Source organism: Caretta caretta, chromosome 1 (assembly GCF_965140235.1).
Source record: "Caretta caretta isolate rCarCar2 chromosome 1, rCarCar1.hap1, whole genome shotgun sequence".
Lineage (NCBI taxonomy): Eukaryota > Metazoa > Chordata > Testudines > Cheloniidae > Caretta > Caretta caretta.
This window is the reverse complement of record NC_134206.1, coordinates 234,146,592-234,418,885: the sequence shown is the minus strand read 5'-3', so window position 1 is coordinate 234,418,885 and position 272,294 is coordinate 234,146,592. Positions and strand designations below refer to the sequence as shown.

Genomic DNA, 272,294 nt, shown 5'->3' with positions numbered 1-272,294 from the left:
ATTGGGGAAAATATTACTCCCAGGTAACTGTTTTGTATCTAAAAAAATAAAGGCTTAGAATGGGAGAACCAAAGGAAAAAAAAATCGAAAAGACCTGTAACACATTTCCAACTCTTTCCATCAACTGTTTTCTGCTTGTCTTGGCCACACTTCTTAAAAGAACCTATAACCAAACTGATGTGAATAATAACCCAGGTTGAAGGAATACTGTATCTCACCTATTGCAGCTGTAAACAGCATGTGGTATTGAGGGAGCACAGTAATTCAATTTTTTATATCAGTATTTTAGTATGTACAGCATGCAAGTGTATAGGAATTGCATGAGAACATATTAATGAAAAAAACAAGACACTGCCTTTATGAACATCACAGAAACAGGCCTGATGTTATACTTACAAGGCCAAACTCCTATTAGAATCTTTGGGAATTTTGCCAGATTCGGTAGTCTGCTCCCACATGTGTTTTTAAAAACTAGCGGATAGAAAAATGAAAGTGGCCTCTACTCGATTGGCTGTGAGTGAACCAGAAGTTGACTTATGCCAATTCGCTCCTCCATGTGAGTACAATTGATTGGAATATTTAGATTTTGAAATATGATTTAGCTGGATATTTTTATAAGGTGTAATATGTATGGCTGCTGCTACTCTAGAGGTCAAATCATGCCACAAGGAAGATGTAAACACTTCCAAATCCCAGTCCCTATTATAGCCCAGGCAGTGCTCTCAACAAGGCTATTCAGCGTTATAATTATGCAACTAACAAGGCATGAGTTTATCATACTAGACAAACTGGAAAAAGGTTAAATCTTGATCCACAACCAGTTTAAAAAAGTCATTTTACAGTTGTAGGATCCTCTAAATGTTACTCTGAAAACTTCAAGATGAGAAGAAACAACTTTATCATTTCAAGAAGAGAAAGCTGCTTCACGTTGTATGAACATTTTAGAATAGAAGAAAATTATTTTCTTCAATTGAAGTGGAAAGATGGTATCTCAACTGTCCCCATGGGAGCCCCACCAAATCAGAATGGCTATCCTAATGAGCTATTATATGACAAAATACTTCTGTTAAAAATTACGAATCTCCTGATTATCTAATCAATGGCAGATGAAGCCTTTTACATATAGATCATTGGTTAGAGACCATAGTGTCTGTGATCCAGTGTGCCTGGGGCAGCCCGCACTGGAAATGCCAAGGTCAGGGCAGGCTGCAAAAGAGAGAGCAGATACTGGTAGGTAATGCTGAAAACTCCCTAACCAGTCACCAACGGTGCTGCTGGTCTCCCACACTGTTTATCAAGAAGCAAAAAAAAAAATCACGCATTCCAGTTCTCTGACTCCCAATCAGCACCTAGGTCCAGTACAGTCAGAAGTTATATAAAAATCTCTGCTCACCTGTACAAAATGTTCTTCTGACCCCAAAGGCTCAGCCACGTTACCAGGTCAGTATAGGTTTGGATCTTACCCAAAACACCATGCTACCAGCCAATCCTTCAGTGTCTAAAACTAAATGTTTATTATAAAGAGAAAAAAAAGAACAAGAAGAGAGATGTTAAATGGTAAAAAAATCACATACATACAAAGACTTCAAAGTCCATATATCAGGTTCCTAGCAGTATTAGTGAGTTTGCTGGCTTGAAAGTCCCTCTGGAACACATCCACAGCTTGGATGGATCATTAAGTCCTGTTACCAGATGTGCCTATTACTTTGGAGTATGCTCATTTATTAGAGTTACTCTTCGGGGGCGGAGGGGTTCTGTAATTCTGTTAATTATTGCTTGTGTCACTTGTGTGTTCATATGGAGCTCTACTCCTTCCTTCTGCAAGTCCCCTCCCAATGGAGCTATCCTGCAGGACCTAGGTTCCCCAGGGCTGGGTTCCTCCAGCCCCAGAATCAGATGAATACACACACACACACAGAGCAAGTCTGAGTGGACCGGGTCAATCAGCACTCTCAAGCTGACCCCCCTTATATGTCCCCGTACTCAATGGGCTGGGTCAAGCAGCACTTTCAAGCTGCCACCCTTATATGCCACAGTTTCAGCACGTCCCTATCCCCACTTTCACACTACAGTTGTACTGGTAGTAACCCACTTGATGAGCAAACCCCATAGTATTTTTGGGTGCTACAGGGATCTTTAGCTTAGGTAAAAGCAGCATTGCTGCAGAGTAAATGGGGAAGCTAAAGACACAAAAGAGTAAAGTTCAGAGAGAGAGAAGCAACCAGCTTAACCATAAAAGTTATGTAGGTCTAAAATGCTGCATAGTAAACCTGGCCTTGATACTGATCAGTCCCTTTAGCTTCTCGATAACTGCTGATTGTCCACCTTTGCAGCTTTGAGTTAATCTCAGCTGTGCTTGTCTCTGCCCAGTACCAGGAACTGGCAGTTTTCTTTACCACTCATCCTCTTTCTGAATCACCCTGAAAAGAAGGCAATTACTTTTACCCTTAGCAAGCCAGCTCTAGCTTAACTGAGGGGATCCTCGACTAACTAAATCAAATGTTCTCCTTTTTGCTAGAAGATGGGGGAAAAATTTCAAGAGTTACCTCTGAGGTAAGGGCCAAGCTGCCAGTATTGTCTCCTCCTGAGCTCTTCTGATAAAGCAAAGGATGCAAATCAAAAACAGGAGAAACTCACAAGCAGGGATAGTTGCAGTGACTCAAAAGAGAGGGAACAAATGAATGAACTATAAGTACGCTTATGCTAGAACTTCATTGCATTTGTGCATATTCCTTCTCTTCTTCTTCTTTCCTGAGTTTGTATCGGAAATGATCCATAAAGAAGAGATTATGTTCAAAGGGAAACTTCCACCAGCAGCTTGGAAAGTTCAAACACATCAATGAGCTCAGACTATCTGAAAGTCAGGTCCCTTGTTTAAGTGCTCAAGCATGGATTCAGGTATCTGACTAATGAGGAAAACTTAGCCATTCCCCCCCCCACAACACCTTTGATAAGTAAATTGTTATTGTAGCTGTACTTGTGACTGAATCACAAAAGCTGCTCCTCAGATCAGGGAGCAGTATTATATAGAGTGGCCCCTGCTCTTAGCTTAAACATTGAGCAGAACACAGTAGGATTGGGAAGTATGCAACTTTAGAATAGAATTTCAGGTCAGCTGTCTGCTTCTCTGACATCCGTGCTCTGCTCCACTCTTCGCACCTAAGGACTGGTGAGGACATAGGAGCTAATGGAACTTGAAGCTTTTGTTGACTCAAGGGGCAGGTCTACACAGACATCTGCTCCCATGATATCCACTGCCCATCTCCAACCTAATGATCAGGATACAAGCTGTAGAAAACTCCTCCAGCTCAAAGTCCCAACCTGCCCTATTCCTGGGCTTTCAGGAACTTGTTCTAATTCTTGGAACAATGTCCCACCAGATTTTGTCTCCAAAACTTGCCTTTCTGCCTCAGTATACCCATGTGGGTTTACTACTTACCCTGCAAGTGTTTGAGAAGTTTTATACTTTTGAAAACATTTTACTGTGCACAGATGAAGGATGCTATGGAAGAGCAAAACATTCGCAAAAAGAAAAGGAGTACTTGTGGCACCTTAGAGACTAACCAATTTATTTGAGCATAAGCTTTCGTGAGCTACAGGTCACTTCATCGGATGCATACTGTGGAAAGTGTAGAAGATCTTTTTATATACACACAAAGCATGAAAAAATACCTCCTCCCACCCCACTCTCCTGCTGGTAATAGCTTATCTAAAGTGATCGCTCTCCTTACAATGTGTATGATAATCAAGTTGGGCCATTTCAAGCACAAATCCAGGTTTTCTCACCCCCCTCCACACACAAACCCACTCTCCTGCTGGTAATAGCTTATCTAAAGTGACCACTCTCCTTACAATGTGTATGATAATCAAGGTGGGCCATTTCCAGCACAAATCCAGGGTTTAACAAGAACGTCTGAGGGGGGGGGGGTAGGAAAAAACAAGGGGAAATAGGTTACCTTGCACAATGACTTAGCCACTCCCAGTCTCTATTCAAACCTAAGTTAATTGTATCCAATTTGCAAATGAATTCCAATTCAACAGTTTCTCGCTGGAGTCTGGTTTTGAAGTTTTTTTGTTGTAATATAGCAACTTTCATGTCTGTAATTGTGTGACCAGAGAGATTGAAGTGTTCTCCGACTGGTTTATGAATGTTATAATTCTTGACATCTGAATTGTGTCCATTTATTCTTTTACGTAGAGACTGTCCAGTTTGACCAATGTACATGGCAGAGGCACATGATGGCATATATCATATTGGTGGATGTGCAGGTGAACAAGCCTCTGATAATGTGGCTGATGTTATTAGGCCCTGTGATGGTGTCCCCTGAATAGATATGTGGGCACAGTTGGCAACGGGCTTTGTTGCAAGGATAGGTTCCTGGGTTAGTGGTTCTGTAATCTGTTGATTCTTCTAGAGTTGAAGTTGGCTATGGCCAAGCATGTATTCCCTTGTTGTTTGGTCTATGCTAGAACATTAAGCCTCTCTAGATCTGGCTTGATTTCACCAGCCTGTAGGGCATCGGACCATACAAATAGCAGATCTAGCAACTTAATGAGAGATCCAAGTGCAAGGAGAAGGTAGACACATGCAAATATAAAAAAGGCAAATGCCAAGTGTGTGATGGTTCTGTGACTGTGCTGGCTACGGAGAGGGTGTTTCCTTTCAGTTCTTAAACAGTGATACATGGAAGCTTTTTAGTCTGAATCACTAACGATTTTATTGGCAAATAATAGAGTACTACAGTAGCGCTCAGTGGGGGGCCTGAGATCAGGGCTCTGTTGTGCTTGGTGCTGTACAGCCACACACTAAGAGACGGTCCTTGCCCCAGAAAGCTTATAGTGTAAATAAATAAGACAGACAAAGGCAAGGAGAAAGGAAATATTATCATCTCCATTTTATAGATGGGGAATGGAAGCACAAGAATTCTGATTGGCCCTGGGTCAAACAAGGGTGTGTGACAGAGTCGGGAACGGAATCCCATCCCAATGCCTTAACCACAAGCCCCTCCTTCCATGTAACTTACATGAGGGGTAAGCAGTTGTCGTGTTTCAGGCACTCTCTTGCAAGAGGAAAATGTGAACTTCCCAATTTCTGAAATTCTGAATCCTTTATTCCAAATCCATTCTGGCTTCTTTGCCAAACCTAGTAGGTCTATAGAGACTCTGTCTGGTATAATAGAAATGCCCAGGCATGCGTTCCCTCGTATGCACTGTACATTTCAAAAGAAAACAGCTGTACAACAGGAGGCTGTGCTAAAAATGGTACCAAGTCTGCTGCGTGGGATGGTCTGTGATATTGTACCTGCTGTCATTCTAGCTTCCTGGTTAGTACACTGCATGAAAAATGGATCTTCTAGTGTCCAAGCTAACAGGTTACCTGAGATTCGAGTCGAATGCATAAATCAGTGAACGCTATGTAAGTGTGTGTGAGCCAAGGCTTTACATTCTTTGTCTGTATTATGCAAACTGCTTTCATGTGTCTATTTGTAAATGTTTACTATCAACCTGTCAGTCGCCACGAGATGGTTATCTCAGCCAATAGAAATGTGTAGCGTTGTCACTGCTGTGTATATGAACATGCCCTTAAAGTCTGGGTTGGGAAGCCAGTGTTTGTGGGTTTGTTTTATTTTTAAGACCGAGTGTTGGATCACTTTAATCAAAGTAAAACCTGATCTGGAGATCTTGGGGAACATCTGAAATTTTTGGATAACTGGGAAGCTTCTGCTCTGAAGAACTCTTAAGTTTTATGTCAGACTGAAAAACTTCTAAGCTTTGAAGAAATGGAGCTCTGGTCTGCACTCGAGACTTGGTGAAGCCAAGTGGAGGCACAACTGCTGGCAGCTTTAGTTGGCTCACAGACAGCACAACTCTTCCTCCCCCTGTCTCCCATCCCCTGTCCAAACTCCATTGTGCTCCCTGCCTGGCTGGCACCCTCCTTTACCAGCGTCCTGTTCTGGGCTGCAGCCTCCCTGCTTGCTGTCTTTGCCCTGGCCCTGAACTACTACCGTTCACCTGCTAGGTGCCATAACCAAATTTTGGCCATTCTGGAGTTTGGTTAATGGGTGTTGACCTGTGTCTGGTACGTCCTTTGAGTGGGGTGGACTCTATAGTCAGTGAGCCTTTTCCATCACTAATGTCTACAATCCCCGTTACTCAACCAAGGTGTGTGTGTACACTTGAAATTACCATATGTACGCTCCTGCCAGCCAATGGGATGGCTCAGGAGAAAGATTTTGGTGCTGTGGAAGGGGACAATGTGTATCATGACCTGGCTGCAGGGCAGAGGCAGCAGGAGCCTGTGGAGTGAGAGCGGGGCTGCGGACTGAAAGAGGCAGAGGATGGCATGCAACCAGGGGAGGGGGGTCAGCCTTGTGAGCTATTCCTATTCCCCAGTGTGACCAGGAGGATGCACCATTCTCGTGGTGAGTGGAGTGTTCTGGCACAGATTCCAGCCAGTTGTTATAGGGAGGTAGAGAATTTTGACAGTAGTGGAGAGAGGCTGGGAAGGGAGGGAGAATAAATGGATGGTAAAATAGAGAAGGCAAATGAGGAAAGGCAGAACCCCTTAAAAAAAAAAGGATAAAATGAATGAGATGAAACATCTAAAAAGAAAAAAATATATAGAAAGTCTAGTGTCTGGAAAACAGCCGTTAGTGAAATGATAGAAGAGACAGTGAAGTTTAGGAAAAGAAAAATGAGTCCCCAACCCAAAACAAACATGGAACATGTCAAAAATACAGCATTGCTGCAGTAATAACAATACCTAGCTTTTATAGAGTACTTTTCATCAGTAGATCTTATAGTGATTTACAAAGGAGGTCAGTATCATTTTCCCATTTTACAGATAGGGGAAACTGAGGCACAGAGGAGACCTGAATTGCCCAAGGTCATCCTGCAGGCTAGTGGCTGAGCTGGGAACAGAACCCAAGTCACTTGAATCCCAATCCAGTTACCCTACTTGGTTAATTAGCAGACTTGGTAACTTGCCAAGGCTCCCTGGTTCCTCATCTTGTACGTTCATCTTCGTTCCATTCATTTCACCATGTAATAACTGTACAAAACACAGATGTCAGTAAGCCGGGATCTAGGTCTCTGCTTCATGCTGTATAATGGGAGGGTGGTGTCTAATGCAGCCACTGTTCTGCAGGTTTTATCTGAAGAGGTCCCTGATTTTTGCATGTATGACAGAAAACCAACTGGATAACTTTGCGCACCTCAGCATGAGGCAAGGAGGACTGGGAAGGTGATGTGACTGTGCCTCTTATCTTCCATGCCACACTTGTGTGTGTGTGAGAGAGAGAGAGGTTAAGGTGGGGCTAGTGCTCTTGCAACAGTTGCCCTACAGAAGCCTGAGTTGAGTGTGTTCAGTTCCTCAGTGGAGTAGCGTTGCAGGCACTGTATGACTGCGCCTGGTGACTTCACTGTCCACCAGAGGATGATTCTTCTGTGTCAGATCAGCATTTTGTGACACGAGATTGTCCCAGGAGTATGTTAGGGTTTATCTCCAAAAGTCGGCCATTTATTTTGTAACAATACATAAACAGAAAATATTTCTTTTTCAGAGGTCTGAAGGGCGCACGTGCTGGATGCATAGCAGGCATATTTTATTAATGTTTTCTCTTTAGCAGGCAATGGAAGGTTAGTTGCCACTCACTAGTTATGTACAAAGGAGTGAAAAGAGCGGTTACACCGAATGACTTGGGAAAGCTAAAAGATAGGTTCCTACAGATGTTGTGTTCACTTATCTGTAGCTGTAGGAATGAAGAACACTTGAAAGTATGTGTGTAGTGTGTGTTCCCTCACATGTGTGTGTTTAATAATGAGTATATGTATTCGTTTCTCTGGTTAAATATTGCAACTGTAGAACTAGTGGATTAAGATAAGAGGATATTATGGAACGTGTTACCCTGGTGTTCCTAGGGCACTCTGGAATGCTGATAGGCAGCTTTTCAGTTTCTGAAGGCTCAACCTATGTATGTTGCAGACAAATAGGTTACTTGGTAAATCTGAAGCACACCTACTACAATTGTACCCATTTAACAGCTACCCATTCTCTATCGACATAAAGAGGTTTGTTTTCAATTACTACCCACTGGGATGAGACAAATACTGGTGGAGGTACTATTGGTTTGTACACTCAGGGCGAGATTGCAGCTCCCTCTCTCTTGGTGTGCAAGAAGTGGAGGAGGAAGGAACAAACTGTCTTCCCATTTCACCTCTTGCTTATTTGCATGTGAACTAACCACAGTCTTGGTCTTTGCACTCCTGAGCCCACTGAAGTCAACTAGTTTCTCCATTCACTTCAGTGGATGTTGAATTCAGCATCTGGTGCACAGATACTGGGAGCTTTTCATTCCACGCCCATAATCATGTACCCTGAAAAAGCCAGGCTGGCACAGAGAAGGATGTATGCTGTTCCCTTTCAAAGTCTCCTGCTCTGCTGTTCACTCCCCCATGTTCCTGAAGGCATTCTGGCTGGGTCAGCAAAACTATTTTAGCAGGCTCTGGCTAGAAAAGTTATGATACACCCTGGCCTTACTCGATACACAGCACTGATAATTGTATTATGTCCCTATTATTGTTTGCACTGGTCATTGACTATGTTATGAGGAAAGTAATCGCAGAAGGCAACCAAAGAATTTTATGGACAAATGATAAAAACACAGTTGGATGACCTCATTTTTGCTGATGACAGTGTCCTCCTTAGTTCAACACATCACTTAGTAGAAGAAAAGACCCAGTTGTTGACCAACATAGCAAACAAGTTGGATTAGTTATCAAAAGGGGAAGACAAAATATATGGCTATTAATGTCCCATAAGCAAACATAAAAATAAATGGAGAAACTCTAGAAGAAGTAGGTCATTTTACCTGTCTAGGGAGTGATATGTGCAATGATGGGGACACCACGCTAGATGTCAAGCAATGAATATCAAAAGTAGCAAACAACTTTCATAAACTTGAAAAGATTTGGAAAAGTAGCCTGAGCGGCACAGATACAAAAATATGAATTTTTAACACTGTCATCGTGTCTGTCCTTTTATGGAGCAAAAATTGATAACAAGATCAAATCATTCTGAAGTACAACATTCATAAATGGCTGTGGAAGATCTTCAGAATCCCTTGAAAAGAGTTTCTTGCAACATCAGACATTCTAAGTAGAGTAAACCAACCTAAAGCATCAAATCTAAGATGATGGTGGTGGTGGTGGTGGTGGTGGATGTATTTAGGATATGCTTTAAGGATGCCACCAGCATGATTTCCATGACAAGTGATAACATGGACACCACCAGGGAAGAGAAATAGAGGGTGTCCTAGAGAAACATTATGCAGAATAATAGAGAAAGAAGCAAGATCCATCAACATGACACTCAGAAGCCAGAACTGTCCAGCACGAAACCAAAATAAATGGCAGAAACTGGTGGACTCTCCACACACCTGAGGGTGCAGGAGGATAAAGAAAGAGAATATTTTAAAAGGATTCAGTTTCTAACTTGAGAGAGATTTCAGAGTCGTAGCCGTGTTAGTCTGTATCAGCAAAAACAACGAGGAGTCCTTGTGTCACCTTAGAGACTAACAAATTTATTTGGGCATAAGCTTTCGTGGGCTAAAACCCACTTCATCAGATGGATGGAGTGGAAAATACAGTAGGAAGATATATATACAGAGTACATGAGAAGATGGGGCTTGCTGTACCAATTCTAATGAGACAATTCAATTATTTAATTGTCAATTAAAGACAATTCATTTAATAGCCCACTTTAATTGAATTGTCTCGTTAGAATTGATAAGGCAACCCCCATCTTCTCATGTACTCTGTATATTTATCTTCCTACTGTATTTTCCACTCCATCCATCTGATGAAGTGGGTTTTAGCCCACAAAAGCTTATGCCCAAAAAAAATGTTAGTCTCTAAGGTGCCGCAAGTACTCCTCATTGTTTTAACCGGAGAGAGGGTATTTCTCCCTGAATACTTATTGAGTTCTAGCCTAAGCTTCTGACAAGTTCTCTAAAGTGTGGTACATAGTAATTTCTCTGTTCAGAACTGTTCTGCTTGGTGTACTTGTAGCTTTTCAGCAGGAAACATCTGATTTTACTCTATGTGGATAGAAACACAGCACTCTTTAAAGTGTAAGGCCTTGTCTGGAAACAAACTTGCTCTGATTTAACTAAAGGCATGGGTTTTTTAGACTGATTTAATTTGGTGCAAAACCCTGTGTAGATGCTGTATTTTGGTTTAAGAGTGGCTTCTTTGGATTTAGCTCAAGTGAGTATGGAATGGAATTGACTTAAGCTAAATAAATGTAAGTCATTCTGAAATCGAAGGGTTTTCACACCAGTAAATTATCCAGGGTTTTGTAACTGTATAATCAGTTTTCACACTGTTTAAGTTAAACTGGTACTGCTTTCTCATGTAGACCAGCCCTCAGATTTGGTTCTTTTCAGAACTGTTAATTACAAGTCAATTGGAGAAGTTTTTAATAAGCTGAGGATGTGGAGATAGGAGAGCTGTGCTCAGATATCAGTAATGGGCATATTCAAAAGATTTTACATCTATTTCAAAGTGCCATAGTAAAGCAAGTAGTGTCGCATTTAATTTAACAAACTGTAAAGGCATTACCTTTTCATACAATTATAAGGTATATAGCATAAACAGCTAATCTTCTCATGTTCCTTGGCTTATACTTAAGAGAAATTCCTTTGACAGGAAATAATTTGTTTGAGACCCTTTAAAGAAGTTGCTCAGACATTTAGGAAGTCTGACATAAGATGCGTAGAACAATTAATAGCTTCAGTGGTTTAGCTGCAGATTTATTTGATACCAAACAGCAGGAGTGTGAAAAATAACTACCTGAATGTCTCTTTAATTTTTCTGTAGTTAGTTCTGTCAAAATGTTCTATGGTTTACTGCCAAAAAACTGACCTCTGAATCCCCCCGCCCCTTTTCTTTTGGTTTGAAGAATAAGCTACAATTTTAAGGAGTGGAATTAAATGAGCGTACACAGGCCACATTAAAATTATTTCATTTTGCATACAGTATAATTGCCACATTTATAAGCAGAGAACAGTAAAATCGTCAGAAGTCAATTCCATCAAAATCACGCCCTAACTATGCTTTGGTCCCACATGGAAGCTCCCCCACTGAAGCCAATAAAAGTTTTGCCCATGGTCCTGATCCTACAATCAGAACCTTTTGAGTGGACCATTGAGCTTGCATGGAAGATAGTTTAGCCTGGGCACTTGAGAGGAACTTTCTGTAGAAAGTTATTTTAAAATAAGTAAATTCTTTGAAATAGCTAGAACGGCTGTTTAGGAGGTATGTATAATGGTTAAAAATAATCACATGGAAAGCTGTATCTCAGCATGCTGTTGTGCAGAAAATGCAAACTCCATGTGAATGCATGACATCTTCAGCTGTTCAAAGGTAAGCTCCAATGATTAATGGGAAGAAATGATTTAATTTAACATCAAAAAATGTTACATTCCTTTTTTGTCCAGTATTCGAAAGAGTTTTGCATTTCCCAAATCCTCTTCTATAGGAGCCAGATCCAGCATCTCTCAGGATCAGACCTTACGGGGCTACTCCTAGGATGTATCTGCACAATGGCAGCTTTCGCTGCGGGGTTGGTCTAGACAAAGATGAAAGATGTATTTTTAAAATGTTAGCTAACTTTACCAGCTAAGTGTGTTACAATACAACGTGCCCAACCTATAGTGGGTTTTTAAACATTCATCCCTTATCCTCATCTAGACGAGCCCTGAGAGATTCACAGCTGGGAGTGAGTGGGGAGAGGGGGGAGGGAGAGGAGTTAAAGAGTGGCAGATATTTGTATTTAAAAAAAAATCTTAAAATTAATTTTATTTACTCTGTACATTTTGCTACCAAACCCTGTCTTGCTGAACAAAAGGCGGCAGTGGGGTGGGTGGATATTTCAGTTGTGGTAGCTCAATTGAGTTAGAACAACTTGATTTAAAAGCCCTGTCTAGAGACATGCTACCAGGCCTGGGCAGCAGGTGACTCTGGCATTTGGGGAGGCTGGCCTGAGCGCTGGAAGCTCCCCTGGTGCCCAGATCATGGCTCTGCCCTGTGGACTTGCCCCTATTCTGCCCACACTCGGCCTCCTCCCCCAAAGCCGCCTTGCCCGCCACTTGCTGAATCCCTCTACCCCCCTTCACCCAAGGCCCCTGCTGCTCACTGAGTCGCCCCACACCACCACCTCCGCTCCCCCAAGGCCCTCCACCTGCTGCTCACTGAGTTACTCCACCCCACCACTACAGAGACCCACGCCACTCGCTGAGTCCCTCCTCTCCTCCACCCACCCACCCCAGAGGCCCCTGCCGCTTGGGATCTCCTTCCCTCCCCTGAGCTGAGTGCTTCCTTCACCCATCATGGAACTCGAGCAAGTACAAACACAGGGGAGGAGCATTCACTTCCCCCATGTACCCCTAATTGCCACTTCTGCTTACCAGGAACGCTCCAAAGGGTTCTGGGCCAGGTGGAGGAGGAGGGACACAGTGGGGGTCTCGGGGAGAGGTGGAGCGTGGGTGGGGCCACTGGGGGAAAGTGGCAGGGGCCTTGGGGCACACCACAGGCGGGACCACCACAGCCCAGGTGTCCGTGCTCTCAAAAGCGGAGGGTCGGCGGCTGCACCACAGGGGAGGCTTAGCCTCCCCGGCCTGTTATACTTTCTGCATATGCTACCGGGTTTGAAGCTGTGTTAACTGGCCTTGTTTTAACCAAGATAGGATCCGTAGCTTCAAATGTATTAGCTTGACTGATTCAAGACCCATCAAGTCACAGCTAATGTTGCCTTTTGCCATCAAGACAAGGCCTAAGGCATTAGGACCAGTTACTGCAGTTTCCCTTTAAAATTAGTGTATGCTATTATGTGCTAACAAAAGGACGACAAACATTAACACAGCAGGGCTATTTTAAAATAATCCAAACATGACAAATCACAATTAATTTAGTAACAATAGTTATTAATTTCAGGATGAAAAGCATTATATAATGTTATTTTGCATGCTTAAAGCTGTCCACATCTCAGTATTTCTAGATGCTGAAGAAATAACATGGTTTAGGCCGTGAGATATGGAAAAAGAACACTTCCGTAGTGAGCTGCCAAAATGCAAATTAAACAGACCTTGCCCCTCCTGCTAAGTGCTGATAATATCCTGCAAGGTGTTGAGCTTTCTCAGCTTCCTTGTTTGTTGGCAAGGAGTGCTCTAGCTCCGGTTGCAGCAACATACAGGGGCAGGGGCTGTCTTTTTGTTCTCTGTTGTAGTTTATTCATGACTGTGGTTCCTAGGTGCTACCAGAATACAAATAAATAATATTCCAGTCCTCTAAAGAACTTCCCAATGTTTTCCAGAGGGAAGTGAGCCCCTGATGTTTCTAACAAAATAAACAAGCAAATAAAAAGCCACCTCTTTTAAAAACTTTGAATACAGTCTCTACACATAAGGAAGAAGCAGTCAAGGACAAAAGCAACTTTGCAGTTCTCCTTTAAATTGTCACCCCTTTGGTTCAAGGTTAATACTCCACTGAGACAAATGAGGGCAATTCACATGCCTCTAAGAGCTGTAAGGCCAAACTGATCCCAGTCAATGGAGTTAGACCAGGTATATAGTTAGCCAGCTGAGGCCTAAGCTACAGGGTTAGATTGATGTAAGCTGATTTGCATCAACCTAGCTGTGGAAGTGTCTTCACTTAAATTTGGCTCCTGCTGACGTAAGTGCCTCTGCAGGCTGATTTAGTAACAATAACACAACACGTGGTGTAGAGTCACAACTGATGTAATTAGGTCGACGCAGTGTCAGTGTAGACACTGCATTGCTTGCTTACATCGACTATTATTGGCTTCGGGAACTGTTGCATAATCCCACACACTGACAATACAATTGATACAAGCGCTTCTGGTGAGGCTGCCCACTGTTGACACAAACAGTCAAGTGTACATGCACACAAGCAATTTAATAACTGTGGCGGCTGTATGCTGACATAGGTTAGGTCCGCATAATTTTGTAATGTAGGCATGGCCTGAGTGACTCTCTCTCCAGACTCTGCATTGAATCACACGTGGAAAGTTTTCTTCATGATATTAAGGGCTAGAAATGAGAGTTTAAAATGAAAGCTTGAGTTCTGCAGAAACGGATAGGGCTACCAGGGAAGAGCTGGTGCTGCATGCTCGGTATCTGTGCACACTAGATTAAAAAGTGTCAGCTAACGTGTTTTATACCTGCTCAAACCTTAGTGTAGACAAGCTGTCTTTCAGTATGTGTTAGCTGGGTTCATTTGACCAGCTCAGGCTTTGTCTAGGCTAGGATTTAATGTTATGTGCTAGCGAAGGCCTACTCTACATAGAGATTTTTGTACCAGTTATAACTATTTTGGTTTAGGAGTGTGGGCTTTTTGCCAAAATAGTTATACAGATACAACTCCTCATGTGGATACAGTTAGACTGGCACAAAGGTGCTTATACCAATATAGCTTATTTCCCCTCTCTGTATGGAAATAGTTATACCGGTATAAAGTGCATTTATACATGAACAACTGCATAGAGCCTAGGGTGGTTGTACAGGTGTGACATTACCTAAGGTACAATCTGGATTGTTAAACAGCTGTCTCCATTCAGTTTTCCAACCTGGAGTGTCTTTCTCACAGCTTTGCTGTGAGAGCAACCACTCCTGGGCTACTCACGCACAACTTCCAGCAGGTAAATCACTCTCAGTTACACTGCATGAGTGCTATAGCCAGCCCCTCCTGAATTACACCGCAGAGCAACACCAGCAAATTCCCAGTCCCAGACTTTCCCCCAGAAATGTGCATCTCACACTGCCCAGAACTCTCCTGGACAATACAAACTCCTATAAAGTCCATTGTTTTAGTAGAAAATGAGATCCACAAATCCTGTCATCCCAAATGGAGCTTTCCAAACACAGTGGTCTGGATAAAACAATGCAAGTTTTTTTAACTACAGAAAGATAGGTTTTAAGTGATTAAAGTAATGAGGCATAAAAGTCAGAATTGGTTACAAGAGAATAAAAATAAATTGCAAATAATGCCCAAATTAACAAACTAGCGTGAATTAAAAGCAAAGGTCTCTCTCACCACAAGTTTTAGCAGTCTCACTGGCTGAATTTTTCAGTCCAGAGCTGTTTCCTTTGTTTTCCAGTTGTGGATGCTGTGAGTAGAGAGAAAGGAGGAATAATTTGGGGCGTCTCCTCTCTCCTTTTACAGTCCTTTCTCTTCTTTGAGAATCATCTCCAGCTGAGGTTCAGGAGACAGTCTGTATGGACAGGAATGCCCAGCTGTTTCTTTGTCAGGATGTAGATTTTTGCTGATCTGCTCTTTCTTGCCAAAGAATGGCCACGTAACCAGGTGATAGTCCTTTTGATTTTGTTGACACCTGGCTGAGGTGTAAGGTAACCTTTTGCCTCTGGGGAACTTGTTTGTGACTCTTCCTCAGACTCAGAACATGTCTTTAGTAATATACAGTAGGCTCCTATAACTTTACACTCAATGTCACACATTTTACTAGGACAATAATTAGTAAATTATGAGTTTTCAAATGATACCTCACAAGGCATACTTTGTACTAAAATAGTCTTGTAAAGGGGGTGAACATAGGGGTACAGGCTGTCACAATTGAATTGACCACACTGGTATAGTGTATAATAAACTTTCGTTAGACAAGGCCTGACACATTTCAAAGTCTGGGGAAGACAAGTTAGGGTATACTTTAACATGCACTAAACTGGCTGAGTGGGAGCCTAGGTTTTATTTGACCAGTTTAGCACATGTTAAAGTATATCCTTGCCTTGTGTACAGTAGACTTTGAAATGTGCTAGCTAGCACATAATGCATCTTGACATCCTACCATGTGTCCACACAAGGAAAAAGGTGCTTTCTTACCATGTGTTCAAACTGCTTTGTCTTCACTAGAGTTTTAAGTTCTCACATGTGTTAGCAGGTCGAGGTAAACACGAGATGGGAGCACAGGGTTTACCTCACCTGGCTAATGTGTTAAAACTGCAACAGCTTTTTCTTCACTCTGATTTTACCGTGGCACTGTATCTACGCATGGTGGGAACACTTTTGTCTACACAAGGGTCTTGACTTCACTAGGGAAAAGCCTTAGCTGGTTGAAGTGAACCCGGTTACATGTGCAGAAATACAGCTTGCCCTGTCTGCATGAAGGATTTAAATTGTGTTAGCGAATGCACTTTTCCCCTAATCTAGACAAGATGAGTTCTGTGCCCATTCAGTCTGAACCCTCCTTCACCAGCCATTGCAACAGCAAGGAAGAGACAAGTAGTGGAATGGTAAGACAGGAAAAAAGAACAGCTCATCCTCCAACTATGAATTCCTGTGAACGCATTCAAGCACTGCTCTAGTAAGTGACCCCAAAAAGAGCTCTATGTAGCTTGAAAACTTGTTTCTTTCACCAACAGAAGTTGGTCCAATAAAAGATATTACCTTACCCACCTTGTCATTTAAAATGTATTTAAATAAGTTAATGTTCTTTGAAATCTCTCAAGTAGGAGTCCTCAGTTTCTGAGGTAATTTTGGCTGAATGCTAATCAGGAAGCAGTTCAATTTGTATGACCTTGTTTCCTTTAAGAACATAAGAATGGCCACACTGGGTCAGACCAATGGTCCATCTAGCCCAGTATCCTGTCTTCTGACCAATGCCAGTTGCTTCTGAGGGAATGAACAGATCAGGTAATCATCAAGTGATCCATCCCCTGTCACCTATTCCCAGCTTCGGGCAAACAGAGGCTAGAGACACTTCAGAGCATGGTTTTGAATCCCTGCCCATCCTTGCTAATAGCCATTGATGGACCTATCTTCCAGGAACTTATCTGGTTCTTTTTTGAACCCTGTTATAGTCTTGGCCTTTACAAAATCCTCTGGCAAAGAGTTCCACAGGTTGATTTTGTGTTATGTGGAGAAATACTTCCTTTTCTTGGTTTTTTACCCTGCTGCCTGTTTCATTTGGTGACCCCTAGTTCTTGTGTTATGTGAAGGAGTAAATAACACTTCCTTATTCACTTTCTCCCCACCAGTCATGATTTTCTAGACCTCTATCATATCCACCGTTAATAGTCTCTTTTCCAAGCTGAAAAATCCCAGTCTTATTAATCACTCCTCATATGGAAACTGTTCCATACTCCTAATAATTTTTGTTGCCCATTTCTGTACCTTTTCCAATTCTAATATATCTCTTTTGAGATGGGGTGACCAGATCTGCATACAGTATTCAAGATGTGGGCAGACCATGGATTTATATCGAGGCAATATATTTTCTATCTTCTTATCTATCCCTTTCCTAATGATTCCCAACATTCTGTTTGCTTTTTTGACTGCCGCTGCACATTGAGTGGATGTTTTCAGAAAACTATCCACAACAATCCAAGATCTCTTTCTTGATTGGTAGCTAATTGACACCATTATTTTATATGTATAGTTGGGATTATGTTTTCCAATGTGCATTACTTTCTTATTTTCCATTCTCCTTCCCTTCTGAATGATTGAGATGCATGGAAATTTAGTGCCTCTGATGAAATGTCTGAAGCCTTTTAAGTAACCTAAATATCATTCTGGAATTTGAGATCTGCTTTGTATTCCACTAATGCACATGCAGAATTGGAAGCTAATAAGTCTTTCCTTCTGCATTCATGTAGCTGTCTGAAGAGAAATTCAAGATGAACTTCACATTCCTGCAGTCTGAATGAATCAACTAAATAGCTACCTGACTCTTTGAACAGATGATCCTTTGTCTTCATAAACATTCATGACTGAGCTGAAAGGATGAGCAGCTACCATTAGCATTTTAATTCTACATATACAACATTAAGGTTAGTTTCAGGTAACATAATTTACTATTACAACAAATCAAACAGGGTGAAAAACATATGTTGCCCATGACAAGTGATTTCCATTTAGTCAATGACTGCAAGTTTTTTCACATAATTCAGGCAATGAACTTCAATTCTGATGTGCTATACCCCTGCTTTTCCAGACTCTGGAATGGAAATAACCAATTTTCTGATGAAGGGCTTAGCTGGAAATCCATCATTATTTTTACTTCTCTCTGTCATTTGATCAGTCAACCATTCATGTATGCTTAAAATTGTATATTACAGATTCAATTCTGGTGTAACCTGATTTACCCCAGGACTGACTTTGTCCATTTGACCTTTAATAGGTTGTTGGGGTGATTATTTTAATGATCAAGGGTTTAGGCAGACTTCTACTCTGATTAAGATAATTGTGAAAAATGGTCAATTCAATATTTTTGGACTGAATTTAAAAATATTCTTAAGATGTTGCGCTTTTTAAAAATGATCATCTATCTCAAATATGAATATATGGTCAGCTGCATCTTTATGAAATTGACAGAGCTATGATAGTTTATTCCAGTTGAGGCTCTGCCTTAATATATAGAAGATCAATGTAAAAGCTACAAGACAACACAGATTTTTGAAGAAATCTGAGTGTCCTTTATGCTATAATCAAACAAAGATTATTATTACATCTCCGTAGGAACTTGGATCCAAACCAATATCGCAAGTCAGCATGAGTAAAGCTTTCTACACAGCACGTTCTTTTCGAGGTGGAGCTGTGTGCAAGAGAGCTGAATTTTTCTGGTCTTCATAGTGAAGTAAGGCTCATTGTTTCAATCAGGCATTTGCTTCACTGTGGGGCCCTTTCTGGCTGGCAGGGTGGAGTAGTAATTGAGACGACGGCTGTTGTTTCAGCACTGTTGTTTGGTTAGAATTTTTTAAATATTGTTTTGAATATATGCAACACACCAATATGCCTCATTTTTCCAGGAGGTTCAAGAGCTCTGATTCACAGAATAACAGGAAAAATAAGTTCTTTTAAAAATACAGATTAGGTGCTTGCTCTCAGTTTGGAGGGTAATTGTTCAGGGTGACCTCATCACATGGGAACAAGCTACCAACTCTCTTCTGAGTCTGTTCTAGGCGATACAAATGGTGCACTCCACTGGCAACCAAAACTATTTTGGGCCGCTACACACAGATTTAATTCACATCATCTGTTTGAACATTGTAATTATGATATTAATTTTCATCATGCTGCCTTCCTTCCTGAATACAAATATATCAGTGCCAGAAACAGAAGACTGAGTTGGCAGCCAATGAAATAGACTGATTGCAAAGAAAATTTGTCAGACTTAAAGTAATGTAGAGACAGGCAGCAGGAAAGGAGGAGGTAAATGTGACCTAACCAAAGCTAATGAACAGCAGAGCAGAGCAGATTGCTGTCTGATTGTGTTGCTCTTACCTGTCCCTAAAACAAATAGAAGGGATTATGAAGAGAAGCAGAAACTAAATTAAATCCAGGTCCCACTATTATTGCATTCTGTTAGTGAATTCTTTATTTTTTTCCCCTCCCCAAAATAGTTTTCTCTTAAGTTCTCTCTGATTCTTCCGCAAAGGTGGGAAGTGCAAATGTTTCTGGCCAGTGGTCGTTTTCCAATATATTCACAAACTCAAAATTTACTGGGAGAAATAGGAAACTATTCTATAATAGGGGAGTTTAAAAACTAATGGCAGAGGTTGAAGCTACTTGGGGGTTTGGATTGTTAGAAAGTCCCGGGGGAGATGGATTAGTAAACAGAATGTGTAGTGATGTGGAACATTAGAGAGAGAGGCGTGACATAGAGGAGAAATGACACAGCTGGCATTACTTCTGGGTGTCAAGAGCGAGCATAAAATGTTCAAAACTACTGTATCTACATCACTTAGGAGCCAAAGGTTCCATTCATTTTCCGTTGGACTTAGGCTCCTAAATCCACATAGGTGCTTTTGAAAACTTTACCTCTGCAGTTTTGGCTCTAATAGTTTTCCAAGACAGTAAGGTGGTGAAACACACAAACATTTATTTGATTCTATAGCTCTGTAATTTATCATAGGGATAGCACACCCACATGTCATTTTTGTATGTAATTATATGCATGTACACTTGCATTGTATGGCAAGATATGCACCTGTCAAATTGCTGTAGGAATTCTGAACAAAATATGAATATACATGTGCCTGGTTTGGTGGACCTAGTCAATAAAATGTAGATTATCCATTTTGTTTATAAGAAGCAAACACATTTCAAGATTATGTGAGACATGTGGAAGTGCTTATTCAGCTGCCTCATGGCTAAGAGAGTAACCAAGAGACATAATCATGTTTCAGACAGGAATCAGATTATGAAAATTAAGGAAGATACTGCAAAATAAGCAAGAGTCTCTGGTACAACACAAGGAAAACACAAAAGAAAACAAGCTTGCAAGAGTTGAGATTTAAGGCAGTGAATCTTTAATGTGGGGCAGTTTGATTTTTAAAACACTTTGTTCCATAGAATGTAAAACTGGGCCAGGTCCATGTGTTTGAATGTCAGACAACAATACTGAAAATTGAGACCTACTGTAGGGTAAATTAATGGATTGGTAGTAACAATTCACAATTCTTGGCTGCTCACAGTAACTTCAGTGCAGGTCCCAGAATTCCATTGTATCCCATAAAGCTGTTTGACAACATAGAAATCCAGAAGGAATGGAGTGAAGTTTCTGGGCTTACTGAAGATGTCTGGGCTGACATAGCTAGTAGCTATGTTGGTAAATATACTGTAGTCAGGATATGGTACAGTATTCTTCAAAAATAATACCATTTAGACAAACAGGATCCTTTAAGAATACTTTGTTGACTGGCTTGTGTTTGTAAACTTGACAACTATCTCAATTATCTTTTTCCAAACAGTATTTATGTTCCTGAAAATGCTAATAGGTTCTTAGATCTCAGTCATTTTGTTGAATGGGTTGATGGGGATGTCAGACTGGTTTTCATTTCTGAACCATCTCATTGAATTGCTGGATTTCATCTTACCTTCCTGTGGTCTGGAACATGGACAAAACACAATTCCCTTTGGAATGGTGGAAAGTTTAGGTGCCTGTCTTGCTCATAATTATAGAGTTGCCATTGGCTTTGAAGGACAAGACTCTCAAAGCGGTGAAGCAGCCCTTGAAGACCTTACTTGACTCAATTAAGTTTCCAGCAACTATGCACTAGTTTCAAACTTGACATATTTGTCCAATGGTTCCTGAAAGTGCAGCTGCTGAAACTTCTCAACAGTCACGAATTAAATGAAAAATTGCAGGTTGGATTTATTAGGGACACTACATGAAATTGCCCTGGTCAGTCATAGTGCTCTCACAAAGAGTAGAGATTGTCAGGGTGGAAGTATTGGAAATATCAGCAACATCTGCTGTAGTAGATCATCAGACCCTGGTGAAAGTGTGACCAGAACACTACTGAATTGCTTCTGGTCATACCTGAAAGGACAATTTTAGTGCAATTGGATGAATTCTCTTTGATCTGTACTTGGGATCTCTTTGGATCACTTATGGTATCCCCGCAGGAGCTTGTCCTGGATCAGTTGCACTTCAGTGTCTATAAATTCCATTTGGGAGGGGTTTAGTCCAAATTTTTCAAATGACCACTGATTTTTGGTGTGTCTGTTTTTTGGGTGTCCATCTGGAAACACCATTAGGCCTCATTTTCAGAACTCTGATGGACTTTACTTAGAGTTGTAGGCTCAGCACTTCTGAAAACCTGGCCCACGGTTGTCTCAAGCTGAATACTCAAATTGAGGCATCAAACACCGTGTCCAAATGTTTGAAAATTGGGACACTGTCTGGGCTATTGCTACTACTCAGATGAAAACCTAGTTATGTATGTCTCTGAGCCTTGACATATAGGATGATCAGCAGTAGCTGAGTAAACCTATAACTGCAATGCAAGGCTAGATAGCAAGAAATAGTCTGACATGAAATCCTAGAACGGAAATGTTGCCAGACTGTAGTCCTTTCTCTTGCACTCAATGCTAAAATGCTGTCTCCGGGCAGGCCTTAGCAACACTGTGGTTGGATTCTTTGTATACCAGTTCAGCTCTTCCTACATAATATTATTCAAAGATATACTTAGAAATTCCGATGCATTCATTTAATATCTAACCTCAGAGAGCTGTTGTTTCTTTCTAAAAATGCAAACATATGAAACCAAAACTCCCAGTTTTCTAGCAGAGAGATTCTCTGCCTATTCAGCATTTCTTGGGTTTGAAACTCAGCAGAGGAGAAATGCAGACTTTGCAAAATGTTTGACATTTCTAATTACTGTAACTGCAAAATACAGACCTAATATTTGTTCTAATAACAAGTCTAAGCAGCAATAAAGTATATGCCTTCTACTCCAGTTCCCAGTCGTGGGAAGTATTTTGACAATCAGATCTATGCATAGGTAGGAGTTATGTTTTCTTTTTAATAAGAATTTTAAGTTTTTGTGTCAGATCTCTTAAGCATAAACAATTTTTGCTATTAAACATCTTTTATTGTGTCTACCACTTCTTTACACAGGACCAAACTATGATACCCTTACTCATGCTTGGTAGTACCTTACTCTGCTAATAGTTCCATTGTTGTCAATGGGACTTCACAAGGAATCCAGTACTACTTACTCACTGTGAGTAAAGGTATTGCAATTTGGTCCATAAGGTGAACCTCTCCTCTATGTAGAAAGCCAGCACAAGGTATATATACAGTGGCACCAATTCAGGTATTTCTTGGGGTTGTTGGGGAGTGGCAAATTCTGGTGTCCCCCCCAATAGGGACCTCATTTCAGTCCCCACTCATTCCCCTCCCCCTTATCTGCAGAAACCCCAGGTCTCCCTCATCTGGGGAGTCTTTCCTCTTTTATCCACATTGTACATGAGCTGGTGCCAACAGGAGCTGAATTCTCAGAGAGTCCCCTGTGCTCCACCATACAAAAACAGGCTCCCTGTGTGCCAGGCAGGTCACAACATCATTTGGCTCAGCCACTTCTTTATCTGGGTGGCCGGGCCAAATTTGAGTGGTGTCCCAAGTCACAATGCCACTCACTGATATTTTGGCCTGACCATCTCTCCATCTGTACAGAGGGGCAGCTGGGTCAAATTTCAGAGGTTTTGCAACCATGCAGCAGGAGGAAAGGACGACTTGTGGCACTTTAGAGACTAACAAATTTATTTGAGGAATGTTCTGGCAATGGCTGCACAGGACCACTGCTTCAAAGCAGTCAGGCTGTATCCCCTTGTCCCCCAGCCCTGCAGCCTATGGAGCTTGCACTTAAGCAACTGCAAAAACCTGGGATGAGGAGAGGGTGGTTTTCACCTCCCCCAGTTGGCACCACTGATATATGCCACTTAAATCCCACTTCCGTTCTCACAAAAGTGCTGACATTGAATGTAACTTGTGCACTGGCCTTGTGTTGGCCCTGCCTGGGGGTGGATTTCCCATATGCTGAATAGTATCTTCAGTATGATCTGCTATATATTGCCACTTTTGCCCCTGGAAGGACCACCATAAGGAGCGATGATATAGTGAAATCTCCATGTCACATTCAGTCCTAGCATTCCCAGCAGAGAGGCCAAAGACAGTGCTGATCAGTACCCATATCTGCTGTAGACACCTGTCTGCTGGGAACTGGACTGAGACTATCAAAATAATTTCATTTCAGCCACCAAACAGCAAATTAAGTCTCTAAAGTCTGGGGCTGCATTTAAGCCAGTGGGTTAGCTAAAAAGAAAAAAAGTAATCTAATAGTAAACAAAATTCAGTGGGAAGCAAAAAGGGGAACACAGAGAGCTTTGGGACTTCAACAGCGACTTCAGGGAAACCACCTCCCTGGGGCAGCGTACTGGAGTTAAAACAGACTAGCTCCCAACTCACACAATCATAAAGCCAGATGGTCCATTTCTGGGTACAAGTCTATCAGCAGCTACTCCTTAAAAAAACAGAAGAATTTTTAAAATGCACACTTACTACTTTGAAAAAGCGCAATCTCAAAAATGAAAATCATCATTTTTCAGTTTGTAGCTAAGGTAATTGAAAATGTTTGTTTATAACTGAGAGTTTAGTGTTGGGCCAACATCTAAAGGTTTGGTGGCTTCATTCAGTTTGGTTAAGTAGTCTACATTTCAGATGCATTTCCAAATTCTCTCAACCTCCTGGATCTCCAAAACTAGGCTGGAAATCTCATGAGAGCAGACTTCTATATGGTATTTCAGTGATTTTTTTTTTCAGGCTCTGCTGTAACCCAGAAGCATGGAAGTGAGTGAAAATTCCGTTAATCACATTGTATCTCTGATTTATCTTTGATCATATGTTTCACCCAAGCTACTTCATGATAGACATGGAGCTGCACAGTGTCATTAAGATACAGTTTGGCATTGGAACCCAGTTTGATTTTTTCATATCTCAGGTTGAGTTTGGAGTGATGTCAGAAGGGGGATGGGGGAGAGCCTATACGCACGAACGGAACAAATTTGATACGGGATTAGTGAGACATGGAAGACCATGATACCATTTTTACCGTCATTTTCCAGTGCTGAACTGTGTTTGAATACTTCAGGAGTATAGATGAGATTTCTGCAACACACACCTGGATTTCCCTTATTCAATGATACTGTCTTCTGAGACAGATTATTTTTTGAATACCACTTGATAAGGAGTTATTTGAACTGTTTGGGAAATACTCTAGTTTTAAACACCAGCCTCTGTTTTAGCACCACAAGTTGTTCTTTAAAAGAACTGAGTTTAGTTAAGGTCATTTTAATGTCTTAATGATTGATTGAACCTACAAAATCAGCGACTTAGATATCTAAAAGACAATAATCACACCACTGATCTTGGGGACAAAAAAAAGCAGATGCCTGTTTATTACTGGGCTAAAGATTTTGCCATTAGCTTCCATTCTCATATGTCACCCACTCTCCCTTAGCCTCTCCTGGCCCCCAGAATGATTATTTGCAGGTGGTATGTCTGCAGCAACAGTTATATATATATGGAAAAAGCTCTTTGCTGATATTATGTCTCCCACAAATCTATACATACATTGAAATGTATATTGTGTCTCCAAAAAGGATTTGTTGATGTTTATTTTCCCAACAGATTTATGTTGTGTATTAGACTTTTATACCACCAGCTGGTCTAATTAATGATTTGTGAAATTTGCCTCGTCTTGTCTGAGCTTTATCATGTGACCGACTTTCCAGACTGGTGTTTCGTGAGACAAAGCAATCCATCTTCCCCTTTCCTTTTCAAAGGGGAAGCATCTTATTTCTTTGTCTTAGAAAGCCTTTCTGTACAATTATCTGCACAACACAGTGGACAAAGTAGCTGTGTTCCTTCAGAGACAGTGTCGAAAGTGCTGACAGACCTGAACAAAATATATTTCCAGAATTGAAGTAGAGTGGGTGGAGTCCATATGCTGTCAAATCTGGGTAGGAACAGAGGGCTCATCACTACTGAATGATATCCATGAAAGAAATAATTAACTCTCCAAAGCGTCTAAAGCAGACTGAAGTTTAGCAAAGCACTATAGAAGTACTTTACTGTTGGCCCATGACACCAAAGTTTGCAGTAATGATACTGCAGTGTTTTGGGCCAATACTACCGAATTTTTGGGTGCCTCAGAATCCCTGGACAGCCAGTGAATATCATGATGTAACTCTTCTGTCTTATTTCACTGGGTAACTGTGTTGTGACCAGGGGTGAAAGTAACTTAAAGGACTTACTGGTACGCCGGAGTCCTGAGCAGGGGGAGGGGCCTCAACTTGAAGAGATGGGGCCTTTAAATCCTCGGGTCCTTTAATTCTTCACCAGCGCCCCGAGCTCTGGGGTAGCGGCAGCAGCCGGGAGCCCCTGGGGCTCAGTTGGCGATTTAAAGGGCCCGGGGCTCCGCTGAGGTAGTAGTGGCCGGGAGCCCCTGGTCCTTTAAATCACCGCCGGAGCCCTGGGTCGCTGCCACTACCCCGGGGCTCCGGCAATGGGGCTCCAGTGGCAATTTAAAGGGCCCGGGGCTCCCTGCAGCGGCCAAAGCCTCAGGCCCTTTAAATCGCCACCCGAGCTCTGCTGCCGGAGCCCTCGGGGTAGCGGCGGGAGCCGGGGGCTCCGGCGGTGATTTAAAGGGCCCTTTAAATCACCGCCGGAGCTGCCTCTGCCACCCAGGGGCTCTGGCAGCGGGGCTCTGGTGGCAATTTAAAGGGCCCAGGGCTCCAGCCACTGCCAGGAGCCCCAGACCCTTTAAATCACCAGCCTGTGGAAGCTGGTCAGTCCGGCCCGGCTTACCGGCCCAGCTTACTTTCACCTCTGGTTGTGACTCAGCATCTTGTGAGGGAAGGAGTCCTCTTAGGTGTCCTTTTCCTAATTGACCTTTCAATATTTTATAACTATTATTTCAAAGTGAACGATCCCTAAATACCCAGTGCCAAGCAAAGACTCACTCTCTTGTACTACGGATTTTAGAAAAAACAACACAGAACCTAGTGGTTGCTCACAAACCAGACTACCTGAACTTGACTGGCTAGGGCTGAATCAAATCCTAGGTTAGAGCTCCTTTTTGAATAGTTATTTTAATGCTTCTGGGCTTTCATTGTAGTATTAATTAAGTGTCAGGGCATCTAGACATTTGTATAAGTATCTTTATTTATTTTAATTTAAATAAATATGCACAGTTGGTGCCACTTAACGGTATGTATTTAAATATATGTACATATTTGTGTGTGTATTTTATGTACATGAAATATATTTAATATATTTGGAGGCAGGAAAACAAATATTGTAAAAGCTGTGGCCAGCTGAGACTTCACAGTTGTCACTAGAGCTGATAGTACTGAATATTTTTCACCATATATAATTTAAATGTGTGGCCCCCTTTTTCACTTGTAAATCAAGCCAAACTTTTACCATTACTGTAACTATCTGTAGTTATAAACCATTTGATGAATATGAACAAATTCCAGTCTTTGGATTGTCTGTGAATGGATGGCAGATACTTTTTGAACAGAAAAATAGCGAATGACAAACGTATGATTTTTCAGAAGGACAATCATCTGTGTGGTTTTGTGGAACTTTGTGCAGCTATGAACCTGTTCAGAAATACTTAGCATTTGTCCCAGTATTGGTGCATGTGGAAGAAAACAGAGTCTTCATGCTGAGTTTGTCAGCAACAAGTCAGAGACCATTTATTCATGCAATTGCAGGGAAGACAGCAATTGGACAGAGTATCTGTCATTAGGCAAATCTTCAAAGTACAAACAATGTAAAGCAATATTAACACCCTTTCGTTACATATAGCTGTGCCCTGTTTATACATTTTTCTTCACATTATCTTAGTCAACATTGCATTCCATTCTTATCTTAAAGTAAGGTCCCTTGTAGTTTTCCCATCCGCCTCGCACAAACCCCGCTTCTACAAATCTCGTGTTATTAGGGTTAAGGTTGTCCTGTTTCTTGTTCTGTCTTTTAACCAAACTAAAATAACTGCACACAAATCCTCTTTTCCCTTTCACACTTGCACATGCAGGATGGATATGACCCCACAGGTTGTATGGCAAGTGCAGTTTGTAGTAATTGCTTTTCGTACTATTCAGCTATGTCTAGTTGTCTCAACTGTGCTTCACACCTTGCCCGTGTGAAGTTCATAGATGTGATAGGGAGAGAATGTAGAACATTCTCCTCCAGAAACATAGTCCTCTACCACTGGAGATAAAAGTTGCTGACAGATGGCCAGAGAGAGGTAGAGTAACCCTGATCTACCACGGCCTCCATTCTAGATGTGTTTACGTGTGTGTTTATTGCGGGAAGGGAAAGCCCTAAAATGCACCTTCAGCAGTTTGGGGGAAAGGGAGCCCTTCCGTCTACTGATTAATATCACAGGAAGAGGCTGGAAGACAGTGGGGCCCTGGAGGGCTGGCCTCTCTCCCACCTTGGCTTTTGACACTACAAAAAGCTGGATGGAGCTGCCCCAAGGGGACATGGCCAATTCAGTGCACAGGTGTGGTATTCTTGCCATAGATCCTTAGGCTCTATGGGATTTGAAAGTTGCAGTCCTACTTGCTACACAGAGGCTCAAACCCTTCTTTGGGTGGGGAATTGTGGCTGAAACCCCTCATATTTAAACATACTGAGATCCTCGCAGACTTCTGCTCTGGGTTTGACCGTAGAAGAGAATAGCTCATGGCCTTTAACACAAAGCTACAGGTCACCATGCAATCACCTGTCCACCAGTCTGAGGAACAGTGAGGGAACCTCTAAGCCCTTTATGAAAAGCCATACCTCTCTGTAATGACTTCTAGGGTTCATTCTTTGCACAAAAGATACAGCTGCAATGTAAATGAGCTCACCCTGGCTTTTTCACAGTAAGCTGCATCCTGGTCTTTTAGAATAATGAATTTATTATATTCCCTTCTAAATCAAATCCGACCTTCACATGAACAGACACTCTTAAACAATGCTAAATTATGAATGATGACTTGGTGATAGCAACTATAGTGAACAGAGACTGAAATCTCATTTAATGTCAGATGTGAGGTCAGAAGCTGTCTGCCTCCTGAAAGGAAAAGTAGCTCCACTAGTAAAATAGCCTCCTACTTCTCGCTAAGGCAAAGCTCGTCTGTGTTTATGGATAAGCATTTTAAGTCTATACAGCTATTACTACAGTAAGTAATGGACAGGATCTATGTCATAGTACAACCATAGTAGCTTGGGTGTAACAGTACATGTTAAGTACCTTGTATAAAAACAGAACCCAAGTCTGCAAATCTGTACTCGTGTGCAGTGCTTTTCTTTGAGAGGGATCCCACTGACTTCCAAGCAGACTGTTTTTGTCAGTAGGGACTAGTCATGTAAGGGTTTGACCGTTCCGGTTCTTAATAGTATGAGTATGACAGCAATTTTTTAAGGAAATAGTCTTCCTGGTGAACTGGAATAAATACCTCTTACCACCAGTACAGTGAGTGTTTGTGTGGTGTCCATCTTTGAGTTTATAACTATTATTTGCAACCGATCTCTTTGTTTGGAGGGAATGTCTCTTCCAGCCTCCAGTGCTCTGCAAATTAATGTAATAAATATTGCAGTGGCAGCTGGTGGGCTGAAATCAGATTCCTCTCTCTCTGCCCCTAATGTGCTTAAGGTCATACTCTTTGGGATGTATAATAATTATACATCCTTTGCAGACACCCCCACTAGTTCTGAGGCCAGATGTTTTCTTGTGTTATCCTCAGTGTATCTTGCTTCTCTAAAACCTTTGTAAATATGGGAAATGGGTGCTAAATTGCAATTTAAGATACACAAGCCTCCAATATACTCCAACATACATGCACATTATTAACTCAAAATTAAAGCTTTTCCAGTGAATTTCCAACTACACCATCTGTAATAAACAAAAAAGAAAAGAAAAAGGGAAATCTCCATTTAAGCACACACTAATATCCAGGCCAACCTTCGCTCACATACCTTAGCACCTGAACACACGCTCAGATTCCATGGCTCCACAACAAATTCACTTTCTGTCCACTGACAAAGCACTCATCCAGTTCCACTCAAAAGCACCTTAACTCTGACCACAGCTAGATGAAGAGATATTGCCTACAGTCATATTTGCGGTGGGAGAGTTGGTGTGCTAAATCAAATGTGTTAAACTTGTAGTTTTGAGAGTGGTATGGCAGATTTGGGGGTGTGCATTGTGTGTTATTCTATGTTGGATTTGAAAGTGAGTTTGTAGTGCACAAGGCAGGGAGTGAGCCAGGAGTTCCACTGCTCAGCCCTATCCCCAGCCCCCTGACGGCATGCAAGCTCTCACACATACGTATTTTATGTAGCCTTTTTGGAATATGTTAAGCCCAGAGCAAACATCCCAGGGTTGGGGACCTAGGGAGACAGTGTTGGAGAATAGAAGTTTTCTATGAATATTTCATGTTCTGTAAACCTCCATGGTGAAAAATAAAAGTTAAGGTGAAAAAGTCAAAAGTTTGCATTCTTAGTTGTATATTTTTAAAAATTGCTCTGTGTTAAGTTTTCCTGTGGAATGTAGCCATGTCTGAAATGTCAAGTATGTGACTTTTGACAGTGCTCCTTAAAATAATCCATATAGGAGACTGATTTCAGGGATAACTAAAGAATTTAACAACCTCCCTAAGTAGAAAGCTAAACCCAATCCTTCACTATGAAGGCACTAGAGTACTTTCTATTATATACTTAGGTTCCTTCAGTAAGATAACTTTTGAGAGTAAGGGAAGAAAAAATTGAATCTATATGACAGACTAACCTGACATTTAGTGACCAATCTTACAGCACCCATGCAGGCAAAACTCCTATTGATTTATGGTTAAATGCTGCAAGATCAGGCCCTTTAGAGAATTAATGCTTTCTTTAATGATCTTTTGATCCTTTTCCCTCATTTACCATATTGTACTGTGTGTGTTTCTCTCCTGCCTCCCTGCAGCTGAAAATGTTATCATAAATATTGGTATACTTGTTTAATATTGTACTTGGCCGCAATTGTAATTCTTCCTCTCCAAGAGGATTATATATGAATGTCTGTCATATCAAGGCCTCTGAATGTCTTATCAGTCTGAATATCAAGGCCTTTAAATGTCTTATCAGTCTGAATATACATCTGTAAGCAGTTTTTACAGCTATGTGCAGAGAAATCTGACAGAGGAAGAGTTGGTAGAATCTCCCAACAAGACTTTGCACTAAGTAATTTTTTGTGTGGTCACAAATATGTTTGTATGCCTTGTAGTAGCCAGGCTATTTCTAAGATGGTAGTTTATTGGAGTAAATTAGTAATTAAAGAGCAGGAAATACAGGAAGCATTCAAAGCAAGAATAGTTAATGGTGACATAATGCAAAAATTCATCCATCACAACAAGGTATTATTTTAGATGAAGACATCTGAATATTTAGCTGTTGAATACTTAGCCAGGATACATATTTACTGCACCTATAAATTCTCTAAACAAATTTCAAGGGATACAGCTATACATTGAACACTAGTAGTTTTGCCCCATCAGTTTGTTTGTTAGGGAAAAATCCTTAAAAATAAACAACACTCATAATAATTCTCTACTATTTGAACACTAAAAAGTAGACATCAAGAGGTCATTTCATAAAGCAAGTTATTTTATTAGGCAGGCAGAGCTGAGTGCACTTAGATTATTGAAGATTTACATTCCAGCTTTACATTGTGGCTTGCATAAATTCGAAGATATTCAGCCCACAAGGAAACCTGCAAAGCAGATGAGATGGAGATTTATCATGAATTGGGCTGTTGAAGTTGAGGGGAAAAGCCTCCATTCTTTGTTGGTTGGTTCCAGAGCTGAGGTACCTAAACATGGGCTTAGGAGCCTTCCTACAAGAACTTGCTTTAAAAAATGAATTTCTAAAAGGTTGCCACTCCACTCCCGCAAAGTAGGGGTCACTTTGTGAATAGCCTGGAAACTGGCAGGATACTATTGTCCTCACAGGCATGTAGCAGTGTTAGGATATAGATATTCAGGCCTGTCTGTAAAGGCCTATACTCTAAGAATTTAGGTGTATTCTTATCACTTGGCTAGTGATAGAGGTATAAAAGAAAGAAAGAATCAAAACCACTGTCTGCCAGTGTAAGGGCCTTCTCTTACTGTGACAGTTTGTGGCCCTGTGCTTAGGCTCAGGCCTTTGGCTAAGCAGCAGAGGCAGCCATAAGCTGGGAAGCGAACGGTCACATCCTCACATTCCAAACTAGTCACATTGAAATAAGGTGCTATTGGGCTGTTAGGCACTATCAGGACAGGATTGTATTCCTATCACCTCCAGAGAAAGGGAAGTGCCTAGAAAATGTAAAAGGAAACTTAGTTTGATAGCATCCTGTCTGGCAAGAACTCACTTATCAATAGCTGGGATGTGAAATCCTCACTTCTGTATTGTTTTGTCATTATAGTTCCCACTTTGCTGTTGTTTGTCTGTATAATCTCTGTCTGGTTCTGTGATTGTTCCTGTCTGCTGTATAGTTAATTTTGCTGGGTGTAAACTAATTGAGGTGGTGGGATATAATTGGTTACATAATCATGTTACAATATGTTAGGATTGGTTAGTTAAATTTCAGGAAAATGATTGGTTAAGGTATAGCTAAGCAGAACTCAAGTTTTACTATATAATCTGTAGTCAATGAGGAAGTAAAGGGGTGTGGGGTGTGGGTGGGCATGTGGGTGTGTGAGATGGGAACAGGGAATGGGGGTAAGAAAATTGGAATCATATTTTGCTAAAGGGGGAGATGGGAACAGGGAATGGGGGTAAGAAAATTGGAATCATGTTTTGCTAAAGGGGGAAATGGGAACAGGGAATGGGAGTAAGGAAGTTGGAATCATGTTTGGCTAAGGGTAGGAATGGGAACAGGGACACAGGCGTAAGGCTCTGTGGTGTCAGAGCTGGGAAGGAGGATACTAAGGAAGGAAACTGGAATCATGCTTGCTGGAAGTTCACCCCAATAAACATTGAATTGTTTGCACCTTTGGACTTCGGGTATTGTTGCTCTCTGTTCATGCGAGAAGGACCAGGGAAGTAAGTGGGTGAAGGAATAAGCCCCCTAACAAGCAGTTCTCCAAAAAGGGCCATATTTTTGGAGTTCAGTGTACCCACCCTACACACACCCACATCATATACCCTTAGAAAGCATATTTTATGTTCATTTAGATGAGGTATGATGCGGAGCTGACAAGTGGTGTTGTAAGCCTGTAGGTGAAGTAAAACAATGGTATCCAAAATGAATGTCGTCTTTTTTGTTGTTGTTTGTTTGTTTTTTTGCACAGTTCCAGAAACACTGCAACAAGATTAGGACTACAGATTTTACTGTGAATTTTAGTACCTTCATATGGTGTTTTTGTCAAAACTACCAAATGACAATGTATTAAAAGATTTTTATTGATTCTGTATGTGCAAGTTTTTTCCCCCAGAAATGATGAAAGTGTTTAGCATGTGGCAAAAATGGCAGATATCAACATTTTGCAATATACTAACATGAAATGTTTTCACATTGCATATTCTTAATTGTCAAAGTATCTAACAAGTGACTATTATAGTTTTTTATATTTTCAATTGAAATTTTCTGACCAGATCAGTCTCTCACTGACAGTTGTATACCAGTAGCAGTATGTAATGTACCCATAGTTTGAATTGCACAGTGAATAGATATAAATGTATGCGAATTCCTAATGTAATGCTTCTCCATTTGTAAGTTTTTGTACATACAATGAAGCATCTAGTCTACCTGGTATAAGGTTTTAATTTGTTGTTGCCTATGCATGCAGTACTAGCCTTTGAAATATTCTAGAAATTAGCTTTTGAATTCTGTGTCACTTATGCACAGGTCGATATTAATGTTAGAGATGACAATACCCAGCTTCATGTTGGGTTTCAGTCAAAATGCTCACTAAACAAAATGGCAATCTGAAACCAATATACTTTGGGAATCTTACCTCTACACAAGTTACACTAGGTGAAGATATTGAGGATACAAGTCCCCTAAAGCTTACATCAGAGAAGAAGGGTCTCCACAAACTTTGAAAAATGTGCTTATTTGTCAAGAAAATCGCAAGAATGCAAAACTGTGAAAAGCCACCAACGCTGGACAGAATTCTATGCTGGTGGCAGCAGTAGCCAGGAGAGATTAATTGTACTGGTGGCTATTGGATGAGTTTTCTAGTTTAGATTCCTTGCCATCAATACTCTATCACAGGGTTTGCTTTCAGAAATGGACACTCAAGTCCAATTTGGCATGTCAGAGTTGTATTGAACACAAGATGAGAAACTTGACGAAATAGAAGCATTTGAGAGAGCAACCAATCTAAGAGAGGCAGCACTTCAGAGAGGAGATGACATGTTGTGCAGAACATCTGTGGAAGATGTGATTGAGAAGGATGCTGTTTATCATTCAACATGCCTTTTTTTCCCCCTACATGAGTAAAATGAATCTAGTTAATGGCAACGATACATTGCATTTTATCAGCTGACTGAAGAGAGAGACAATGGTCTTATGTATAATAATAATAAAGCTCTTCTCCTGTCCAAACTGTTACAAAGATATAAAACCCTGCTTCCCTCAGATGCAGAAATTGCAAATTGTAACAAGTTACAGGCAAGATTAGAAAAAATACTGTGGTTCTGCAATTTAATTCCAAGCACAGCATGGACAAGACACGTCTACCATTGTTCTGTGTAGTGCAATAACATTAGCTGACACTCTCCAAGTTGCTAGTAACCTGAAACAGAAATTTAAGTCATCTAAATGTTTTGTGGATGCTCTTCTGGTGAGTGAGTCTGATGAACAGCTTTCAAGTAAACAAGTTTTCTATAATTATTCTTCAATCCTTTGGTCTGAAACAGGCAAAACGATAGTCTCAGAATATTGTCCAAAGGTGATTGTAGTTTAGAGGTAGTTACTTTTGTGGCCCAGTTGGTGAAGGAGTTTGTCCCTTGGTGGTTAGATAATGAGGCACATTATTCAGCCAGCAATGAGTATCCTCCTTCCGAAGACATTCAAAGAAGTTGCTTCTCAGCTGCAGAGTGCATAGTATTTAATATTTCCAAAATTATCACACCGCTGCGCATGAGCCTTGCTGCACAGCTACACCAAGAGTTTGGGTCACATAGTTTATTTGACATACTATGCCTTCATGAATTCTGCATCAATTATGAGTTGAGGTGGTTCATCACTAGTGCTGCAAAAAAATGAAGTAGAAAGACTCCAGGGAGGTATATTCATTCCAAATAGAATTGTGTCAATTCACGCTGGTGGAAATCTCGTCCATGAAGGGGATGATCATATAGACCATTGATGGAAAGAATACCATCTATTTGATGGCTAGAGTGGTATTTCAGAAACAGTCTGCAGTTAGTCCAGCCTCACAAGAAATATTACTGAAGCATGGGAAAGAAATGTCTGAAGACGCCGAGTCCTTACAACATATTGTTAAAGAGACTGATGATACTGTAACTCAGCATATGCTAACACTATTGGAGGAATTTCAGCCCTGGGTGCATCCCCAGTTTCCTACATTCAAGTTCGGGGATCAGTTTCTCTCATTTTCCTGAAACTTCATACACACACACATTGAGGAATTTGACCCTTAATGTAAGTAAAAATTGTCTTTATTTTACAACATATCAAAACTATTTTAAAATACACTGACAGCTGTCCTAAGGGAGCAGCAAAATAGTTTGCCTTGATAAAAGTGCTTTGCCTCTAAAGATCAAAGACTATTGTATGAAAAACGTAGAGAAGTTAATTAAGATAGTGTGGTTGCCTGTTAGAGACTGTCCTTAATTCAGGTCTCCCAATGCTAGTAGCTTGATACCTTGTATCATCCAAAAATACCTTTATGGTCACTATGATGCCAGTGGCACAGCACAAGAGACTGGCAATCTCTGTTTCTAGGATACTGGTTTGAATCCAGCAGACCTCTGCACTGACCACAAAACACTATCATCTAGTTCCCATACAGTGGCCTATGTGAGATGGAGTTGGTGGATTCAGTTTTCTAGTGGCTGGCAGTTTGAGGGAGGTAAATAACTAAGAGAGTCTCAGGTTGCTAGTAAAAGTCCATGTACAGCTGGTATGCTTTGGCTGGCTAGTGTAGCTATTCTCAGGAGGAAGACAAATCTGTGGGGTAAAAAAGGAGTATGCCTCCCAGGTATCAAATAGGCTAGCATTTCAACAGAATTAACTCCACTGGAAAGGGGCAAAAACATGGGGGTGAGGGGTGAGAGGGATGACCAGGCTAATCCACATGAAATCCAGTCTCTGTTTGTCCTATACTCTGCCATTCTTCAGGCTAGCTCAATCTGACCCTGGAGCACAATACAACTATCCAAGGCTGACAATTTAGTTGCATGCAGCTAGATAAATCAGCCGCAAGGGCGTGCTAAAGAGCGCTGCAGAACGAGGAGCGGGATGGGAGGTGTGATGCTGGGGTTTTCCCATTTTGCAATACTCTGGTGGCTGGGATGGATGGGCCCTTTTTTGTATTAAGAATGGCCTCGGCTGATATTTTAAAGGGGTTTCGGGATTGAGGGTGTAATGGGGGAACGTGATGTCCCGGTATAAACAATGAGTAGAAATGGTCGCAGCAAAGGCTCTGCGCCATGCGGTGCATGTCTGTGTCCGGCTGGATCCCAGCTGCTTGCACATCTGGGTGCCGTATATAAGAGGAGGAGGGTGTGTGTGAGAGAGCGAGCCTGGATCCAGGATCCTGCCGGTGTGGCGTCATTTACTGCCGGGGGCGGTGGGGGGCATGTACCGGAGCCATGTCCCTGTGTGCCCGTGAGACCCCGAGTTTAGCAGGGTGGTTGATGGGGAGGGGGGCGGGAATCCTGTCCTGGGCATGGTGTTAAGGCGGTGTGAGTGGCATCCTGCCGCCGGGTTATTTCGGATGGGGCCGGGGTAGGCTTGGGTGGGACTCGCCTGTCCGGGTGAGAGCGAGATCCTGGGTTTGTTTGGGCGTGCTGGGGAGTGTGTGTGTGTGGGGGAAGTTATGTAATGTGAACGCGTGGGGGGGACGGGGGGGACGACCTGCCGAGGCGATTCAGGGTGGGAGCCCCTGGGGAACAGCGGTGTGGGGTGAATACAGGCTGCAGGGTGGATGGGGTGGGGGTGGGGGAGAGGGGGTGGGGGGTGGGGGGGCCGCGATCTCCGCAGGGCTCGTGGCTCGGCGCGCGGGGACTCCTCGGCGGGGCGAGTTGAAGAAAGGAGGCTGCTTTGTGCGAGTGACTGATGCAGTGTCACAGCAGCGGGGGGGGGGGGGAGTGGGCGGGGACTTTGGGGGGGGTCTCCTGCCATTGCCCGGCTCAGCCTGATTCGCCCCCCCCCCCCTTTTTTTTTTTTTTTTTACTGAAGTCGAGCAAAAAAAGCTAAACCTGCTGCCAGCTCCAGCCCGGGAGGCGCTGATCTGAACGGGTCCAAGGAGATCATTTTTTCCTGCGAGGGGAAAAAAAAAAAAAAAAGCCCTGATTTCCGGTCACCCTGCTGTCGTGTCCTCCCCCCCCTCCCCCCCAAGATTTCAGAGGTGCAGGCGAAGGTTGCCGGCAGCTCCTGGGGGGAGGGGCACAGCTCTTTGTTCCCGTCGGATTTGGGGAGCAAAGGAGGGAAGAGTGGAAATGTACCAGGACGTGCTGCAGTGACAGCTCCCCGGGTGCTGAGTGCCTGGCAGGGGGAAGGGGAGCAGGGGACCAAATGACTGTGAGGAAGGGCGCAAGCGGCTGAGACCTGCCGCTCCCGGGACTGAGCTGCGAGCCGCGGGGCTGGATGGCATCCGCCGCCGGCCTCCGGGATGGCCCCCGTCCCTAGAGCCCCGGGGCGGCCGGCGGGGAGCCCCCGCGGGAGCGGGCTCGCCATCGCGGCGGCTCTGGGTCTGGTGCATGGCCGGGGGCTTTGGCGCGCCGGCGGCCGCTCGCCGGGACGGATGAGTGACTGCAGCCCGGCCCGGAGGAAGGTCTGCCGGTGGGGGAGGAGGAGGATGGCGGCCGCGGGGCCGGTGTGTAAGTGTCCCCGGACCCGGCTGCCCGTAGGGGGGGCCAGCGCCTTGTGTGTCTTTGTCCTTTGCTGGCTCTACATCTTCCCCGTGTACCGGCTGCCCGACGAGAAGGAGGTCGTGCAGGGGGTGCTGCTGCAGCAGGGCAAGGCGTGGAGGAGCAACCAGACCGCAGTCACCGGCTTCAGGTACCAGCCTCCCTGCCCCATGCCCAGGGGCAGCCAGGGACAGGCGGAGCGGAGCGCAGTGGGCCCCGTGTACAGCCCCCCTCCCCCGAAAGAACCCAACTTTGTTTGTCACACTCAAATATTTATCTTTATTTAGCCCCCGCCCCCAAGAGTTCAGATACAAACACTTGGCGTCTTTAACTAGTGGGGGGCTGGCTAGACCCTTCTGCTGTGAAAAGTTTTTTTTGAAGGGGTGGGGATAGTGGTTTGATATTTTTGGGATCCTGTGTGGGGAGTGGGGGAGGGCTAAAGGAAGACCCATGTTTCTTTCTTTTCTTCTCCAAATAAAACCAACACCGAGGTCTCTCCCGGGAAAGCAACGGGCGCTCTCACTTCTCTGGCTGTTGCGAGCTTGGCTGTACCCCGGGATCATGCCACGCTGCAGTGATGCCTTTTGGCCCCTAACAAAGAAAAAGCCCTTCGTGCTCCCCTGGCTTGTTGATTTTTCAATGTGTGCCTGAGACACCCGAGTGTGTTTCCAGGGATTGGGAGGGAAGATGTGTAAGCAACTCCCCCAACATTGGAATCAAAGCTGCAAGGAGACCCTTGCTGAGCACTTTATTATGCAAAACATGTGGCGAGTCTAGTGGGTTATTTTTGTACATGTCTGTGCATCTCCAGAGCCCCGCTCATCAAAGTGTAAATTTCACCTTCTCCAGCTGCAAAGGGAAAGGTGAACGCTGCAGTTAGGACTCATTGAAGGACCAGGCTCCTGCTACTCAAGGGATTTTCCAATGAGTCTGGTTTGAAACTAGGTACAATGTGGGTCTGCGGTGCCTTGAAAACCACTCCCATCTATTGGCTAATCATATGATCTTTGGGAATATATAGCCTGACTTCTTTTTTTTCCTCTTGCTTCCAACCCCCTCCTGGGGTGCTGAAACAATTTGTATAGTGGGGATGCTGAGAGCTATTTAACCAAACTGTAAACTCTGTATATGATGGAAACCACTTCAAGCCAGAGAGTGCATCACTAGTTCCAGCACCTTTGTCCCCCATCATCTGGCTTTCTTCCTCTCCTCTTGGTAGCAAATGGAAGATGAGGGAGTATTTCCCTCCAGAAGGCCCTCTATCTGTAGTGAGTGCCAGAATAAATCGTGTCTGAATGTCAAGGAACTCTTTTTCAGAACACTGAATTGTTTTCTATGACATGATCCTTGCAGTGCTTCATTTGTAATGAAAGAGATGCCAGGGATCAAGCAATTAGGTGCAGGGGCTTACGTAATTTTTTTTACTTTCATAACTGATGTGGCAAGCTCAGAGAAACTGGGGCTATGAACTGCCAACCCTACAGTTGCCAGGGCTCAGCCCTGTCAAGCCCTGGCACAAATTAAGCACTGCATCCTTGAATGATTTTTAGATGTAATTCAACTTTCTGAAATCTTATACTGGGGCCAGCCTAGGATGCAATTACTTTAGGTCCTGTCTGCCACAATAACAAAAACTTTACCGATCATTCAATTCCTTAAAATCAGATTCTTATCCTCTGAGGCTTTCAGGGAATATAACCAATCTTGGGTGATATAAGGGGGTATTTGCTAATATCAGTTCACTGGCCAGGCATGACAGAAGCTACTTCTTTAATGCAGAGCTAGCAATAACAGCCAAGCAGCTGCAGAGGACTTTGTTCCATACTATTGAGAAGAGAATAAATTCGAAAATGCTTCAGTCTGCAACAAACAAGGCTGATCTTTCCAGATACAGGTTCCTCTTCATCCCATCTATGCACAGGCTCCCAGTTCCTTGTTCGGGTGACTATTTTTTGGGGGGTGCCTGGATAGGTGATGTGGGAAATAATTTGCTATATGACTTTTCAGTTTTATAAACCAACAGCTGGTTTGATGACTGCACCGGTGCTACAACTTTCAAATTTAACCTTACTTTTTAGCCATTTCCCTCAGACTGTTTATAAACACCAGCTTTTGGTGCCTCCTCCACTTACTTCATTTACACTTGCATTTTCCCACAAACCCCTAAGCATAACTGATTATTGCAAAGTTGTTTCTTTGAAAGGAAGAAACTTGCCAAATAAAAGAAGTTGTTGCTTCTGGAGACAAGAAGCTAATGGGGACGCTTGCGTTGGAAATTATAAATGGAAAATATACCAAAATAGTCAAGTGACTTTAAACTGTCCCTGTGTGCATTTGCTCCTGTTAATTTTGGTGGCAGGATATCGTGTTAAACCCATGACAGTTAATTTTTGTCTATATTGTAAAAGTATTAACTAAAAGAAGGAGGCTTTTGCTTTACATGGAAACTCAAGAATCATTCAGTTTTATATTTAGGGGAAGGTGTGCTTCTAGCCCCTCATTTCAATTCTTACTGGAAACCAATTGAGGTTATGAATAAACATCTCCTTTGCTCTTGACTGGGGGTAACAGGAAATGAGGCAGATTTTGTAATTAATTGATGCCACAGATGTCTTCTGGGACTATCTGGGAATTGAACCTAGATCTCATGAGTCCTTGTCCAATGCCTTAGCCACAAAACTACCCTCCGTGCACCATGTTCCCAAAGCTCTTGATGCATGATCTGGCTCTTTCCTCAGCACAACCTCCTCCTTGTGCAAATAGTCTGTACTCCATGCACACTAGTGGAACTACTTCCATCAGGACTACTTGCCTGTGTGAGGTTTTGCGGAATCAGTTCCCAAGTGAGAATTTACCTCTTATAAATACAGAAGTATCACTCTTGTGCGGCTCAGTATTTTAGTTCCCTATCTGTGTTGTCCCATTGGCTTTCAATGGGACTACACGCATAAGTAAGGACAGCTCATGCCAGTAGTAATAGTTGCAGGGTCAAGCCTTTGATCTGGTACATTGAGATGACTACGTATTTTAGGCACATATTTTAGGCTTTATTCTGCAAACCTCACCTAGGTGAGTAATCCTTACTGCACATCAGCAGTACTGTGCATCTGAATAAAGATTGCTGATGTACTTAAAGCTTTGCAGGATAGGCCCTTCATTAGTAAGGTATAATTTTAGTTTACTGAGATTGGGTATGATCTGGCATTCCTTATTTAGATACGCCTTCTTTTGAAGTCAGTGGGAGTTTGATCTTGTTAAGTTTCAGAGTAGCAGCCGTGTCAGTCTGTATTCGCAAAAAGAAAAAGAGTACTAGTGGCACCTTCGAGACTAACCAATTTATTTGAGCATAAGCTTTCGTGAGCTACAGCTCACTTCATCGGAAGTGAAGTGAGCTGTAGCTCACAAAAGCTTATGCTCAAATAAATTGGTTAGTCTCTAAGGTGCCACTAATACTCCTTTTCTTTTTGATCTTGTTAAAGAAGAGCAGAATAGCTGCCTAGCATTATCATCATTCTTGCATTCTTGCAGTTTAAAGACATTCGTAACTGAGAATAGCCAAAGTGACTGCCATGGAACAATCTCTGTTGATCTCTGACAAACCATGAGTAACTTTCAGTCAGTCAAGTGGAAAACTGCTTACTCTTGTACTTCTCAGATTATATGGTGGCAAAAATATTATTTATAGGTATGAGACAAAGTCATTACAAGTCACTAATTAATAATGACTCGTCTTTTTCCTGTGGGGTTTAATATTACATCCCACTTGTTTTGTGGCTTCTTCAGTTTTTTAAGGGCTCAGTCCCGCAGTCTTTATTTAGGCAAAACTCCTGCTAACTATGGTACTCCAAACTGCTTCCTTTGTTATTACTTAGGTAAACAAAATAAAAGAATACGTTTTCCTTTCTCTTTTTTGTATGATTATTTCACTTAAAGTTATTGCAAATAATGAAAAGATCTATTCCCACATTTGATCTGCTCCTGAGGACAAAACTATTACTAATACTCAGCATCACTAAGCATCCAAATAGCCAAAGTGCTATGTATAGTTATAGGCAGGGCTGGTAGCACCACCTATTGTTAAGGATGCTAGATGTTCTGCTTCATTCAGTGCACGGGGTGTAGCTATTTGGGGGATGAATCAAGGTTGTGAAGTGAAGAAGGCTGTTGCCTGTAGGAACCCTTTCATTTGTGGCAGAAGTTAGAAGGTTTATAGTGAATGAGGCAGGGGACAGCAGAAAGAGAAAGGATGGTTTCAAGATTAAGGCAGTTGAATGACACTCTGGAGAGCTGGAATTGTTTCTTGCCTCTTCTGTGATGTTGGGCAAGTCACTTAAACCAAACTTTTCACATGTGGTTATTAATTGCATGTTCATCATTTTCTGGGTGCCTGACATGATACTTCAGGGCCTGATTTGCAGAAGTGCTGAGCACACAAAGTTGTAGCTGAAGTCAATCAGAGCTTTTCATTGAATGTATAAAGTACTCTGAAAAATCAGGTCCTAGGCATGTCAGATTGGGCATCCAAAGTAGTGGAAACTTTTGACCTTGCCTCAGTCCTGGTCTACACTATGAATTTACTTTGGTATAGCTTCATCTGTCAGGGGTGTGAAAAATACCTAACCCCCGGTGTAAACAGCACTAGGTTGATGGAGGAATTCTTTATGTAACGAGGCGGTGTGGTCCCCCGCCGCCCTGGAGAGGGACGAGCCCCTCCGGACACCAGAGTGGGTGGGACCAGAGAGCTCTGAGCCCACCTCCCAGAAGGTCAGGCTCAGGACAGGAAGTAGAAAAGCATGGCCCCAGAGCTGACTTGGGGTGCAGCTGCTGGAGAGGCCAGATGCCTCCGGCTTAGCTTCCGGCTGGGAGACCTTGGTGACCAGCAGCGGATCTGAAGACTGGCCCATCCAACCAATGCCTGACACTGACCAGAGCCTGGAGGAGCTGCCAAGCCTACCCCTCGCCAGTTACCCTGAGGGCCCCCTGGTGCTTGACCCCCCCCGAGGACACCGTCCGGACCCAGGTACCTCTAGAGGGGGAGTTAGGAAGTGGCCAGGGGCAGCTGACCCTAGTCTGGCTGCAGCACTGCCAGAGCCCATGTCAGTGTGTTGCGGCCAGGATCCCCCCAGACACAGCAGCGGGTCTTCGGTTGCTGCTAGGGCCCCAGCCTGCAGTGGAGTGGGAGAGCCTGCATCCCCCCTACCACCCAACTCGTGGGTGGCAGTCTCCTCCCTCTCCCAGGCCCTTTGGAGCCAAGAGACTGAGCTTGTTGTTAACCAGTCTTAGCTGAGCCCCTGCCTGAGGGCTTGAGCCACTGACTCCTTGCGGCCCCGCCCTGACCCAGGGCCTGGGCCCGTTACTTATAAACTGCTGCTCAGCCCCTGCCTAAGGGCCTGAGCCTTTGCCTCACTGTTGCCCGCCCTGAGCTAGGGCCTGGGCTTGGTAATTGTAGAACTGTTGCTCAGCCCTGTCTGAGGGCCCAAGCCACCAGCCCACTGGCACTGACTGCCCACAATTGGGCACGACTAACTGTTTTGTGGTACCTCCCCGGTCACCCCAGTGAGAAACTCCCGTGACTGGACTGATTCCACGCCAGCACTGGTGAGGACATAACGAGGCAGTGTGGTCCCCTGCTGCCCTGGAACGGGACGAGCCCGGCTAAGCCCCTCTACACTTCAGTTGACAGCTTGGGGAGGTGGATTACTTACACTGATGGGAGTGATTCTCCCATTGGCACAGGTAGTTCTACACTGTAGCATTTTAAGTGTAGACATACTCAAAGTTCCCTATTTTGCAGATGGGGAATAATACCTTCCCTTCCTCACCTCACAGGCGAGTTAAGGTAAATTCAATATTTGTGACTCACTTGGATACTATAGTGATGAGCGCCACAGGAGAGCCTATGTGGAGATTAATAATTTTATCTTCAGAGCAGGGTTTGAATAGTGTGCAGCCAATAAACGCTGTGGACACACATTGAATGAGCATAAAACAAAATATAGAACAGCTGGTAATTCAGTTAGCGCCATCCATACTGTGCAATGAATGAGGCAGGGATCCTGGGGGAAAAATAGTATGTGATCATGTCATTAAAGACTATAACTTGCAGTAAATCATTCTACATTCCAGTTTTTTTTATTAAACATAGTATTTAAAGCAATGTTCTCCTTTTAATGTGCTATACAAATGTTAACATCAAATCAGTGAAGATTCTCTTTAGCCCCATCTGCCACTATTTGTCCTTGAGGCTTGGTCTACACTACTAACTTATATCAGTATAACTACATTGCGCAGGGGTGAGGAAAACATATACCCCTGAGTGACTCAGTTATACTGACCTAACTCCCAGTGTAGACAGTGCTATGTCGATGGGAGGGCTTCTCCCATCAACATAACTACCGCCTCTCCAGGAGGTGGATTACCTACACTGACAGAAGAAGCACTCTTGTTGGTGTAAGTAGTGTCTTCATTGAAGCACTACAGTGGCTCAGTCTTCCTTTTACCTCTGCAGCCATCTGTCACAGAAAGCTGACGCTGACGATGTGCCGGCGCAGCCGGTCTCAACAAGCCAGATCTGCCCCTTTCACTGGGAAATGTCTGCCCCAACTGTGACAAGATCTGTGCATCGGTCTCATTAGCCACCTGCAGATCCAGCAGCGATAACTGGCTATCACCCTCAAACGATGAGGAATCGCCCACTTTAGCAGCACAGCTGCATCAGCGCAGTGTTTTAAGTGTCGACAAGCCCTTAGATGCATTCAATGCTAGTTGCATAACTGTTACTTCTCTGAAGGTGTGTTTCAAGGTAAATGTGAGGTTAAATTGCATATTGCTCAAGTTGATTAGTTAAGTTTAACCAATGATTAAATTATTTTACAGGGCAACTAAGTGTGCTTTTTTTTTGTGACCAGAGTGAATAAAATGTATTTGAACCTATTTACAGCTGGAAAATACTAGACTAGGACAGCACTGCTTCAGGGTCTGGTGACAATTCTCTAAATACGTCAAAAATATTCATATTTTGCATATTCATTTTGCATTTTCAAATGGAAAGATCCTGTTCATTTTACTCATCAAATGGGACTATTCAAGTGTGAATCCTGTACAATATTTTCTGTTAATATTCACATTTTAAATTAATTGGGTCTGATTGATAGTCACAGAAAGTAAATACAAAAGGGGCATGAAAACATAGTCCATAATAGTATCTTGATTAGTATATCGGATACGTCTACTATCATGAACAGTATCCTTCCTCAACAGAGGAGTGGGGGCTCAGTGATGTGATAGGTCATCTGCATTTGGTGGCAATATTTTTATATTGTATTAGGTGTATATGAGGTAAAGAGAAAAGACAGACGAAGCGGGTGAGAAGGGAAAATGAACCACAGAGAGATTTACTGGCTAATGCAAGGTCACACAGGAAGCCTGCAACAGGGCCAGGAACTGAAACCAGAACTTCCCAGCTCCAGCCTACAGCTGTAACCATCCTTCCTGTCTGTTCCCTTAGTAGTATTTCCTTTGATTCTATATGTTCCTGTACATGGCTGACATACAATAATGAACTTTTATTCTAAAATCTACTTTTACAGTTTTGCAATGTCACTTTTCTTTAGATTTGTGAAATATTTATTGCGTTGACAACTGTGCTGTCTTCGTTCATGCCAGAATTTGATGCTTAATGTCCTCTATATGTTTTATTGGGGGTGTGTGTTTCTTTTTTTCTGCATGGAGACTGGATGAAGCCAGGACTCAGTAATCTGCAAAGCAATAATTTGCCATTGATTTCTATAGTGTTAATTTGAATCCAACTCTGTTCGGCAGAGACTGAAAGTTGTTATCATCTGATAGCTGTTCAGTGGTGAACACGAAAAGAGTTAGTGATTTCAGTCTAGTTTCTCTTGGATATATGATCACACCAAAAGGGCCAGGAATTATGAATTATCCTTTTGCTTTTAGAATTTATTCCAATACATTAAGGCTTAATCATGTGGGGAAGTTGTTTGTACTGCTGTAATCTGTGCTGTACTGATTTCTCAAGCACTAAAAATACTTAATTTTAAATCTTTCTGTGTATCTGTTTCTACCTCTCTCTGTGTGATACATACAGATCCTAGGGTATAAAGACAATACTTAAGTTTTTACATAAGATGCATAAGCTAAAATAGTCAAATGTGGGGACATAAAATTAAATTCACATTAAGGCCCATCTGGAAATCATGATGCTATTACTGAACTGCTAAATCACCCGCATCTTCCAGTGAGGTCAATAGGAGCTACAAGTGCACAGCACCTCTGGAAATTAGGCCACTCTTACTGATGTGCCTAAATTTGGGGCTAGGTTCCTAACTTTAAGCACTCAAGTTTGAGAAATTTAGCCTAAGAACTCATATGCTGAAAAATGGAGGCAAAACCTACACAAACAGCTACACATAGTAATATCTGAAATGTAAACAAGCCAGCCTTGGCCTCTAGATCCAGTTAGATTTCTGGTCTTCAGGTTTAATACCGAAAATACTAATTTTTAAATTGTCTCATTTTTACAAATTGACTAGATTGAAAGTTGCGTGTCTCTTTAACTGTGAATTTCCAGACTTCTAAATGCTTTGTTTTTTCTAAATGTAACCTTAACTCTGTTTCTGGCTTTTGTTGTTTTAAAATAATTACCGTACAGCGCTTTTGTACGAATTATTGCTCTTACAATTAGATCACAGAGGCACCTGCAAGCCCCTGCTGAGATTAGGGTCCCATTGTGCTAGGCTCTTTTTACAAATGTGTAATAAAAAACATCCTTACCTCAAAGAGTTTACAGTATATACAGTGACAAGACAGAGAAAGTTTGGGAGGGGGAAAGGAGCTCTTAAGGTACCTAACCTTAATAAAGATTGTTGTTTGGGAATAAATATGGCAGAGGTTTTGAGCTCCAAAATGACCTGTCCTATTAGCTTTGACCAGAAGTATATTTGGGATGAATAAGATGGAGGAGGGGAAATCTAAAGACTCTAACAAGGATGTTTAGAATGATTTTTCCCCAATGTCCCTTTCAGGAACAAAGATGTAAAGGGGATGTGAACTCAGATTCTTCTGTTCAATATTCACTTTAAGGTGACAGGAGATAATAGGCAGCAGAATTTCCACTATAGTTTTTCAAAGTAAAGACAACACAATCAGATTATATTGATTTCTCCCTCCACGACACAGTGCACACCAGCATAGAAGACTGCCTTCTGACCATTGTTTTTATAGATTTTTAAGCAGACTGCAGTGAATCCTCCAACCTTTTCTATACAGCTGCTCCGAGTTACATAGAGGGTTACTTCCTTATTTGCTTCAAGAATCATTGCATCTCCTGTGTGGCTGCTTTGAATATTTCCCACTTCCTCCTCTTCTCTAGCTTTGCCCATCCTTCAGCTTCCTTAGGCCTCTCTTGTTTGCAATGTTGTTGTTGTAGCGATGCTGGTTCCAAGATATTAGACAGACTAGGTTGGTGAGGAGAATATCTTTAATAGCAATGGTTCTCAACCAGGGGTCCGAGGCACCCTGGGGGGCCGTAAGCAAGTTTCAGGGGGGTTGCCAAGCAGGGCCAGTGTTAGACTTGCTGGGGCCCAGGGGAGAAACACCTCTTCTGCCCCTATGCCTGAGGGCATGTTGCCTTCTGCTGGAAAGTAGCTAGCCTTAGCCCTTCCCATACTTGGAAGAACACTGCTTTCCTGTATTACAGAGTCACAGGAATCCTCACCCACCTCAGTGGTTTCTGAGATCCCCTGCCCCTTGTCTGGGCTCTCCTCTGGGCCATATTTCTCTCTACTCCCTAAAGCCGGGTCTATCTGGTTCAGCTGCAACGTGCTGGCAGCTAACAACCTGGACAGTTTTCTCCCTGGCAGGCATTACACACTTCCCTCCCTTACTGACATGGTGTTGCCCCCAGTTGCAGTGCAGGAGTTGGTCTCAACCACCCTCCCACCTGGAAGCATGTGGCTTCTCCCTGCTGCGGAAGAATCAAGGAGACTCTCTCCCATTCTCTCAGCAGTTCTTGAGACCTTACCCTCTCCCTTGTGGGTCCCAGATAAAACTCCCTCCTGCTGCAGGCAAATACTTTAAACTGAGCTACACGGAAAAAATCATTACCAAGGAGTAGGTTGACTAGGAGGTGTTCTATTACCCCCACAGTCAAAACACTTTCCAAACCTTCCCAAACCACATGGATTTTAGCTAGTGGTATGAGGAATCTGCTTTTGCCCACCCCCACAATCTCTGCCATTTGGCCAGGCAACATACTGGCCTTTGGGACCATACTCTGCTTAACCAGAGAGATCTGGGCCCTTGTATCCCTCTGCCCCAAGTACTCCCTGCCATCAATTTGGACAGCCTTAACATGCTCCATATCTGGTTCTGCGGAGGCTAACTTCACAAAACCAATATGATAGGTTTCAATTGCTTGCGGGGGGGGGGGGGTTCTGTATCGAGGACAGCAGAACTAACATGAGCTATTGGTTGCCTGCTTCCTCCTAGCACAGGGCATTTATTCCTCAGGCGATCAGTGGAATTACACTGATAGCACCATTTGGGATCTTCTGCTTTTACAGGAGATCTGGGATCAGGGTTAGACGAATGTTTTTGGGAAAGAGAATGTTTAGGCTCCCAACCCCCTTCTCTCTTTCCAGGGGCAAAATGGGATCCTCCCTTCCCACCAGTTTTAAGCCCCTCTTTCTGTGGCCTGCCCTCAACAGACGCCTGATTCTGTTTGAAGGCATCAGCTAAAAAAGCCATCTCATCCACAGACTTTATATCTTTGTCCCACAGACACTGCTTTACATCAGCTTTACATATGCTTAGGAAATGCTCCTGAGCAACAAGATCCAACATTCCCTCAAAACTTGCTACCTCCTTACCCCTCAGCCATGTTCCCAACGAATCTTTCATTTTGTTTATATATTCCCCATTACTCATACCAATATCCCTCATGGCCCCACAGTATGCCAACATTTTTATGGCTGACTTAGAACAACGCTTCCTCAGCTCTCGTCCCCTAATGCCCCTACCCTACTTGCGCTACATTGATGACATCTTCATCATCTGGACCCATGGAAAAGAAGCCCTTGAGGAATTCCACCATGATTTCAACAATTTCCATCCCACCATCAACCTCAGCCTGGTCCAGTCCACACAAGAGATCCACTTCCTGGACACTACAGTGCTAATAAGTGATGGTCACATAAACACCACCTTATACCGGAAACCTACTGACCGCTATTCCTACCTACATGCCTCCAGCTTTCATCCAGACCACACCACACTATCCATTGTCTACAGCCAAGCTCTATGATACAACCGCATTTGCTCCAACTCCTCAGACAGAGACCAACACCTACAAGATCTCTATCAAGCATTCTTACAACTACAATACCCACCTGCGGAAGTGAAGAAACAGATTGACAGAGCCAGAAGAGTACCCAGAAGTCACCTACTACCGGACAGGCCCAACAAAGAAAATAACAGAACGCCACTAGCCATCACCTTCAGCCCCCAACTAAAACCTCTCCAATGCATCATCAAGGATCTACAACCTATCCTGAAGGATGACCCATCACTCTCACAGACCTTGGGAGACAGGCCAGTCTTTGCTTACAGACAGCCCCCCAACCTGAAGCAAATACTCACCAGCAACCACACACCACACAACAGAACCACTAACCCAGGAACCTATCCTTGCAACAAAGCCCATTGCCAACAGAGCTTGGCTGTAGACGATGGATCGTGTGGTGTGGTCAGGGTGAAAGCTGGAGGCATGTAGGTAGGAATAGCGGTCAGTAGGTTTCCGGTATAGGGTGGTGTTTATGTGACCATCGCTTATTAGCACTGCAGTGTCCAGGAAGTGGATCTCTTGTGTGGACTGGACCAGGCTGAGGTTGGTGGTGGGATGGAAATTGTTGAAATCATGGTGGAATTCCTCAAGGGCTTCTTTTCCATGGGTCCAGATGATGAAGATGTCATCAATATAGCGCAAGTAGAGTAGGGGCGTTAGGGGACGAGAGCTGAGGAAGCGTTGTTCTAAGTCAGCCATAAAAATGTTGGCATACTGTGGGGCCATGCGGGTACCCATAGCAGTGCCGCTGATCTGAAGGTATACATTGTTCCCAAATGTAAAATAGTTATGGGTAAGGACAAAGTCACAAAGTTCAGCCACCAGGTTAGCCGTGACATTATCGGGGATAGTGTTCTTGACGGCTTGTCGTCCATCTTTGTGTGGAATGTTGGTGTAGAGGGCTTCTACATCCATTGTGGCCAGGATGGTGTTTCTGGAAGATCACTGATGGATTGTAGTTTCCTCAGGAAGTCAGTGGTGTCTCGAAGGTAGCTGGGAGTGCTGGTAGCGTAGGGCCTGAGGAGGGAGTCTACATAGCCAGACAATCCTGCTGTCATTTACTCCAACCCCTCAGACAGAGACAAACACCTACAAGATCTCTATCAAGCATTCTTACAACTACAATACCCACCTGCGGAAGTGAAGAAACAGATTGATAGAGCCAGAAGAGTTCCCAGAAGTCACCTACTACAGGACAGGCCTAACAAAGAAAATAACAGAACGCCACTAGCCGTCACCTTCAGCCCCCAACTAAAACCCCTCCAACGCATTATTAAGGATCTACAACCTATCCTGAAGGATGACCCAACACTCTCACAAATCTTGGGAGACAGGCCAGTCCTTGCCTACAGACAGCCCCCCAACCTGAAGCAAATACTCACCAGCAACCACATACCACACAACAGAACCACTAACCCAGGAACCTATCCTTGCAACAAAGCCCGTTGCCAACTGTGCCCACATATCTATTCAGGGGACACCATCACAGGGCCTAATCACATCAGCCACACTATCAGAGGCTCGTTCACCTGCACATCCACCAATGTGATATATGCCATCATGTGCCAGCAATGCCCCTCTGCCATGTACATTGGTCAAACTGGACAGTCTCTACGTAAACGAATAAATGGACACAAATCAGATGTCAAGAATTATAACATTCATAAACCAGTTGGAGAACACTTCAATCTCTCTGGTCACGCGATTACAGACATGAAAGTTGCATGAAAGTTGAACAAAAAACTTCAAATCCAGACTCCAGCGAGAAACTGTTGAATTGGAATTCATTTGCAAATTGGATACAATTAACTTAGGCTTGAATAGAGACTGGGAGTGGCTAAGTCATTGTGCAAGGTAACCTATTTCCCCTTGTTTTTTCCTATGCCCCACCCCCAGACGTTCTTGTTAAACCCTGGATTTGTGCTGGAAATGGCCCACCTTGATTATCATACACATTGTAAGGAGAGTGGTCACTTTAGATAAGCTATTACCAGCAGGAGAGTGGGTTTGTGTGTGTGTTTGGGGTGGGGGTTGAGAAAACCTGGATTTGTGCTTGAAATGGCCCAACTTGATTATCATACACATTGTAAGGAGAGCGATCATTTTAGATAAGCTATTACCAGCAGGAGAGTGGGGTGGGAGGAGGTATTTTTTCATGCTTTGTATGTATATAAAAAGATCTTCTACGCTTTCCACAGTATGCATCCGATGAAGTGAGCTGTTGCTCACGAAAGCTTATACTCAAATAAATTGGTTAGTCTCTACGGTGCCACAAGTACTCCTTTTCTTATTCCTAGCTCAAATTGTCATATAGAGTTGTGCTGTAGACAAGTTGTGGTAAGAATGTTTACCTCTTCATCTCCCTCTCTCACAGAGTCACCAGTCACCTTCAAAGCCCTGCAGCTACTGCTGACTGCTCAGTGCATCTGTCACTACCATTCCTTAAATGTCAGATTGCCCTTTATCAGACTGTCAAGAAAAAACACAAACTTTTGCTTTAGATAGCAGTTAGATAAAGTCTGTACTTATCAGGACTTTTATGTTCCATGATGCACAGTGAGTTCTAATTTAAAAGCTGTGTAACTTCTCACTTGCACATATTTAAAGGAATGCTAGGAAAGCATATCAGGTGCTTCCCTCATTTTCCTGAAAGAAGTCTCTCTTGCCTATTTTTGCCATGCCTAGCGTGCCCATCATTGTAGTAATTGAGGAACTGCTTTCTAGTCCTCTGCAAGATTAATAAAAACAAACCACAAAATCCTTTTTATCAGTAGAGATATCTCAGGAAAAAATAGAGTGGTGCCTTGGCTAAATTTCAACTCTAGTAATTGCATTTAGTCTGATTAAATGGTTCCTGAAGTTTCAGTTAGAAATTATATTCTGCTGCACTCCCAGTCCTAAATTGTTACATAACGTCACTGTGTGCTCTGTGGATTACACCCCTGAACTAGGTGATGGAGTGATCTTTGTATGTCCTTAACCTCACTCACAGAAGTACCTCAAGATTTGAGACCGGAAAGCATTTAAGCAGGTGTTTAAAGTTAAGCATGTGCTTTAAGTATTTTCCTGAAATGGGTGATTTCCTGAACCAGCAACTAAAGATTAAAGTTTATTCCCTATTCAGTGTTTTTAACATGGGAACATCTGCTGGTCAGACTAGGTGATGCTAGAAGTCCATCCAAGAAAGAGGAGGTCATTTCTGAATGAATGTTTGCTTGCTAAGCATTCCTATATTATGATCTGCTGCTACTTCCTAAGTTGCCTTTCAGCCCAGGAACTGGCTGGGGGAGGTTAGTCAGATGAGGAGGCAGAGAAGTACTGGCAGGCAGCTATGGCAAGGGTAAGTAGGGGGCCACTGGCCTTGAGAGCTGGGTGAGATTATGAAATTCAACTTTTGGGAGAAGTAGTGGTGGCTTCTTTCAACACCTATGAGTGGGGGGATTCCATTTTGTGTGGAGGGAGAGAAAGTGGACCCGGGGGCTTGGTTTGGCCCACTGTAAACACCATCCATAAAATTTGAAGAGGCGGCCAGATTCCCTCTGTGAGTTTTATGCCCCCCCCCCACCCCAAATGCACGAGGAGTGGCGGTACAGTGGCAGTTAAAGCCCACAAGCCCTGCCACTTGGCGTGAGGGCTGGAGCTGGTTGGTAAAGACTCAAAAGTACGTGGGGCTAGGCCTACGAAGGGCAGGAGAGGGTGGCTCAAGTAAGCTGGGAGCTATCAGCATCTTCCCCAGATAGTGGAGCTCCAGCCAGATTGTAAAGCTGCTCACTTCTAGCAGTGGAACAATCCAGCCACCTGCCTTCTCCTGTTGTCTGTTCCACTTCTGGTGCAGCTGGCCCGCTACAGCTCATGGGTGCATGACAAGTATCCCATGAAACGGTAATTTGTCATGTGTAAATCATCACAACATATATGTTGTGTACATAATATGTCCTCATAAAAAGTCTTTATTATCATAAAAAGGTGTGATGGCTACATTATACCCAGCAAATTGTAGGATATTTTAATGAAGATATTACAGTATAAGACTGTGAATGTGTGTGTGCTGTGACAGACCCAGACCAGTGGGGTACAGGAGTCTGGTCGAAGGCAAATATACTGGCTACTGGATGAACAGGTTTCTGTTCCCTGAGTGACCAGAGCAGGGGCTGCACTAGAGCAATCAAGAACCTGCTAGAACCAATTAAGACAGGCAAGCTAATTAAGAGACCTGGAGACAATTAAGAACATACTAGAATCAATTATGGCAGGCAGACTAATCAGGACACCTGGTTTAAAATGGACCTCCCATCAGGTGTGTGTAAGAAAGAAAGAAAGAGAGAGAGAGAGAGAGAGAAAAAAAAGGTGTGCTGCTGGAGGACTGAGGAGTACAAGCATGATCAGGCTTCAGGAGGAAGATCCTGCGGTGAGGGTAAAGAAGGTGTTGGGTGGAGGCCATGGGGAAGTAGCCCATGGAGTTGTAGCTGTCACGCAGCTGTTACAAGAGACACTGTAGACAGTTGCAATCCGCAGGGCCCTGGGCTGGAACCCAGAGTAGAGGGTGGGCCCGGGTTCCCCCCATCCTCCTCAACTCCCTATTTGAGACAAGAGAAAGTGACCTGGACTGTGGGTCCCACCAGAGGGGAAGGTCCCTGGCCTATCCCCCGACCCACTAGGTGGGTCAGTGGAGACTGCGGGGATTGTTCTCCTCCCTTTCCCCAAGGTGGCCAGTGATGAGGTTAGCTGAGTGAATGGCAGGTTTGAGCCACTAGCAAAAGTGGCCAAACTGAGGGCAGCCATGATCTCTGAGGCAAGCAAATCCGCCAATAAGCGCAGGACCCACCAAGGCAGAGGAGGAACTTTGTCACAGTGTGCATGATAAACCATCTCAGTTTTACTCTTAAATGTAGGTTTCACTACCCCCAAACTCTTGTTAACATGCATGAGTTGCTCCTAAGTGGTTTATTCATCCATAAACTGAGTTCTGGTAAACCTGAAACTATTGATTAACTTGATGCAAATATGCCAAATAGTTTTGGCCATTCCCCTCCCCTCCCCACAGGACTTTGGCACCATTTACGACATGGTGGGAGGAGTCATTTAGGTATTTCACAAAAGTTCACCATTTAAAAAATTGTTAGGGGAGAGTAGGGACCAGTGCTACATTTGGCTTTATACATATAAAGTAATAGAATAATTTTAGTCTTACATACATGGCCACATCGTGCAATTGATCTCCAGGTTGATTTCCCCATTGAAATCAGTGGGGAGTTCTATATAAAGCTAGATGATTATTAACAATGATCATTTTTGCAGTGCCATAAATTTACATTCTGCTTTACAGGGAGTGAGACATGTTCCTTGTCCTGAAGAGCTTGTAGTTTAAGAAGATAGATAGCAATGTACGACCCCAGTACACATATTAGCAGCTCTGAATGATAGTTATTTTGCTCTCCATTTCGCAAATGGTTTTAGTACAGTTTTTATTGTAGAGAAATACCTGGGCTGTCTGTTAATGGGATGTTGTGCTTTCTAGAAGAATGATGCAAAGTGCTTGTGCTGTGGGTTTGCACAGGCTTTAATTCTTTTGGGTCAGAGATGCAATCCCATGCTCTGAGCGTCCCTAAGCTTCTGATTGCCAGGTCCTCAGACTAGATAACAGGGAATGGATCATACCGTTTACCTGTTCTGTTCATTTGCTCTGAAGCACCTGGCATTGGCCACTGTCAGAAGACTGGAAACTGGGCTAGCTGCACCATTGGTCTGACCCAGTATGGCCGTTCTTATATTCTTAATTATCTGTCCTTCCACTGATGTCACAGCCTGGAGACCCTGTTGCTCACTGGTAAATCTGTAACTGTCCTGTTTCTGCTGCTGCTTTTGGGGCATGTTATCTGCTTAAATGGGGGCATGTGCAGGTCTTTTATTTAAAGCACAGGACTTTCAGTGAGGAATAGATTTCATGTGTGGCTGTGTTACATTCTTTGTGCCTCATTTCCTGCCATCTGTAAAATGGAGATGATGATTATATGGGAAATATATTAATGTTTGTAAAGCACATTAAAATCATTGGTGGAAAAATATTGACTCACCCTCCTCCCCAGAAATCAAATGGATGTATAGTACAATATAGACTTTGCTGGGTTTAGTATTCAAAAGCACCCAAGTCCCATTTTCAAAAGGCTCTAAGTGACTTCAGTGCTTTGGAGAAATTTACCTGTCATCTTTAAACATACAGTAGTTCCTTGTGCCACCATCAACCTCTCTTAAAGACCTGGTGTTCCCACTAGAACAGTTTGGCATTAGCTTTAAAGAGTACTGCTATGAGAAGACCTTTATGTTGAGTCCATGAAATAAGTAAACACCTGTTCCATCTGCCCCTTGGGGCCATCTTTTCCCCATAGCACCCCCTGGACCAAGAACTGTGCAGGGGAGACTCCCCCGCCACTCCACTTGGGTACTAAGCCCAATGTAATGTCTCCCTCTCCTCCCCTGCCACCCCCAGCAATGTGGCCTTGGGGAAAAACTGGAGGAGCCAGCTGTGAACTGAAGGCAGTAGGAGCAGTCACCGGAGCAGCTAAAGCAGGGACCCAAAGACACTGAAGTTGGAGAATTGTCTAGTTTGAGCAGGATTTTCTTTGCCGTTTGTTGATTGGCTATCCAGCCCCTTCCCTCACAGTCTTTTCACCTCAGCCTCCCACCACACCTGTTCCACTTGTGGCTAGAGGACGGGGACTGAGGAGACCTAGGGTCTATTCCTGCCTTTGCTACTGCCTTGCTGGGTGACCTTGGGCAAGACACTGTTTTCCCCATCTGTGTAATGGGGTTAATGATACTAACCTCCTTTGGGAAGTGCTTTGAGATCTACTGATAAGTGCTATATAAGTTGTATTATTGTTTATTACCCATCTCTTCTTCCCTGCCCTGTTCTCCTCACCCCTTCCTTTCAGTGTCCCCACTCTCTTCACTATTCTTTCTGCTTAGCCTATCTGCTCCTAACTGAAACCTCCCATCCCCTCACTCTTCAGGGCACTAATGTGACATTTGCTACCATCACTTTGTTTATTCTGTTTGTGTGTTTTACTCTTCCCCCATCCTGTGTCTGTCTTGTCTATTGGATTGTAAGATCTTCAGGGTATGAACTATATACTACTGTGTGTTTGTGCAGGGCTGAGTACAATGGGTGGTGTTCTTGGTTGGTGCCTAGTCACTTATGAATAAACATAATTGTTGATGATCTGCCTGGTCAACAAGAGCAACCTCAGGAAGCCAGTAAAAAGATTGGATGGAGCAGACTGCTGAGAGCAGTAAGCCAGACTCAGCTGGGTCAGCCACCAACCCTTGCAAAGCACGGATCTGGGTTTTCTCGCCCTCCACCCCCCCGCGCGGGTTCGCTCTCCTGCTGGTGCTGGCCCATCCGGGGTGACGGCTCTTTGCATGGTCGGGTCGGGCTGTTTCCTGCATGGGTCCGGGTTTTCTCGCATCCCCCCCACCCCCATACACAATGAGTTTGTGTGTGGGGGGGGGGTGGGGGGGATGTGGGAAAGCCTGGATTTGTGCAGGAGGTAGCCCGACTTGATTGTGTAGAGAGTTGTCACTTTGGATGGGCTAGCACCAGCAGGAGAGTGAATTTGTGTGGGGGGGTGGAGGGTGAGAAAACCTGGATTTGTGCTGGAAATGGCCCACCTGATGATCACTTTAGATAAGCTATTACCAGCAGGACAGTGGGGTGGGAGGAGGTATTGTTTCATATTGTCTGTGTATATATAAAGTCTGCTGCAGTTTCCACGGTATGCATCTGATGAAGTGAGCTGTAGCTCACGAAAGCTCATGCTCAAATAAATTGGTTAGTCTCTAAGGTGCCACAAGTACTCCTTTTCTTTTTGTAAAGTATTCTCTGTAATTTACAGAGCCTGAGTAAACCCCACTGTGCACTGTAGAACGTAAATAAACATCATTAGTCCTCCAGCTACCACATAGCCTTTGGTCACTACTGGCAAGAGCTCCAAATCCTGTTGGCAGTCTCCTGCTTGTACAACAAATATCTTTTCTGTGTAAATGTTAGTATAAAAGGCGAGAGAGAACGTGCCTCAGAGTGGTGGTGACAGTAACATGTGGGATTGGGTGTAGAAGCTAAGAGCATTGGACAGTGGTGGGAAAGGCTGGGTCAGAGAAGAACTAGAAATGTGGGATGGAGATGTAGGACTTGTCTACACTTACCAGGGGATTGACGAGCTGCGATCGATGCATTGGTGGTCGATTTAGTGGGTCTAGTGAAGACTCGCTAAATCAACTGCTGATCATGTAACCTGCACACCGCTTGGGTGTAGTGCTCTGTCCCATCTAGTGTCACCAAGACCACTGAGAGACAGAGAGAAAGAGATTAATGAGTTTGCGCTACAGCCTTTGCTAAGAGCCAGTTGGCTTTTAGCTTATGTGGTAGAGTCTCATGCACTGACCTCCAGAGGCCCCAGGTTCAATCCCTCCCATCACCGACCGGGGTCTGTCAACGTTATAATTGCTCTCCCGTCGACTCCTGTACTCCACCGATCAAGAAGAGTAGGGGGAGCATCTCCTGTTGACATTGCGTAGTGTGGACCCCGCGGTAAGTAGATCTAAGCTACGTCAATTTGAGTTACGCTATTCACGTAACTCAAATTGCCTAGCCTAGATCAAATTTCCCCTGTAGTGTAGACAAGGCTGTAGTTTATTTGTCACAACTCATATTCAGCTGTGTGGGGGAATAACCTGGATGTGCAATGTATGCTAGTTTATGCAAGAGTGCCTAAAAATAATGAATTGTCATGGGAAAATTGTCTCAATCGCTCAGTTTAGCCATTGTTCTGTGCAAGTGAAAAGATTTAGTGTGTTATAATTCAGTAAATACAAATGGGCCCAGCTTCTGATATCACACCAAGGTTTTGTTTGGCATTTGATTAATCAGCTTACAGAATTTCCTAATTCTGCTTTAAAATCATTTTTGGTTTCACTTATCAAGCCAGTCACAGTCAGTGAAAGTATTTAGATGTGAACTTGCTTAAAATGCAGTTGGAGAGACTCATAAGGGTGCCTGTAAGTATTTAGCTGTTTGTTTTTTTGTTTTGTGTGGTGTGGTGTGGTTTTTTTTTTTTTTTCATCTGTAGAAAATGACACAGACTGGTCTGAATGTAAAATGTCATATGCCAGTTTGATAGCTTGTTTAGTGTGACAAACTTCTATTCTCATTTGCAGTGGTGTAAATCCAGAGTTTTCCATTGAAATCAATGGCATTATCCTTGTTTTACGCCAGCACTGGGGTAATTGAGAGTGGAGTGGCCAGGATCTATAGAGTTAGGGCAGTCTGCTATGTGGCAGGTCTAGAACTGTGCAAATGTTGGTGTTTCCTGTTTGCTGGGGTTTATGCAAACTTTTTCTCAGTTTTGGGTCACATAGTCTCAGAGACTTTGAATTTGAGGTTTGAATCAGCTGAAATATTCATATCAAAATGGCGTTAAATCTGCCAAATTTTGTTTGCTTCTTGATCGAACACCTCTGGGTTTCCTGTGCATTCAGCTCAAGCTGTACCTCAGCTCATCTGAGCATTGAACTTGCCTAAGGCTCATTTGACCTTGGCAAACTTAGCCTTGAGTTTTGGGTTTGTCACCCAGCCCCAAAACACAGGTTTCTTTTGGTTTGAGATTGCATTATTGTAGCAGGTCTGTGCCGCTCCTGGGTTCTGTTGCTGGCTCTTCTACAGACTTCATGTGACCTTTGCCTTTTGGCTTAACCCTTGTGGCTTAGTTTACACTAGAGAAATTAAACAAATGAAAGACCCTAGAAAATTTGTAAAACACTTTGCTTCCACACATGAACCACGCCAGTCTACAGATGGCTTGCATGTGGTATAGACTAAAACTTAATTGTTTCATTCTGAACGGTTTTAGTGCCAATGTAAATGAAAACCAGCTGAAAAATGTTCAATAAGTCCCACAATGCACCAGTGGCCTTGAAAAATCTCCCACAATGCTTTACTTCTGGGATCTAAGCCAGGAATTGTGAGCTAGCTAACCAGAGGGTATTAACAATTAAGGTTTTTTAATGAAGTTTTCAGTGAACCTGCCTAAAACCTTCCTAACCCTGTCATGTCTGCTACCTGCTAGAGATTTAAAGAACAGTACACATTCATGCTGATGGATAGCATTACACCACATAAATTCAATGTGTTATCTGAATTTTTGTCATTTAAATAAGTGCTTTTTAAAAATCATTTCCCTATTTGTGCCAGGTACATAATAAAATTTGGGCAAATAATTCACAACAATTTTATTTTTTGCTTTTGTTTGTGATCATTAATTATTCAGAAACAGATCACAGATTTCTCAACTGTGTGTGTGTTGCTTGAAATTTTTCTCATCTTTCTCAAAGTTAATCCTAGTATGGCCTACTAGTTAACCTCTGTACTAAAATGGGAATGAATGAAGTATCATATCGTTGTTTAAATAGATGAGAAGTGGGAAAGTAGGCTCCCTAAATACTTTTCACTATCTTCTAAAAAATTTCTATTGACACAATTTTTTTAATTTCATTCAAAAATGAAAACTTTTGGGCATTTTAGATTCCTACCCCCCTCACACCTTTTAATGGAGGAGGAAAAAGGGGGAACCAAAACTGAGAACTAACTCTTCTTTCCTCTTGAATTGTTTTTATGAAAAAAATGAAGATTTTTATTTCTTTCCCATGTTTAGAGGAAAATGCATCCCATTTTGCAGCAAGCCCAGCTGGGGGCTGTGTAAAAGCACGCTGGCAGGGGTGGCTGGCAGCTAGACAGGGTGTATCTGGTGAGTCAGATGGAAGGAGAGGCTTTTTGAGAAGGTTAAAATTACATTATGACATGGTGAGTTTTCAACAAGAACTTTTTTTTTTATTGCATCTATTTATGCCTACTAATTGTAATGATGAAACTGTGACTACTTTGTTGAAATGTCATAGCAGTTAAATGTCACTATTCATAATGTATGCTCATTGACTGACAGCATTTGACTCCTACTTCTTAAATACTTACTTGAGAGGCCTCATTCAGGACTTGTAGCCTAGTTACCAGACACACAGAAAATATGGTTGTGGCCCCAGAGAACTTACAATTATTATTATTACTATGAATTTATTTATTTGTAACACCCAGGAGCCCCAGTCATGGATCAAGACTCAATAGCACCTAGCACAACGAACTCAGAACAAAAAGGCAGTCTCTGCACCAAGGGACTTAACGGTGGAAGCATAGGACAAGAGATGACAGATGGCTATGGACAGATGGGGAAATACAAGGAAACAATATTAGTCCGCATGCTAAGCTGTGGTTTCTGCACACCAACAGCCTAACTGGTGTCAGTTTTTACAAAGGCATTATTACAGTCTAAGTAGTCAAGTGATAAAGGACAGGGGCCAGAAGCATACAATCAAATCTATGCAATTGGTATAAGAATTTCTATATTTTGAAATTATAAATGGATAAGCTAACTGCCAACTATCCCTGTATGTCCCTCAACTCCCATCATTAATTGGGTAACTTCTCATAGATGTCATGGCAATGGTGAGTCTTGAGGAGAGGTTGTTTTGGCAGCTGCATTTTATCTGGTCTTGAGATGAGTGATGTGGGTGTTTGAGAGGCTGGTGAGGGGGAGGTTAAAATAATAACAGATGGGATGAAGAGGCCTGGAAGAAAGGTTTGGGGCAGAAAGAGAGGATGGGTTTTAGAAGTGTGAAGGAAGAAGCGGTGATGATGAAAGAGATGAGGTACTGGGAGGAAACAGTGATCAGCAGCAACAAGGTTGAGAGACTGGCTGATTTCGTGAATGGGAGAGTTGCTTCAGAGCTTGAAATCAGATGAGAGGCCAAAGGATTGACTGAAAAGAACAAGGATGAGGATGGGACGTTGAAGAAAGGGAAAGCCAGGTCTCAAAATCAGAGAGGAAGACCAAGAGAGGAGTCAGAACGGGGTCAGTAGGCAGCTACCTGGAGAGAGAGAAGTTGTTGCATGGAGTATTATTTGAAGAAGGTGAGCAAGACAAAGGGGGGGCTGGAAGTGGCGGGAGCAAGAGAGGGGAGGAATCCAGATACTGTGAGTGTGAGGAGATGAAAAGAGAGCTGGCTGGAAAACAGCTTTTCTTTTCTCTCCAATAGAAAAACATCAACTTGTCAAAAATCCAAACAATGTAGGTTTGGGGTTCTTTGATTAAAAAGAAAAATAGTTTTCCAGGAAAGCATGTGTTTGCCACTAAAACTTGTTTTGATGAAAACCCATGTTTCCATTTAAAAAAAAGCATTGATGGAAATTTTTCAGTCAGTTCAAGATTAAAGACATGGTAGATGAAGGGGTTCTGGATGGTGGTGAACTTTTTCAGAGAGGGAGTTGGTATTCCAGAGTGAGTAGCAGAAGGAAAGGGGGGTGGAGGTGGGGGAGCAGGGGAGGAGTCTGGGATGAGGTTGATGAGGGAAGGACTGGGATACAGATGGCATAGGGATGGTTGTTGGATTGGAAGGAAGAAGTCACCAGAGGCAAGTAGGAAGTAAAGGTGTGTGTGTGGGGAGGAAGGGGGTTAGTGAGAGAGGGAGCAACAGTGGGCGGGGGGTGGAGAAGTAAAAAGAGAGGGGAGATGGGAGATCAGGAAGGGGGGGGGCTAGAGCAGACAATAACACTGAGAAGCAACAGAGTGATACATGAGGGCAGCGCAAAAAAAAAAAAAAGCCGGACCATGATTAGGAAACTGCTTTTCTATTTACTACCCATCAAATAAAATCAATTAAGAGCAGGACAGATATGGAATAATCAATAAAATTAGGCATTTAAGGGTCAGATCATTGAGCAAGATGACTGAGAGGAAATAATTGACTACATTAAATAATAAATAAAATTAAAGTGAGTTGTAAGAATCAATGAAGAACAATAGGCAATCAGGCAATTCATTAGGTAAATTAACTGTCAATCATCATCATTAATCCACTCAGGTAATTAAGTGACCAGGCTCAGCAGGCTGTATAAAGAGTGTATAAACAAGGATGCTGCAAATTACCAGTTGAAATTGCACATGAAGAGGGCAGTTCCCTGTCATGTGGCAGGGGATACTGTATCAACTGACTTCAGTGGTTACCATGAAAGCAGTGACCTCAGGAAGCAGAAAGAAATAAGTGGATTTGTGCCCAGTCCCTGCAGTTGTCTCCGGTATCTGTCCTACTTAAGAACTGGGGTGGGGAAGGTGTCTGTATGGTCATCTTTAAGACAGATAAATAACTGTAACATTAGTTGCTGGCTTTTTCAGTCCGTGATTAAATGTGCCCAAGTGGATAAGTCACAATGCTTGTGTCCAGCTGATTATGCTCCCTGAGGTGTGAACACTCCCCTGGAATACCTGGAGCTCACACCTGGGCATGATATTACAATATATACTACTCCTCTTGATTTCTCAAATCCAAAACTTAGGCGAGTTACCACAACTTTCAAACAGGATTTTAAAATTGAGGTCCTATTTGGTGCTCTGTGTGGATTTTAAAGAGATCGCAGCACTTTTAGTAAGGCATCATCAACATTAAAACACTTCAGCAGTGTCATATGCATTGATATCATTACACTGATGTACCTTAAACTGATTGTTTATTCACTGTTAGGACTGCAGCAACATAATCTACATCATACTTGTGGTATGTGTCAGGCTGCACTGTGCTGTCTTGATTCTGATCCATTGCTGTCTAGGTTAGTATCCCAGAATTCCTGGTAATGCTCCCAGGCCTATTGCATTCTGGGTAACTTTCGTTCTGAATAATGAAATACCTTTAGGAGGGCAAGGGAATTGAGAAAGGAGAGGTCAAACTTCCACACAGCATATCCCCAAATTCATCATTTCTAAACTGATCTCTAGGCATGGAGGACGCTCAGATGAATGGTGTGGTTATAACACTCCTCAAAATGTTCTCTCACTTCCTTTGTTCTGCAGTATTCTGTTCCCACAGAGGGCAGATGTGGGGAGGGGGGCAGATTACCCCACATAAAGTCAACATCATGATCTCTTGTTGTTTAACTTAAGCCTTGAAGCACAAGGTTTATGATCTCTTCCAAAATTTGTCAATATTAATTTACCAACACTAGATATTATTGTCTAGTATCAGAGGGGTAGCCGTGTTAGTCTGGATCTGTAAAAGCAGCAAAGAGTCCTGTGGCACCTTGTAGGCGAACAGATGTATTGGAGCATAAGCTTTTGTGGGTGAATACCCACTTCGTCGGATGCGTGTAGTGGAAATTTCCAGAGGCAGGTATAAATATGCAAGCATATTATATTATATTATACCTGCTTCTGCAAATTTCCACTACATGTATCCAATGAAGTGGGTATTCACCCATGAAAACTTATGCTCCAATACGTCTATTAGCCTATTAGATATTACTGGTATCCACATGAGTAACCAATCCCTATTTGAATCTTGTTAGGGTTAGTTTACAAATTCAGGAATACTTGGATTCTGGTCCTCCTTAACATTTTGTAAAACGCATACATGCTGTTCTTAGACTGATGCTTTCTCTTTTCTCTGACTTCTCTGTCTCACATCTCCTTATTCAGTAAATTACTTACTTTTCAAACTTATCAGAAAATCTTGTTCATATTAACACTTTGTAGCATTCCACCAGAAAAAGTACTATCTTCTCTGCCAAAAAACTAATAATGCAGCTCACTCCCTGTGCTAAATTGCTTAGCTACAGAGGAAATTAGATTAATGCTCTTAAAAGTGCAGTTATTGCTGCTGAAATATGATTGTTGTTATTAAATAATTAACTATCTGAATATCTGGTAGAAACCTAGAAAGGGACTCTCCTGTGACAATACACTGCTGTACATCCTTTTTTCAAAGAAAAGTGAACATCATGATGAGATGTGACCTTGTGTAGGACAAGTTTCAAAGGTGTATGTGACAGGGAATCAGCGTGATTAGTTATGGAATGCTCTTAAAAAACTAGGAGAATTTTCAAAGCTGTGGGTGGAAGACCTGAAAACGATGACTCCTGCTCTGGCTGCCCCCATCTGCTTTGGGGGGCTGTGAATCTACCTAAATGCTCAGCCTCAGGAATTCTCAAAGGGTAGCTGTTGCATTAATTTGTGGTACCCAACTACTGTTGTGCCTCATGGCTCCAAAATGTAGAAGTATTCCTGCACTGCTCTCATACTTTACCATTCCTCGGGATGTCAAGAAATGTTTGTGATGAACACTGGATAATAGAAAGAACAGTCATAGACCCAGGAGACATACTGGATTTGCATATACTGATTGGATGGATATGGGCAATTCATCACATCAGTCACATGCCCATTGGAGAAATATTGTAGGAAAGGAATGAACACCAGATAATAAGCTCTTTGGTCCCTTTTTTGCTATATGTCTGTACAGTGTCTAACATAATGGGTCTGATCCCTGGCTGGATCTAGACAATAATGAGTTGTTGCAGGTTACTGTCACCCCAGATTGGTATATTTCCAGTATAAATGCCAGACCAGTCAGGAAACTTCCATTGCCAGCAGCATCTCAGAATATTCAGTCATACTGCAGCAGGGGACAGACACCCACGTAACAGAAAAGTCAGAACTGTGATCTGCGCATGGGCCAGAGGAGGATAGGGATTGCTCAATACAGCGTCCAGCCTGAGTAAGTTGAACTGGATGCTGGGGCCCGTGTGGGGGTGGGGGAGAGAATGGATAGGGTTGGAGAAGAATCTCCCTGCCTAGGCCAAACAGCTGAGAAAGAGCTGCTCCACAGAGGCTAATTAATTCCTCACCAGTTGAAGTAACTTTCCGTCTTCCTCATGAATGCCCACTGTGAGATGGCAATGGAAGACAAGAAGATCTGAGCAACGGTGGCCCTCCTGACCCCAGTCAGTCCCCTAGCACCGCTACGCAGAAGGGTGGTGTTGACTGGGCCTCAAGGTCAGCACAACCTTTGAGCAGCTGCTCAAATCCTATCCTTTCCTGTACAGCAGACCCGCATTAGTTCCACTGCCAGGGAGACTTGTCATGGAGGTGGCTGCAGGATCTCATAGTTACAGATAATTTATTAACCAATATCACCATTATCCCAGTCCCATTACAAATCCAACTTCAGCATTTGATGCACGTTTATCTGGGTTATAGGCTGTGTGAAAACGAGAGCACAGCAGCTAAATATATACAGGATTGCAGGGATCCTTCAGGCAAAGGTAGTTTTCTGTGATGCGTACAGCTGTATGTGTCAAACACTTCAGGTTCGGTTTTTATTTGGCATTTCATTAATGCTCCACGATATATATTCTCTCAAGCATTACACGGTAGCATGTTTCACATTAATGCAGCATGCCAGGCAGCCAACTAAACAACAACAATTCACAGATTATCATCCCACCGACAGCATCTTCCTGTCTTCTGGGTCTAAGAAATGTGAAAATGTGACTCTAATGTGGGAAGATGGAAAAAAAACTCCAAAATTGTATTCTCTGACAAGGAGTGTTTCCAATAGCCACAGGAAGGCCATTTCACAGAACTGGAACCATAAAATGTTAGCAAAGTTCTGTGTGGAGTGGGTGGGGAAAGAAATTACACAGCTGGGGCCAGCTTCAGCAGATGGCAGGAGGTGAGAAGGTAAATAGCAAATGAGCATCTCAACAAGGTTAAGCAAAAGTTGCAGCATGTAGTAATCAGTTCAGTTTTATATGTGACAGACTTAATCAACTCCCTTATATACAGTGTTAACTTGTAAAGGTCACGTTGGGTAGAGGAGGCAAAGTTAACTGTGCTGCTTTCTTTTCAGGTTTTCAGATCCAAACAGGCATCCTAGATGATTCAGGTTTATTCATAGGGAAGCTGTTTTATTGCTCTGGGTAATACAGTGATGAGCATGTATAAGAACCTATGTAGACTGGACTAGAGTAGAATAGAATGTGGTTGGTGGTACTTCACCTGCTCCTATGCCAGCAGCTGCTTGCTTAGGGATTCTACCTTTGCCCTCTCTGTCTTGACAGACAAAATAGCAGTGATGCAGTGCTGCCATGTTTGTGCCTTCCCTTTAGAGTGCTTTGGGATATAAACAGTTAATAATTACATATTGTATATGTAAAATTCACGCTAAAGGCAAAATTCTGTGTGGGATGCTGTAGCCTAATGGTGAAGTGTGGTGGTGCAGGTGGTTGGTGCTGTGTTCTGATTTTTAAGCCTGGATTATGTTAGGAAATATTTAAGAGCCCTGGCAGGATGTGGAATGTGCTTGTGAAAACCAGGGCTATTTTGAAAGTCTGAGAGAGGTCTGAAGCTTGCCTTACTGTTTCCACCTTCAGTTCCAGTTGAAGATCTGCCCTGAAAAGCCAGGCTTATGTTCTCTGCTTGCACTAGGTCATGGTTTGTAGTAGGAAGAGAGCCTGAGACATAAGCCCTTGTATCAGAGGCCCGGTATGAGACCAGACCGGCTCACAGAACCTGGCAAGAACAGGGCTGATAGTGCAGAAATACACATTCCTAAGAAGTGCTAGTCACAGAGTACTCATGCAAACACATCCCGATATCAAGTGGTACCAGAACATCCTGATATCAAGGATGGTAAAAAACATTCCCTGAGGATAACAGGAACACACTTACCCCTCCTAAAAGATAAGGTCAGGATGACAGTATGTAGTAGAGATGTTTTAATGAACCAGCATGTACAAGGTGATGGGTAATAACTAGCCATGTCAGAAGGGCAGTAACAGACTTGTTTGTACTGTGGTATAAAGATGTATCTCTGAAGGATTCAGAGTAGCAGCCGTGTTAGTCTGTATTCGCAAAAAGAAAAGGAGTACTTGTGGCACCTTAGAGACTAACAAATTTATTTGAGCATAAGCTTTCGTGAGCTATGCTCAAATAAATTTGTTAGTCTCTAAGGTGCCACAAGTACTCCTTTTCTTTTTTCTCAGAAGGAGTATCTTTGTTTAGCCTAGGGAGGAACAGAAAGTCCAGCCGTTCACTGAGCTGGTCCATTTTTACGGGCATACATATATTACTGGTCTGGTAAAGTCTGTGGGATACTAGTACCGCACTTTGACAATAAACCTGGCTGGGTGTCTTCGTCCCTTAATGGGTCTTATGGTCACTGGGTGGTTTGCCCAAGGTCTGTCAGCTGTCTGCACAGGGCTGGGGCGGCACACAGGGGGAACACACACACGCAGCCAAACATCAATCAACATCTAACCCCATGGTTATTCTTAGTGCCCTCAGGGCTGGAGAATCAATATAAATTTGGTCAAGTGAAGTGTGTGGGGGTGGGGGGAATCCTGTAAGCTGGGATTCACTGCTCGAGTGTCTCAGATACGTGTGTGTATATAATTTAAAACAAAACAAAGACAATGGAATGTTTTTCTTCCTGGGATTCTGGGGGAAATAATGGTAACTTAGGTCTAGGGTCATCTAATTCTCTTCCAGGAAACGATATGCACTTCCTGACAATTGCAAAAGCATAAAGGGGGGCTAGGGGCTGACTGGGATTACATACTCAGCAAAAGAGAGTTGCTCCATATGTGGTTGCTGGTGAGGAGATGATGTGAAATGGAAACAATATAACTCAAAGAGGGAATTCAAAATTGACTGTTCTTACACTATTTTCCTGTAACGTTCCAGTCCTTTATAGGACAAGATGCTCCTAGCAACAAACATGCACAAGACAGATGTATAAACACTGGGAACGGGTTTGTGCATGTTCAATTTGGAAACCTGTCTTATAGCATATTTATTGTGTTCTCTAAAGTTGGCAGTATTGTAGTTTGTGAATTGATGCTTCTGTATTGACACTTTATCCCCTCTGCTGGGAATCTAGAAGAGGGTCAGTTGTGCTGGTATTTTGTGATGTAGACATATGTCCAAAAGGATCTGCTTTGAGGTCATCAGCTCCTATCACATAAGCAACTGAATAGACAATAGATAATAATGATTTATAGTCACCGCTGAATTTAGCCAGACTTAAATACAGACATAAAAGACTCCATATCTCAGAGAATAGAAGTCAGATCAACGACTGTCAGCTATTTGGGACAGGGCCTGTTTCTTTGTTATGTATTTGTGGCTGGGGCCTCCTAAGGGTATGTGTACACAGCAAATAAAAACCCGCAGCTGGCCTGTGCCAGTTGACTTGGACTCATGAGGTTTGGCCTGTGGAGCTGTTTCACTGGTGTATCGATTTCCTGGTTCAGGCTGGAGCTCAAGCTCTGGGACCCTCCCACTCCATAGGAACATCAAATCTTATTCAGAGTCACGACTTCCTCAATTTGAATCCCCCATCCTGTAAGCATGGGGTACATTCTTTGTTCCTAGATGTATACATTTAGCCATATTAAAATGCATCTTGTTTGCTTGTGCTCAGTTGATCAAGTGAACCAGATTGCACTGAATCAGTAACTTGTCCTCTTTCTTATTTACCAGTCCCCCAATTTTTGTGTCACCTGCAAACTTTATAAGTGGTGTTTTTATCTTTTCCTCCAGGACATTGATAAAAAATGTTAAATAGCGTAGGGCCAAGAACCAGTCCCTCTGGGACCCCACTGGACACACACCTGCTTGATGATGATTCAAGCTGTTAGCCAGTTTTTAATCTATTTAATGTGCACCATGTTTATTTTATATCGTTCTATTTTTTCAATCAAAATGTCAAATGCCTTACCAAAGTCTAAATATTATGTCAACACTATTACCTTTACCAACCAAGCTTATAATCTCATTTAAAAAAAGATATCAAGTTCATCTGACAGGATCTATTTTCCATACCCTTCTTTAATTCTTTGTTAAATGAGTCCTGTATCAACTGCTCCATTGCCTGGGATCGAAGTTAGGCTGACTGACCTATAATTACCCAGGTTATCTCATTTACCCTTTTAAAAATTGTCACAATATTGACTTTCTTCCAGTCCTTTGGAACTTCACCAGTGATCCAAGACATATTGAAAATCAACATTAATGGTCCAGTGAGCTCCTCAGCCAGTTCTTTTAAAACTTTTGGATGTAAGCTCTCTGGACCTGCTGATCTAACAGTGTTTAACTTTAGTAGATTCAGTTTAACATCCTCCTGAGATACTAGTGGAATGGAAAGAGTGTTATCTTCACTGTATGATGAGACTATACTATCTGTTTTTCCCCAGACACAAAAGAGAAATGTTTATTGAACAATTCTGCCTTTTCTGCATTATTATTGATAATATTACAGTTTCCATCTAGTAATGGATCAGTACCATTGTCAGCATTCTTCTAGTTCCTAATATATTTTTAAAAAACTCTTCTTATTGTTCTTAACTCTGCTGGCCACATATTTTTCATTGTATCCCTTGGCTTCCCTTATCAATTTTCTACAATTCCTAACTTCTGATGTTTATATAATATATACTTTTTTTTAGTTGCCATCACTTCCCCGCTAAACAAGGCCAGTTTTTAACCATACAGTGTTTTTCCTTGATTGTAAAATTGTGGCTTTTGGGGCATCTATTAAGGTTTTCCAGAAATGATTCCCAATTATCATTCACACTTTTTCTGATATAAATTCTTCCTTCCAGATTGTTTTTCAACTTTGAGAAATTGGCCCTATTAAAGAACCAAGAATATATATTACTTGTCTGGACTTTATTATACTTCTGCATCGTAAACACGATCAAGTCACAATCACATGTACCTATACTACCACTAATTTTTAGTTCTGTGATTTAGTTCCTCTTTATCTGTCAAGACAAGGTCTAATATAGAATTCCCTTGTGTTGGATGTTTTAGTACTGGAAGCTGAGATCTCCAGCATATGTCACTCATATTGCAGTCTCCCATGACCATGCAGCTTCTCCCCCCTACACACTGTCAATAAGTGCGTAAAGAGCCAATCATCCTGTTTCCTAGTTTGATTTGTGGCCTGTAGCAGACACCAACTAGTACCCTGTCGTGTGTTTTACCTATTAGGACATTGATCCATGAGCATTCAAGAGCATTTTCTTCTGAGTTATCAGTGACTTGGAAACAGGTAATGCCATTATTGACATAGCGCCACTCCCCCTCTCCTTCTGACCACTCAATCCTTTCTAAATAGGTTATTACCATTGATTTTAAGGTTTCAGTTGTGCAAATTGTCCCATCAATTTCAGTAATACCAACTAGATCAAATTTATACTCAGAAATGAGCAATTCTAGTTCTTTTTGTTTGTTACCCAGAGTCCTCGCATTGGTGTATAGCAATTCAGAAATTATTCTCTTCAAGTCCTTTGTTCTCAATATCTCAATTTTGTGCTGAGTGCCCATGTTTGTCTCTTAACCTCCCCTTTTTCTATTAGTTTGACTCCCCTCTGGACTACTCTAGTTAGCCTGTTCCAAAGGAAGTTGGTTCCCCATATACTGAGGTGGAGGTCATTCAAACTATACAGCTTCCTATCCCCATAGAAGGTGGACCAATGTTCCACAAAACCAAAACCCTCAGCCCTACACCACTTTAAAGCAGAAGCAGACTGTAATGTATTTAAGGGGCTCTGTCTAGAGCTGGGTGAATAATTTACTTTTTAGTTCACTAGCAATTCCAAAATAGAATTTTTAAAAAAGTTAAATTTTGGATCAATCCCCCTCCCGCCCCCCAAATTTTGGTGAATCAAACAGTAAACAATTTTGAGTCAGGCTGAAATGTTTCATTTTGACCAGACATTTTTTGTTTTGTTTTCAGGCTTTTTGACCAGATCAAAGGAAGAGAACTTGATTCATTGCTATTTATAGTGACAGTTCCTATTGACAATGGATAGTCGGGTCAGAGAGAGAGAGAGAGAGAGAGAGAATGACTGTATAGCCTGATAGGGTACTTACCTAGGATGTGGGAGACCAGAGTCCCTGCTCCAATAACTATTTCATTATTTATAGAAAGTAGAACAGCTTCAATGGGGAGACTGAGAAACACTCATCGAAGAATATCACACAGCCTGATGGCTAGGGCACTATCCTGCAATATGGGATACCTGTGCTCAAATCTCTTTATTGCAGAGGGCAGAATTGAACAGGGTTCTCCTACATTCTGGATGAATTCCCTAATCACTGGGCTAAAGATTACAAGTGAGGTTCCTGTCATGTTATAAATCTAGTCCTCCTTTGCTTTTTTTTTTTTTCCCAACATGCTTGTATCTGAAACAAAATATTTCAGGTTGAGTGAAAATGAAATGTTTCATTTCAACATTTCTGAAACATTTCAGTTTTTGCTTCAGTCAAAACTATTTGGCAAACTTGACATACATTTGTGAATAGTTTCAGGTCAACTGAAGCTGCTTTTTTGGGTGAATAAACTAGTTGCTGAAAAAATTTGGCCAGCTTTTCTGATGGCATAATGTGTTTGAATGGCAGTGGAGACCAAAAGGAACTTTCTGTCTGATTCTCTCCGGAGCCTTCTGTTCTCCTTGTACATTGTAAGTGGCTTTTGTTTTTCTATTTAAATGCTTTTGCCCTTTAGAGATTTTCATCCTTTCAAATTTTAATTATTGCTATGCTTTTCACGGTGTGGGTGGGTGGTGGCAGGGGTGGATGAGAAGTTCTGATGGAGCCATCACTGGTATCCATGAGAATTACTTTTTTTCCTCTAAAAATTTTCTCTCTCCTTTTAAGCTTTCAATTCCACTGAAGTTCTTTTATTTTTTTATTTGGCCAAAGGTTGTGTTTTATATTCTACGCGCTTCACCTAGAGGTTTTTAAATACATCAATAATGCATGCCTATTGAAGCCTCTTGGTGCATAGGCATCAGTTTCAAAGCATCACACATTAATGGACAGTCAGGATGACAGAATGTTGACTCAAACTTCCCAGACTTCAAAAGAAATTCAGCTTCCTGAAGTCACCCCCTCAGGCAAGAACCTGAATCAAAAGAGAGGTTTTGCAGTGTGCTCTGAGGATCAACAAACTTGGGGTCATTGGGCCAACCAGGGAAGCAAATTACCGTCTCTGACAGCACCCTGCCTCCAGCTCTCACAATTCATATAATGGGATTGTTAACCAAAGCATCCAAGCTGATGTCCACTGTTAGAATGGACTCTGAGGTCCTGATCCAAAGTCCACTGAAGTCAATGAGAGTCTTGCCATTGACTTCATGGGGCTTTGGATCGGGCCCTAATAGAGTCAAGACTCGGCCATTATAGTGTTAAAAGTTCCTGGGCCTGATCCTCTTTGAACTTGCAACAGTTTTACACTGGCATCACCCCAGTAATTTAAATGGAATTACACCTGATGATTTATATTGCTGTAAGTGAGAGGAGATTCAGGACCTCGGTTTAAGGGTTGAACTGACCTTTTCAGTAACATGATTGAAAGGCTGTTGGCTAAGTGGGGTGAGTGACTGGTTCTTGTCCGTGAATTCTCTTCCATTGTTTGAGAAGAAATATGCTTGTTAAAACCGGGGGCACATTTGGGTGTGTGGAGTTAATAAATAATAAAAGCTGTTGAATATCCTATCTAATTATTGTAGGGGACAGTCCCCATATAACTCCGTTTGTTCAGCCCAAGGAGCGCCCAAACCTCTGACGGTCTTGTGTGCTTGACATCCCCCTCTTTCCATGCAGGGATCAGCAGCTCTTGGTAGCCAGGAACGGGTGGAAGGTCTTTCCTGCAATAGGCTCTGGTTCTTTTCTACCCTGGCTGGGAACTGGCTCAGCAAGCAGGGTCTCCTTGTGAAGGGGAACTCGGTGAACCTGGGTTAGGCTCACCAGTCTGTGCTGCTTCCATTCTTTCTGCAACTATCTGGTTGTTTCCCTTTCTTCTCTCCCAGAGGCTACTGATTCCCCACCTCTTTGTGCACAAAGACTGCTGAGCCCCTCTCCCTGCCCCCCCACCCCTGGGAGACCTGGGATCATTCAGCGAGCTGCCAGTTCTCTGGGAATTATTCCCAGAGCCTCCTGATTGGCTCTTCTCTTCTTTCCTCTGCCTGCTTCCTCCCTGAGTGTCGTGAGCTTTTTTTCACAAAGGGAAGGGGAGCCCAGACATCATGGAGGCTGTGATTCTTTGGCTGTCATTTTGTAGACTCTTACCCCAGTTCCATCATGCCTGAGGGTCAAAGGACTTCCAGCTGCCATTTCATTTGTCAGAGTCTGAGTGAGAGAGGAACCCAGGGGGTTAAATACGCAAAACATTAAAAGCAATCATTTTCTAGTGTAATCAGCAGATCAGGGGCTGTCCACTTTCTTCATTCTGCCACATTCTAGATCAGTCTGCAAAGAATGCAGTGATTATATAAAGCCAAGAGGCCAGCTAAATGTTTTGGTTTTGCCAGAGAGTGGGGAAGAGGGTGTGTTTTAATTCAGCAATCCTACACCATTCTTACTAAGTGTGTAGTGACTGAGTGAAGTAGAAAAATAAATTGTATATTTTCAAAAATAAAATCACTTAAAACCATGGCTAGTAGAAAGGAGGAAACTAAACTTCCAACAAGGAGTGGGTCAACTTCCGCTGACTGTAGTACTGAGCTGTCTCCACCATCACCTGCACCAAGAAGGAACCAAACACCAGTTGTCTGACACACCTTATCAACCAGGACTTCTCTCTGTGTAACGTTGGAAAATAAGGCTATTCTTGCAGCTCATCCTGGTATAATGACTCAATGGCTCCATTATTCTGAAGCTGGTGACAGAGACATATTTAGTTTCTACTGTTCCACAGCTTTTAGGTGCAAGCTACTTTTGACTAATTATACAGATGATGCTTCATATAGTCTGGATTGTCTAATTGGAAAAAGGCTCGAGACAGATTTGAGAGGCAGCAAGCTTCCTTGTCACCATGAAGCGGTTGATACTCTTCAAAAGACAACAAAGAACCATGCTGAGGTTACAGTACGTTCCCAAAGAAAGCAGGAAGATCCTAAAGGAAATACTGAGCCGTATATGGTATCTTTCCAAACAAGGACTTGCACTGCAATGCCATCATACTGAATGAGCTGAAATTATGCCCATAAGTGGAATAGTTGACTGCAACTTTATTCAACTGCTTTGTTTGGAAGAATATGATCCTGATGTTTCAAAGTGGCTGAAACAGTCAAGGCAAATTCGCAAGTACACTTATTCAAAATGAGATCACGGAAAATCATGCCTCTTAAAATTGTGTGAAAGAGAGAGACCTAAGAAAATTTCTGGAAAGTGCTTCACTATGCTGTTATGGTAGATGAAACAGACTCCTCTAACAAAGAGCTAGTGGTTTTATGTCCGTGATAAGTGGATGCTCATGAAGAGTTCACTGCTCTGTTCAATGTAGCCTGTATATCAGCAGAGGTAATCATCTCAGTAATGAAAGATATTACTGAGTCTAAATGTGAGGAGCAACAACTGTTGTGTACAATACTATGATGGTGTCACTAATATGACAGGCTTAGTATCAGGTGTAGCAACCAGACTGCAACAGGAGGACCCATGAACTGCATATACTCATTGCTATGGGCGTGCTTTGAATTTGATATGCCAGGGCACTATTAAGAATAACACTCTCCTAAGAGATACTCTTGAAACTGTTTAGGAAATCGCCCATGTTAGGGGGCTTATTCCTTCACCCACTTACTTCCCTGGTCCTTCTCGCATGAACAGAGAGCAACAATACCCGAAGTCCAAAGGTGCAAACAATTCGATGTTTATTGGGGTGAACTTCCAGCAAGCATGATTCCAGTTTCCTTCCTTAGTATCCTCCTTCCCAGCTCTGACACCACAGAGCCTTACACGTGTGTCCCTGTTCCCATTCCTACCCTTAGCCAAACATGATTCCAATTTTCTTACCCCCATTCCCTGTTCCCATTTCCCCCTTTAGCAAAACATGATTCCAATTTTCTTACCCTCATTCCCTGTTCCCATCTCACACACCCACATGCCCACCCCCACCCACACCCACACCCCGTCACTTCCTCATTGACTACAGATTATATAGTAAAACTTGAGTTCTGCTTAGCTATACCTTAAGCAATCATTTTCCTGAAATTTAACTAACCAATCCTAACATATTGTAACATGATTATGTAACCAATTATATCCCACCACCTCAATTAGTTTAATTATACAGCAGACAGGAACAATCACAGAACCAGACAGAGATTATACAGACAAACAACAGCAAAGTGGGAACTATAATGACAAAACAATACAGAAGTGAGGATTTCACATCCCAGCTGTTGATAAGTGAGTTCTTGCCAGACAGGATGCTATCAAACTAAGTTTCCTTTTACATTTTCTAGGCACTTCCCTTCCTCTGGAGGTGATAGGAATACAATCCTGTCCTGATAGTGCCTAACAGCCCAATAGCACCTTATTTCAATGTGACTAGTTTGGAATGTGAGGATGTGACCGTTCGCTTCCCAGCTTATGGCTGCCTCTGCTGCTTAGCCAAAGGCCTGAGCCTAAGCACAGGGCCACAAACTGTCACAGTAAGAGAAGGCCCTTACACTGGCAGACAGTGGTTTTGATTCTTTCTTTTATACCTCTATCACTAGCCAAGTGATAAGAATACACCTAAATTCTTAGAGTATAGGCCTTTACAGACAGGCCTGAATATCTATATCCTAACAGCCCAAATGAGATGTTATAATTCAGGACGTAAACTATGAAGTGTTAAGTAGGTTACCAGGCATCTGGACTCTCCATGCAGAAACACTGGCTTCAGTTTCTAAGAACTACCATGCATTGTGTGCAACTTGGGAGGTTGTGAAGGATGCAACAAAAGACTCTGAAATGAGAGCTCAAATTGGTGGTACTGCAGATCAAATGGAAAAGTCTGACTTCCTTTTTGACATTGAACTAGATCGACAAGTCCTAAACATCATAGACAACCTGTCCCAAACTCTGCAAGGGTCAGATGTTTCAGCAACAGATGGCCAATCTCTCATGAAAATTACATGTAATTCACTTCATTCCCTCTGATTGGATGAAAGCTGCAACTTATTCTTGGAGCAAATCCACCAGAAAAGTTTAAAGTTGGAGAGACTTGGAAAGCCAGAGCTTCCAAGAAAGAAAGTTCCCAAGAAAATGCAAATAGGGACCTAGCTACCCAAATTCAGCAAAGGAACTTTATATGTACATCTACTTTGAAATAATTGATTTTACAATGTCCAGTATTCAATTGAGATTTGAATAGAGAGGCTACAAGGTTTTTCAAAATCTTGAAACTTTCATAACCCCAAACATAACAGAAATGCAAGTTCAAGACATGCTTCAGGTGTATGGTTACAACTTCAACCATAACTGACTGACTACTCAGCTTCTTCTGTTGCAAGCCAGCTGTCACTTTAAGGAAAGATCACTGAAGTCCAGTCAGAAATATCCGTTTGCTCAGCTATACCAAATGTCAGCTGTCTTCTGAAGTGCTGAAGTTTAATCAGATGATTTTAGTGGTACCAGCAACCAATATGATAAGTGAGCATAGTTTCAGTGCTCTACATTGTATTAAAATGTGGCTTCAATCCAAAATGGGACAATCACAGCTCAGCCGGTGTATGATTTTATATGTATACAAGGACACGACTGATGATTCACAGCTTACAGATGTTGCAGAATTTGTCAAGAAACCCAGGATGAAGATCACTGTTTGGAATTTTTTCAGTCATTCCTTTTTACTCATATTTTAAAAAGTAATGCTTTAATTTGTTTTATACTGTGGCTAAATTTTCCCACTTTACTAGAAGTTGAAATAATAAATGAGCTTTTGTTCCAGACTCAGTGCATTTTTTTATTAGTGCATTTTGGTGGGCAGGCGTGGGTGGATAAAACTCTCCCAAGCACCCAGCTGTCTGACCATGAAAACATATGGTTATTTTAAACTGTTCACTTGATGATTTAACATTTTCTTCTCTAGCTGCCGCATATCTCTGCCTCTAGAAGCAATGAAAACAGTTAGCTCACCCCAGCAGGATAGTGTGCGTGCATGCACACGTGTGGTGGATAGCCTGAGTTTTCACAGATTTCAAGATGTTAAAGTCTGTGCTAGTAGTGCAGGGTACAAAACCACCTCCTTTTGGCCAGTCCCTGTTCTCTTCAGGGGCCTGATCTAAAACCAACCGAAGACAGTGGAAAGACTCCTTGTAGCGGGGTGACTACCCCGCTCCTGCCCTGAAGGGGTTAAAGCAGCCTGGGAGGCCTGTGAATGGGAAAAGCAGGCTGATTGGGAAAGCAGCCACAGCTGTGGCTAGCTTAATCAGGGTCCCGCTGGCCCTTATAAAAGGGCTGTGGGCCAGAAGTGAGGAAAGACACACACTCTCTCTAGCTTCCGAGAGAGAGAGAGAGAGAGAGAGAGAGAGAGAGAGAGAGAGAGAGAGAGAGAGAGAGAGAGAGAGAGAGAGAGAGAGAGACACACACACACACACACACACACACACACACACACACGACCGACCGACCGACCGACCGACCGACCGACCGACCTGACTTCCTGGGAAGCTAAGAAGGGTACCTAGAGTGGAGCAGTGCTGGGGAAGGGCAGAGGGAACTCCAGCTGAGCAAACCCCCAGGCTGCAGGCCTAGTTAAGGACACACAAAAGGTACTAGCAGGGTACCTGAAGTGGAGCAGTACTCAGGAAGGGCAGAGGGAGCTGGGGAGCTCCAGCCTAGCAAAGCCCCAGGCTGCAGGCCTAGTGAAAGGCCTATAAAAGGGTACTGGGGCTGCAGAGGGGCAGCCCCGAGATAGGCAGAGGCAGCTGGTCCAACCCCCATTGCTGATGAGTGGTTCATAGACTGCAGTCTGCCCCAGAGAGCAGGGGCTAGATGGTGACTGGCAGTGGCCACTGAGGCATGGTGGGGGTAGAGGGTTTGGGGATCCCCTGGGTGGGGAGACTCAGATTGTGGGTTACTGCTGGGGTAGAACCCTGATGAGGGCACCAGGGTCCAGGAGGGACACAGGGGCCAGCGGCAGGCGAGACACTGGCCTGCAGAGGGGGCTCTGGCAGGAAGAACTAATTCCCAGGACGACCGACAGGAAGTGCTGCATCGGTGAGTCGTCGTCCCACGACACTCCTGTTGACTTTAATGGGCTTTCTATCCAAGCCTGAGAGCTCTTGAGGTCAACATTGATATGCTGTAAGATGTTTGCAGAGGCCTTTTATTTGAAATATGGAAATATCTGGTGAAGCCCTATTTTTCCTTTATAGCAGAGAGAAACTGATTTCTCACCTCTATTGTGTGTGCATCATGGCCCCAACTGCTACAAATTAAGATTTAGGTCCTTTATCAGGCTCCATTAGCATATATCCCTGAATCTACATAAAGTGCCATTGACTTCAGTGGGACTCCACCTGCATGCATAGGTCCGTTCTAGTGGATTTCACTGGAAAAATCAAGGCTTAAAATGGTGCTACCACAGGGTTCTTGAGCTATGGCTAAAAATTACTCTGATTTTTTTTTCCCCCGAAGGAAGTATATGGCCCTTCATCTGTCTAACATAACCATTTTAGAAAAGCTTTCTTTAGCCTAATTAATTGAATTAGAATTCATGCATTGTAATTCATATTTCAAAAGCTCATAAGCATGCTTTGTACACAGCAGTTTAAAACAGACTTGTAGGAATAAAATACATCAAAATCAAAGTATATTAGACTCACTTTTCAGACCAGAATCACACTTTCTAACAATTACACCGTGGGGTTCCATACTTATTCTCTCAGTGGCTTCTAGATCAAACTTGTTCAGTTCAGAACTAAAACGGTTGGTAGGAAAGGAGATTAGTAATTGCCTGCTCTGCAAATTTAGCATAGGGTCAGAGGCACAAGCTGAGTTCTCTGTGGCTCATGCATCTTTATTAATAATAAAGCAGATACTATATGGCAAACTGTGGCCTCAGCTGTACCTGTATAATTTTAGTGTCTAGAAATTCTCTCTGTTGCACCCGTGAGATTAATTCAAATTCAGCAGTAGTGTAAGTGGGTGCAACTCTGTTTAAGCCAATGAAGTTTCATCTATTTACGTAGGTGGGAAATTTGTCCTTGAATTTACTTTATTTAAAAAAAGAGAACTTTATCACAGCGAGAGAGCATAATCACTGAAATAAATTCAGCTCTTTTATTATAGTATGAGAAATGTAAGTTTAAATACTCTTCCCCTCCCCTCCCCCCCCCCCCCCCCCGCAGCTCCCAATAAACTCAGGGCTTGGCTACATGGTGAATTCCTGTGTGGCAAGCCAGCAATCTACAGTGTGCTAACTTGCTGTGCAGTAACATCTTGTGTGACACTACTATGTTACATTGAAAGTCCTGGAGTATGGCTTGGCTGTAGCAATGTTCACACATCGCTAGCTTGTGCACTGCAGATTCACACCTGGTCTTGCAGTACAATGATTCAAAGTATAGACAAGTTTCTAAGTCTGTGCCATAGATAAAACAATCAGGAGTTACCTGAAGGGCCAGAAGCCAAGGACTCTAACTATTTCATCTTGAGAAATGGCCCCTCTAGATCAGAGATGAGGTGTATGGGTGGGGTTTTGTTGGGGAAACTCCTATTGATGCTGCCAGTGCTATCTATTTTCTGTGTATGAATGGAAGACTCCAGCCTGCAGAAATCTGGAGCACTAAATTGGCTTTTTAAAAAACTTTCTGTGATAAATTGAACATTTCTGAAAAAGAAACGTTGTTCTGTCACATGTAGAATTTCCAAAACCTTAAGAAGCTGATCAAAGTTTGCTAAATTGATCCCAGAATACTGCACCATAGAGAAATCTCAAGTCTAGTAGAGACCGGTATAATGCCGTCTAATGGCTGGAAGATGAAGCTAGACAAATTCAGTCTGGAAATAAGGTTCAAATTTTTAAGAGTAATTAACCATTGGAACAATTTACCAAGTTTGTGGTGAATTCTCCGTTGCTTGCAATCTTTAAAATCAAGATTGGATGTTTTTTCTGAAAGAGATGCTCAAACAGGAATTAATTCAGGGAAATCTTATGGCCGTGTTATGCAGCTTGTAAGACGAGGTGATCAAAATGGTTCCTTCGGGCTTTATAGTCCATGAACCCTGTAGGAGAGGTTTCAGAGTAGCAGCCGTGTTAGTCTATCTTCGCAAAAAGAAAAGGAGGACTTGTGACACCTTAGACTAACAAATTTATTTGAGCATAAGCTTTCGTGAGCTACAGCTCACTTCATCGGATGCGTACGATGTTAGTCTCTAAGGTGCCACAAATACTCCTTTCCTGTAGGAGAGGTGGTTCTGTGCTATATTGTTGGAACACCTCCAACCTGTCTGGCTGACAGAGCGGGGTTAATTTTTGGGTCAGTTCTTTTTGCTAAAGAATTTGGGTGGTGGTGTTTACTTCTTAATGGAGGAAGATGGGCTTTCATGTTGGGGACCAAGGATCGAAACCTAGAAAAAGGGCCTGAGACCCTTGTAATCCTCAACTCAGATCAGTCCCAGATCCATAAACTATTGAATTGGATTTGGTTTTGGCTCTTGAATGCTAAAAATAAGCCCCTCGGGCACATTACTGTCTTTCACCATAAATTCATGTCCTATTGACTGATTCTAGCAGTTTCTAGCAGGTTCTCTGGTTACAGCTGTATGGTGGCCTTACAGAAACACATTAGAGCACTCAGAATTAGGAGAGTAAGATATTTTGTTTAATTGGGCCTATGCCATTACTGGTTTAGGCACTTGTTGCGGGCCTTTTGAGTGAGTCCTGATGGCAGCAGGAGGCTACTACCCCTGAATGGATCTTTAATGGCTCCCAGCAGAGCAGATTACTGTCATACCAGTGAAAAAGGTCCACAGTAATTAACTTTGCATACGAAGCAGTTTATTTGAGAAGGAATTACACAAGTGGTAAAGAGTTACATTAAGCACAACTCCTATGTTACACATTAAAGAACTATACAGTAAGAGCTATACATTCCCCTTAGCAAGCCTCTCTTTCACAAACATACACAAACAAAGGAATCACATGTCTTAAAAACATGCCCAGGGTGGGTGTGGCTACTGATTTTTTAACCTAATTAATACTTTAGGAGGAGACTGCAGAGTGTTACTAACTGAACATTACCCAACATTCACTCCCTTATCAATCATTCACTTCAGCCCCCCCATGTGATGTCCTTCAAGCGGGTCAATATGCCCTTGTCAGCCCATGCTCCACTCAGGATGTTCTATACATGTTTGCTTTCAAGTGGACATATTTGCTGACTCAAACATCAGTATTGATCATACACGCAGCATGGAGCCAGTCAGTTTCACTTCTGCCATCTGCCTGAAGCTAAGAGAAGGATTTTGCTCCCAGAATCCTCTTTCGCAGTTCAGCCATGTTCTCACCATTCATTCAGTATGGCTGAATCAATACAGCACCGTGCCAAGAGTCCCACATTCGATAGTCAGTTATTAAAGATAATTGTAATATCACATCAATCATACCTGCAATTTGTACACTATTTGATCATGTGTCTCCTTTTCTGGTTTTTATAAAACTTAAAGCATTTAAAAAAGATTTTTAGTAATATAATCCAACAGCTCAATTCCATAAAGCTTGTTTTTTCTTATTGCTTACACATTTGGTATTTAAAACAGAAACATATAAGGAATAAGGCTGCCGTTTCAGAAATGTTTTAAAATAACATTAACTCCATTTTATGCTGTTACTTGACATACAACATTATACCAAGCACACATTTGAGATCTTATTTTTCCTATAGCTTTTTAAACAATTTTATATTTTCAAGCAAGCATACCTTTGATAATATCTGTAAATCTAGTTGACTGTTCTATTTGGTCTAGTGTGCCTTGATTAGTTTGTATTTTCATATTCCAATTTGTATCATTTCACTTTGGGTATTTACCATAATCCATTTCCTTCTGGTACTATTCCGTAGTACCCTGTTTTATTTTTGAGGTGCTGGCATATATTACCTGGTACATTTTTTGTCATGAGTCTCTGAGTTTTGACTTTTTTTTTTTTGCATAAACACTGTGTGGTGCCTTAGTTTTCCTGTTGCACCAATGCTTAGGTGGTAGGAAGAAGGGCGTGTGACTTGCTAAGACCCTTGAGGGCAGGAAAGGCTACTCCAGTTGCCTGCATGTAAGCTATAGAATGTGCCCTTCATAACCTAAAACCTAGGGAGGGATGCAACTAGGTGCCACTTTGTCTGGGAAGTGAGTCAAAGACCAGGAGGAGGGGCGATGGGCGTGTTGGAGGTTGGGTTGCTAGAAGCTGAGCAGTCTGTGATTGAGTGGGAGGTGGGGAGACCAAGATGGATTTATCTAAAAGTTACCGATTCCTGTGCCAACAAGTCCTTTCCACATTGTGTACCTGTTAATTAATAAACCCTCCGTTTTACCATGTTGGCTGAGAGTTATACAGCCCTTTGGCTTCCCTAGGAGCCACAGACAGGTGGACTCACTGCAGGGATGCTAAATTCCCCAAAGTCAGACACAGGAAGGCCAAGACCACTTAGGCTTTTTTGCCCTGGTAACAGTGTGAGGGGAGGCATGCCTTACCAAGGTTTTGACTGGCTTTGTAGAGAGCAGTTTTAGAGCATTAGCCTGGTGACTCTGTAACAGACTATTGATAGGGACTAAGATTACAGAAATCTTAAATTTAGATTCTGTGTGTGTATATATATACACACACACTATGATTACAATTTTGAATTAATCATTTTATACATTCAGGAACATTGTGATGTTTTTGTGTTGATTAGGTTACATTAAGCCATGTTTATCCTTCCATGTATTACATATTGTCCCCATTTGATGTATGGCATCTTAAAGCACATTTATGTTAGGGTACTTTTGTTTGGACACTTTAAATACAGATTTATTACCATACCCCAGTAAACATGTATTCTATGTGCACCAATTACATCTTTATTGACACATTTTTATATTCTTAGGGATGTTATACAATTTTATGGTTGACTCTATATTTATGACTGGAATTTTAGTTTAATTTTTAAACCCAAGCCTTTTGAATTATGTATTCATAACTTTCCAATGGTGTTGGTGTGTCTGAGAGGTTTTTTTATGGTGGCATATGTGGGTCCCACAATTCCCCAGTTTTGGTATTAATTGCTTGGGATACGTTGGCCCCAATGCATATGCACCATTTGTTACACTTGAGGTCCCTAAACACCTTTTGTTAGTTGGCTTATATTCCCTCTTAACTACTAAAGAATTTTTTCCTGAAGCTTCTTGCCACCTTTTTGTTAATATCTTGGATGTTAATCCCTGTACCCACACAGAAATACATGCCTTATTTGGTACATGAAATGTCCACATTCTCTGAGTGTCTTTTATGGCCTCAAAGGGAATGGCAGAGTCTGTTACCATAGGGTGCCAGATTTCCCCATCTTCCCCATCTTCCTTCTTATCCCCTTTACTGGGTTTGTCAACTTGATATTCCTTTATTGAGTTGTGGAGAGCTTTTGTACTGGAAAATCAGTTACCCAGATAGAATTTTTTTTTTATTCCCTTTTACTTCGCTTTTTTTTTAGCCCTGTTTTTTAAAATGCTGCTAGAGTAAACATTATCAGGGAAACAACTTTAACATGACTTTTGTACAGGACATTTTGAAGAGGTTGGCTTCAAGTTGTTGCCCACAGTAAGGTTTACTTTGGCTAGGACTTTGAATAAATCTGCACTGTTATCTATCCCAATACTGGAATTTACACTTTCCAAAAGCTGGGGTTTTTTTTTTTAAACTTTCCCCTCATCAGAGAATTAAACCTGGAGGCTGCTTTCAGATTTTGAGGTTTTCCTATACTGATAATACATCAAAACAGGAAGCCTACTACACACCCAGTAAGGCCGCTGGGGTGTTCCAAGGTGCTAAGAAGATCTTAATTACCAAGAAGAATAAAGCCAATATAGAAGAACTAAAGAAATTTGCATTTATCTTTTACAGTTAAGAAATTATAGTAAAGATTAGTTACTGGAATTCTTTGAGAGGACTAACAAGGATATAGAAAAGGTGATTTAGTGAACATAGTGTACTCAGATCTTCAGAAAGTCTTTGAACCCTTACGGAAGGTTTTTAGGCAAGGTGAGCTGTTACAGGATAAGAGAGAAAGTTCTTTATGGATCAATAACTGGTTAAAAGATAAGAGACAAAAGGCAAGAATAACTGGTTAGTTTTTAGAATGGAGAGAGGTAAACAGTAGTGTTTTCAGGGTCTGTACAAGGAAAAGGTAATACTGTTAAATGATCTATATATTAAAAAGGCAAACAATGAAGTGGCAAAAATTTTCAGATGACACAAACTCAAGATAGTCAAGTCCAAAACAGACTTTAAAGAGTTGCAAAGGGATTTTACAGAAGTGGGTGACTAAGCAGATGAAATTCAGTGCTGACAAATGCAAAGTAATGCACGTTGGGAAAACATAATTCCAACTATACATATAAAAGAATGGGGTTTAAATTAGCCGCTACCACCCAAAAGAGAAAAGGTTCTAGAATCATTGTGTATAGATCCCTAAAAATATTCACTTAATGTGCAACAGCCTTATTGTGGGGGGGGGGGGGGGGGGGGAAGCAACAATAATCAGGGATCTGGAACAACTTTATATAAGAAAAGATTAACAAGACTAGGACTTTCCAACTTGGAAAAGACAGCTAAAGGAGGAATACAATAGAGGTCTATGAAATCCTGACTGTTGTTGAGAAAGTAAATAAAAAAGTGGTGTTTACTTTTTTTATAACAAAGGAACTAGGGGGTACCAATTAAGATTGCTAAGCAGCAGTTTTAAAATAAACAAAAGGAAATAAATACAGGAAAATTTAACCTGTAGAACTTCTTGTCAGAAAATGTTGTAAAAGCCAAGACTATACAAGGTGGTTTTTTTGTTGTTGTAAAGAGAAATTCATAAAGGCTATTAGCCAACATGGGCAGGGATGGTGTCCCTGGCCTTTGTTTGCCAGAAGCTGGGAATGGGCTGCAATGGAATCATTGCCTGGTCTGTTGATTTTTCTCTGAAATACCTGGCATTGGTCATTGTTAAAAGACAGGACGCTTGGCTAGATGGACCTTTAGTTTGACCCAGCATGTTTTTATGCTTATGCCTCTAAGAAGGGTGCTCATTGTATTGAAATTTGAGTAATTTAACAATCTTCTGGCTTATTCTTCAGATAGGTCTAGTAATCACATTGCCAACAAGCCATAGCAAATTTCACAGCATACTTCTTGCTTCCATAAATTTATAGATTAACCTGCAAAAACATAAGCAACAAAAACAAAACACACAAGGCCTCTGACTGGATCTTATAGGTTAGTACATACTGTGCATTCATTTCTGAAAATGGTTATATTTAGTCCCTTGGCAAGTATAAGTGGATTTGAACAGAATTTTTTACACGTCTCTATCTGGAGTGGTTACTAAAACTGCCATGGGACTGGCCATATACTTATCTGTTAACTGGAAAGGGTTTCCTTTATATAGGGATTATTTTACCTTTGCTTACCAATTTTAAGCATTACCGTGTTTTCTATTTTTCATCAATATTTTAATTTCTTTTGCTCTTCCTTTTGTTTGTGTTGATTTCTCTGTCCAAATATTTTCCAGTGTTTGCATCAAATTTGCTACCCAGATCATCTTCTGTACCTGCTCAGGCATTTTTCTTTAGTGTTAACAGGAACTCAGGAGTTCTTATAATTTAACCTGTTATTAATTCAAATAGGTTAATAACATAATAAGGAAACAATTAACAAATTCAGTGCACAGAACCATTTAGCGTTGTCCACTGCTCTGGCCATTATAGTTGGAAGGTTGGCTACAACAAAGGTAGATTTACAATTATATTTCTATAATCATGGCATGCCACCTGCCATCCGCTTTCTGTACAAGCCCGATTGGGGAGTTGCAGGGGCTTTGACATTTTACTACTACCCCTTGTGCTTTTAGATCCTGCAACAGGGGTGTGGTTGTTTTTTAATGTGGGGAACAGTTTCCGCTGGATAGGAATACTGAGGAGCTGCTTTACACATTTTTCTCCCCCCCCCCACTATCTTTACCACTGCCTTTTCTTTCTAGCCCAAACCATGAGAAATTTCCCTTATTCACTTATTGTCTGGCAGTGCCATAGCTTTACAGGCTCACTTTCTTAATCCTTCTGAAACAACCAGGTTATTTACAGTCTTTCTTCACAACCAGCCTTTCTGCCAAATTAATCATTCACTTTTCCAGTTGTACTGTATCTACTTTTAATATAGCTTTTGCAGTTATGCTGTTACAAGAACCCACAGCAGGTGTTTTAATACTTAAAGTTGCCTTTGCTCCTGTATTGATTAATGTAAGGAACCATTATATGTTTCCTTCTGTCCCCTCTTCCATGTAAGATTTAACAATTTTGTATGGCTGTAATTTGGCTACTAACATCTACCTTTGGGGACAGGGGTTGCGAAGGCCAAGGCATTTTTACTGAAATGTGGAGCAACCCTGACAGGGAGCTGCCAATTTAATCTGAGCCAATTCCAGGGATAACAAGCCATAAGAACTTACTAGCAGATCTTCTGTACCTGTTCCCACAGCCTCAACAGCCTTAACTCCTGGCTGCAGCATTGACTGTGATCTAGTCCTTGCCATCAAATCACTTAAAGCAGTTAGCAAAGTCTTCAGAGGTTGCCCATCCAAATGAGCCATATCTGCCCCTCTTTCCTAAAGTTGAGTCCATACCTGTGCTCTCAATGATTCACAGCCCCCCCCCCCACAACTAAACACTTTACGTCTCCTACCATACCATCCTCGTCCTATTTCATTGCAACTACCATGTCCCATATTCATGTGGTTGGAGCCATTCTAGCCTGCTTGATTGTTGTTGGGAGCCTCACTAATCACTTTCTGAGAAGAACTACCTTCTCCACTTACTACCCTTTCTGCCTCCTGAGCTGCTTTAATCCATTCAACCTGATCTAAATCCATCCAGGATCCTATGAACACCTTAATAGGTTTCCTTAAGTGATCATAGGTAAAACCTGTCAGCTGTTTCTCCTCAATTTCAGCCAGAGAGCATACCAATAAAACCTAGAACAATAAGCCATAACAGATTCTCCTTCCTTCTGATATATCAACAAAGCTGCCCTTCTCAATTCAGAGGGGGTCAGAAAGTATCAGGCTACTTCTGGATAACACCATCTTGGTCACCTTTGTTTAACTCTGCCTCAATTTCTGCGAACAAAGCCATTCCTTCCGTAGGGCCAGCACAAGTTATTATCCGTTCTCTTAAATCTTCAAGATCTAAATGTTTTCTAACCATGTATTCGAACAGCCAAGACAAACGTTCTCTTAGTCAAAGAGTCCATTTGTTTAGCCAGTGCCTGTTTTTTAGGTTCAACCAGAGGATGATTTACTTCCTCTTGTATTTGCCGTGAAGGCTGAGGCATTTTTGCTATCACTGCCGGAGGGCCTGGAAGGGGCTCCTCTTTCTCTTCCACCTGTATATTTATTATTTCTGAACATTTATGGGTTAAAGCTGTTATCTGCTGAGCCTTGGTTACATTTTGTGCTATAAGTTTTCAAGTCACGTTTCAGGCTTTCATTCTGCAATTTGTTTTTCCCATTCCTGTTCCAAACTTTCTTGCACAACATCTTGCTCCTTTACAAGCTTATCTACAGCACAATACATAGCACAGATGACATGTGCTTCTGTTTGGGCTTTCTCGGGAGTGTAACCCTTTCAGTACCTCAGCAGCAAGTTGTCCAAAACTTTCTCATGCAGCGCGGGGACTGCATCAACCAGACATTGATCAGACCCTAAGCTTTTAAACACCTGTCTTAATAAACGCTCATCAACCACACCCGGAGGATTCGGAGCATCTCCCTTGTCCTCTGGTTCAACCCTTCCCTGTCTGTTTGCGAAACATCGTCAACTCTAGGAACGACCAATACAACCCCGCTTACCAGTATATTTCCCTCTCTGCATACTGTAACTAAATCTGGTTCCCCCAGCTAAAATTCATATAAGTCAGAACTGATTCAGAACAATATTTAAATCAGTTGGTTAACACCAGTGATTCAGGAGACCAAGCTCCTCAAAGGCCACCAGTTCAGAAAACAGTTTGATTCAGTTTAAAGATCTCTTTTTTTCCCTTGGACATGACAGTAACCATCCTCTGCTACCAGTGTTGGCACCAGAGGGATACTACCCCTGAATTTCAGAGTAGCAGCCTGAATGAATCTTTAATGGCTCCCAGTGGAGCAGATTACTGTCATACTAGTGAAAAAGGTCCACAATAACTAACTTGCATACACTGTAGTTTATTTGAGAAGGAATTACACAAATGGTAAAGGGTTACATTAAGTGCATAACTCCTATGTTAGGCATTAAAGAACTATACAGTAAGAGCTATACATTCCTCTTGGTGAGCCTCTTTCACAAATGTACAGAAACTGGTCCTGTACTGGCCTCACACAGTTCCTGCTTGGCAAACAGAAAAGGTGGTTACCCAAATTTTATGCATGACTTCTTCTCTCCAGGTCTGGTCTCCTCAGCCTTCTGGTCTGTCTCAGATTCCCTCGAGGCAAGGTCTTGATTGCCTGGAAACCCCTTTGGTCACAGTCTTACTTGAGCCCACGGAGCAGAGTTTTGGCTACTTTGTCTAGCAGCGTCAATTAAGGAATTCCCCCAACAGTAATTGAATTTGCTTGGTTTTTATACTTTCTCCTCAAAGGAGTCATGTGTCTTAAAAGCATGCCCAGTGGGCATGTGGCTACCGATTTTTACCTGACTAATACTTTAGGAGGAGGCTGCAGAGTGGTGCCAACTGAACATTACCGCACATTCACTCCCTTATCCGTTATTCACTTCAGCTTCCTGCGTGATGAGTCAGCCCATGCTCCACTCAGGATGTTCTACACGTGTTTGCTTTCAAGTGGATATATTTGCTGACTCAAACATCAGTATTGATCATACACGCAGCATGGAGCCATTCAGTTTCACTTCTGCCATTTGCCTGATGCTAAGAGAAGGATTCTGCTCCCAGAATTCTCTTTTGCAGTTCAGTCATGTCAAACCATGTTCTCACGATTCATTCAGTACGGCCACATCTATCTAGCACCATCCCAACAGTCCCCCATTCGATATTCAGTTACCAAAGATAGTCAGACAGCCTACCACTATGTCTGTACTTCCGTGTTTGTGTAATGATTAGATGGACCTGATTAGGTGGCGCTGTTCAAGTACAGCTTAGTAATCCTTTCCTGTTGAAGCCCAAAAGCCCACCCATACCTTGGCCTCAGTTATGGCCACAAATCATCTTAATGTATGGGAGGGATTTTTGGTTTTGACTTATAACCTTGGGAAATGTTCTAATTTTACGTTTTTTTTTTCCTGAGTTTTGCTTTGGGTTCAAGCCAGTGTAAACAGAAACAAAAGGTTCAGAAAACTCACTGTAAACCAAAACTTCAGGCTCTAGACTGTGTGGAAGAGGATTTTTTCCCGTGTCAGATGTAGGATTTTCATATAAGCTGTTGCCAGGAGGGTTTCATTTTACCCACGAGGTTGGTTATAGCTTTTGTCTCTCTCTAAAAACATCTTGTTACAATCCAATGCTTAGTTATAGTCAAGACATGGTGTTGGCAAAGGAATGGGTAATTTCTTGTGTAAGAACAAGATAAGAATGGCAGGCTTTAATAGTCTCTGCAACACTGTGAGCATTTTTCAGGTCTTCCAGTTCTAACAAGATATGCAACAACAGCAGTTCTTTTGGGAAGATGAAGCCTACAGAAACTTTATGTACGTGACGACTGTATTCAAATGTTGAGGAAAAACATCTACGAAGGCCAGATCCTCAGCTGGTGTAAATCAGTGTAGCTCCACTGAAGACAATGAAATTATACCAGTTTACACTGGCTGAGGATCTGGCTAATGAGTATAGAACATTTCAAACATGGTTTTCTCACTGATGAATAGATCTATTTTCACTGGAGCTGGCACTCAGGCCAGATTTCCCCTGAAGATGAGAACTGCAGGTTCTGGCCCATTATTTTTGTGTAATATAATAGCTCTTAAAGGTCCCAGCTGAGATTGGGTCTCGTTGTGCTAGTTCCTCGAGTCTCTACCCCCAAAATATTTACAATCTTATTAGAATAGAAAAGATAGAAAAAGGGTGGGGAAAAGAAGAACATCTTCACTTTATAGGTGGGGAGGTGAGTCATTGAGTGGTTAAGTGACTTGCCCAAGGTCACACAGGCTCTCTGTAGCAGAGACAGGAAATGAACTCAGATCTCCTGAACTGAAAGACTGTCTTCTATGGGGAATATCATTCTATTCCATGTCTGCTCTAAGCTGTTTTTCAAAATGTGATTCAGTGAGTGATTTCAAATCTCTTGTGGTTGTTTTAAAATATCATGCATTCCAGTCATCACAGCTCTGTGGTAGAGGTTTCATTTGGATTTCAAGATGGGGAGGACATGAAATCCCTCTCTAGTGGCTAGAGATTGGAAAACCTCACCCCAACCACTGGGCACATGTAGGAATTGCCATACTGGATCAGACTAGTGGTCCAGGGAGCTCAGTATCTTGTCATAGAGTTTCAGTCTACACTGGAAAATTACATCGATGTAACAACATTCAGGGTTGTGAAAAATCCCCACCCTGAGCAGCATAGTTAAGCCAACCTAAGTCCCTGTGTAGACAGCGCTAGGTCAATGGAAGCATTCTTCTGTCGACGTAGCTACTGCCTCTTGGGGAGGTGGATTACCTATGCTGATAGAAGAATCCCTTCCGTCAGTGTAGGTAGTGTCTACACTGAAGTGCTACAGCAGTGCAACTGTGCTGCTGTAGTGTTTTAAGTGTAGGCACAAGCTCTGAGAATGGTCAGGACAAGCTGCTTCAGAAGTCTTGAGGAAACCCTGCAGTTATAGGGGAACCTGCTTGATGGAAAAATTCTTCTTAACTCCAGGTTTTAGGCATAAATCAACCTCTAACTAATGGGAGTATCTGCATCCCTTCCAAAGCTTTTATTCTTATTAATCATATAAGCTTTCAGTCTTTTTGGACTCCTACCGCTGGTCTTAATACCGTGACCCTGTGAAATTCATGGGCAATTTGTGCACTGTGTGCAAATGCATTTTTTTTCCCAGTTTAATCTTTCTGCATTTCATTTTCATTGGATTTCGCCTTTAGTGTCTCAATACCAGGCTCAATCCATCTTTCCTATATCATTATCTACTATCCTTCTCTCCTCCCTGCCACCAGGAGCTCTTCCTATCCACTTCTGTTTTCTTCAATGGGCTGCTCTCTGGTAGCCTGGGAGATAGGGCGCTAGTAGCAACGGCATCAAAGCAAGTAAATGAACACCCTGACCAGGATTTGGGAAATAAATCATAACTAGAGTGCAGAGAATCACTTCTTATTTTTAAATTGTGAAATATGTTGACACTGTTTCCATTTTACCAGGTTCAAAATGGACCCATTTTCGTATTAGTACTACTTGAAATTTGTATCCAATGTTATTGAAACCGTTCCAGACATTTTTCATTTACTAAGAAGCTCCAGAATGTTGGTAAAGAAACATTTTTGATTTTTTTTTTAATGAAGTTGTGACTACCAAAAAAAAAATTTTAAATAAAAATTGAAAAGGCAACATTTAAATAAAGGCCATTTTTGACAGAAAAAAATGTTCGAAACATGTTAATCGGTTATGTTGTGCCTTTTTCGCCTATAACCCTTCAGCCACATGCCAGTGGCAGCACTCAGGCTCAGGTTCAATCTGTCTAGTGGTTAAACAATCTTATGGCTCAAGCCTCTACTCAGCTGCACTTCTACCTCTGGCACTGGGAAATTAAAATATAACCTCTCTGGTCCCTTTTGCAGGTGTTTCATACCCACTCACAAGCCCTCAGGACTCCCTGAGGTCATGGAACCTCGGTATCATTTTTTGGGGAAAAAGGGAAACAAAAGAAACACAATCACTTAAATATTTATATACAACAAAATGATTAAAACTCTGGAGTTTTGTTACCCCAGAGTTCCAAGTATTCGTAGTCCAGCTTGCTGAGGTCCAGAACTATTTAGTCACAAAACAATCCCCATCCACCTAAACCCCGCTCGGGGTGCAATCAAACTTGGTGGCAGTTGGGAGATTGTGGGGAGCTCTATGCCTGTCTGCTTCAATGCAGAGAAGCCCACCACATCGGATCCTGCTCTGATGTGCAATTTTGTGACATCAGTTCTGCTCAAAGAGCCCAACAACACAATTGCAAACTGTGGCACCAATACTGGAGAACCTTCCTCATGGGAGTAATCCTCCAGTCCTATCCGTAAGGGTTACTCTTTATGGCAGTTGCAGAATCGGGCCCATATACTGTACACAGGAAACCTTGTCCTTTCATAAAAACCCAACTGCCTCTTGGGTGGAACACAACATTGTTTAATAGTGCACAATGATACAACAATTTATAGGAGAGGAAAGGAGAATGCCCTATCCCATTAAAACGACATGGCATCTATAATATAGCAGCATGCAATTATCCAAGTTGGACTTCAGTCAGATTGCAGAAGCTGTGAAAGTAGCACAAGGATTTTTAGTAACTTGAAACAAACCTGAACTGATAAATTAGGAGTTGGGTCTCAACTTTCCCAAAGTTTGGGGAGTATTCAGTTGTTGGGTTTTATATAGGCCTGGTAATAAACAATAAAACATTGTGTTTAACTTTTATGTCATTAAACAGTTTTTTTAAACTATGATTTCTTTAATTTCCATGCCTGTGACTCTTAAAAGGGTACTAGAGACCTGTGGTTTTTATGTTTACTAATTAGAACTAGTTGAAAATGGGCATATTTTTTGCTTAAAAACTGTTCCCAATTTTATTTAAAAAAAAATTAAAATGATGGAATATGTTGGACTAGCTTTCTCTAAGAATGTCAATAACAATCACAATTATTAGTTCCTCTGCAAGTGCAGTAATCACTGCAAACTCATTGGATTGGAATTTGAATGTCTAAATACCTTGTTTTCTAAATAGTCCATTAAACTTATCATACCAATATTCAGAGTAGAAATCTCCTATTGTTTGGCTCTTTATTAGTAGAAGAGGCTTGACTTAATAGCATTTACATAGTTTCAGTTGGGTGGAGATCCAAGTAAAGATGGGAAGCATCACTAGAAGATTTCCATAACTGAGCCCTAATTAATACATTTCTTTCTTTCTTTGTTGCCGCTATTAGGAAACAGCTGGAAGACTGTTGTGACCCCAGTCAGCTCTTTGCCATGACAAAACAGAACTCTCCACTGGGAAAGAACCTCTGGTTTGATGGGGAATTTTTACATTCTGTCACTATTGACAATGCAACTTACTCCCTTTTCCCACAGGTCAGTAACTGTCTTGTTCTTTTCATTTTACCCCTCTATTTCCTCTCCAGACAATAAAACTGTATATGTTAAATCAGGCTGGCTAAAAGGCTAGTTGTAAGGAATAATCTGTAACTTCATGATAAATGTTTTCTTGTAATTCCTTTTTTAGTCAGAGGCACTGCAAACCTCTGTCTCCCCACCCCCATTGCATATACAGCAGGAAGACTAGCTATAGTTTGAATTCCTCCCATGGCCACTTCTCAGTATTGCCCACCCCAAAAGTTTACAAATCATGAGTCAGGACCCAAAACATCATGGGAGTAACATAAAAATTATGATATTTTAAAAAATGTTTTGGATCCTTTTATTTGCCTATTGGGTTTTGAGCCTTCAGGTTATATTTCAATCTTTTCTATTTAACCACAAGGGCTAGGAACTTACATTAAATAAATAAAGGCTTAAATTTCCAGAAGCTGGAGCTTTAAATAAAACCTCAAATATGTCAAGGCTAGTGATAAAATCACTAGAGTTGGCAACACTACAAAACATACAGTGAAGAACCTTAAAGTTCTCCTTGCTTATATAGCATGCAGAGATTTGCCAATATTTTTGGCTTAAGCCTTTTGTCCCTCCCCATTCTCTAAAAGGACTGCTTCTGGTCTATAATATTTAGACCCAGATTCACAGCTGGTCTTAACAGGAGCAGCTCAGTTGAAGTCATTGAAATTTCACCCACTTATATTATTGATGAGTTTAGTCCATAGCATTTAAATTTAAAGATCTTATATATATGATGGGCTATATTCTGATCTCCGTTACATGGGTCTAAATCTGGAGTAACACATCAAGTTCAGAATCTGGAAGAATTGAGGTTACTTCTGATTTTCATCAGTTTGACTGAGTATAGCAGATGGACCATGGCATAGTTATATAAAAAGATATTCTGGCTATTTATTTTTCAAGGGCTCAATCCTGCATTCCCTAAGAAAGCAGAATTGTCATTCAGGTTTTTAGGGCCCAATGTTGCAGTCCTTAACAACTAGCCTACAGTCACCAGAGGTTATTAAGGACAAATTGGAGCACAGTTTCCAAAAGAGGGTAGTGGAACAGGTGGGCACGTGCAATCCAACAATAAACAAATAAGCCACCAAAAAGAGGCATTTGCACTTTGGGTATTTGTGCAGCTACCTAATTGCTTACAAGCACAAACGTGGCGTTTGCAAGTATAATGGGTGTACATACATTGTGTTTTGCAGCTGTAACTTACATTTCTGCATTTTAAAATTTGGCAATTGATTTTTATTCTCTTATGAAAAAGTATATTGATAAATTGAGTTCCAGTGTAAATGAAATCACAGAGATCTTTCTTTCCTCTTAAGTAATACTGAAGAGCAAAAAATGTCCTGTGGTCAAATATTTGTTTTAAATTGATCTCATTTTGAAATGGTGAAAAATGATGGAGGCATTTACTAAACTGCTGAGTAACATTTTCGGTTTTAAATGGTACAAAAGGGATTAAGAACCCCTTTGGATCAATTCAAGTGATATATTTGGAGTTAGGGATCTATGAATCTTCTGAGCTAAGCATGACCCAGCAGCACAATTAAATGTGCTTAATTTTATGTGTGTGAGTAATCCAATTGAAGTCACTAAGACTGAAACACATGTGTAAGTACTTTCCTGAGTAGAGGCCTGTGTTTGTGAGTTGAACCCTGTGATTTCATTTGCAAGAGGCTGGCCATCAACCAGTGCCTCTAAATTCTCTTAGATGTTAGTTTGACAACGCAGAGTAACAGCCGTGTTAGTCTGTCTTCGCAAAAAGAAAAGGAGTACTTGTGGCACCTTAGAGACTAACCAATTTATTTGAGCATGAGCTTTCGTGAGCTACAGCATCCGATGAAGTGAGCTGTAGCTCACGAAAGCTCATGCTTAAATAAATTGGTTAGTCTCTAAGGTGCCACAAGTGCTCCTTTTCTTTTTGACAACTCAGATCTCCAAGGAAACACTCTACTTCTCCCAGAAAGCCTCTTTTTTCCCCTCTAGTTGCTCCTGGTCCTATGACCTATGTGTAATTACTTTCTTCACTGGGATCCTTTTGGGGCCACCTCCTCATTTCTGTTGCAGGTAGGGCACCATCAGTGTATGAGGCCTTCAACCTCAGGACTTACTGAAGAATTCTCGTTCCCCTGCAGAGTCAAAGAGCCAAATTGTGTGTCACTTACCATAGTTAGTAACACCTTGCTCCACAAATAGTTCCACTGAAGTTATTGGGACTTCTTGTGGAATAAGGAGCTATTCATCCGGAGTAAAGTTGATCTACAGTATCAGAATCTGGTCTTAAAGTTTGACCTGATAGTCACATTACAAAGCTTCTCTATTGTGCCAGTTCTGTTTGTTTTTGTTTTTTTTCTGGTGGAGAGGGATGGATTAATAGAATGGGGTGAGGGAGAGTTTTGGTTAGGGGGTATCAAAAAGGTAATTCATTTTGGGACTTTGGTCTCATGATACTGTCTATGGTTTTATTATTGATAAATGTTGTATTTGTAACCAGAATGGGTGGGTGTATTTTAAATAGGATGAAGTTAGTAAATATAATGATTAATTTTCCCTATAAGGACTTACAGTGAAATCTTGACTGTATTGAAATCAATGGCAAAACTGCCATTGATTTAAGGGGACCGGGATTTCACCCTCAATGCCGACTTCTACTTACCAGTTATGCACTTCTTGGCAACTCTCTTTTCTGGGACTCCACTGTTTTAAATTACAAAATACAAAGCACAGCCCACCATGTGATTTGAAAAACACCTAACAGCCTCGATTGATTGATTTTGATTTTTGTTAGGTGGTTTGTTAAAATTTATTTTTTGTCTGGAAAATATGTTCCGGGGGGGAGGGGGGGGGAAAGAAATCTACGAATTGAATTCTGAATGCCCATAGAAGTTGTAACATTGATCTAAGGTTGTTACACATTTTACTGGATTAATAAACAAATTGTATTTTTTGGAGAGACAGTTTATTATATTGACTTCTGTCATTCTTTGGTGCAGAGAGATTGTAAATTGCTATGCATTCAAATTAAGACATCAATACATTCCTGGATAGGTCAGCTTGATTTTTAGACCTACTCGCTTCTGTCAGTAATGGTGCGAGCAGCTTGAATGTGAACCATTTTGCATTGTTAAGGCTTCTAAGCTGTGCTGAATCTTCATAGTTTTCTTCGTTTTAAAAAAAATGCTAATTTTGCAGCCATCACAACTACTTTTTTTTTTTTGAACATTTAAAAAAAGATAGGTTTAGAATCAATATGGCTATGTCTACTGGAGCTGGGCAGAGAGGCAATTCCCTTTTTGGGGAAAATTTAGATATTTTCAAATTTGGGTCTATTATGATTCCGAAAACCTCAAATTTCTCCATCAAAGGAAATGGACCCTTGCCAATGTGGCAGTCTGCCTAGTTGACAGCCCCGGAACCATTGGTCTCAGGAAGCCCTTGGAGCTTGGTTTGCCAAGGGTCTGAGTTTGGGAATTGGGGCTCCCAGCTCCCCAGAGCCAGCTACATGGGCTGCTGAGGAGCTGGGAGTCTGGAAGTCCAAGTTATTGAGGATACTGTCAGGTGAACCAATAGGAAACCAGGCTGATGGAAACCCTGGCAGGCAGGGATCCATCAGATCTCTGCCTTGGTTCTGTTGGAATTCTGCTGAAATCAAATCCCCTTCATGTGACATTTTGATGAATCAGCACTTTCTGGCAAAAAATATTTCATTGGAATTTTTCTGACCAACTTTGATATCTGCCTATCAAGTCTACAGATGTTTAATAAGTATATTCTCACCCAGTAAGCATACCATAATGGGAAAGGAGGAAGAGAAACTAAAGGAAAACGTAGAGCAACAAAACTCACAACTCTGGCAACATCTGTAACTTGGTTTGCTATTCCTGTGCATTTTAACACAGAGGAATATTATAAACCTTTATCAGGTGAAACCCCACTAGACTTAAAAGCCTAGGAAGGTTTGTTTATAGTGAATTCATAAATGAAGTATTTGTCTAGCTTCATATTTCAGGCAAAACCTTGGACTTAACACTTCAAACCCCTACTTTGAAGAATGACATCTATTACGAAAATTGCTTGCCAGTTGCTAGTGAGCTAAAGATGAATATTCTTTCAGAAGTGTTCAATAGCTTAACAACAAACTGCTTTATAAAATATGGGTAATACTCTGAAATGCTCAGCAGATATAGCAGGAATGTAAATGACCACAGCTATGTTGATATAATCTGAGAAATATTTCCTCCAGGATGAATAAAAACACTCAATCACCATCCATCAGCTGTGCTAAGCCATTCTGGGTTAGCAGAAGACTTCATTCCTCAAATCATCACCCAGTCATTGGTTTGCAGTAGGAACTAACTCACAGCCCAATTAGGGAACTTGCCATACTTGATGCAATAGAATAAACTGAATTTTATTGATTACACACACACACACACAATAAAATGCATAAAAATTAAGCAGTAGTGGGATACTGATATAAATGCAATTTAGATGCTCTCAGGCCATTGATATAAACATTATTGTATTACAGAAAAGTAAACATTCTACCAGTCAAGTTAGGTAATACCTGTAGACAAATGCATCCCTGGAACTGGTCAAAGATTTTTCCAGTGACCACTTCTGAAAATGTTGGCCTAATCTTCTTTTTGCACTATGGGCCAAGTCTTTGGCCTGAAAAGTGGGGTTGGATTCGATGATGATGAGGGCAGGAATGGGCCGGAGTCATACCCACATAGAACAAGCAGTTGCAGTGCTGATCATAGAATCATAGAATATCAGGGTTGGAAGGGACCTCAGGAGGTCATCTAGTCCAACCCCCTGCTCAAAGCAGGACCAATCCCCAATTAAATCATCCCAGCCAGGGCTTTGTCAAGCCTGACCTTAAAAACTTCTAAGGAAGGAGATTCTACCACCTCCCTAGGTAACACATTCCAGTGGTTTCATCACCTTCCTAGTGAAAAAGTTTTTCCTAATATCCAACCTAAACCTCCGCCACTGCAACTTAAGACCATTACTCCTTGTCCTGTCATCTTCTACCACTGAGAATAGTCTAGAACCATCCTCTTTGGAACCACCTCTCAGGTAGTTGAAAGCAGCTATCAAATCCCCCCATATTCTTCTCTTCTGCAGACTAAACAATCCCAGTTCCCTCAGCCTCTCCTCATAAGTCATGTGTTCCAGACCCCTAATCATTTTTGTTGCCCTTCGCTGGACTCTCTCCATTTTATCCACATCCTTCTTGTAGAGTGGGGCCCAAAACTGGACACAGTACCCCAGATGAGGCCTCTCCAATGTCAAATAGAGGGGAACAATCACGTCCCTCGATCTGCTGGCTATGCCCCTACTTATACATCCCAAAATGCCATTGGCCTTCTTGGCAACAAGGGCACACTGCTGACTCATATCCAGCTTCTTGTCCACTGTCACCCCAGGTCCTTTTCCGCAGAACTGCTGCCTAGCCATTCAGTCCCTAGTCTGTAGCAGTGCATTGGATTCTTCCGTCCTAAGTGCAGGACCCTGCACTTATCCTTGTTGAACCTCATCAGATTTCTTTTGGCCCAATCCTCCAATTTGTCTAAGTCCCTCTGTATCCTATCCCTACCTGCCACTGTATCTACCGCTCCTCCTAGTTTAGTATCATTCGCAAATTTGCTGAGAGTGCAATCCACACCATCCTCCAGATCATTTATGAAGATATTGAACAAAACCGGCCCCAGGACCGACCCTTGGGGCACTCCACTTGATACCGCCTGCCAACTAGACATGGAGCCATTGATCACTACCCGTTGAGCCCAACAATCTAGCCAACTTTCTACCCACCTTTATAGTGCGTTCATCCAGCCCATGCGTCTTTAACTTGCTGACAAGAATACTGTGGAAGACCGTGTCAAAAGCTTTGCTAAAGTCAAGAAACAATACATCCACTGCTTTCCCTTCATCCACAGAACCAGTAATCTCATCATAGAAGGCGATTAGATTAGTCAGGCATGACCTTCCCTTGGTGAATCCATGCTGACTGTTCCTGATCACTTTCCTCTCTAAGTGCAGGGTCTAAGTGCTTCAGGATAGATTCCTTGAGGACCTGCTCTGATTTTTCCAGGGACTGAGGTGAGGCTGACTGGCCTGTAGTTCCCAGGATCCTCCTCCTTCCCTTTTTTAAAGATTGGCACTACATTAGCCTTTTTCCAGTCATCCGGGACTTCCCCCGTTCGCCACGAGTTTTCAAAGATAATGGCCAATGGCTCTGCAATCACAGCCGCCAATTCCTTTAGCACTCTCGGATGCCATGCATCCGACCCCATGGACTTGTGCACATCCAGCTTTTCTAAATAGTCCCTAACCACCTCTTTCTCCACAGAGGGCTGGCCCCTACTCCCCATGCTGTGTTGCCCAGCGCAGCAGTCTGGGAGCTGACCTTGTTTGTGAAGACAGAGGCAAAGAAAGCATTGAGCACATTAGCTTTTTCCACATCCTCTGTCACTAGGTTGCCTCCCTCATTCAGTAAGGGGCCCACACTTTCCTTGGCTTTCTTCTTGTTGCCAACATACCTGAAGAAACCCTTCTTGTTACTCTTAACATTTCTTGTTAGCTGCAGCTCCAGGTGCGATTTGGCCCTCCTGATTTCATTCCTACATGCCCGAGCAATATTTTTATACTCTTCCCTGGTCATCTGTCCAATCTTCCACTTCTTGTAAGCTTTTTTTTTATGCTTAAGATCCGCAAGGATTTCACCGTTAAGCCAAGCTGGTCGCCTGCCATATTTACTATTCTTTCGACACATCAGGATGGTTTGTCCCTGTAACCTCAGTAGGGATTCCTTGAAATACAGCCAGCTCTCCTGGACTCCTTTCCCCTTCACGTTATTCCCCCAGGGGATCCTACCCATCAGTTCCCTGAGGGAGTCGAAGTCTGCTTTCCTGAAGTCCAGGGTCCGTATTCTGCTGCTTACCTTTCTTCCCTGTGTCAGGATCCTGAACTCGACCAACTCATGGTCACTGCCTCCCAGATTCCCATCCACTTTTGCTTCCCCTGCTAATTCTTCCCGGTTTGTGAGCAGCAGGTCAAGAAAAGCTCCCCCCCTAGTTGGCTCCTCCAGCACTTGCACCAGGAAATTGTCTCCTACATTTTCCAAAAACTTCCTGGATTGTCTATGCACTGCTGTAGTGCTCTCCCAGCAGATATCAGGATTAAAGTCGCCCATGAGAACCAGGGCATGCGATCTAGTAGCTTCTGCAAGTTGCCGGAAGAAAGCCTCATCCACCTCATCCCCCTGGTCCGGTGGTCTATAGCAGACTCCCACCACTACATCACTCTTGTTGCTCACACTTCTAAACTTAATCCGGAGACACTCAGGTTTTTCTGCAGTTTCATACCAGAGCTCTGAGCAGTCATACTGCTCCCTTACATACAGTGCTACTCCCCCACCTTTTCTGCCCTGCCTGTCCTTCCTAACAGTTTATAACAATCCATGACAGTACTCCAGTCATGTGAGTTATCCCACCAAGTCTCTGTTATTCCAATCACGTCATAATTCCTTGACATCACCAGGACCTCCAGTTCTCCCTGCTTGTTTCCCAGGCTTTGTGCATTTGTATATAGGCACTTGAGATAAGCTGCTGATCGCCCCTCCCTCTCAGTATGAGGTAGGAGTCCTCCCCTCAGACGTTCCTGCCTGTGCTTCCTCCCGGTATCCCACTTGCCCACTTACCTCAGGGCTTTGGTCTCCTTCCCCCGGTGAACCTAGTTTAAAGCCCTCCTCACTAGGTTAGCCAGCCTGCTCGCAAAGATGCTCTTCCCTCTCTTCGTTAGGTGGAGCCCGTCTCTGCCCAGCACTCCTCCTTCATGGAACACCATCTCATGGTCAAAGAATCCAAAGCCTTCTCTCTGACACCACCTGCGTAGCCATTCGTTGACTTCCACGATTCGACGGTCCCTACCCCAGCCTTTTCCTTCCACGGGGAGGATGGATGAGAACACCACTTGCACCTCATACTCTTCAAAGACTACCACACTCCAGCCCATTAGCTGAAATGACCCTCTGTATGTCTGTTCTGTGGCAGGACAGAGGACCACAGCAGGTCCTATGGTCACTCTCCTAATCCACCATTTGCCTTCCTTTTGTGCACTGAGGCATGCTCCCTATGCTGTACTCCAGATTGCTGCCAAGGTGCCCTCTGAGGAATAGAAAATAAAAATATTAAGTTTTTAGCAATCCATGGACTGTTGAGTGAAAAACTGACTGGCAAGCAGACTCCCTGCCCCAGAGCTGATCACAAAGTATACTGATGATACTAAGACAGTGAGTGCATGCTGGGACAGCTTAAGTTAAGGGGGATCCCTGCAGTGCAAAGGGAGAGGATGCAGCTTCCCCCTACCCCCAGGTAAACAAAACTACATTTAAAATGTAACTTTCTTTCTGTGCTGTAGCTGCTGATCTTTGCACATCCGGTAGTATGTTCTAGTATGGTTGGTCCAGGGTTCTTTTAAAGATTTCAGTTCACGTTCAAAGAAATTAATTCATACAGTGTGTCTGAACTTTAATGTGAAAACACAGGAGTTATCTGACACAGAATAGGTAACACATACGATCAGTGAGGATGGATGTTAGCATAACTTGATCAGGTCATACCAGTGCATTTTCTGGAGGTTACAGCTGTAGTCCTCTTCTGTAATGGGTTTCCATCACAGAAGATATCTAACCGACTTCTTTGAAAAGTTAATAGATAATGGTGACCCAAGAGACATAATACACTTGGATTTAAAAAAAGCCTTTGATAAAGTCCCATGTGGTGACAGGGTAAGGGATGAAATTCTTGTTATGGATGGAAAGCAGGTTATAAAAATTATAGGAAACAGAGCAGTGGATAAGTTAATGGTGGGGTTTTGGCACTGGGATCTGTTTTCTTTAATATATCTGATACCTTGAAGGAAGTAAAGAGCTGTTGAAATTTGGTACTGATGCAAAGTTATTTCAGTTAGTAATATCTGCTGAGGATTGTGAGAGAACTCTAGGTGGACCTAAACACATTGGGAAAATGGGAACATGATTATAACTGAACTTGAATAAATACAAGGTCAAACACACTGGCAAAAAAATTGTCTAGACTGATGGTATACTGACCAGCTCTGCACTTTTGAGTTCTTCTTAGGAAACATTAACTGCAAGAGTGTGAGGAAGAATATACAGCCTGCATGCAGATTGCCATAACAAGGGTTAAATCAGAGGGAAACAGGAATATTCCAGCAGATAAGACCTGTCTCTCAGAAGAAAGGGACTCTCCTTAGGAGCAGGACACTTTCAGTAAGAGTCAGGGCAGGAGGGCCTAAGCCAGCACAAAACAAAGGAACCTACAGAACTTGGGACAAGAAAAATCTTGTTAGATTCTGCAGGGACTGAGGAACCCGCTGTTAGGGATGAAACTGTATGTAGTAAGGGGTAGCTGGCATTTCCTGCCCTTTATTGTTTGACTGGACTGAAAGGAGATCGGCAAAATATAGGTATATAATTATTTTTTAACCCTCTGACAGGAGTTTTTGGAAAGGTTAAGCAAACTTGGTTCAGATCAAGAAAATAGCCGAGATATAACTCAAAACCCTGAGGGACAAAAGTGAATTAGAAGTAGTCTGCTTTGAGGCCAGTTACTGGAAAAAGCCCACTTTTACAGATATTTGCAGAGAGAGAATTTTAAATTCCCCCAAACAAGTTTTCACACCATAAATATGATGCTCAGAATGTCTGTTCAATCAGGGAACAAACACTTACCTTGCAATCTCTATGTCCAATCGAAACACATGCTTGAGTTTTGAATACTGACCACTTGAAGTGAACGTCATGTGAATAATCTACAGGCCAACAAGTATTTGCCAGAGATATCCAGTGAATAATTAAAAACCACAGATGGATTTGAGAAAAGTTATTCATCAACAATTAGTGAACAGGAAAAAGGTAACATTTGACAAACGATTCATCCAGCTTTACACCAAGTGAAGTTAAAGGTCTGTAAATTTTGAACAAATAAAAGGTAACATTTTTTAAATAATAAGTGTATGGGAAATATATTGTGATTGGATATGTAATAGTACTGAATAACTTTATGAGCACTAATAATTATAGCTATGTTTGTGAAAATATAGGGAACACAGTTCCTTAATTCAGGGCATTAACAGAGCTCTGGAAGGATTTTTAATTCCCCAAAACTTTTACAACATTCTTTAATTAGCTAGAGTTTTATTGTCTTTCTCTGAAATTGGACTAGATCAGATAGATCCAGGATGGCAAATCCTATGATCCTGTTCATGGCATGTGTTGGGATTTTGTGGTTCCCAATAATAACCAAATGAGTCAGATGCCAGGCAGAATCAAGGGTCTTTGATACTTTTTTCAATTCAACAAGACTTTATTCAATGTGCACAAAGGGAGAGCCCCTGGTACAAAAATCAGCCAGAGTCCCTCCAGCAAGGAGCCCCTCCCGTTGCTATTTTATAGCACATCACAGTTACATAACACAAACCTCTAGAGCCAGTTATATTTAACCTTTTACATATATGGATTTGTTCATCACATGCTTATACTTCTCCACTCCACATGTTGAGCTCACCCTCCTCCTCTGGGCCTTTTCTAGAATGTTCCTAGGGTGGTGAGCCACAGCATGCTTCTTTATGCATACGTAGCTTCTAAATCACATTTTGTTTAAAATGAACACAAGCATACCCTTCACATGCCATTTGTACAGTCACTTGAAAATACATTCAGGAAATGCTGATTTGGAAAAGGAATTGTATGTAAGATCTGTAACTTTTTTCCTTTTGTGTGACAGTTTGCTCATACTCTTTGGCTAGGCTCTTTCTTATAGTCTGGGTTCTCCTTACTACCCTTAACTTTCATCTACATATAGTAGTCTGGTGACTTTTGAGTTACATTTAATGAATATTAATATTGCCCCCAAACTTTCTGTGCTTTGTTGATATTTCTTTTCTCATCAGACTGTTATGAAGATGGGTTATCTAGTGATGGTCCACATTTTCCTTTGTCTTGGAGTGGAGATACATCTATATACTTCAAAGGAGAATCTCTTAAAAGATTTATAATTCAAAACAGGAGAGCATATTTTATTAAGACAGGAGAGGATGTTACTGTATCTCATCCAGAAATGATACTAGTCTTATACTAGTATCACATAAGAACACATAAGTACACATAAGAAATAACCCATAAAGATCAGATGCTCCAAATTCCCACTTAAGGAGCCTGAATCTTCTCTTGTTTAGCACTGGGTAAAGGCTTGTCTACATGGGAGGGCTTTTGCTAATTATCATTTTGTGAACAAACTGTTGCGGAATAACTATTCTGAAATAATTGCATCCACACAACCAGCGGTCACCTACTTCCCTCAGAACGTGTGCATGCATGTGGCACTGACTTTTTTTCAAAATAAGCTCAGCATTTTAGGCAGGTGTCCTGTGGTGTTTTGTTCCACTGATGGGCTCTTATGCATTCTGGCACATTTCTCCTGCATATTGTGGGATACTTGCAGGAAGCCACTGGAATTCCGAGACTTGGCATACCTTACCGATTCCCATGATTTCTCTCTTGGTGTCCCATGATTCATCTCTCTTTTGCGAGCTAGAGCCATTTTCAAACTGCTGTCAGCCAACATGGAGAGAACACTGCTGTATGCCATGATACTTGGGGTCATTAATACACAGAGGCTGCTGCACATGTATTTGAAATCATGTCGCTTGGGTGGCTTTGTACTTGGAGGCCAGCTATGGCACTGCTGAGCCAGATTGCCTAGAGGAGGAAGAGAAGGAGGGTGAAGTTTTCCTGGAGCAGCTTCATGTGGTGCAGTACCATTTCTGGAATCGGAAAACTAGCGGTGACTATCGAATAGTGTTGCAATCCTGGGATGGCCAGCAGTGGCAGCAGACTTTCAGGATGACAAAGGGCAGAGGGGTGTGTGTGTGTGGGAGCAGGGAGGGAGGAGAGGGGGAAAGAAGGGATCAGAGTGAAAAGTGTCAAGTTGGCCAAAAGGCAAAGAATGGTAGGATTAAACTTGTGCCCACAACACCATATTCTGTTGTGTGTAACGCAGATTTATAAAGCAATTATGGAGAGTGACTTGTGTTGATCATTTTCTTTCCTGTGTAACATAAGTGTCCTCCTACCAGCCATGAGTATTTGGTGTTTCTGCTGTGCTGGTGCATTTACTAGACCGCACATGGTGCCCTCAGCATTCTAAATACTGGAGGTCAATCCCATCCCTGTTACCAGTCTGTGCTGGCTTAAAACCAAAAGTTTATAACAACTAATCTTCTGAGCCCCCGACTCCCTTGAATGCTGTTGTGAGTACATTGTTTTGGAATGTGCTTTGAGATTCTCCCCCACACCCTTTAGAGGCCCTGTTCTGGTAGATGCAAAGTTTCCTTTCCTGTTACTTCATGAGTGATAGAGGAGGTCTGGTATTTGTAGTCCTTGAGGTGGAGCATGCCCCCCCCCCCAAAAAAAACAAAACAAAAAACATAGTACTTAAGGGGAATTGCTGTGGTCATTGAACCGGAGCCCCAACTACGCACTGTGAATTCAAACCCTACCATTGGCTGAATTTTGTGAGTGATCAGTGGACATGTTATGGCAATCTCCCTTTGTCAAGGGGCCGGGGTTCCTACTTTTGGGCAATGTGCCCTCAGTAGTACAGCTAAGACAGAAGGGCCACTGTTTTCAACAAGATAATGCATGCAAATGATTGCTGGGCATGTTGCTACTTTGAGTGTTTTGATTTTTTTTAACATGGTTTGGGAAGTAGCTTCCAGTAGCACAGCTAATTTAGAAGGCTCTGAGTATTTCAAGCTACACTACGGCTCTGAATACTGCAATGCTGTGTGTGGTGCCTCAGCAGTGGGCAAACAAACTTGCCGGTGAGGAATTTCCCTAACTAAAGTTTCCAAAGCAAATATGGGAACATAGCAAACACTGACTCGTCAAAGTGAAACAGTGCTGCACTTTGTTGAGATGGGGAAGACTCTGTGGAAGCCCACTTGATGTCACAGTCATGGAGTAGCTCCGTGTGGTGCCCTCTGGAGACTGAACTCCAGTCATACTCCTTAACCGTGCATTCAAATCCTGTACTGCAGGGAAGTGCTCACACATGTGGAGATCAACTTATGCCCCCAAAGTGTTCCATTGTCAGGAATAATACAGCTTCCTTCTCCTCCTTAAACATACGTCCATTCCTGATATAGCGTTCCCACCACAGGTGCTGACTTTTGTTTTTGCCGATGGGTGCTCCTCTCTACCCCTGCCCCCCATGAAAGTGGTGGGCAGGGCCTCAGAGCGGGGGCAGGGCCCTGGTGCTGGCACTGGGGCCCACCAAAGATTAATCTGGCCCTGTGGGTGCTGAGCACTCCCTTATTTTTTTTGTTAGGTGCTTGAGCCACAGAGCACCCAAATTGCCTGTGGTTCCCACCTAAAACAAACAACCCCCACACATCCTCTCTGTTCCTCACAGGAGTGAGGTGGTGGGGGATGTGCAGGAGAGGCACAGAGGAGTTAGGCATTGTGTGTGGACCATTGGTAGGGTACGTCTTTCAGGGCCACACTATGTTACAAATGTGTCAAAGACTTTGTGCTTTATTCTAGCTGAGTTTGTAGACTTCAAAATGGTTGTGAAGGTTCCTTTTGGCTATGGAGGTGTTAGTGAGGGTGTAATGGGGCGCACGCCATGCCCCTTCGGTCCGGCCCTTCTCCCCCTCTTCTCAGGAACACTTCAGGCTGGTGCAACATCCATGCTCTTTATTTGTGATCAAGTCCCCACCACCAGTTTCCGACTATATACAGGCTTTTTACAACAGCTTGGCCTACCACAGGCCTGGCCAGCAACAGACTAGGAGACTCCCACCTTCTTCTGAGCCTGACCTTCCCCTCCTGGTCTTCCCTTCTTGCACTCACTTCCTCCCAGCCTTATAGCTCCTGCTAATGAGGCTGGCATCAGGCTATCTACCCAGTCCCAATCCAATCCCCCTGATAGGAGCTGGAGTGGCAGGAGCTGAGTAAGGCCTCTCTAGCGGCACCCTGCCACAGAATGGTAATATGGATACAGTTCATTTGCAAGATTATGTGGTGGTTCTTGAAAATGCGTGTGTGTCTTTTTGCATAGGGAGGGAGTGAGGTCTGCTATAAGAAGGTTTGGGAACGGATCTGGTGCACTATGACTCAGGGATGTGACTGATGTAATCCAGCATGATTGATTCAGGGTTATTATTGATTCAGGGCATTGCTCTGGTCTGATGTAGGGAAGGGCCATGTTGCAGTTGCTTTCACCAGCCAAACTACTTCTATGAGGTGGACTTATGCATCCAAGTTGCCTTCTGTACTGACAGAAATGCTGTGAAACATGGTGACAGGAGATGACTTCTTCAGTGTCACAGGATTTCACCTAGTTGGGTGAAAGATCTTTACCTAAACAGGTTTCTCAACTATGTTCAGTCCCAGAGACTTCAACACCCTCCCTGACCTTGGTTGAAGGACTCATCTTTCTCTCTTTGCAAGAGCTCTGGTCTCTTGGGACTGTCTAGTGATGAATGCTAAAGAGCGGCTGTCTTTGCTCATATCTTCCAAAGTTCAGTAACTTTGTTTCAAGAGGCATGATGACCTCATGGTGCTTTTCCCTTCCTGTTGTCTTCCAATCCACCAGCCCCTCCCTCCCCCCACGCCCCCCCGCTAACTTCTGTATAAATGGAGCTTCCATTATTTCTAGTCATACCATGCTTAATTTACAGAGGAGACGGACAGCTTGACATTTCCTCCTGTACAGACTGTACAGCCTAATATCCGTGAATATCCATAACTCCTTATATAGTTAATACATATATTTCACAATGATATTAATCACGAGTATCATTAGCTTTCAGAAGAAACCTCTATACAGTCTTATAATACAGTAGTAATATATAAAATCATATGATTCAATTACTTATTTACAGGGGTATCAATCGCAGTTAATGCATGCAATTATTGCAAAACAAATTCACCTCATGCACGTACTGCAATGTAATCTCTTTATTGTGAAAGTGCAGCTTACAAAAGTAGAATTATTTATTTGTTTTTGAGTGCAGTCATATTAAAAAAATGTAAAACTTTAGAGCCTACAAGTCAAAGCATGAAGGGGCATACGAATGTTTACCATATCTGGCATGTAAATACTTTGCAGCGCTGGCTATAACAGTGCCATGCAAACATCTGTTCTCACGTTCAAGTGACATTGTAAATAAGAAGCAGGCAGCAGTATCTCCTGCAAATGTAAACAAACTTGTTTGTCTTAGTGATTGGCTGAACAAGAAGTAGGACTGAATGGACTTGTATGAGGTGAATTGAAAAATACTATTTCTTTTGTTTATCTTTTTTACAATGGAAATATTTGTAATCCAAAATAATAGTATAAAGTGAGAGCTGTACACTTTGTATTCTGTGTTGTAACTGAAATCAGTATGTTTAAAAATATAGAAAAACATCCAAAATATTTATAATAAATTTAAATTGGTATTCTATTATTGTTTACTGGTGCGATTAAAACAGCAATTAATCTCAACTACTTTTTTAATCTCACAATTAATTGCAATTTTTTAAAAATCATTTGACAGCCTTACTTATTACTTGAAGTTCAGCCTTCCCTATCGTTACAGACCAATAAATCTTTGCAATGTATTATTTGAGAAGTAAAACGGAGCCCAGGCTTCTGTTGCTTGTTGGGGGTAGATGCCATGCCATCTTCTCTCCCACTTGTTTGTGTGAGGGTTGCCTCCAACCCTTGTTAGCTTGATGGGTCTGTTTACCTGATATGAAAATCCATTTTCATTAATTTTCAAAGTACTTTGGAATTTTCAAAGTAACTCCCATATAGGGACAACACATTCCTTTGTTTAGTGCAGACCTGTGGACAAATCCCCTGGTATGCCTGATTTAAACACACTTTAGTTATAATTCTGTCATATATCTATAACCCTTTATACCCACCATGTATCTACATCTTGCAAGAATATTAATGATTTGTGAGTTATTAATTTTTAAATGATAACTCACAAGCCACATTTTTACAAAGATTATTACAATAGTGTGTAGGGTGTGAATACATGGGTGCTTAGTGTCAAACCCACCTTTCTACTTTTTGAGGCACTCAGAAATTGAAAATCCCAGCTGTATCCTCCAATTAACTAACTCTCTTTTTAAACCTGCAAACTGGATTTTCACATTGGCTTGGTTTAAGTGTGATGTGTGTTAATAGCTGTTTGCAGTCTCACTATCCCCCCCCCCGCCCCCCATTCTCACTGTCGTCTTGTATTGCTGTGTTTGCTCTGGAAGTAATTGTTGTCTTTACTGGTGTTATTGGAGGAGTAACATTTATCAATAGACAAATAACCAGATGTAAGATAATATTAAGGCTGTATTGAACCTGACAAAGGCAGCAATGCTGCCTGTCTCTGAGCAGCGAGGTCTAGTGACTTGATCAAAATGCTGGGAACCAGAGTGCTTGAGTTTAAAGGCATTTGTCTAACATGCACTCACTGAGGGATATTAACCAAGTGTCAAGGCTGATTCCCCACTCTGGCACTTTGAGTGCAGAAGGTGGGGGCCTGCAAGAATTCTAAAGATTTAATACTGGCCACTCCAGGCTTGTATTAAACTCCCAAGATTACAGCTTCTCTCTGACCTTGGATGGGTAGGTGCTGCCATCACCCAATGCAAAAACCCCTTTGAGAACTCAGGAAGACGCACTTGGCATTCCTTCCTGTGGCGTACCCTCAAGCCCTTTCACCCCCTCCCTCTGGGGAAGAGCTGAGAAACAAAACAAAGGAAATCAGCTGTTGCCACCAGCTAATTAAACATGTGCACAAACCTCTTAGGACACAAAATCCAATCCTGTAAATTTTATTAAAAACAAAGAAAGAAATACATTTGAAAACTTAGGCTATTGCTAGATTTTAAAAAAGCAAATACAATAATTAAGCATCAAGAATGGTTTTCTTGAGGTCCAACTTAGTTACAAGCAAAACAAAAGCATTTGGGGTTAGCACAGAGGAGTCCACAAACCATAAAGAAATAAAAAAAGAGAGAAACGTAATCATGTCTTTCTAGACATTTCCTGATCTATGTACATATATGGGGTTTTAAATGAGTAGTTTCTGGGTATGATCTGATGATTTTTTTAATACCTGGCCCAAGCTCTTACAGCACAGCTGCTCTGTCCCTTCTCTCTGGGAGAACCACACAGAGAGACAAAGGGGAAGGTTTTTCCCAATTTTAAAAAGTTTTAGCCTTCCCATTGACTCTTTTGGTCAAATGCCCACTTCCTTCCTTTTACCTACACAGGAAGACTTCTTAATCCTTTACAGGTAAAGCGAGTAGAGAACAACTACTAAGAGGGATTTTATAGCTAACTGGCTGACTGGGTGTCCATAAAAGGGAGCTACGCCCACTTACATTTATCACACCAAGTCACATGGAAGGGCAGTTATGCTCAGAAATGTGACTATGCAAAAATGGCACCTTCTCACGCAACAGATCTTCTCCTTTGTGTGCCCCGCTCCCTATCATATCTACTCACTCTACTATCAAAAGCAAATTTTCACTTCCATCAACCCTGCATAGCTCATTCAACTAGGGAAAAGCAAGCTGGATTTTATGTTGCCTCTCTCCTAAGCAGAATTGCCACCTTAGTCATTTTTTATTATTTATTTGTCAAGTGCTGACATTGTACAAGACACAGTTACTTGCCCCAAGCTGTTTACAAGGCAGACCTCGATGGGACCAGATGCACTGGGGGAGATCTTAAAATGTTACAAGTTCCAATAGCAGATTTTTTCCTCTGCTGCTGAGGGTCCGTGTGAACCAGAAAGAGCAAAACTTTACTTTTAGATCCCAGTTGGAGTTTGAAAATGGTCAACTGGAAAAGAAAAATAAACTCTTCAGTTATAAATTGAAATTTGATCTGGCAGCCCACTGAGAGGGAATAAAAGCAACATCCCACAATGTCATGTATTCTTTGATAGTAGCAGTAGCGGGACTTTAACCTCCTCTCTCTGTCAACCCAACGGATTTTTTAAACTATGAACAACCAGGGGGAGGGGTGGGAATTAACTCCCCTATACTTAATAAACAAACAAGAAATCCCAAACATATTTCAAGTATTGGTTCTTAAGAAAGAAAAACTCCCAACAGTTGTTATAAGTCTAAGGAGGAAGGGCCTGATTCTAATCTCTCCCCAATTTTACATTGGTGTAGCTCCATTGCCTTCTATGAAGTTATGTCTGATTTATGCTAGTGTAAGTGAGCTTTGAATGAGGCCCAAAGGAAGGACAGTGCTCCTCCAATCCAGTGCAAGCCCAGTTGTCAAAAACTGTAATAATGATTTGCACTTCTGTAGTGGAATTCAAAATGCCATAGAAACATTAAATAACCCACTGAGTTACCTATTTTCATGCTTGCTTTGTGAACTGTAAATAGGTATAGAAAGGTTAAATGATTTGTTGAAGATCAGTATCAGAGCTGGGACAGAGCCCAAGAATCTGGACTCCCAGTCCCATGACCTAAAAATTATTGCCTCTCTGGGGACATCCAAAATGTTTTAACAAATAGGACTTTGGGTAAATAGGGAAGAAAATCCTTGTGCTGGAGACTTCAGCACGTTACCAACACTTTGTTGTTTAGGAACTTTCAATTAACTGATTGATTTGATTGATGATTTTTTTTTAATTAACTGGTATTAGTTTTTGCTATAATTAATAATATGTAGCACTTAGAGTGCTTTTTATCCACAGATCTCAAAGCACTTGACAATGGAGATCACACTTCCTTCCTATTCCACTGTTTCTTTGGGACACAATAATGTATCTATAAATATTCAGATCATGAATTTTTACCGACAATTGCTGGAATTCTACACCCATTTACACCCATTTAACTTATTTGGCTTCCAGTTTTGCCCAGTACATATAGTAAAATACAGTAACAAAAGAATAACCTTTGAAAAGGTCCACAAGTCTGAAAGATTCTGCTGTTTCTTTCAGACTGATGGAACTTTTTAAGAACATTGACTGTATATAGCCAACAAAACTTTACAATGCAACAGACTTGTTTCTAAATGCCATCAAACAATATAAAGTTATAATCGGTATAGTAAGAGATTTAATTGTAGAAAATCAAATGCAAAATTATTTTAATTGTACAGAATAATAGCACACAGGCAGGAATTTTGATTAGTTGGGGTTTGCCTATCTAAAGCTGAGTTATGTTTTTCTTTGTTTATTTCTCCAAAATTGGCATCTGGTTGATTTTTTTTTTTTAAAGTTTTCCTACTATTAAAAAAAAAGCTTTATGGTATAATATTATGTCAGTGCATTTCTTTGGCACATTCAGACACAGCATTGTAGCACGACCCCATGGCATTAATCATCATCTAAAAATATATACATGTTATCAGCTTCCTCCTCTGGTTGTCTCAATGTGTTTGTGTCTGATTTTTTCTTTTTTTTTTTAGATTGCAAAACTACCCAGGGCAGTGATTGTGCCTCCTTTTTGATTTGTACAGGGTTAAGCACATTGTCAGTTAACAAATAATGCATGAATGTCAATATGGGAATACAAAGTGGTTTAAGGACTACTTTAATATCCTGCAAGTAACACTTCTGAAAGCCTCACAAAAATCAAGATGAGTGTCCTATTTGCAGGACTGATATTGCTAGCCCTCCTCCACCTCCCAAATCCCTTTAAAATCTGAATGAACCTAGAAAATCCAGAATGGGTGGCAGTCCTAACGTGCCAGCTTCCCATTCATCCAAAAGCCCATTTATCTGAAGGTTTAAGGATGTTCCTTAGGATCATCAGGCAAATGGGGTTGAACTCTTATACAATGCTGTTGTATTTCCATATAAACAAGATACAATTTGCAAAAATGTGAGAGGTGTATGTGTATTATGAGCTCTGATGGGAAATATTTCTTAAATCTTCTTTAGAAGAGAGGAGCAACATTTTTCTCGAAGTGTTTCCAGGGCATTCTGTGTTTTGCTAAATATGCACAGCCATTGTTCTCTGGCACTGTGGTACAAATGTCTGTCAGAAGGAGTCTATTTCAAAACCAGGGCTTTAACTTTTACATTTGTTTGATTGTCATATCTGCAGATATGTCTTTCACAGACAACAGCTACTTAGTGGGGGGTGGGGAGAGGGAAGGAAATACCTTCTCTGTAAAAATGAGTTTTAGATTTAATTTTAGAAAGTTGTCAAATGGAAATTACAGGGCCTATTGATATGCTGTGCTGCAAGTTAAATTTAAGAAAATGTAGGAAATTACATGTGATGGTTGGATTTGTAGGGTAATTGGGAATTCATTTTAGGAGAGAAATACATAAAACCAGTTATAATACACTTTCTGTTGTGGGCCTGATCCTACCCAACCTTTGTTGCTATGGAACTCCCATTGACTTCATTGGAAGTGGTGTGAACAGTATGTACCCATGATCAAAATATCAATGACTTGAATTAACAAACCACACACACATTCAACATAGTAGATACCATGCATTGAGAAATGAGTCTGTCATTGCCATATTATGTAACAAAAGTTAATTACAGAAACCATACGGATAGTAAATATAACTCTATGCAGAAAATATTTTAATTCCTCTTCCTGTCTGCAAAGCAGCTTGTCTGAATAATTGAAACACTCCTGGGCCAGATTCTCATTTACACTAAGGCCCCTTTATCACCCTCTGTCAATGTAATGGCATGGCACCCATCTCTTATGGGTGTGTGTCTGTCTGGCCCTCTTTAAACAGTCCTGGCCCCTGTATTAGGCCATACACCCAGGACTTTCTCCCTGGTTTCGCCCTCTCTGGGCTCTCCTGGCCCTAGCTCGGCCAGTAAGTAGGTCAGATCCCCTTCTGGGGGTTTAATCACTGTCCATTTGTAGGCCACTTCCCCAGTGGTCTATGGGGGCCCTGGACCTGCCCACTACTCTAGGTCCCAGTTCAGAGACCCTAAGAATAGCAGCCACGTGCCACTGTGTCCCTTTAACGAAACTGCGTTCAGTTCTCTGGGCCACATCCCCAGGGCCCCAGCCTTCACCGATGCTTCATTAGCTCAGGGCTTGTCTGTGTTTAGGCCTAACAGCCAGTAGGAACTCTCTCTTGCTCCCTTGGTCCATGCCAGCACTGAGCTGTCCAGGGTACTGCAGTTCCTTTTGGCCAGCCAAGAGCACCATCTACACCAGTGGTTCCCAACCTTTTTCTTCCCCCCCTTCCCGTACCCATAACAGAGCCTGGTCGGGAGCCATGGTTAGGAGTGGGGCTGGAGCTATGGCTTATGGCTGGAAGGCAAGGCCAAAGCTGTGGCTGGGGTTGGGGGCTGTGGTCGGGAGCTGAGCCCAGGGCCAGGAGGAGAGGCCAGAGCTGCGGTGGGGGCTGAGGCCGGGGCTGGACCCAGGTCAGGGCTGGGGCTGAGGCCGGGGCCGGAGCAGAGCTGGGAGCAGAGCGGGGCTGAGTGGCACTCCCTCCTTGCCCCCCAAGGGTCTGGCCTCGGCCTCACCATGTCCCCCCCCTCCCCCAAATGTTCCTCCATGCCCCCTTAGGGGGGCACATCCCACAGTTTGGGGACCGCTGATCTCCTCCTCTGGCTCCAGCAAGGAACTGACTGTCTCTGAGCTGCAGCTCCTTTTTATATGGCCCTCCTGGGCCCTGATTGGCTGCTTTCTGTGGAGTCTCTCTAGGCTGCTCAGAGGGCTTAATTCCACTGCTCCTTTCCTGAAATGGCTGTGACACGACCCTGAGGCCTCTAGCAGAGGGCCTCTGGGCCTAGTCCACCCCGTCACAGGAAGCATAAGTTGGTGTAAATTACATTTATATCTGTGCAAATGATAATGAGGACCTACTGTGTTTAGTACCAACACTGTATGATGGTCTCTCACCTAGAGGGTCACCAGTGACAACTCTGTTACTCTTCTTATTGTGCACATTATTTCAAGATCTCTTCAGTTATTTTTAACCTGTTACCTCATTTCAGTGAGATGCAACTCCACACAGCAACATAGCTCCAGCCACAACAGACCTTTTTAAAATATACCTTTCATTCTTGCTTTTCTGAGATTATACTTAACTGAGCCATGTGGAATTTTGGTATTATACTGTATAAACTAATGCATTTACAACACCATTCAGCATCCTGGAAGTAATTAGCAGTTTTATGTATGCTGATAAAATCTTTACTGAAAATTCCTTGTGCTATGACATAGTATTTGTTCATATTCACACTCATTTCCAGTTAGAAACCAGACATAGCCTCTACATTTCTAATTCTGTCTCAATCACTAAATATCCCTAGGCTACAGTTTAATTAAAGGCAGTTCCTGGACCTGGTCTTTCTGCAGGCATTTTACTATATTATTCAATATAAACTGGATAATATTCCTAACACAATTTTATAAGAACCCAAACCCGCTGTTCTGGAAAAACCATTATGTTTTGATACACTTAGACTTTTCACTTGACCCAGTCAGTGCATGTTGCTATTTGTTCAAAGTTTCTAGTCTGTTCAGCTATGACACTCACGTATGCAACAGCTGGACAGACTAGAAATCTGACATTAACATAAATGGACCACAATTGTTGTGTTTTCATTTAATAATCTAGTATTGATGCCCCTCCACTTATCTCTTGTTCTGGTCCTGAGATGCTAGAGTGATTCAGGTGCTTTCTACAAAATGTTTAGCAAATGTATCCCATATTTACAAATGTATATATAAAACATCCAGCAAAATTTGTATAACTTTGCATCTAACCATTTGAATATAATATTAATTTTCTAAGTGCAAAGATTAAACATTTACAAGATTGCACTCATTCTTTTTATTTATAATTTCTAAAATACATGAAAAAAGGTCTGATTCTGGTGCCCATTGTATATATCAGGAGTAATCATGTTGGTGTCAAAGGATGTACAGCGAATCAGACCCATCATGGCCAATATTTTTCAACATTAGAAGCCTAAATATAAACTCCTAAGTCAATATTTAGGCCCCTGTACTCCAATTCACTGCACACAAGAGTGACACTGAGGTTAATTTATGATTTATTCCAATTCTCAAACTAGCTACCTTGGACTCTTGCATATGAGAGTCAATTCCTTTGACCTACAGACCTTTTATTTGCATGGGAAAAAGCAAACTTTTCAAATTTTTTATGGTTTCCAGAATGCGTTAAAATGTTTATTTTTCAGTTTTTGTTGTTTTGAAATAGAAACAATAGGTCAAACTCTCTCCACTGATCTGGCCCCTTTATGTGGCTCTGGTTGTACTGATTGCATTTAGCCAGCTCAGATTTTTCCCTAGTTGAAGGGGAGCTCTTAGCTGGAGTGAGAGTGAAATAAGTGGAACTGGCTGGTGCGGTGTGATCAGAACACAGCTGTGTTCGTGCAATTCTTAGCTTTTGGAAACTACCTTGGGGACCTATACTGTGGCCACAGCTGTGCAGGGAAGAGAGCCAGGGAATCATAAATGGCTCCCTGTGGGACACCACCTTTCATGTACTAGGCAGATTTGGCTCTGAAAAGAATCTGGCCCTATATGTATTGCCCTTATTTTTACACAATTATTAGTTTGAACATGATTGTAATTGATTTTGGAAACATGTTGATTAATATACTCAGCTTGCTTGTAAATATTGCCTTTGACTGTAAGAGAATGCCATTAAAGGCCTTCATGCTTGCGAATATGTTCCATGCACATTTCCATAGGGGAATATGGCTGTTCATGTACAACAGGGCAACTCTCATTCTTCAAAAATGCATTTCCACCAATTAGCACATGTATTAACCTGGAACTCTGGGAAAATAATTTCCAGGCCTAGTTTTATTACATAGGGGTGTTTTAAACAACTATCCAACTGGAGTAGCTTCCCTACTCGCAAAATTTACCCAATGCTGCAATGAAATGGATTTAATTATTTTATTTTATTTTTAATGTTTTCCATTTTTAACTGGATTTTTCCAGGCCTACAAAATAGCACCTTTTAAGAGATCTCTCTCTCTCACACACACACACTAACTTGCTATTTACTTAATATCATGACATTAAAATAAAAACAAACAAAAATTCTTTCTGAACTGATGATGATGTAGCTTCCTGACTCAATTTTCCTGAAATACACATTTTGAAGCTAAATGTAGTAAAATGAACGTTATGGCTTCAGCTTGAGCTTAGGGCACTAAATCAGCATACCATCAAATACAGTTTGATATAGTTAGCATTATCTGTTCAGCTGAGGCATAGGACATGTTTCATGCAGCTTGAAGGGATTTCACTTTTGGCACTGTACCTTTTAATTTCTGTTTAACTAACCTCCTCATTTTTGTGTAGTTTCCTTTTCTGAAATTAAATGCTATAGTGTTGGGTTGTTGTGGCGTTTTCCTTGGCACAGGGATGTTAAATTTAATTATATTGTGGTTTCAGAGTAGCAGCTGTGTTAGTCTGTATCTGCAAAAAGAAAAGGAGGACTTGTGGCACCTTAGAGACTAACAAATTTATTTAAGCATAAGCTTTCGTGAGCTACAGCTCACTTCATTGGATGCATCCGATGAAGTGAGCTGTAGCTCACGAAAGCTTATGCTTAAATAAATTTGTTAGTCTCTAAGGTGCCACAAGTCCTCCTTTTTTAATTATATTGTGGTCACTATTACCAAGTGATTCAACTATATTCTCTTCTTGGACCTGATCCTGTGTTCCACTTAGGACTAAATCAAGAATTGCCCCCTCCCCCTTGTAGGTTCCAGGACTAGCTGCTATAAGAAGCTGTCATTTAAGGTGTCAAGAAACTTTATATCTGCATCCCATCCTGAGGTAACATGTACCCAGTCAATATGTGGTAGTTGAAATCCCCCATTATTATTGAGTTTTTTATTTCATAGCTTCTCTAATCTCCCTGAGCATTTCACAGTCACTATCAACATCCTGGTCTGGTGGTCGGTAATATATCCCTACTGCTTTATTCTTAGAGAATGGAATTACTATCCATAGATATTCTATGATACAGTTTGGTCCATTTAAGATTTTTACTTCATTTGATTCTATTCTTTCTTTCACATATAGTGCCACTCCCCCACCAGTATGACCTGTTCTGTCCTTCCGATATATTTTGTACCCTGGTATTACTGTGTCCCATTGATTATCTTCATTCCACCAAGTTTTTGAGATGCCTATTATATCAATATCCACATTTAATACGAGGCACTCTAGTTCACCCATCTTATTATTTAGACTTCTAGCATTGATATATAAGCACTTTAAAAACTTGCTACTTTTTAGCTGTCTGCCATTACATGATGTAATTGTATGGGACTTTTTTCATTTGACTGTTTCTCATCTGATCCTACCTGTATTTTATCATCTTCCATCCTCTCCTCCTTATTTTGACATAAAGAATCTGCATTAATAGATCCTCCCTTAAGGGATGTCTGTGTCCGAACCACGTGCTCCTCTGCACCTGTCGGCTTTACCTCAACCCTTTGTTTAAAAACTGTTCAATGACCTTTTTAATTTTAAGTGTCAGCAATCTGTTTCCATTTTGGTTTAGGTGGAGCCCATCCTTCCTGTATAGGCTCTCCATTTCCCAAAAGTTTCCCAAAAGATAAGTCCCCAGCCTATAGCAAAAATTCTTGTTAGCCTCTAAATGCATGACCTGGCACTTTGCACTATAAAATTCCATCCCATTTCTATTACTCCAGTTTACAAGGTCATCCAGATCTTCTTATATGATATTCCGGTCCTCCTCTGTATTGGCAATACCTCCCCACTTTGTGTCATCTGCAAATTTTATTAGCATACATCCACTTTTTGTGCCAAGGTCCGGAATAAAAATGTTAAATAAAATTGTTCCCAAAACCAATCCCTGAGGAACTCCACTAGTAACCTCCCACCAGCCTCACAGCTCACCTTTCAGTATGACCTGCTGTGTCTCTCCTTTAATCAGTTCCTTATCCACCTTTCAATTTCCATATTGATCCCCATCTTCTCCAATTTATCTAATAATTTCCCATGTGGAACTATATCAAATGCCTTACTGAAATCCAGGTAGCTTAGATTTACTGCATTTCCTTTGTCTAAAAAATCAGTTATCTTCTCAATGAAGGAGATCAAGTTGGTCTGGCACAATCTACCTTTTGTAAAACCATGTTGTATTTTATCCCAATTACCATTCACCTCTATGTCCTTAACTACTTTCTCTTTCAAAATTTGTTCCAAGACCTTGCATACTACTGAGGTCAAACTAACAGGCCTGTAGTTTCCTGGATCACTTTTCCCCCCTTTCTTAAAAAATAGGAACTATATTGGCAATTCTCCAGTCATAGGGTATGATCCCTGAGTTTACAGATTCATTAAAATCCTTGCTATTGGGCTTGCAATTTCATGTGCCAGTTCCTTTAATATTCTTGGATGGAGATTCTTTCCCCCCCACCCCCAATTTAAGCTGTTTAAGTTTGACTTCCACATTGTAAGTGGTAAATTCTACCTCAATATCCTTATAGTCATTAGCCACTCTGCCACATCTCTTCATTAGCCTCTCTTCATTAGCCTCATTAAAAACCGAGGCAAAGTATTTGTTTAGGTTTTGGGACTTCCACCCCATCCTCAGTGCTTAGTGGTCCCACTTCTTCTTTCCTTGTTTTCTTCTTATTTATACAGCTGTAGAACCTTTCACTGTTGGTTTTAATTCCCTTTGCAAGGTCCAACTCTGCTTTGTTTTTGGCAGTTCTCACTTTATCCCTATGCTTTCTGACCTCCATGAGGTAGCTTTCCTTGCTGATCCATCCCATCTTCTGTTCCTTGTAGGCTTTTTGCTTTCTCTTAATTACCTGTTTTTGAGAAGCTTGCTCATCCAGCTTGGTCTGCAACCCTTCCCTAGGAATTGTTTCCCCTTGCTTGGGATGCAGGCTTCAGATAGTTTCTGCAACTTTGTTTTAAACAATTCCAAGCATCCTCCACATTCAGATCCTTGAGTTCTTCGGGCAACTCCACTTTGCTAACTAAGTCCCTTAATTTTTTAAAGTTAGTTCTTTTGAAATCAAGGACCCTTGTTGCAGATCTGTTTTTTGTTTATCCTTCCATTTAGTTTAAACTGAATTCGCCCATGATCGAGCAAACCAAGGTTGTCCCCTACAACCAGTTCTATGAGGTCCTCACTACTCACAAATACCAAATCTAAAATGACATCACCTCTTGTTGGTCCAGCAACTATTTGGTGAGAAATTGTCAGCTATCACATCCTAGAAAATCTGAGCCCTACTGTTAGTAGTAGCACTTGTCCTCCAATCTATATCTGGGAAGTTAAAGCCTCCCATAATCACGCAATTACCAGTAGTATTTATTTCATTAAAACATTCAAGAGGTTTCTATCCATATCCAAATTTGGATCTTGGTGGTCTGTAACACATCCCAAGCACTATATCAGGGGAACCTCTAGTAGCTTTCCTCCCCAAAGTGATTTTGGCTCAGACAGACACTGTCTTATCCATTCTATCACTTCTAATTTCTTTACAGTCAACCCCATCATTTATATACAATGCTACTCCACTACGTGTGCCTTTATTTCTGTCTTTCTTGAACAGCACATACACTTCAATACACGTACTCCAGTCATAACTACTATTCCACCATGTTTCTGTTATCCCTATAATATCTGGTTTCACATCCTATACCAGTAGTTCTTGTTCCTCAATTTTTGTTACCCAGTCTCCTTGCATTGGTACAAACATCTTAACTATTGCTGCTTGGCTTCGCCCACATTCCTGCCCAATTGGGTACAGTCATTCTACTGCCAGTGTCACCTATCTGACTGGTATCAACACTGTCCCTCCTCTTAATGTCCATTCTACCCCCACTGCTGTTCCTTTCTCCATTGCTGTATCCTTTCTTACTTGATTTTCCTTCCTCTCAATGTTAAAATTAGAGGTGGAGATTACATGAGCATCTCCCAATGGTCTCTCCTGAGTTCCAAGTTTAAAGCTCTTTTAATGAGTTGTGCCAACCTCCAACCCAGAAGTCTATTTCCCTCCCAACTCAGGTGGAGTCCATCCCATGAGAACTGTCCTCTGTCCATGAATGCCTCCCAGTGGTCAAACATCCCAAAGCCCTCCTTATAGCCACTGCCTGAGCCATCTGTTGATCATCATAATCTTGTCTCACCTTCATTCTCCTCCTTTAGGGAGAGGCAGAATCCCACTGAAGATCACCTGAGCCTTCATTTCCCTAAGTGTCTTCCTCAGGCTGGCATAGATGTGTTCCAGTGAGAATCTAGCTGTGTCATTTGTTCCCATGTGAAGGACTATCAGTGGATTCTTTCCTGCTCCCATTCAGCATCCAGTATCTTAGTTCCTGGCAGACAGGACACCCTTCTGTTCTCCAGATCAGCTCTGGTGACAGACCTGTCTGTTCTTCTTAGTAGAGAGTCCCCAATCACGTAGACCTGCCTTTTTCTGGTGATGGTGTCATTATCTTGCCTTCCTCCTGTTCTTTCTGGATGTGCGTCCTCTTGTCTTTTATTCTCTCTTGCAATCTTCTGTGAGCCATCCTGTATCCTCCTGCAGCTCTGAACTCTGTGTATCTCAATTGGCTCTTTTCTTCTCATAGGTAGTCGCTTTTATCTTCTTCCTTGCCTTCCCTCCTTCACTTATGGCCGTCTGTGCCCCTCCTTCATTTTCCAGCTCAGCAAACCTGTTCCTGAGCTCTGTCTCATTCACTAGCTGATCTTTTCCTCTGCCTGGTTTTTGTAGTCACATGCTTCCATTGGCCACTTCCCTCACCCAGCAGTCTCCCTTCCGAGTTCTTCAGTCCAGTTTGCATCTGTGAGTCTTGACTTTTCCCTTCAGCCTCCTCTTACCTTTGCTCCATCATCTGCTAGAACCCCCTTCAAAACTCAACCATAGTTTCCACCTGCATCTCCTCAGATCTTCTCTTCCATCAGCTCTGCAGGCGGCACTTCATACTAATGAAGCTCTTTCAGATTACCTGCTCTAGGATCATGTACATCCCACAGCTTCCACATCCTGTCATCTTCATTGTCTCTTCCATGGCTTCAGTCACTACCACTGCTACCTCTGTACCTGTCATAGCCTTCCCACCTAAATTCCTATTCTCTGCCCCTAAGGATCATAAAAATCAGCACCATAAATGGCAGTAACGTAACAGTCTCTGTAGAGAACACAAGGATTAAACTGATTTGAAGACTTTACTATCCTCCCACAGGTAATATGGATACTCCAGGTCATAGTTGAAACACTATAGCCTGAAAGTGCAGGGAAGCTGTTGCCTGTATTGTTTTTGCTCTGTGCATAATCAGAGGGTTTCAGATATCTAGAGCTGTCAATCAATGCCTTTTAAAGAGCACAATTAAGAAAAAAGTCTTGAATTGGAGAATCATTATAGGAATTCTTTCAAAACTCCAGGAGGAATTTCAAATTCAGCGGCTGTTTGGTCTTCTTGATTCTCTGTGAAATAGAGACAATAGCTGTTTATGAGGATGCTAAAATAATAATGCGTTTTGTGTTACTGGTGACTAATAATATATTGTCAAATGGTGGGCTGGAATATGCATGATTTTGTCATGTAGAAAACCTCTTCTACCTCCCTAGCATTCATAGAAGGACATTTTCTTTCTACCCCACAGCACTTCTGTTTTTCACACAAAAATACAAGATCTTGTTTATTGCTAATATGTCTTACTGGCTGTATTTAATACGCCCAGTATTTATTTAAATCACTATTGCAAAATTAGAAAGTGAGACTAAAAAGTGGAGTTTAATACAAAAAGGATTTGAGTATCCGACACAAATCACCAAATATGAGACATGTCTAGTTAAGGGTGCATCCAGCTTTCTAAAATGTTGATGTACACAGGAAAGGTGTTGTGTGTGTTGTTTGTTGTTGTTGCTGTTGAATTTTTTTCTTTGAAAATATTTGTTTTTGTTTTTTTTAAAAAAATCTAGAATTTTTTTTGTCAAACATGTACTTTTTCTATAGAAACATTTGTTTTGACTCACAGTCATTTTTAATCAAAAAACAGTTTGAATGAAAAATTTTTACCAGCTTTACTCAGCTTACCTCCCAGGCCAGTAACTGTGGAGTTACTATTCCAAAGAGGAGGGAGGGGGTAATTCCTCACAACAGTGACTGTGAAATTCCAGAATGATTGTTATAGAGTCTCATAGTTTTCCTTAGGGCCAGCCCTGTGGCCCTGTGCAGTTAATATATAGTACAATGGCAGCTTGGCTCAGAAGAATGACACTGGAGGGACCCATTAAGCATAGCCTAAACTACTCTCGACATTCCCACTTGGGGAATATGCTGTCCCTGATTGACATTATTAGCTAGGAACGTTTTTTTTAAATAAGGGCCAATCAGCCTAAAGTTGTCACTTGTCCCTGGTTGACAGCTCTGCCACGGGAAACAAAAGGCCCATCAGACTGAAGATTATTCCTAAACAATAAGAGGGGAAAGAAGGCGCCCCCATGATGTCTGACAGGAAGGTGTAAGGACTAAAGCCATGTCAAATGATGTAGACACCAGGAGAAAGAGAATTCTCATTAAAGGTATCATTTATTTCTTTCAGCGAATGAGCAGGAAAAATAGGGCTGAAGTCTGCTCCCACATAACTCAAGGGAAGTGTTGCCACTGATTTCAATAGGAGCAGGCCTTAAAGGAAACAACTTGAAATTTCTCCTTTTCATAAGGATGCTGGCTTCTCACCAGGAATAAAGTAAAATGCAGCAAATTCTATAACCGTGTTTATTAAAAAAACCCCTTTCTATTGTCATTTATGTTCCCGATACTTTTAACTTCTTCCCTGTTAAAACAGAGAGTTTGCATAATATGTTAGGTTTCAGAGGAACAGCCGTGTTAGTCTGTATTCGCAAAAAGAAAAGGAGTACTTGTGGCACCTTAGAGACTAACCAATTTATTTGAGCATGAGCTTTCGTGAGCCACAGCTCACTTCAGATGAAGTGAGCTGTGGCTCACGAAAGCTCATGCTCAAATAAATTGGTTAGTCTCTAAGGTGCCACAAGTACTCCTTTTCTTTTTTCATAATATGTTAGTAACTCTTAGTTTCCCAGCAAGGCTCTGGCTGCTGGGTAAAGTCTTTATCAGTGAGTGGACAAAAATGAATGTTTTAACAAAATAACAATGAAACTGAAGTGAATTAGACTAGCATTATCTAATATGAATTCTATTTCCTTAGCAGTGTGTAACATTCTCTGGGTTTTATCATAATCCTTTAAACTGATGGCAATGATTTATTTTTGCTAGATGAATGAAGAAACTAATTGTTGAATTGCTGGATAGAGGCTTTGTTAAATTATCCCCAGACTGAATGGGAGTCTCTCAATGAATTGTTTTGTGTGCTTGCTTGTCATTAGACATTTTGGACCTGATTTTTCTCAAACTTTTATGCTAGGGTAGATCAGAGAAACTTCACTGACGTCAATAGATTTCCATTGGTTTTGAACCAGTGGGAAAGACCAGGCCTTCTGTGTTTCTGATGTCAAATATCCTTTTTGTACTATAGATACCTCGTTTAAAGGGAAGTCTGATAGGTTAGTTCCAACATTTAGGTTTTGTTGGTTTACAAAATTTAAACAAGAGTTTAGAAGAGTAATTTTAATATGAGTGATTAACTATACATTTAAAATGAAGCTTATCCTTTGCCCTTTTGGATACCCAAAATGAAGAGCAACTAGGGCTGACTTTTTAGATGCTCTAAGTATACAGAGCTCCTATTGACTAAAACTGTAGTTGTGAGAGCGCAGCACTTATGAAAATCAGGCCCCCTAGTACATGAGCACTTAAGTGAAACTGGCTGAGAACTGAGCAGTCAAGTTTTGCTGTCTCTGTGAGTGAAATGCAACAAGTAAAATATGGAGCATAAATGGTGGAAATCCATGTGGTGGTTTTTGTTTTTGTTTTTAATTTCTGTGGGGTTTGTTAATGTGTTTGGTGGGGTTTGTAAAATAGATTTGGAATTTAAAACAAACAAATGTGTTCTATTTGAGAGACAAAGTGGGTGAGGTAATATCTTTTATTGAACCAACTTCTGTTGGTGAGAGAAGCCAGCTTTGAGCCACACAGGGCTCTTCTTCAGGTCTGGGAAAGGTATGTTTCAAGTGCTTTTCCCAGAAATAAAGAAGAGCTCTGTGTGGCTCAAAAGCTTGTCTCTCTCTCACCAAGAGAAGTTGGTCCAATAAAAGATATTACCTTGCCAGCCTTGTCTCTCTCATATCCTGAGACTGATACAACTAGAACTACACTGTGTTCTACCTGTCATTTTCCCTTTAAAGGGACACCAACTTAAATATCAACATTCTGTTTAAATTTTTTTTTTCTACCAAAGTTACAAGTAACACCTGAGATTACTATGAGGGGAAAACTGCTTAATTTAAATCCATGGCTATTTGTATTGCCATTTTCACTGTGCACCCTTAGTACCGACAACTCTGGGCATTAAAAAAATATGAGATTGGCATAAAAATCATTTTTTTTTCATTTAGCTGACCCATGTGCCCCCACGGAGCTCCAATAAATCCACTGATTTGGTCCATGTGGGATCTGTTACAGAATTGGGGCTCTAGTCAATTTCCCCTGCTTTTTGTGTGGGTCTTTCATGCAGCAAGGAAGGGAGGTAAAAACATTTATCAAAATTAGGAAAACATAATTGTAAAAACACAAACACTGACATGGGGAAGGAGTAGTGCTTGAAAGTATAGGAATGAACCTACTGGACCAGTTCAGTGTCCAGCTGGGAGAGGGCTCCCTACTCCCTCCAGTAGAGGAAAAAGAACCGTTTTAGGTGAGGGGAGGCCAAGCTGATGAGGTAGCTGAAGGTTGCATGAGAACAGGGAGCAGTCAAATATAGGCAGCTACCTGGTAGAAGGTGGCCTGAGAGCTGGACAGAGACTCAGCTTGTTGCTGACAAGGGACCAGTGGTAACTGGAGCAGAAGGATGCAGGGAAGCAGCCAGCAAGTAAGATGGTGCAGTGGAAGGGTTGAAAGGAGGCTCTGACCTGTGTGCCCTTGTACTGGACCTACCCCTTGAGAGTGGACTAGGGACTGTTGTTTTGATCTTTATGCTGTAGTTTAAATTAATTGTTCCTAGAGCATTTGTTCCTTGTATTTTTGGCAGCCCAAAGGAAGGAATGGTCTGAAAATGGAGTGTTCAGAGCCTGGGAACCTATTGATGGCTAAAGCCTAGTTCTTGGAGCAGCTACAGCACTTGTCTCCAAGCTAGTGGTACAGGAAGTATGCCTGCAGACATCTAGGGGTAGCACAGCACTTATACTGACACCTTACAGTGGGGATGCTTACACTACTTCTAAATTGAGTGACTTCATGTTGAGGGGGTCACACGAATATGGTTTCAAGGATTAACCTTATGCCCTTTAACCCATTTCTTTGAGATGAAAAATAAAATTGCCTGTGTACAGAAACAAAGAAACTGTTTTTCATACTGTGTGATGGACAACATGTTGATTTGTATGATATTTATATGAACAGATGGGCTTTTCTGTATCAATAGGCTAACACCAGAGACCCTCAAAAGCCTCTACAAATTGAACAATAATACAGGTCTTTAATGTAAACTATTTATGAGTAAGACAAGAAAGAGAAATTTCTCCTGGAGCTTCCTAAGCAAGCAACTGCTCTTCATTAAGCTAAAGAACATCTTAAATACCTTAGAGCAGCAGGGACACTTAATCCTCAACTCTTCACAAACACTCCCATCTCTGAGGTGTTGAAGTCAGGTATTTTGTACAATGCCTTCACAAGGTATGTCAAATAATATGACACCACACATTTAGTGCATGGAATGGTGCAAACCTGGGGAGCATGAGGAGGGATTTTGCCTCAATCAGCTCAGTGGAATTCCACAGCTCCTCCACAAAATCCTCCTCCATCCTTTAGAAAAAGCATCACCTGCTATCTTCCTTCCTTGTATGGTGTGACTGACCTCTTCTACAGGCTGGTGCAGAAGGGCACAGCCATGTCTTGCCTCCTACACACACCTCTCTACTCTTTTATTGGACTCCCTGAACCATAGACTGCAATCCTGGTGCTTTGGTCTTACCCTGTTTGTCCTTCTTGGGTCTTGAAATTTATTAGTTTAAAAATTGAGGATCAGATTTTCCAAGGGGATTGTAGCCTCATTGATTTCAAAGGGAGCTTATGTGGCCAATCCCCCAGTCTCCTTTGATAATCTCAAACTGGGGGATCTATCTGGCCTGCGTGGATGTTAAAGGTCTCATGGCACGCTTTGTAAGTACGGGTCTGCCTTGGTGTCTTTGGCCAAAATTTCTCCCTCAACTACAGAAGTGACTGCATTTCAGTGGTAGGTGACATTTATAAAGCATTTTGAAATTAAAAGTGTTATACAAGTGTAAAACATTACTGTTGCTTTTAGAAACAATAAGTGAAAACCCCTCTGTGTTGGCCAACAATCCACCTCAATAAAATAGGTTTGAATGTCTGGACAGACTATAATCTACAGCAGTGGTTCCCAAACTTTTTTCAGCCAAAGGACCCCTTTGGCATCTGACTAAATATCCCAGACCCCTTTCATTTCCGGTATTACTGTAACATCCCTGCTAGAGTGACATACTCACCATGTGTGAGAGGAGTTCACACTGTGGAGAGAACAAAATGGCACCCGCTATGTGGCAAAATTGCCAGAATGCTGTTCTGATGCAATCTGGCCTCTGCATAACCCACAGTGGACCCTAGGAGTCCAAGGACCGCACTTTTGGAAAGACTGATCTACAGTATTGCTAAATATTTTGGAACTCCTTCATTTTCACTGTAATTTGGGATTAAGCCCAGTGACATGTATTAAAACAGGAATTATATAATGAAGTCTTTCACAGCTCTTGAAAATGAAGAGTTAATGGCTGCTGCATTTTGCCTATACACCATTACTGAGCTACCGTTATGTAACTAATTGGCTTGTAAAGGACTGTGTGATAACTTGAGTAAGGAAGGCACTGCTATTTAAAGAAAACCAACAATTTCAATTCTAAATTTCTATACATGTTTTTTCAATCAGCCTGCAGGTTGTCATTTGGTCAGGGTCACTTTTGAAGTGAGCTAGATTCCTAGTTCAATAAATGTGTAAATTAAAAAAATGTTCTTGAGAAAGCAGATGCACAAGCAAGAATGTGGTTGCATACTTAGTGTCACTTTGCCATGCTATCACTGTGTTCCTAGCAGTAGCCAGACATCAGTAAATCAAAACTAATTTTTCTTCCTTAACATATTGTAATCCAGGATTAACATACACAAAACGTTTTGATATCCTTAATTAGAAAGCAGGTGATGGCTTTATAACTAGCTGAATAGAATCCAGTTTGCTGAGGGGAAAAAAGCTAATTACAGGGAAGAAACTAAATTATGGATTTAAAACATAAAGGCCTGATACATTCATAATTCAGACTGAAACTCTGGGTCGGTTCTCTGTACTTCACTACACTGTTATGCCTGGTGTGTGCATTATGGAGATATAAGAATAATGCATAATGTTGCACTATACATCCCCTCCAATACTTAGGTAAGTATAAGTACTGCCACCATTTTGATTTGTCCCTCAGGGAAGAATAATTGTCTTGTGAAGCTCCACCACAGCACCATGACATTTGCGTTGACATAGGATGATGCATAGAATGATTCTGTCTTTATTGTGTGAGTGAGGTTCTGACAACCTTGGGAGATAAAAATCATTGCACATTTTTTTACAAGAAGAGAGTATTAACCCAAGTTTTTGGACAAATTCTATTAATGGTAACTTCATCCTACCTACTTTGAATTCCCCAGGTATTTTCAATTTAATGGAGTATTTTTTATTTCCTGGGCTAAACTGATTGATAGTGCTACTGTGTGCTGTTTAAACGACTGTCACAACTGATCCCACAGGTGGATGTATTTCAGAGGCAGATGAAAGGACTCTTCTACATGTAAGTTTAGTTTCCTTCCAAATGAAAGGAAATATGTAATAAGATTCCAGGATTGTTACTCTGTATGTCATTTTGAAGCCTAGAATGTCTTTTGAGTCAGCATGAAGGATTGGGAACAACTACAAGCTTGGTTTTGTTCAGAATATCATCAGGTTCAGTCATCACTGGGCCCTGTGAGAACTGGATGGAATGTTGGCATCTGAAGGTTCCGTGGCAGTTGGAACGTGACAGCTGATCAGAGGAGGTGGGGGTAACAGTTTCATGGGTAACAAACAATGGTCGTGCCTCCAGCCAGGCAGTAGCTCTGTGCAAAAAATTTGGGGAACATGTTCCCACAGCAATGTTGCTCACTATAACACAGTGCGTGCCCCCCATTTTTGGCTTTTGTACACACATGACTTTAAGAATTACACCAGTGTGAGAGCACAGGCTTTCAGCTACTAGTCTATATGTAATATGTTATTGTCATGCACTGCTACAATGTTAACACATAGCATTTTCATGATACCTTAACTCTGCATTGATCCACTGTTAAAGTGCTAGAAGGGATCTTATAACAATGGTAAATAAAGGCTGTTCCTCCGCAGCTTTAATTTATGCCAGGATTGATTGCCTGAGGTTTTAGGGAGCTGCAGTCAACCCCTAAATATCTTGCCTGAGGCCACAGAATGAGCAGCGCTAGTGCCAGGAATAGAATTTAGGAGGACCCCTGGTGGCCAGTACCCTGCTGTAACTACACTTCTTCCTCATTTATTCCTTCCCCCCGCCATGTGTCTTTTGTGTATAATCTCATTAAGGTGCCTTTTATATTCTTTGGTTTGTAGTGTTGTAGCTGTGTTGGTCCCAGGATATGAGAGACAAGGTGGGTGATTGGACCAACTTCTGTTGGTGGAAGAGACAACCTTTCAAGATCCATGGGTCCTACGCATGCTTATCACAGCGTGCGGTATACCTCATCCAGTGCATCAAAGGCCCCAACAACAACTATGTAGGTGAAACCAGACAATCATTGTGCTCTCGAATGAACACACACAGAAAAATAAAAGAGAAAAACACCCTATCATCCATGGGCATTTTTCACAAAGTGATCACTCCATATCCGACCTCTAAGTCCTCATCCTTAGAGAAAACCTGTCCAACTCCTTCAAAAGACAAGTTTGGGAATTTAAACTCATAATTCTGCTAGACACTAAAAATCATGGTAACAACAAAGACACTGGTTTTATGGCTCATAACAATTTGCAACCTACTTAACCCTCCTTTTATCTTATGATTACAGAAGTGTTAATTGCCCACTTTGTTTTAAGTGGCTTCTTGCAACCTGTGTTAACCCCTTATGCTTAACAATCTGTCCCATCTTGTATATAGCTATGACTCTCTTGTTACCTTTTCCAAACCTGAAGAAGAGCTCTGTGAAGCTAAAAAAACTTCTCTTCCACCAACCGAAGTTGGCCAATAAAATATATTACCTCACCCACTTTGTCTCTCTCTTATTGTTTTGTTCCTTCTTTTGTACTCTGTCCTGGTAAATTTGAATAGAAAATACATCCTACTGCACAACTGTTTGTGAACACCAGGAATTTATAACTCTGAAATTCTGCTTCATACAATAACTACATTATCTTAGTGCTGGATAGTGATGGAGTCTGCTTTTGGGAGTGGGAATCAGACTGCTCATACTTTGGACTAATTTCCAAGCTTCTTTCGCCCTCCTCTTTCCCCTTTTGCTGTCCCTATCCCCTCCCTAGTTCCTGATAGGCCTCAGGAGTGGCTGCTACAAACAAAGATTGTGTGTTCTTCTCAGTAAAAACTGGCCTTGTTTTCTGTTGCTAGGCTACCCCATTACAGCTCCCATTGAAGAAATGCTCCGTGGTGGGAAATGGTGGGATTCTGAAGAAGAGTGGCTGCGGCAGACAAATAGATCAAGCAGATTTTGTCATGCGGTAAGACAGAACCCAGCTGCAGCACTGCCTCCCTCCTTCCTTCCCTCCCCCCAAGTCTACGATCTTTCAAAGCTGTTTGTTTGTGATTAATCAATTGTAACTTGCCTTTTTTTCTTTTTCAGGGTGATTTACACAAGTGATTTGGGGGGAGGGCAGCAATGGCAGACTTATATACCCTCCCTGGCTATGGGGAAGCTTATCTCTGGGAGACTTATAGATGGATGAATTAGGCCGCATTAGACATTAGCCTGACAAACACAATGGCAGTGAGGGAGAAAGCCGCCTTTTCTTTTGCTTTCTAATTACATTAGGCAGGGTCTGATCCTACAAGGTGCTGAGTGCCCTCTTATGAAACTCATATCCTCATCCCCACCCCTTTGAAGTCAATCTGAGTAGATAGAACTTGACAGGGAGAGACCCAAAATGAGAGAGTGGGCTAAAATGTTTTCCTAAAAGAAAAGGAGTACTTGTGGCACCTTAGAGACTAACCAATTTATTTGAGCATGAGCTTTCGTGAGCTACAGCTCACTTCATCAGATGTATACCGTGGAAACTGCAGCAGACTTTATATATACACAGAGAATATGAAACAATACCTCCTCCCACCCCACTGTCCTGCTGGTAATAGCTTATCTAAAGTGATCATCAGGTGGGCCATTTCCAGCACAAATCCAGGTTTTCTCACCCTCCACCCCCGCACACAAATTCACACTCCTGCTGGTGCTAGCCCATCCAAAGTGACAACTCTTTACATAATCAAGTCGGGATTCAGTTCTGACCATCTGAAAATAGAGCAGACTTCTTTCCTCGGCACAGTTTGCTTTTAAACTCCCCTCATTCTCTTTTTGCTCCTGCGTTTCTGAAGGTATTAGGATCTGTCAAGCAGGACCTTGTGCTATATAGTTCTTCCTTGATTGAATTTGGCACTATCTAGATCTGCACTCTAGATATTGGAGGGGAGGAAAAGAAATTAGTTCCTCTTTGTTAAATATGAACAAGAAAAATGTTGTGGGGGAAGCGGGGAGGAAGGAAAGCTAAGCGTGCCATTTCTCATCTTTATAGGACTTTCTCATGGCTCTGAAACGGATGCAGAATTAACTCCCACTTCTAAGAGTTCCCTGATCAGATTTTGATGGCTTATTATAAAACTACTAATTTGTGAAAAAACAAACATTGTTACCATTCTGGTTTGCACCCAAGAGACCAAATACCTTCCTTAATAGAACAGAGAAGTAAACTACAGAAAAAAGAAATATGTACTGTACACTTAAAATATATGCAGGAAAGAAAATAGGCACGGAGGGGGACAGTGCATTAGTTGCTCTTAAAACATTTACATTTTGCATTTGCAACTAGATAACATTATTACAGTATTCCCTAAAGTTTCTTATACCTGGTTTATGGAATACCTAAGGAGTGCTTCAGTAGTGAAAATTAGTTACAAAGACAATTAGAACATTTTTAAGGGCATCTATTGTGGACTGATAGGAAAACATTTCCCGCTACCAAAAGGGGAACTTGGCCATAGGCTATTTTTAGTGTATTGTGAGTTGGATAGAAGTGGTAGTGGGAAATCCTGCAAAATCGAGCAGCTGATTGCAAGCAGGATTGCATTAGTCACACAGTCATATTTATGGGGAAAGGTTTAAGATCTTTTAAGTGTACTGGATAATATATAGGTGGTGAAATGCTTTTCATTAGCAGGTGGAGTACATTAGATTTAATTGGCCTTTTCCATATCTAATTGCTGTAATTCTATAGTTGAGTGTAAAAATATACATATTTTACTTGGTAATATCTCCAAAAATTACATGAAGTTGCTTCAGCTTGCTAATAAGATCTTTGTGCAGCTTCCTTTAAAATACCTCTTCAGTAACATCAAATATTATACCAATTTTAAACATATTGCAGTTTTTTCCCCGTTCAAAATGTTTTTATTTTAAATTTATTCAGTTACTATCCATCTCCTATGAGATCTGTCACAAGATTACAATTATATTCTTTGATATACTGTAATCAGTGAAGTTAGCTAATTACACAGTAATGTGGAAAATGGAGTTTAAACCCGTTGCTTGAACATACACTAAATAATGTTGCAATAATACAAAGATTGCATTACAGCAGCAGATCTCAGTCTTTAAGATGTAGCCCACCAGACCAAAAATTCAAAAGTATTTAGCATATCACCTTCATAATTGTACTCAGGGTAGTCATAATGGATTCTTATTTTGACAATATACCTTAAACCAGTGTTTCTGAACCTTTTCAGGTTTGCCGCCCCTTATTTGAAGACCACATTTTTGTGACCCTACCTTAAGTTTCCTGTAAGAGTAAGAATAGAAATTATATAGTGATAACAATAAGCCTATATAATTTGTTTGTGTTTTAAGATGTTGACAGAGAGTACTTGACCTTGAAGGGAAATCGTGCATGGCAGCAGAAGGGGAGTGAGGTGGTTTGAGTTTATTTTATATTTTTTGCTTTAGGTTGAAATAAAATTTTCAATGCACCGCAATCACTCTTAATTAACTTTCGTAGCTGCTTCAGTGGGTCATGACCCACCAATTGAGAAACACTGCTTTAAACCAACCCAGGTGCCACCTGCTGGTGGCTTTTGTCCCACTAGTGGTATGCGTACTACAGTGGCAGGCCAGTGCATTAGAATAAAGAACCTAAATGAACACTTTCAAACACATTTTTTCATTTAAAAATTCAGATTTGTCCTTTTGACCTCCAGCCAGATTGACAGCATATTTATCCCTCTACAGATATACAGATTATACACCATTGTGTTTGCCTACCACATCAGCTTGCCATTGCCCATCCATATCCATAATAATTGTATTGTTTCCCCTCAGTATGGTTCCTTGCTGGTCTGAGTGATGTGTAAGCATCTTAGTCATAAAGCCAATCAATCACCAGTTTCCTGTTTTTGCTTTATTATGCTGCTTAGTAGCCTGAAAATAGGGAAACACCCTGAGTGTCTTTTGGGAAAGTAATCATGATTGTACCTCTCCTCTGCATGGTCACTCAAAGAGGGCAAATGGGTTAAATGATCTCTTGCAAGGACTGAAGACAATCATTGTTCTTCATTTGATTATCTAGAGGATGAAGTAGAGGGCATGGCCACCCGATAAAAATATATTTGCTAAGCACTGTGTGCATTTGCAATTTGCTACATTTCCCATCCCCAGTTAAATTTTGCTAAATTTGGTTCTTATTAAAGAACCACAGATGGAACCAAATAATCTGCATCAATCTCTGTGCAACCCTTTCTACTCCTTTCTTAAACTCTACCTGTGCACCTGAAGCCCAGTTTGCAAGTCAGTTGTTTGGCCTGTCCAAAAGAGAGATCACCAACTGCGTTTAACTGAGCTGGTTTCATAATAAGAACTGTCCCTGGGCAGGGTCCACCTACAATGGTTCCTCTGGGAGCGTAAGACTATATAGTACCATAAAGTATCATAAACTGTCGTTAGGGCTGCAGGTTAATTACAGTGGTGAAAATTTCTTGGATACTGTGCTTTTTCTGTTTGTCTCCATGATTTTAATAAACTCACCCTGTCCTGGGGGGTTAGGCTTTGCTCTCTGCTCCATATGTTGTGACCTGGTGCGAAGGGTCACAGCAGCTCTTAGGTCTGGCCCAGCTGCCCCTCCATCATGACAGCAGAAGGGGAATGACACCAAGCCAAATTTGAATGATTAGCGCTTACGACCTGGTGCTTGGGGTCACAGTGCCACTCAGGTTTGGGCTGGCTGCTCCTCCATCTGTTTAATAATTGAAAGGCAAAAAGACCATGCATTGAAAACAATAATTTTAAAGCTTAGTGAATCCTGTAGTCTAAAGAATTACACCCAGTGCCTTTTTATGGCCAATGCACCCACCTAGATTTTTGGAGTACAGAGAACAAATATGGTAAAAGAATTACCAGTAAGATATGGAAAGAGTGACTTCTTTGTGGGATAATCATAGTACAGTTCTTATTGCCTTGGGTAGTTTTATGTTTCTTCTTGGTTCACCAGATACCTATAAGGCATGAGGGTCTCAGCCGTGAAACGGGTACTACCTCATAGGGAACTCTGCATGTTGATCGCATTTTTTCTAGTGCTTTGGTTTCAGTGAGAAGATACAGATACCATTCAAAGATCAGTGTATTTAAATCCATATTGCTTTGAGACCAACAGTTAGAGGATTTACATAAGCTCTTGGCCTCAAGAAATTCTTTTCCCTCCCGTCCCCTGCCCAAGACCAAAAGATTCATTAAATGACTAATAAGTGGTTGTGGTATAATTAAAAATGCATGCTCCTTGCTAGTATGAAACTTCCACTTCACAGTCTGTCCAACAACTATCTGGGACTTGGCATTGTGTGAACCAGCCTAAAAAATAATTGAAAAAGGAAAGGGACTTCTGCTGACCAGCTGGCTTCTTGCTGAATTTCCAGCTGGGTCCTCAGCCAATTTCTTAATGTTCCATGCTGCAGCACAAGCTGGGAGAGAGATTTATTGATGAAGGGAACTTGATTTTAAATGATACATCTGCGGCTGGTTTAGAAAAGCAAACTTATTTATTCATATGTTTGGGTGATAAAGTTATGGCAATGCAATTATAAAGGACAATGATTTAAACAAGCATTGAAAAAGAGTGTACCTTGATTCAGTGAAAACTTGACCTGCCTGTGCATGTGTGTTTAAATATAAAGATACTGAGACTTATCCTCCCAAATGCAAAAAGTCCATTAGCCGGATTGCCAATCTGTTGTATTTCCATGTAACAACAGATGACTAGGTTTACAGAGAAACTGGAGCAATCTACTGTTTCTTTTGATGTGCTTGGTGCTCAGTTGGAGCTCCATTTTGCCGCCCTTACTCACGCTGAGTAATTACCTTACTTTTCAAGCAGTCCCGTTGCTCTGTCTAATATATTATGCAACATCAATGAGAGTGGCAGAACTTGACCTGATAGAGGGATCTCATGCAATTTGAAAGTGATTTGTGAGAGTTAAGAATTAGCTCTGGTCCTAAAATGTCTCCAAGTCACCTTCTGTTTCCTTGACTTCTGTCATCATTATATAATCCAAAATCCAGGTTCTCCAGATTTCTTTGCAAGACAGAATCTAAGCAAATATTTATCTTGTTGCTAATGATGCTTTCCTCATCATTAGGATTTCTGAGAGCACCATTACAAAGTGTTGAAAGTGGCTTGACTTTCTGCATTTGTTGGGATTTTTTTGAGTGATGAAATAACAACTAAGGGGTATTAGAGTTTGTTTACAAGGGGGTAAGTATATTTTATAAAAAAAAATTAAGGCGGCCACCAACCCCAAACCCCAAGTTTTTTCATTTAATCAAAAAGTTAATGAAATTTTTCATTTCACACTTGCTCTCTTTTTATACCCCTCTAGTTCCCACTTCAAAAAAGTGAAAGACAGAGTGGGATTTTCCTGCTGGTTTTGACACTGAAAATTTTGAAAAAAATGTTTATTGAAATTCTTTGTTTGGAATGTCATTGAACAATGTCGACAGAGAATTTTTTCCAAGAAAAATGTTGTCATTATTGAAGCCCCCTTTTTAATGAGAAAACAATTATCAAAAGAAAAAAAAAACAAAAACCCAGCCAGCTCAAGGGTCAATATTCCCCTTTTCTTCTTTTTAAGAATTGCAACCATGAAAAAGAGAAAACAATAGTGACACATGGCTCTCTACAAATGACTTAAACTATCTTTTCATATTGGAGTTTTCTGACAGCATGAATATAAACCCATGCTTCTGATGGCTTGTATCTGAATTTATGCAAATATATGCAAATTTGTACAGTCCTGTTTTTGTTAGAGAATGTTGGCAGATTTGCATTAGTAGTAAATATGCTTGAAATTGCACAGAAACACTGGTGTGTAATGTGCACACAAATATCCTCCCACCCACCAACTCTGGACATAACACAGTGCACACATGGTCAGTATGGATTGCAGAAGGGGTCAGCCACTGTACTTCCTCCTCATGTTATAAGGGCTTGGGGCTCTTCATTGAATGCACTGAAAATACTTGCCAAGGGCAGCAGTCAGACTGCTATGGTACTAGCATTCCTTGTTACTTGGCCCTGATTGACACTCTACAGTGAATGCGTACTACAGCATACAACATTTCAGACTGGAAATAAGGTGCAAAATTTTTCACAGTGAGGGTAATTAAACTCTGGAGCAACTTACAAGGATCCTGGTGGATTATTCATCATTGGCAAATTTTAAGTCAAGATTGGATGTTTTTCTAAGAGATGCTCTAGCTCAAACAGGAATTATTTCAGAGAAGTTCTATGGCCTGTGTTATTCAGGAGGTCTAACTAGATGACCCTTCTGGTCTTTAGAATCTGTGAACATTATAGCATTAACCCTTTCTATGGTAATACTAGAAATTGGCACAGAAACTGAGCTCATTCCATTCCCTATTCCCCCAAATGCCCACCTTTTACTGAGGCAGGATATAGGCCCCATGCAATTTGAATTTAGTTGATGCTTGGAATGAGCAACCAGTGTTCATTGCAGGTACATGACACCTATTGCCTGGAAGTAGTGCACAAAGGAGCAGATTAATGGAGCACACTTTTGTATCTGGTCAGTCCTATAAACACAGGACATCCAGAAAAGGGGAGCTAAAGAGAGTTGGGGGAGAGTATAGTGCCAAAAAATAAGGTAGACTTTCACAGGAGCAAGAGGATCTGAATTGGGCCAAAGAAATCTGTGTCATCCTGGTAAAACAGGAGAAAAGGAGACGGATATGAAATGATGTTGCTGTCTATCCTGGATCCTGCCCTGCTTGACTTTTGAGTCCCCCTAGCCACTGGGTTGAGTGCAGTTGCATGTATAGGTTAAAACAACCAGAGGCTTTTTTTTACTTTTTTGCTTGGCTTGCACCTCTTCTGAGCATGCACTTTTGGGGGGGAGCATAAAAAGCAGGACTATTACACATGGCCATGCCCCCTTTCCTTAGATCGGGGTTCTCAAACGTTTTTTTGCTGGGACCCTCTTTGAAAATATTTCAAGCTATGACAACCTGCCCCCAAAAAGAAGTGACTGCCCCCCGCGCCGCCTCCTTCCCCCATACCAGGCCATCCTTCCTTCTACACTGCTGCTGGCCGCGGCACTGTCTTCAGAGCTGGGAGCCTGGCCTGCAGCCACCGCTCTACGGCTGTCCAGCTCTGAAGGCAGCACAGAAGTAAGGGTGGCAATACTGTGATCCCCCTACAATAGGCTTGAAACCCCCTTTTGGGTCAGGACCCCCAGCTTGAGAAATGCTGCCTTCGATCATATTCTGTTTCTGTATGCTGCAGTTTCAGTGAATGAAGCAGGCAAGGGATGTGGTTCTGCACAAGATGTATTCATTGGGATTCAACAATGCCTGGTGTTGGTGCACGTTGGCCTACATTTAGCATTATTTCCACCGTCCATCTCTTCATTGTGGAGCATTTGGGTCTAGTTTCAGTGACAGGAGTTTCTGTCTCTTTTTTTTTTCTCTTAGTCTTCCCCTTTACCTATCTTCTTTCCTAAAAATGATCTGCAAAGTAGAGTAGTGTACTTAATGTCTCCCGCAGCCAGGTTGTGGGAGGCATTCAAACCCAGAAATTCATGTTAAGTAACCACTAAAAAATATTTTTTCCTCCACCTGTGGAGTCCCGTTGGTACTTTCTGTTCTACTGAAGAGATTTCAGAATGTGACATCAAAAATACCACAGGCTTCAAAGTTTGCAAGTATGTAGTCCATGATGGTTGTGATGTTACAGAATGATGCATTCTGGGACACAGTCAGCCAACAAGGAAAAGTACTGAGGGGAATGGGATTTTAAAAAGGTTAGTTGAAATGTATTTCTGTGCATAATGTCCCCTTTTGCCAATAGCCTGTTAGCAGGGACATTCGATATATAAATCTAGACACTTTTCATTATTTGCTTCAGAGTTTACTGTCAATACACTAATATAGGACCATCTTTCCAAAGTGCATAAATTTGCACTTATCCACATTTTAGTGCAAAAATACCCTGTTGTAGATACACATATTGGGAGAGTTTGATGCTTAAATAAAGTGTAAGCAATTCTGAAGATTTAGCCCATAACCATTTTTTCATTTGGCCCAGTATTAGTATTGCAAATTTTCTGTCAGCTTGCATGACCTTATGTGCAAACTGGATTCCTACAATATAAAAAGCCTGAAACTGGAACATGACAATTAAAAACCTTGGATGTCTTTGTTTCTGCAGATGCAACCTTCCTCCTCTGTCCAGTGAATACAGCAAGGATGTTGGATCCAAGACCCAGCTGGTGACAGCTAATCCCAGTATAATTGAGAAAAGGTAGAAAGCACATTCTTTCTTGTTCAGCAAGGAGAAGGTTTCATCTATATCATAGATGTTGATGTGACAGTTATGTTCTTTAAAATTAACATAATGTTGTAAGCAAGGACAACCTTGAAAGCAACCAAAGCCAGAACTGATTGTTGCACTGTATGAAACCCCCCATTATTTTTATTAGAATTAGTTGAAATTTTCAAAATTTCAGTTTTAGGTGAAGTCAAAAATGGGAAAAATGTAGACACAATTTCAATTTTTGTTCATGTTTTTTAATCAGCTCTTTTATTTATTTATTACCCAAAATGTGCTAGGCCCTTTACCATTATGGCAGGGCAGTGCCTGCAGTACTTGCTGAAAGTGCAGCACAGTGGAAGGGACTGTGGAGCTAATGAAGGGATCTATAAAGTGGGATGAAGTGGTTAGAGCAGCAGGCGAGGAAGACTAATTTTGATTATGGCATTTTGGATAAAATGGAGGGGGGGGTCATGAGCAGTGTTAGTTTCAGGAAGAAGGTTACAATAGTCAAGGCAGGAGATTATCAGGTCAAAGACAAAGGTTTTTTTCAGTAAGGATGTCTAGGAAAGAAGAGATAATTTTGTAAACAAGTAAGTGGCAGGATTTAGCAATAGCCTGAGCGTGAGGGGAAAAGAAGAGTGAAAGATGACAGCGTTTCCAAGCATGGAAAGTAAGGACGGCTGTGGAATTATCTAGTGTGATAGAACAGGAAACAAGAGATGGTTGAGGGGGTGGATGAGGAGAATAAAAGAGACACCCCAGCTTTGGAGACCAAAGGAGGTGAGAGCTGAAGGAAGGGAGGAATGGAATAGTGAGTGTGGGAGGGGGCGAAGCAAGAGGAGAGTTTCTGCTGGATAGTGTCTGATTTGTTTGTTTTTTTCCTTTAAGCAGTTCACAATATCTTGAGGCAAGAGGGATGGGCAGAAAGTGGCGATGAGGGTTGTAGCAATATGAGTTGATAGGTCAGGAGAAATGTAGCCATTTAATGAGGTAGATGGCAGAGATGTAAGGAAGGAGGACAAATATATAGTGTTGAAAATTGGTGGAAACTGTCATAGTTGCTTGGAGCAATGACAGCTTTTAAACAGGTTGATAAAGTCCTCTTTCTCTGCCAGAAAATCAGGTCATGAGGAGATGATTTTTAAGCCACCTCTGGTTTCTGAATCAGTAATGAAAAGTGGGATGAATGTTATAAAGGTCTTTTTGACCTTTCCTTCACATGTTCCCCAAACTCCATGATTTCAGCTGCATTTTAAGTTACAGCTAATCGTAAGTATATTATAAATGGGCCTGGGCTTCAAAGGTAGAATACAAATGAAGATCTGAGTTTTTACAACAATTTGGGATTTTGATTTGTCCCTTTCTAGGGTTAGAAACTCCCTATGAGGTTTAGATCTGGCTATTGATCCAAACTTCCATGAAGTTCAAGGATACTCAGATCTCTGGCTTTGATTTGAATCTCTCTTTAAACTATAGTTAGCTAGCCCCAGATAATGTTATTTCCTACACTCATTACCATTTTTCTGATCTCCTCTTGTCCTTACTTTAGGTAGTTTTTGATATTGATGAGACTTGACATCTCAAATACCTCTTAATTGTGTTATGGCAGATTTAGTGAATTGATGCTGCATCACCATTCACCCCTTCCAGAAGACTTATCCTTACCAGATATTTTATGGTTAGACATATTGGACATGGTAAGGACTTTATTTCAAGGATGCACAAGCAGTTTTCTTTAGAACATTAAAACTACATTGGATGCCGTTAAAAAAATCAGACTATTGACAATCACAGACAGTGGTATCTGAGCTACTATCATTTCCCTCTATACTTAAAACAAGCTCCCAAATGTAACAGAGATGGGGATGAGCTAGAATATTAATCATGTTTTGAGTGTTTACGGGAATATAATGAAGGGCATTAAAACTTTTGAGCAGGGAAGTGAAAAACCAAATGATATGACAGATTGGACATTTCAAAATTCTGAACACACATTCGCTTTTTGGGGGAGAGGGGGGAATTTGATTGTTTAGACGTGAAATTTTCAGCTGTTTATATAAAATATTATGCTGTGTCCTGAACTGAGCATGTAAAATTTGAATTCTCTAGTCCTGACCTGTCTTCATACAATACATGGATGATGGCAATACTAAGATACTAATACAAAGTTTTAATTAGAGTAAAAATTCTCCCCTGTGCAGACAGCTAGTGCAACACCTATGCACTATTTAATTCCCACTCCAGTCCTACTTTGACTGAGGAGTTTCATTAGGAAATTCTCATGATGCAAGTAATTATGTTTTAATTCAGTTTACGGAGCTGCCATCTACGTATGTCTATTCCACAGTATCTGTGTGAGTGTCTTTTGCTGCCCCAGTGTCACCTCTAGCAAATGCTTCAGTGACAGATGGAAGATTACATTGGAACACACGTGGCATTCAGAGTTTGCACAGATTTTCAGTGATAACACTTTCCTACTGGTTTAATAATATCTTGCACTGCTATAACTATTTTCAATATGAGGTTCTTGAGCCTAGGAACAGTTCCATGAGGAACACACATTCTTGTCCCCACTTTAACAGATGAGGAAATTTAGGCACAGAGATGAAGGTGACTTGCCCTAGGTCAGCAAGCCAGAGGCAGAACCAGGAATAGAACCCCAAATTCCTGATTCACTTTACTGTGTTTGAGCATAGGGATGCAAACACACAGGGCCAGAACAAGGCCATGTTTTGATTAGGACTCTTTTTGATGATGTCATTGTCGTGCATCTACTTGGTGCATAACTGGAATCTCATCCATAAAAAGCAGATAAAAGTCACTTTGCCATGTTATGAGCCTAGTGTTGCCCCATTTAAGTAATGGAAGTTTAACATTGTCTGATCCCACTCACTCTCTCATCCCCATTTACCAATGGGGGCAGGATCAAGCCCTATTTTAAATGGATGAAACAAAAGAAGTTAGAGTAAACAAACAGCTCCTTCGTGTTTTCCTTTTACCCTCTTAATAGATGGGTTTATGGGGTTTATCCTTTAAAATGTTGCAGGCTTTGACTTCAACGGCACTCTGAAATGTCTTTCTACTCTCTGGCTCTGCAGGAGAGGGGCTCCCTCCTGTGGTCCTCCTAAGACACATAGGGCAGAGTCTTTCAGTGGTATCTAATCAAACCATCCTAGACAATGGATTCTATGGGACAGATCCTCAGTTGATGTAAAGCAACATAGCTCCAATGAAGTCAAGGGACCTATGCTGATTTACAGCATCCGAAGATTAGGCCCTACATGCGATATTGATAGTTTTGGCAAGCCAGCCAAGCTTTGAAATCAGAACATTGCTATAGAACCAAGAAGTGCGCAAAAGCTAGGAAATAAAGTTTAACATTGCAAGTGCAATGACTTGACTCTGCACCCTTTTGTATTTGAAGTACATTATAATTCTTACTTCAATTTCATGGTCACATACTACTACTGACATTCCATAGAACACCATATATATTTTTTTCAGCCTTAGTTACCTAGGGACAGTTTCTTGGAGTTTCGCCTATAGCTCTAGGAGTGCCAGACAATCAGAGAGAGCCACTTATGCCGTATGCCACGGACACAATGAACGTCACTTATACAACCTGTATGTGACCTGACTGATAGTCAGAATTTGCTGGCATACTGACCACCTCAATTCACAGCTAATTTTGCTTCGTAATTAACTGGCTAACTAACACCTTACTGTGCGCTGCTTGTTGCAAAGAAAATATACAGTAAATGGATACTAACAAAAGTGTTTGAACACCCAGCTAAGGATGATCTTGTGATAAAGGTACGGGAAGGGTCTTGGGAGATCTAGGTTGAATGCCTATCCCTGCCATAGATTTCCTTTGTGACTTTGGGCAAGTCACTTATCTAAGGGAGAAGTTAACTTATCATATACCATGTCTATGGTGTAATGATATAGTGAACCATTCTGATAATAAATTACTTTTACTCCATTTTTAATTGTAGTATTTGAAGATTCCACACATATATATCTAAGGTTGTAGGAAGTAATGTGTGATCTTCTGTTAGTGGAACAGTAACATCTAATTTATGACTTTTAAAGCAGGCACAGAAACGAGCAGGATTAAGTCTGTCCATGGAATTTCCTGATTTAGGGGTTATTTTAATGCAGTTTTTGTATGAATAAATACATGTATTTTGTGTGTATGTATATCTCACACACATTTTAATTAGGGGGTTTGATAGTGATCATAACAGTAATCACCAATGCAAAAGACATTGTTTTGTTGAAATGCAAATTTTTGTCTTAGCAACATCATCACTATCGCCCATATGTGCTGCTTTTCATTCTCACTTTCTCACGTTTTCATTTTGCTGGCAAACTGTAGCAGGAAAACTTGTTTCCCGCTGTCTCCTTCAGAGACTGTATTGAAGAGACAGCTGGCAAAACCAAACACAAACTTTCTTAGTAACATACCTAGCTGCATAATTTCCTTTATTAGGTTTCTGAAACAGGAGGGTTTTCATGTTTTGGAATGCTTGGGGAAAAAAATCGTGATTTCTCCTTTCCCCACACCCTCCCCTCATTTTCTTATTGTAGGGCTTGATTCTGCAATGTGCTGAGAGCTCTGGCCTCAATCCAGAGAAATGCTTAAACGTGTCCTTTAAAGTTAAATATGTGAGTAGTCCCACTAAAGTTCATGGGACTATACAAATGCTTAAAAATAATCATGTGCAAAAACGATTTGCTAGATCAAGTTAGAATGCTCAGCATCTTTCAGGATCAAGCTCCTAGTTAGCTGCAAGATCTGAATCAAAAAGCTTATCTAGTCAATATCCTCTGGGTTAGAGATGAGATTTTTAGGGCCCTTCATTGAAGAATCATTTTTCTGTAAATACACCTACTTGTGTTTTGTTTCTTTTGTGAGTGTCTGGCAGCATGCCCTTTATATTTGTACCATCATTTCAACTGTAACATAGTAAAGTGACCTTGCAGAGGATTCGAAAATACTGCACAATAATAGTTTATTGATTGAGTTAATACATGATGTCTAGCATGTTTCATGTTGGACATTTACTTGACACGCTGTCATGCAGCACTAATAACCAGGAAAAATATTTGACTTTACAAACACATAGAACCCTAAATGCTTCAACTCGTGGAGTGAAGGTATACTTGTCTCCATTGTAAAAGTCAAAGGCCAGTGTTTCCTCTAGGCCAGGGGTGGCCAACCTGTGGCTCCGGAGCCACATGTGGCTCTTAAGAAGTTAATATGTGACTCCTTGTATAGGCACCGACTTCGGGGCTGGAGCTACAGGTGCCAACTTTTCAGTGTGCCGGGGGGTGCTCACTGCTGAAGCATTTGTATAGTCCCATGAACTTTAGTGGGACTACTCACATATTTAACTTTAAAGGACACGTTTAAGCATTTCTCTGGTTTGAGGCCAGAGCTCTCAGCACATTGCAGAATCAAGCCCTACAATAAGAAAATGAGGGGAGGGTGTGGGGAAGGGAGAAATCACAATTTTTTTCCCCAAGCATTCCAAAACATGAAAACCCTCCTGTTTCACAAACCTAATAAGGGAAATTATGCATCTAGGTATGTTACTAAGAAAGTTTTTGTGTTTGGTTTTGCCAGCTGTCTCTTCAATACAGTCTCTGAAGGAGACAGCGGGAAACAAGTTTTCCTGCTACAGTTTGCCAGCAAAATGAAAACGTGAGAAAGTGAGAATGAAAAGCAGCACAGAAAAGCAGAGTCAAGTCTGCACTTGCAATGTTAGCTTTGTTATTTCCTAGCTTTTGAACACTTCTTGGTTCAATAGTAATGTTTTAATTTGTTTACCTGCTGCGTCCGCAGGTTCGGCCGATTGTGGCAGGTAAACAAACCGGCCACTGGGAGCCGCGATCGGCCGAACCTGCAGATGCATCAGGTAAACAAACCGGCCCGGCCCGCCAGGGGCTTTCCCTGAACAAGCGGCGGAACAAGTTTGGGAACCACTGTTCTAGAGTTTGGTTAAGCAAAAATATAAGACACTCACACAGATATAGAGATAGTGTGTGTTTGTGTGTGTGTATGTATATGTGTATAGATATATACACACATATTGCTGCAAAAATTATGTAGTATTTCATGAATGGATTCAACATAATACAGAAGGAGATTTTCTTTTTTAAATAGCAGGATACAAAAGGTAACAACTGAAGTAGGAAAGGAAACAAGAAAGAGAAGATGGAATAAGAAAGAAAAATTGTGACAAAACAGAGGAGAGTAGTAATTTAATCAACTTCTGCCCAGGTCTATTGAGAGCATTCCAATTTACAGGCTTTAAAAAAATTATGAAAGAACATTATATATGTACAAACTCCTATGTCATATTACAGTACAGCTGTGCAGATTTGTACAAAGTTGCAAGGTTTCAGGGCCACTGAATCCATTCCAACAATGATCTCCACTATGAAGTAAGTTATTTCAGGAATCTGAGTCTGGCCAATAACGTGAGATGGGAGACATAAGTTCCTAGACTGGCCATTGAGGGCTGGTGGCTGAAAAAGCTGCCCAAAACTTCATCTTCACATTGTAAACATTCTAGAGGACAATGAGTGGCCAAAAATCTTCACATTAAAATATTTTTCAGAGGAACAATTACCTTATTTTAAAAGTGGAACTCTTTGTGAATAATTAACATATTTGAAATTTTCTTTCTTGCTACAGTTTCCAAGACCTTTTTGTCAATATTTTTCATTTAAATTTTCTTCCAGATCATGTTTGAAATAGTTATTCAACAGTTTTTATTTCCAAAAATGAATTTTAACAAACAGAAAATGCTTAGTAATGGTTTCGATAAAAATTTAAAAGAAAAAATAGAGAAAAATGTTGTGGAAAACATTGTGGAAAAATGGAAAATGAGTCCATTTAGAACCCGTGAAACAGAGAGTTTTGAAATTTTCTATGCAACTATATGTTTCTGTGTTTTGACTAGCTTTCTTTGGAAGACCCAGAGAGAATACATAGAGACCTAGAGGGCTAAGAAATATGGGACAGGATCATCACCTCCTGCAGTAAGACCTAATGGGAGATGGCCAAGAAATCTCCATGAGGATCCCTTTGTGGGGCTCCTCACTGAGGGGCAGATTCTCAGTTGGTATAAAACATTGTAGCCCCATTGACTTCAGGAGTGTTGTCATGTGCTTCTTCTCTCACCAGTCAGCAGATGCTAGCTGAGAGCATTTTGAGAGGACAGAAATATATCTGCACTCTTCTATCTCCAACTTGGAGTTGTTCACAGGGAAGATTGCTGACTGCAGTCTCTATGAAGATGCTGGCTACGGACATGCTCCCCTTCTCTCTCATGGAGAATGAAGGTTTCACGGAGTTGGTTGCTGCTGCTCCAAGGTGGTGGATACTCAGTCACTCTTTCTTTGCAAAGAAAGCTATGACAGAGCTGTGTTCTGTTGTTCATGGTGCCACAGGCAACTGTGAAGGTGTGAGGGTACACCTCCCCCACAGGCATGTGGACTTGGGGTCAGACCAAAGATTACGTATCTGTCAGTGCACACTGGATCAGCAGTGGCAGCACCACCCTTCATTGACAGCATGCCACTCTCTCATTTTGTGGCTCTGAGACTCACTGGACTGCCCAGGACATCTTGCAGAAACCGACAGCTGTCACTGAGGAGTGGTTACAGCCCCTCTTCCTGTCATCTGGCAATGTGGTCAACATAATGAAAGCAGGGCATGATGATGGACTTGCACGCATTCCTTATGTTGCCCACTGCCTGAATCTTGTTGTCGGAGAATTCCTGGCCGGGAACAGGCAAGTGAAGACACTTCTTACCACAGCCAGAAAGACCCCCAGCCATTTCAGACCATCTTGCACAACACACTGCATCCTGAAAGCTGTAGGGGAGCTTGCAACTACCATGTCTCCAGATGAAGCGGGAGGGGGTGACAAGGTGGAATTCCTCCTTCCGTATGCTAGGCCAGCTGTGTGAACAGAGAGTTGCCATACAAACGCTTTGTCTAGGGTACTGCCCAGGCCCAGTCTGACACCAGCCTGCATTTAGCTCGTTCTGACTGGCCATTCATGAAGAAGCTGTGTGACATCTTATGCCATTCTGATGTGGCCACAAAGCTTGCCAGCAGTGATGACTGAAGGATCAGTCCAATTATACCTTGGATTTGCCTACTGGAGAAGAAACTGAATCACGTGCAGACCCTATACAGCCAGAAAAAGGACCTCACTGGAGAATCCCTGGTAGAGAACATGTCTAAACTGCTTGGTAATGGCCACACAAAATTCATAATGGGCAAGGAACATTTCATTATGGTCATGCACATTGACCCCTGATTTAAATCCAGTCTGGCTTCCTTTCTCCTAGGGAACAGGCAGATAGACCTCAGCCATCTACAACACAAGTCAACAGGACTGGTGTCTCAAAAAATGGAATCTGGCAATTTCATACATGGCCCAACATCATGCTCTGGAGGAGAAGTATCAATTCAGCAGCAGCAGCAGGGACTAAACATCTTTGCACTGACATGACAAGCAAGAAATCTTTGTGGGACAGCCCTGAAGACTAGTCTTGTCAGCATTGCCCCTTATGTTCATGAGGAGCCCTTCTCTGTGAAAGCACGTAGGATAATGGAGGGACACTTCCACTATGTCCAGTTGAAGAGGGATGTCTGGCCAGCTCTTAATGCCACTCAGTGTCCACTCAGAATGTCATTTCAGCACAATGGAATCAGTAGTGACATGTAGGTGCACCTGCCGCCCTACAGGGAATGTGGAGAGGGTTTCTTTCATAAGCATGAATAGACACCTATTGCTTTGACAATACACTATGCTAGAGCATGTGGCTACCAGCTGCCTTCCTGAAGAACAGCAGCCCACGGGTGAGGAAGCAGGTGAACGCCTGGAGGGGATATATCAGCACTAGGTAGCCAAATCTATTATCCACCAGTGCTCTCCAAACTGTCCTGCCTTTATTAAAATGGATGTGTGGAGTGTTTAATCTCAGTGGCCATTCAGCCGTGAGGACACTTGTCGTGCAGTGTCACCATGGAGAATGAATCCAACTTTTACTTTTTGCAGTGGGGGACCACAGACAAAGTGCAAGAGGGGCCTTTGTCAGATTACTTGTCTGCTTTCCATTTAGTGCCTGGAATGACAAATAGGCAATGCATGATGCATCACATGCACTTGCCGCAGTTCTTTCCTCCTCTCCTCCTCTGCATTGTTGTTTGCTTCTTAGGAGTGCAGGTGCCAAACTAATGCAGCCCCTTCCCTTTCTCTTCCTTCACATTTCAACATTAGCTTGTGGATGAGTGTGATGCCATGACAGTAAGTTTTATTGGTTGTTTTCTATATGCACCTTTCACTTCCTCAGATCTAAGCTCAGTTCCCTCTAAGTACAAGAGCCAAAATGATGCCAAATGAAAAATATGTATCTTATTAGTCAGTGAGTGATTGCTTCAATTTTTTTTAAAAAAATACTCTGAGGAGGAAAGACAAGCATAAATAAGCAGGGGAAGGGAAACACGTTGTTAACAGCATCTGCAAGCTAAATGTATTTGTACGTGTATGTGTGTCACTATTTGGAGTGGCTCATGACTGTGAGTAACTACCTCAGGGCAAACTGTCAGAAACAGGGCAGACATCCCAAGCTGGTGATGTGCTCTACAATTAGATTTCACCAAGCCAGTAACAAATGTGAATTCCTGGATCGCTATATCAGTCTTACCATAGAGTCACAGACAGTATCCTTAGACCAGTGGTGGGCAGCCTGCGGGTTGCATTTGGCCCATTAGGGCAAGCCACTGTCGGTCTGCCAGACCATTTGTTTACACTTGCACGACTGCCCATAGCTCCCAGTGGCCATGAGCAGCCGTGCAAAACAGTCAGTCTGGCAGACTGCCAGCGGCTTGCCCTGATGGGCCGCAGGTTGTTCATCACCGTCTTAGACTCTCCAGCCTGTCTTGCCACCCAGACAAACAGGATTTTATGATTAAAAAGTTACTTAAACCAACAATCACACCACATTTAGGTTGCTTCCAGTCCCAAGAGACCAGTCACTTACCCCAGATTAATTGGTACCCTTGATCTTACACCAAAGACAACACTGGCAGCCAATTCTATAGTAAACTAATTAAGGTTTATTAGCTAAGGAAAGGAAAATTATTATTATTATTGCTACTACATTATGATAGGATACAGATAAGTGAAAACAATGCAAGAAACATCCCACTAGTTTTCATGAAGTTTAAACATCAAATACTCTTATACATTTAATAATCACTTTGATCTATTCTAATACACAAGTGAATTGGCCTGGGGCTCTGTCATGAGCTGTCATAGTATGTTAAGGAAAATCTGTCTCTTAATTTCTCTCCCACTGCTGCTATAGCAAGGCAGTGAGGGGAAGCAAATGTTGTACATGTATTTTTAATAAAACTCTAGGGGTGATCCTGGAAAATTGACAAATAAGCCCTTATATCTCTACCAGAGAAATTGGCAGAAATTATAACAAAAAGTAGAATTAAAGACCTGGACAGTCATGGTAGGATATAGCCAGTACATTTTCTGCAAAGGAAAGTCCTTCAAATGGATCAATAAAGTAGTGGATGGCGGAAAACCAGCTGATATAAATTTGTTTAAACTTTAAAAAGGCCTTTGACAAAATACCTCACAACAGGCTACTAAGGGAACTAAGTAGTCCTGGGGGTAAAGACAAAGTATAGTTATGAATCCAGAACTGGTTAGGAGACTGGGAACAAAAACTAGGATTTGAATGGTCAATTTTTATCATAACAAAAAGTGAACAGTGAGGTGCTTCAAGATTCTGCATTAGTGCTTCTGTTGTTTAATAATTCATGATTCCCCCCCCCAAAATAAAATAAAATAATCCCATTTTGAAAACTTCAGAATATATATTTTGTGATTTTATTTTTTTTCAAAAACACATTTCAACCAGCTCTACCTACAAACTTTTTTACTGTGCCCTAAAAGGTCATTGCAAAAATATTCTGAAATGTATTGCAGGCATAATTGTGTTTTATGCTCCTGGCAAACTGAGAGAATAAAAAACTCTCACACACACTCTTCTTCAATCTCTCACTAGCAAGCACATCAGAGTAACTTTATATGTTATAGACACAAACATATGCCTAATGAAGATGAATTTTTTTCTTCAATTTCCCTTTTCTTTTTGTGAGTTAATTAAATCTGACTGAATCTAATATGCATGAAAATGAGGAACTTAATAACATGTAAGCCTATCATACCCTTTCATGGAAAAAACAACTGGAGGAGTTGCAGTGGGCAAGAAAATCCTACAATATTCCCTTAACAAAGGAAACTAAGAAAACTAGTTTCCTCCTGATTCATTCACCTTGAGGTGGGTTTGGCATTCCTCCTCCGACAAGCAGTGGATTCAGTCCCTGAAATCTGCAGATCTCTGGTATCTTCCTGAGAGACAAGGTTATCTGCATATAGGCTCTGTGCCCTCTATGGGGTTTCCTCAGCCTGATTACTCTCTATATCTGACCTATCAGCCCTCATCCTCAAAGGAAACCTGCACAACACTTTCAAAAGACAAGAGTGGGAGCTTAAATTCATATCTTTGCAAGACACTTAAAATCATGGACTGAATAGAGACACTGGATTTAAGGCCTATTTCAAGAATCTATAAGCCGCTAACAACCACTGCCCTCCAGTTGCCTTTTCCCCACCCTCCATTCCCTCCTATGACTGAAGGGGTGTTAACGGTCCACTTTACCTTGAATGGTCCCTTCAAATATGTGTTAACTACTAATGCTAAACAATCTGGTCCACCTTGTATTTAGCTGTGACAGTCAGGGTATGCCTACACAGCAATGTAAGCCTGCGGTTCATGGGACTTGAGTCAGCTGACCAGTGTCAGGAAACCCTGGGCTTGAGCATCTACACTGCATTTTAACCCTAGGTTAAGGATTTTCTGACCCATGCTCGAACCTAGGGCTCTGGCGTCCACACTGCAGTGCACAGACCCGAGTCAAAGTAACCCTATCCCAGAGTGGCTAGCAGCCCCCCACCCCAAGTGTTGACATTTTAGGCCTACGACTGCACCGTTTGAGAAGCCTGCCATCTAATCTGAGAATTGGGCTCTCCACCTCTAGGCTGAATCACAAGGGCAGGAAAATGCCCATGTGCCCCTGTTTTCAGGATATTTAGGACAGCGGTAGAACCCTACGCAGACACAAAATTTGTATCCGCATCCGCTCTGCAAAAATGATCCACGGCTATCTGCAGCCACGGATGTGGCTGTCTGCAGCTATAAAGCGGATATCCACGTATGTGCAGGGCTCTAGACATCAGTCTCCTGGGTTGTCAAACTATTAAAATGAAACTTTGCAATGCTTTTTTAAAATGGGATGTTCGATGAAGGTGTTTTTGTTGGATTGTTTTTGTATTGATTTTTGTCTGTTTTGAAGTTTGATATAAAATGTAGGTTTCAGAGGAAACCTGGCTGGCTGTTGGGGCAGTGAAGTGCCTCCCCAGATAACGGATCCCTGGGAAGCAATGGGGAAGTTTTGGGGCTGGCTCCCACACACCACCCTCATGGTGCACGCTGGCAAGGCACCTATGCACATGTAGCCCCTGAAGGGGTGTGGGGGCGGGCCAGGAGCAAGGGAGAGAGAGTGCAGCAGGACCAAATGGTTACCCTGTGGGAGGGGGAGTGGCCAGGGTGTTAGGGGTCATCCCTCCCCAAGCTGTGCTGAGCCGGGAACTGCAGGGCCGTGGCTTAGTCCCCACTCTGCTCTCGGGCTCTCTTTGCAAAAAGCTTCCGATTGCTCTCCATTGAAAACCCTGCAGGCTCTCTGATAGTGTGATTGCAGACTGGTGTTCTGCAGACAATAGGTTCATGCCGACCTCAGCTGCTGCAATTTGAAAGACGTGTGGCTTCCATTTGCAGTGGTGTACAATACACTGCACCATGATTGTCAGCATAGAGAGGACTAAGGACGTTGCCCCCAGGAACTCTGGGATACAGTCAGAGGACTTCTAGGACCTAAGTCAAGCACTAGGGCTCAGACCCTTGATCCCAGCTTAACATGGGCTTGGACCCTCCAGGCCTGCAGAGTCCTGGGACCCTTGGCTCAAGCCCTAGGTTAACACAATTGGTGTGTGGATGGAAGGGAGGTTAGGCTTGAGCCTGGGTTTATATTGCTATGTATACATACCCTCTGAGTATGTTTCCCAGATCTGAAGAAGAGCTCTGAGTAAGCTCGAAAGCTTGACACTCTCACTAACAGAAGTTGGTCCAATAAAAAAATATTACCTCACTCACCTTATCTCTTTAATATCCTGGGACTGACAGGTCTACAAAAACACAGCATACAACTTTAAATACCCAAAAGTCAGAAAATGACAGTGATAAATGGACAGCTTTAGGGCCCCATCTGGCAAATGCTTATGCACATGTGTAACTTTACCTATGTGAAAGAGTTTCACTGAAATTTGTGGGGCTACTCGTGCAAGTATCAGGCTTTTAAGGTTCTGTGTCTTACATGCAAATTAAATACTAAAAAGTTTACATTTTTCCATCCTAATGTAGGCTATTTTAAAATGTCATACATGAACAATTTTCAGATATTTAATAGCTGATGTAATAGCAATTTGGAGCACATAAAGTCATCTATGCTTGGGTATTTTAAAATTATTTTTGCCCCATGTTGCATCCTCAGAAAGAGAAGGTAGAGAAAATTTAGGTCACAAAGTTCTAGGACTTCCTTTTCTTTGGAGATGTAGAATGTTTATTCTTGTAAATATTTGAAAAAAATTTAAATGCATTTTCCCCAAATTAAACTCTCACTATTTCCCCCTCTTTACATATAAAAACAGCAAATGCCATTTGAAATATACACATCCCAGAATTTCTAATTCATTTACCCCACTGTTCTGTGCGAGAATGTTGTTTTGTGCATGTGTGATAATTATTGCTTCTGATGCTGTTGACACAATTTCTCCAGAAAGGGGACCTTCACAGAAGGTTTATATGCAAAGAAACATTTCAGTGTAATAATGATGATGAACATGTCCTTCACCAAAGGTTCTTAAGCAAAGTAAGCAATCATGGGATAAGAGGGAAGGCCCTCTCATGGATTGGTAACTGGTTAAAAGATAGGAAACAAAGGGTAGGAATAAATGGTCAGTTTTCAGAATGGAGAGAGGTAAATGGTGGTGTCCCCAGGGGTCTGTACTAGGACCAGTCCTTTCAACATATTCATAAATGATCTGTAAAAAGAGTTGAACAGTGAGGTAGCAAAATTTGCAGATACAAAATTACTCGAGATAGTTAAGTCCCAAGCAGACTGCGAAGAGCCTCAAAAGGATCTCACAGAACTGGATGACTGGGCAACAAAATGGCAGATGAAATTCAATATTGATAAATGCAGAGTAATGCACATTGGAAAACATAATCCCAACTAAACACACAAAATGATGGGGTCTAAATTAGCTGTTACCAGTCAAGAAATATCTTGGAGTCATTGTGGATAGTTCTCTGAAAACATCCACTCAATGTGCAGCGGCAGTCAAAAAAGCAAACAGAATGTTGGGAATCATTAAGAAAGGGATAGATAATAAGAGAAAATATCATATTGCTCTTATATAAATCCATGGTACGCCCACATCTTGAATACTGCGTGCAGATGTGGTCGCCCCATCTCAAAAAAGATATATTGGAATTGGAAAAGGTTCCGAAAAGGGCAACGGAAATGATTAGGGGTATGGAACAGCTACCGTATGATGAGAGATTAATAAAAGTGGAACTTTTCAGCTTGGAAAAGAGACTACTAACGGTGGATATGATAGAGGTTGATAAAATCATAACTGGTGTGGAGAAAGTAAATAAGGAAGTGGTATATACTACTACTCATAACACAAGAACTAGGGGTCACCAGTGAAATTAATAGGCAGCAGGTTTAAAACAAACAAAAGGAAGTATTTTTTCACACAATGCACAGTCAACCTGTGGAACTCCTTGCCAGAGGATGTTGTGAACATAACATAAGAATGGCCATACTGGGTCAGACCAAAGGTCCATCTAGCCCAGTATCCTATCTTCCGACAGTGGCCAATGCAAGGTCCCCAGAGGGTAATCATCAAAGTGATCCATTCCCCATTGCTTATTCCCAGCTTCTCGCAAACAGAAGCTAGGGACACCATCACTGCCCATTCTGGCTAATAGCTATTGATGGACCTATCCTCCATGAATTTATCTACTTCTTTTTTGAACTCTGTTATAGTCTTGGCCTTCACAATATCCTCTTGTTGTGGGGCACCGGGTATTGGCCACTATCAGAAGACAGGATACTGGGTTAGATGGACCTTTGGTCTGACCCAGTATGGCCATTCTTATGTTCTACTCAAAAACACTCTGGGCCCGATTTTCCACTGTCACACTGGTTTTATGGTAGTATATTGACTTCAGTAGAATTACTTTGGCATAAAACCTGTGTAACAGAGTGGAGGATCAGGCCCTCTGTTTGTGTCTCGTAGTTAAGAAATTGTCCTGGGACTGCGAGATCAGAGTTCAAGTCTAACCTTTGTCACAGAATTCCTCTGTGACCTTGTGCAAATCATTTAGGCCCTCATCTTCAACTGAAATCAATAAGAGTTAGGCACCTAAACACCTTTAAGGATCTGGGCTTTAGGTCCTGATTTCCTACAGTCTTACACCTTGTGTAATAACTTACACCTTTAGAAAGTGGCTGTAAAATACTATCTAATCGGAATGATCACCAGTCAAATGTTATCCAATCTGATTCCACTTTGCATAGGTGTAAATGACTATACACGGTGCAGGACACTGAAGAATCATGGACATAATCTCTCTCTGTGCCTGTGTTCCTAATCCAATAGTCAAAATTCCCTACCTCACAAAGGTGTGGGTTGGATACATGCATTAATATTTGTGAAGTGCTCAGACATTACAGTGATTGGGGGCTGATGAGGGCTTAGCTAGATTGATTCTCTATCTATTCTTTCTCTACAAAACTGGAGGTTTTTTTCTTTTGAGATTTTAACCTTCATTTTTGGTCTCTGCATAACAGCCTCTGCCTCTTTCTTCATGCCCACTCTTCTCCCCACCTCCTGTACACACATTAAAGGCACACCATCAATTTGTTCTGAACTTAAAGGTCTATTTTGTTTAAAGATTTTGCTTTTATTTAAGTCAGTCTTAATACATATAGAAATATTTTCATCTCTTTTTTTTGCCCCCCCAACAGTTGTGAAGATTTTAGATTTAAGTTTTTGGGTTGCAGCAGGAGTGTATTATTCATTTCCCTGTTGGATTGGAAGCTAAATAACACTGCACTGGTAGATCAGAACCAGAAATAAATTGAAATTCAGTATAAACAGAATGTCACTCTCAAAACTGAATGAAAGGCAAAAGGCAGCAAGCAGCATAAATGGTGAAAAGAATTTTTTTTAAAAATGTCTTTTACTCTGAGATGCCACTTTATACTTCAATGTGGTAAGAGAGCTTTCCTTTTTTAAATACGCTGAGTCAAATTCATGCTGACTCTGGTAGGAGAAACTTGACCTATTATTGGTGTCCCTTTATATGGTTCATTCTTATTTGCTCATTCATTTCCAGTGTTTATTCTCACACTGATCTTCCCCTGGTAGTTGTGAGGAAACACTCCCAGAAGCTGAGAGCACCCATTTGAGACCCACCCTTAAAGGCTACCCACTAAAGCATGGATACTGACTCAGCACCAGAGCTATTCTTGTTATCATTGTTTGTGGAAGATACACAGGATGAATAGCCTGGATGGCGGCCTTGTAAAACTGAAAAGGTCAGGAGTAAAGAGAGCAGAGCAGACTATTGTTAAATAAGGATTTGATCACACTGTATATGTAGGGCCAGGGTCTTCCCTCCCCCTCACCCCTACACATACACTGATGGGTGTGAAACACAACTTCATGGACCAATGAAGCCTGTTATGCTCTGGATGATTCTCCACCGGGGAATAGCAGGGAATTCTACTTTCGTCCTCTTTTGAGTTCTGCCAGGAGCAGGTAGCTTTAGTTTTCATCAGAAACACCTGAAGAGTCCCACAGCTGGAGGCTGAAATGCAGATGTGTTGAATGGACAGATCCTCAAGGAGTCCAAGTCATTCCTCCTTCACCTACAGCGCCGCCGCCCCCTCCCCCATGTTAGGGCAGCACTCTGTCTTTACACCTCTCAGCAAAGAAGAGGGGGTGGCACTGCAAATCCTTCCTTGCAGATTTCCTCTGAGGGGGGCCCTGTACCATGATCTAGGCCAGCAGAAGCTAGTGTAAACTTGGAGTGAATTTAGCCCATTGACTACAAACAGCATGAAAGCACAGTTTAGACTGTGAACAATTACACCGTCACTTAGTACTACAGCATCTGAAAGATAATTTAAAAAAGAAAACATTGGAACATGAGGAGATTCAGTGCTAAATTTGCTTCACCAGGTTTAACCTTGTCTTCTTGCTCATGTCCATCCTCTCCTAATGCAAACGTGAATTACAACAGTCTGATCTTTCATTATATGACTATTTAAGCTGCTTCCATGCTTCTTTGTCAGGTATAAAGGAATCTCAGGAAAGACGTGTGTGGGTGAGTTCAGTCCTGGGATTCTGTAAGTCATCCCAGAGTTGATGGCTGGACCTTAGGATGGGTATCAGACTACTAGCAGGAGAGTTGCTGCGGGACAGTGGCATCTTCAGACCTTAGTGGAGGGAGGTGGCTAATGGCAGACTTGTGTAGCCTGTGAGTGGAGTGTGAAATGTAGTCTCTGGCCCACAGATAGGAGGTGTTGAAGGAAGCCAATCTCTGGTCCATCAAGAGTAGGTCATTTTGCTGTTGCAAGCCAGTATAGGGCATAAGTGCTTTGGAAAGGTGGGTAAGCAAGATCACCCTCATTTTCCAAATAGGGTAACAGAGGCACAAAGAAGTTACGTGACTTGTGCAAGGTCACACAATGAGTCTGTGACAGTCCAGGATAGAACTTTCCTGGCCCCTAACCCAATGCTCAATTCATTGTACCACAGCTGGCCACTATACCTGTTCTCAGTAGACTTCTATGTCCAGGCCTGTCCATCCAGCATAGTTATTCAGCACTAAATTCACAGAAAATTTTAGATGGATGCTGTGTTAATTTACAGATCCCATGTTGTCTGAAAAACTGCTGTTGATTGTCAGATACCAATGTTATGGTAAGGCATAGTGGCATTATATTCTTATCCACGGTGCTCCTTTGCCCATGTGCACAGGGTTACATCATTCAGCAAATCTGTGGTCAGAATTTTCCTCCAGCACATATTGGCAGGGACCTTGTGGTTTTCACTTTTCTGTGGAGTAGGGATTATTCATTAGGATCAGGGGAGAGTATTCCATTCTGCCAATTTACCAATCAATCACTGAGAGTAGTGGGGAGCCCTTTGAAAGACCTTGAACATCCTTTTTGTTTTCTGTACCAGTGTTTCTCTCTATTACTGGGTCAGCTCAGTTCTGTAGTACTATTTTTACTTCTTCACATAGTGCCCTTAGCCATGCTGTCTGAAAAATTCGTCATTCTTAGAACCTTAACTAACCATCTGAAGTTGCAGCCCTGGAAACTGGGGTAAAAAAAATTTGATTGGTGATGAATGTGGTTTCTTACTCTAAATTCAAATACAAGATGGGCATAAGATATTCATGTTCTTTTTTATTTTGCACTTGTTTGTTACAAAGCATAGTTTTGTCCCTTAGGGAGAACTGTATTTTAAGGGACAGATTCCACCCTCCGATGATTTTTGACCAGAAGCCATGCCATGTCTTGGAGAGTGTAATCTTCAGCTGGTGTAAATCATCTTAACTTTGTCAATTATGTCACCTGAGCATCTGGCCCAACATTTTCAATTCATTTTTGTTTTAGAGGTGTGAAACACTAATTGGAAGAAACTTTGAGTTTATTACATTAGTTGCTGCAAGCAGAGGGAATGTTGTCTAATGGTTAGGACAGGGAGCTGGGAATCAGGACATTCCCAACCGTGTCATTCACTAGGTGTATGACCGTGGACAAGCCCACCTTCACTTCAAATTATACATTTAGAAAATGCGTTAATTATATTTTCTGGCACGAGTGGGTTTTTTTTAAAAAAAAGTTTAAATCCTTGAATGCATTGCATGAGTATTACTACTTATCCTTGGAGTGATTTTTCTTTTGCTATCCTGACAGGTCATAGTCTAGACTCAAACACTTGATTTGGGATACTAGGTAATCACATACATGTTTTATTTCATTGTATTGTGCCACTTCATTTTTCCTTATCTATTGTATTAGTAGTAGGTTTAATCTCTTACACTGTGTCATCCTATTGCACCCCTTCTAGACAAAGATGACATTTGTAGGTGCTTCCTGCCTCATTTCCCTTCTGCGAGGTGCATCCCTTTGGCCTTTCCCAAATGGAAAGGTGTTAATGATGTAGTGTGGACCCCCATCCAAGTTACTTAGCAAATTTAACCCCTTCCAGGGTAACAAAAGTCCAGCAACAAAATATCCAAAAGATTTTTCTGCCCCTCCTGGGCTACCTTTAAAACTTTCCTTGTTCTGTCAGAGTGCTGACTCCTAAGCTGCTTTCCCTGAAGTTCCTCTTGCAATCTATCACTCATTGGTGTTCCCTGTATTCTGCATACACTACCTCAAGACCTTCCACATGAGCCTAACCTGTTTCCTGTAGTTTGTCTCCCTGAGTTCTCTGCCCTTTTTATAAAGCCCATGTGTTCATAAGTCTATCATCTGACCCTATTAGTCCCACTCACGAGGCTGCAGAGGGTTGCCAGATTTTTCAAAAACCCCAAGCTGAAATGGGTGTCAAAAGAAGTCCAAAATTAAGCACCCAAACAACCGTTACAAATCTAAGTTCAAAATTGCTTCTTTTTGGATAACTTGGCAATGAAACAATGGCATGCTGGAAGTGAAGCCTAACCAGAGAAAGGGTTGCAACACAGTTACCATATGTCTCTGCTGAGAGCTAGCCTTGTACTTCTTCATAGGGCATGTAGACTGGAGTGATCATCACCCTTCCTCTGCTGGCTGGGATGGATCAGCACATCTGTGTATCTTTCTTTTACATAGTTTGCCAGCAGTTTGAGTCCTGCAAAGTGAATGAACAGTTGTACACACAAAGCATTTGTGAAGTGCAAACATCTCAGTCAGCTGTCATAACAGTACCTCACTGCCTCAAAGTAAAGGACATCTTAATACACCAAGATATGCAGGCTGTGTTCAGGAAGGAGGGTCAGTAATGGAGTTGGGCAAACATTGTGACAATATTTCTGTGAATATTCATTCAAATTTTTTAACAAATTCACCCATACAATGTTTGTGCCTTGTTTGCTTTCACTTTCCGCAAATATTCATATTTATTGGCAGGAGTTTTCACTGAATCGGTAACTTTTCAGTGAATAGTGAAGAATACTAATAAAAAGTGAATACTGAATTCACAATTTAAATATCTGCAGAAGAAAACAGTGTCAAAGAGTCCTGCTATCTTGGGGTCTAATTCAAAGTCCACTGAAGTCAGTGGGTGTATTTCTGTTGACATCAATGTATATCAACCTCCATACTAAGAGAATGAAAAACCCCCATTGTGACTTCAAAATAGCTTGAATTTTTAATATCCAATACTCACAGTGAATTGCTCTCTAACAAGAGATGGACAAAGAATTATTTGCAGACAGGAATTTTTTTAACAACTTTGAATAATGAATACATTTGAAAAAAATCTCAGTCTGTCTGTGGACAACTCAGAAAAACATAATATAAGGTGTCAATTATTTGCTCCAAATTATTTTCCCACCTCTGGTCTCTGTTTTCTTTTTTCATATTGAATTGCATATGTGTAGCAAAGCAAGGACTCACCAGTGCAGCACCTCCTGCTGGTCATCTGGGAATTAGCTCTCCAGCATGTGGAGCACCCTCTGCAGGCCGGTGTCTTGCCTGCCGCTGGCCCCGTGTCCCTCCCGCACCCTGGTGCCCTTTTACCCTGGGGTTCTACCCTCTGAAGTACCCCCACTCTGGGTCTCCCCTCCCAGGGGAACCCCCTAACCCCACCTTGCCTCAGTGACTACTGCCAGTCATCAGCTAGGCCCTGCTCACTGGGGCAGACTGCAGTGTAATGGCCACTCATCATTGGCAAGGAGGTTGGACCAGCTGCCTCTGCCTATCTCTGGGCTGCCCCTCTGCAGCCCCAGTGCCTTTTAGGACTTAAACCCCCAGGCTACAGGCCTTGTTTATCAGGCTGGAGCTCCCCAGCCCTATTTGTCTGCTCTAGTACCTTGCTCCCAGGCAGCTAGCCCTTCCCACTCCAGGGCTAGAGTGGGACTCCTCCAGTTTCTGGCCCACAGCCCTCTTATAAGGACCAGCTGGGCCCTAATTGAGGTGCCCACAGCTGTGGTCAGCTACACAGTCAGCCTCCCACAGCTGTTCTTAATCCCTTTCCCTGTTGCAGCCCTCTCCAGGGCTGCTTTTAACCCCTTTTCTGCAGGAGTGGGGCAGGTGCCTCCTCTACATGATGACAATCTGCTTCTTTCTCCACTTGAGGATTCAATTGGACTAGAAATGTAAGCACAGCAGAAGTTACAGCTAATGGGTCAGATTCCCAGTTGATATATCTATTTAGGTCCATTGAAACCAATGGAGCTATGCTAAATTATACCAGGTGAGTGCCTAGCCCCCTGACTCTTTCTCTTCTCTCTCCTGCCAACATGAGAGCTCAGGCCTTTGTGTTTCTTCTGCAATACTTGATGGCATCCCTTACACTTGAAATAAGGCAGAGTGTGTAGGCAGTAAGCTCAGTTCTATGTGATCCTGGGAGTTTCCTTCCAGGCTGCTAAGTGCTTTCTGCTTTCACGAAGCTGATGCTTTGCAAGTTCAGACCCAAAATACTTTAGGCGTTTGTGTTTTCATTTTCTGTTTCAGGGAAAATGCAGCATTCACATTTTGCTAGGTAAGTAAAAGAGGATCTGAATTTCATATTTTGATAAGACCATTTCAAAATGTAAAACCAAGGACCTAATGGTGACTGATTCTCTGTGGCTTTTTGCCTTGTGTAGTCATTTAAGTCTGTGCAAGTTGACTGCAATTTGGGGATAAACTGCTTCCATCAGTGGTAGAGGTTTACAACCAATGTGGCCAGGTATAAAATGACTACATAAGGCAGTAGAGAATCAGACCCGTAGTCTTTAAAGACATAGTACACTAGGGAACACTATGATGGTTTTGCAAGAGGTTTATTATTCCTAGCTTCTGTGACAAAGCTCTGTCCTTGCCTCCGTGGGTCTCATGTTTCCTGGTGGATTTCACTAGCCTCAGAGGCTCACTGTGACCCTCCTCTCTCTAGAGACAAGGGTCACAGTCTACTGAGCCATTTTCATCATAAGCCAGCGAGGGAGGTGAGAAGTTATCCTCCCTTGCACAGTCTCTGTTGTCTCCCAGTCTCAGTGATTAATCAGGGGGCAAAGGGTGGGGAGCCCGGGCCCACCCTCTACTCCAGGCTCCAGCCCAGGGACCCTAATAGTATCAGCTATGGTAGCTGACCTTTTAGAAACATGACATGTACAATTCCCTGGGCTACTTCCCCCACAGCAGCCCTCAATTCCTCAAGCTCCCCTTCACCCTTCTCTCAGGGCCTCCTTTCTTGTGCCTGGTATGGTGTGTACTACTCAGTCTCTCCAACAGCACAACTTCCTCCCACAGCTCCAGAGATGCACCCCCACCTGACCGGCTGGGAGGCTTTTAACTAGTTTCAGCCAGCCCCTAATTGGCTTCAGGTGTCCCAATCAACCTAGCATTCTCCCTGCCTTCTGGAAAGTTCTTAATTGGCCCCAGGTGTCTTAATTGACCTGGAGCAGCTTCCATTTCACTTATCCTGGTACCAGGGATTTGTTTAGCCTGGAGCTAATATATCTATCTCCCACTTCTTTTCTATAGCCATCTGGCCTTGCCCCATCATACTTCTTAGTTAATTACCAGTTTAGGATCTGATTCACCACAGCAGTAACACCACAGTAAAACTAAAGAGATACATTGACAAATAATTTACCTTCTGCCTTATTAAATTCTCATTGCAGTTCCATTTCCATATGATATTCTTCACTTCCTGTCTTAAAATGACTCCAGAAACACTACATTGTAAGGTCCAATCCTGCAAAGTAGCTAATGCTTCCTGTGAGATGCTGAGCAGCTTTGATTCTCTTTGACTTCAATGTAATCTCGACACCTTGTGGGGATCCACTCAGCACCTTACAGGGCTGGGCCTTTTGGCTTACATTCAGCAAAGCATTTAGGCAAGTGCTTAAGTTATGTTAGTTTGCAATGCTGGGTAAAATTTCTAAAAGTGCCTAGGTGACTTAGGCTTCTAAGTCCCATTTTCAAAAATGTCTTAGGTACTTGGCTGCCAAAGACTCTTGAAAATCCATGGGACTTAATGCCTAAGTCACTTTTAAAATGGGACTTGGGCCCTAAGTCTCTTAGGCAGCTTCAAAAATATCACCTTCTGTGAAGTGTTTTGAGGCTTGTGCAAGGGGCTTCTATAAAATCAGTAAATGTGAATCACAATAATAGAAATATTAGTTGTTTCTTCTCTAATGTCTAGTTAGGTCAATGGCAACACTCCCATTGACTTAATGGAAGCAGGGTTGTGATTGTACAGTAAATGTCAAGGAAATTCCCATTTATGTTAATTTTTTGATCTTTTTAACCTATCTTTAAAAACAGAGAAAATGTTAACCTTGAGCTTCATGAGCCAATGAATAGACGTGCTTCATTCAATAGTTATGTTCATCTACTGTAGCTAGGGAAGCTGTATCTGAATTGTGATTCTCATTCTAAAATCATTCTAATGCTTCAAAAAAGATTTTGAGTTTGTAAGGTAGTGGCAAGCGAATGATGAGACACATCTAATAAGCCTTTGAATGACAATGAACAGTACTATTACTTCGGACTGAATTTGTTTATCTGGAATTATTTGTAACATTTGAAAGCAGCTGCCATTTGTGTATCAAACATTTTTCAAATAGGTGACTGGATGGCTCGAGGAGATGAAAAGCCCTGGGTCTTATCACTTTTCCCTGTTCAAATCCAAGTTAGGTTTGTAATGACTAGAGATTACCTAGACTTTAAACTCTTAGGAGCAAGAACTGCCTTCTTTTATGTAATTCGCACAGTACAGTCCTAGTCCATGACCGAGGCTCCTAGGCACTAGCACCATATAAATAATCATGATAAAAAGTAAAAGAGAAGGTGAGAAATTGGGATCCCAATTTGGATTAGGTTTTGGTCAGGGCTAGGGCTCTAGGCCATGTCAGAGCTACCATTTTGGGTAATTTGCTCTGCTACTGCCTGTGTTGTGCTTCTTCAGTGAATGGATAGAGGTCATCACTTCAAAGGTCACTCTCCATTTGACACCTTATGCCAGCATGAAACTTATCAAACTCTTCTTTTTAAATATATGAAATATCATGACTTCCTTTTGCAAACTCAATACATGTTAAGAAACAGATGGAATAAAGTTCTCCCGGAAATACCTGGTATCAGTAGGGTTACTCTGTATTTGCACATGTGTAACTGAGAGCCGAATGTAGTCCTTCGTCTTTTGCAGGAGAATTGAAGCCACCAATGTGTAGCTGATGTCAGTTTTTTACTTTGGTTCTGATCAATGAAGAACTAAAAAATGGCTAAGTAAGCCCTTCTATTTATGGTTAAGGTTAGCAACAATCCTAGTGAGGCAAAATGCTATGAGTTCTTATATATTTTGCAGTGTCTACACCGGAGATTCACCAGGTCCTAGAACATATAATTGGATAGTTCATTCTTTGTTGCAGAAGATGATGCCTAACATTTTGTAACATGACTTCTTGATGACTTCCCTTAAAACAGGCCAGTTTTGTTCATTATAATGCCAACATTCATTTTTCTGGGAATTATCAGTGTTTAGTACATGTCTACAGCAGCACATTATTTATGATAGGAAGGTTGTGCTTCTCATCTTTATTTGTAATGCATTTGCAGGCTCCCATAAAAGATTTCATTCACAATATCCTTTCTTCTAATGGGTTATACATTGACTAAAAAGATTGAATACAGTAATTGGCCTTAGTTTTGGTCCTGGCGTTATCATCTTAAAGCTCTACCTAGCATAGGGCATTATAAAAGAGGCTTAATGAAACTGAGATTTGGGGCCAGTGTTTCTAGTCACCCTTCCTAAACATATTCTAATCACCTTTAAACATACATATATTTTTCCCATTGCTATCAGACACCAAACAGAGAAGCTTTCCTGTTATTGTTGAATTTGCTGTCATTGACATGGCGCACTTACCTCCATTGACATCAGTTACTCTGACAGCATTAATCATCAATTTGGAAAAAAAAAATCCTGAAATACATTCAAATAAATGAACAAGTAATGGTTAATGCTATGAGGTGTGTTGCTTACACAAAAATCAGAGATACAGTCATTCAGTGGGATATAAGTACATGAAGCCAGGGCAGCTCCGACCCTACCTCTAGAAGCGATGTTATTTTGTACAACGGCAAACACTGCAAAATTACTGTATTTTTCAATGAGTGTCATAAATGTATCCGTTTCACCTTCATCAATTTTTACATACAACAAGTGAGATCTCACAATGATTGCTTACCTGAGCCAGCAAAAGCAAAAAGATGATTATCAAATTACAACAGCACTGCAGCATCTAGTGCATTATTAATCATTTGTATTATAGTAGCACCTTGAGATTGTTTGGTGTTGTACATATTCATAGTTAGAGATGTTGGTAGGAAAGATCCCATGGGAGGCAAGTCTAAAGGGAAAAGCAGTTCAAGAGAATTGGCAGTTTTTCAAAGAGACATTATTAAGGGCACAAGAGCAAACTATTCCCCTGCGTAGGAAAGATAGGAAGTATGGCAAGAGACCACGCTGGCTTAACCAGGAGATCTTCAATGATCTAAAACTCAGAAAAGAGTCCTAGAAAAAGTAGAAATTCGGTCAAATTACAAAGGATGAATATAAACAAATAACACAAGTATGTAGAGGCAAAATTAGAAAGACCAAGGCACAAAACGAGATTAAACTCGCTAGAGACATAAAGGGTAACAAGAAAATTCTACAAATACATTAGAAGCAAGAGGAAGACCCAAGACAGGGTAGGCCCTTTACTCAATGAGGGGAGGGTGGAACAATAACAAGAAATGTGGAAATGGCAGAAGTGCTAAATGACTTTTTTGTTTCGGTTTTCACCAAAAAGGTTAGTAATGATTTGATGTCTAACATAGTGAATGCCGGTGAAAATGAGGGCGGATCAGAGGCTAAAAGAGGGAAAGAAGAAGTTAAAAATTCCTTAGACAAGTTAGATGTCTTTAAATCACCAGGGCCTGATTAAATGCATCCTAGAATACTCATGGAACTGACTGAGGAGATATCTGAGCCATTAGCAATTGTCTTTGAAAAGTCATGGAAGATGGGAGAGATTCCAGAGGACTGGAAACGGGCAAATATAGTGCCAATCTATAAAAAATTGAATTAAGGACAACCCAGGGAATTACAGATCAGTCAGCTTAACTTCAGTACCCAGAAAAATAATGGAGCAAATAATTAAGCAATCAATTTGCAAGCATCTGAGAAGATAATAAGGTAATACACTAGCAGCTTTCTTTGACAGGGTAACAAGCCTTGTGGATAGTGAAGAAGGGGTAGATTTGGTATATCTTGACTTTAGTAAGGCTTTTGATTCTGTCTCATGTGACCTTCTCATAAACAAACTAGGGAAATGCAACCTAGATGGAGCTACTATAAGGTGTGTGCAAAACTGGTTAGAAAACCATTCCCAGAGAGTAGTTATCAGTGGAAGAGCATATCAAGTGGGCTCCCGCAGGGATCAGTTCTGGGCCCAGTTCTGTCCAATATCTTCATCTATGATTTAGCTAGTGGTGCAGAGAGTACACTTTTACAGTTTGCAGATGATACCAAATTGGGAGAGGTTGCAAGTGCTCTGGAGGACAGGAATAAAATTCAAAATGATCTGGACAAACTGGAGACGTGATCTGAAGTAAACAGAATGAAATTTAATAAAGACAAATGCAAAGTACTCAATTTAGGAAGGAATAATCAGTTGCACACACACAAAATAGGAAACAACTGCCTAGGAAGGAGTACTGTGGAAAGAAATCTGTTGGTCATAGTGGACCACAAGCTAAATATGAGTCAGTGAAACACTGTTGCAAAAAAAGCAAACCTCATTCTGGGATGTATTAGCAGGAATGTTGTAAGCAAGACGCGAGAAGTAATTCTTCTGCTCTACTCCATGCTGATATGGCCTCAACTGGAGTATTGTGTCCAGTTCTGGGTGCCACATACCAGCAAAGATGTGGACAAATTGGAGAATGTCCAGAGAAGAGCAACAAAAATTATTAAAATTCTAGAAAACATGACCTGTGAGGGAAGGTTGAAAAAATTGGGTTTGTTTAATCTGGAGAAAAGAAGACATAACAGTTCTCAAGTACATCAGAGATTGTTACCAGAAGGAGGGAGAAAAATTGTTCTCCTTAACCTCTGAGGATAGGACAAGAAGCAATGGGCTCAAATTACAGCGAGGGCGGTTTAGGTTGGACATAAGGGAAAACTTCCTAACTGTCAGGGTGGTTAAACACTGGAATAAATTGCCTAAGGAGGTTGTGGAATCTCTGTCACTGGAGATTTTGAAGAGCTGGTTAGACAAACACCTATCAAGGATGGTCTAGATAATATTTCGTCCTGCCATGAGTGAGCTGAGATACTTTATCTTTGATCTGTCCCCAAAGATTGAGGACTATGTATGTCACAGCCTGCATTTGTGAGAAGATCTCCATAAGCAGAAGCTCTGAAGGCATCAACCAGTTTCTCTGAGGAAACGGCATGAGACTATCCCAGAATAGGGGCTGCAGTACCCTTAGAGAGGCTGCTCTGTGCACCTCTGAGACTATTCCTTTTTGGTGGCTAGCGTGACAAGGTGAAGGCAGAACCATGACCCTGGCTTTCATTACCCTTCTTTGCCAGCATAGGGTAGTTGTGCTGCTGGTGGTGCTAGACTCTCCTATTGGTTGCCTGCAGCTCGAGTCTGGCACAGTGCAGGAAGCTGAAGGACTGGAACAGGATCAGAAGAAGAATGAGGGTCTCCTTGTGTGGTCTCCCCACACATGGCTAACAACAATCTGGCCCGAGATGCTCAGGCATGTTTTTGCAGAGGCAATGGCAATATAGCACCTTGTTTCATGTGCCTTGATTTTTAATTAGAGATCTGTCACAGGTAAAGAAGTATTTTGTGCAACAGTTCAAAGATGACTATGAAGCTGATACGGGTATTTGGCTTTCTAGATTTTGTTCAGCACCTACTTTTTCTCCTGTCTGAGGTGAATGAAATTGTTAGAGGTTCTCTGGAAAGGAAATTTACACATAAGGGAGTTGATGTGGGAAACCATTTTCTATGAGCTTGAAAATGATCATTTCATTTTCTTTAAGGCATATGTAGGTTCCTGTGGTGTGTTATTTACTGGGGAGAACTAAATATACCCAGGTGTGCATGCAGCCAATAAGGACTATGTCAGTTAGGCTACTCACTATTGTTGTTTCCTGCCTTATTTAATTGCAGCCAAAAAGATTGCAGTATGTAAATCACGAAATTATTTGCTTTATTTCCAGTAGGACTTCACTATGCAAATAAACGTGGGACGAGAACAAAGAGGGAAAGAAAAAAAGTGTTGGGTGTGGGGAGAGAGAAATGGGTAGAAGGAGAAGAGCAGATATACTGTGCATTAAGCAATGTATGGGGAGGAATAGGGAAGATGAGGAGGAAAGGAGAAGGGTAAGCTACCAATATCATCACAGCTCCATGAATTGTTCCTTGGCACCAGCTTGTTATATTTATTCTGTAAGGAGACATTACCAGATTGTATTTTGTTTCTGAATGCAGTTGATGTTCATTCCCAAAGGGAAAAACATATGATCAAACTGTCAGGGTTTAATTATTACTTTGCTAATGTTCCCGTAAGAAAAACAAATGTTTGCTACATTGCTGGCTGTAACTCGCATTTCTGATTGAATTAATGTGAGAAATAAAATAATGGTGTTATTTACATATTCATAAATCTCAGCTAAGCAGAACTAGACACCCTTGAATAATAGTGAGTCCAGTGATTACACTGTTGGTTCAGTTATTTCTTCTTGAGCTATGCGACGGTTTTTTGCAGAACCTCAATCCACTTGAATTGACCCTTGGGTCTGAGATCGGATACAGTCATGAGCCTCAGTCTAAACACATGAAAGTTCAGTGGGCAGAGGATGATTTTCACTAACATAAGAAGCCAGTGAAAGTTGCTTGGAGGTTTGAAATTTGAAGTGAATCACCCCTAGCAGATTCAGTTGGAGTTTCACATTTCACCAACTTGAATCTCCACGGAAATACACCAATAGCCAACCCCCTCTATAATCAGCTTCCCCCCCCCCGTCATAAATATAAAGCGAAGGGTAACCACCTTTCTGTCCCCAGTGCTATAAAATCCCTCCTGGCCAGAGGCAAAATCCTTTCACCTGTAAAGGATTAAGAAGCTAAGATAACCTTGCTGGCACCTGACCAAAATGACCAACGAGGAGACAAGATATTTTCAAAGCTGGAGCGGGGAGAACAAAGGGTCTGTCTGTGTGATGCTTTTTCCGGGAACAGATCAGGAATGCAGCTCAGAACTCCTGTAAAAAGTTAGTAAGTAATCTAGCTAGAAATGCGTTAGATTTCTTTTGTTTAATGGCTGGTAAAATATCTGTGCTGAATGGAATGTATATTCCTGTTTTTGTGTCTTTTTGTAACTTAAGGTTTTGCCTAGAGGGATTCTCTATGTTTTGAATCTGATTACCCTGTAAGGTATTTACCATCCTGACTTTACAGAGGTGATTCTTTTACCTTTTCTTTAATTAAAATTCTTCTTTTAAGAACCTGATTGTTCTTAAGATCCAAGGGTTTAGGTCTGTGTTCACCTGTACAAATTGAGGATTTTTATCAAGCCTTCCCCAGGAAAGGGGGTGTAGGGCTTGGGGGGATATTTTGGGGGAAAGACGTCTCCAAGTGGGCTCTTTCCCCATTCTTTGTTTAACACACTTGGTGGTGGCAGCATAGGGTTCAAGGACAAGGCAAAGTTTGTACCTTGAGGAAGTTTTTAACCTAAGTTGGTAAGAATAAGCTTAGGGGGTCTTTCATGCAGGTCCCCACATCTGTACCCTAGAGTTCAGAGTGGGGAAGGAACCTGGACACCCCCCAAAAACAATTTCCAGGATGACCCCTCTCACCTCAGACACATCTAAGATGAGAAGTAGGGTATGTCCTGGGGCTTCTTAATTTGAGGGGCTGGAGAGGAAAGGTGCTCAGATACAACCATGATGAAAGAAGAAATAGTGGATGAATGGATACATGCATAAAGTAATGATTGGTTATGTCTAAGTGTACTTGGTTAAATAGGCACGTAAAAAAATATTGATTATGACTCTGTAGTCGAAATTAGATGGGTTTGAAAACTCAGATCTGAAGACGGACACTCTCTCTTTTTTTCTTTTTCTTCTCCCTTTAATCTTACCATGAATGGTAAATCTGTATCTGTAAATTTAGAAATCAGTTCTGTTGTATTTACAGTAGAGAGACTCTATTGATTTTTAGATGCATAGCTCCAGTAACCTTATTCAGGCCTGTTGTTCTATACGGATATCAACGTAAAGTTGTCAGCAGGAAATATTGGCCCCAGTAGAAAACAGCTCTTGTTATGGTAATAAAATGTGCAAAAATGCAGATGTTACTTTTATTTGTTTACATGATTTATTACACATTTGTCATCAAAACACCTAGGCACTGTACAGTTTTCTTTTTAAATGAAATCAAGTAGTTAAAAACCATAAAAATGGATCCAATGGCCTACCAGCACCAAAACTATCCTACACCCCCTTTCCCCTGGACCAGCCTTTTTGTCTCCTTTGATGACCCCCGACCTTCAACCTTCTTCTTACTGCAACTTTTATTTCAATTAGCCCCCTAAAGGATATTCAATTCTCACTCTCCTCCTTTCTCTCCAGAAAACTCCTGAACCACGCATCTTTTGTGCAGCGTTTAAAATGCAATACCATTCAGACTTTATTTGCTCTTTTGAACATTCCTCTCTAATGCACTACTTGTGTCCAGAGGGTGCAATTCTGCAAAGTGCTGAGTATCCCATATAGTGTGCTAAATGCCCTCCACTCCCAGTGAAATTAATAGGAGTGAAGGGTGGTTAGTAACTTTCAAGAGATGTGCAACCTGACTAGACCAGGCCACCACTGTAACCACTAAGCAGCACTCACACAGCTGGATACTTCGTTAAGGAGATGCCCAAACCAAGACATATAGGGACAGATCCTCAGCTGGTGCAAATTGTTCTAGCTCTCCCTAGGGATGACAGCTGATGATCTGCTCCACCATATTTTGCCATTGCTATGAAGATGGAGAATATTACAACAGAGAAGTTGTTTCCTTCTGTAGAGGAATAATACAATTTTAATTCATGCCAATTCAATTACAGACAGATGAGCTATCCGATAATGCCTAATGAGTACAGGTGGGTAGGAATAGCTCTCTTTTGAACAGGCCTTATATCCAATGCCTTATGTCTGTCTTGTTTTAAGGATGAAAATTGCACCATCTGCAACTGCAGGTGCATAACAAACGTTTTTTCAAAGTCACCTTAAAATAACATAAAAAGCACAATGGTGAGGGGGAAAAACAGGGTTGTGCTGATTTATGCTGAGGATCTGGCCACAAAAGATCAGAACAACATAAAATTTATGGTGTTGGTGGTGATGCCTTATTGATGGTTTATCTATTCCTGGTTGGTTTGGACCTGATCGTGTAACTTAGTATGCCTGGGGCATTGATCAAGTTTTTTTAATTAAGTAGAGAATCTCTTTTCACCTCCACGGATGATGGTTGCTTGGGAGAAGCTGTTCTTATTTCTCCTACTTTCAGTGCAGGAAATGCTGATGTCTCCAATGGAGGAATAGCTGAGTAAGCATGCTCAAGGAAGTATTTTCAGTGCTGGTCAAAACTGAACATTAAGGACCAGATTCTCATTTACACTGAGGCCTCTTTATGCCACTTTGTGACAGAGTGCTAACAGCCTAGAGCTGACCCAGCTCTCCGGTCACTAAGGTACTAGCTATTTTGCCCCTTGAGTGGATTTAACTGGGGTGCTGGGAGCTCAATGGCTTAATTAGGCAGGAGGCTGATGAGCTAATATGAGCAATCAACCTGTCAGCTAGGAACGGTTAAAAGGACAGGAAGGAAGTGCAAGGGAGAGGCTGGTGGGTCTAAGGGATACAGGATCCTTGGATGGTGAGATCTTGTTCACCCCCGCCCTGAAGAGTGAGCTAAGTGGAAAGTTTACTTCCAATTGTATGTTGTCGCATAAGGCTATACTGGTGAAGGCACATTGTCAAGGTTCCTCCCCCACCCTGAACTCTAGGGTACAGATGTGGGGACCTGCATGAAAACCTCCTAAGATTACTTTTACCAGCTTAGGTTAAAACTTCCCCAAGGTACAAATTAATTTTACCCTTTGCCCTTGGAATTTCCACCGCCACCATCAAACTTTAACTGGGTTTACTGGGAAACGTAGTTTGGACACGTCTTTCCCCCCAAAATCCTCCCAACCCTTGCACCCCACTTCCTGAGGAAGGTTTGGTAAAAATCCTCACCAATTTGCATAGGTGACCACAGACCCAAACCCTTGGATCTTAGAACAATGAAAAAGCATTCAGTTTTCTTACAAGAAGACTTTTAATAGAAGTAAAGGAATCACCTCTGTAAAATCAGGATGGTAGATACCTTACAGGGTAATCAGATTCAAAACATAGAGAATCCCTCTAGGCAAAACCTTAAGTTACAAAAAAGAGACACAGACAGGGATAGGTTTCAGAGTAACAGCCGTGTTAGTCTGTATTCGCAAAAAGAAAAGGAGTACTTGTGGCACCTTAGAGACTAACCAATTTATTTGAGCATAAGCTTTCGTGAGCTACAGTCATTCTGTTCAGCACAGTTCTTTTCTCAGCCATTTAAAGAAATCATAATCTAACACATACCTAGCTAGATTACTTACTAAAAGTTCTAAGACTCCATTCCTGTTCTATCCCGGGCAAAAGCAGTATACAGACAGACACAGACCCTTTGTTTCTCTCCCTCCTCCCAGCTTTTGAAAGTATCTTGTCTCCTCATTGGTCATTTTGGTCAGGTGCCAGCGAGGTTACCTTTAGCTTCTTAACCCTTTATAGGTGAGAGGATTTTTCCTCTGGCCAGGAGGGATTTTAAAGGGGTTTATCCTTCCCTTTATATTTAAGACACACATACTGTACATAATTATACTGTCATCAGCTGATTAGTCTTGAGATTCAGTTTAATGAAGTCAGAAGGTGCTTGATCATGGAACTGTTCAGTGGGTGGGTGATGCCCTTATGTAGTTTATAGAGACAATGAGGGGTTCTAGTGATTTTACAGTAAACTGCCTGATCAATGATTATCAAGCTAGGAGATAAATATCTTATAAATAGCAATAAACAAACCACAAGAAGTTTGGATGTTCAGAAAAACTCTGAAATATTTGGACACTTAGTGCCTTATCCAACCAGTGAAGGCAATAGAAAGCCCTTCCTCCAACCAATTACTTTCACTGGGTTTTGAATCTAGCCTCTATTTGAAAATCGCTTAAATGTTTTGAAGTCACTTTTGTCCTTCTGCTCTCCCTTATTTGACCTGGACTGAACTCTGAATCATTCAGGGTTTGCCCCTCACTAGTTGCATACTTTCATTCTGACCTCACCACTTTTTGATGATACATTGGGAAGTTTTTCTTCTCTGCCTCGAGCCTGCTTTTCTCAAAAACGACTTTCTTCTGGCTCTGACCTCAGGCGCCCCTAGATATGTCTTTAGTGTCTCTACCTTCTGCTCTCCCTCATTATGTTCCACCCCCTGTCCTCACAACAAGGGTGTAGGTAGCAATCTGAATGGTCTATGTATCCTGGCTAATGTCAGTCTGTGCTGCAACTTCAATTCATAACATACCCATAGTGTTCCAAGGTAGATATGGCTTTGTGTGAGTGATCCCAATGCAGGCCGTGAGGACAGTGAGATAAAGAGATCAAGCAATGTGTGTTAGTAATGAAGAACAAAGAGAAGTTGCCAGCTGCAACAGGAAATGTTGCCTTAGGAAATTAAAAATTGTATGATGTACTGTACATGGTGTGTGACAACCTACACTCCTGCTTCACAAGCGGGCTGTCAGATTATGATTATGGAGCTTGTTTCTCTTAGTGATTGTGATAGTGACAGTGACCGTGTTGTTTATTTAAAAAAACTGATGAACTGTGTGTTCATTTTTATAGACTTTTATCACTCTTCTCTAACTATTATACACAAACACACACTCCCAGTTTCTCTTTCTATTGTCAAGGGGATAAAAGCAAGTTTGTTATAGAAGCTGTTCCTTAAATTTTATGGAGTACTTGTGGCACCTTAGAGACTAACCAATTTACCAGTCGGAGAACACTTCAATCTCTCTGGTCACGCGATTACAGACATGAAAGTTGCGATATTACAACAAAAAAACTTCAAAACCAGACTCCAGCGAGAGACTGTTGAATTGGAATTAATTTGCAAATTGGATACAATTAACTTAGGTTTGAATAGAGACTGGGAGTGGCTAAGTCATTATGCAAGGGAACCTATTTCCCCTTGTTTTTTCCTACCCCTCCCCACCCCTCCTCAGACGTTCTTGTTAAACCCTGGATTTGTGCTGGAAATGGCCCACCTTGATTATCATACACATTGTAAGGAGAGTGATCACTTTAGGTAAGCTATTACCAGTAGGAGAGTGGGGTGGGGGGAGAGAAAACCTTTTGTAGTGGTAAAAACCCATTTTTTCATGCTTTGTGTGTATAAAAAGATGATCTATACTTTCCACAGTATGCATCTGATGAAGTGAGCTGTAGCTCACGAAAGCTTATGCTCAAATAAATTGGTTAGTCTCTAAGGTGCCACAAGTACTCCTTTTCTTTTTGCGAATACAGACTAACACGGCTGTTACTCTGAAACCTTAAATTTTATGTATCATTCTTCATGAGGGCCCCAATTCAAAGCCCACTGAAGTCAATGCAAAAATGTCCATTGACTCCTATGGGTTTTTGGATTGGGTCCTATAAAAGGTGTTCTTTTCTCTCTTCTCCAACAGGGCAGGTGTTACATAACTTCTGCAGTTAAATTGATTAAAACATATTAGGCCAAATTCTCCACTGGAGTAACTTTGTTGGTGTTAGACATGACATAAATAGAGTTATGCCAGGAAGAGAGAATTTGGTCCATCATTCTTGGAACATAGAACAGTTCTACAGTTCTGAAGTAATATAATATAGCTTTGTGAAGTGTTGAAATATTTCAATACTTTTAGTGTGTTATCAGCAATTTATATACAGCATAGTGCCTTGTATGTGGTCAGTATTTGCACTGGCAGACTTTGTCATTTTTAATAATTCTGTTGAGTAACCGTTTCATCCTATGTAAGATTTTTAGCTACAGATAGCGCATTATTTTTTGCCTGCTAGAAGATTTCTTGTCACAGCACACTTGCGAGTATACCACCAGTGCACAATACGTCATCCCTTAAATTTATGAAGATAAATGCCATACCTCAAGCTAAGCTAATATATATCCTCTGTGAAGTACATACACATGGGATAAGTATCATGACGACAGTGAATTAATCTTTGCTGGGTTGGGATAACTCCATCACTCAATGAATTTTCTTGTGCAATAAACGTATAAGCGTATAATGAATCCACTCTTATCAAGTGAAGATAATTTCAGTTTCCTCAAATAGTGTTATGATATATTGCATCTGTGCAACTTCTTCCTGCACAATTACAGTCAATGACAGTTTTGCCATTGAATTTTATGAGATCAGGAATGGGTTTTTTCTTTTATGTTATATCTTTTCTCCTCTGGGTGCATCTTTTTAAGTGCACCATTGCTGTATTTTCCAAGTTTCCATCTGCCGTGTGTGTGTGTGTGTGTGTGACTGCCTCTTCTGGTCCCATCTCTATATCTCATTATAGCGGTCTCTCAGTGCTTTGAAGATATGTAGCACTATCTAAAATCTAAATATTATAATCTGTCCCCACTATGGAGTGAGGATAATTGAGGGGACAGAAGAGAGAGAAAACCAAGCTCACAACACAGAGCATGTGTGCGCATGTGTAACCCTGCTCAGGATTACCGTGACAACTCCCTCACGAACTATGTCTGTACACAGAAAATCCATCAGGGATGTGAACCTCACTTACAGATCACACCAGCCGCTGTGCACATCTGGCTTGATTCTGTTGTTCATGCTCCCCTGGGTCCCAGCAGCATGATGTGCATTTTAAAGATGCCTGATTTTGGGGTGGGAGGGTTGGTTTTAGTTTATACACAATTTCCTGCCTGGGGATGCACATATTTTTTAGGGTTCTGAACTGAAGCATGACCTCGTGAGCATGACATGCTGGCTGGGCATGCTAAGTTTCTGAGCATGTCATGCTGGCTGGGCTCCTGATTACTCTCCTTCTGTGAGCATTATCTGTGCACAGGCTGCCCTGGTATTCCCTGGCAGAGCAACACCTGTTGTTTTGTGTCACATCTAATTTTGTTTTGCGGGATGGCACATGTGTTACATGTTCCTCACTGGTGCATGTTGTATGCATGGTGGGATTGTCAGGCTTCCTGTGTGTATTTCACTGTGCCCATCCCTTTCTCATCTCCATGTTTTTTTCCTGTCATTTCAAGCCCCCTTATCCTTAGTGTCTCAGCATAATCTTTGTCATTCTAATTTTCATGACTGTACCCCTTCTATTTTCTCCTATGCCTTTGCTTTTCAGGTACAGTACCATAGAGGAGAGTTAATTAATAACTATATGACTTGGCAGAGTCAGCCTTTGGATAGAGGAAGCCTGCAGCCCTGGGCCAAACTATTTTTTTTTTAAATACATGTTTCTAGTACAGCTGTGTGAATAATAAATTTTTTGAAAAATTGAAAAGTTGAAAAAATAATTAATTTTGGGTCCTATTAAATGTTGTGTTTGAGTCAAAACAAAATGTTTTGCTTCTATTTTGAAAATTTAAAAAAATAAATTTACCTTTAAATTTTGAAACAAAAAGTTGTTTCAAATTGAAAATTTGAAATGTTTGGTTTAAAAAAAAAAAAAAGTCCACCCAAAATATTTAGATTTTTGCAGAATGTTTTTTTAGGTTTGTATCCAAACCAATTTGTGGAACTCTACATGAATTTGTTAAACGTTTTGGTTGAGCTGAATTTGCATTTTTCATCTCCCCACCCGCCAAAAAAAGATTCAGTTGAAAAATGTCACCCAGCTTTAATATCTAACTCTTGGGAGGTAGGGGTGGCAAAGACTAAGAATGGAGACTTTGTTTCAATCTTAATTATGACAGTGACTGACACTTCTATAAGAACGCAGGACACTGTCTTTTATTATGCTTATTGTTATGCACTAACATACTGTGGGAATAATTTTCAAAAATGGGTGTCTTAACAGGAACTCCAGATCCCATAACTGGGAACTCTCCCTGGCACTTATGCCCATGAATGGCCATTTTACATGATTTCCCTATCCCTTTGAACACCCAAATGTAATTGTGTTTGTAAACGGGGTTCTCCGTGTCATAGAAAGGACACTTGCAGCATCTAAAACCCCTTGTGGGTAATCTCTAATACTCAAGAATGTATTCCATTCAAATTATTTTGCTTTGTTTTTCTGTTTTATTCTCTAGGTGTAAAATAAATGAAAAGCCTTTTGTTTATCTGCACTGTATGGAAAATGACTGGCATTTTAAAGAGCAAATCCTGTAGCATCACTTACAAGTTTTAGTGAAGAGAATCTTTCTGTGGGGAGCTAGTTGTTAAAGTATTTGTAAAGGAATATAGACCTCTCTATATATGTTAGGGGGAGGGAATGTAAGGAGAAAGGCATTAGTGTTCAATTTGTTCCAGAACCATCAGTAAAAAAGGAAGAAGCAGATGAGACAAAACAGACTGGGGAAGAGAAGGGAAATAACATTAAATGGCAAAGAAGATAACAGACAAACTCGAAAGGAAGAATGTTAGTGGAAATAGTCTTAGGAAATGAGGTTACAACCCAGAATGTTATAAGGTCATTCTGGTAGGAAGTATCAGAGTGCATGTCTGTATCTCTAAGAACGAAACTCATTACAAAATAGACAGCACTAAGAATTATATACATCTCTGATTTTTGTGGTCTCCTTTGCCATTTCTCGTTCTGTGTTTCTCCCTCTCAGGAAACCTCTGCATTGCATTGTGTGACGGGGCAAGGCCAGATGGCTATAGAAAAGTAGTGGGAGATAGATATATTAGTTCCAGGCTAAACAAATCCCTGGTACCAGGATAAGTGAAATGGCAGCTGCTTCCAGGTCAATTAAGACACCTGGGGCCAATTAAGAACTTTCCAGAAGGTAGGGAGAATGTTAGGTTGAGTGAGACACCTGAAGCCAATCAGGGACTGGCTGAAACTAGTTAAAAGCCTCCCAGTTAGTCAGGTGGGGGTGGATGTCAGGAGCTGTGGAAGGAAATTGTGCTGTTGGAGAGATTGAGCAGTACACACCATATCAGGCAAAAGGAAGGAGGCCCTGAGGTAAGGGTGAAGTGGAGCTTGAGGAAGTGGGGAAGTAGCCCAGGGAATTGTACATGTCATGTTTCTAAAAGGTCAGCTACCATAGCTGATACTATTAGGGTCCCTGGGCTGGAGCCCAGAGTAGGGGGCGGGCCTGGGCTCCCCCTTTGTGCCCCCCCTCCCCAATTAATCACTGAGACTAAGAAACAACAGAGACTGTGCAAGGAAGGATAGGTTCTCCTCACCTCCCTCACTGTCTCAGTAGACTGTGACCCTTGTCTCTAGAGAGAGAAGGGTTACTTGGAGGGTCACAGTGAGCCTCTGAGGCTAGCAAAATCCGCCAGGAAATGCGGGACCCATGGAGACAAGTACAGAGCTTTGTCACAACTGGTGTGAGAAGTGGGATGTCATTCACAGCGTGGCGGAAGAAAGAGGTTTAAAAAAAAAGTGCACTTGGGTTTTGGATGTTTGTTTGTTTGTTTTGGTTTGTTTGTTTGCTTTGTACCAAAATGGAGGCGGTGGTGAGAGCTCTGGTACAAGCCATGGCAGCCCAGCAGGAGGCCACCCGGGTTCAGGTGATGGCGCAACAGGAGTCTATGTGGCTACAGCAGGAAACCAATCAATTATTGATGAGCCAGGCAACCCAAGATCGTGCCCTCTTGAGAGAGGTGGTGGACCAGCTGAAGATCCTCACCACCCAGGCCCAGGGGTCCAACGGGACGCAAACCCTGAGGGCCACTGGTTGTCTGCCAAAGATGATGTCAGGAGATGACGTAGAGGCATATCTCCTCTCATTCAAAAGGACTGCTCAGCCTGAGGCGTGGACCCAGGAGCAGTGGGCCAGCATTCTTGCCCCTTTTTTGTGTGGAGAAGCCCAGAAGGCCTACTTTGACTTACCTGCCACGGATGCCACTGACTATACCCATCTGAAAGCAGAGATCCTAGGACAATCAGGGTGATGGCAGCGGTAAGGGCCTAGAGGTTCCATGAATGGCAATACCAGGAGAACAAACCCCCGAGGTCCCAGCTATTTGACCTCATACACCTCGTGTGGAAGTGGTTACAGCCCGAGGTGTGCAGCCTGGAGGAGATTTTGGAGACCCTGGTCATGGACCATTACATGCAGGGACTGCCGTCAGATCTCTGCAAATGGGTAGGCCAGAACGATCCGTCCACCTATGACGAGATGATCATGGTGGTAGAAAGATGGATGACATCCAGGGAACTGACCTGACTACCCAAGGAAGGCCCCTTTCGAAGCAAGCATCTGACCCCAACCCTGGAAGGTTGGGTAGCCAAACCCCCAGGGAGTCCTAGGTGGAAGAAGGGGGGGAACCCCGATACTAAACCCCCTAAGCCCCAGGATAGGGGAGTGATTAAAAGCAATTATAGATGTTATGCATGTGGGGACACATAGCAGCACAGTGTCCCAGCACCGAGGAGCCTATGCAATGTAACTTGGGGGATTGGGAGGTCCCATGCTCCCTTATCCAACTCGCGGGGGTCACATTAGCCCCGCATAATTACACCAGGTCAGTGAAGATAAATGGAGCAGAGACTACAGCGCTTGTGTACTCTGGGAGCGCTATCACCCTCATATCGGGTAAGCTGGTAAAAAGTAATCAGCTGCTACAAGCCAAACGCGTAGCAGTGACGTGTGTGCGTGGGGCCATGAGCCATTACCCCACCATCCCGGTGGAGATAGAGGTTCAGGGGAACCCCATTGAGGTGACTGTGGGTGTAGTTCCTAAACTCCCATATCCTGTAGTCATTGGGAGGGACTATCCAGGATTTGATAATTTACTCCCCCCGGAGAAGCTGGAGGGAGGTGGGGACCCTGAGGACAGCAACTCATCACTGGGGGAATGTCAACCCCCAATGTTCGCTGAGAGTTCTCAGGATCTGTTCTCAGCCCCCCGAAAGACCTGGAAGACAAAAAAGGAAAGGAAGGCCGCAAAGGCCTTGGGAACCCAGATCCTGACCCGGAGCCAGAAGACCGCCGTAGTAGGCAGATGGATGCGAGCAGCCAACAGAGAAACTTCCACCACAGAAGGTGAGCCAGAGGCTGCCCCCAGCCATGATGGTGGCGAGCCATTGGAAGAAGCAGAAACTGGCCCCTGGGAGCTTGGGCAGGTTAGTCTGGGAGAGAGACTTTCGGGCGGGACCAGGCAGAGGACCCCAGATATGATAACGCCAGGAAATAGGTGGCCGAGATCGATGGGATACCTATGGATGGGAAGGTTCGGGGTCCTGGACCTTACTTTATAGTGAAGAAAGATCTCCTGTACCGCGTGGTGCAAATGCAGGAGCAAGAGATACAACAACTTCTGGTGCCATGAAAATATCAATAAGCCATATTGAGTCTCGCCCACAGTCACCTGTTTGGAGGGCACCTAGGGGTAGAGAAAACCCAGGCACTGATCCTGTGGAGGTTCTTCTGGCCAGGAGTACATGAAGATGTCCGACGATACTGCACCTCTTGTCTGGAGTGTCAGTTACATAGCCCTCACCCACAATTGAGAGCTCCTTTGATACCTCTTCCAATAATAGAGGTTTCTTTCAAACGGCTAGCCATGGATCTGGTAGGGCCCTAGAGAAGATAACTCGGGGCCACCAACATGTGCTTGTTGTACTGAACTATGCAACCCGGTACCCGGAAGCTGTTCCCCTACGCAACATAGCTTCCAAGACAATAGCTAAGGAGCTAGTACAGATCTTTGCCCGGGTTGGGCTACCCAAGGAGATATTGACTGATCAAGGGACACCTTTCGTGTCCAAGTTGATGAAAGATCTCTGTTCGTTGCTCCATGTACAAACCCTACAGACCTTTGTATATCACCCGCAAACAGATGGCCTTGTGGAAAGGTTCAATAGGACCCTCAAGGCCATGATCAGGAAAGTGGTGAGCCAGGATGGGAAAGCGTGGGATACCCTATTGCCTTACCTCACCTTCGCCATCTGGGAGGTTCCGCAAGCCTCCACGGGTTTCTCTCCATTCAAACTAATATATGGGCGCCACGCCCGGGGCATATTGGATAGAGCCAGAGAAGCCTGGGAAGAGGAGCCAAATCCCGGAAGGAACATAGTTGAGCATGTACTGCAGATGAGAGATCGGATAGCCTGAGTTACGCCCATTGTACGGGAACACTTGGAGAGAGCACAGGAGACCCAACGAACCCATTCTAATCGCCAAGCAAAGCTTCGACGGTTCCAACCAGGGGATCGGGTGATGGTACTGGTGTCCACAGCAGAAAGTAAACTGTTGGCCCAGTGGCAGGGACCCTATGAAGTAATCGAAGCCGTGGGAGAGGTGAACTATAAGGTGCAGCAGCCAGGCCGCCGGAAACTGGAGCAAGTTTACCACATCCATCTTCTAAAACCATGGCACAATCGAGAGGCATGCTTAGTCATCCAGAAGACCCTTCCTCAGGAGGATAACTTACACGAGCAAGTGAGGATATCATCCGACTTGACACCGATCCAAAAGGTCGAGGCAGCCAACATGATTAATCGCAACAGAGATGTGTTCTCTTCAAAACCAGGGCGGACGACTGAGACCTATCACCATATCCGCACGATCCCCAGAGCCAAGGTAACATTGAGACCCTACCGAATCCCAGCAGCCAAAAGAGAAGAAATCCAGGCCGAAGTAAAGAAAATGTTAGAATTAGGGGTTATTGAAGAATCTTACAGTCAGTGGTCCAGTCCAATTGTTCTAGTGCCTAAACCTGACGGTACCATGAGATTCTGTGATGACTTTCACCGACTGAATGAAATATCCCAGTTTGATGCATACCCCATACCACGCATCAATGAACTGGTTGACTGACTGGGTAGTGCCCGATCTGACAAAAGGGTACTGACAGATTCCTTTGACCAAAGGAGATAAAGAAAAGACAGCGTTCTCCACCCTGGACGGGCTATTCCAGTACACCGTCGTCCCTTTTGGGCTACATGGGGCCCCGGCCACATTACAGCGCCTCATGGATAAGCTGCTGCGCCCCCATACTAGTTATGCAGCTGCATACCTAGATGATGTCATCATCCATACGCCAGACTGGGGAACCCACTTGGAGAAAGTTGAGGCAGTATTGCACACCTTAAGGCGGACTGGCCTCACTGCTAATCCCGCTAAATGCCCCCTAGGACTAGCAGAGGCTAGGTACCTGGGATATATTTTGGGAAGGGGCATAGTGAAGCCCCAAATGAACAAGCTAGAGGCAATTCAAAACTGGCCCCGGCCAACCCAAAAGAAGCAAGTCTGCACTTTCCTAGGCATGGTAGGCTACTATCGACGTTTTATTCCCCACTTGGCCACTAGGGCAAGTCCCCTAACAGACCTGGTGAAGGCCCGAGGTCCAGACATGGTAAAGTGGACCGACGCAGCAGAGGGGGCATTCACAGACCTTCGGACGGCCCTCTGTAATGACCCCATACTCATAGCCCTGGACTTTAACAAGGAATTTATTTTACAAACAGATGCTTCTGAGGTGGGGTTGGGGGTGGTTCTGTCGCAAATGGTGGGAGAAGAGGAACTCGCAGTCCTCTACCTAAGCAGAAGGCTTCTCCCAAGAGAACAGAAATACGCAGTAGTTGAGAGAGAATGCCTTGCTGTCAAATGGGCTATGGAGACACTGCGTTATCACCTCTTAGGCCGGCTATTTACTCTTATGACGGACCATGCATCCCTCCAGTGGATGCAGCGGAATAAGGAAAAGAATGCAAGGGTCACCAGGTGGTTCTTATCCCTCCAACCATTCCAGTTCCACATACGGCACAGGGCTGGATGCCACCATGGCAACGCTGATGGTCCGGCACGAGCATACTGCCTGGCGTCCCAAGTTGCCCAACTTTATGGTGCTGAGTAGGGGGGGAGGATATGTGACGGGGCAAGGCCAGGTGACTATAGAAAAGTAGTGGGAGATAGATATATTAGTTCCAGGCTAAACAAATCCCTGGTACCAGGATAAGTGAAATGGCAGCTGCTTCCAGGTCAATTAAGACACCTGGGGCCAATTAAGAACTTTCCAGAAGGTAGGGAGAATGCTAGGTTGAGTGAGACACCTGAAGCCAATTAGGGACTGGCTGAAACTAGTTAAAAGCCTCCCAGTTAGGTGGGGGCGGATGTCAGGAGCTGTGGGAGGAAGTTGTGCTGTTGGAGAGGCTGAGTAGTACACACCATATCAGACAAAAGGAAGGAGGCCCTGAGGTAAGGGTGAAGTGGAGCTTGAGGAAGTGGGGGCTACTGTGGGGAAGTAGCCCACGGAATTGTACATGTCATGTTTCTAAAAGGTCAGCTACCATAGCTGATATTATTAGGGTCCCTGGGCTGGAGCCCGGAGTAGAGGGTGGGCCTGGGCTCCCCCCTTTGCCCACCGTCCCCCCCCCCCGCCCCTGATTAATCACTGAGACTAAGAAACAACAGAGACTGTGCAAGGGAGGATAGCTTCTCCTCATCTCCCTCGCTGGCTTATGATGAAAATGGCTCAGTAGACTATGACCCTTATCTCTAGAGAGAGAAGGGTTATGTGGAGGGTCACAGTGAGCCTCTGAGGCTAGCAAAATCCCCCAGGAAAAGCAGGACCCACGGAGACAAGGACAGAGCTTTTTCACAATTGTTAATTTTTGCTCATATTTCTAAACTCTTTAGGTGCCTTTGTATTATTTCTCTGTCCTAGAGACATTTATCCAAATTTAATACCACCTGGAAATATCACTAGCATGCTGCCTATTTTCCCTTCCAAATCACAATGCTGTGTTGCCCTGCTAGACACCTTCACCCATCTCAGTATAACATTGTCCGTCACTGTTGGATATTTAAAACACGATGAATTAAGTATCCTGTGCTTTCAAGGACATAAAGAGAGGATTGGTCATTTTTGCTCTCTTCCGATTCCCTTCAACAGACATAACTGATTGCAGCGACAGTCTGGTCCAGTGCTCAGTGATGTCAATGGGAGCTAGATCAATCCCTTATCAGTAACGTTGATGATGCACAAAGTGTAATAGAATCCAGTGCTCTCCCTCTTAGATGTGTGATTTTCAGGGCCAACAGGAGTAAGCAAGCAATAAAAACTTAACTTTGTCCTTAAAATCAGTAGCTATGGCTCTGAATATAGCCAGTCTGTTGAATAATAAGTTACTGTTTTCATGTACACTCACTTTTTTGGGTAGAATTGCACTTTTCAGGCTATAATTCCATCTTGGGTGCACCGTAACATGAGCAAACCTCTCTAGCTTTGCCTTGATTCATGCCAGAAAAAGCATTTGATAGAGTAAAGGCAGAGGTAAAATATTTCTTTACTTTGGAAAATGTCCCAACTATACATATAAAATGATGGGGTCTCAATTAGCTGTTACCATTCACGAAAGTCATCTTGGAGTGATTGTGGATAGTTCTCCGACAACATCCACTCAATGTGCAGCGGCAGTCAAAAAATCTAATAGAATGTTGGGAATCATTAGGAAAGGGATAGATAAGACAGAAAATATCATATTGCCTGTATATAAAACCATGGTCTGCCCACATTTTGAATACTTCGTGCAGATGTGGTCGTCCCATCTCAGATAAGATATATTGGAATTGGAAAAGGTACAGAAAAGGGCAACAAAAATTATTAGGGGTATGGAACAGCTGCCATCTGATGAGAGATTAATAAGACTGGGACTTTCCAACTTGGAAAAGAGACTGGGGGGATATGATCGAAGTTTATAAAACCATGACTGGTGTGGGGAAAGTAAATAAGGACATGTTAATTACTCCTTCTCATAACACAAGAACTAGGGGTCACCAAATGAAATTAATAGATAGCAGGTTTAAAACAAACAAAAGGAAGTATTTCTTCACACAACACACAGTCAACCTGTGGAACTCTTTGCTAGAGGATGTTGTGAAGGACAAGACTGTAACAGAGTTCAAAAAAGAATAAATTAATGGAGGATAGGTCCATCAGTGGCTATTAGCCAGGATGGACAGGGATGGTGTCCCTAGCCTCTGTTTGCCAGAAGCTGGGAATGGGTGAGAAGGGATGGATCACTTCATGATTACCTGTTCTGTTCATTCCTTCCGAAGCACCTAACATTGACCACAGTCAGAAGACAGGATACTGGGCTAGATGGACCTTTGGTCTGACCCAGTATGGCCATTCTTATGTTCACTTTAACATCTTCCAGGCTCTGTTGCAGACAGTGTTCTCAAGAGCAGTGGTTAGAGGTATATTGTATTGCTTATACTTAGAGGTTACTCAGGACACTTGGAACAAAACTTTCCACTGAGAGCACTGTGCCTTCCTCCCATGCCTATGTAGTGAGCTTTCCTGTAATCCTGAATGACAGGTAAGAATTGTTTTGTTTAATTACTGTTTCACTGAGTGTTATTTTCCATCGTGAATGACTTACAAGATGCTCCTACAGTATCAGCTGAACACTTTAGTTATCCCCAACCTGACTGACAGGCCTTTACTATCATGCTTTGGTTTTATGTAAGTAACATTGATAAATAATGATTAAGTTAGTATCTTTGCTATCTTGACATTTTGGGTAAAGCATTACAGAATAATGTATAGTTAGTGGTATATTGTTGTTCATAGGGAGTGTACATGGCATATATCAGTGCTATTAGACATAGTGTCATCCTTATGGGATATTAGACTTCGTACATCCTTATGGGATACCTTCTACAGAAAGAAAGTGTCTAAAATCATATTGGTTCTGGGAACATCAACTCTAAATGCTGGTATCATGTTCACTCACCTAAGTCCTGTGTCCATGGCGGCTGATCAGCATGACCCTGATCCCTATCGATCCATATATATCTGAATGCCTCCTTGCTATTACTTCTGGAGTGACCGGTTTGGTAGCAAGTGTTGCAGTGCCATGGATTGGAACAGCAGTTTGAATGAAGTACTATTGAAGATGAAGAGGTTGGTCCTTTACCTCTGTGGAGGAAATATTTTGTAAGTGTGACTGGCCTGGGATTTTGCATTTTAAATTCAAATGGACCTTAAAAAGGCAGAAAAGTCAGCAACCAATAGCAAACATACACAAAGACAAAATTTTATTCAAAAAATAAAAATTCTCCAAACAGAGAGAGGGCCAGCATCCTCCTTATCATAAATAACATTACGATAATATTGTCCTCTGGTACCACAGTGCTAGTTAGGGAGTCTCTGTGGCTTAGCAGTTTCGTTTTATGGACAAGTTGATACCCAGTCTCAGTATTATATGATAACAGAACTGGTATCATGGTACCATTATAAACTTAGATGCAGCCATTCATAAAATAAACAGAATGTGATTATGATTAAAAAGTTAAGGTGAGCGAACAGTGACAGTACTATAATTATTTTCTTTTTTAAATACAAGAGAAAAAACTGTGGCATCTCAAATATCACTCTATGGTAACAGGTAACAAATATTGACTTTTATCGGGTGACTACTATAGGTTACACAGGCTATATGGAAAGCCAAAGCATTTAGTTATGAGTGTATTGGTTTGAATAACATAACAACTCACATGAACTTTTTTGCACAAAGCTCAACCAGGTCTGTGAAAGTTTGGTTTCATCAGGGTCTGGATTGTGCTCAGACACCTCAGAGATAAGAACCTAAATAGAATTAGATTAGAATGTGGAGAAGTACCACCAAAATACCTCAGAAAAGACTATTCTCCTATTTCTGGCTTGGCTGAAAGCACAGATGCTGGAAATCTTGAGATCACTGAGATTTCCAGACCAAAGATATATGCATACCCTTGGATAAGATTAAATAGCTAAGCTGATTTGCTGGTACTCTGACCAGTCTTTATTCATAATAGCTTTTTTTGTTGCAGAAGAAAACTGAAACCTGGCAAATGCCATCGTTCCACTGGTGCTGAACAAATCTGCACTAAGAAAAAACAGAATGAGCTGAAAAAAATCAGTGTTATTTTGCATAGTGCAGATTAAGGGAGGAGAGTGTAGGTAGTTCTCATGGAAGAATTCCTTCAGTAAGAAATAACAAGTGGAAATTAAGCCCACTCACTGAATGCTGCCAGTAGTAAATAAATTAACAATGGTAATGCTCTACAGGCAGAGTAGGTGGGTGGAGAAATTGATTAAACACTGTTTTGTTTTCTTGAATAATCAAATTATGTCCAGTTGGTCACAAAGAGAATATGAGCGGAAAGTACACTAGAAGGATCCTATTAATTTTTACATCATCTCTTTGTTAGCATTTACCTCACTAGTAGTAGCAACCAGTCATCTGACACCTAATGAATAAATAGCAATACACGTGCTTATGGTTCTTATGCCAATGAAGGAGCTGGATTAGTGTAAAGGAAAATGTGGAATTGACCCATCCCCTTGTTGTATGATTTAAACTACTCTTATGCACTGAAGTTACTCAGTGTGTTCAGTTTTGAAAATTTTGCCCCATATTTAGGAGGCGTAGCAGAGACTTAAAACTGTCTACTGTGCAAATGCAAATTTTTGGTTTGCTTTGGTATTTTAGCATCAGTATTTTTCAAATGTAGAAAAGCATCCACTCCTTGCTGAGGACTATTCAGTTTAGAGGTTTCAAAATTTGGTTGTGGAAGAAGGTATTTTTGTTTTTCTCAGTATTGTAAATGAAAAGTGGCTACTATGGATTTTGTGCAGATTTACCCAAGGGAGGAGGGGAACTAAAGTTCAGGCTGAGACCAAACCTGAAAAACTTCAGTGCTTTGGAAAGGTATGAATGACTGACAGAAAGTCATCTATATGGAAGGACCATACCATATTGGGTTAGATTGGGCCTCTAGGGGTGTCAAGTAATTGCTCTGCCTCAAGAGTGCTGGGATTAATTTTTACTCAGAGAGTCAGAATTCCTCTCTTGCTCCCGAGTGAAATAAGTTACTGCAGCCCTTCAAAGGGAACAGCTTACTCTCCCTCCTTGTTCCTGTCCAGAGAGCAGCATTGGCCTAGTCAGTGCTCTGTCTACTCCTCACCCCTCCCTGCTCATTTCCTGCCCAGTTGCTTGCGGGGAGGAGGATCTGGAGAGCAGGGGCAGGGCTGTGTGTCAGGCTTGGACCTAAGATCCCTGGCAGACTCAGCATGGGAACGCAGAGGGGTCTTACTTGGCTGAGTAAGACAATGGCATAATGTAGCCTGTTAGAATTTCATACCTCAAAGCATGTGCAATAATTAAAGTTTTAAAAAATCCCTGTTTTTTTAGAATTTCAAAACTCTTTACCTGAGCACTTTCACCAGACTATAAGGGGATTGTTCTCTCAGCAGAAACCTATTGCTGATGTGACACCATTGCTGTGCTACCTAACAGATTATACTCCGCAAAACTCTCAGTGTCTTACTCAATACTGTGCAAAGCTCAGCCCAAGTTCCCTGTGATTTCAAAGCAATTATGGGCTCATTCATGGTTTCATATGGATACCATATGAAACGTGGTAGTAGTGAAGACAATTTTGCCTGCCTTTGGCTTTGAAGCTTGAAATTAAGTGGCATGATGTGGTGCAGGTCAAAACCAAACACAAGGTTTGCACAAACCCCTGCCAGCTGAAACCATTGAGTTTAGCACACATCTAAGATGCGTGTTGCAGCGGGGTGGGAGTCAAGGGTTGGGCTGAGGTTTGAACATTATGAGATATAAAGAGAAAATAGTTTTAAACCAATAATGACATAAATGTTCTGTTCTCCTGGCTGTTAGGGGAGCTTCAGGGCATATGTTGCAGGTGAAGGAATTTTGTGTAAACAGCTTGCAGGTCACCTTTAAGAAGAAATTGCTGATCTCCTGATTGGTTCTGGTGGTGTACTGCAGCTGCAATTTTTGGATACCTGCTTTGCTTAGTACTTTGCTTACTTAGTACGTTAGCACCTAAAACTGCAGAGAAAGGCATGAGAAATAACCCAGTGGAACATCTGGCACGCATTGAATAGACCATTTTTCCTGACTCACTAGATTTTTGAATTGGGAGTCATTAAGCAAACTAATACTACCTGATGCAAATTGTTTATGCCTTTGAATCTACAATCCTAGTTTCTTTCATTAAACAGCAGATGGAAGTGGATGTAGCTGGTGAAAAGAAATGCTTTCTTCCTGTTGGAGCTTCCTTGTGATGGCCCCTATATTTTTTCCTCACTTCATGCCTTCAGTTCTGTCATTGCCAATTCACATTTCTTCTGTCTAATTAAACACCCAGCATTCAGGAATTGTAAATGTTAACATTGAATGAACACTCCTTTGTGTGCATGCGTTATGGTACAGGCTTTTAGTGCATGTCCACAAATTGCTTCTCAGATAATATAATGTAGTAGAGTGTGTTCTACAATTTTAGATACTTATGAATATCCCTAAAATAACTTGGATCTTGTAATTATAGACTGAGGGCCAGATCCTCAGCGTATATAAATCCGTGTAGCTCCAGAGAAGTCAGGCTGATTTACACTAGCCCTGAATTGTAACTATAACATTTTCTGACTTGATTTTGCATTATGAAAAATGCTTTAACGTTTTAAAAATATTAAGTTTCTAGGACTTTCTTTGTCAGTTGGGGGGGAGGGTGAAGAAAGGTCCTGCATTTTCTAACTAACAATCCCCTTTCTGTTAGTGTTGCAAGTTAAGGGACGGATTGATCAGAATGCTCAGGGTTCTTTGCACTGCTCTGACAATACAAAGCAGCCACTGAGTGTAACTGCAGCGTGTTGGCCTGGCAGCAGTCGAGCAAGACAAAGCTGGCTTCGAGACAGAGTTTAATCATGTAAAAATACCTCTGTTCCCCTCTCACACCCAGAGGCAGATTAGGGTTTTGTGGGGCCCTGGTCCAGAGCAAGTGGGGGCCCCTCCTCACCCCTTCTGCTTGCAGTCGCTCTCTTCTCCTCCCCCCTCCCCCCTGCAGGGGACATGGGAGTGGGGCGGGAGGGCTTGCCCTGCTCTGCCTGCTCGGCGCTCCTGCCGGGGAGCAGAGTCAGGGCACAGGGGCTTGCTCTGCTCTGCCCGCCGCTCCTTGCAAGCCCCTGTGCTCTGGCCCCGCTCCCCAGCAGGAGCACCGGGTGGGCGGAATAGGTCAAGGTGCTGGGATGCCCATTTTTCCGGGGTCCCCCAATTGGCCGGGGCCCTCGGCACGGGCCCTGCTGGCCCAGTGGCTAATGCGCCACTGCCCATACCACATCCTTGTATGTAAAACAAAAGGCAACTTCAGTAAGGTACTGCAAGAACCCCAAATGCATCACTATTTTAAGATGTATTTTGGACTGTTCCTGTTGAATGAAATGCTAACAGTCAAGTCTACTGTCCTGATACTCAGCTACCTTTGTGCTATTTGTCCTGCTCTGCTGTGACAGGCTGTGCAGCCAACATAACTACCATTGGATGATGCTTAAGAAGCATAATGCTAGCAGAATTGCTCCTGCCCCGCAATCTCTCCCAGCAGCCAGTATAGGGGGCATAGCTCAGGGTGGCGAGGTGAGTCAGTGAGCATGGCAGTGGCTATCCTGTGTATCAGTGATCCCTAGCTATCCTAATGGTGTCATTCAGAGAAGACTTCAAGCCAGTTAGCTCAGGATCAGAGAAGCATAAAGGTGGCTCAAAGCCACTTTGCAACCAATGCTTTCTGGAGCTCCCACTAGGGTTGCCAACTCTGACTGAAGCTATTCCGGGAGATACCCCTCCCCAACCCCACCCCATGACGTAATGTCATTTTCTTAAAATAGCTGTGTAGCGAAGTGAGACTCAGTGGCACGGCACCTCCTGCTGATCATCTGGGAATTAGCTCTTTTCCAGCATACGGAGCACGCTCTACAGGCCAGTTCCTCGCCTGCCTCAGGCCCCCCCATGTCCCTCCCACACCCCGGTGCCCTTTACCTCAGGGTTCTGCCCCTGGAATACCCCCACACTCTGGGTCTCCCCTCCCAGGGGAACCCCCAACCCTCTAAACCCCCCTTGCCTCATTAGCTACTGCCAGTTATCACCTAGCCTCCACTCACTGGGGCAGACTGCAGTCTGTAAAGGCCACTCATCATTGGCAAGGGGTTAGGACAGAGGTGGGCAAACTACAGCCAGCGGGCCACATCCGGCCCGCGGGACCGTCCTGCCCAGCCCAGCCCCAAGCTCTCAGGTGGGGTGGCTAGCCCCCCGCCCCTCCCCCGTTGTCACCCTTCTCCTGCAGCGCTCTGGGCAGTGGGGCTGCGTGCTCGTGCAGGGCAGTGCGGCAGCGTGTCTGGCTCTGGCCAGGCGGCGCGGCTGCCAGACATGTTGCTCTGAGCGGCATGGTAAGGGGGCCTGGGGCAGAGGGTTGGATAAGGGGCAGGGGTTCCCAGGAGGCAGTCAGGGCACAGGGAACAGGGGCAGCTGGATAGGCGTGGGAGTCCCAGAGAACCTGTCCAGGAGCAGGGGTGTGGATAGGGGTTGGGGCAGTCAGGGAGTGGTTGGATAGCAGGTGGGAGTCCCGGGGGTCCGGTCAGTACAAAGTTGTGATCTCATATTGATATGTCATTCTCTGCTGCTCCCCCTAGATGCATTGACATCAATAGTTAGAGAGCACAATACTTAGGGTGCCCCACAGCTGGTGCACATCACCATAACTCCTGTGTCTTCAGTGACTCTATAGTGATGTGCACCAACTCGGAGTCTGTCCCTTTGAGTTGACACTTGCCATGTGTTGCCGACTGGAGAACTTTCACTGAAGAAGCGATCTTGTTCACGGTCACAACCAAGAGCTAACACATCCCGCAAGTGAACTGTCTCAAACCTATTAAGAGATGATAGAATTCTGGTGAAAGCAGTCTTCCTGCTTCCACTCAATATAGTCCAGGTATTAGGGCTTGTTTTTGCAAGCTGCTAAGCCTCTTAACTCTCATTGTCTTCAGGAGATGCTCACTACCCTGCAGAATCTGGCTACTACTGTACATAAATGTTAGGCCCTCTTTATGTGTATGTAAGTATACAGTTGTGTGTACATGTGCAGACTGCAAAAGGTCAAAGCATGGCTCTATGTGCTTAGTTATTCGTTATTCAAAACCAAAGTGGGATGAATGGTGGGAAATGGGCTGCGTGCAATAATCTCCTATACTGGCAGAGAGTTGGACTGAATGATCTAATTAGTCTTTTCCATTTCTGACCTTTGTGACTCTGATTGAGCAGGACTGCTGGTAGGATGGTGGTTAGCTGGTTGAAGGCATTGGTAATGAACCTGTCACCTTTAGTTCATCATTTTAAATCTAGCTCAGGTTGACAGGGATTGAAAGAACCCAGTTTCACATTTCCTGCAAACACAGAGCTCAGTACATGGGGATATTGCATTCGCAAGGAAAGCGGCATTAGGTCCAGAGTCACTACCATCTGGTGGCTGTTAAATGGTCTGTGTGAAATGAGGTAGTTGCGGTCACTTCAGTTCCTAGTAGACAGATGTCCACATAGTATAAGAACTGCCTCCATAATCAGCAATATTTTCTGCAGGGGTTCCATCCATATAGAAATTCCAGCAGAGGAGTCAAGAATTGAATATGTATGAAGATTGAAAAATCTGCTGACCCCAGAAGCGGTTGCTCTTGTTCAGTGCTGAATCATACTTGGGGGAGGGGGTGTGTGGAAGCTCACCCCTACCACTGGTGCAGCTGTATCTCCAGCTTCTGATAGGATGTTTTACCTTTTTGTGGCTGAAGTTAGAGCTACCATTTGAGGAGAAAGTAACAACAGTGGGTGGCTGTGTAAGGGGAGGAGCTGCAGAGCTGGTTGGGAAATAAGCTAATCCTTAGCTGGTCCTGCTTTGTGAGATCAAAGTGTTGCAGAGGTAAACAATGCAGCCATTTGTTTATACCAGCATCAGGGGTCTCAGTCTGCATTTGCCAACCCTTTTGCCCCTATTGTATCTGGTACAGTTTTGATGAGAGGGCCAGAATGTGTGGCCAGTTCCTCATAGGTGTTCAGGGGCTGGACACAAATGCATTCTTGTGCTCACCTGAGCTCAATGCCTGCACTAGGTTAGCAGCAGTGGTGCTGCTAGAATCCCTGAAAGGAGCAGGGAGAAGACATGTCCCTACCCCTCCCTCTGCAATGGGTAGCAGAGCTGGTCAGTGGAGGAGGGAAGCACACACTCTGCCCCTTTGAGGTTGTAGCAGGAGGTGGTGTTCCCCCTGCATCCTGGGTGGACAGTATGCAATGCCTCCAAAAGCTCGCACTGGGATATTGGGGTTTGCACAGCTACCAACATTAGCTTGTGCTTGTGAGGGGAATTATTATTATTATTATTTTGCCTCAAAATGTATCAGCCTAAATGTTCCAGAACTGGCCAGGATTCTTGCTTTTCCACATGGGCAGCGGGTGAACCCCTCATTCAGGGAGGCTTGCACTTTACTTGTGAAAACAAAGAACGAAGAGTACTGGCTTCTACAAATCATTATTGTGTGCATCAGCGTATAAAGGGAAATGCAACTCCCCTTTGCACTCCTCTGCCAGTACACTGCAGTCATGGCTGACCTTCACATGCTTTATCAGTGTCTGCCAAATGCAATAAGCTTTATCAGAGGCTGCCAAATGCAATATACTATGCAATGAATTTATTGTCCTATTTGTCTATTTTGGTTGTGCTTAACCCCATTGCTAGACAAACAACTAGGCGGTAAATGCTCAAAAGAAAGTGATTTCCTTTTAGAATTAGGCTCAAGTACACTCACAATGTTGCTGCCCATGGATGATCTATCATGTTTAGGTAGCCCTATCTGATAGGAGCTGTTATCAACTGCTTCAGGTCAGCTAGTTTCATACTCAGACCAATGAGGTTTTTATTTTTATTTTTGTATGCTCATGTAGTGCCTCTCATTTCAAAACTGTTTACACAAAATTAGATCTCTTAAGACCCCTGTGAAGATGTTTTTACACCAATCTTTCAGGCACAAAGATTATGATTTGCAGTATATCAGTGGCAGAGTGGGGAAGAGTAACCAGAAATCCTAGTTTTTCTGCTGTTTGGACTCTTATACAATGCCAGTATTAAATTGGACCTTATGTCATTCCTATATAATGTAACACTTTTAAGACTGCTCAGTGTTTGAGAGGGGTAGGGTGCTATAAGTGGTAGAGAGAAGACAATATAAATTCTGTCTCTGAGAAAATATAAGCAATAACGTTTATGTATATAGGGTGCTTGTGTGTGAGAGAGAAAATAACTCAACTATTAGGAAAGGAGCTAATATTAGGGATGCTTTCTCTGACGTCTGTGCAGAAAAAAAGTTACTCTGTCCTGAGGCAATCAGAATTCATGCAGAAGACAAGACATATGCAAACCCTAGCAGTGCAGTCCAGACTCCCACACCAAGCAAATGACTCCGGTAATTAAATAGGTTTGTCCACTGGGTCCTGAATATCATCCATGAAAAGTCTCTGACCTGTCAGGATGCCTCAATAGGGCATTTCAGTGTCAAACAATGGTACTTTGCCACTGTGCGCCATGGTGAGTGGAAGCGTGTATCCGAAACTAACCTAGAATTTCCTGCCAGAGTCACTTCATCTTGCATCTCTGGAAGTATTTAATTCCTCAGTATAGAGAGGTTACTTTTCATCAAAGAATACTACCTTGGACTAGATACCATGGGTGGAAGTCAAAAGTAATATGAACCTTACTCATCAATAAGTGTTTGTCAGTTGTTTAAAAGTCTAACCTGATGTAATTTACATGTCAAGAGGTCAGAGGAGCCGTTTAGCAGAAAAAAAAATCTACACCATTTTAAACCATCTTGGTAGTTGCCAACAGGAGTCTTTTTACTTTAACTTGTACATTTTTCTGGCTCCTTAACTTGTAATCTAGAAATATAAACTACCTGTAAACCCACTTAACAACATTGCTCCATCTTGTATATTAATTCTGAGTTTAGCTCAGTCTGTTTGGTCTGTGGTGCCATTTATCCTAAACAACACATTGGCTTCCATGCAACTTGTTTTTGCCAAGTGCTAGGTCTTAAGAGTCCTTGTAGTTCCGGAAACAGAATTAGCAGCAGTGTTAACCTCTAACACCATATTTAAGCAATCATAAAGATATAACAGAAACAAATGATGAATTGTGGCTTTATATATGCATTTTGGTTATATAAATATTTCTTACTGCTGTTGCTGTAGAATCTGAATTAGATCCTTTTAATTTAATTTTAATCACTATTAAGGAGCCAGAACAACAAGGATTTTTACTAGGGCTGGTAAAAAAAAACTCTCTGTCCAAAAGTTTTCAGACAGAAAATTGGGTTTTGGATAAAAAGGAAAATATTTGTTTTTCCTGAAAAATCCTCACTCCCTGCTACCCTTAGAAGACTGAAAACTCTTCAGTTGTTGGCAATTCAGCTGAAAAACCAAAACATTTTCAGTGAAATATTAAAACTTTCTGCTAAAAATTTCAATAAAATTTGTCAGTTTTCACAGGGTAAAAAAAAAAATTTGACTGTATCTAATTTTTCTCTAAACAGGTACAACCCATTGCTACAATATACTTGCTTAATTTTCATTTATTTTGTATAAACCCTATCCCAAAATGCTTTTCATATTTCAGTTATACCTATACCTGACTTATGTCTCTCATTACTGTAGTACCTGAGTGTCTCCCAAACAATAATGGATTTTTCATTACCAAGCCCTGGAGGTACAGAAGTATCCTATGTTACAGAGGAGGAATTAAGGTACAGAGGTTGGGAGTACATCTACACTACAACATGGCCATGGCTGGCCCGGGTCAGCTGACTCGGGCTCATGGGCCTCAGGTTACGGAGACTAAAAATTGAGGTGTCACTGTTTGGGCTCAAGCTGGAGCCTGGCTCTGAAACCCCAAAAGGGGGGAGGATCTCAGAGCCCAGACTATAGCCTGAGCCTGAACACTGACATTGCAATTTTTAGCCCTGCAACCCAATCCCTGTGAGCCTGAGACAATTCGCCTGGCCTTTGAGACTCGGTGCCACAGGTTCTTTACTGCAGTGTAGACACACCCTCAGTGATTTGTCCAGAGTCACACAGGAAGTCTAGTCTTTAGCAGAGCTAAGAACCAAACTCTGCTCTCCTGAGTCACAGTCCAGTGCCTCAACTGCAAGCCCATTCTTTCTCCTGGACCTAAAACAATAATAGCAGAGGGACAGAGAAATTCAGAGGCACAAGAAGGAGAGAAAAGGTACATTTTCACATGAGATTTGAAAAGAAGTGAAGAGTTGGAGGGGAAAGATGCAGGAAGACAGGTCCAGATGGCATTGGAGAAAGGGACAGAGGAGACCAGTGTTAACAAGCATAGGGAATGGGTAGACACGATGGCAGAAACAGTCCACACGGTTGGCTAGAGAAAATCCATGCATAGTTGAAAATACAGGGAGGTTAGTTTTGAGCTGGATTCTGAAATGAACAGGAAAATATATGTAACCCCCATGCCTTTGTTTTGTTTTCACAGATTCCAGAATCTGCTTTGGTCTAGAAAAACCTTTGTGGATAGTGTTAAAGTCTATAACCATAGCTACGTCTATATGCCAGCCTTCTCTATGAAGACAGGGACAGAGCCATCCCTACGGGTTTACTACACCCTGGAGGACTTTGGTGCCAACCAGACGGTGCTCTTTGCCAATCCCAACTTCCTCCGTGACATTGGCAAGTTTTGGAAGAGCAAAGGAATCCATGCCAAGCGGCTTTCAACAGGTCTCTTCCTTGTCAGCGCAGCCCTAGGTCTGTGCGAAGAAGTAACCATCTATGGCTTCTGGCCTTTTTCAGTGGACCTGCATGGAAGGTTTATCAGCCATCATTACTATGACAATGTGTTGCCTGATTCTGGGTTCCATGCCATGCCAGAAGAGTTTCTACAGCTCTGGTTTCTTCATAAAAATGGTGTATTGAGAATGCAGCTAGAACAATGTGAGGCCCCTTTACTCCAGTCCTCTGCTTAAGGACCATAAGGAAGGGCATGGGGGATCCTCTTCGTTTTAATTTCCATATTCTCCAAAAAGAAAATTAAAAGAGAAGGGGAAAATATTTATGGATTTGCAGAGACCTTAAAGATGCTACTTGTTCCATTGATAACATGAAGGCCAAACAAGAGACAAGTCCTTACACACAGTGTTAAGGAACAGAGAAATAAGTAGCTTTCATGGAATTCACTCTGCATAATTATGAAATTACTGTTGGAAGCAGCATCCCTGATCTTGATTGGTTCTCATTTTAAAAGATCAATTTAAAAGGGGCATTAAGCGTTGGATGGAGGCTGACTGTGCTAAATACTACTGGCTGTTGAAAATCCATTTAATTCCAGATTAGCACAACCCCCTTTCTTTCTTTCCTTTCTTACTACTTTCCTTCAAGCCACCAGCTCTCAGTGACTTCAAGGGACGGAGCTGAGGGTGCTTAGACTCTGGTGAAACAGTGCCCAGTTTTTGTAATAGAGCAGTCCCTGTATATTGGGGAAAACCCCTACCTAACCACAGTGTTTAGCAGTGGTAGTCCAGAACACTTCAGTTTACAGCCATGTTAATGTAGCATTGTGGACTAGAGGTGGTTGGAAAATGGTAATAAATTTTAATGAAACACTGACAAATTCTTTGGGAAATGTCGAAGCTAAAAACAATTCTAGTAGCTTGGTTTTGGCCTATTGTTGTAGAATAGTACGTTTTGTAATAAGGGCTGCTCCTGACCAATTTACTGTACATTCTTTGAGTCTAATTCTGTATTCCTTCTTACGTCAAATGCTCATTGATCTCAATGGGAGTTTGAGGTCCACAAAGGAATGCAGGCCCAGGTTCTTAATTTACTTGTAGCACAGACGGTACACAGTGAGTACAGGTGTCTTTTAAAATTTGTTAAAACAATGAAAATCCTTTTTCCTTGAAGCGGTGTTCTGTTTGTGCGATTAGATCCCGTCCTGTTTGTATTGCAATGCTGGCCGTAAAGTCTTATTTTTTATTTTTCTCCCCAGATCATCTCTGGTCCAAGATATTGTTTGAAAAATAAAACCGCCCTTGGGAGCACTCTTTAAAAACTACATAGTGAGCAAAAAGTAAATGACCCTGTCAGGTGCTTACATAACACAGTCACTCTCCTTGAAATCAGTGAGTTATGTAAGTGTGTACATTTCACTTAGGCTGCTCTAGCCTTTTCATCGCTTCACAGACTGTTTTCATTTTATTTATTTCTCAGCCAGCCCATGGTCCTGGAAACTTTCTAATGCAGTGTAAATTAGTACTCTTATTTTTAGGACTGTGACAAAAATAAAATATTGGTACATCATCTTTGTTGCAATTTCTGCTGCAAGATTAGCCTTTTAAATTCAGATTTGCATCCTTGTTGCTCTCTACTCCATCACTAGTAGCTACAAACTGTCAAAACGGCAAAAAACGAGAACAACAGACATTGGATTGCCAAAGGTATTTCCTGTGCTATGCATATTCATTCCAAACAGGCAATGCTCTTTTTTTGGTATGTCCTATCATGCTTTGATGATGATTTTATTTTTAGTGTCAGCTGCCTGCAATATGGAAATAATAATTTTAAAAATCCCTCAAATGTCTGTGTAGGACAGAAACAGAGAAATCTTCACACTTCTGATTTTTTTAACTGTACATTTCAGAATAAAATCATTTTAAAGATTAATATTCCAGAACATGAAAGGGGCATCATTATTAAAGTTTGCATTTCAGTCTTAAAAGAAGGTGGGAGATTATTTGTATTACATAGTGTTTTAGAAATTTGTATGCTCAAATTTGACTGGGTTCTATCATTTGCTTTATCTTTGTCTATATTAAGAAGGTAAAATGAACAAATGTGACAAAATGCTGCATAACCTGGTAATTCTTTCATGATGGACCTGTTCATTTTATTTATGCAAGGGTATTCAGCAAAGAAGGATTTCAGAGAATCAAATAATTTCCTTACTGTAAGTTGTAGCAAGTTTTACTAAGCTTTTTTTGGGACCAGAATAGATGACTGGTGTTTTATTGTACATGTCAGGACTGTGAAGTATTTCTTGAGAAATTGTTGTCTGTACGAACGTAACCAGTTTGGAATTCTGTTCTCCCAGGCTTTGGGGAAATAATCTGAGCAGGGTCATGAGAAAATTGGTATCTTCACTGGAAAGCTTAGTACAGTGGTTCGTACCTTATGGCTTGGAGCTACTGATGGGATCCTCATCAATTGTCTTGTGCATGGGGGACATCCCATTCCTTCTCTGTTTTATTGAAGCAGCAGACTTACTGAATCTTTTCCTAATGATCTCTATGGGTCCTTCCTGACATTTGAAATCTATCATACTGAATCCCGAGAGATCTCCTATAAAATGCTGAGAGAACCAGAGAGGCCCAAGGTACACTTAAAATCTTCTATTCTGGTACTGGGAATATTAACCAATTCTAGCTGTATTTCCTATTTAAGAATAAGGAATATTGCTGGATCAAGTAATAGCTCTACCCATACATTTCTAAGGGCTTATCTACATGAACACGTAGTTCACGACAAGCTGGCGTGTGAATCTATCCTCCACTAACCCGACACACACTGAGTGTCTGTGTAGATCCTACTGCAGTGCTTTTGATCTACCCTGAAGCATAATTAAAGTTCAGAATTCCAGATACAGACTTTGTATTTTAGGCTGCCTGGTTTTGTCTGTGTTTTTCTCGTGATCAGACAGAAGGCTGCCATGTTGCGGAAAAAGCTACCTGTCACTGTCCCAGTGGAAGTAAAGTAAACTGTGGTTGCTGCAGCAGCTGTGTAGGAGGAGAGTACAGGTTTATAACAGAAGGGGAAGTCATGCCACAATGAAGAAGTTGATGAAATCCTAGGTTCCTCCCTCATATATCACCTCCAACAAGCTAATATCCTGTGTTACTGTCTCCTTCATGAAGGCAACTTCATGCTTTAGGTGGATGGTGATGATGACGAAGAAAGCATTCCACTCTTCTTCCCCTAGATAACTACACTATGTCTCTGCAGCAAGAGCTCTCTTGTGGTTGGTAGAATCTTGTTAGGCCATTGCACTTGGTATTGGTAAAAGTGAGGGCTTCCTTGTCCCACAGTTGGTGAGGTGTAGGAGAGCTCACATAGAGTTGCTATTGATTAAGAGTAGAGTGTGTCTCTAAGGTACTCTCTTTTAAGTTGCTTTAAAGTTTCAGTAGTTTGTGGTTTTGGGAAATAGGGACAACATAACTTCAGAGGCACAGGACAAACTTCTCCTCTTGGTTCTGCAGGGAGGAACTCTATTGCAACCCTTCGGCACGCGGCCCATCAGGGTAATCTGCTGGCGGGCTGTGAGACATTTTGTTTACGTTGACCAACTGCAGGCATGCCCCCCCCCCCCCGCAGCTCCCAGTGGTCACGGTTCGCCGTTCCCAGACAATGGGAGCTGTGGGAAGCACTAGTCTGGCACTAAAAACAATCTGCAGAGCAGTCTGAGTCTTGTTTTTTCAGATGATCTGTATAAATTTACAGTACAAGTTATGCAGATCTACTGTTTTTCTATTTAAGGGCCTGATCCAGTGCTTACTAACGGCAAAGGGAGTGTTTCCATTGACTGCAATGGGCGTTGGATCAGGTCCGAAATATATAAAGTGGAGAACATTTTAAAGTATCCTAGTAACAATATGAACCTCTATTTCTAGCTCATGTTTTCCATCATTTTCTTTGCCATTTCAAAAGAGTACCCTTAAAATGAATATCCCCAAATTCTGCGGCATCCCTTTTGTAAGCTGTAGTGTTTTGGACCGTTACTCTACAGTACTGCAGTATGTATTCTAAAGAATATTTGGGATATCTTCATTTTAGCTCATTGCTGCCTTCTGCTTGAGTCTGCAATTAGTCAACAAGGAGTCTGTAACATCACAGTCATGGCTGCGGGAATAGACTGCGATGTCACAGATGCAACACTATAGGCTTGATTCACTCCACTGGATAGGTGACATTTGCACTGCTGCCTTCACCCAGTAATTCCTCCACAGGAGGGCAGCTTTAAACTGTTGCTGGGGCTCCATGGGAGCCCTGTTGGCAAATACTTCCTGGGAGATGTGCTGAATTTGGCATATCCTCAGAGTGCCCTGGCCATGCCACTGTGTCCAGTGCCATCCATTTTGGGGCTATATTGCCTACCAGTAGGGCCCTTTGTGGAACGATGGCTCTGGATACCATGTGATACTGTTCCCTTCCTGCTTCTGTATGGACTTTCCTTCTCTGGATGCCCAGGATTTCCTTGCCATGTCCAGGTTCACTAAGAAGTAAAGGTTTTCTAAAGGAATCCTCCACGTTTTTTCCTGTCCAGTCGCCTTATTGAAGTCAGATTTTTCCAAACTCCTTTTATTATGATTTTTAAAATCAGTCAGAAGTCTTTTGACTTTTGACTGATTTTTAAAATAATTAATAATAAAAGGAGTCTGGAAAAATATATACATAAATAACTGCCACTTTAAAGCATACCTTTTGATAAATGATGTTATCATCCATTTTAAATCTTACCAACTAACCATAGGATGGATTTTGGTGATAAAGGTCCAAATTCTGTGCTGACTTACACCCCGTAAATATGATTGGAGTGAATGGAGTTGTCCTGGGTGTAAACCCAATGGAGAATTTGGCTATAAAGCAGCATGTATTGAGACTGTTTCATAGAGGATATTATTTTAAAATAATTTCTAGGTGGTTTGGGGGGAATTCCAGATATATTTTTGTATTAGTTTTACATTTATTTCAATTATTTTCATGTTTTATGCTGGCAAGAATGTTTTGTCACTAGGACTGCTCTTTGGCAGTAGACATCTGGCATTTGTACAGTGAATGCTTTAAAAATGCAATTGAAACAGGATTTTGATAGTTGAAAGTTATGAAATTACTAACAAATTTACTAGCCTGTTTAATAAACATAAACTGGCAAATGTTCCTAAAAGAACCTCAAGTATCAAAAGGAAGTTATACTTACTCCCTTCTGTTTATACACGGTATACAACTACTGGAAGACAGAATGTCATTTGCTATATGATTTCTGTTAATTGTTTTCACTGGTGTATATTGAGCCCTGGTAGGACTGTCTCCAAAATGATGAACATTTGAAAATAAAAAGTGTCTAAATGAAGCTGTTGTATAGTATCTCCAACCAGCAAACCACATGGGGCACTCTGTGAACGTTAAAACAGCATTCCATGTTCTCCCCTCAACAGTGTGAAGACTTTTGGTCTGATTCAAAGGGAGTATGGGGTCATTACAACCTCAGGATGGCACCATACAAGCCCTACTTCCATTGAGTGCTTCTGGGAATTGGGAGGTGACCTTAGTGGCTGGAGCTAGCCCTGCTTTCACCACAGCTCTGAAACCAGCGTATTATACCAGATCCTAATTTACCACCAGTATTATGAAGTATACAGTGACTGCAAGGTTAATACATATTTTTTGTTGTCTTGACTTTCAAAGATGTTAAGCAACCACAGCTCCTACTGAGATCAGTAGGAGAGGTAGTGGCTTATCACTTATGAAAATTAGCTTATTTGTTGCTCTGAAGTGCTTCTTGAGACTGAGGCAAGTAAGGATTTAGTCTCATTTAAATAATTAGGAGTTTTGCCTGTTGGATTGTGGCCTCTGTGTGCAAAATGACATGCACGGGATACTGGAAAACCTGCATTGTTCCCCCAGGTGCAATCTAAAAATTGAACAATTCAAATGTTGGTCAAAGATAACTTCTCTTCTGTGGTCCTGATCCTTCTTCCCTGGCAGTGAACCTCCATTACCATTATATATATACTGTCTTGCAGTAGCATAGAAAGATTCCAGTCAGGATTGTAGTGGAGTTAAACATATATGATGATATAGTAAGGCAGTGGGGCATAAGCAAATGCTTAAATGCTTTGCTGAATAAGGACCTAAATTAGTCAAAGACTACCAGCTCTCCCTTCCTCCCTGGAGCAGTTAACTTCTCCATCTCTTCAGCAGACATCACAGTGGCACCATAACAGCTAAGAAAGATGCTCAAAAACATTTCAGGAAGGGGCTGATCCAAAGCCAATGTTCTGTTGACTTCAGTGGGCTTTGGTCCAGGCCCTAAGTCTAGAAATAGTAACAGTCACACTGGAAAAGATTCAGGTTAAATTAGAGCTGGAAATTTTGCAAGAAAAAGCTTGCATGTGAGATTTCATGTCCTTCCAATATCAGTCAATCTGGAAATACAACTAGTAATGCACAGAGAGGAGCATGATTACATCAGAGCCACAAACTTCTCATTTCTAATCCTAGTTCTGACACTGACCTGCCTCCGTGCTGGGGTTTCCCCTTCTGGAACATGGCAATAATATTTTACCTTCCTTAAAGGTGTTTGAAGCATTAATTAGTTGATGTTTGTGAAGTGCTTTGAAAATGAAAATCACTATACAAACGATTGATTTATTATTTCAGCACTTCCATTCTGATCAGAACCAGGGAGTGCAATGGCAAGATTATTTTGAAAATTAAAAAAAGTTGGTTGAAGATTTTGTTGGCAATTTGGATAGTTCCTATTTGATAACAGCCAGTTCACCCTTCCTGGTTTAGGGTACAGTGAGGATACTGCCTTCAGACTGTCAGAGGTTTTAACAGACCGTATGGGTTTTCCACCCCTCTCAGTAAGTGAACGTTTTTGCTTTTTAATGGAAAAAAGAAAGTCCAAATAAAACACAGAAGCAAATTATGAGCCAGATTCTCAGCTGGCATAAATCATTGTAGAGCCCTTCATTTCAATAGAGCTATGCAGATTTCAACCAGCTGAGGGTCTGGCTGTACAGTTATAAAATTGATGGAAATATGCCTACAAACCTTTCAAATGTATACGTTTTTAAACTATTCTAAGATTATGCTATTTAGTTAAAGGTACTTTTCTGTAAACTAGTTGTTTTCCATAAATACAAAGCACAAGTGGCTCCTTTGGATGGGTATATGTTGGTTGCAACTGTGAAGCAGACATGTTATTGCAATTTACAATCCTGCCACATTAAGGTATCATAGTGCAAAAACAAATCATACTTTGAGTGGGACAGGATGTGTTTTCCAATATGAGACCCTATTTCAATATATATGTAAAATAAATGGAGCATACAATATTCTGTGTATTCAAGTATAGTGCATTAGGGGAAAAATGTAAAAAATAAAGTTTCTATGAACCAAGTAAAGACAAAAACCTTCATCATAGCAATGAAGACTTACCAATAAATACCTGTTTCACAGAAACACATACCCTCAAATAAAAGATTGTCTCTGAATTCAGATCATACTAATGTTTTCCACTCATTGTCAAAAGACTTTGTTAGACTTTAATGAGGCCATTATAGGTTTTTTTCTAGCACCTGCTTGCTTTTTGGGTTGGAGGAGGGGCGTTTCCCCTTTTCTGGTGACTTTTGCATGCAATAAACTTATTGTTTAGGAAGTTCTTTCTGTAATTTATATCAAAGGTTCAATTCTAATCTCAGATGCTACTTGTCTTGAAAATTTAGCTGCTGTTTGTTCTTCCCATGCTCTGTGCCATTTCTCTTCATCACAGTACTAATGCATTGTGATAGACACTGGACCTCTGGAATTAGTTTTGATCATTAAGTACCAATGATCATCAGGAACTAGAAAATAGACTGGCTGTAACAGTCCTTGGTTTTAGCCTAGACTGAGGGCAACCAAACAGTGAATCTGTATAATATTTGTAATGCGCTCACAGTCAATAGGGCATCAGTGAAATGCAAGTCAGTTTCAAAAGTTCTGGGGAAAAGATCTAGGCCTCCTTTATAAACCTGACTTAACGATAGTCTATAATACTGCAAATAGAAAAACATGTTGATTATTATTCTACAGCTCCTTATAATTCCTATCCATCCTCTGTTCTGTACTATTCTAGTTACCTTTCCTGGTTTTATTGTATGTTTTTCTAGTCTTGGCATCTTTTTTCTGCTGTTTTGATCTCGTTTGTTTTGCATCAGTCTCTGCAAGTACCTCCCTAGGTCCTTTTGTGGAAAGCCATTTTTCATAGTCATCGTTAGCCTGCTGCAGAGTTTTTATGTGTGTAAAGTAGCGGTGTGGAGTATAATATATGAAAGAAAGTATTTTCATCATTTTTTCATGTGTGAGTTTATATATGTCATATGTGTGTCCAATAGATAATATATAGGCTGTTTATACACAGTAGATGCACCTTATAAAGCTTCTACTGTTCTAAAGGAGCTAAACGAATAATTCTGCCTTTTAAATACATTTGGATTCTCTCATCCACTGAGGTCCACAAGGCACAAGAACGGAAGGAGTCAATTACTGCTGCCTGATTCTCAAACTTCCCCAGCATTTGTTTTGAGTACCTAATGGCTAGTCTTATTTATGACAACCAGCAATAGATCCTAGACTATTCATACACCACCAGCTGAGAATTAGCAGAGCTGCACTCTGGTCCATCCCTGCCCTTCCCTTTGCTGACATCCTCCCTGTGCCAGAGTGGAGGGGCAATTGGCACAGGAACTGGCTTGGCCAGCTTTACACCTGTGGAGTTCTCTAAGTAATTCTGATCCATCCAGCTGAGACTCGATTCAGGGCTATTTGTGCTGCTAAGGGAGCGCCATGTGGTCAGAACTGAGTCAGAGAATCTGGCTCTGGGAATATCTGGTTGATAATAACTGAAACTGGTTGATTCTTTCAAAACAGAAGAAGCTTTCAGTGTAGCAGTCATATGGGGACTACAAATATTCTTTGTTACAAGTGGGACTGAAGAAGATTCAAAGCATTCCCATATGTTTCCAGACACTTAAAAATCAGGAAGTCTATTATGTGGCCAAAGTGCTGAAAACCATGAAACAGTACCCCGTATAGCACAGAAATGCTACACATTTTCAGTCACTCAGAGACCTAGATTTTTTTTTTTTTTTTTTTTTGCATTTGAAGAAAAAGCACTTATTCCTAAATCAGAAAAATGAGATCTGCATTTGTAAGTCATTTTTTACTTTCCCCATTTTTACAGCAGTAGTAGTGGTGTCATGTAAACTCGTGGAAAGTATGTGTAACTTTATCGCCTTCTAAATTGTTCAGTTAGATATATGTACAATATATTTTCTTTATGCTTGTATTTTGTAATGTGTCACTACTGATTTCCTCTGACTATCACTGAAAGCCCATGGTGAAAAACAAGGGCAGGGCAGATTAAAGGTGCCTAGTGATTTTTTTAAAAAGAAATCAACATAAAAGAAATAGTGGCAAACCACTTTAATAATGAAATGTCAAATTTAGCATGTGGATGATGATGAATGTAAAAGATTGTTAAAACTGTTGTGCCAATGAGCTGGGCTATTTTGTAACAATACTGAAAAGAGAGGTAAACTGAGGAAGGAAAGGTTTCTTTTAGCTACAACTCATATTCCATTTACCTTCTCTTCATGACACCTACTGTGGTTCTGGAGATTGCAACGTAAGCTTTTTCTTTATAACCATAAAGAAACTTGCAAGGAAAACACATAATCTCTTCAGAAAGTAAACACACTTGTTTCCTGCCTCAGAAAAAGTCTATCCCTTTGTATTTCTAGAATCTCGATGGCCTGAGATTGTATCATGTCATCAGAATAATGCTAGATGGACACGAGCCTACATTTTATTGGTTTTTTTTTAAACTTGGGCCTCTGTCTAAACATAATAACAACAATTCCATACTGTATATTTTGAGTACATAGACTCAAGTATTCTATTCTAGGGATGGGAAATAAGTGAATGCAGATAGGCACAGTATGTTAGTGGCTTCTAGTAAGTAAACCAAATTGAAAGGTAAAACAGGTCAACAATTTGTGTTTTCATTATAGATATTTTGTATACGCAACCATAAATCTGGTGAGAATTCGTGAATTCAGGTAAAGGCAAAAATGTGTCATTGTTGTCAAATGAACCTGGGCCGAGATTTTTCAAAGATAATTAAGGCCCAAATCTTCAAAAGTTCCTACCTTCCATTGATTTTAATGGAAACAGTTCTGCTCTTGGTGAGTACGCTGCACAGAAGGTCCACTGAGGTCAGTGACAGGGCTGCGTGACCCATGCTGTGTTCTGTTTGGGAACTAAACAGTGCAAGTTGGCCCTCAGGAGCTAGAAGTGAAGCAGCCCATAAAGTTTGTCTTTGTAGGTTTGAACTGTGTGAACTCTAACCTACTAGGGGACTCTCTACACAGCCATCCCTGCCTCCAGCCTCTTTTTTGCCTTTCAACAAGGCTTGGACTTTCTGCTTTTTAGTTTAATGTATTTGCAGTGGGGTGTCCCAACAATGGCGATGAAATAGGGTTGACTAGAGAGAGAAGAAATTCCCCAACCACCCAGCTGGGTGAACTATCACAGTCCTTGTTTGTGGAACTTTAAAGAGCATGAATGCGAGCAAAACTCAAACCAAGGCTGATTATGAGTACTTTTGAAGATTGATTTGAAATTTTGCATATTTTTAGTCAGCAGGAATGTAGTGTGTGGTTAAAATGGTACAAGATGAGCTAACCTGGACCAGTTTGTAGCTGATATCTTATGCACAAGGAAAAGGGACTGTTGGTGCAGGGAGCCTCTCTCTCCTTGTATCTGGCCATTAGGGGCTGGCCACAATTGCAGTACTTGCTTCAACATTTTGCAGGCCCTATGCACAGTGGTTAATTTCACACTCTCATTGTAAAAATTTGTGGATTTGCATTCCTTCCTGTTTTGCCCAGTTCATTGAAAAGTGTGATGGTAATGTAATATTTCATGTTCTTGGCATGGTATTTAAAGTGCATTAGCAAACAATTATGCTCTGAGATTGTAAAATGCCATGAATTCATTTTTCCCCTGTGAATGAAATGTAATATTTATTGCATCATTTATAATGTATGTAACCTTCACAGGCTGGATGCTGTGTCACTATCTCCTTGAATCAGCATCATTTTGGCACACTCAGGGGCAAAAGTACTTGTGCAACGTGTTCAAACATCACAAAATGTGGTGTTGTTTAGAGTCTTGTGATTAGAGCTTAAATCTAATCCTTTCCAATGTAGCAAATATTTGCTGATGGCTAAAACTGTTACAAGGACTAAAGTATAACTTTTTTCTTTGCGTGGCAATAACATATGTTCTGTTCTGTCAGTCTGATCGGTTTATTTTCGAGTAGTGTGCAGTGCTGATTTAGAGAATGTCTACCCTTCAAGATGGCTATGGTGACTGTGCACAAGCAATGTCTAGACGACTCAACGTAGCAGAGTTCTTTGTGATAGACCTTATTGAACAACTGTATTTTGTTGTCTTTTTTTCTAGTCACATTTTACAAAACATACCATAAGAATTTCTTGTGATTTTTAGCGAAGTCCCATTTGTAATATTCAATAACGGACCTAGATTTTATAGTACTCCATGCCTTTTTTTCCATAGCCTGAGTCATAACAAGCATGATCAGAAGGAACAAGTTCATTGTTTTGTTTAATTTTGATGGAACTTTTTCAGAAATAAATGTTATGATATTTATAATTTGAATTTATTTAACTTAATAAATATCTCCATTTTCAAAAATGAAAGTATTATTTGTGGGGCTTCTCTTTTTCTTCTTTTCTTCATCATCTGTCTCTATATGCTCAATAGATCAAGGCCATTTCCACTTCCTCTTTATGTCCTGCATACTTTGTTGCTCTGTTAAAATTTGCATCCATTGTCTCTATTTGATATTTGTCATCTTTACTATTTTATCTATTCTTTTTTCATTCCTTTGTAGGTTACTGCCTGATCCAACTCTCACTAAAGCAAATGGGACAAATGCATCCCTGGTGTAACTTAATTGACTAACCAGAGCTGAATTTGGCTCAGTTGGGAGTTTTTCTGCTGCCTTTCATGGGCGTTCAATCAGGCACTTAGTTTATAGGGAAAACCCACCAAACCACTTCAGATGGACACAAAATTCCAGTGAGATACAACTAAATGGATAGAAAAAGGTCCTGATTCTGCAGTTGGATCGGCGTGTGTGGGTGCTGGTCAGTGGTCTGCCTTCATGGATCAGATTACAGGGTCAGGGACAAAATTACTAAAAATCACATACAGCCTTACATTTCCAAAAGTGACCAGTGATTCTGGATATCTGGACTTTTGGGTACCCAACATGCAACCCCTTAAAGGGACCACATTTTCTAAGGCCAGGTGCTCAACGCTTTCTGAAGATCAGGTCCCTTCAAGGGGTCTGAAGTTGGCCATCCAAATTCTGGATTAAGTTTTGGGAATTTAGACCTACAGTCCGACAGTCCTTGCACACACACAAAACTTTTACTGAAGCAAGTGGGAGATTTGGACAGCAGGCTTGGGCCCAGAACTCTTCAAAAAGTTCAGCAGGAGTTGAAGGTGTTCAATACCGGACAGGAGCTTCTCTCAAAAGTCCTGGCCAATCATTTCTCTGTCTAGCTGGTTACAATTGACCTTTCACCCTAGTTCATGTCTTTTTACCAGGGTCTTTCTCTGCATGCTTTTTCTGGGCCTTTACATGCAGGCAAAACAAGCAGCTTTAAAATGGCCACTTTGAACATCAGTTGGCCACTTTCTTCCTTTCAGCCAATATGTATCTCATTGCTGCTTTGAGCACACTGCTTCCCCTAATCCGCCCCAGAAATCCCATTCCTTTCAGCCTTTGCCCACAGTTTGCCAGACAGTCTAATTCTTTCATAAACTGGCTGCTGGTGATAGCACGGCAACATGCTTTCCAGATAGGCCCCACTTCATTTACGCAAAGTTCCTGAGATTTTTGAACCTGCTGAAAGTAAGGAATTAAGCATCTCTGTTCATCCCCATCTGACACCTACAGGAACACCATGGCTCAGCAAAGGTGCTGATCTCTATGGGTAGGAAAGGAGAAAAGTTCCCTTTCTTTAATTCCTGAAAGGATAGCATGGCCTTTTCCCTAAACCGATGTTTCAGTTACTCGTGTTTAGATGTAAATCAATGAAGTCGGTGGAAATAAGATGACTTACATCAGCTGAGAATCTAGCCCTTGCAACCAGTTGTGTGTTAATTTGTTTAGAAATTACCCAGAAGATGTGCTGTGTCTGAGATGTGTCACTTTTCCCTAGCTTTGTGACAAGGTCAGACTCCCAAAATTGACTTCCCTCACTGATGAGAAACCAGAGTTGCCCACTTTGCTTTTTTATTTTTATTTCTCAGTTTTCAGTGTACTGTCTCCCACACCTTTGATCACCTACTGCTTTTCTATACTTTATACCAAAGAGAGAGTCTGTGCCTGTGATGTACATGTGAGTTGGGGGCTTGCTTGGTTGAGAACGCCATTCAGTTCAGCACTCTTGTCAATTGAGTGTTCAATAGATTGTAAGCTCTTCAGGGCAGAGGCTCTTTTTTGTTTTATGTTTGTACAGTGCCTAGCACAACTGGTGCCATAGTCCCTGCCTGGGGCCCCTAGTTGCTACAGCAATACAAAGAAGTTGCAAAACAAAATGGCAACTCCTTGTAGCTAGATTCAACACTCACCTAGATGAGTGTTAGTCGAAAATTCTGACTGTGTGCTCTACTTGCTTTTTCCATGAGCTCTGATGCGGATTCCTTGTGTGATCTTAAATTAAGTCATTTAACCTCTCTGTGCCTCATTTTCCCCATCTGTAAAATGGGGATAAAACCCACAGAGCTGTTGTAAGGATTTTAATATCTGTAAAGTAGTTTGAACCCTTTATGAAATGCAAAGTGCCAGCAATAGCGGTCGTAGAGGGTTTCTTTATGCTTCTTTAATCTGACCAGAATCAGAAATGGAGATGCTAGAATATCATAGATAAGGCTGTTCTTGCAATATTTTCAGCCTGAGAGATGCAGGAAGTGTTAGATATCCCACATAAGATCCTGGTCTCCCAAGAGTCCCTGCCCAATTTTGAAGACATGATTGGCTTGGATAGCTTGGTTAAGTATTCTAATCTTTGAACACCGGTTTGTCTAATCTAAGTAGTTACGCAGCCTCTATCTCCATGGCATGCTAACTGAATGGAAGTATAATTCCCAAAGGTATCATTTCCATTGCTCTCTGTAAGCAATGACTGGAGGTCAAATGAAGGAGACAATCCAAAATTAAGAGATTTACCTGGGCACAGTCAGTAAGAACTCCAATTTAGAGATTGCAGATTATGTTACAACCTATCATTTGTGGTAAAGATTCCCAGTCAGTCTAAATCGCCACAGCTCCATTGACTTCAATAGAACTATGCTGGTTTACATCAGCTGAGGCTCTGGTCCTGAATGCTGAAGTACAGGAACCAAACTGCTACTGCTTTTCACAGAGAGTATCTAGTATGGGGAACTTCAATATGCCCACTAGAGGCAAGAGCTAATAAAGTTCTAGACATATTAACAAATGAGAAGCAGTGCACAGAAACCATTGCCTACAAATGGCTGATGATTAGGCTTTCCAAGTACAGCATGAATACCAAGTTGGAAGAACAGCTTCCACAAATGGGAGTCAGGAGATGAAGGTGTTATTTCTGGCTCTGCGGATCCTGTGTATTCTTGAGGAAGTCACTGCCCCTCTTTGTGCCTGAGCTGCTCCATCTATCAGACATGAATACTTTCCTATCTTACAGACATTCAAGCTAAAAATTTTTAAAGCACTTTGAAATCCTCAGATGAAAGGAGATGTAGAAGTATTAACAGAGGAGACCTTGACTCTAAGAGGTATAAGCTGTTTCAGAAGTGAATCCATGACCGAATGCCACACAGGTCAGCAAGGCAATCAATTTTATCATATCTAGCCAGAGAGAGCTTAAGTAGACCACACCTATGCACAGCTGCATTAACTCTGTATTGATTAGGTTTTATGTTTTGCCGGTGCAATTTTCCCTGCATTGTCCTTTCAGTGCTGGGGACTATATAGAGTGGTGATGAGATTCTGGCCATGCCCTTCAGATATCTCTCATGCTCTCAAGTGTTGTATTTGCTGTTTCAGTTATATAATGTGTGATGGGGAGCCACAATGAAGTTACTCAATTAGGGTAAACTGCAAAGAATGGGGCAGACAATCCCCAAAGCTGGTGGATATTCCAATACTTAGATTTACCAAGCCAGCACAAATCAGCTTCTGTAATATCTTACTGGTTACCCAGAAGCCAACAACACAATTCCCTTAAAGCAACCCAGCCTTGGGCCTCCACGCAGACGCTTAAGTAAACTATGATGAGGATTACTGAAAATCTTATTCATTTTATAAGAAAGTTCTACCAATCCCAAAGGATCGGACACGTTACCTCACAAGTTAATGAATATTTCAGATCTTACCCAAATACATGCTTACAGCCAACGCTTATTAACTAAACTAAAATTTATTGAAAAAGAAAAGAGAGAGTATTGGTTTAAAAGATCAGTATACATACAGACATGAGTACAGTTCTGAGATCAGATTCATAGTAGAGATGACAGGTTTCAGAGGAACAGCCGTGTTAGTCTGTATTCGCAAAAAGAAAAGGAGTACTTGTGGCACCTTAGAGACTAACCAATTTATTTGAGCATGAGCTTTCGTGAGCTACAGCTCACTTCATCAGATGCATACTGTGGAAACTGCAGCAGACTTTATATACACACAGAGAATATGAAACAATACCTCCTCCCACCCCACTGTCCTGCTGGTAATAGCTTATCTAAAGTGATCAACAGGTGGGCCATTTCCAGCACAAATCCAGGTTTTCTCACCCTCCACCTGCTAGCACCAGCAGGAGAGTGAATTTGTGTGGGGGGGTGGAGGGTGAGAAAACCTGGATTTGTGCTGGAAATGGCCCACCTGTTGATCACTTTAGATAAGCTATTACCAGCAGGACAGTGGGGTGGGAGGAGGTATTGTTTCATATTCTCTGTGTGTATATAAAGTCTGCTGCAGTTTCCACGGTATGCATCTGATGAAGTGAGCTGTAGCTCACGAAAGCTCATGCTCAAATAAATTGGTTAGTCTCTAAGGTGCCAGAAGTACTCCTTTTCTTTTATAGTAGAGATGGTGAGCTTTGCAGTTTCAAAGAGTTCTTTCAGTATTAGTCCGTAGGTTATAGTCCAATGTCCGCTTATGACTTAAACTTCCCCTGCATGAAGCATCAAGCAGATCTGAAATAAAAAGGATCAGGTTCCAAGAGTCTTTTATACAGTTTTCTAGTAACGTCTTGATCATACAGTCCTGGGTGAACAACAGGCTTTTGATGTAACCTTCTGTTTCCCAAACATCACTCGTAATCAACCACATGGATTAACATAAATTAATGTATCCATTAAGTAGCTCATATACAGCTTCCCCAAGTGTCATCTAAATGTTAATATTTCCTTTTGATCTCTGAATCAATAGCTATAGTAATAGACAGGAACTATCTGTTTACATGGCTAACATCTAACAAGATATAAGTAAACACATACAAATAGTATCACCTCTAATTCTCTAACAATACAGGTTTGGATTTCAAAGTTCTAGCCTATCTAACATGGAATGGTCCTAATTACCATTTACATACTTTTCTAAAATGTCTCTAAAGGTTGAATTTGTGTCATTTATTCTGCAGGATGCTTAACCCTTTCTGGCCATGTGTCACATAATGAAAACCACAACTCTGCTTGGTTTGATCATCTTCCAGCATGTGACTGGATAGTTTTCTCAGGAGAACCCAGAAAATGTTTCCATTAAGAGATCTTAAAGTATGGAAATAAGTTAGCTAACCATATGAGAATAGACAAAACGGTACTTACCTGAATGTTTGTAAGCAAAGAGAAGTAGTATAAAATTAAGTGCCTAGAGCTCAGTTTGAACAAAAGAGCAGAAAGGCCAAATTCTATAGGAAAAAATGAATGGAGATTTAATGCCTGGCTACTTAGAAGTAAATAAAGATGGTTGCAAAGTACAAATTCAGATCAAATAAGGGTTTTCACTCCTCAATTTGTGGGTGTTGAATCTAGGGTCTTGGACAGGGCCTTTGGATAAAAGGGACAATTCTAAAATTCAGATCAGGGTTTAGAATTCAACCTTCCTTTCTCCCAATTTGCAGGGTGATTTGACTGTGCGGTTTTGGCTCTGGGCTATCTCCAAATAGAATAATTTATGGGCTAATGTCCAAGTATCAAAATATTAGTATTATCCTTAGATCAGTCTGGTTTTTAACGGTGAGTCATAATGATAAAGCTTGCAACTCTTTGTATTAAACATTTAGCCTGACATACTACATGAACTCCTATAGAGCAATGTTAAGAGACTGCTGATTCTGACTGCTGATTCAAGCCTCAAAACAAATGTGATTTACCTGGTGTGTGTCTGCAATACTAAAACTTCAAATGTTACAAAAGCAAGTAATCTTGAGGATGTTTGGATTAATTTAAATGAAGTTCTGGTGAATCTGAAAACAACTTTGTGTTTGACTTGTTGTGTCCCGGTACTTTAAAGTAAGTGGTTTTACAATTGGCTTTTACAATTGTGGTTTTACAACTTATCTATAGTTATTTTTAAGTGAACCCATTTCTTGTGGGAGGTGGCAAAGCTCTAAGCTAAATCAAAAGTGCCTAAATGCCTTAGAAGCCTAAGACCCATTTTCAAAAGTGACTTAGGCACTTAGGATCCTCTGTTCCATTGACACAGGCGTCTAAGTCACTGACTGCTTTTAACAATTTTGCCATAGAGCAAACATTCTTAAAATATCAACAGAAAATATCCTGCAAGGTTAACATTGCCCCATCCCTATTGTGGAAGGAACCCCCCGGGATATGTGTCAGTTCAGTCTCAGCGACTTTAGTCCCAATACCTACTGAAGTAAACAGAAGTCTTTCCATTGATTTAAATAGGTGTTGGTCAAGTCATATGACCAGTCCGTCTGACCTCCCTTCTGATAATGCTAATAACTGCAATTCTGATGAAGATACGAGTCCATTAGGAACTCAATTCAAACTAAAGACTTATTTCACATACGCACTGAAGAGCCATCAAGTGCTAACAATTTTCAGTCACTACCACTCAAGCTGGATTTGATCCACTGACCAAAAGGCTCTGGGCCTATTTCCAGTTCCCTGATCTAGCCATTCACTTGCTAGGTACTTTTCCTCCTCCTCATATACTTATCAAGTAAATGCATTTAATTAAATGGGCTTGTTCATAAACAATAAATACCAGCAATGTAGATAAAGTGCAGAATACATTAGTCATGTGCATGTTGCATATGCTGCCAAAGGAGTATTTAGTATTGCAGAAAAGACTTGAGCAAATTTTCAGCTAGGGTATGTACTCAGATTACGAGGAGTTTTGTGAAAGCCATTTAGAAATACTAGTAATAATAATACTTACAAATGTACCTGTTAAAATTTACCAAGAGACACATTATTATACAGAGAAATTTGATCCATGAGTTTGTATAAAGGATACTGAAGATTCTTTTAATGTATTAGCTAACTGTACTACAGTATCAATGTTGTAGGTAACAGTGAACAAACGTTCAGAATTTATGTCTAGAAGTGATCTGAAATGCTTTAAAAAATTGAAATAAAACTCTGTATGATCCCAAATGACTGACAGACTATGCCTGGAGTTCAAATATTAGAAATAAATGAGTTTTAAAATGAAATAAAGTATTGGAGAAGCAGTTGACTGCAGCACTTCCTGGCAAGCAGGCAGGGCATTTTCTCTCCCTGTTGCCAGGTATGGGAAACGGAAGAGAAAGCTGAACATAATTTCATTAGAATAGTTTTGGTATCTCTATGCATACAAATGTAATTTTTATCAGTTAAAACAGTTTTCAGATGCCCTTTATCAACTCAGATCACTCAAATAGTTCTCTTTGGATTGATTATTTTTTTTAAAAAAAGCCAACAAAATGTAGGGCCTAATCCAATATGCACTGAAGTCAAAGGAAACAATTCAGTGGGTGTTGATCATGTCATTAGTCCACAATAAGGACTGTTGCCATTGTAGACATTTGTTTTACAGCTAATAAAGTTAGAGAGGTGGAAGTATACACTAATTTCTACTAGCTTTTTAACAATCCACTCAGATGCAATGCTCCAGTCTGATTATACACTCTCTGAAGGCAGTGAGGCTTGTACCGTTGCCTTCAATGGGAGTAAGTTCAGGGCCACAGATATGTATGTGGACGTACTTGTCTTGGTTCAGTAGAGTTACGTCAGTGCCAGTCTAAAGTAACATGGTGGTGAATCAGGCCCAGTCTTATACCTTTTTAAATAAACACATCTGGCTTTCACTGCTCACCTATTTGCTTCATATGCTGAAAGTGTGATCAAAATTTTCTGCTCCTGTTTTCTCCCTATAAGTTAACAGCATGCTTTCTCCACACACCATTATAATCTTCAACTCACAACTACTGGATAAGTTCACTTGCTACTGACAGATACTACATGCAGAAGAATCACTGTTGGTGACAGACCAGACATGTCCAGAGGCTGGGGCCGAATGACAACAACATAACACAAAAGGAAAATGTGTGTGACAGTGACATGCCCATGGGTTGACCTGTCACTTTTGACTCAATTACATGTGGTCAGTCAAACGGGTTTGGCTGCTACAGCGATTAAATGTCTAGATGAATAATTGTAGGCGCAAATGATACAAATGGCAACACAAACCCTGTGTGGTGTGGAGTGCAGGTTCCCAATGGTGAATGTTGGAACACATTACTCAATGTAGGATGCAGCAGCCAGGTTTTAGCCTCTTTTCCCTGTCTGTGGTATCTGACATGTCCCTGCTAAATGAGAGAAATTGTGGTGTGAGAACCTGCTTTTCCATGGCACTTTTGGATTGTTTGCAGTTGACTAGAATGAATATATTGTGTCAGTTAATAATAGGACTACAATGACTAGACATGGTTGAACAGACCTACTAAGTAATCTTTTCTATTCCAGCCGGGTCTAATGTAGGGTTGGATCCTTCAAGACCTTTGTCCAGTCTATTTTTAAACAACTCGTGTTGAAGCTGCCGTTATTTCCCCTGTGAGATCATTTATCAGTCGAGTGGACTTCAGGTGTTTTGCATGGTTTCCTATTAGTCAGACTACATTTTCCTTTGCTTGAGACTGGTATTAAGAAGAAAAGTTTAGTTGGTAAGGTCAGTAGGGGTAAGTCTCTTCTTTGGAAATCCAGTATTACAGCCTAGTAGTGAAAGCTATTTACCAGCAGGGATGGAAGAAAGGTAAGTGATAGCATTATAGGTGGAGCTTGTAACATCACCTATGGTTAAGGTTGCTCAACACTTTCCATTATAAGACCCTGTTTTCAGTTGCTTATAACTTTGCCAACCCTTAACCATTCTGGCTGAAATTTTCCATACTTGGTATCTGCCTCTGGGTGATTTTTATTTATTTATTTCTGATGTTTCAGCTAAAACGGTTCAGCAGTTTCTGAGACCACATTAAGGAAACAGACATTCTTTTGCCCATGTTAAAAACATTCTGACAACCGCTTAGTTGAAAAACTCAGGCGGTCAAGTTGAGGGGGTGAATCAGAGGAGAAGGGGCAGGGAGAGAGAGGTGGGGAGTGAATAGGAGTAAAGGGGGAAGGAGCTGAGAGATGGCTAGGAAGCATAATCCAGGGAGAAGAGGGCAGGGGATGATGGGAGGGGATGGTGATAGAGATAGGCTTGGGTAGTACAGGGGAAGAAGAGTCTATTACAACTAGATCGGTGGCTCTCAACCTTCCCAGACTAGAACCCTTTCAGAAGTCTGATTTGTCTTGCGTACCCCCAAGTTACACCTCTCTTAAAAACTACTTGCTTTCAAAGGCAGACATAAAAATACAAAAGTGTTCCAGCACACTATTACTGAAAAATTGCTGACTTTATCATCTTTACCATATAATTATAAAATAAATCAATTGGAATATAAATGTTGTACTTACATTTCAGTGTATAGTATATAGAACAGTATGAAGAAGTCATTGTCTGTATGAAATTTTAGTTTGTACTGCTTCACTAGTGCTTTTTATGTAGCCTGTTGTAAAACTAGTCAAATATCTAGAGGAGTTGATGTACCCTGTGGAATACCTCTGCATATCCCCAGGGATTACATGTACCCAAGGTTGAGAACCACTGCACTAGATTACACTCCCCTCCAGAGCCTGGAATCAAACCCACAAATCCTGAGTGTCTATATTGCTCTGCTCTCAGCAAATAGCTGTAAATCCCACTTGCAAAGTGTATATCTCATCCCCCTCTTGTGATAGGTCCACACAGAGGACAACCACCTGCTATGAAAACCATTATTCTGCTAGCTTGAGTGGAAGAAGTTTGTGCTGTTGTCCAAAAGTCTTACTCATGACCCAAGTTTGTAGATAATGTGGTTCCATATGATAGAATTTCTGTATTTTCAGTTATTTTTTAAAACTATGTTAGAAGAACATTAAAATTGCAAAGTCAAGCATTCAAAGGTTAGGAAATGCCAGCATTAAGGTGGCCTCTAGAGCTTTAATTCAGCCCCATGATACCTATGCATTACAAGACAATCGTTAATTATATAGTCGCATACTTTTTTTTCCCCGCGGGTCCCCCGCCTCATTCAGTGGATAGGATGAATAGTGATCTGGGATTGAATCATGGTTATGTAGTGAAGGAGACTGTTACTGTTACCTCATTTTGATCCAGAAGTTGGAAGGTTTGCAGTGACTGAGTACAAGGGTACTCAGGGTACTGCAAGAAGAGAATGGATGGTGTAATGGGGTATACAAACCCCACACTGGCCAGAAAGGGCTTAACAAGCTTGTGTGGGTTCAGTCAGCTCCACCTTGCTACCTCTGTGACAGGTGTCGAGCTTGGAGGAAGGGTTTAAGAGGGGGAGAGAAGAGCCCAGTTTAAGGATTGTCTTCACTACAGAGCTAAATCGGTGCTGCAGAAATTGATGGAGCGGGTCTAGTGAAGAGAGGCTCAATCGATGGGAGAGTGCTCCACCTCAACGAGAGGTGGAAGCAGTGTCAGCAGGAGAGCGTCTCCCATTAACATCGCATAGTGTGGACCCAGCGGTAAGTAGATCTAAGCTATGTCGACTTGAGTTATGCTACTAACGTAACTCAAATTGCCTAGCTTAGGTCGACCAGCTGTGGTAGTGTATATCTGACCTCAGTTGGCTGGGAAGAAGAGTAGACTTTTAGCTATTACTCTGAGAGATAAGCCTGGCTGGGTCTGGGAACTGCTTGAGAGGCTCCCTGAGGAAAGGTCAGACTGATGTTGGATTTATTGTTTGATTTTGGTACTAGTGCCTTGTGTGTCATTGTGGGATCACACTGCTGCAGACGGTGCCCTGCTTGAAGGGGGTGACAGTCTTTTCCTTGTGCACCTGACTGAAAACCTAGTAGTGGTTGGTCATGACCCCAGAAGTCATCCAGTCCCAGACAGTCTTGAGATTAAGGCAGATGAAAGCTGCCCTGAGAATGAGATTTCATGCCTGCCTCTGATAAGAAGTTCCTGTGTGATGCTGGGCAAGTGGCTTAAACTAAACTTTTCATAGATGATGACTAATTCCACCTTCCTCATTTTCTGGGGGCTTGCCTGGAGACCCTGGAGTCTGATTTGCAGAAGTGCAGAGCACTCACAGCTGCAGCGGAAGTCATTGGAAGCCATACTTTGAACTTATCAAGTGCTGTATAATGCTAAGGAATCAGGTTCTTGTCATCTCAAATTGGGCACTCAAAGTCAATGGAAACTTTTGATCGTATAGGTGTTAATATCTCTGCCTCAGAGATAGTTAAGTGTTGGTCAAGTCAGTGTTGCAATGCCTAACCCGTGGGTGGTCTTCCCCTTAGTGTAATCTCCAACCCTGAGCTAGGTGCCCAGGCTCCCCATACAGTGAATGGGGAGAGTTGGGCACCTAAGAAAGGGCTCTTTAGAAGCCAGCAAAATGATTAGGGAGCCACCTAAACTAGCGAGCTGTGAAATGCTGAAAAGGGGTCTGAGGCACCTAAACAGCTGTCCTGTTGCACCTGACTGTGGGTGTGGGCCAGAGATAGGTGCCTCTCTCAGCTTAGTATCGTCAGCTACAAATCCGCTCCTGGACTTAGCCACCAAAGCAGGTCACATGGCAGGTGAAACAGTCTTTCCGTCTCTTGCTCATGCTTGATACCTTTCTCACGTTCTCCCTCTGTTTCCCAGGACGCTTGGCTGTCTCTTGTGTAGGTGCTGTACTGCTGTCTTCCCTGTCTCCCGGCCCCATCAATGGCCTGTATCCAGCCTCCCACTAAAGGATCTGATAGGTATCAGGTCTTTGGCACTCCCAGAGCATGCCTAAGGGATCAGGACCCACTAGAGGGAGAGGTGTTCCCCAGCCTAGTTTGAGAATCCCCTTTCGGACTGCCCCAGCTTTGGCTTGAACAGTTTGGGGCCCTTGCTGGTTAGCTGTGGGGTGGCATCACGACTTGGGCAGCTTGGTGAATGCTGATCAGTGGAAGCTTAAGTGCCTCAGGGATTAGGCAGCAGCTGAGCGGCAGGTTTGAAAATGTCAATGTTGTGACAGAACTGGCAATTCCCTGCAATATTCTGGACAAACCTTAATGAATTACATTAAACCTTATTGAATTAAGTATCTGAGGAGTTCATTGTACTAAAAATACACATTTATGTATTACCGTGGGACTGTATGTAACGTCTCTGCAGGGGAGATGTGATTAATGTAAACCCTGGAAAGTGTTATAAGCTTCAAACAATGTGTCAGACAATAATGAACTTTTGAAGTTAGGTCTGAGTTCCCAGGAAACCTCAGGAGGGAGGTGCATGCAAAGTACTCCCTCGGGTATGAAAGACGCTCTGCCCTGAGGAGAGGACCTTTGTCAGCTGATCACCTGTTACATGAAGATGAGATCAGAGGCCCACACTATATAAAGGAGTAACTCTCAGATTCATGGATGTTCTTGTTCTGAGCCAAGGCAGTTATGAACTTGTGCTCACAGAAAAAACCCTTGGTCAGGTCTGAAGGACTGACTCCTAACAGAGCCCTTGTTGGAATTGGGGTGACGTCTGGTAAGGTTGTTAGCATGTGTGTAGGTTAATTGTTTTAATATGTTTTTTCTGTAATTCTTTCACCTTCAGAATAAACATGCTTGCTTAAGAAGAGCTGTATGGTAACCTAACTCTGAGCAATTACACTGTTTATAGCCTCTAAGGAAAATGGAAAGCAGGCCTGCTTAGGCAATCTGACGTGCTGGGGAATTCACAGTATAGGAAGGAAACTCTGGAGCCTGGATATACCCCGATTAGGAGGGAGACAGACATGGGTTTCCACCCAACACCAGTGATGGCTGAGAGCCAGAAACCTTAAATGAGTTCCCAGGAGGGACCACAGAGCAGATACAAAGGTGTAGTTATCCTAAAAATGTACCAAGGACCATGAGCTTTCATTGGCTCTTATACTGAATGGAGGGCTGACAAAAGAAGGAAAGGGATGGTGAAATTTTCAAAGAAAGTCAGAGTAAATAAGATTAACTTTACATAAGTCTTCATTCCTTCCTAGAGCACTGTCTTTGTCCACCTGGGGCAGTTTGATATTCTCATCAAAGATGCCAGTTATCTACCACCTCCACTGAGATAGACTGACCTGATTAAAGACATAAATTCTGCTTTTTAATCCCTGTAACCTGTCCCTCAACTTGGCCAACTAGATCCAATTTTTAAAAGATAACTTGGGGTGATTAAACTATCTAACCATGAACCAGAGAGCACCCTGAGGGCATGATGGTCTTAACTGGTAATTTCCAAATATTTGCTTTTTAAAAAATAAAACCAAAGCCTTATTTTTCCAAGTTCTTGCAACTGGGGAATAACTTACAAGTAGTTTGTTTCAGAATCTTGTTTTAATATAAAGATCCTTTCCAGTCAGTGAAGGGCACCTAGATACCTCCACAATAGGCACTGTTATTAGTCATAAACAATCCAATTCTGCTTTGTAGCAAGGGTCTCTTGCAAAGTGCGGAGTGTCTGCCAACTCCCAGGGAAGTTAATGGAAATTAAAGGAATTTCAGACCTTGCAGGAAATACTTGGCATCTTGCAGGATTGGGATCCAATTAAATACAGTATGTTTGTTGAATAAATAACCATATATTACAAGCTGTCAAGGTTCCTCCCCCAATCTGAACTCTAGGGTACAGATGTGGGGACCTGCATGAAAAACCTCCTAAGCTTATCTTTACCAGCTTAGGTCAAAACTTCCCCAAGGTACAAAATATTCCACCCGTTGTCCTTGGACTGGCCGCTACCACCACCAAACTAATACTGGTTACTGGGGAAGAGCTGTTTGGACGCGTCCTTCCCTCCAAAATACTTCCCAAAACCTTGCACCCCACCTCCTGGACAAGGTTTGGTAAAAAGCCTCACCAATTTGCCTAGGTGACTACAGACCCAGACCCTTGGATCTTAAGAACAATGAACAATCCTCCCAACACTTGCACCCCCCCCCTTTCCTGGGAAATGTTGGATAAAAAGCCTCACCAATTTGCATAGGTGACCACAGACCCGAACCCTTGGATCTGAGAACAATGAAAAAGCATTCAGTTTTTTACAAGAAGACTTTTAATAAAAAATAGAAGTAAATAGAAATAAAGAAATCCCCCCTGTAAAATCAGGATGGTAGATATCTTACAGGGTAATTAGATTCAAAAACATAGAGAACCCCTCTAGGCAAAACCTTAAGTTACAAAAAAGATACACAGACAGAAATAGTTATTCTATTCAGCACAATTCTTTTCTCAGCCATTTAAAGAAATCATAATCTAACACATACCTAGCTAGATTACTTACTAAAAGTTCTAAGATTCCATTCCTGGTCTATCCCCGGCAAAGACCCAGCATACAGACAGACACAGACCCTTTGTTTCTCTCCCTCCTCCCAGCTTTTGAAAGTATCTTGTCTCCTCATTGGTCATTTTGGTCAGGTGCCAGCGAGGTTACCTTTAGCTTCTTAACCCTTTACAGGTGAGAGGAGCTTTCCCCTGGCCAGGAGGGATTTCAAAGGGGTTTACCCTTCCCTTTATATTTATGACACAAGCTCTAACATGTCAGCACATGAGAGAGAAAAGATATGATTAGGGCTATGGAATAGGATGTGAGAGTTCTGGGTTCAGTTCCCAGCTCTGCCCCAGACTCCCTGCACTACCGTGGACAAGTCGCTTAATTTCTCTGGGCTTCCATTCCCTATCTTCTTTCTCTCACCTTTTGTCCGTCATGTCTATTTAGGTTGTAAACTCTTCAGGGCACAGATTGCCTCTCAAAAGGTGTATGTGCAAGACTAGTGCAAAGGGGCTCTAATTTCAGTTGAGGTCTCAGTGCTATCATAATATAAATAATAATACTAACATTTCATAAGATGACATAACTTAATGGACAGTGGTCATGTTTACAAATTTTTTCCATTATGAGAGCTATTGCTGGCAGCAGTCATTTCTCAATTTTAAATCGAGGGATCTCTCTCAAAATGGTAGAATCTTACAAAACAGACGCTTTAAAGGGCAGCCCCTATGACCATCCAAATGTCCTTGTCTTATAAAGCTCAATTCATATTCAAACTATTGAAAATAAACTGCTCCCAGGACAAAATTGTACACCAGCTATTGGAACATGGAGAAATATGACATCTTGAGAGGTAAATAAAAAAATCTTCTTTGGACGCTATACTTGGGGTCAGTTGCTATTTTCTATGAAAGGTGCTCAGATACTACACTGATATGGCAAGATAAAACCCTTAGACAGAATCAGATTCAAAATTTTGGCAGGCACTCGGCAGATCAGGTACCTTTCGAGAGCAGGTAAGCTGAATCAGCAGCGGCTGTGTTGACTCTAGGAATAATTTAATCTCTCTCCCAGTCAACATGTTTAGAAATTGGATTTGTTGGAACTATTAATTTTCAAAGTGCAACCTTGAGTTGTAGCAATTCCCCCATCAGCTGGGAGGGGTAAAGAGAGCAAACCCAGAATTGAGTTGTCTTTGTCCAGCTGGCAAATCCTGTTGTTGATCTTATTTGTTAAAGAAGCTTGGAAAGCAGGGAGAGAGATGAAAAACTATGGAGAGAAAAAAGTTCTCATGGTACAGTCTATAGTCAGTTTGTCATTGCGCTGTAAAACTCAAAATGGCTGCTTCGTTAGTGACAGGCAGTAATTACAGTTACCACAAAGGATCTTGAGATTTAGTGTGAAACCTCATGCTATCTCACAGTAAATCTCTCATCAGCCCATTCTGTACATCTCAGCCTGCTAACTCCCTGGACCAACTGTGAAATTGGCTGCGTGGCAAAATCCACATCATGGTTCATTTGATTGGATTCTTTAGTCTGATACTCACCAAAAACTTTGTGGTTGGGGTGAGTATTTGAGCCTCATCTCTTTGATTTGTGTCTTTAGCAGAGGGGAAAAAAACCCTTCCATTTGAGGGGGTTGATCACTAGGGTGACCAGATGTCCCGATTTTATAGCGATAGTCCAGATATTTGGGGCTTTTTCTTATATATGTGCTGTCAAGTTTCCTTCCCCACTCTGAGCTCTAGGGTACAGATGTGGGGACCTGCATGAAAACCCCCTAAGCTTATTTTTACCAGCTTTGGTTAAAACTTCCCCAAGGTACAAACTATTTTACCTTTTGTCCTTGGATTTTATTGCTGCCACCACCAAGTGTCTAACAGATATATAACAGGGAAAGAGCCCACTTTGAAACGTCTTTCCCCCCAAAATCCTCCCCAAACCCTACACCCCCTTTCCTGGGAAGGCTTGATAAAAATCCTCACCAATTTGCATAGGTGAACACAGACCCAAGTCCTTGGATCTTAAGAAATGAAAAAAAGCAATCAGGTTCTTAAAAGAAGAATTTTAATAGATGAAAAAGTAAAAGAATCACGTCTGTAAAATCAAGCTGGTAAATACCTTACAGGGTAATCAGATTCAAAACATAGAGAATCCCTCTAGGCAAAACCTTAAGTTACAAAAAGACATAAAAACAGGAATATACATTCCATTCAGCACAGCTATTTTATCAGCCATTTAAACAAAACAGAATCTAACACATATCTAACTAGATTGCTTACTAAGTTCTAAGACTCCATTCCTTTTCTGTTCCTGGCAAAAGCCTCACACAGACAGAGAGAACCTTTGTTTCCCCCCCAGCTTTGAAAGTATCTTGTCTCCCCATTGGTCATTTTGGTCAGGTGCCAGCGAGGTTATCCTAGCTTCTTAACCCTTTACAGGTGAAAGAGTTTTTCCTCTGGCCAGGAGGGATTTAAAGGTGTTTACCCTTCCCTTTATATTTATGAGATGTGCCTATTCCCCACCCCGTCCTGATTTTTCACGCTTTTAATCTGGTCACCCTAGTGATCACTTGAGCAATACTAAACTCTGTGCCCTCTCTCTAACCCAGAAAAAGACCATACATTTCCTCCAGTGCAGGAATGGAATTTCTATTGGTATTAAGAGAAGCTTGATTTGCGAGTGGAGTCAAATAAATGGCTCAGAACATGCTGCTCTCCCTTCTGTTAAATCCTGCCCATGCCCTGTTGTTATAAAAACTACTATTTCAGCCCATACATCTTTTGCTCTAAATCCAAGATGGGAAATGTTAAGGTATTAGAGGGCCACACAATGAACTAAACCCTGGTGAATGGGAGATCTTGGGGAGGGGGTTGGAGAGCGAGCCTATGCTGCGCTACCCCACAGTGGCAGCTTCTGTCCTGCAGGGCAGGACCCAAGTTCCCACTCCAGCCCATTGGCTCTTGTCATTGTGTCATGTGAGTGGGGCCCTCTCACAGTGATGCCCCACCCCCTGCCTGGCCCTGGCACTGCTGGGTCACTTGCCCCAAGGTCGGCTGTGGAAGGCCAAATAAAAAGATCTGGCAGGCTGGATAGCCCATCCCTGCTCTAAGTGTTTGTAAATAGGTGGAGTCTCAAGTCCCATTCTGCTTTGAGCAGAATATCCACAGGAGAGGACATCCTGGCCCTACTGAAGTCAATAGGAGTTTTGCCATTGGTTTCAATGAGACCAGTATTCGATCCATGGCATGTAATCCAAACTCTTCGTTCCCTGAAGTTTGGCTTTATTAATAACTCAAATAAAGTTGTCCCTTTGGCCTAAGCACTTGACATAGTACTACATGGGAAACCGTTAGTTATATTAGAGAAGATGGGGAATTAATAGAAGAACTGTAAGATGGGCAAGGAACTGGCTAAAGGGGAGAAGGTGGCAGATTGTGCTGAAAGGTGAACTGTTGGACTAGAGGGATGGTACCAGATGAGTTCCTCAAGGATCGGTCTTGGAACCAGTCTTATTCAATATTTTTATTAATGACCTTGGCACACAAAGTAGGAGAGTGCTAATGAAATCTGCTGATGATACAATGTTGGGAGGCATCGTCAATACAGAGGAGGATCCGAATATTGTACAGGCAGAGCGGGATGACCTTTAAGACTGGAACGACAGAAATCAGATGAAATACAATAGTACAAAGTGCAAGGTCATGCACTTAGGGTCTTACAATATGAATTTCTGCTACAAACTGGGGGCTCATCAGCTGGAAGCGACAGAGGAGAAGGGAGAGACCTGGGTGTCTTGGTTGATCTCAGGATAATTATGAGCTACTAATGTGATATGGCTGAGAAAAAGAAAAATGCAATGCTAGGATGTATCAGGCGAGGCGTTTCCAGTAGAGATAGAGAAGTATTAATGCCATTGTACAGGACATGGGTAAGACCTCATTTGGAATACTGTGTGCAAGTCTGGTCACCCATGTTCAAGAAAGATGAATTCCAACTGGAACAGGTGCAGAGAAGAATGACTAGGATGCTCAGGAGAATGGAGTGGCTATTTTATGAGAGAAGAACTTGGCTTATTTAGCCTAGTAAAAGCAAGTGTGAGAAGGGATATGACTGCTTTCTGTAAACAGATCAAGGAGGTCACCACAGTGGGTGAAGGGCTATTTAAGCGAAAAGACAATAGTTGATACAAGAACAAATAAATTGCCAATGAATAAATTCAGACTGGAAATTAGAAGAAAGTTTCTAACCATTAGAGAAGTGAGGTTCTGGAAAAGCCTCCCAGTAGGTGTAGTGGGGTGGTTACCTGCTCCGGCCCTGACAGGGCTGAGGCCAGCCCTGGGAGAGGGCTGGGTCTGTGGGGAAAAGCCTGGCTGATTAAGGGAGCAGCAGTAGCTGTGGCCAGCTCAATCAGGCCCAGCTGGCCCCGATAAGAGGCTGTAAGCCAGGAGCCCAGTTGGTCTCCCTCTGCCTATAGAGGGAGAAGGGCTTGGCTACAAGGTGCTGAGCAGGACACCTAGATTGGAGCGGAGCTGGGAGCTCTGGCCTGGAAAGCCTCAGGTTGCAGGCCTGACTACCCGAATAGGTGCAGGGTTGCAGAGGGGCAGCCCATAGGTAGGTGGAGGCAACAGGTCCAAAAACCCCTTGCCTGTGATGAGTGGCATATACACTGCAGTCTGCCCCGATACAAGAGGCTAAATGGGGACTGGCAGTAACCCAGACTGAGGTGAGGTGGGGTTAGAGGGTGGGGGTTCCCCTGGGTGGGGAGACCCAGAACCTGAGAGTGTGAGGATACTGCCAGGGGGGCAGCACCCCAGAGAAAGGGGCACTGCGTCCTGGGAGGGACACAGGGGCCAGCAGTAAGGCGGATCACCGGCCTGCAGAGGGTGCTCCGGTGGCTGGATGAGTGAATTCCTGATGACTACCAGCAGGAGGCGCTGCAGGGGTGAATGTGAACCTTTAAGGGGCAAACAACTTAGTTAGATTTAAGGGAGCTGGACACATTTATGAGTGGGATTGTATGACTGGATTGTTTGTGATGGTATCTGGGTAGGGCTCAGCAGGTTTTGGTGTCTTTTTCAGATTGTCTTATGTCCCTAATAGCTCATGCTTCAGGGGTTCAGCCACCAACCTGCAGGGATCAAGAAAGGATTTCCCATCCCTATCCTGCACAATGTATTTTGTGGTTTTTTTGGTCTCCTCCTTCAGAAGCACCAGAGATGACCCTGGCTGGAGATGGGATGCTGGACTTAGGTGGGCCAGGTCTCAGAGGGGGCACCAAGCATGCTATCTTTCATATGTTCATCTGGCTGGTTCTTATGTTCTCTGGGTCTAACTGATTACCATAAGTGGGGTCAGGAAGGAATCTCCCCCAGGTCAGACTGGTAGTGACCTTTGGGGTTTTGGCCTTCCTCTGCGGTGTGGGGCTTGCCAAGATGATCTGCATATACTTCACTCAATTGTTTCCCTGACAATGTAGGGGCCATGAGCATTGGTACATCTCAGTCCCTCTTGTTCTCTGCGCTGCAGGGGAAAAAAAATATTTTGCAAGCTTTTTTCCTTCATTTTATATACATTTCTGTAATTTTCTAACCATCTCCAGTACTTATTCACATGAACATAGTCCGAGCAGGCAGAAAGGAATTACTGACATCAATAAATATCATTCAACATAATAGTTGAAGAATCAGGCCATATAATGTGCAGGTTGTTATTGCGTGATTTTTGTATGTAAAGAGCTGATCTACCAGGTACCCAGAGAATTCCCTCTGTTCTATGTAAGAATGTGTGTTCCTAGCCCCTCTTTAGGATGCCAGGAGCAGGATTATCTTAAATCGTGTATTTCTGAATTTGTGAGTGACCTGTCTGTGAACTGGTGTTCATTGTCAGCTGAATCACCCCTTAAAGCAATTCGTTTGGGAGGGATGTCACAATACACATCAGCCCTGACTGACACTGCTACGTCATTCCCAGATGTGCAGCCATGTTAGGATTAATGTCAAAATACAATGGCTAACTTGCAGGGCCAACAGGCAAATACCCTACAGGTACTGTACTAATTAAATACAGAGTTAGTATTAATGCTCTCTTTCCTGAAACCTACAGGGACAAATACATCCTTCCATCTTAAGTGCACGAGCCATGTAATTATTCTTTGTATAACCTAATTACAGCTCAGTAAACTTGGTTAGATTAAACTCATGGTCATCGAACAATGCTCACGTCAAGACTGAGAGTTAAACACACTCTCAACCCCTTTGTGTTCCTCGGAGCTGTATAGCGGGCTTTGCATGTGTGTTGTACAGTCAATGGTGGCCTTGGGCTTATGCGTTCACACACAGCCTTGTGCAACTGGTCACCGCTAAACTGCTCGGAGCAAGCGTAATAAGGCCACCAATGGATCATACACTTTCTCAGCACCCTACAGCCCTTTCTCACTGCTCAGACTTTCTTCCCTGCTCATTGCAGCCTGGCACCATGCCAGAGAACTTTCGCACCAGCTCCCCTCCCTGCTTCACTTCTTGTGCTCTTGGCATACCAGATGGGTATTTACATCCCAGCAGCCTTGGCACATACAGTTTAATTGTGAGTACGCAGGCAGATGCCTACATCCCATCCCAGGCTGGGGAGGGAACTTGAGGGTACGACCTGTATGTCTTACTGTACATAAGGCCCCTGGAAAACCAGATTTGGTACCTGCTGAATCAGTAACAACTTTATACCAACTTCCTTAAAGAAAATTTGCCTTTATCTCCTGTGCTTGCTGCTGAAAGCATGTTACAAAGGGAAATAGTCAGTGATGATGATAGTAATACCTAACTTTAGACAGAAATTTAGGAATTTGCCTAGAAAATAGCACCATGTAGGAGGATGGGGTTCTACTGGGTATTATTCTGACCGTGTGTGTGTGTGTGTGTGTGTGTGTGTGTGTAGCTGTGGAAAAAAGACTAGCTGGGAGTGGGGCAGAAAAGAAACTGAGAATTAGAGAGAGCAAAAAAGCCAAGCACCAGTCTGTAATCATGGTAACCTTGGGAGAGGTTCTGGGCGCAGGTGCTGGCTGAAAGGAACTTGGGCCTGTAAGCTAAACAGCTACTCATTTTGGTTTCTGTTTTCTGTACATAAACAGAATGTAAATAAACATTCCTTGTAAATAAACAAGATTGCATCAAAGAAAATACCAGACTCCATCAATTTCTATTCCCAATTAGAACAATCTACAAGGTCCCCAACTTTGACTAGCTAAAATGGGGCAACACTATTACCAGCAGGAGAGTGAGTTTGTGTATGTGGTGTTTTTTTTGGGGGGGGTGAGAAAACCTGGATTTGTGCTGGAAATGGCCCAACTTGATTATCATACATATTGTAAGGAGAGTGATCACTTTAGATAAGCTATTACCAGCAGGAGAGTGGGGTGGGAGGAGGTATTGTTTCATGGTCTCTGTGTATATAATGTCTTCTGCAGTTTCCACGGTATGCATCCGATGAAGTGAGCTGTAGCTCACGAAAGCTTATGCTCAAATAAATTGGTTAGTCTCTAAGGTGCCACTAGTCCTCCTGTTCTTTTTGCGAATACAGACTAACATAGCTGTTACTCTGAAAACTATTAAAAACGTTTGTTTAACTTTTTTGAATGTTTAAAACTGCTTTGATGTGGAGCCATTCCAAGCTTGGATAAATTAAGAACTGATCTGGCTCTTCATCCAAACGTTGATTCCTTTTCTATTTCATCCTGAGACCTTTTTCAGAGGAGCCAGTGTGAGTTTCAAAGTAATGAGCTGCTTAAATCACATTTTTAATGAAAAGAGACCTGTCTTTTACATTTTTTTAGCATGCTTGAGTTTTTGGTCCAGTCTTGCAGGATATTGAGTGCCTTTATCCTCAGAGGTGCTGTATGCCTTCAATTTACACTAAAGTTCATGGGAGCTGAAAGCACTCAGCAATTCTCTGTAAGGGGGAAGGAACTCACCATACAGAATTTAGGAGTATGCAAAACTCCTCTTGTAGTTTGCTGGGACATTGGGCATTTGATAAGACACCTTTTGGTTTTGTTTTACACATTTGTAGGATAAAATTTTTCCTTGCCATTTCCCATTAACAAATGATATCTCTCACTTGAAATATCTCAAAATACAATATAATATGACTACACTTCCTCTAATTGCAATCAATTACATATAGCATGTACGATACTTAAAATGCAATTAGAATAAAAGCCAGATTTTTCTGATTTCAAATTGATCTATCAACCCTTTGAAACTGATGAGTAAGAGTTCATTTTTTTTTTTTGTCAGACAATGAGACAGATGGTTTGGATTAAAAGAGATGTGTAGTAGGATTTGTGGGGAAATGACACACTTAATAAAAATGTCAGCTGAGTTCACTAAAAATCCAAAGACAAAAAATTCAACATGAAAAATATAGAAAGGGAGGCTGTGTCTACAGTGGGACAATTGATCCAAAAATCTTATTCAGTTGAACTGGCGTTAATATTGGTCGCAAAGGTGGGACCCATTTTCATTAAACCTGCTAACCAGCAAAATGGAAAGGCTAATCAAAATGCTTATAGAAACTAGTTCTGGCTGTGGGAGTGGTACCAACATTCGAATTAGTAGGAATTGTGTGTTGAAATTCTACTTAGCTCTTAACCACAATGATAAGTTCCACAAGTTAATTGTGTAGTGTAGAAAAAACATTCCCTTTAAGCAAGCTTACATCTGCTCCCTTTCAGTTTTATTGAATATCCCTGTAGCAGTGTGGGACTCACACCTGCAGCACCTCCTGCTGGTCTCTCAGAGAATTAACTCTTCCAGCCTCCAGAGTGCCCTCTGCAGGCCAGTGTCTCACTGCCACTGGCCACAGTGTCCCTCCCTGACCCCAGTGCCCCTTTCCCTGGGGTGCTGCCCCCTGGCAGTGCCCCACAGTCTGAGTCTCCCCCTCCCAGGGGAACCCCCAACCCCTTATCCCCACCTCACTTCAGTATATGGCTACTGCCCAGTCACCATCTAGCCCCCGCTCACTGGGGCAGACTGCGGTATATAAGCCACTCCTCACAGGCAAGGGCGGGGGTTTGGACCTGCTGCCTCTACCTACCTTTGAGCTGCTCCCTGCAACCCAGTACCTACCCAGCCTTACACTAGATCTGCAGCCTTGGGGGTTTCCAGCTCCCTTGGCCTCTCTGGTACTCCCCAGCAGCCAGGCCCATCTCTCTCTACAGCTAGAGGAGACTGTCTGCTCCTGGCCCACTGCCCTCTTATAAGGGCCAGCTGAGCCTTGATTGGGGCGTGGCCACAGCTGAGTCTGCTTCCCCCAATCAGCCTGGGAACTGCTTGCTCCCAGCCACAGCCCTCTCTCTGGGCTGACTTCAAGCCCTTCAGGGCAGGAGCTGGTGACCACCCTGCTACAATCCCCTTGAGACTAGGTTGTCTTTCTGGGCACATATGCAATTCCTTGCAGCAGGTAGTCACTGATTCAAATGCAATGGTTGGATTTCTTGTTTTAAAAGAGGCCAATCACTTTCAGATATCAGACGAGAATCCTCTCCATTCCTTTGTACAATATTCCCCAATAACGAAAGTGTGTCACAGAAATTATCAACTGCCACTGAGGCATCCAGTGTTGGTCTCTCATGGAGATAAGATACTGGACTTGGTCCAGTAGGGAAAACCTTCTGATCGCAAAGTATATGTAGAAGACAAGATCCTGCGCCATTTGAGTCGATAGGAATTTTTGCCATTGCCTTCAATTGGAGCAGAATCTGGCTGTAAAATATTTGTTCCACCATAGAAAATATGGCAGAAGACAATGCATTTTTGGAAGTCTGATAATAGCCTCTCTGCCTCCCCCTCCTTTACTTACAAATACTATAGTAGTCTATAGTAATGGGACAGAGAGAGCTGGGCAACAATTTTGAAAGTTTGAACTTTCAACAAATGTTACTGAAACGTTTCATAAAAGATTATTGCTTTTTCCCAACCAGCTTAGAGGATGGTGGCAATTTTTCCAAAAAAATCAAAACTTGGATGAGAAATCTTTCAGGAAAAAACAGGCTTGAATAAGTGCTGAGCAGCCTTTCTGAAAATCAGGTCCCTTTAGGGGGTCCCATGATGGGAACCCCCAAATTTTACCTCCCATAGCACTAGACTCTGTTGAAAACTTAGGCCCTACACTCATGTTGTTGTAAATACCCTAGCACTCCCTAGAATATTTGGCTCAGCTATTTGCCACAAACATTCAGAGACCAACGTTTTTACATTTCACTGGGGAATACAAATAGTTTACAATTCTAAATGCTTTGAATGAATCGTATTATATTAAGTACTCTGTATCCAAGGGCCAAGTTAGATTATTAAAACAATTACTCTCTCTAATTCTTGTCTGATCTTTTAAAATAACATTCTGACTCGAGCAATACAGAAGAACACGAAGCTTTCTAAAGTGATAGCTTAGCTCTGGACCTAAGGCTTCTGGGAGTTTTTTTAATATCATTCTACAACTACTACATAAATCAGCATGAACAATGAAAGCATCAGCAAAGATTTCTTTAACTAGCTTGTAAGCATTGATATTGACTAATCATTGTGAATAACAGTAGGAAGTGCACTCTACTGCTGAGAGGCATAATTCGTAATTTCAGAAAGCTCTTGCTAGAATATTTAGAGATTGAATAAAGGGCCAGATTCTCTGCTCTGTTACACCAATTTTATGCCAGTGTAACATTGACTTCACTGGTGCTACACTGGTATTAACATAAGCAGCAGCTGAGAATTGTGTAAAATTAGTTACTCCACATTTTGATGCACTATGGTGCATCCTCATTTTAGTTTGATATTTTGTGGCTTACTTTTATGCACATACTGCTGCTGTCAACATTTGCTTTTCTATTTTCTTTATTCTTTTTTGCTTCAGGCTTGGTTTATTATTATTTTTCTAAATGTGAATGTATTTCATATGAGAAAAGCCAGAACATCAACCCTAGAGTCCTGGTCTTCTATCCAAAGAGCAGATGGAGCATAGGCAGCAGCTGTATACGCGTCACGTTTCTTGCAATGTGCCTGTCCTGGCAGGACCATCTGAGGCTGGGGGTATAGCTCAATCTCAATGGCAAATCAATCCTTGGCCTCCCTACTCACACTGCAAATCAGTAGCACTAGTGGTGTGCGGCTTTTTGTAGCTGGGATACCCATCCCCTGGGAAGAGCATTTGGAACCACCAGCTTATTTCACATAGCAGTAGGTTTCCAGAGGAGAATCAAATAGGATTATTTTATGGTTACTAGCAATTCGGGCCCTGATCCTGCCATCAAATCTGCATGAGTTAAACTCATATGCCTGTGTGGAGCCTATGAAGTCAATGGTCTCTGTAGAGACCCAAAGATGTACCCACCTGTATCAGACTCCGGGGGCAGAGACTGGGTCTGGATGCAGACTTGCAAACAAGCAATGATAGATCATGTACTCCATTACAAATTCTCTGACCCAATAGTCTCCCTCCTGTGACTTTTCAGTGACATGTCACAGCTAATCTGATGCTTCTTATGTATTTCTGCTACTATACCCATTCTGTTACACTGTGCAATTGCTGTTTTTCACCCCGTTCTTTAAATGTTATCCTTATCTGTTTTGCTATGTCTTTTGTTTTCACAGGGATATTTTATGCTGTTCAATATGAGTATCCTGTTTTGTTTTATTATATAGTCCTTGTTAGGATATAGATATTCAAGCATGTCTGTAAAGACCTATACTTTAAGAATTTAGGTATATGTTTATCATTTAGCTAGTTATAGAGGTATAAAAGAGAGAATCTGTGTAAGGACCTTCTCTCACTGTGACAGTCTGAGGCCCTGTGCTTAGGCTGTTATACCAATAAAATAAAAATCAGCAGGATCTTATTAAAGGGGAAAAGGCAAAATACCACATTTATTGTGAATACAGAAAGAATCATAGTAAGCAGTTAGTTATAGCTATAACATTCCATTCAATCTCATATTTATTCACACATTCATTCATATACACACACACACACACACAGGTTCTGCAAGGTTGTTATCATAGTTATCAGCCTTAGAGTTGCTCATGTCAAGCCACTGGCCAGATGGCCTGGACATGAGGAGGGAGCAGGGCCTTGTCAGATGCACATCCGATGCTCCTGGAAGTTGGTTTGCAGAATCAGACCCCAAAGTTCTCACTTTCTAGAGTCCATTTTTATAGGAATTTCTTCCTATGCCAGTCTATGGGAATTGCTTCATCATGCTGTTGCTGAATCAATCAGCAGATGTCACATTCCTGATGGCTCTGTGCTGCCAGATGTTATCTTGTTCTTTGGTTCTCCCATTCTTGAGGCTGTTGGGTGGATTTCAGTCTGCCCTCCAGGGGTCCTCTGGTTATTTCCACTTGACGCCTTCTTCAGCCGATGGACACTGGATTCTTAGGCTGGCACCTCCCTGATCACTCAGTTATTATCCACACCAAGCATCCATCCACATACATCCTCTATCTCTATTTTAATCACAATTGTTAACAAAGCAAGATGAATACAACAAAAGGGCGGGGAGTCTCTGGGTGCTGTTTCTATTGTTACAGAGTATTGCTTTGAGTCTCTCTCTGTGAGTAGTTGTTACAAAGAATTGCTTTGAGAGCAGACTCTGTCTTAGAATGTACTAACGCAATTAGCAGCTTGCAAGTTCCACACATAGAGGGAGAGAAACAGTCCCAAAACCCAAGAGACCTCTTAATTAGTAATACCCTGGAATTTAAACTATGGGGAATCAAACTTATTTGTGATTTTAACACAGAACTTCTTTAATACGAACCAACAAAGCTAAGGCCTTTGGCTAAGCAGCAGAGGCAGCCATAAGCTGGGAAGCGAACGGTCACATCCTCACATTCCAAACTAGTCACATTGAAATAAGGCAATCTGGGGCTGTTGGAAAGGGGATCCGATCTATCACCTCCAGAGAAAGGGAAGAGCCTAGAAGATAGCTTTCTGTTTGCTAAGAACTCACTTATCAATAGACACAGCTGGGAAACCCTTATGTCTTTATAGATGTAGTTGTAAAATCCTCACTTCTGTATTGTTTTGTTATTATAGTTCCCACTTTGTTTGTTTGCATGGTCTCTGTCTGGTTCCGATTGTTTCTGTCTGCTGTATAATTTTGCTGGATGTAAACTAATTAAGGTGATGGGATATACTTGGTTAGCTAATCATGTTACAATGTATTGGGATTGGTTAAGGTATAGCTAAGAATATTACTATATAAATTAGGGGCAAACAGGAAGTAAATTGGGATTCAAAAATAAGGAAAAAGGAACTTGGATTTAAGTTTGCTGGAAGTTCACCCCAATAAACATTGAATTGTTTGCACCTTCGGACTTTGGGTATTGTTGCTCTCTGTTTATGCGAGAAGGACCAGGGAAGTGAGAGGGTGAAGGAATAAGCCCCCTAAACAGTCCTGTTGATTTATCTTTTTTTCTTATGTCTTACTCATTCTGATCTATTGTAAGTCTGTTTGTTGTTCCCTACAGTTACTTGAAGCTTTCATGATTGCTCAGCTGTAAATAGTACCAGAATTACAAGTTTACCATCAAACAGTAGTTAAATTAGCTAGCACCTCAAAGTAAAATGTTGTGTAGACTCCCCCCATAAAAAAAAAGTGCAGTACGTACAAAGCTAATGCTATCCAAACCTTGATTTTTCTCCCCAAAACCTCCATCTGAAACAAGGCCATATTCCCTAATGTGCAACAAATTCCCTTGATTATCCAAACCTATTTGGACAATTACTTTAATATCCCACGTCTGTTCGCTTCATTGAACTTGTAGATGTGAGATGTTAATTGGGCAACCAGCAATCAGTCTTATTGCCTTTCTACATTAGGGTTTCCTACTGAACCCCAATTAAAATGTCTGAAGAAATTGTGCGACCCACGACAGTTCTTAGAAAAGTAGTCTACAGCAAGATTATTTAATAAAAAAACACACCCTGTCTTTATGGCACAGGGGAAGCCATGTACTATCCATGCTAGGACTGTTAGTTACAACCATATTTGAAAACAACAGTCATGTTCTCTTAGCCCGTGACTGAGTTGCAAGCCTTACCACACATGTTGCCTCACCAGGGCAGATCCCAGCCCCCTCAAGATCTCCAGTCATCCTCTGTCCCAGTGCAGATCTCTATGCCCCTTTAATCCCATCACCAGCCTTTGGACACATAAGCAGTCCATGCCCACCAGTGGCCCCCTTCAATTGCCTGATAAATGGCCTATGTTTTGCCTGCCTGGGGACTATTCAAACTTAACAACTGTCGCTAGCCGGGCACCTTTCCTGACCATTAACAAGACAGGTCAGGATGCTTTTGGCATTTCACATGTTCTTTGGCATTTCACCTCTGATCATAACTGTCCTTGATAACCTTTTTACAAACATCATTATACCTCCGTGGTTCAAACCATAGCACAGTCAGCACCATCACAGGGTTCAGTTTAAGTAAAAATCACATGTGGGATCTGAGGAAACTTTCTGAACTGAATATGTTAACAGACATTTCACTAAAGTTTGCACTGCTGCTTTGAGTACAGGTATTCATAGCAACTTTCAGAGTGGTAGCCACGTTAGTCTGTATCCGTAAAAACAACGAGGAGTCCTTGTGGCACCTTAGACGAACAAATGTATTTGGGCATAAGTTTTTGTGGGATATAACCCACTTTATCGGATGCATGGAGTGGAAAATACAGTAAGCAGGTATAAGTATCTTTTCATATGCTGTATACTTATACCTGCTTACTGTATTTTCCACTCCATGCATCCGATAAAGTGGGTTATATCCCACAAAAACTTATGTCCAAATACATTTGTTAGTCTCTAAGGTGCCACAAGGACTCCTTGTTGTTTTTATGGCAACTTTAATCTGTCAAAAGTAGTTCTTACTGACTGAAGGTGTTGTGGACGGAACCTACCATGGGGCTTTCAGGTAGTGAGGGGCATGATTGCTTGAATGGAGCTGTAAATGGTGAGGCCCTTATATGGGGGCACTATATTGTGTCTTGAGAAATTAAAGATAACAATTAGAGATGGAGCCCCAATTAAAAACTCAAATTCAACCCCTTCCCTTGGGTCCAAAACCTGTATTAAAAAAAAATCTGATATGCATGATATTCAAGATGGAATAATTCTCACTTGATTAGGGTCCAAACGTTCCATAAGAACAACTTGTGAGATTTCTGTATCTTTATATCCAATCCCTAGCTATGCTTTATATTCCAAAGATGGGAGCACACCCTAGCCTGACCTAACCCAGACACCACCTCTTCATCCCATCACCAGCCCTCTAATCTGACCTCTGAATGTCTGCTTAGTCTGACAGTGGGAGAGATGCACTGCTCTGCTCAGGCCACCTATGAATAATGGATTAGAGTGAAATAATCTCTCAAGGCAGCCCTCTGCACGGCGGACTTGAGGCCATGCTGTGAAAGATTTGTTCCAAGCACGAGGTCTGTTGGAGCCATTTCTGCTTAAAGCAGATGCACTACCAGATGGTATAGTTTAGCGAGGCTCTGTTGACAGCAGAAAGGCAAACAGAGTCTCTGTGATGGCTGTGAATGTCACTGACCTTCTGGTGCTCCAGTATACATGCTATAGGCAACACCAATTATCAGTGGCCCAACACATTTCATGCTAAAAGCAAAACCCAATAAGGGAGAAGAGATGGGATTACTTCAAAGGTTGTAAAGACTGAGCTATCATAATCTGCAGCCAACGATACAGAGTGGAGACCGCTAGAGCAGCTACCCGTGTGATGTGTGTATCTGCTTTTCCTGCCAGGTTTGCTATGAAATGTGACATTGGGAAATATTGTAATGTGACTCAGGCAGAAACAGAAGCAGCCAGAGGCTATCCTTATTCTAAACGAGTCCTTACACAATGAACAATCACATAGAAGGGCAGAGTTAAGTCATTTGTGACCCATCGTGGTTTACTTTTTCTGTTGGGTAGAGATAAGCAGTGGAAACGCTGTGATGAAAAGTGGTTTTGATACACTCCAAGAGAAGTCTTGTGAGACTGGGCTATGGGCCAAGGCTGCCTGTAGGTTAGGATTGTGATAGCAGAGGTATCTATGGCTGTCTAGGGTGCTACTGAAATGCCACATAGGGAACACTGATACAGGCCCAGAATCAGAGCAGCAAAATCCACAACAGAATTACTGTTTGAGGCACTTCTCAAAAAGAATTCCAAATATCGATGTTGCAATAACTGGCAATATAAAGGCTCTGAACTCACCTGTGAAGAAGGTGAAGTCACTGTTCAAGCTGCTGATTTTTGGTCCATAAGAAAAAAGTTTAAGTTCCCTCATCTCATGCTACTATAACTCAGAAAGAGGTCATCATTCGGAGTGGTGAATGAGAAGTTTGGACTCTAGCCACATGGGATGGCAAACTGAACCCAAATTCTTTCCAATATTGAGCTCCTGAAGCACAGATCTGGCATTGCAATGGGGTGATGCAAACCTTTAGCGCAAACACAAACTCGCAGAAATGTGGGTAGTTTTGGGTGGCTAGATCAGGGTTATTCAACCCTTGTGGCCCTTGTCAGAACATCAGTAACCATTTCAATAGTGCATTGACGTTTCAGGTTCTCTCCAGCTAATAACCAGGTTCTTCATGGCCTGTATGCAGGTATTTAGTGGGAGGGACAGAATAAATAACTTCTTGTGAGCCCAACATAGGAACCGAGCAGAATTTTAGTTTCTGAACAGCCCTGGAAGGGAGATCAGCCAATCAGTGCAGGGAAGAGACTCTTTGGGCTGAAAACTGTGGAAATCATTCAAAGACATCATCAGTGTCATAGAGCGCCTGCTGACTGTCTGTGCCTGCTGACTGGTGAGTTTCTCTGGCTCCCAGAGCAAGATCCTCCTTGGAATTCTTTTCCCCTAAGCCTTTGTAGCTTTTGGGGAGATGTGTCCTAGGGCCTCTGAAGTGGCAGGGGGTGGCAACACCACCACAGCACAATTCAGGGTCTGGCAGCCCTGGCTGGGCCTTCATCTTGTATACGGCAGCACCTTTCATAAGAAGGTCTGGAAGCACTTTACAAAGGTGGTTAAGTGTTTCTGGTATCAAGGCATTCCTTGTGGAGTAGGGTGCTACTGACGAGTAAGCAGGGGAGCATCTGACCCTTAGGTTATGTCTACACAGCTAGCATGATTCACAATAATAGCACAGTGTAGGCTTCAGAGTGGATAGTACAAACCTGACATGGACCTGGGGTAGCTACTGGATTTGCTAGCCCATTCTAAAGCCTGTGCTGTTCTGTCTTCACTATTGTTATCTGCAGAAGCCGGATTCAAGATAGCTCAGGTAGGCCCCCATGCACTGCTTTTGCTGTGTAGACAAACCCTTAGTGATCATCCTTTATTTGCTAAGTGCCAATGTCACCACCACTATTTCTGCCCTTTGGTTCTCTGCCTTCTACACCCTCCTTTCCTTGTTTCTCTTCCCTTTTCCTGTCTTTGTTTACATGGCCAAAAATAGTTCAGTATAAGTTAAGGTATGAATTTAGTTAATATATATATATTAACTAATATAGTTAAACTGTTATATATATATATTAACTGATATAGTTATATATATATATATATATATATATATATATATATATATATATATATTAACTGATATAGTTAAACTGGTTTAAAAAAACAAACAAACATGTAGACACTCTTCTTCTGGTAGAAGAGTGGTGTGTTGTTGTTGTGGGTTGTGGTTGTTTTTTGGTTCAGCTAAGGTCACTTGTAAGGGGTTTAAGCTAAATTTTAAAAAAGCCCCTCTGACTAGAATAAGAGTGCCCACCAAGGGGCTTATGCTGGTGTGACTGGTGAAACTTTCCCATGTAGATGCGGTCTTTGATCCTTTTTCCCCTGTGCAATTCCCTTCTTTAACAACTTCCAATGAAATAGTTAAGACTGTTCACAACCATGAACATTATGTTGCTCAGTAAACCATTCCCTAAAAGAATCCCTCATTTCTTATTTGTGGACCAGCTGAAGCATTCAGTCCCAAATCTTCCTGCTCACTGCTGCATTCCCTGTACAGTGGTTATTTTTGATTTAGCAAAATATTACACTGTTCTTACCCAGAAGTCTGCATAGAAAGTGGACTGGCCATCTGTGATTTTTATAACCCAGATCTTTTTGCAGAGGCTGCAAACAGCAAAGATGGTAGAGTAGGGCTTCTGTGTTCTCTGATGATTACTAAGAGCTCAGGTTCTGGGAGCCTTGATTATCATTCCTGTGTCTATGTATAATCCGGTAATATTGAAAAATAAATTAAACTAATATATTACAATTATCTCAGAAGTCTAATAAATGGAGGCTTACGGATGAAGTATGGGGCCATACTTTTACCAGCAGGACAGCGGGGGATGGGGGAGAGAAAACCTTTTGTAGTGATTTTTGTAGTGCATTTGCTGGAAATGGCCCACCTTGATTATCACTACAAAAGGTTTTCTCCCCCCACCTCCACCCCCTGCTCTCCTGCTGGTAATAGCTCATCTTAAGTGATCACTCTCCTTACAGTGTGTATGATAACACCCATTTTTTCATGTTCTGTGTGTATATAATCTCCTCACTGTATTTTCCACTGAATGCATCCGATGAAGTGAGCTGTAGCTCACGAAAGCTTATGCTCAAATAAATTGGTTAGTCTCTAAGGTGCCACTAGTACTCCCTTTTCTTTTTGCGAATACAGACTAACATGGCTGCCACTCTGAAACCTGTGCCCAGGAAGTGCATGATATGTGCCATACCTAGCTTGCTGTGCCCTCCCCCTGCAATCTCATGCACCAGTTGGGCACAACCAGATTTAGGAGGATGCAGTCCACACGTTGTACTTGAAAAGCACCTAGCATGAAGTGTTCTCCTACTGGAGAAGTTTTCAACTTCTCTGGCCACTCAGTAAAAGATTTAAGGGTGGCAATTTTGCAACAGAAAAGCTTCAAAAACAGATACCAACGAGAAACTGCTGAGCTTGAATTAATATGCAAACTAGATACCATTAACTTGGGTTTGAATAGAGACTGGGAGTGGCTGGGTCATTACACAAATTGAATTTATTTCCCCATGTTCGGTATCCTCACACCTTCTTGTCAACTGTCTAAATGGGCCATCTTGATTATCACTACAAAAGTTTTTTTTTCCTCCTGCTGATAATAGCTCATCTTAACTAATTAGCCTCTCACAGTTTGTATGGTAACTTCCAACTTATCTGTGTGTGTGTGTGTGTGTGTCTATCTATCTATCTATCTATCTATCTATCTATCTATCTATCTATCTAATCTCTTACTATATGTTCCATTCTATGCATCCGATGAAGTGGGCTGTAGCCCACGAAAACTTATGCTCTACTAAATTTGTTAGTCTCTAAGGTGCCACAGGTACTCCTGTTCTTAATGGGGTTTATGTTAACCACATTTATCAAGACTCTGTGTTAAGACATCTTAAAATAGAATAGCACCACCACTTGTGACAGCAAGCCTACATTGTTTAAACTGCACTACATAACCAAGTGATTCTATATGCATGCATAGTCCTACTCAGAGTGCAGATAGATGTTTATCTAACTCATTTAATTGTCTCCAAGCCAGGGCTTTAGCAAATGCTTTTGGTAGGGCTGTCGATTAATCGCAGTTAACTCACGTGATTGATTCAGAAAAATTAACTGCAACTAAAAAAATTAATCATGATTAATTGCACTATTAAACAATAGAATACCAATTGAAATTTATTAAATATTTTGGATGTTTTTCTACATTTTCAAATATATTGATTTGTATTATAAAACAGAATACAAAGTATACAGTGCTCAATTTATATTATTTTTATTACAAATATTTGCACTGTAAAAATGATAAACTAAAGAAATAATACTTTTCAATTCACCATACAAGTACTGTACTGTAATCTCTTTATCGTCAAAGTGTAACTTACAAATGTAGATTTTTTTTTTGTTCCATAACTGCACTCAAACAAAAAAATGTAAAACTTCAGAGCCTACAAATCCACTCAGGCCTACTTCTTGTTCAGCCAATTGCTAAGACAAACAAGTTTGTTTTCATTTACGGGAGATGATGCTGACTGCTTCTTATTTACAATGTCACCTGAAAATGAGAACAGGCGTTCACATAGCACTTTTGTAGCCAGCTTTGTAAGGTATGTAAATGCCAGATATGCTAAACATTCATATGCCCCTTCATGCATCGGCCACCATTTCAGAGGACATGCTTCCATGCTGATGATGCTTGTTAAAAAAATAATGCGTTAATTAAATTTGTGACTGAACTCCTTGGGGGAAAACTGTATGTCTCCTGTTCTGTTTTACCCACATTCTGCATATATTCCATGTTATAGCAGTCTCGGATGATGACCCAGCACATGTTCATTTTAAGAACACTTTCACTGCAGATTTCACGAAACACAAAGAAGGAATCAATGTGAGATGTCTCACTGACCCAAGGTTTAAGAATCTGAAGTGTCTTCCAAAGTCTGAGGGGGACAGGGTTTGGAGCATTGTTTCAGAAGTCTAAAAAGAGCAACAGAGAGATTGCACTATTAGGTGAATTGAAATATATTATTTCTTTTGTTTTTTACAGTGCAAATATTTGTAGCCAAAAATAAATATAAAGTGAGCACGGTACACTTTGAATTCTGTGTTGTAATTGAAAGCAATATATTTGAAAATGTGGAAAACATCCAAAAATATTTAAATAAATGGTATTCTATTATTGTTTAACAGTGTGATTAATAGCGCGATTAATTTTTTTAATTGCGTGATTAATCACGATTAATTCTTTTAATCGCTTGACAGCCCTAGCTTTTGGTTAACCCACCAACCGCTTGCATCAAACAGTGTCTGATCCCATATAAAATGTAGCATTTCTGGTGCAAGTACTTGAGTATTCAAGAGCTGGTCAAAAACAGGGAAACATTTTCAGGAAAATTTTCACAAACTTTTTTTTCTTTTTTAATTTGTTCAAAAGTGTCACCAAAAATTGTCAACATTTTGAAAAATTACAGGTTTCAGAGTAACAGCCGTGTTAGTCTGTATTCGCAAAAAGAAAAGGAGTACTTGTGGCACCTTAGAGACTAACCAATTTATTTGAGCATAAGCTTTTGTGAGCTACAGCTCACTTCATTGGATGCATAAAGTGGAAAATGCAGTAAGGAGATTTATATACACACAGACCATGCAAAAGTGGATGTTTACCAAACACAACATAAGGAGAGTGATCACTTAAGATGAGCTATTACCAGCAGGAGAATGGGGTGGCGGGGAGAGAGAACCTTTTGAAGTGATAATCAAGGTGGGCCATTTCCAGCACATTTCCAGGAATTAACAAGAATGTCTGAGGAACAGTGGGGGGGAGGGAAGAATAAACAAGGGGAAATAGTTTTACTTTGTATAATGACTCAACCACTCCCAGTCTCTATTCAAGCCTAAGTTAATTGTATCCAATTTGCAAATTAATTCCAATTCAGCAGTCTCTTGTTGGAGTCTGTTTTTTAAGTTTTTTTGTTGAAGAATAGTCACTTTTAGATCAGAAATCGAGTGACCAGAGCGATTGAGGTGTTCTCCGACTGGTTTATGAATGTTATAATTCTTCACATCTGATTTGTGTCCATTTATTTTTTTACGTAGAGACAGTCCAGTTTGACCAATGTACATGGCAGAGGGGCATTGCTGGCACATGATGGCATATATCACATTGGTGGATGTGCAGGTGAACGAGCCTCTGATAGTGTGGCTGATGTGATTAGGCCCTATGATGGTGTCCCCCGAATAGATGTGTGGACACAGTTGGTAACGGGCTTTGTTGCAAGGATAGGTTCCTGGGTTAGTGGTTCTGTTGTGTGGTGTGTTGTTGCTGGTGAGTATTTGCTTCAGGTTGGGGGGCTGTCGCTAGGCAAGGACTGGCCTGTCTCCCAAGATCTGTGAGAGTGATGGGTCTTCCTTCAGGATAGGTTGTAGATCCTTGATAATGCATTGGAGAGGTTTTAGTTGGGGGCTGAAGGTGATGACTAGTGGTGTTCTGTTATTTTCTTTGTTGGGCTTGTCCTGTAGTAGGTGATTTCTGGGTACTCTTCTGGCTTTGTCAATTTGTTTCTTCACTTCAGCAGGTGGGTATTGTAATTGTAAGAATGCTTGATAGAGCTCTTGTAGGTGTTTGTCTCTGTCTGAGGGGTTGGAGCAAATGCGGTTGTATCACAGAGCTTGGCTGTAGACGATGGATCGTGTGGTGTGTTCAGGGTGAAAGCTGGAGGCGTGTAGGTAAGAATAGTGGTCAGTAGATTTCCGGTATAGGGTGGTGTTTATGTGACCATCGCTTATTAGCACTGTAGTGTCCAGAAAGTGGATCTCTTGTGTGGACTGGTCCAGGCTGAGGTTGATGGTGGGATGGAAACTGTTGAAATCATGGTAGAATTCCTCAAGGGCTTCTTTTCCAAATCAGATGTGAAGAATTATAACATTCATAAACCAGTCGGAGAACACTTCAATCTCTCTGGTCACTCGATTTCTGATCTAAAAGTGACTATTCTTCAACAAAAAAACTTGGAAAACAGACTCCAACAAGAGACTGCTGAATTGGAATTAATTTGCAAATTGGATACAATTAACTTAGGCTTGAATAGAGACTGGGAGTGGTTAAGTCATTATACAAAGTAAAACTATTTCCCCTTGTTTATTCCTCCCCCCCCCCCCCCCCCCGTTCCTCAGACGTTCTTGTTAACTCCTGGAAATGGCCCACCTTGATTATCACTTCAAAAGGTTTTCTGTCCCCCCACCCCACTCTCCTGCTGGTAATAGCTCATCTTAAGTGATCACTCTCCTTACAATGTGTATGGTAAACATCCATTTCTGCATGGTCTGTGTGTATATAAATCTCCTTACTGTATTTTCCACTTTATGCATCCAATGAAGTGAGCTGTAGCTCACGAAAGCTTATGCTCAAATAAATTGGTTAGTCTCTAAGGTGCCACAAGTACTCCTTTTCTTTTTGTGAAAAATTACAGCTTCTTGCAATTCACTTTCCCACAGCTTCACTGCTCACAAGAAGGATGAGCACAGTGGAAGCCAATTCTTTTTAATTTTAAGGAGAAAATGTTTCTGCATCACTGAGCCGCACAGTTTCACTGCACAACCTCAGCCTTGAATTTATGCCAGTGTTTTGCATTAATTTATTCTAAATCAGCTATAACTCCGTGATGACATTTCTTTCATGACTCCTTTTGTCATTCCCCCATCGCTACTTTTGATATTGCACATTTTGATTAGCCATTTAAATAATAAAGGCCAACCAATCAAATAGTGAAAAGTCAAGGTTCCATTGTGAGCGATAGTAATATATTTCTGTACATGGCAGATGACAGCTGGCATTATGATCCTTATGACAAAAATTAACATAAGGAGGAAATAGGACATTTTATCTGTTCTTTGTAATAATGATTCTAACTGAAGTGGGAAATATTCCAAAGTGGAACTCTTCTCATTAGCCAAAAGAGTATAATCTTTCTGTGGGTATCAACCTTTCACTAATTTACATGTCAGGTGAACATATATGATATGAGATGGAAGAAAGACTGAGTTGTTGATTTTTATGACTGAAAGAGTTAGAAGTTTAATTTTAAATAAAGTTTGAGAGATTTTAGTGCTTTTTCAGCCAATTGTGCAAACAGATTGTTCTCTTCTTTTAGCCCAGGACACAGTCTCTGGCCACTTTGTCTTCGTTAACAAGATTGCACAAGTCCATAGTTATTTTTTATTAAAGATTTCATGTTAGAATCTCCAGGAGTCTATTAACAAGAAGGTAATTACAGCTGACTCATAGAACTTTTCCTCATCAAACAGACAAACATCTGGTACGCAGCAGACGAACAGGCTTTTGAAGGATGAGAGTTTACATGTACAGCAAATCAACAGGAAATTAGCAGGTCAAGATAGACCTGGAACCATGAATCCAAAACCCTTCAACAAGGTGATTCATATCTGAACTTTCCAGATAGAATCCATCCTTGCAGGGATGCATTCCAGGTCAAAACCATAATTCTCATGGGACTTTGACCCATGAATACAAAAGTCTTTTTTTTTCCCCCCTCTCCATAGAATCTGAATCCAAACTATAGCCCTGACTTGGCCTCAAAACCAAATCCAAAGCTTAGCTTAAAGCTAGTCAAGATCCCAACACTGCATAGTTGGCTGTTCTATTATGCCCCTAAAAAACTAAAGGGTTATAAACGTACTATCGTCCTCAGTACAGAAAAGGACTACTCAATAGAAATGCTTTACTAGATTATTTAAGAGAGGTGCTTTATCAACCAGCTTAACATGGGGTTGTACTGGTTGTATAAATACTTTTTGCCACAACTACCACCTCTTCTCTACTCTTTCTCTTCTAGCTATCAAGGGTAGCTTGTACCCATCATGGTAGCATTCCAGTGGAGAGAATCATTTTGACAAGTTTATTTTTCCCACAAAAAAGAGCACGTTCTCTGTCACTTGGCATATAAACCCAGGACCCAGCATTAGGCTGTTTCTCTCTCTGGATCCCTTTGAGCTCTAGGGGGTAGGGAGTGCGAGAGTCTGGGCTGAGGGGGCACCCTGCAGCTGGGCTCTGGAGGGGAGAGGGCAAAAAAATAAGAACTGGGTTGTTGTAGGGGTTTCTTTAACTCTCTACTTCTGGGGGAAAATTTTGTTGTCTGTATTGTCACAAACATAGCTGCTAACAGGTATTTTGAAATAAGTTACCAAAATAATTGTAACTGGTGTGATTATAGTCTGTTATTTTGACAAATAAAATATGCAGAATTTTGCAGAATTTTAAAATATTGTGCTCAGAATTTTTAAATTTTTGGTGCGGAATTCTCCAGAATATCCAAATTCCCCCAAATATCCAAGAATATTAGAGAGACAAGGTGGGTGAGGAAATATCTTTTATTGGACCAACTTCTTTTAGAGAAAGAGATGCATTTTTGAGTTTACACAGAGCTCTGAATAAGCTTGGAAGTGTGTCTCTTTCACCAACAGAAGATGGTCCAATAAAAGATACTAGTATTGTGATCTTTTGATAGTAACACAAGCTATACATTGTTGTGTATAAGACTTAAATCAATTCTGGTGCTTAGGTAAAGCCCTATATGCTAAAGACTTGAATCTTCAAGAAGTTGAGTGACCTCCACACCCACTGGGTTAAATGGGAATGGTGGGCACTAGCATCCCCCAAGTATTCAGCACTTTACAGGATTGGGCCCTTCATATAAAATTCTGGTCCCACTGAAACCAATGATAAAATTGATACTGAAATAAGGTCTATTGAGAAAAGACTTGCAACAGACATCAGCAAAGACGTTCTTCTTCATGAGGAAATGTACAAGGTTTAGGACAGTGAACAGTGTGAAGCAGGGGGTTCTATTGCATATGAGCAGATCACATAATAATGAAATTACTAGGTTATCTATAATTCCTACCAGTTCAATTGCATGAAGTTTTGTGCTAATCCTATTACTTCATCCTTATGAACTCTTAATCTGAAAGCTAGGCAAAATCAAACTCTGTAAGAACCATGATTCCTGTACATACAGGTGTCTTCTGGATAGCTCAATATATAGCATTTGAAAGCTGCAAGAACAAATTTATAAATTATGCACGGGCATATTTCTCACATATCTATTTCAAGAGAATGGAAGGATTTTAAAATAATAGCATTTCACTTAGACATGTGGGGGCGGGCTCTGAACTCAAGCATGAAGGAAAAAGAAGAAAGTATGTTATGGGAATGAGCATTAACATCAAACTTATGTGTGTGCGGATAGGAAACATGACCGTTCAGACCAGTACATGTACCATGTTACTTGTTGGGCAGATATTGGATGCAATTAATCACCTACATAGCTGAACTCTAGCCACCGGCTGCTGATTGGTTTTTATTTTTTTAAAGGAAAAGGGTACCCAGTTGTAAACAGTCATAGATTGTTGAATAGAAGGGACCATTAAATCATCTAGTCTGACCTCCTTTATAACACAGGTCATAGCAGTTCATCCAGTTACTCCAACATTGCGCCCAATAACTTGTGTTGGCTAAAGCCTATCTGCGAGAAAAAACATCGAGATAGAGACTTCACCACTTCCCCTGGTAATTTGTTCCAATAGTTAAGCACCCTCACTGTTAAAAGTTGATGCCTTATTTTTTATTTTAATTTGTCTGGCTTTAACTTCCAGCCATTGGGTCCTGTCATGCCTTTCTCCACCACCACATTAAAGAATCTTAATGGTTGCCAAGTTAGTTATGGATACAGTATCCAAACAAACCATCTCCTTGGAAGGTTTTCCATTTCAAGCAACTTTAATGACTATTTTACAATCAATCACCTTTAGAAATGGGCCTAAATTGCAAAGATTTAGGTTTGGATTAGATTTCTAAACAGCTTTTTAGTTATTAGTAGGCTGATTTTTCAGAAGTTCAGGTACAGGTTTGAATCTGAATTTTGCACGGCCTAATTGAAAATCAGGTCAGTGATAGATGTTGAGAACCTATGGCTTCTGTTGATTTCAGCACCTTTTGAAAATTTGCCTTTAAAATAAATTCCTAGCTGAAAGTGCTGGAATGTGGCCCAATTTTCCACAGTAGGAAGGATTTTGTGTGAAATGTGTGATTTGGAGAATCACATATTTCTCCAAAACAGAAAAGGAGTACTTGTGGCACCTTAGAGACTAACAAATTTATTTGAGCATAAGCTTTCGTGAGCTACAGCTCACTTCATCGGATGCATGCAGTGGAAAATACAGGGGGGAGATTTATATACACAGAGAACATGAAACAATGGGTGTTACCATACACACTGTAACAAGAGTGATCAGGTAAGGCGAGCTATTACCAGCAGGAGAGTGGGAGGGGGGAAACCTTTTGTAGTGATAATCAAGGTGGGCCATTTCCAGCAGTTGACAAGAACATCTGAGGAACAGTGTGTGTGTGTGTGTGCGTGTGTGTGTGTGTGGGGGGGGAATAAACATGGGGAAATAGTTTTACTTTGTGTAATGACACATCCACTCCCAGTCTTTATTCAAGCCTAAGTTAATTGTATCCAGTTTGCAAATTAATTCCAATTCAGCAGTCTCTCATTGGAGTCTGTTCTTGAAGTTTTTTGTTGAAGAATTGCCACTTTTAGGTCTGTAATTGACTGACCAAAGAGATTGAAGTGTTCTCCGACTGGTTTTTGAATGTTATAATTCTTGATGTCTGATTTGTGTCCATTTATTCTTTTATGTAGAGACTGTCCAGTTTGGCCCATGTACATGGCAGAGGGGCATTGCTGGCACATGATGGCATATATCACATTGGTAGATGCGCAGGTGAATGAGCCCTCTGATAGTGTGGCTGATGTGATTAGGCCCTATGATGGTGTCCCCTGAATAGATATGTGGGCACAGTTGGCAACAGGCTTTGTTTGCCAACTGTGTCCACATATCTATTCAGGGGACACTGAATATGTGATATGTGCCAGCAATGCCCCTCTGCCATATATATGGGGAAACTAACAGTTATGAAGGGTCAATATGTGTAACTGCTACTTCTGATAGGAAATGGTAAGTATTTTCTACACAAAACACCAAAAGAACTGAAAAGTTTTGAGGGTGTTTTTCAAAACATTTTGCTAACATTTTCTGGTTTTTCATTTAGTTCCATTTTGAATTAAATAAAAATTTCATGGACACTCCAATTTTGGGTGGGGAAAAAAGGCAATTTTTTGGCAACGTTTCAATAGAAACATTTTAACCAGCTCTAAGTAATTAGCTTGTTTCTCCTAACACACTCCTGATATATGTATAAGATGAGAAGGAATCTGGCCACTTCAGTGTAGAATTTTTTGTATGGGTTACTTTGTACAAGTACAATCATACTGCAGTGGAGGTTCAGTCAAACTGCTGATTTAATTTGAGATGAAAGAGTTATTACTTAGACATATGAGCAAAATACAGGTCATCAGATTCTGGTTTGATTTGAATAGGAAATAGTTGCATTTCTGGGATTTGATCCAGAGAAATACAGCTCCCATGGAGTTCAAAATAAACGACATGGCAGTAGCAGTTGATTTGAGTTTTCCCATCTAATCATATCAAAGGGATGTAAAAATGAGAACCAGACAGATACAAAACTTACAAGTTCCTTCTTTCCCTGTTAGCACAGAAATCTGGGAACAATAATGGTCACGCTCAGACAACCTAAATGGAGAAGAAAAGTTTTTAGTGGTTAAAATAGGGACCTTGAAATAAGAACTCCTGGGATTTATCCCTGATTCTTCCTCTAACTGTATAAGAACATGAGGAATTCATTCAATTTACCTGTGCGCCAATTTACCCACCAAACAATAGGTGTAATACCACACACATGGTGAGTATTATGGTGATTGATTAATCAGTACAGACTTTGGAACTCCTGAGGTCAATATGCCACACCATAAGAGCATTGTTTTGATCATTAGGTATTATTATTGCACACATTAAGCTTCAGTGCTCCATATTATATTCTGCCATTCCCAAAGCCCATATGACTCCTCATATGCTTAGCTAGTCATATGCTTTGGTACTTAACTGAATTGGGGACTATGTGGCCTGATTTTCAGAAGTGCAGCAGTGTTTTGGCAGAGTTGCATCTGCCATCTAGTTTTACGCTCAGCTTTTAACCGGGGGCGCGAGTCTAGTTCGGAGTTCCGTCACAAATTCCTGTTGGTTTTGTTTCACACAGTTTCCATCTTTTCTGCAGGAGGCAGCAGAGGTCACAGAAATAAGAAACTAAAAGGCAAACAAACATTCTCCTTCCATTTTCCCACCAGTTACTCTTTCTTCTCCTCAACCTCTCAGCCTTTGGTGACCAGAGATTCTATCTTCGTTGTCATAGTTAGTCCCAGCTCCTGATAACTAGCTTTTATTCCTCTTGCTTTGCATGTTGCTACTCTAATGGTGATTGACAGGGATGCACACAAAGCCTGCTGAGGTGTAAGTAAAATATCAACTGGCTGCTAGAAGCTGGAACTGTTAAAGCCAGTGGTGTCAGGAGCTCTACAGGGCAGGAGAAGGAGGATGGGGACTGCCAAGTATTGGCAAATCCAGGACCAATATTTTTCCTTAAAAATCACTGGGATTTCTGTGTCACCTTGGAGAATTTTTTCAGCCTAGCTCATAAATTCTCCAGAAAAGATTAAATAACTAATAGGTGCGTCTTATTTAGTTATAGCTGTGCAGTTTAGTATCGTCTTGTAGTCTGTATGCAAGTAATCCATTTTCACGAGACACCATCAGGCACTTCCCTAATGAAGATGAGCTAGATAGAAGTGCAAGGCAAGAAATTCAGACACACAAATCATCCTGGATGTACTAGCGAGGCTGTGAAGGGCCTTGTTGTATGATAGAGTGGGTTGTTCCAATAAGCTTGCTATTGCCAATTGCTTTGCCAACAATGTGTTAAGTTTAATACAGTACAGAAAGAACAGATAATATATGGCAAACATGTTCTATAGGGTAAATAAAGTAATATTCTACAGTGTAAATTACAGGCTGCCTCTAAATGTGCTGTCAGTCAAGTTGGCGACAATAGACTGTGAATATGCTGTATAGATGTAGAATTGCTGGGATATCTTGCGTTTGTCTACAGGTTGGTTGACTTATTGCTGGTTGGAGATGGGTGGTGGTTATGATCTTGTTCACTTTTTCAGGGCTTGAAGCACAAGTTTCAGGCTGAAAGATTTCAACAGTAAAACGCAGGGCTGATTTTTACCCTACATTTTTTGGTAGTAGTTTGAAGGAACACAAACTAGAAAAAATTCACAAATCTAGTTTTCCTGTGACTGAAACTTTCCCTCCTTCAGGTTCCCACCAATGTGATTCAATTATCAAGAATTTTCTACATGAAGAGAAAGAGTTTCCCTTATGCAAGAGTTCTATAGAATGTAATAGGGTTCTACAGAAAGTAATCTGAAAGCCTAAAGAATTAAAGAGAATGGTTGTCCTTGCTATAGGTTCCTTTGCACCATTGTGTAGAATCATCCACCAGGGATAAAACTTTCCATTAAACTTTATAAGAAGCATTAGATTTGAAAACCTAATGTAGAAAAGAAATTAGGTTTCATTACATTATACAGGACTTTATTTATATCTCACACATAACTACCCTTATGGAAAAATTTCCACTTTGTTAATAAACAGGAAATACTTATTGCTGTGTACTCAAAGGAGTTTCAAATGCAGGTAAGTGCTATGGTGGTGTGCATTTAGTTTTTTATTTACAAGTGTGTACGTTTACCTACAAATGAGGTGTAAACCTATTGTTGCCAAAGCTGTTTTCAGTGTGACAATATCTGGGCATCCCAGTCCTAAATGTTCTCTAACAGATGTATGTTTGTTTTAGACTTCAATAGCTTCATGTTTTAGTGATTTCACAGCCTCCCTTAGCAGCTTGATTATGAAGTTTTTACTTATGTTCAACTTAAATTTTCCCTGCTGCAGCAGAAGCTCATTATTCTTGATCTATTCTCATTGCTAATGAGAAAAACTGACACTGGTCCTCTCTAAAGCATCCTTTTATACATCAGTAAAATGTTAATCTCTCCCTTCAATCTTTCTTCTGCCAAATGAAAATCCTCAGTCATTTCCCTCAAAGGACCCATGTTCTGTGCCTTTTTTCTTCTTTGTTCCTCTGCTCTGAACGCTCTCTCGTTTCTCTGTTAACGTGAAGTGCCCAGAACTGAATGCAATAGTCTGATGGCAAACCAATCCGTACCAAGAAGAGCAACTAATTACCATGCTTGTTTTATTTGTGGTACTCTTGTTGATACAACCCAAATAGCAGTTGTCGTCTTTTGTGACACTGTTCAGTTAAACATGCACTATCATCCATAGATGCTTTTCATCTTCTAATCAGCCTCAGATAACACACAATTCAATATTTAATATCTGACTGTTATGGACCATGGATAATAAATGCTAAAACGACTTACTCTTCTCACATTTCTGAACTTGACCAAACAAAAATTAGCCCAGGGATTTTCAAACTTAGGTACCTAAATTTAAATTTAGGCACTAATAAGAGTAGCCTGAGCTTCTGTGGTCCTGAGTACATTGGGTGAGATTCTCATCCTTGCTCCAGCCCCTGTGTGCTAGACAAAGGAGCTGCTGATGCATAAAGGGGCTTTAAAATCCTTGGATCTGGCTGGAGGAGAACTTCCCCTGGTGCAAGACTAAGGGCATGTCTACACTACGAAATTAGGTTGATTTTATAGCAGTCGATCATGCATGTCCCCACTAAGCGCATTAGGTCGGCGGAGTGCGTCCTCTATACCGTGGGTAGCATAGACTCAGGGAGTGGTGCACTGTGGGTAGCTATCCCACAGTCCCCGCTGCCCACTGGAATTCTGGGTTAAGCTCCCAATGCCTGATGGGGCAAAAACATTGTTGTGGGTGGTTTTGGGTACATGTCGTCAATCTCCCCTCCCTGCCTCCCTCCTTGAAAGCAACGGCAAATAATCATTTTGTGCCTTTTTTCCTGGGTTATCTGTGCAGATGCCATAGCATGGCAAATCTGGAGCCCGCTCAGCTGCACACTACTTTTGTGAGCATTGCAAACACCTTGCACATTATCCTGCAGTATGTGCAGAGCCTAGCTAGGAGTCGCCAGCATGAGGAAGATTGTGAGGAGGACATGGACACAGACACTCCTGAAAGCACGGGATGTGGCAAGTGGGATATCGTGGCGGCATTGGGGCATGTTGATACAGTTCAACACCGATTCTGGGCCCAGCAAACAAGCACAGACTGGTGAGTAACATAGTGTAACATAGTGTTGCGGGTATGGGATGATTCCCAGTGGCTGCAAAACTTTCACATGCATAAGGCCACTTTCATGGAACTTTGTGAGTTGCTTTCTCCCGCCCTGAAGCACAGGAATACCAAGATGAGAGCTGCCCTGACAGTTGAGAAGCGAGAGGCGATAGCCTGTGGAAGCTTGCAATGCCTGACTGCTACCAGTCAGTCAGGAATCAATTCGGAGTGGGCAAATCTACCGTGGGTGCTGCTGTGATCCAAGTAGCCAGGGCAATCAATACCCTTCTGCTAAGAAGGGTACTGACTCTGGGAAATGTGCAGGTCACAGCGGATGGTTTTGCTGCAATAGGGTTCCCTGTGGTGGGGCGATAGACGGAACCCATATCCCTATCTTGGCATCGGACCACCTTGCCAAAGAGTACATAAACCACAAGGGGTACTTCTCAATGATGTGGCAAGCACTAGTGGGTCACAAGGGCCATTTCACCGACATCAATGTGGGATGGCCGGGAAAGGCGCATGACGCTTGCATCTTTCGGAACTCCAGGCTGTTTGAAAAGCTACAAGAAGGGACTTTCTTCCCGGACCAGAAAATTACTGTTGGGCATGTTGAAATGCCAGTAGTTATCCTTGGAGGCCCAGCCTGCCCCTTGCTCCCATGGCTCATGAAGCCGTACACAGGCAGCCTGGACAGCAGTAAGGAGCAGTTCAACTATAGGCTGAGCAAGTGCAGAATGGTGGTAGAATGTGCATTTGGGCGTTTAAAAGGGCACTGGCGCAGTGTGAGTAGGTTAGACCTCAGAGAAAGGAATATTCCTACTGTTATTACTGCTTACTGTGTGCTCCATATCTGTGAGAGTAAGGGGGAGACATTTATGGTGGGGTGGGAGGTTGAGGCAGATCACGTGGTGGCCAATTTTGAACAGCCAGACACCAGGGCAATTAGAAGAGCACACCAAGGCGCACTGCGCATCAGAGAGGCTTTGAAAAACAGTTTCATGACTGACCAGGCTATGGTGTGACGTGTGTGTGTGTGTCCTTGTTGCAAAGCTGCACCCTTTGGTGAATATACTTCCCTGTAAGTCAATCCCCCTCCCCCCTTCAACCCCAGCTGGCACAGGAAATAAAGTCCCTATTGTTCTGAATCCATTCATTCTTTCATCCATTCATAATAAATAAATTTAAAAAAAATTGAGATCACTGACAATGCTGACTAGTAAAAGGAAGTCCAGGAAGTCCAGGTGTACAAAGGGTTTGATAACAGGGTTGGGTGGGGTGCGGGAGGAGGGAAGGAGAAGGTCACATTGCTTATTGTAGCCACACTGCAAATCAAAGCTGTTTGAATGACAGCCTTCTGTTGCTTGGGCCATCCTCCGGAGTTGAGTGGCAGGGTGCCTGGAGACTCCCCCACCACATTCTTGAGCATCTGGGTGAGGAGGATATGGAACTTGGGTGAGGAGGGCAGGTGGTTCTGCAGCGGTGGTCTATACTCTAGTTGCCTTTCCTGCAGCTCCACCAGATGCCTCATCATGTCTGTTTCCTTCCCTATTAGCCTCAGCATCTCCTCCTGTGGTTCTAATCAAACTCATTGTATCCTTTGCTGGCCTCTGCCACCAAATGCCTCCATGCATTCAGCTGTGCCCTATCAGTGTGGGAGCTCTGAAAACATGTCATTGTGAGTGTGGGGTTTTTTTTTTTTCACCTTCTAATCTGAGATAACCTCAAGGATGGAGTTGATGTGGGGAGCATAGAAGCATTTGCAGCTGCGGGGTGGGGATGGGGGAAAGAGAGAGTAGACTTTTAAGAAGACACATTTCTGAGAACAAAAGAGAGACTCTTTTATGGTGAATCAAGCAATTCACAGCAGACAGCACATGTGTTTTAGGTACAAGGTCGCATTTTGCCTTTTATATTGAGCACCTGCCGGTATGGTGACACATCACACACGGCTGAGCAACAGAATTAGGTTTGCAGGCAGCCATGGTAAGCCAAAGGGTACGTGGGGTTGGCTTCTTCCGCGTTCATAACATGTGGGAATGGTTTCAAACTGCAGTGCCCTCCTTTCCCATAGCCACCAACGCCGGTTGTGTTTGCCATTTAAAAGGAGGGGCTGCGGCTTTTGGGGTGGATGTGCAGCCTCCCCCCCTCCTATGTGGCTATTCTCTGGGATGATCCCATTTAGCCAAGTCCAAACAGCCCAGCATGCAGTTAGGAGCAGGGGGTTCTGGGACGGGGCGGTTAGGGAACAAGGAGCAGGGGAGGTTGGATAGGTTGGGGGTTCGGGAAGGGGCAGTCAGGGGATGGGGAATGGGGGGGTGGGGGGGAGGGTCTTGGATAGGCTTTTCCTGTGTACCTAGCTAGTGCATGGGAGTTGAAAGTGCTGTTCAGAGCGGTCACATTGGAGCACTCTGGGATAGCTCCCGAAGGCCAATACCATCGAATTGCACAGCGCTGCCTCTGTACTACCCCAAATTCGACCCAGGAAGGTCGATTTTAGCGCTACTCCCCTCATTGGGGAGGAGTACAGCAGTCGATTTTAAGAGCCCTTTAGGTTGGCGGAACAGGATTGATTGTGTAGACGCATTCATTATAAAATCGACCTAACGCAGCTAAATTCGTCCTAACCTCCTAGTGTAGACCAGGCCTAAGGAAGACAGCAACAGGCTCTTTCCAGAGGACCTCCCTTATCCCCTGCAAGCCTCAGTACAGCGAGCATTTCAGGAGGAGGGCAGGGCCAGGAGGGATGTGCTGGGGTAGGGCTACAGCGTACAATGTTGTGGGGACTCTGATTATTGCAATCTCCCATAGACAGGTAGGGATGGGCTAGCAGAATTTTGGCAGCTCCTGAAGGCTGTCTAACTTACACTGGGGGCGCCTTTGACCCTTTAAAGCAGCCCAGAATTGTGAGGGCATAAAGGCGGCCTAAAGTCACCTTTAGGCCCATCTTGATTATCATACACATTGTAGGGAGAGTGGTCACTTTGGATAAACTATTACCAGCAGGAGAGTGAGTTTGTGTGTGTGTGTTTTGGGGGCGGGGGGGGGGGTGAGAAAACCTGGATTTGTGCTGGAAATAGCCCACCTTGATTTTCATACACATTGTAAGGAGAAAAGGAGTACTTGTGGCACCTTAGAGACTAACCAATTTATTTGAGCATAAGCTTTCGTGAGCTACATGTAGCTACACATAGCTCACGAAAGCTTATGCTCAAATAAATTGGTTAGTCTCTAAGGTGCCACAAGTACTCCTTTTCTTTTTGCGAATACAGACTAACACGGCTGTTACTCTGAAACCTGTCATTGTAAGGAGAGTGGTCGCTTTGGATAAGCTATTACCAGCAGGAGAGTGAGTTTGTGTGTGTGGTTTTTGGAAAAAGGGGGGGGGTGAGAAAACCTGGATTTGTGCTGGAAATGGCCCAACTTGATTATCATACACATTGTAAGGAGAGTGATCACTATAGATAAGCTATTACCAGCAGGAGAGTGGGGTGGGAGGAGGTATTGTTTCATGGTCTCTGTGTATATAATGTCTTCTGCAGTTTCCACAGTATGTATCCGATGAAGTGAGCTGTAGCTCACGAAAGCTTATGCTCAAATAAATTGGTTAGTCTCTAAGGTGCCACAAGTACTCCTTTTCTTTTTGCTAAAGTCACCTTAGTTCCTCCTCCTCCTGGGCTGTGATTTCTGTGCTCTACTTATGAAGACTCTGACTCCCGCAGTTTTGCGGTACCGTATGTTGGGCCGGCTCCTCAGCTGCTGCAAATCAGCACAGCTTTATTAACTTCAATGGAACCTTAACAACTTAAATACAGCGTGCCAAAACCTTCCGCCTGTATCTCTCTCTTTCTCTGTGTTTGTGTGTGTACATTGGTGATACATTGTTTCCTCATTCTGTTTTTAACCCCACTTTTTCTAATACAACCATTGTAGCATAATTTTGTGTCTTCCTGTCAGAATGACGTCTTTCCTGGCTTGATATAATACAAAGCAACATTATGCAAAACTGTCAACCGCTTTTGCTGTGCTGTTTTCTCTTGATAATATAGCACTCCCAAACTATGGTCTCCCCATGCTTCTTTACAACTTAAAACGCTTTGCTTTCTGGGATAGCACAATATGTAAATATATGTCAGTCATGCCACTAGCACAGCATCACTAGCCTAAAAATCTGCTAGTTATTTAGTTGCCATTGATGATAAGAACTGGCTCTTATCTAATGCGGTTAAAGAAATGTACATGATGTTAAAGGAAAGAAGTGTTGTCTTACTGGTAGATCAAGGAGCCAGGAGCCAGAAATCTTTTTGGATTCTTTCCCTGCTAAGGCCAATGCCTAACTGTGTGACTTGAGACAAGTTATTGTTTATGCCTCAGTCACTAAAATACCTTCCTCACCTTGGGGCTATGATCTTTCGGAGGAAATTTTTCAAAAAGGCACAAAGTGCAGCAAGGCACCCAACTTCCATTGAAAGTTGATGGGCAGTGGGTGCCTAACTCACATTTGTGCTTTTGAAAATCTCTCTCTTAATTAGCTATAAAATGCTAGAATGACATTGCTGTAGTAACCCAAAATGCCAGTGTTTAAGGCTACACCTCAATGTTACAAACGCCAGTTTTATGAAACTCTGGTGTGGCCTAGAGGCTAGAGCACAGGATTCAGGTGACCTGTGTTCTATTCCTGAATTTGCTACTGGACTGCTTAGTGACCTTGGGTAAGTGCCTTGCTGTGCCTCAGTTTCCCTATCTGTGAAATGCATCGGTGATATTGACCTCCTTTGTAAAGCACCTTGAGATCTACTAATGAAAAGAACTATGTGTTATTAGCCTTCCCCAGCACAATAGTATGCAATTGTACTTTCTAATCATTTTTATGAACCCTGATTTTGATTTGCACATCCACTAAGACATTTCTAAAAAAACGGGTTTTCCAACTAGAAATGTTTACGAAGTATTCCGGCTTTAATAAAAATCTGCTCTTTAGTTCTGTAACTGAGCCAATACAGTCCACTTGGAAAATGGCACTATAGGAAGCAAATATGTGTCTCAGTGCTGCTTACAAAGCTTTAGCTTTAGAAGAGCAAGACCTTCATGATGCTCACGCCCTCTTCAAAGGTTCCTCCGCTCACTGTTCCACTGTGCTCTGGTTCTTGAACTTGTTCTGTTCTTCTGGAGACCAGTCTCTGTTACAGATAACTGCAGTGCACAAAGGGACTGATCCAGAGTTCACTGAAGTCAAGCTTTCATTATACTGTTGGGAGTCCTGTAATAAAGGGCTTTATGGATCAATGCCAAAACTTTGAATTGTACCCAAAAAGCAAATTGGAAGCCAGCATGATGTCCTTTAAAATTTGAATGGATGACAGACCCTAAAATCAAGACAGACCCTAAAATCACTGGATAAGTGATATTTATTTATTTAGGTGCTCACTATTTTCTCCTGCCCCCAATGTTAAGGCAATATTCTGATTTGGGGGTCTATGAGAGAGATAAGGTAGGTGAGGACCAACTTCTGTTGGTGGAAAGAATAAGCTTTTGAGAGTCTCAGAGCTCTTCCTCAGGACTGAAGAAAGTAACCAGAGTGTCCAAACTAAATACAAGGTGGGACTATGTGTCTGAGACATTTACAATGCTATTTTTCCTAGCAGCAGTCCCTGTCTCTGCCTGTGATGGGGTGTGCCTGCCCCCACACTGGTACTGCAGGGGTTAACTCCTCCCTTTGGGCCAAGGAGGCCGTGCCCCCTCAGCCCTGCTGGGCATGCTTCAGCTGGAGACCAGGTATGAAAGGGAGGAGATCAGCTCATTGAGGGCTGACCACCGAGGAGGAAAGATGCATGTCGCAGGCACCAGCCTGGGAACTGCTGAGGCCCCAGGCAGCAGAAGCCAGAGGTGCCGAAACCCAGGTGGACACCCAAGCATCTGCGGACGCCCAAAGAGCATCGAAGTTGCTGAGAGCTGCACACGTTGAGGAGCCTGGAGACATCTGGACCACTGCACCAGGGTAGGAAGTCGCACAGGGGGATTAGTCATTGTCCTGGGTGGCATTGGTGTGTTTTAGTCCAATTCCCTGCTAACTCAGTGCTGAGCATGCTTGTCACAGCCAGGGGCCTGAGTTGGGACCTGGTGGAGCAGGGAGGGCTCAGGTCTCCCACCCTGGCTGCCACCCACCCCTAAGTGATGGCCCACTCCCCCAACTTGCCACTAGGCCACTCAGCCCTGCTGAAGAAAGCAGCCATATTGACCTTGCTCGCTAGGCCATACAGAGATATTGACTCTGGCTGTTAGGCCACCCTGCCCTAATAGGGAGGGCAGCTATGTTGACTCCAGCTATAAATCCATCCCACCCCAGCAGAAGGGCAGCCATATTGACTTTGGCCTTTGGGCCACACAGCCTGGAAGGAGAAAGAAGCCATATTGACTTAGGCCATTAGGTCACAATATCCAGGGACTCAGAGTGATCGTGCAGATTTAGACTAGGAGCTCTTAAAAACTCTCACCCCATCCCAAAAAGGCGAGCCAGCCCAGCAACACTGCCCAACCCCCTGCTCAAGACAGTCAGGGAGACTGTGCAGTAATGGTCTCCTAGCAGATGCCTATGGAACTGACTTAGAAGTGATTTTTTTAGAACTATTTCTACATTTTTTCATAGACTTCAGTGGGCCTTGCCTAAAACAAATGTCTTATCTGGATCTTAAATTGACCAGCATTTTGGGAAAGACCCATCTTTATTCGTCTTGGAGAACAGAGAACTCACATATAGTAAGAATGCTTTGCTATCATCAGTACAGTATCTTCATCAAGTAAGAGTTTATCATCTTTGTCTCTTTCATATTTCAAGATAAGCCATGCAATGCACAAAAGAAAAGTGATCCGGTATAAGTATAGAAAAATACTTTGGAAAGCGAGCACATGGGCTAAGTATCTAGAGAGCTTTCTATTTCGCCTGCATTTTCGGAGGGCCTATTTATTCTTAACAACTACAATAATACTTTATCATAAGTGACTGCTATACTTTTCTTCATACTTCACATCTGAAAGGATCCAAACAGGCCGATGTCTGGAAATCGGAGAACGTTATCTAGGATCGAGGACACCCAATGATGGAGATGAATTTTAAGTCCAGAACTAATTACATGATTTGGAAAGTACTTACCTAGTTTGCAGTAACAGTGTGAAGAAGTACATTCAACATGGAACAAGTTACTTAAAGCATTCTGAAGTCTTTCCAGCTTTAATACTGTTTGACTAGTCCCTGCTTTCTGTTGCAAGAAGGAAAAAAACCTTTTGGGAGGCCAGTTATACCTGGGAAAACTCTAGGCCAGATCTTCATCTGGTGTAAATGAATATAGCTCCATTGCCTGCAATGGATTTAAACTGATTTATATCAGCTGAAGATCTGGCCTTCTGCGCTTAAACTTGCAGAGGTAATGTGCAGTGTAGGGGTGTCAGTGAGGTCTGTAACATTCAAATCTGAACGTCAGCTTGATAGTGACAGCTGAACTTGGAGCCCATTAGGATCAGTCTAAATTTGTGTCACAGTCAGCATAACTTTCCAGTAGGATTCCATTAAATTTAAAATGCATTCAGTACAGCCCCCATGTATTTTAATGTGGCTGATTGCTGCATTTTTATTTATTTATACATATTTTTTGCCCTGACTTCAAAGTAGATGGCATTTTCTATTCAGATTTTTTTGGTGTGTGTCCATTTTTGCTGATGCTCTAACTTACCTTAGCTGACAGCTAGACTGCCAATTGTACGAATAAAGCATTTCAGGTAAGTACAGGTCATTTGGCCCCTAGAGACTTCATATTTCTAAATCTTGAAAAATAAAGGGAAAGAAAGATTGTTATAGAAGGAGTAGGAGCCATCTGCTGAAACCGATGTGAAAAATCTTTGTGTGCAGTGTGGTGATATTACTTGAAACAAAATAGCTTCTTCTAAACATATGCTATCCCTCCGCTACATGAGTTATTAGAGCTGTTTGAAAGGTTTGTAGCCAGCTCTGAATCCCCTGGAATTGGCCCTGTGCCTGAGGAGGTTCACTGTGTTTGACGACATTCAGACAGCAGGAGACTAGTGAATGTCTTTCATCTCAATAGCTGCCCTCTGTCCTTTCTCAGCAAAAACTGCCTCTGTCAAGCTGCTTCTTCCTGTTAGCCCCAAAGATCACAATCCAGCCCCAAGTAGGATGCTGTTAACAGAAACTGTTGCCCAATCACAAAGAGGACACAACAGTTGAAACTTTACCTCAATCCCTGTAATTTCTTGATGGGAAATATTGCCGAATTGTGTTAACACCCTCTGCTGATGTGTGTTTTGGTCTAGTTTTGAAATTTAAAAATTGTTCCCATTGGACCACTGACCAGCCCTGGTATTCTTGTTTTAGCAATACATGGTACTTTCTGGTGGGTTTAAATATTGTTTTCAGATTTTCTGTGGAAGTGCAATACCTTTTTTTTTGCTGAGCTTACTGAATGATTGTGTCTGTAAAATACTCAGCATCTAGTTTGCTAATGCTTTTTGTACCGTAGTGTTCTCTTATCAAGGTATCAGAATGACAATAGGATTTTAATAGGCACTTTAGACAAACAGAAAAGCTATCCTCACTACTAAGAATTGTAAATATTGTACAATTGCTACCTGCAGTTTCCATCTCTTTGATTAAAAAGAGCAAAGCCATTTTAGTAAAGGTTCCAATTCTCATTTGTTTTAACGGTTTGGCATAGTGTGGATCACTGGACTAACACACATTTTGGGTGAGCTTTTTCTATGTAAAAAAAGTTGTCTATGGTCTACATTTGCAGTGCTACCTGCAGATTTTTGCTAACTTTAGATATGAGCAGTTTAAGTACTGGCTTTCCGTTCACAGGGATTTACTGCAGTATGTCATCATTCAAGCAGGAGAATTGGTTTGTGAATAAATAACCTACTTTCTAATGTTTGCAGCTGAAGGAATATAAATGCAAACATGAGGTTTGACACCAACCTCATCTCATTTGCAACAAAAACTTTCATAGCTATCATTTACCCTCAAGAAGTAGAAAGGGTATTGTACACATTGAACATACATAGGAAAGAAGTCTGGATGTTGGATATGCAGAATTAGAATATCAGTTTCCTTATCATTTTGTTCTACTCTGCCTATGGAAAGAAATCTTAAAACTGCAAGCTTTCTTCCAAGTACTGAGTGGTTAATTAGTTACCTGTCTTGCTGAGTACAAATCCATGTTGTCCCCTATTGGGGCTTTAATGCTGGGAGTTTTATGTTCTACTCATTGTACATTTGCTCCATGAGACTAATCAATTTTTGAATAATTATTTTGTCTAAGGTACTGCTGCATCCTCTATGGGCAAGATAAGTTCAGCAAGGGGTGCTATGTCTTCATAGTAATTGATATGTTTGTGTGGCTAATGCAAATCTTCACTACCCATATTGATCTTTTTCAACACTTGCCAAATTACTTTCTTTTGTTGATACGCCATTTACATGTACAAAAAGTCTATTAGGTACATCATGGGGTGGGTGGGTGTGTATACATGTGTGTGTTTTGATCAGCGGTAAATAACCCACTTTAGCCTTAGGTACCTCCTATTAAATCAATTTTGGGTAACTTTCCATATGTATGCCCTGATCCTGCAATGAGATCTGCATGGATGAACCCCAGAGCCTGCACAGAGTTCTGCAGAAGTCAGTGATACTCTGCGTGAATACAGGAGTCCACCCATGCAGAGCGCATTTCAGGATCGGGGCCTTGGCCTTTAATCTAATCATAGGCTGGAACGGTTTGGTGTCCTATATCAGAATTTTCTCACATCTGAATCTTGCAATTCTGGTGCAATATTATAGAGCACATGTTGTGGGAGGGTACCCATTTTGATTTTCTTATAACAATATCCACAAAGAGTAATCTGTGAAGACTAATTTGTGTTATATTTACTTATCCATCCAGTCTCGAACATTGTTCTCATAGGCCGACATTTTCAAAGCTGGATGTTTCGAAGTTAAGCTTTTAAATCTACATTTCGGCACGATTAGGAGCTGCAAGTCCTCAGCACTTCTGAAAAATCAGACTAAGTCCACTCAAATACCTAAATATTAATTCATAAGCACCCAGGTTTCTAACATTTGGTTGTAGTTGGTGGGAAAAATTTGCCCAATTTGAACTTCATTAAAAAACCCACAAAAATTGAAACTCTACTTGTGGTAGCCATAAGGCAGATGTCTGGCTATTTGGCACGTTTGCTGCCTTGTCAGCCGATCTCCTCTGATGACTTTTGGGTATGCATTCATATGCAGGGAGTTTTCCCCTCTCCACCCTTTATCAGTTGACTGGTCTCAGGTACTGAATACATGGTGCCTTGCCCATTCTAGAACACCTCTCTGGCTGCATTTGGCTTCTACTTGATCAGTGAGTAGGGTCAACAATCAATCACTCCTCTCTCTGTGCCCAATGCTTATCTTTGATTCTAACTCCTGGTACAGATTTGAATCCATGTGACCAACTGGTTCTTCTCTTCATTTGGATCCCAAGACATAGCCCTGGGCACACAAAGTTAGATAGCAAACTGTCTGCGTGGAGCACAGATGGCCAAGTGCAACATGGCAGTGAGGCAATGCCCTGAATACAACAAACTGGGGAGGGGGGGTGAAGAGAGGGAACACCCTACCTCACCCCACCCTGAATATCCTCTTCATTCGTCTTGTGAGAATTTGATTGTGGACAAAGGCATTGGGTTACTCTTCTTTGTGAAGCTGCATTAGAAAACCTTGAGGCTATACTTGGACCCCCTCAAAGAATTCTAGTAGATTGGTGAGGCATGATTTCCCTTTACAAAAACCATGTTGATTCTTCCCCAACAAATTATGTTCATCGATGTATCTGACAATTTTGTTCTTGACTATAGTTTCAACCAGTTTGCCCGGTACTGCAGTCAGGCTTAACGGCCTGTAATTGCTGGGATCACCTCTGGAGCCCTTTTTAAAAATTGGCATCACATTAGCTATCCTCCAATCATTTGGTACAGAAACTGATTTAAATGATAGGTTACCGACTATAGTTCTGCAATTTTACATTTGAGTTTCTTCAGAACTCCTGGGTGAATACCATCTGGTCCTGGTCACTTATTACTGTTTAGTTTATCAATTTGTTCCAAAACCTCCTCTAATGACACCTCTATCTGGGATACTGCCTCAGATTTGTCACCTAAAAAGAATGGCTCAGGTTTGGGAATCTCCCTCATGTCCTCAGCTGTGAAGACCGATGCAAATAATTCATTTCGTTTCTCCGCAATGGCCTTATCATCCTTGAGTGCCCCCTTAGCATCTTGATTGTCCAGTGGCCCCACTAGTTGTTTAGCAGGCTTCCTGCTTCTGATGTACTTTTAAAAAAAATTGCTATTACTTTTTGAGTCTTTGAATAGCTGGTCTTCAAATTCTTTTTTGCCCTTCTTAATTATATTTTTACACTTCCTTTGCCGGTTTATGCTCCTTTCTATTTTCCTCACTAGGATTTAACTTCCAAGTTTTAAAGGATGCCTTTTTGCCTCACTGCTTCCTTTACTTTATTGTTTAGCCACAGTGGCACTTTTTTGGTTTTCTTGCTATGTTTTTTAATTTGGGTGTACCTTTCAGTTGAGCCTCTATTATGGTGTCTTTAGAAAGTTTCCATGCAGCTTGCAGGGATTTCACGTTTGGTGCTGTACCTTCTAATTTCTGTTTAACTAACCTCCTCGTTTTTGTGTAGTTTCCCTTTCTGAAATTAAATGCTACAGTGTTGGGCTGCTGTGGTGTTTTCCTTGCCACAGCAATGTTAAATTTAATGATATTATGGTCACTATTACTAAGTGGTCCAGCTATATTCACCTATTGGACCAGATCCTGTGCTCCACTTAGGACTAAATCAAGAATTGCCTCTCCGCTGGTGGGTTCCAGGACTAGCTGGTCTAAGAAGCAGCCCTTTAAGGTGTCAAGAAACTTTATCTCTTCATCCCGTCCTGAGGTGACACGTACCCAGTCAATATAGGGATAGTTGAAATCCCCCATTATTATTGAGTTTTTTATTTTAATAATCTCTCTAATCTCCCTGAGCATTTCAGTCGCTATCACCATCCTGGTCGGGTGGCCAGTAATGTAGCCCACTGCTATATTCTTATTATTAGAGCATGGAATTACTATCCATAGAGATTCTATGGTACAGTTTGGTTCATTTTACTTCATTTGATTCTACACTTTCTTTCATATATATAGTGCCACTCCCCCACCAGCATGACCTGTTCTGTCCTTCCAATATATTTTGTACACTGATATTACTGTGTCTCATTGATTCATTGATTATCCTCATTCCACCAAGTTTCTGTGATGCCTATTCTATCAATATCCTCATTTAATATGAAGCACTCTAGTTCACCCATCTTATGATTTAGACTTCTTGCATTGGTATATAAGCACTTTAAAAATGTGTCACTTTTTAGCTGTCTGCCATTACATCATATAACTGAATCGGACTTTTTTTCATTTGTGGCCCCCCACCGCTCTTGGAAGGAGCCAACGCGTCCCTGGGGTCCCTGACGGCAGTGGTGGGGCATGTGGCTCCCCCCTCCCCCCCAGGGCTGCGCTGGCTGCTTCCGGGAGTGGCATGGGGCCAGGGTAGGCAGGGATCCTACCTTAGTGGCAGCCCCGCTGCACTACCAGAGATCGTGATCGACTGGGGGATCCTCTAGGATTGACCAGTTGATCGTGATCGACCGGTCGGTGACCACTGCCTTAAGGTATGATGCTTTCTACTCCAAATCCAAGGAGACTGAACAAACAATGACATCATTGTGAAAGCTTCATTCATTAAAGTAGGTCCCTGTTTCTCATCAGATCCTACCTGTAGTTTATCATCTTCCAGCCACTCCTCCTTACTAGGACATAGAGAATCTGAATTAATAGATCCTCCCCTAAGGGACATCCGAACCATGTGCTCCTCCACACCTGTCGGCTTTCCCCCAGCCCATAGTTTAAAAACTGTTCTACGGCCTTTTTAATGTTAAGTGCCAGCAATCTGGTTCCATTTTGGTTTAGGTGGAGCCCATCCTCCCTGTATAAGCTCCCCTTTTCCGAAGTTTCCCCAGTTCCCTACACCATCGTCTCCTCCACACACTGAGACCCTGCAGTTCGGCCTGTCTAACTGGCCCTGCATGTAGAACTGGAAGCATTTCAGAGAATGCTACCATGGAGGTCCTGGACTTCAATCTCTTACCTAGCAGCCTAAATTTGGCCTCCGGGACCTCTCTCCTATCCTTCCCTATGTCATTGGTACCTACATGTACCACAACTACCGGCTCCTCCCCAGCGCTACACATAAGTCTATATCAGGGGTGGGCTGGGCCGAGGGACACATCGGCGTGGGGAAATTGTGTGCAGGGCCGGGGCAGGCTCCCTACCTGCCTGCCTGCCCTGGCCCCACACTGCGCCACTCTGGGAAGTGGCTGGCACCACATCCCTGTGCCGCCTCTGGGAGAGGACGGGGGCACAGGGCTCCTCGAGCTGCCCTAGCCACGCCTCCAGGTATCTCCCCCAAGGCTTCCATTGGCCATGGTTCCCCATTCCCGGCCAATGGGAGCTGCAGGGGGTGGTGCCTGGAGGCAAGGGCAATGCACAGAACCCTTTGCCTCCCCCCTCCCCCCCGCCCCTGGGTCCACAGGGACGTGGTGCCGGCCATGGGGGGCAATCCCGCGGGCCAGATCCAAATCCCTGACGGGCCGGATCTGGCCTGCAGACCATAGTTTGCCCACCCCTGGTCTATCTAGATGTCTCAAGAGATCCACAACCTTCGCACCAGGGAAGTCACCATGCGGTTCTGCCGGTCATCGCAAACCCAGCTATCTATGTTTCTAATGACTGAATCCCCCATAACTAGTACCTGTCTCTTCCTAATAATTGGAATTCCCTCCCCTGGAGAGGTACCCTCAATGCGAGAGGATACCACATTATCTGGAAGGAGGGTCCCAAATATGGGATCGTTTCCCTCTGCTCCAGTTGGATGTTTTCCTTCTTTGAGACTTGCATCCTCCTCAACAACACAGAGGCTGTCAGACCAGGGATGGGACTGTTCTACTGTGTCCTGGAAAGTCTCATTTATGTACCTCTCTGTCTCTCTTAGCTCCTCCAGTTCAGCCACTCTGGTCTCCAAAGCCCGTACACAGTCTCTGAGGGCCAGGAGCTCCTTGCACCGAGGGCACACATACACCACTGCCCACAGGGCAGGTAATCATACATGCTGTATCGGGTGCAATAAACTGGATAGCCCCCACTCACTTGCTTTACTTCTGCCTGCATTATCTTTTTACTCCTTGAAGCTCTTTCCTTTCCTTTGCTGTTGTTTTGCTTTTATCAGGGGGTGGTTTTGGCTTTAAGTTTAAGGAAGATTAAGCATATCTAGCCCCCACCTCAGGTTCCCCCTCTAAAGTCCCGTTAGCCACACCTGTTCATTGGTCAAATAGAATTATGTTGCACTCTTCTAATAATGCCTGGTTGGGACTGTCAGACTTTTCTGTGAAGCTAAACACATGGCGCCATTTATTATACTACCAGATGAGCTTTTAGAATGCCTGATTCACTTTTATTTAAACTCTGATGGGGTCTGATCTCAGTGAAGTTACTGCAAAGAGCCCTATTGACTTCACTGGGCCTCGGCTAAGGCTTTTATTTCGTGAGATTGGCCTATGCTATTTCATACACCTCAGAAGTCTCCTGCCATGGTCTAGAGTGTATACATTGCTGTTTAATGTCCTATCATTTTTGTCAGGTTTCAGAGTAGCAGCTGTGTTAGTCTGTATTCGCAAAAAGAAAAGGAGTACTTGTGGCACCTTAGAGACTAGCTGATTTATTTGAGCATAAGCTTTCGTGAGCTACAGCTCACTTCATCGGATGTATTCAGTGGAAAATACAGTGAGGAGATTTATAAACACACAGAATATGAAAAAATGGGTGTTATCATACACATTGTAAGGAGAGAGATCACTTAAGATGAGCTATTACCAGCAGGAGAGCGGGGGGGGGAGCTGGCTGGCTATTAAAGGTTGTATCAACTCTTTTTCCATGACTGCATCAAGAGCTGTTTTTTCTGCCCTTCATGTGTAAAGAGCAGCCTGCTCCAGTTACTCTTATGGTATGAATCTTTTTCTTTATTTAGAGCATCTGAGCCATCTGTAATGACTCTGCCATTGGAGGTGCCAGACCTTTAAGAGCAGAGGATGAAAAACTTTTCCTCCAGCCCTAGGCTTTCCCCTCTCCTCGGTGTAGCTGTTCTCATTTGAGATTATGAGACTGAAAGAAGTCCCTGCCTCTGAGTTTCAGGTCCATGACTGATGAAGCTCAGATCTGTTCTGCAAGACACATCTGTTGATTCTGTGAATCTGTCATGCAAACTGGATAGTAAAGTAGATATCTGCTATGCAGAAGCGTCTAGGTCTCCAGAGTCCTGGGGGGAATGCAAAGGATTTCTTCCCCCTTCTCTAAAGGGAGAACCGAAAAGCGAGGGATTCATGTGATGAGTACTTCGCTCCTGCCTATCGCAAGCAGTGGTGCTGGTGGTGGTGGTGGTTTTAATTTCCTTGCTCTTCGTAGTAGAGTGGATGCAACGATAGATGGCCAAATCCTCATGTGAGATACAGCTGGCTACTGTCTGCAGAAATCTGACATGAAAATAAATGCAGGAATATATATATGTCCAACCTTCTTTTCCAGAAGTTTTATGGCCTTCGCTCTGACAGCAACATTCAAAGTCTAGGGTAGTCTGTAGTTACTAGATTATTTTGGTAATTCTTTTGCAAACAGGGTTCCCTCAGCTCAGCATTAGAATAGAAGTGAAGGGAAAGGTGACTTTACACCACTTCCGGGCTTCCTCTATTCTGGGTTCGGCTGGGGACAAGGTAGGCCTCCAGCATAAGTAAAAACTGCTTCAACACTGTCTAATTTGGGCCGAGGGGCCATTCCAGCAGCTGGGAATAGCTAAAGTAAAGCATTTCCCTTTTTACTCAGCCCACTTCCTGTAGACTGGAAGCTTCAAGGGGAGGGAGGTAAAGAGCTGCAACACTAGGTTTTTGCCATTAAGGGATTCACAGGATGGCAAAGGGGGAGTTCTCCTGTAGCTGTCTGGGACAATTGTATGACCCCTTTGCCCCCAAAGGATAGGTTAGTCTCTGTATTTAATAAATTAAGAACTTGAGGCTCACAAAGGTTAAATGATTTGCTCAAGATCACACAAAGAGTCAGTGGTAAAGCTGGGACTAGAACACAGGTTACCTAACTTTCAAATAGTCCAAACTGTCTCGCTACATTTAGCACCTTGTTGCACAGATGACCCAAGATAAAGCTTCTCATTTCCTATTTCTGATTCCATGGCAGGTTGCTACAACACAAAACCAAGTCTTTCATTTCTCTGAGGGGTGTGCAGTTTTTTCCCCCAAATTGAATTTTAATAGAAACTCTTTTGTCATTTCAGGTCATTTGGGGAATGAGCTTTTTGGCCCCATGTCTTCTGGACTTGGGAGCAGAAAGCATCTGTTCCAAGCTCAATTTTATCACTTGGGCTGTATAGCTCTTCCTCTGAGTTTGCTATGTGTGGTGTATGTGTGTGTCTCTAGTCACAACTGGCTCATGCAAACCAATGCTATATTTGGAAGAAGGCTGCCTAAATTTTGCACATTTCCCTTTCATGCCTAGTAGATTAGTTTACCAAAACACCTGCTAGCAGCACAGGTTATTGTTCGCTTCTCTGTTCTCGAGTGACCCACATTAAGTTTTGGTTTACTGCCCCGAGCATCACTGTTGTAGGTGAGGTTGTTTATTCCACTGGGCTAGAGATTAGGGTTGTAGAGAATTTAGGTTTGATGTTATATCTTGCCTGGTTTTTGAATTTTTAATCTCCTATTGCTTTGGTTTGGGGAGTGGGTGCTGCTTTGATTGAGATTCAGCCGTCTGATGATGTGGGGTTTTTTGGATGTTGAGTAAGGAGGAAGAATTGTCCTCTTAGTTCTGCAGCCCCTATTGGTGGAGTTACTGTGCACATTGATTGGTTTGCCGAATTATTGTTGGAGGGTTTCTATTTGGGTTTTGTTTTAGTCTGTCAAACTGGCCATTAAAATTGGGCCCTAGACTTCACTCTCTTTGCGGAATTAGACTGTTGAAGAGAGTGTAATGCAAGCTTTTTTATTTGTTTTTATCTACTAGTTAGTTTATGGTGTAAACAAACAGCTTACACTGCAGTACTGGTTGGGGGTGTATGTGTGTGTGTGTGAAATCCTTTTACAGATCATTTCAAACCTCATGCTGCATTTATTGTGAAGGCCAGGTATGTTTTATTTAAGTGTATTCAGTTTATGCCTCTGTACTAAGAGCGGTAACTCTTGTATACATTACCTGTTTGTGAAATTTATAGGCGCGAGAACTGCATGAAAGTAGATGGCTTCTGTTCCCAGGGGTGTTATGAGAATTTTTCTTGTTTTGCTTCAATTCTCAAGAGTTTCCAACATCCAGTGAAACATTCCATGGTGCATTTTCTCATGGAACAAAGCCGAATAGATAAAGGACTGTTAACAAATGCATGTAGGTTCCTAAATCCCAGAATCAGGCAGGGAGTCACAATACCCCCATGCAGCTGCTGACAAACCCTCTCAACTCA

At 41.9% G+C, this 272,294-nt stretch overlaps 1 protein-coding gene across 3 annotated transcripts; it reads left to right on the top strand.

Moving 5' to 3' along the window:
- Positions 1 to 36,763: 36,763 nt before the first annotated feature.
- Positions 36,764 to 208,174, top strand: ST8SIA1 (ST8 alpha-N-acetyl-neuraminide alpha-2,8-sialyltransferase 1). Of its 3 annotated transcripts, XM_075121718.1 has the most exons (7): positions 36,764 to 37,592; positions 92,873 to 93,017; positions 130,915 to 131,024; positions 139,275 to 139,367; positions 140,989 to 141,076; positions 195,695 to 195,783; positions 196,536 to 208,174. In XM_075121718.1, the coding sequence occupies exons 1-7, from the start codon at positions 37,204 to 37,206 to the stop codon at positions 197,020 to 197,022; spliced, it is 1,401 nt and encodes a 466-aa protein (XP_074977819.1). In that variant the 5' UTR covers positions 36,764 to 37,203; the 3' UTR covers positions 197,023 to 208,174. The 3 variants fall into 3 exon arrangements, with proteins under 3 accessions (XP_074977819.1, XP_048682561.1, XP_048682553.1); XM_048826596.2 differs by lacking the exons at positions 140,989 to 141,076; positions 195,695 to 195,783 and having other exon boundaries at positions 36,767 to 37,592; XM_048826604.2 differs by lacking the exons at positions 139,275 to 139,367; positions 140,989 to 141,076; positions 195,695 to 195,783 and having other exon boundaries at positions 36,765 to 37,592.
- The last annotated feature ends 64,120 nt before the right edge of the window (positions 208,175 to 272,294 follow it).

Coding starts and splice junctions, on each gene's coding strand:
- ST8SIA1 (XM_075121718.1), top strand. CDS start 37,204: ATGGCCCCCGTCCCTAGAGCCCCGGGGCGGCCGGCGGGGAGCCCCCGC. Junction 93,018..130,914: donor CTTACTCCCTTTTCCCACAG/GTCAGTAACTGT, acceptor TTCTGTTGCTAG/GCTACCCCATTACAGCTCCC. Junction 195,784..196,535: donor GTTACAGAGGAGGAATTAAG/GTACAGAGGTTG, acceptor TTGTTTTCACAG/ATTCCAGAATCTGCTTTGGT.